A 288,358-nucleotide genomic window follows, 5' to 3' on the forward strand; every position below is an offset into this window, starting at 1 on the left:
GTCAGGATTGCACCAATTCCATTGAGGGGAAAACCTGCTACAGAACTGGGTTGCAAGGTGAGTTTCTCATTTCGCTAGACACACCAAAGGGGTGTCCCAGGAGCTCTGCTCACTAGAAGAAAGGTTCTGTCATGTTGGATGTGGGCAGTGCTATGGTGGATTGTAGGACCAAAAACACAGGAAATTATGCCAAAGTAAGTAGGGTTGCCCCTGGGAACTTTTTCCCTATTGGTCAGGGAGTCTCCGTCGCCCACAAGCTAGTGCAGATGTCTTCAATCTGTGGGACACAATCCCCAGGGGGGCTGTGGAGTTCTGGGAAGGGGGTGGGGGCGTGCATTTCCCAGCTTAACTTGTGTCAGGAATCCAAAGCATTTGCTCTTTGTTTTGTAAAAAAACAATTTGTAAAATGATTCAGCTGAAGTTTCATTAATTGGGTCTCCTGTGCTGTGAAAAGCTTTTGAGCCAGGATGCCTGCTTGTCTGACTGAAATGCAAATGTGCACTATTAGTTAATCTGCAAGTGTAAAGGTTTGCTTTGGGAGCCAGTTCTGGCTTTAATTGATGAATCACTCCAAGCGTTGTGATGACAAATATTTGGATGTGTTGAGCGGTAGTGCAAAGATTAACTGAGCTGTCAGTGCCTGCTTTTAGTTGCAATTGCATTACACACAGTACAAAATCGACTGCTACAAAATGTGCAAATAGTTTTATGACAAACTGGTGCTTCCAAAATGTAGATTCTAGTAATACCAGAGTGTATGTAATGAAATAGTTTTTTTCATAAGTGTCCCTTCAACACCTCCTTTGAGGTTCTAAGGGCTGTGTAAAATTATAAAATAATGACTTACATATTCACAGTGCTTTCTGTCAAAAGCTGTGACCTTGTAGCATTAGAAATACACAAATCCCTATTCCCCACTGCACCAACCAAGATTAAATTCTGTTGCTCTCTCGTTACACACATACCTCAGCAGTGCATTAACTAATAGAGGTTTCATAATGTGCTACAGTGCATTTCCAACTGAGCAACAACTTTTTAAAAATGATTATTCATTTAACCTGTGCCTTATTTTATATTTACCTACCTGATGGTGAAAGACGTAAAAAAACATACAGAATATTTTGGGGCTTATTCATGACCATACCTATGAGGTGGCTCAAAGTCACCCTGCATGGCTTTGCATGGACTCATAGATATGGAGTAGGACAAAGCAGCGCAAGTCACTGCATTGCCTTACTCTGCGTCAAGGAGGTGTTCCAGGGGCTTTTCATGGGTGTTCCCATGCAACACCCATGGATTTTGCTGCTGCCCCAGATTTATGAAATTATTTAAACCTGGGGCAGCGCCAAAGCCTTACGCCCCCCCCAGCAGAGGTGTAACAAGGATAAATGCTTTAATTTTTTCCTCTTTCCATGTGTGCTGCATTCTGCAGCTTACATTGAAAGAGGGAAACTCCTCCCGGGATTGTTTTGTGAAGGAAGGTGCCCCTTCCTGCACAAAAACAATCCAGCCTATGTGGTGCTCGGCAGCGATTTGTGCACCAACACAAGGGGAAAGGACAGGAATGCACTGTGTTTCATAAATATGGTGCTTTGCTGCCCTTTCACATTAGCGTAGGGCAGCGCTGCAAGAAGACTTGAGGCGCTGCTCTACGTCAATTCCTCATAAAAGAGGCCCTTTGTTTTAAGCTACCCCCTTGACCCATGACCCTACACTCACTGACCTTTGGTTTGCTAAAGACTGTTTTTTTAACAACACATTTTATTGAGTTTACAACCTCCAGTGGGCAAACCCCAGCATGCATCAGAGAGGCAAATAACAAAATGCGAAGACAAAAGATGCTAGAGAGGGTCTCACCAGAAGATCTGTAACACATTCTCTCCAACAACCCACCCCCCACCCCCACACCCCGCAATAACTGCTAAACACTGGTTGATATTATTTTCCCACAGTAAAAATGATTTTCTGTGAGAAGTGAGAGCGTTTGTGGTTGTCGATAGTTGTCGAAGATGAGGAGTAGTAGTTTCTAGAAATTTTTGTCAGCAGCGGTCCTTACACCTAAAAAAGTTTGACAAGGGTATCTCGGCATCTAAAAGTTTGAAGACCTCTGAGCTAGTCTTAGGCATGAATGTAACGCCCATAGATACTATTTTCCAGAATACATCTGGACTTGTGCAATATAAAAGAAGGAATGCACCAGCTATTAAACCCATGGAGAAAAACCCCAGTGCCTGGACCTGCTCCCACTAGTACCTAGGACAAAGAAGTGGACTGAAAAAGTGATTAGTCTGACCAATTGTTAATCTACAGGGCCAAAAAAGCTTCAAAAAGCTTACATTTTCCTAGAGCCCAGCTGACCACATCTAGCTGGATTTGTCCTATACCAGGTTGGTGGCTTCTGGTAGAGTGAGTCCTAACCTCCAAGTTGTGCTCACAAGTTCCTGGACCCCTGGTTGATGTTAGAGTGTACTGCTCGAACACTAAAACCTGCAGAACTGGATCCTTAGAAACAATTTGAGAACTATTCCTCGAGAGTACCAGCGAAAACTGGAACCGATGCCGCCGCCGATATTTCAATCACCAGTCAGATTCAACTCGCCGGTTTCACAAGCTGAAAAGATTTCATCTTCTAGAAATGTTTATAACCCCAAACATAGAGAGGCTTCACAGAGGTCGATGTCGCACACCATATGATGGAAACTTGACCTGCCTGAGTTCGGATTCTGTACTGTATTCGCTCGGAGCGTCCCACCGTCGACCATGCCAGATTTCCCACCGTATTCGAGGCAAACACCAAGGACCCATACTTTACCAAGCTCTTGTTGTTGAGCCCTCCGTCCGACAAAGCCTGCAGCTTGACTCACTGACGACGACTTTTCGCCAGAAAATCTTTAAAGTCGGAAGGTAAACTTTCCACCGGGACAAACCTTGTCCCTATACATGACTGTCAGTGGCTAGCAGTTGACTTTAACTTTTGATTTGGCTCTGGCTAAGCACAACCAGATAACTGCAATTGCGCTTTGTGCTATCAGGTGCTATTTTGACTTAAAACTTCTAAAACTCATTTCTCTGGTTTCTTACATTCGATTTTTGTCGTTTTTGGTGTCTATTTGATCATTACATTTTGCTCTATTGTTATAAATTGGAGTGGGATTTTTATTATGTTGTGTTTTCTGCTTTTGAAATGTTTTGGTACTGATAAATGTTTTTCACATTTCTCCTAATTTTAGCATGTATGGTATGTGCTACAGCTACCAATGGTTGAGCTCTAGTTGAAAATATTGAAATCTAACTGGACCTGGTATGGAATTGTGACATTAATGAATGGCTAGGATTCCCATCCTCTTCAACTAATAATCCACTTTCTCACCGCAACCCTTACTTGAACCCTAAAGATCCCTTCATACATCTTCACATTACTCTTCCTTGAACCCTAAAATCCTCCCTATAATCTTAATGCTACCCTTCCTAGAACACTTTACACCTCTTACTACCCCGTAATGCAACCTATTCTTCAACCCTATAAACCACTTACTATGCTACCCTACTCGGAACCCTACAAACCCATACTAACACTTCACGCTACCCATTCCTGAACCCTAAAACCTTGCACAACCTCTCGATGCTCACCTACCCTGAACCAAAAAAGTCTTTACTACCCCTCAAAGCTACCATTCTTTGAACCCTAAAAGCTCCTTACTACCCCCTAACACTACTCTTCCCTGAACCTTAAAACCCCTTACCTAACCTTAACTCTTCCCTTCCCTAAATATAAAAAAAAACTAACTATTCCTTTACAATATCCTCTGTTGTCCATCCCTGAAAGATAAAATCCCTCAATACCCTTCCTTGAACCGTAAAAATACAATACTACTCCTTAACGGTGTCCATCACTGATCCCTAAAAGTCCTTATTACCCCTTAAGGATAACCTTCCCTGAACCCTAAAAACTCCATATCGCCTGGCACTACTCTACTTTGAACTCTAATAACCCCTTACTACCGATTCAGGCACTCTGCATGCTGAAAACAGGGAGAGCATGAAGATGACATATGTGGAAGAATTTTCAATCAAATTACTAACTCTCCTGGTGACCCCTCATTTCTAAGGAAACCCTCAGGGTCCCACTTGATCTCCCTGTTTTTTCTATCTCCACCTCCGTCCCTGCATTTATCAATCTCCCCAGTATTGGGAATTCTGGGGAGAAGTTACCAGGTGATATCTCCTTGTTTTAAGACCCTTGGTGGCATCAAATAACACAAAGAACCTTACCTCTGTAAAGAGTTAATAGATCGCTTTCAGAGCATGTGGGGATGCACTTGCATCCTGCTGTTTATGCGCATCCTGCTGTTTATGCACAGTGGAGCTATGCTGCATTGCTGTTTGGGAGAAATGAACACCATCATACTGATGGACACATTTACAGAATGTCAGATGTTTTGTGGTTGTACCATTCGGTAATACAATTACCACAATCAGTTATGACATCGCCCCGAATTTAGAGATACATGTGTAAGCAATATTTCTGTCTCTTTTTCTTCAATTATTGGTGTAGAATGAGCACCAGTTTTTTGCTAATAGGCAGTTAGGCACCAAATTCAGTACTTGTCTCTTAATACAAAAATAGCGTTAATACACCAAATATTAGTGCCTGACTATTCTAAATGTTTCATTATAATACGCCTATGTATGTAAGGTAAACACCCCTTTTTAGGTCTGACTGCACAGCGCAGCTGTCTGGGTGACACATTGTTATCAGTCCCTTAATGTATGTATAGATTTGGCTTTGCTTGCCTCCACCCAGAGGAATATTACTCTCTCACCTCATGCTATGAGCGTGTGATTCCTCATTCCGTCTTCCAATAAGTGCTTCTATTAGAATGCACAAACGATTGTTTGAAATAATAGTCAACTGTGCTATTTGTCACATTCAGTTCGTTTTGTCCTATATGTAATATACCCAGAAAACAATATTTTTCTACTTTTTCCAGCATTGACAAAGACATTAGGACAGGCTTTAATATCATAAACAACATTAAAGCTAGAGCTATTGGCTTTCCAAATGCTTGCTTGTGGTGTTTCTCCCTTTTTTGTAGTATTTTCCCCCTTTTTAGGTCGAGCATTTGAGACCTATTAGAACATCTCTTGTGGGGTTAAAGCCATCCCCCTGCTGACCATTGGTTTGTTTCAGTGTCCTTTAAAATCCTCTCTAACTAGAGGTCAATCCTTCTCTTTGTCCCTCCTGTTTGTCTTTCTGTTCCTCCCACACAGCAGGAACTGAGTACTGAATATTAGGTTTTTGTTGTTTATTTGTAGTTTGGGGACTTATTTTTTTCCTTTGCTGCTTGTGTTGGTGTGCCTGTGTTCAACTCAAAGCTGGACCGTGTATCAGCTGGGGAGCAAACAGGAAAGCCCTGACAGCAGGAGGCTGTGATGGAAAGGAAGTTAGATTTAAGTGTTATGGAAAGGGAAATTAAACTCAACATGACAGAGTTCGCCCAAGTGATTTAATGCTCTTAGCATTTAAGTGAACGGAAATCAAGGCGAAATGTCCGGGCAACTGAACGGATCGGCTATTATTTGTATGTCTTTACTTTTGTACCATTTGGGGCAGGGCACACTTTAGCTTTAAACATGTGAAGCTAAAGCGTGGCGTGCTGAATATGGCTGTCAGGAAGCATGGTTTGTTGTTTTTTATTCCGGCAATTGCAGAAATCTATTCTCATTATTTAGACAGATTTTTTTGCAAATGACAGCAGGTGCTATTTATTTTATAGGTGTGTGCATGGTTTAACAAACGCGTATTCTCTTGACAACAGATAGATGGGAGAGCCTTTTTATGGTGCACTGAACTTTACTCAAACATGGGTCCTTAGTAACCCTGGGCAGAAAACTACGCTACGCTTGCGTAGTTTGTGCTACTTCGCGCTACGGGAATTGCACGTAGCACAGTGCAAAAACACGTGGCGTAGCGTAGTTGGCATTTTTTGCTTGCTCGCTGTCCTCAACGTCAAGTTGGCGATCGCGAGCGAGCAAAGTGACATCCCGGCGAGACTTTTCCTCGTTCGCGATCAGCAACATCAAGTTGTCGATCGCAAACGTGGAAAATAAACCTCCCGGTGAGATTCTCAACGCGTGGAGGTCAGGTTTCTCATTGCGAGTGGTCGCATATGCTCGAGACCGCTTGTGATGAGAAACTACCAGTCCACGTTGAGAAATCTGCGCTCGAGTAAACGACAGCTCGCACTGTGCAAGAGGTCGTTTTCAATGATTGCACAGTGCAGACATGCATCCGGCACTGTGCAATCATCGCGAACAGCGCACTACGCAGTTGTGTAGCGCTACGTGTTTCTCGCCGCATAGTCTGATGTGCACTTTGCGTAGCTATGCATAGCGCTACTACACAAACTATGCTCAGGGTTAATCCTTAGTACTGAGGGCAACACGTACATGTTGCATTAATACGACAGTGGTTGCTTTTGCTCATGCTGGTTGTGGTGGCATTGCCTTTAAAAACTAACACTAATCCTTTTCATATTTACAATCGTTTAATGCATTATGCACTCACGGATTGCATTTAAATCTCGAGGTGCATGGTTACCATCACACAGTAATATTGCAACAATAGAGCACTTGTACACTTATTTTAGCAGTCGATTTAGAGGCATTGTTAATCAATATAATGAAGAATGTTTTTCTTCCTTGCCATTTTTTTATTGTATTGGCTGCAGCAATCTTTTGCATTTCTGTAAAGAATTCAAACCTTTCATTTGTCTCTAAGTATACTCGCTAGTAATGTTACAAAACAACTTTCGTTTCATTATTTATTGCAATTAAATTGAAATCTTTGTGAAGTGTAAAGAACACATTTGTATAATCCTAAACTACTGTGCTGTGTAAAGTTATTTATTATGTAACTATATTACTTTGGTGGCAGAGAAGAATTGATAGCCCAACTATAGGAGGACATGTGCAATATTAGTCACTTTGTATTTAAATATTTGTTAATGGGAGACTTGTTTCATACTACATTTTTTCTGATGATTTACTGGACCATCATGAAAAATCTGTCTTAAAAAATACTCAGCAATGCTGACGCTTATGTTTCTCTTTCCATACCAACCATATGTAAATATCCTCCCCATGCTTCACCTCCTATCTTTCCCTTCATCTAATCATCCAGACATCCATCCGGGTACTTATAGACATACCCATCTATGCAAACAATCATACAAAACATCCATCATTACACCAACCCATCCATCCTAAACTACACCTCTGCTTCTTAAATGCTCACATTATCTGGATGGGAACCACATAATTCCACTACACACTGCATATATCCTCTCCACTCCATACCACATAAGTAAAAATATTTACATTTACAGCGCCTATAGCTCTAGCTCTCATTTTCTAAATGATCACGCCACTGCAAGCAAAATAACATAAGTAAAAATAATTGTCATTTACAACGCCAATAGCTCTAATTTTCACGAATGCGAACTGATTGCATTGCAAATGCTTGTTTACTATCTTTTTAAAAAATATGACTTTATTAGGTTACATGCCCGAAACCAGGCAACAGTATTCAGTTACATCTTGAAACACAACATACCTTAACTGAAAAAGGTTTCCTCCCCTCACAGTCCCACCACAACACAATAGCACATATGTAACACAGGAAATCAATATTCTGCACTTTCGGTCTAATCCCACTAGACATTCAATTGAGAGGTGTCGTGGCTGTCTTCAGTCATGGCCGATGCAGGTAAGCGCGGTGGGGTGAGGCGGTGGCAGGGCACGGGGGAAAGCCGAGAGATGAAGGAATAGGGGAAATAAATAAATAAAGTTGTCTGTTGACTCCCCCTGCGCTTAGCCCTGCCCCACTGCCCTACCACGCTAGTTTTTTTGCAATTTCGCACTAATTCGCGGACCGCAAATTCGCAAATTTCGCCATACTTACTTACCTGCTCTGCCCACGACTGCTGATCTTGTATCCTCCTTCCTCACTATATATTCACACAGTCTACTATGTGTTGCATTAGCTGGCTTAGTTACTCCGGTAACTCCAGATGCTCACTAAAAACTCCCCCCTCCCCCACCCAGGTTCCATATGCTTATTCAGCATATCCCCCCGCATTTGTAAATCTTCCTTCACTTTTTCTTCGATGCACACTTCCTTCATTCGTGTTTCCTCTTCTAGCGCCTGTTCTCTCTTACTGTTTTGCAAGACACTAAAGTGGGAGCTCTAATTTAATTTTAACTGGCATTAAACCAGCACCAACCTCAAAGAGGTAAATCAATGTGTATTTCGCCTTTTTTCGGGTGCGGCATGAGCCCCAGCAGGCAGTGGTTAAGTGTACTTTCCATACAAATATTGGTCGCTCTTTTTAAATTCATCACTACCTCCTGGCAGAATTTTTGTATGGAGCCACACGCCAAGTCTCATGTTGGACGGTGGCTCTAAAGGTACCACACCTAACACAGGCTGGTGACTTGCATGGGTATATTTTGTGTAACCATTCCGGTGTGAGTTATGTGTGATGCCAAAAATTTAAATGGATCAGTTTTAAGTGTGCATTACTTTCTATGTGCTGTCCCAACGTGCATGTTTTCTCCCATTCCATCTCTGTTAATGGCATGGACAAGTCCTATTGCCATCGCCCTCTATCGGTCAGTGGGGGTTTTAGTCTATCTGCTTTGAGAGCATTAGAGAGTTGTGATATCAAGTGTCTTGTCTGGGCGGTGCCCAACCGCGTGCCCACAGTATTAGTGATCTGAGGCATGTCAGGGAAACTATTCCACAATTTCCTTGCCATTCTGACCAGTTTAACAAACTGCAGGAGCTGGACTCCACCTATGTCAAACACCTCTCTAGCCTCTGCAAAGGTGTTGAACTCATTTCTGGCGTATAAATCACCCAAGCTGGTGCATCACCCTCTCCGATCACCACATTGACATGTTTTGATGAATTTGTCAAAAGGGCTGTAACTATTTCAGGGGACTTTAACCAATTGTCACTTGAGAACTCGCTTGATGGTCGTTTTCCATGCCTCTGCCACTCTCCGTGCTATGTATGCGTTTCTTGGGTTGAGTTGTCCTCTCCATTAGACACACTGCCAATGCTTCAATTTCTATCTGTCCTCTTAATAGTCTCTTCTCCCAATTCTCTTCATCTTCTCACCACATCATTGCAGATTGGAGCTGGGTGGCTAAATAATAAAGTTCCATATCTGGCAGACCAAAGCCTCCCTCTTCTCTATCTCTGTTCAATATTGCCACTTGAACTATGCTTCTTTTTCCTGCCCACACTAGTAAAATCAAAAAACAGTGCATTTAGCAATTGTCTGCTAACAGTTCGACCATTATAGTAAACAATCATGGCCATAATGGGCATCCCTGTTTCGTGCCATTTTCCACCGACCAGCTGCAGGAGACTGTACTTCCAGGTAGTACACTAGCCATAGGGTCAGAGTACAGCAGGCCAACCCATTTCCGGAACTATGGTCCAATGTCCATCCTTTCCTACAATCATAAATGCCCAGTCCAGGGTGTTGAACATCTTTTCAATATTCAAGCCGATCAATGCACTCGCCATATCCATTCATGCAGCCTCATGTAACACATGGCTAAACCGTCTCAGGTTCATGTGAGTGTCTTGTCCCAGGATAAATGCACACTGGCCCTCGTGTACCACTGTCTCAACTACTCGGCTCAGCCTTAGGCTTGTATTCTGGTGTCAACATTAATCATGATGAGGGTTCTATAAGACCCCAGGACCTTTGTGTCTTTGTCTGGTTTTGGGAGTTAGAGCGCGTAACTGTCACCTATAGATTTAAGTATTACTAATGACCAAAGCTGCATTGAGCTTCAGACATAAAACTGCATTTAAAAGAGGTCTCAGCAATCCTGCTGTGGGGGACTTACTGATGGCAACAATGGAGATTCTTGGCCCCCAAGCAACCTCAGAAGCCAAGGAGACTTCATCATCTAATAAGCAGTGAACCAGGAGGCAGGTTTGCAGAGTGGTTGAAAAAGGGTGCAACACCTCTGATGAGGTCTCAGCAATTCAGCTGTGGAAGACTTACTGGTGGCAACAATAGAAGTTCTTGACCATCAAATGGCCTCAGCAGCCAAGAAGACTTCATCCATCAACCAGTAGTGCTTTAGGAGGCACATTTCTAGGGTGGTTGAGAAAGAGGGCTGGCCTCTGACGAGGTCTCAGCAATCCTGCTGTGGGGGACTTACTGGTGGCAACAATTAGGGCTCTTGTCTCCCAGGGAACATCAGCAGCCAAGGGGAACTCATCTCCTTACCAGGAGTGGGCCAGGAGGTGCATTTGCTGAGTGGTTGAGAAAGGGGTGGGACCTCTGATGAGGTTGCAGTAATCCCACTGTGGGGGACTTACTGGAGGTAACAGGAGGGGTTCTTGGCCCTTAACTGCTCTCAGCATCCAAGGGACCTAATTGAGGTGCCAAAGCAATACTCTGCCAGCTCACAGAACTAGCGGGATTAGGCAGAGTTTTCCAGTAACTCCGCAGAATTTCACGGAGTGAAATTCCTCAATCAGAAAGAGGAAAAATAAAAAATAGCAACGAGCTGAAAGAGGCAAATTAAAGGTCATAAAGTGAGCAGATAAATGTCATAAAATGATCAGAACATACTCAGGCACTCATGCGCCCATTCATAGAACAACTTAGACACTCACACACCCACTCAGACACCTACTTAGACACTCACGCACCCACTCACAGACCCACTCAGATGCTCACCCACCCACTCATACACCCAATGAGACACTCATGCACTCACTCATTCACACACCCACTGAGACACTCATGTACTCACTCACCCCCTCACTCTCAGGTTATAGTTAGGAAATAACATTAAAAAACATAGAAATTCATGGAACAAAACAAAGGTTACAGGGACTTTATAGTTAGGCTCAGATTTTACTCGTAGAAAACCATAGAAATTCAGCAGTTACAGTTACCTGAGCTTACTATAAGTTACACCCCCACAATGCACTGCTTATAACCTCACATATTACATAATTCATGAGATGGTCAGTGATCACTGATGACAACTCAAATGATATCACCGATGGCATCATCCACAGAACCCCTCACACACCCACTCGCACCTCCATGTAACAGCTCATACACCCACTCACACAACCACTCACATACCCATTCACAAAACCATGAAGATACTCATGCATTCACTCACTCATGCATAGAGCCACACACACACCCATTCAATCACTCATACAGGCACTCAAACAACTAGTCATTCACCCATACAGATACTCACACACCTACTCACTTACTCATACAGATACTAACACATGTACTCATGCATCTAAATAGTCGCTGAGACAACCACATCATTCTCACCTGGAATATCAATGAGAAGGAAATCACATTCCTGGATGTCTTGATAAGACTGACAGAAACAGGTCTAGAAACTGACCTTTACCGAAAAACAACAGATCGCAACAACACGCTGCATCACACCAGTTTCCATCAAGATTCCCTTAAAAGACACCTACCGTTCAGTCAAATGTTAAGAGTAAAACGCATTGTATCAAATCCAGACACATGCGCCACACAATTGAAACAAATGACCAAAAGGTTTTTAAATAGAGGGTACCCACAAACAACCCTCAACGAAGCAATCACCAAAATTTCCAACATCACACGAGAGGAGGCCCTTAGGGGAACCACAGCGGAGAAAGACAACAAAAGGATGGTAGTGGTATCGAGATACTCTACCGCCAGTAAAACATTCAAAAGCATCATCACTAAGCACTGGCGCATCCTGTCATCAGAACCTGATTTTGGAAACCTTTTCAAAGAACCCCCGATTTTTGCATACACAAGGACAGAAAACCTTAAAGAACTCCTATCCAAACAACCAAAAGAACAGACATCACACTTTGGCACACGCCCGTGCCATAACTGCAATAGCTGTAACAATGTCATACCTGGAAACAGCATCAACCATCCCATGCGAGGCTTCAAGATTAAGCTCAACGTAGATGCTACGTGTGATTCTTCCAATTTGATCTACCTCCTCAAATGCCCATGTGGCATGATCTATGTGGGGAAAACCACCAGAAAAATCAAAGTTCGTTTAAACGAACACAAATCAAATATTCGTACCAAAAACCAGAAGTCCAATGTCGCAATCCACTTTAACGACCATAAACACAATGTGTCCCAACTGAAATACATGATACTTGAAACCATCCATAAAAAAGAAGGCATAGACAACAACAAAGTCCTTCTTCAACGCGAAACAGCCTGGATTTACAGATTGCAGGCGATGAAGCCATTTGGCTTGAATGATCGGATTGAACTAAGTGCATTTCTATAGTAACCTATGGGGTACTTGTACTCAGACATTGCTCCCTGACTGTATCGGCTTGCACGCTATTACCAGCATGCCATCATGAGTTCTTGTTCATTATTAGCCTTGCATTATGTATATAATTTTTTCTATGCCTTCTTTATGTCTCTTAAATTGTCTTGATTATTAAATGTCACTGTATTATGCACAAACACGTTATCATAATACCGCTCTTAGGGATTGTATCTTTTCCATCTCCATAGCAACTTTTTCCCCATTCCAATATGGCCCCCGCACTTGCCTCTCCACCTCTAGTCCTACTTCTATGCTCACTCTCCCAACTTCCCTTCATTCCACGGGTTGAAACTTCACATTCACTTCGCGGCACACTCCGCTCCAGCCACATTGATAGAACCCGAAGCGCCTTCACATACTCCACAAGTAAGTCGGGGACCCAACATGGATTTAAATTGGAGTTTCACCGTTTGGTGAGAACGCCCGTCTATAACACTGTATTGGTTCTATTTTAGATTTCCACATAACGGACAAGCAACTTTCACGTGAGCATTTCTTAGCAATTATCGCATGCTTAAAACCCTCACCCCCACCCGACCCCACGGGTTACAAGGTACTCCTTTTCACAGTCCGAGGCGATCATTGGTCATCACGTGTTGCCTGAAGTTACACATAGACTTTCAAAATAATGCATAGACACCCTTTCACAGTCTCACTTGACTCTGGTGACGCACGTTTTTGCTAATGTGTTTTTGTAAGTGATAATTCACAAACAATGTTTTTCGTTCATTGCACTTGGCCTTGAGACAGATCGACATTCTAAAATGAGTGTATCTCTATTGTTTTCAGAGCTCCTTGAAAAAGGGCTTTTTCCAGCCCGAAATGCATTGGAGCACCTTGTTTGACATGTTCCACTCGGAACATCACAGTGTGAAATCTACCTAATCATATGCACAAATATGGATTAAATGAACTGATGAATTATTGATGAATGAACTTGAAATAAACTAACTTTAAAATCACAAAGGAGTCATTCGTATCTTACGATGAACCTGAAGGTGTGCCCAATCACAAGGATGCGTTTACGCTTGTAGTAACGCACTCAACCAGCCACCATTGTCCGGCGTATTGGGACGGTTACGCCACTTGTTGGAGCACCCTCAACATCCATAATAACCTCACCCTAACATCCCTGAACCTTTAAACTAGCTCACGTTGTGCGCCTTACCTGTATTTCCAGTTTCCAAAGTACCTATTCCGCCCCCAAGGACGGCAGCACGCCCCCCTCACCCTGCCACCATGCAATACGATGAGATTTCAAAAACAACTGAGGCAAGAGCCAGCACATTAGCTTTCGGATCAGATGAAACAGAAAGGATTTACGCTCTCATTAGTGAAGACCTAACTCAAACAACGTCAAGCCGAACCAAGGAACAATGCATTAAACACCTTCTTTACCTTTCAAAACGCAAGGTCAACCAAAAGCTTCACGCTAACACTCTTATTAAATACCATAAGGCTTTGCGCATTCCCAGAGGACTCAGGATAGCTTTAAAACCATCATTATGTAAGAACTCACAGGTGTTTCAAGAAAAATGGAACGCGATCCTTAACAAATGCAGCCTCGACCTAATTCTCTTGATCGTGGAGGAATTGTCTACCATTTTAGTGGAGCTGACAAAAGAGATTTCCGACATTGAACTAGAATTAAAAAACTCCTTAACTCCAGAGGAACTGTCCGACATCTTGGAAGATATAAACCTACAGATAGATAAACACACTAAAGAGATAAATGAACGCAAAATTCGAAAATTTCGTCGTGACACCCTGGATTACAAGTTAGGAGAGGTCTATACCTGGGCAGACGTATATGCCCAGCGTCGTCGAAACAAACCCTACAACCAGAATACCGACACATCATCGTCAGGTAGTGAAAGCACCAGCCATCCACCGAGAAAAACCACTACAGAACCCACCAGATCAAGGGAATCACTAGTTGTGAGGCAGAAAACCACCAATATCACGACCAATGAAACTTCCACCACACCAGTGCCTTTTTTAGAGGTAGGTCCAGACGAAACGGACGACCCCGGAGGGGAAAAAGAGAAGGAAAAGGATCAAACAGACAACCAACAAGTAAACAAAAAGAAAGCCAAAGCGAAGAAGAATCGCTAGTGATAAATATATCAGACACCGCACTCAGTACCCATGAAATTAAACTGCTCCAAAAAGGGACCTCATTCATTCCAACCAGCAATACCAATTTATTAGAGATGGATGTCAGCACATTTAAATTAACTCGCAAACTACGTTTGAGACATTTTTTTGAAAATGTAGCACCACCTACCAACGACACCAAAACGGATCAACTCATGGGCTTACGCCCACCCAGCACCTACATGCCTCCATGCAGTCACAAAAGTATAGACACTTTCGAAAATCTTGTCAGACAAGACATTTCAAAATTGAACTACAACAAAAGAACTCAACAAAACATCACTATGAAAGACAGAAATACCTTAAAGAAAATTGCAAGTAATAACACCATCAAGTGTCTCAAAGCGGACAAAGGGGGTGCTCTTGTCATCCTCAACACCAGCATGTATGATGAGAAAATCAAGGAACACATCTCCGACCATAGCACATACTTGCCACTGGGAGGGAATCCCACCGTTCAATATAAAACTGAACTCTTACAACTTGTCTGTAAAGCGCATGAAGAGGGCATCATCGATGACCGCACCAAAAAATTTCTGACAATTGAACATCCAAGAAGTCCCACCATAACAATGTTGCCTAAAATTCATAAAGACTTGATGAATCCTCCTTTTCGACCTATCGTATCCACGAGAGGGTCCCTTCATGAACCCACAGGCAAATTCCTTGACCGGTATCTGCAACCATCTGTAACCAAATTAAAAAGTTATGTCAAAGACACCACAGAATTCCTGCGGAAACTGTCTGTACTTAACATCACCAATAATGAACCTGTGATCCTTTGCACTGCAGATGTTAAAAGCCTCTACACCTCCATTCCCCATGGCGGTGGTATTGAGTAAGCATGGGCGTAAAATCCGCTCCGCTCGCGGATTTTTCGGATTTTCGGCAAATTCGCAATCCGCGAACTCTCGCGAATTTGTCGAAAATCCGTGAATCCGCTCGCGGCGGATTTTTTGCTTGGTTGCGGCGCGCGGCGTGGTGCACGGCGTTCACTTTCCGTCATTTTAGCGTTTGCCGAGTTGTTTTTCTTTGCGAGTGACGCGCCATTTTAGATCTTGCTGCGTGTTCCCGCGGGAGTTTGTCGCCCGCGAATACGTACTCGCGGCTTGCCACCTTGCACAGCACACCTCGCGAGAGTTCGCAATTGCGAACACGTAGTTGCGGCGGAAAGGAACAATCTCGCACTTGCGAAATAGAGATTTTGCAATTTCGCACAAGAAAATCACCAGCAAACACGATAAACCTTCAGAAAATTATGATTTTTATCAGAATCACTCCTCAGGTTGACATTTGCATGGCCTTTTTTTTTGCAAGGAGTCCATTTTGGGGGGGGGGAGGAAGGAAGTGCCCCACAGTCTCCAACTTCCTGTTCCTGTCCAGCAGGCTCCTCCCAGTGCTTTGTCCATCTCCTGGTCACTTTCATTTGGATCTGGAGCTGGAAGGATTACTTTTTGTGGGTGCTGCTGGATATTTGGATTTGAGGCCTTTTTGACTGTCTTTGGATCACTTTTGGATTAGAAATCAACTTTCACAAGTAAGTTTGTTTGGGGCATTACAGTTGCTGCAAGTACAATTTTTGAACTTTTTCAGAAAATTAAATAAATTATATTGTGGGTAGCCACAGTATCCAGTAGGACCAGGGTTGGTTATGGGTGCATGATACAACTGTTTTGTTGAATTTAAACACCATTGAGGCCATGGATGGGCTGGGATTGTGCAGATTTTATTGTTTTTTGTCGTTTTTTTGGGCCTGCTGGTGTGGCCCTTTGCCCAGGGGTGGTGAGTGAGTGTTGCATGGGCCTAGTCTTTCTGTGGGGTGTCTTCTTGAATTTAAACATAATTGAGGCCATGGATGGGCTGGGATTGTGCTTATTTTATTGTTTTTTGTCGTTTTTGGGGGGCTGCTGGTGTGGCCTTTTGCTTGCCCAGGGGTGGTGGTGGTGCATGGACTGAGTGTGCCTGTGGTGTGGTCTCACTCTCTTTGATGTAAACATCATGGATGGCATTGGATTGTGGTGATTTCTGGCTGTTTTTTCTGTTTTTTGGGGGTGTACTGTTGATGTGGACTGGCCATGTGGGTGGTGGTGGTGGCCATCTTGAGTGCTGGCTGGTACAGGCAACATGTGCTTGGGGTGTAAGGGGGCCATTTTGAGGAGAGGCAGTGTCTGAGGCCTGCACTTATTTTGCCTACTTTTCATCCCTTATGCCCAGGGGTAGTGAGTGTTGCATGGGCCTAGTGTTTCTGATGGGTGTCTTCTTGAATTTAAACACCATTGAGGCCATGGATGGGCTGGGATTGTGCAGATTTTATTGTTTTTTGTCGTTTTTTTGGGCCTGCTGGTGTGGCCCTTTGCCCAGGGGTGGTGAGTGTTGCATGGGCCTAGTCTTTCTGTGGGGTGTCTTCTTGAATTTAAACATAATTGAGGCCATGGATGGGCTGGGATTGTGCTTATTTTATTGTTTTTTGTCGTTTTTGGGGGGCTGCTGGTGTGGCCTTTTGCTTGCCCAGGGGTGGTGGTGGTGCATGGACTGAGTGTGCCTGTGGTGTGGTCTCACTCTCTTTGATGTAAACATCATGGATGGCATTGGATTGTGGTGATTTCTGGCTGTTTTTCTGTTTTTTGGGGGTGTACTGTTGATGTGGACTGGCCATGTGGGTGGTGGTGGTGGCCATCTTGAGTGCTGGCTGGACCAGGCAACATGTGCTTGGGGTGTAAGGGGGCCATTTTGAGGAGAGGCAGTGTCTGAGGCCTGCACTTATTTTGCCTACTTTTCATCCCTTATGCCCAGGGGTAGTGAGTGTTGCATGGGCCTAGTGTTTCTGAGGGGTGTCTTCTTGAATTTAAACACCATTGAGGCCATGGATGGGCTGGGATTGTGCAGATTTTATTGTTTTTTGTCGTTTTTTTGGGCCTGCTGGTGTGGCCCTTTGCCCAGGGGTGGTGAGTGTTGCATGGGCCTAGTCTTTCTGTGGGGTGTCTTCTTGAATTTAAACATAATTGAGGCCATGGATGGGTTGGGATTGTGCTTATTTTATTGTTTTTTGTCGTTTTTGGGGGGCTGCTGGTGTGGCCTTTTGCTTGCCCAGGGGTGGTGGTGGTGCATGGACTGCGTGTGCCTGTGGTGTGGTCTCACTCTCTTTGATGTAAACATCATGGATGGCATTGGATTGTGGTGATTTCTGGCTGTTTTTCTGTTTTTTGGGGGTGTACTGTTGATGTGGACTGGCCATGTGGGTGGTGGTGGTGGCCATCTTGAGTGCTGGCTGGTACAGGCAACATGTGCTTGGGGTGTAAGGGGGCCATTTTGAGGAGAGGCAGTGTCTGAGGCCTGCACTTATTTTGCCTACTTTTCATCCCTTATGCCCAGGGGTAGTGAGTGTTGCATGGGCCTAGTGTTTCTGAGGGGTGTCTTCTTGAATTTAAACACCATTGAGGCCATGGATGGGCTGGGATTGTGCAGATTTTATTGTTTTTTGTCGTTTTTTGGGCCAGCTGGTGTGGCCCTTTGCCCAGGGGTGGTGAGTGTTGCATGGGCCTAGTCTTTCTGTGGGGTGTCTTCTTGAATTTAAACACCATTGAGGCCATGGATGGGCTGGGATTGTGCAGATTTTATTGTTTTTTGTCGTTTTTTTGGGCCTGCTGGTGTGGCCCTTTGCCCAGGGGTGGTGAGTGTTGCATGGGCCTAGTCTTTCTGTGGGGTGTCTTCTTGAATTTAAACATAATTGAGGCCATGGATGGGCTGGGATTGTGCTTATTTTATTGTTTTTTGTCGTTTTTGGGGGGCTGCTGGTGTGGCCTTTTGCTTGCCCAGGGGTGGTGGTGGTGCATGGACTGAGTGTGCCTGTGGTGTGGTCTCACTCTCTTTGATGTAAACATCATGGATGGCATTGGATTGTGGTGATTTCTGGCTGTTTTTCTGTTTTTTGGGGGTGTACTGTTGATGTGGACTGGCCATGTGGGTGGTGGTGGTGGCCATCTTGAGTGCTGGCTGGTACAGGCAACATGTGCTTGGGGTGTAAGGGGGCCATTTTGAGGAGAGGCAGTGTCTGAGGCCTGCACTTATTTTGCCTACTTTTCATCCCTTATGCCCAGGGGTAGTGAGTGTTGCATACTTGCATGTCCCTAGTCTTTCTTTGGGGTGTCTTCAATGTAAACATCATGGATGGCATGGGATTGTGCTCATTTTTCTGTGTTTTGTCGATTTTTTGGGGTGTATAACTGAACTGATGTTCCTCTGTCTTCCATTGCTTTTAGGTGCACAAGAAGACTCAATAGAACCACCAGTGCCAGGAAGAAGTCCTGCAGCGGTGTGTGCAGCATAACGTCACGCGACGTCACGTCTGGACACAGAACCCTCTGCAACTCGTGCAACTGCTGCCTGCTGACCTGCTCTGAAGAAGATGGCCCCAAAAAAAGTAACCCGTAGCTCCTCTAGCAAGAAAGGTGCCAGTAAGGAGCAGAAGAAGCAAGTTACCAAGGACACTGGTGTGCCGCCCGCCCCTTTTTTTGGGAGTAAAAAAAAAAGTATGCCTGCAGCAGCTGCAGCGGGATCTGCTGGGGACCAAGCTGGCAGCAGCACCCCCGCTCCATTGGGCTCAGTGCCACCACCACCACCACGCCAACTTAAGTCCAAGCCCTTGAGTGCTGCAGAGGCAGCCAGTATACTTCTTCAATCACCATCGACCAGTGATGTTGGCTCATCGCAAGAAAGCAGCAGCAATGTCCCTCAATCAACACAGGTTGTTGTAGCTCATCTGACGAGTGTTGAACAACCACAGCCGCAACAACAATCACATGTGCAAGTACAAGCCCAAGTACATGTGGAAGGAGAGGCAGCGCAAGGAGATGCGCAAGCAGAGGTGCATGGAGGGTCACAACAAGTGCCCACAATAGTTGTTCCTCCCGAAGTAGGGGCACATCAGGAAATCGACAATCAAGGCGAGGTACCATTTGAGGAAGCCACTCCTCCTGATGATCCTTCATTGTCTTCCACACCCCTAGCAAGGAAGAGATCAAGGGTGGTGTCTACATCCTCTTCAAGCACACCTCCTTCTGATGATACGGATCAAACTTGGGAACAAACAAAGGTAGTTAAGCGTAAAAGGAAGCTCGTCCAAAGTCTCAGAGTTATGGAGTGTGATGAGTCTCAACAAGAAGTGGCGGATACTGCTGCTGATGAAGACTCTGCCAACGACGACCCAGTCATCATAAAGGTCACTGCAGCCCCAGCGGGCATGCAGCAAACAGACATTTTGACCCTAGCCCGAAGAGCTGCTGAGCGTGATGATGATGTTGTCGATGAGGAGGCAGTGGAAACACCACAATCATTGGAGTTAAGTAGTACACCAACTCGTCCCGCTTCCATATTTCTTTCTGGCAAGAAGAGACCTCCGTCAACCTCGACCTTAATTAGTGGCGGTGAAAGTGCAAAACGTACAAAAGTTGGGCAATCCACATCCTCCACTTCATCTGGCATTAGCTTCATGACCACCACCACCAGTATCGCCGCCTCCTCCATGTCCCACAGACACTTCAAGTCCCCAGTTTGGGACTTCTTTACTGTTTGTCCAAAAAATCCAAAGTTTGCCATTTGTACCCTTTGTAAGCTTGCAGTTAGTCGTGGTAAGTCAGGTACCAACTATGGTACCGGCGGCCAGAGAGGTCATCTTGAGAGAAAGCACACTGTCAAATGGTTTGCGCACCTAGATGCGATCAAGAAAGGCCAAATTCAAGGAAACGTTGATGTTTCAACTGATGATGACGAGCAGGAAGAAGACGTGTCAAACACTTCCCTTACACCCAGTACCCCTGTCAGCAGCACACCCAATGTGAGGCACACTAAGAGTGTTGGAGCGAGTGAGACACCAACGCACAAAAGTTCACCAGCGAGCAAAATTGGGTCAACGAAGTCATTATCAGCCCGTAAATGCTTGGTCCAGGGCAACATTAGAACAATGCTTACTTCAGACGTGCCATATGAACGCAACCACCCACTGACGCGTCTGTATAACACTAAGCTGGCTAAAATGCTAGCTGTGGACCTTCTACCTTTTTCTTTTGTAGAAGCGGTAGGTTTTCTTGAATTAGTGGCAACGCTCTGCCCTAAATGGAAGGTTCCGAGCCGGTTCTATTTTGCCAGAGTTGCGGTTCCAGCACTACATGAAGATGTGCTGCAGGCGATTGGGGCAGCTTTGCAGAAGAGTGCTGTTCACACAATACATCTGACAACAGACATGTGGACCAGTGGCGCAGGCGCTGATTACATGTGCATCACTGGACACTGGGTCTCTTTTTCAGGTGTTTTAGCAAAGCTAAACGCATGTGTTGACCCGGACAAAGTTTTCAAAGCTGCTCGGAAGCATGCAACACTAGCCATGTTTGGCTTGGAGAAAAGTCACACAGCAGAAAACCTTTTGGAAGAGTTTAACAAAAAGGTCTTGAAAATGCTATCCCCCCTAAAACTCAAGATTGGTTATGTTTCCACGGATAATGGCGCCAATGTAGTAAAGGCCATGCAGAAGGGTGACCATGTTAGAGTGCCGTGTTTGGCGCACTGTATCAACCTGGTAGTTCAAAAATTCTTGAGTGATAAAGACAGTACAGCGTTCGAGGTAATGGCCACCTGCCGCAAAATGTGCAACCATTTCAGCCATTCTTTTAAGGCCCGGAAGCATCTGCGGAGACTGCTATTTCAACGTGGAATGCCAGTGAAAGCACTCATCCAGGAGGTGGCAACACGTTGGAACTCAACCTTCTACATGCTTGAGCGTCTGTATGAGCAGTATACGGTACTCGATCACTATTTCTTCACAGAGGGTACATCTCAGAAGGAGGACCTGCGGATGAGTGCGGCGCAATGGGACATAGTTAAAAGCCTGACAGACATGCTTCGTCCTTTTGAGTTCTTCACGCGTGCAGTCAGCCAGGAGGACTGTAATTTGGGAAAAGCTATCCCATTGTTGTGCATGCTGGAGCACCAACTGATGGCGGTGTCTTCTGAGTTTGAAAAAGATGTACAAAAAAAAGACCATTTTATTTTGTCTGAGAAATTATTAGAGCGCCTACGTGGTGATGAACGTCTTCAAAAGATCAAGTCAGATCAGCATTACATTTGTGCTACTATTCTGGATCCACGCTACAAAAAGGCGCTGGCAGGCGAAGCATTCTTTCCTTTTGCTGATGCAGATGTTCAAAAGTACAAACATTGGTTAGCCTGGTCAGCCAAGAGGTTTGAAAAAGAACGGCAGGTTATTGAAGGAGAAGCCAGTACATCAGCATCAGCATCAGCAGGCCATCCCCAGTCACAAGAATCCACTTCTGCACCTGTGGCTGGGGCACAAGTGACCTCTCAGCCGTTAAAGACACCGGCAACTGGATCATCTGCACCACACACAACAAAAACAGTGGCTGTTGTAGAGGATTGGCTAAGTTTGCTTGGGTATGGTTCTCGAAAAAATGTCACAGCCACAGCAAAAAGTAAGCAAAGTGGAGGAACCGTTGCTGACCTTGAGTCGATGGTGCAGGACTATCTGAATGACTCAACAGTGGTCTTTCTTAATGATGAGCCATTGCAGTATTGGCATGGCAAAAAACAATTGTGGCCACAGCTCTTCAACCTGGCTATAAACTATTTGTCTTGCCCACTCGCAAGTGTGTCTTCTGAACGTGTTTTCAGTGCTGCTGGTGGCATTGTAACTCCCAAACGGAGCCGCCTCTCGCCCAAAAATGTGGAGCGGCTGACAATGATCAAGATGAATCAGCACCTCATACCACCAGATTACAAAGTACGAGAAAGCACGCCGCATGAAGACGAGGAGGACGGCAACGTAGATGAGGGGATTTGTTCTCTGTTCGGTGTCACTGACCTCATCCAGCCTGAATTCGCAGAGTATGATGACGAAATCTTGTTCTTATTCCCTGACACCGAGCCCTGAAAATGAGACAATCAATCAAGAACTTTCTTTTTCGTCCTTATTCACTTTTATTCCTGTGTGCTTTGTGTCTCTCTTTCTTTGTTTTGCACAGTTAATTTAATTCAAACTTTAATCACCTAATCCCAAAAACAAGACCATCATCAGAACTGTCTTCACTTGTTTGCTTATTGATTTGAAGGTGCCGCAGTCTACATTCCTCAGGTTCACAAGTTCTGAAGAACATGCTCCTCTATCCTCCTCCTCCAGACTGCGATTTCCCTCCAAGCAGAGTGCTGGATTACGCCCAATGAAGAAAGACTCAGCACTTGTGGGGGTGTTGTACTTCTTTGCGGGTGAGTTGACGGATTTGGGCCCATTGCTGTGAAGCTCTAATAATGGACAAAAGTGTTTTGGACCAAATATGAGGTGGAAATTTCTTGCCGTTTTTGCTGACTTGCTTGCCTTTGAGGTGCTCTTTGGCGGGGTTCCGGGTGTTTGTGGGTAATTTTTGGTGTCTGTCGAAGCACTGATGCGACATTCTAATCTTGATTGCATTTGCTTTTCAGGAAATCCGTGGTGGAAAACAGGAGTTATGATGATTGATGATGATGACCTAGCTGAACAGCGCCGCATTTGGACCGAAGGCCGAGAGATATTGTAAGTATGAGATTTTGCTTTTTCGCTGTTTGGGGGTGTTGTCGGGTGCTTTTTTGCGGGTGGGTTGGCGGGTCTTGCCTGGGGCATTCCTGGGAAGGTCTAATACCGGATAGAAGTGTTTTGGACAAAATCCATAAGGAACAGCCTTTTTTTTGCTATTTCTTCTGACATCTTGCTCAATGTAGCGTTTTGGGGGGCTTCCTGCTGTTCGTGGGTGGGTTGCGGCCGGGGTCTCTGTCGAAGCACTGCTGCGACAGTCTAATCTTGATTGCATTTTCTTTTCAGGAAATCCGTGGTGGAAAACAGGAGTTATGATGATTGATGATGATGATGACCTAGCTGCACAGCGCCGCGTTTGGACCGAAGGCCGAGAGACATTGTAAGTATGAGATTTAGCTTTTTCGCTGTTTGGGGGTGTTGTCGGGTGTTTTTTTGCGGGTGGGTTGGCGGGTCTTGCCTGGGGCATTCCTGGGAAGGTCTAATACCGGATAGAAGTGTTTTGGACAAAATCCATAAGGAACAGCCTTTTTTTTGCTATTTCTTCTGACATCTTGCTCAATGTAGCGTTTTGGGGGGCTTCCTGCTGTTCGTGGGTGGGTTGCGGCCGGGGTCTCTGTCGAAGCACTGCTGCGACAGTCTAATCTTGATTGCATTTTCTTTTCAGGAAATCCGTGGTGGAAAACAGGAGTTATGATGATTGATGATGATGATGACCTAGCTGCACAGCGCCGCGTTTGGACCGAAGGCCGAGAGACATTGTAAGTATGAGATTTAGCTTTTTCGCTGTTTGGGGGTGTTGTCGGGTGTTTTTTTGCGGGTGGGTTGGCGGGTCTTGCCTGGGGCATTCCTGGGAAGGTCTAATACCGGATAGAAGTGTTTTGGACAAAATCCATAAGGAACAGCCTTTTTTTTGCTATTTCTTCTGACATCTTGCTCAATGTAGCGTTTTGGGGGGCTTCCTGCTGTTCGTGGGTGGGTTGCGGCCGGGGTCTCTGTCGAAGCACTGCTGCGACAGTCTAATCTTGATTGCATTTGCTTTTCAGGAAATCCGTGGTGGAAAACAGGAGTTATGATGATTGATGATGATGATGACCTAGCTGCACAGCGCCGCGTTTGGACCGAAGGCCGAGAGACATTGTAAGTATGAGATTTAGGTTTTTCGCTGTTTGGGGGTGTTGTCGGGTGTTTTTTTGCGGGTGGGTTGGCGGGTCTTGCCTGGGGCATTCCTGGGAAGGTCTAATACCGGATAGAAGTGTTTTGGACAAAATCCATAAGGAACAGCCTTTTTTTTGCTATTTCTTCTGACATCTTGCTCAATGTAGCGTTTTGGGGGGCTTCCTGCTGTTCGTGGGTGGGTTGCGGCCGGGGTCTCTGTCGAAGCACTGCTGCGACAGTCTAATCTTGATTGCATTTGCTTTTCAGGAAATCCGTGGTGGAAAACAGGAGTTATGATGATTGATGATGATGATGACCTAGCTGCACAGCGCCGCGTTTGGACCGAAGGCCGAGAGACATTGTAAGTATGAGATTTAGCTTTTTCGCTGTTTGGGGGTGTTGTCGGGTGTTTTTTTGCGGGTGGGTTGGCGGGTCTTGCCTGGGGCATTCCTGGGAAGGTCTAATACCGTCTAGAAGTTTGTTGGACAAAATCCATAAGGAAACACCAGTTTTGGCACTTTTTGTAAGTTAGGGTTCGTTAGGGTTAGCCCTAGCAGCAGGATTGCATGTGTTTCGGGGGGTTCTATTGCAACGCGGTTCTGTTGTTGTAGAGCACTGTTGGAGCGATGCTGGCTATGGATACTTTTGCTTGCTTGCAAGTGGTTTGAATACAATCCACGGTCTGTATTTGGGCCTACTGTTACTTTCAAAGTACGTTTTGTAAACATTTTTCTGCTAGGCATCGTTTTTGGAGATATGATTGGGGTTCTTCTACATTTTTGCGACTGGCTTTAGTAAGGGTCTTGGTGGGAGCATTGCTGGGAAGGTCAAATTTTGTTCTAAAACACAGTAGTACACCTACCTTTAGGGGAAAGATCCGCTATAATATTTTGGCCATACTTATTGATCCTTAAAAAGGTGACTCAGACAGAGCACGCAATTTCAAAAATATTGTACTGTCTATTAGGGAAATCAAAGTGTGACTTTTTGCACCACACAGCGTACATACCTTTTATTTATTTATCAGTGGTATTGTAATAGCACTTCCTGTTTTCCGTTCAATAATTACAGGCCGGGTTTCAGTCAACATCCGCCAGGCAGGCAGTGGACAGGGTGTCTTCTGTCAGTGGTCACCACATTGATGGACGAAGCGTCAGCTGGAATGGAGGAGTGCCGCCAATAAGAGGAATTGTTTGCTGCATGCAACTTACTTACCAAATTCAACAGGACAACTCCAACAACATACGCAATACAGATACAGTATCCATTGTTGTCTTTTATTCTATGAGTGTGACTGCATGTGCTTACCTTTAGTTTGTAACCAAAGATTGTCTGTATCTTCAATTATTGTTTGTCCATGCTCTGCTTTTTTTTTCTTCTCTCAACAAAACCTACCCAAAAAGAAACCCCCATTCCCATCCATTTTACAAACCCTAACCCTCTTCCCCCGGGCTGTGTTGTTTTGCTTGATGTCTGACTAAAATGACATCAATAATTCCACACACTTGCTGGGGAGGATAAGGTCATAGCAGCAACAGGCTGGTGAAGGAATACGAGGATATCTTCTAGACTTACTCAGCTTCAGTACTATATCTTCTAGTAGTAGTAGCCAATGTCAAATAAATTCAACGCAAGTACTAGTTATACTTGCAAGCAAATACTTTACCATTTGTTAGGCTACATTATGGCACTGCTCTAGTGTACTGTCACCTGCTATTTTCTCGATCGTACCGTAACCGTTGTAATGCTACAGTAAGGAGGACAAACAAGGTTTCGTTTTCTTTTTTTCCATAGGCATGCAACTGCCACTGTGTCACACCACTAGTACCACCGCAATGAGGAAATGTCACCCGCCCAGGATTGACAACGTTAATCCCCATTTCACCTGGAGCCAGCCCTGGGCCTAGCTCTAATTTCTAACACAAATTACAGGTAAGATAAGCGTTTGGTGGGAGGTAGTATAATGGAGTATTATTTCGGAGTAGACAAGAGATTGACGGTTGTACTACTAAAGTCCTACGACTGTTCAGGAAAACAAAGTTACTGTTACACCCCCGCCCCCCACCCACCAGACTGAAAAGCAGTAAAAAACAGGTATGGTCAGATAAAGTTTAAAAATATATTTATTTAGCCCTAACAAAATATTCTCCCTCACCCACCCTAACCCCAACGATTGTCTTTGAAACGTCCCAAAACGATCCCAACTCCCAAATCCCACCCCCCAAAAGTCTATAAAAAAAGGGCAAGGGACACTCCACTACTGGAGGGTGCTGGTGCTGGTGCATGATGCGGCATGGGCATCATACTCCTTGCGGAGGGTGGCAAGCTCGGAGCGGAGGCCCTTAACCAAGTTCTTATACTTTAGGACCTCCTGCTCCAGGTTGGACATGCGGACTCGTAGGCGGCGTTGGCGGTCCTTGCAGCTCCTGTGGGGGGCAGCTGGTATTTCGGTTGCTTGGCGGTGGCGGTCGTCTTTCTTAGCCCGGCTCGGTCCCGCTGGCTTAGTCACGGAGGAGGATGCAGTGGTCACAGTCGAGGATGTCGTTGTTGCCCCGCTCGACTGCGTGTCCTCCTCCTCCTCCAGGGCCACCAGCCGCCGATATTCGGCGACTGTGGCCTCCAGCCTCCGTTGCCGGGCCAATCTAGCCTGCTCCCTCCTTGTTGTTGATTTGGAAGGAGCAACTATATGAAGAAAGAAAGACATAGTCTGTAACCAATGCTCCTTATTAATAACACAAAGTGATTGAGCCGAAAGTTGGGTCACAGAGTACAAGTAGCAAATTGAAAGCACAGTACATAACTATTGAGGACAGTATCTATGTAACCTCCCACTTCTGCATCCTTGCTCTAACATTAGTGGTAGTTTAATGAACAAATTCTACGACCACTATGGACTTCCATTACAGTCGACTATGACAGTACACCAGTCTTATTCTTCTTCTTCTCTCTTGTTTAGGGAAATTGGTACGTTATCTTATGCAAGCCGGCAGAATGACATGGACAGCACAGTGAACTTGCACCCGAGAAAAAAAGTTGCACACCATGATGAGTGAGACAGACTTGCGTTACTGTACCGGTCCAGTACATGCAGGTGGTGAAGCTATTACTTTTCTATTACGGGTGGCACTGAGAATACTCTGTTACAAGGGCTACTGCTTAATTAATTTACCTTTCACCCTACAGTGCAAATGAGTACTAGAAAAGGAAAATGAAGAAGCTAACTAATTTGATTATCTATCACTTCACATGGGACGTATTTAATGACATATGAGATGACTTTAGGTGCTTTGCTTAATATTGAGTGAACAGTGATACACCCACACATGAATGACGTACTACAAGTAAACTAAAGTTATTAAGAGAGGTACGAAGTGTCCACCGTAATAACCAGATATATGCTGTGAATGCAAACGCAATACAAAGTACTGGTACTATTCATGGTAGTATTGGACACATTTACAATTTCTTTTCCTTGCCTTCCCTGCACTGGAACGGACGTGCGGGTGCGGTGGTACATGCTCTTCAAGGTAACACTTACTTCACCTGGCGACCATCTACTCTCTCTAGATACACATGTGCTATCTAAGAGTCAGAGAATACCATGCTCCAAGCATCCATTCAGTCAAAGTATACGCACACATACAGTTTCTGTTTCACCCACCCAGGCTGCTGTCCTTCCACCCATCCTTGCTTCATCATTGACCCAGCCATGCACCATACCATATTCTTTCCTTCCCAGCCACCTCGGGGGCCAAGCAAACACATATCGTTCTTCTTTGCCAGCCATCATACAAGTTCGCGTCCCACTTACTTACACCCTCCTTTCGCTTTTCGTTCATCCCATCCATCACGTTCGTCTAAGAACTTATTGGGATTCTTCTCACCAAAAACTTCACAGCTAAGTCGAAGTACATTTCGAGGAGGCTACTACCTGGTTGATTTGTAATTGTAATACACCCGTGCAGAAAGCACACTATGCAGTCTTCAATCTCAATAAGTAAGGAATATATAGCTTACCTGTTTCCGCCACCACCGTTTGATCCCCCACAGGAACGTCCGCCGGCTCTTGCACCACCTCCTCCCCAGAGGCCTCCGAGTCCTGGTCCAACACAGCCACCTCCGCGCTGGCCCCGTCACCAGATGTTACACCTACAAAGTACATTTAAGAATGTTAGAATACACCACTCACTACTATATAATATTTGATCTAGGAGAAATGTTAAAAAAACAGAATACAATGTAATAATTTGTGACTGTCTACTCCATAGTAAAAATGTCCCATTTTCCAGGGAAGGCTGTTGTCTTGCTGCACTTTTATGCACAACTGATGAATGCTTGCTTTTGATTTTTAACACGCACCACTTTTTCTCCTAACAGACAGAAGCTTGACTCCTAAGAACACGACCAGGATCAAGTTCAAACCAGGTGAGAGCTCGGCTCGACCACAAGAAATGTGTCCAATTAATCGTCAGCACTAACCACTTTTCCGTTTTCAGTTAAATAGTTTTATGACAAAGTAGATTTTAATAAATGTGTTTACTTTTAATAAAGCTTTTAAACTTAAATAGACTCTGTGGTTTTTGTTCCTCTAGACTAGAGTGGATGAGCTAAAGGTTTTGGAATTTTTGCAAGCATGAGTGCCTCTGACACTTCTTGACTGTGCTGTGACTCCGTACTACTCTCTTGTCCTGCGTACGATAATCTAGAGATCATTGGGGATCTATAATCGGTGACTTCGGGAGCTGAATGACTCTGCCACACTATCTAGTCAGTAAGGAGACAGTGCATAGAGGTATTGCTGAATATAATGGGAGTCCAATGGAATTGCCAAATGTCCAATCTTAGTTAGCTACACAGACAGACTAATAAGAATAGTCTAGTAATACCACAGGGAGTCATATTCGAGGCAGGATAAGAATTTATATCCAGTCTACAAGAAGATCAAAGACGATTTAGAAAAAATCGAATGAGGAACGCTAGGACAAAATAGGTACTGTTTATTAAAATGTAAACTTACTGGGGCCAGCAAAGGAGCCCTCGCCTGCCCGATCCTGGCCTGCATCCTCAGCACCCTCCTCCTGTGTCCTCTTGCCCTTGGGGGGAGCTGATGTACAACATGAAAGAAAGAAAAACCAGAAAACATGGATGAGATTTTTCAACCAAATCAAACATTTCAAAAGAACAATAACAAAATATTTTGGAAAATTAGCAAATAGATAGACAACTATTCCACGGGATCTATCTCATGTGGTATACTACGTTATTCGTATTGCCTGATTTGCGGAACGTTGACTTAGAAAGTTCCTATGTAACTCAATAAACAGACTACTAAAGAGGTTTGCCTAGGCCTGGCACTGCAGGCAGCAGTGCGCAACACGCGAAGTGACAGACAAAGTCCATCCTGCTTGCAGATCAGTGAATACTCAAACTATCAATCCACCCGCCACCACCGCCACTATTTCTTCTTATAGCCATGTGTCTAAAGGAAGGACTGGACTTCAGTCTGTTGGGGCTGATTTAGAAGTCCCTTGCGGAAGTTGCGGCTCATTTTCCTCCATTGTTGCGTGCCTTTTGTGACGCAGCGGCAGAACAAAAGACTCGCCATGGTGTTGGTGCGGCGTATATATTAAAAAAAAACACATATGGGCATATGGGCGATGCATCACGTTGTAAAGCCCTGCGCCATCAGGGGGCGTTCCGGCGCAAGGGAGGGCGTACCTGCGCAGGAACGAATCCTAAAAGTGGCTGAGGGAAATCTACAAGATGTCAATCAGTCACTTTTAGGACAATGATGCATGACTCAAACCCTGCGCGCTTGAAGCCGACGTACGGCTTGATGCAGCATTGGGGAGATAGGGTACCCCAGAGCATTGCTGGAGCTGCGCCATCGTTGGCACGCAACTCCAGCAATGCGCTGCCTTTACGGCACAGATGCGTAAGGCTTCTGTGACGTTTTGGGCCAATGGGTGGTGGTGGCATGGCACACAATTACTGCCGCATCCCTGCTACTTTGCAGGGATGCGCCGGTAATTGAAAATATGACCCTTACTGTCTAGCATTACGCAGTTCTTTTCTTTACACTACACTCATACATAATTTCTCAGGCCAATGAAATGCTTCTGAACACAACATACAAAACAAAGAAGCATAGTAGCAAGCAAGGCTACTGAGAAGGAGAGCAGTGCACCTGAAATGCATAGAAGATTTTGAAATATAATTTACCTCAATGTAATCGGCAGCATTATTGCTCTTGGTAAAGAACAAAGATTTGCAAATAACAGAGCAGGATAAAACAGAGTAGTAAATGTACTACTACTACTACTCACCAAGCCCGGGGACCTCTACGCCGAGCGCGTCCAGCAAGTCCCGCTCCCGGTCCATGACATCGGTCCAGCGGTGGGTGGCCTGGTTATATGTGCGCCGGACCCCAGAGATCTTGTACATGGCCCGGCACACCTTCTCCCACCGCTTGCGACGCTCCCGGATGCCATAGCCAGTCGCGATCTTGCCGCCTCCCAGGATCGTCTTGGGGAGGCGGCGCTGGACATGGAAGATCAGTGCCGCCACTTCCTCCGCGCTGAAGATCTCCCTCGGGACCACTTGCTCCCCCCTTAAACGCCCGCACGGGAGCCGGGCACGGGGTGCGGGACCCTTCCCCTTCTCAGGGTGCTTCCCGGCTCCCTTTACCATGGTCTGGGCAGAAATAGAGTTAAATGATAAACAAGAAATAGAATAGTGAAGAAGAAAAGAAAAGAGTTTAAAAAAGTAGTTTAAAAGTAACTAAAAGCTGCAGAAAACACAAAAATATAGAGCTAGAAAAATAGAGGGATAGATAATAAGTAAAATTAGATCAAAAAAACTTCAAACAAGCAAAGGATGGCAGAGATTGAGAGAGGATAGAGAAAGCATGCCCAGAACCATAGCAATGAATGAGAAACAAGATGGCCGCGCCCGTTCACGACCGCGTGGGTAAGTTCGCGCGAGATTTTCCTTGCGAGTACGCGCGAAATTGTACTAGCGAGCAGCACACTTTGCGAGATTACACATAGCGGGCGGAAACGGAATTACGTCACGCCAACAAGATGGCCGCGCCCGTGTACGACCGATAGGGTAACTTGGCAAACGTATAGCTAGAAGCGCCTCGCGAACACACGCAAGATCACGCGAACATACACGTCACAAAAAAAACTATTTTGTATTCGCACGTATTCGCGGCTTCCGAAATCGATCTCGCACGGATTCGCGCCCCAAAAACGCGCGAAATTGCAGAAAAAAACGATTTTAGCTAAACTGAAAGCAATGAGCAGGTGCAAAAGTTCAAACTTAACATTAGTAACATTCAAGGTAGTGCTTCCTGATGGGCCCCTCCAAAGTTTGCAACTATTCTATGACCCTGCTATGACCCAAACAGCAGGCTCATAGAATAGCTACAAGTAGACCATAAAGGTCCTGTGAAAAAAAAATTTCGCTGCAACAAAAAGCAAATTACAGATAAGGAAGGAAGCAGGTGCCAGCCAGACTGGAACTTTCAAAATTACTGACACATTAATGAAACACAAATTAATTGATGGCAGTTGAAGAAGGGCAGGTGTGCTTGCTTTTTTCAACCACCATAATCTACAGTGATAAATAAACCTAATGGGTGGCAGTGAGGATGTACCAGAGGGTGGCATGGGTGTCCCAGAGGGTGGCAGTGGTGAAACAGAGGGTGCTGTGAACCTGTGATGATAAACCAGACGTTGAAACAACATAGTCGCGGCCGTTGCGAGCCGAAAAGTAAGTTCGCAATTGCGAACTTGTCCCAAAATCGGCGCGAACGCGCGCCAACACAAAAAACGGGAAAATCCGCAAATCCGCTAGAGTTCGCGGATCTTCGCGGATTGCGAATCCGTAAATCCGCAAGTTTGCGTACGCGAGATCCGCTAGATCCGCCCATGCTTAGTATTGAGGCGATCGAAAATGCCCTTTTGAACAGTGACATCACGGAACCGCTCCAAACTTTTCTCATGGAACTTATGATTTATACACTTTACCATAGCTATTTCGTTCATGAACAACAATGGTACCTACAAATGTCCGGGATGTCCATGGGCAATTGCGCCGCACCGACCTACGCGAACCTGTACATGGGTGAATTCGAGTCAATACATATATTTGCTGAAACTAATTGGACTGACAACCTCCTGTTATACGTTCGTTACATAGACGATCTTTTTTTCATCTGGAAAAACACTGCGGACAATCTAAAGACGGCTTTAGAAACTTTGAACACCAAAGATAACCGCATCATTCTCACCTGGAATATCAATGAGAAGGAAATCACATTCCTGGACGTCTTGATAAGACTGACAGAAACAGGTCTAGAAACGGACTTTTACCGAAAAACAACAGATCGCAACAACACGCTGCATCACACCAGTTTCCATCAAGATTCCCTTAAAAGACACCTACCGTTCAGTCAAATGTTAAGAGTAAAACGCATTGTATCAAATCCAGACACATGCGCCACACAATTGAAACAAATGACCAAAAGGTTTTTAAATAGAGGGTACCCACAAACAACCCTCAACGAAGCAATCACCAAAATTTCCAACATCACACGAGAGGAGGCCCTTAGGGGAACCACAGCGGAGAAAGACAACAAAAGGATGGTAGTGGTATCGAGATACTCTACCGCCAGTAAAACATTCAAAAGCATCATCACTAAGCACTGGCGCATCCTGTCATCAGAACCTGATTTTGGAAACCTTTTCAAAGAACCCCCGATTTTTGCATACACAAGGACAGAAAACCTTAAAGAACTCCTATCCAAACAACCAAAAGAACAGACATCACACTTTGGCACACGCCCGTGCCATAACTGCAATAGCTGTAACAATGTCATACCTGGAAACAGCATCAACCATCCCATGCGAGGCTTCAAGATTAAGCTCAACGTAGATGCTACGTGTGATTCTTCCAATTTGATCTACCTCCTCAAATGCCCATGTGGCATGATCTATGTGGGGAAAACCACCAGAAAAATCAAAGTTCGTTTAAACGAACACAAATCAAATATTCGTACCAAAAACCAGAAGTCCAATGTCGCAATCCACTTTAACGACCATAAACACAATGTGTCCCAACTGAAATACATGATACTTGAAACCATCCATAAAAAAGAAGGCAAAGACAACAACAAAGTCCTTCTTCAACGCGAAACAGCCTGGATTTACAGATTGCAGGCGATGAAGCCATTTGGCTTGAATGATCGGATTGAACTAAGTGCATTTCTATAGTAACCTATGGGGTACTTGTACTCAGACATTGCTCCCTGACTGTATCGGCTTGCACGCTATTACCAGCATGCCATCATGAGTTCTTGTTCATTATTAGCCTTGCATTATGTATATAATTTTTTCTATGCCTTCTTTATGTCTTTTAAATTGTCTTGATTATTAAATGTCACTGTATTATGCACAAACACGTTATCATAATACCGCTCTTAGGGATTGTATCTTTTCCATCTCCATAGCAACTTTTTCCCCATTCCAATATGGCCCCCGCACTTGCCTCTCCACCTCTAGTCCTACTTCTATGCTCACTCTCCCAACTTCCCTTCATTCCACGGGTTGAAACTTCACATTCACTTCGCGGCACACTCCGCTCCAGCCACGTTGATAGAACCCGAAGCGCCTTCACATACTCCACAAGTAAGTCGGGGACCCGACATGGATTTAAATTGGAGTTTCACCGTTTGGTGAGAACGCCCGTCTATAACACTGTATTGGTTCTATTTTAGATTTCCACATAACGGACAAGCAACTTTCACGTGAGCATTTCTTAGCAATTATCGCATGCTTAAAACCCTCACCCCCACCCGACCCCACGGGTTACAAGGTACTCCTTTTCACAGTCCGAGGCGATCATTGGTCATCACGTGTTGCCTGAAGTTACACATAGACTTTCAAAATAATGCATAGACACCCTTTCACAGTCTCACTTGACTCTGGTGACGCACGTTTTTGCTAATGTGTTTTTGTAAGTGATAATTCACAAACAATGTTTTTCGTTCATTGCACTTGGCCTTGAGACAGATCGACATTCTAAAATGAGTGTATCTCTATTGTTTTCAGAGCTCCTTGAAAAAGGGCTTTTTCCAGCCCGAAATGCATTGGAGCACCTTGTTTGACATGTTCCACTCGGAACATCACAGTGTGAAATCTACCTAATCATATGCACAAATATGGATTAAATGAACTGATGAATTATTGATGAATGAACTTGAAATAAACTAACTTTAAAATCACAAAGGAGTCATTCGTATCTTACGATGAACCTGAAGGTGTGCCCAATCACAAGGATGCGTTTACGCTTGTAGTAACGCACTCAACCAGCCACCATTAAAATCGAATTACTCATTAGTAGTACACAAAGTAAAATAATGTAACTTTGTGATACCTTAGTATATATATTTTACACTCAGAAACGTGTATAAAACACTCAGAATCACTAAATGATATTTTCAGTGATGCCATCAGTGATGTCATTTGAGATGTCATCAGTAATGTCACTGACCATGTCAAGTATGATGTAATATGTGTGGTCATAAGTAGTGCATTGCGTGGTGCAAGTTACAGTTAGCTCAGTTAACTATCACTTCTGAATTCCTATGATGAAATCTGAGCCTAACTATAACATCCGTGTAACCTTTGTTTTTATAGTGAATATATATCTAGATATATAGTGGCATTATGTATTATTTTCTGACATCACCTGTTTTAGCAATACGCAGTGCAAACTCCCTTCAAAATAAAGTGAATAGTGGAAGAAAATGGATGACAGACTACATGGTGTCTCTTAAATAATAACGATACACTGCTTATTGCTAAATCAGGTGGTGCCAGAAAATAATGCATAATATATCTTACCAAATAATACACAAAGGCGGTGTTTAGTTTTATTTTTGGACCCTTCACCACCTTTAGCAATCTACATAATACTATGTACAAAATAATATCAAATCGTTACAATGTTTCAACCTCACCAGACTATCTTCTACAGAAGAATAAATCCCCGAAGGCCTTAAATGTTAAATCAAGATTTCTGACTTAGTGCAGCCTTTTGGGCTTGCTGGTATTTGAAGAACAACTGAAGCACAGTATTAAGAATGCACCTGTTTTCAAGATCTATAGTGCGAACCCCTGAGGGCAAGCACTTTAGTTTTATTTTTTAATTCACATCTTCAATCTCTGGGTCTACAGTTTTGAATGGGTATTAAAGTTTTAAAGTGCCTCTTTAGTTCGTTTCTCAAAAACTATATTCTTGGAAATTGTTATGGAGTGAGGATTAAAATCTGGGAGCTGTTTTCTGAGAATCTTAGCATGTTTAACCAATCCTTTAGCTGGTCAGTATGCTGGAAATACTCTGAGCAGAGAGTATTAAGGCATGGGCAAAGTGGGCTCTGGCCCCAGCCTTTCAGGGGGCCTCTGATAGAGCCAGCTCTGTTCTACTGAGTCTCTTTACCTGATGACCTTGAATAATACTTTAACAGATTGTTTTAAATGCTGTTTTACTTTAATTTATTTTTAATGTGGGTGATGTGTGCGAGTCTATCATAGACATTTTGCAGAAATTTGTTGTGTTTATGTTTCACACAACATCCATAAAAACATCTATTTTGGATCAAAAGAGGATCTCACATATGAGAAATGGGAGGGTGTCACTGAGATTATTTGCAGTAATATTAGTGAGCTGCTGCTGTGTTACACTATGGAAAACACACATCACTATCCCTGAATATTAGATGTAAACACATTTAGGGTTTGGATGAGTGTGTCTGTGCACTGTCAATCACCTGTCCAAAGAGGGCGTGAATGAGCTGAAATTGGTTCATAAGTTCAAAGCTGTTCTGAACATACATTTGGCCCAGGGCCCCAAAATCCTTAATATGTCCCTGGCTTGGAGAACATGTGATCTTCCCGACACATAGAATAGTGTTTCAATATCAGTTTAAAACTTGTTACAATTATCCACGTTTGCTTGGTTTGAACTTTTTATATGTATTTTTACTATTGTCTGCCTCACGCCACAGAATGGAGCTGGGGCATTTTTCCTATTTTGGATGAAACATTAAAAAAACACAACGGTTCGATGTTCCATTGATAAAGCCAGCCATTTTGCTTTTGTACAATTAAAAGGGTTTCTGTAGCTTCAGAAAGATATGAGCAGTGTTATTAAGTGAACAGTAGCAGTGCAAGCTTCACTCACTCACAGAACAGGCACGATGTAGGCACTCTCAGTGCAAACTTACTTCAAAAACGGAAAATGTGTTCACGGTCATCTTTTGTACAGACATACAGAACAGGTGTGGTGCAGGAGGCAGGAGTGACAGCTAGTGTGGTACTGCCACGCTTTAGGCAGCATAGGCGCAAGCTTCGCACACAAACACACACGCACACATGAGCACCCAGACATACATGCGCACATGCATAGGCAAACATGCAAGCGCACACCCACTAGAACACACATACGCCCACTTTGAACATCTTGCAGATCTTGTAACTGGTAAACCTATGTGGGTAACCAATATTACAAGGTTAAATGGAGAGCAGCAGGAATACAAGGGTGTAGAGCGAAAACTATAGCAGATGAGGGAGCTTGTGTTACAGTTGTTTAGAGTGCATTGTACTGAATGCCCTATCATTGCAGTTCAGCAGCCTATCAGTTCCTGAGTTTGTAGACTCACTGAGAGCCCTTGTTGCAGTGATTAATTTGTAAATGAATGAGTGTCGGTGTCCAAAGCTCTGCTCAGAAGCCTGCAGCCGTGCTATTAACCCCTTGTGTGCTGGTGATGGAACCACTCCGTCACCAGCCACGGACGCGCTGTGCTGGTGACAGAGTGGTTCCGTCACGGCGCGCAATCCCGCCCACACTGCTGCGATTCCGCGCCTGCGCAGCGCATTCTAATGAGTGGGCGGGCCGTGACGGAACCACTCCGACACAAGCACAGCACGCCCGTGGCTCATGACGGAGTGGTTCTGTCACGAGCATGGCAGCGCCACGTGCCCCCCCTACCCCCCAGCACCACGGCGGAATTACCACCGCGGCCAAGGGGTTAAATATCGTCCTGCTGAATACCAAGGCTGAGTAATCTTGATTCCACCTCCTGCCTCTTTAATCCACTACTAGACACTCCTTGCCCCCTGCCTCTTTATCTCACTCGCATGTTCCTTCTTTCTCCCTTTACAACACTTTTTCCATCTTTCTCTTCTTTACCCTTTGTGTGTTTTTCCCTGTCTGATGAGGAAAAATAAGTGTTAGTCCCCAAAAATAAGTGCTGGTGTGCCCCACCGTCTCAAATTAATCACTGCCCTGCCATCCCTGGATGTTTGCGCTGGTAGCAATCTGAAACTTGTGGAACTTGCAATAGGAACCTTGGAAAAACAGGGGATTGAGAGAGAGAAAGAAAAAAAACGGGTTGGTGTTTACTCACCAACATCACAATGTCTCTCTCTCTCTCTCTGGAAGGCACAACCCAGAGGGATGTTAAAGGAATAGTTGCAATGGACAAGGCTGTGAATTCACTTGTTGAGCAGAAGGATGCAGAAGCAATAAGCAGAAAGACTAACCTGTTTCAAGAGCAGGTATGGCTTTGACATACATGAGCTGACCTGGAATCCAGCTGACCACCCTAGGAATGCTGCCACAATGAACTGGTCTTTTTTTCTGCCGTTTTTTTGCTCTAACTCGACCTGAAGATATCAGAGCATAAGCATGAGTTGCATTACAGACAGACGCATTCATTTTTAAGGCACGGGGAGATTAAGTGATTTGCCCAGAATCACAGGAGACCCGAGCCTCCCAGTAGACTCGAACCTGGTTCCCCAGCTTCAAAGTCAGCCGCTCTAGCAGTTAAGCCACATCTGAATGCAAATTAGAACAAGGCATATACGATACAGCACTAACAAGAGGTAGATAACTAACAGGGAATCAAGAGGGAAGAAATAACCAAGGTGACGGATGAAATACAGGTGTGAACTAATCAGTTACCAGTCAATGTCCAGTATCCATAACAGGCTCTGCCATTGATGCCTTGGAAATTACCCTAACCCAGGAAGTGAATAACAGACTGGCCAAGAGTTAGCAGTCTAGTTGTTACTCCAATCTCCATTGTTTGCATTGTCCTGCCTTCCATCCTCTCCATCCCCAAACTATGTATTTTGTTCTTGCCGTAGACCTCAATCATTCAATCAATCAATCAGGGGTTTATAAAGAGCGCTACTCACCGGTGAGGGTCTCAAGGCGCTAGGGGGAGGAAAAGAAGATGGCTCCGGATCAGTCTAAGAGCCAGGTCTTGAGGTCCTTCCTGAACTTGTGCAGATTTGGGGAGTATCTGATGTTCACCAAGTGTTTGTTCCAGGTCTTTGCTGCGATGTATGAGCAGGCTCTTCCTCCGGTCTTGTTTCTGCAGCTGAGGGGTACCTCTGCCAGGGCGTGGTCGGCGTAGTGGAGGTTTCTCTTGGGTGCGTGGAATGAGATGCGCTCGTTGAGGTTTTTGGGACTGATGTTTTTGAGAGATTTATAGGCGTGGGTGATGAGTTTGAAAGCAACTCTTTTCTCGATGGGGAGCCAGTGAAGGCCGTGTAGGTGTTGGGTCATGTGCTCGTGCCGTGGAGTTCCGAGTACGAGTCTGGCTGCGGCGTCCCGGTTGGTTTGGAGTCTGTGTAGGAGAGTTTTGTTGATTCCGGCGTAATGGGCGTTGCTGTAGTCAAGTCTGCTGGTTATGAGTGCCTGTGTGACTGTCCTTCTGCAGTCGGGGGGATCCATTTGTAGGTCTTACGGAAGATACGAAGGCAGTTGAAACTGGTGGTGGTCACGGCGTTGACCTGGCGGTTCATGCAGAGGGAGGAGTCGAGGATGATGCTGAGGTTCCAGGCGTGGTCAGTGGGGGTGGGTGGTGTCCCGAGGGCGGTCAGCCACCAGGTGTTGTCCCAGGCAGTGGAGCAGGGTCCAAGGAGGAGGACCGCTGTCATCCAGGCTGCCACATCCTTCATTCCTTCCTGGAAGCAGAGTCTGATGTCTTCTGGATTCTTCATGAGGGAAAGGATGAGCTGAGTGTCGTCGGCATAGGATACGATGCTGAGGCCATGTTGTCTGACGATGGCGGCGAGGGGGTCCATGTAGATGTTGAAGAGCGTAGGGCTGAGAGATGATCCCTGTGGGACTCCGCAGTTGATGTCGGTGGGTTCCGAAAGGAAGGGAGGGAGTCTGACCCTCAGCTTGCCGGTGAGGAAGGATCGGATCCTGTCGAGGGTGGTTTCTTATTTCCCTGCGTCGTGAAGTCTGGCTGTGAGAGTGCGGCGTGAAACGGTGTCGAAAGCCGCAGAGAGGTCTAGCAGGATGAGGGCCGCCGTGTGTCCCTGGTCCAGTAGCATGCAGATGTCTTCAGTGGCGGCTAGGAGGGCGGGCCAGATCCAGATTGGGGGGCATCCAGGATGGAGTTATCTTCAACGAAGGTGGTCAGCTAGGTGTTTACGAGTCTCTCAGTGACTTTGGCCTTGAAGGGGAGGAGAGAGATGGGCTGGTCGTTTTTCAGGTCCATGGGGTCTGCCGTCGGTTTCTTGAGGAGGAGACCTGAAACCTGACACCATGCCCTCCTCCCAAAGGACCCCCCTGTAACTACTGATAGGTCTGGCCTTCAAAAGATGATGTTTGTGAATTCTAGCATGTTGAGCATTTGCACAATTCATGGTTATTAGGTATGGTTGATTTGTATGATCAGTTCATACAGTGATCCTATTAGGTGTAGCTTTTAAAATGAGTTGCCAGTGTGCAAAGGCTTCGTTGATTACTGAGAGTTCTTTGCCATAAATACTCTCATTCTTTTCAAAATGTGTCCAAGTTATGGAATAACAAGCTAGGAAGCACTTTATTGTTTTCTGAATCAGGCTCAAATAGAACAGCTCCTATTGCAAATGAAGGTGTCTCCATGTTGGCAATAAACAAGTTTTAAGTTACAATCCAAAAAGCACCACTTTTAGAAAGTAGCCATTTTCTTGACTCGATCAGCTGTGCCTTTTTCCAGTGTCCTGAGTCACATAACTGTGAATGGCTCTGCTGTTGGGTTAGTGTATTACTTCCAGACGATCACACAAAGGGGGCTTAGGTGTGGACAGGATAGGCCATCCTGACACTGTGGCTGGGGAGGGGCTGTAGCCAGGTCCACTTACATTTTAAAGGGCTTTGCCTACAACACAAACAAACAACCTGACACCAGGCCTGCCTACCATTGGTGACCGCAGACACTTTAAAGTAAGTTGTTTATCTCAATGTTTTCTTTGAGTGTTTTACATGCTTGTTCTTGTTCATGTCTCCAGGAAAATGTCACTCTTTTTTCACTAAATGGACCATAAGCTGGACTATAGTAGAGACATCCTGACAGAATTGTCTCTAGAAATTGGCAAAGCTTTTTATAATTCTCAGTTAAGGCCACACCAGAAACACTTTCGCCCTGGTTGCGTTCATACGAATACCTTTTCCTGAGTTCTCAAAACCAAATAAGGTTTATTATTGAACCTTTAGTATATTTTTTTTGTAGTTTGGCATACAAGGAATGGTTCCTCAACATTGTGAGAATTTCACATATTTATTGTTTGTGTTCTTCAAGAGTATTGGAGTGGATTATGAATGATGTAATCCAAGTACACCACTGTGAACACATCAAATAGACTCTGAAAGACATTGTTCCTAAAATGTGGAACAGTGTTGGGTAAGTTGAAAAGGCCAAACAGCATGACTAGTCATTCAAAGTAGCCGCAAAGTGTATTAAATTCTGTCTTCCACTTATCCACATTTTGAATTCTTACCAAATTGTGTGCTCCTTACAGATCAAATTAAAAAAATATCTTGGCCATGGTCACTTGATCCTGAAAAATAAATAAGAGGAGGAGAGGATATCACTTTTAGATGATAATTGCATTTAGTGCTTGATAATCTATGCAGAGGCCATGTTCACCATTTGCTTTTACTATAAAGAAGATATATGATCTAGCCAGTGATGTAGAGTGTCGCATGAACTCCTTCTCCAAATTCTATTTCAGACATTGATACAAGAGCTAATTTTTCTTCACATTTAAATGGTTAATTCCTCTATGAGTGTTAGACCTGGCCCATTTTACAAGGTCACCCACAGCTTGCCTTCTGTTGCTGAAGCCGTTTGTGTTGGCATTAGGACTCTGTGCACCTTTTCCCTGCTAAACAGTGGCAAAGGGGGTTTCTTCTCTCCCTAAAACATGGTAAAATTGGCCTACACTTGCTCGATTAGTAAATTTAATCTACATGTAAGTCCCTAAGCAAATGGTACTACATATACCCAGGGCCTGTAAATTAAATGCTTCTTGCAGCACCCATTGTGCCACCCACTATAGTAGACTAAGAAAATATGTGTGTCTCAGGCCTGCATTGCAGCCTTTGGTGTAACTTTAAACTGCAATTTCAACCTGGCAAAATAAACCTTTTGCGAATGCGTTATTCCGACTATGGGAAACATCACCTAGCTACACACTGTGATTGATTTTAATAAAGGTAAACCAGATTCATAAATTTTCATGCTATGATTTTTATTTCTCAACAAAACAATTGCCAGTACTGCCAAATAATGTGACCACTTTTCAAATGCACAAGGATATTAAACACTTGTCTCATAACCACAACACAAATTGTGACTGACTTAATCTTTTTATTTTTGATAGTTCATAAATATTTTTTAACACTGTATCTAAAAAAATGAATGATACTACAAAAGTGAACGGAAGAGAAGATCAATATGTGCTAATTTTGATTTTTATTTCATAATTTCTTTGAATTCTTCGTGGTTATGATTACTTTCATCATATTTGGAAAGTGATGGCGGGTCCCGAGGAGGAACGCTACGGACCATTTTGAATTTGAAAACATTGACCGACAGAATGGAACACCGTGCATTTACCGACACTGCTTCCGTTCTGTAATTTTTTTTTAAAAACTCTTGTGATTGAAAGGATTACAGAGCAGATTGACTCTGAATTATAAAAAAGTACCATGAAGAAGGGCAAGCCCCAAAATGCATTGGGCATACAAATGAATAAATATGATGAAAGTAATCATAACCACGAAGAATTCAAAGAAATGATGAAATAAAAATCATAGCATGAAAACTTATGAATCTGGTTTACATTTATTGAAATCAATCACAGTGTGCAGCTAGGTGATGTTTCCCACAGTCAGAATAACGCATTTTCAGAGTTATTCATTTACCTTCATACTCAGGATGGTCAACCCAGCCACACCTACCTACATTGTTACGTGGATTACCATACCACACCAACCCAAAGAGTGCGATCGTTCATTCATTTCAAAATAAACCTTTAGGTAGGTCAATACCTTCCTTTTTAATACTTATGAGTCACTCTAACGATAGGCCTAAAGGCTCCAAGGCGAGGGTATTCAAATATAGGATGTGTGTACCTAGGCAGTGAAAAACTTGTGAAGTCCTTTTCACTGTTGAGAGGCCTATCTCTCCCGTGGACTAACACTGGGTTACCTTGTTACATTTAAGAGCTAACTTTAGATTGGGAGCTAATAGAAATTTGCTGTTTACACTCAAATTAATGGTAATTTAAAATCCTCCTTAATGGTGAAGTTGGATTTTAAGTTACAATCCAAAAAACACCACTTTTAGAAAGTTGGCATTTTCTTGACTCAATCAGATGTGCCTTTTTCCAGTGTCCTGAGTCACATAACTGTGAATGGCTCTGCTGTTGGGGTTAGTGTATTACTTCCAGACGATCACACAAAGGGGGCTTAGGTGTGGACAGGATAGGCCATCCTGACACAGTGGCTGGGGAGGAGCTGTAGCCAGTCCCGCTTACATTTTAAAGGGCTTTGCCTACAACACATACAAACAAGCTGACACCTGGCCTGTCTACCATTGGTGACCACAGACAGATTAAGGTATTCACCAGGAGAAGAGGATGAACTTTCCAGAACCAGATGTGAATGTAGGGCAGGGAATCCCCCCACACAAAGGCTGGCACCATGTATAAATATTGGGCCTCCAGAGCCACTTATAAGAACATTCCTGGATCTGTGTAAGTTACAGACGAAGGTTAGTCCTGCTGCAATAGGGCTGCACTGCTACTTGAAAGACTGCCTTGCTGCCTGAATAGAAAGATTGGACCTGCTTGCCTTCATCCCAAGCTACCCAAAGTGACTCCAAGGGTCTTTGAGCTACAGCAACGACAGTCAGCGATGCTCGACCTGCTCATCATGCTACAGCAATGATCGCAATGCTCAACTTCCTCCTCACAGCGTCCTCCAATGCAAATGGAACTCTTTGCACTGTGCTTGCGGAGGTAACTTTTCAGTGGGCCTAACCTTGATCTGACCCATTCTCCATTGCGGTGGACCTGAACCTGTGACTTTTCCCCGGTCTGGCAGAACCAGATGACTGCGAGTGGCACTTTGTGCTCCTGGGTGCTATTTTCACAAAATGTCATGTTAAGTCTGTCAGCATTATGGTGGCCTTCTCCCAAACTATATGCTATTTTCTTTCCTGTTTTGCTGAATTTATTTTTGTTGACCTTAGTACTCTGTGCACTTTGCCACTGCTAGCCAGTGTTAAATGCTTGTGTCCACTCTCTAAACCATTGTAAAGTTGGATTATACCTGATTGGCATATGTAATTTACTTATACATTTACAGTAAAGAGGTATAGCACAGACCCAGAACTGGTAAATGTAATACTACGAGTGGGCCTGCAGCGCTTAATTTGCCACCCACTAAACTAGCCCTTTAAAGCATGTCTCAGGCCTGCTACTGCAGCCTGTTTGTGGTTTAAAACTGTCAATTCGACTTGGCAAAATAAACCTCTTGTTAAGCTAAAAGTACATTTGTACTACTTATAAGTCACCTCTAGGATAGGCCCTAAACAGGCCATAGGGAAGGGTACATTGTATTTAAAACGCATGACAGGTACTTTAAAGTTTGACATGTCCTGGTAGTGAAAAACTACTGTGAGGATTACCTCTCCCATAGGATACAATATTGGTTACCTTATTACATTTAATAAATAATAACTTGATTGGGAACTGGTAGAAATGTCATGTTTGGTATCTAAAGAATTGTAATCTAAAATCCTCTTTACTGGTAAAGTCAACTTTTTGAATCGCAATACTGAAAATGCCACTTTTAGACAGTTGGCATGTTCTTCTCCTAACCATATGGTGCCTTCAGTCTGTATCCTGGGTCACATGACTAGGTGTAGTTGGCTTTAGTGTATTCCTCCCAGACAGTATCACAAAGGGGGAATAGGTGTTGGCAGGGTTGGCCATCCTGGCGGGATGGGAGAGGTGGATCAGTGCACAGCCAAAATTTTATTTCAGAAGAGCTGCCTCAGCACACACACAACGTAATTCAAAGCTGGCTCCAGTTATAAAAATAGGACACTCAAACCTACTCTTCAGTATACTTCTTCACCTGTGGATACTATAGAAAAAGGATGTCCCTGTTGCCAGAGGCCTGCCCTGCTGCTTGAGGCCTGCCCTGCTCTTTAAGAAGCAAGACTGGATTTGCTCACTTCATTCCAGACAGAGTGACTTCAAAGGTTAGTTGGCTGACCTCCTGTTCAGAGCTACAGGGACATACCAAGATCCAGAGGCCTTTCTGCAATTGCCCTGCTGACCTGCTGCAACTGAACCCACTGGCCTTGCAACTGGGCCTGAGTGAGCCCTGCTGGCCTCTGCTGGAGTGAGGTCTCATCCTCTACAGCTGCCTCCCCAGGTCCTGGAACATTGGCTCGCATCTGCTAAACTGCTCCTGATAAGAAAAGGAGGAATCCTGAACTTTTGGGCGTTTGTGCTGAAAACAGGTCCGTTCATACTGAGATTTAGCTACCCGTGACAACCACCAATGTGAAGCTCCAATAGACCCGACTGTACTACAGTGACCACCAGAGATGACTGGCAGTACAAGATATGCACTTCATGCTACAGTGACATCAGCCCGCGGTGACAGCCAACTCGAATCTCCAGCAGCGTCCATCTGCAATTCCGGACAGAATCTTCACACTACAGCAACAACCATCGGTGACACAAGGCATGCTTTTTGCTCTACAGCGATGACCATCCATAACACTCTCCTCATGGCTTCCTCCACTGCAAACTCAACTCTGTAACTTTTTCAGTGGGACTAACTTTATCCTTGTTTGCAACCTGCGCTCCAATACAGTCGGCCTGAATTTGTGACTTCTGACTGGTCTAGCACGACCAGAAATCTGTGAGTAGCACGTTGTGCTTTTGGACAATATACTTACCTATATCTTTGAAATTGAACATCACTGATTATACTGATTGGATTTTCATGGTTTTTATGTCATATAGTTTATTAAGTGTTACTCTGTTTTTCTAAATTGGAGTTAGATTTTTCTAGTGTTGTATTGTCACTTTAATACTTTTTAGTTGCTGCATAGATACTTTACACATCACCTCTAAGTTAAGCCTGACGACTTTGTTCCAAATTACCAGAGCGTGAAGCAAATATTAATTTAGTGACTTTTGTGGTGCACCCTGACAAGGATTGTGGTTGCTGCTTGAGAAGGGTTTCATCCCCCTCAACCAATAACCCAATTTCTCACCATTGAATATCTCCAGCTCTACCGAATGGATTTTTGTTGTTCTGGTATCATTGTATTTATTAAAATGCACTCTATCTTTCTTACTTGGTGTGGGATTTTTTTTGTGTTGTGTTTTCACTTTATTACTGTTTGTGTACTACATAAATACTTTACACATTGCCTCTAAATTAAGCCTGATGGCTTTGTGCCAAGCTACCGGAGGATTAGGCATAGGATAATTTAGTGACTTTTGTGGTTCACCCAGACAATAATTGTGGTTGATGCCTGAGAGAGGCTTCCACCTCCCTCAACCAATAACCCACTTTTTTTTTTACAGATGGCAGAATGTAAAATTATGACTTTTAAAAAACAGTCTGTAAATCTAAATACATTTTGAAAATGGAGACTAAAAATTAAGTTGGTACCCTTAGATCAATTTGTGGGGGCAGCGCAAGTAAACAGAACCTATTAAGGACACAATTAAAGTACTCTCATTTAGGCGCACACAAAAAAGAGAGCATGCATCAGGAGCAAAAAAAAGACAAAATAATATGCTAATGTTTAGCGTATCACTTAGGCCCTTATTATGAGTCTGGCGGTCTGTGGACCGCCAGACCTATGGCAGCAGTCTCCCGACCGCCCTATTACGACTAAGGTAGTTGGGCTGCCCTGGAACCACCGCAATCACCGCAACTGCCATGTAACCGCCATTCCCTGGCGGTTTCGTGGCAGTCATGAGGCCACAATATGCTTGGTGAGGCCGCTGCGGCCCCACCAAGCATATTTCGAATTTGCTCACCACCACACTTTTCATGGCGGTGTGACCACCATAATAAATGTTGCAGTGAGTAAAAAAAGGGGGCCCTACAGGGCCTCCTGTTGCCTCACGCTATGTGGATGAACACGGTGGGCCACAACGTGTGCCCCCTGTGTGCATGCACACCAGTACCTGCGCAACATGACGGCAGCAGTCCATGCCGTGCAGGTACTGTCATTGAGGCTCCCATTGCAGTGCCTATTTCATAGGCACCATCCTGGGAATGACAAGGAACCACTCACCCGACAGGAGAAAACTCCTGATCTGGCTAGCGGTTCCTACACTGGTTTGGCGGTGCGGGAGAGGGGTGGTTCTGCTCCCACACTGCCAAAATCATAATAAGGCCCTTAATCTTATTTAAATAAAACCACATTTTGAAATGATCCAACCATCCAATGTAAAGTATTATTTTGATTTGATATATTTACTTGTGAGTTAAAATATTTAGTTTTTTGTATCTGTTTGATTCACACTTATTTCAGTACTTCTGTATGTTTTGAGGTTCTAATTTGTTTTATTTCTTTGGCTGAGATTCCTGGCTTCCAGTAGAAATTCAGTGGCATTCCCCAGGAGTCAAAAAGTTAAGAGCAACTGGATTCGGGTAAACTATCTATCATTCTAAGGGCGTGTGCCACAGAATGAGGGTGAGAGTGCATGTAAAGGCTCCTGCTTCAGCCAATAGGAGCAAAGCAAGAGATAGCATCATATTCAATAGGGCCAAGTCACAGACCCATTGGCATTTATAAATGTAACTTACATGCACCAACAGCTTGGCTTAAAAGTGCAAAATAACTTTTGAAATGTATCAAATATGATTTTGATCTCATGAAGGGAGTTTCTGGAGTGTTGCATAATTCCAGTAGGGTGCTATATTAAGCATGTAAGTCCTCCCCTGAACAGGCCTTCCAGGGTACTGATGCTCGGAAATGATTCTGAGTCCATAAAATCTCATCATCATGAGTTTTTAGGTATTAGAAATCTTCTACATGAACCATGTTCATGATATGTTATGTTATTTCTACTGTGTATTGTGCAACAAATCCTACCTGAAGGTATATCTCGGCGCTGAGCCAGAACAAAAACCCAGCAACAGCAAGAACAACTAACTCTTCAAACGTCTTTTAAACTTGGCAAAGCCCGAACAGCAGCGCAGAAGGTGCTGAAGTTGGTTCCAAACCAAAGAGCAAGAAACGAGAGAGCTCTACTGTACAGTCTGGTCGCTCGGATGCGGGGAACAGTGCAGTGTGTCTTGTTGCTTGAGCTAATCATTCTTACAGGACAAAAGTAACTCTGGGGCATATTACCAAGGGTGGCGATAGGCAATTATCGCCAGTTTAGCGGCCGTTTTCGGCCGTTAAGCGGCGATAATTCTATGGCTCTATTAGCAAGCTGTTGCTAACTGATGTTAGCGACAGCTTTTATGCAATAGCGAGCGGTTTGGGGCCCGCTTTGCATGTTAGCGATATTTATCGCTAATGACATGCAAAGTGGGCGTACCCAACCTGTTAGCAACTGAAAGCAGGCGCTAACGTCGCTATCGCCTATTAGCAAGCCAGGCGTAGCGATGGAAATATTCCCGCTATCGCCAAAAACCAACGCCTGCTCGGACCAGTTCTTAGCCATGTTATCCAATGGGAGGTGGATAACATGGCTAAGAGCATTTCGTCACCACCCATCAGAGTCTATGAGTAAGGCAGCAGGTCTTGAAAATGATGTGCTTTCTGACCGGAAGCAAGTCAGGGATTGCAGAGTAGGTGCCATGGGGGGCCTGTTGGCAGATTGCAGACCAGACGAGCAGCGGAATTCTGCAACTACTTGGAGTTTGTCCAATAAGGTGTCATTAGTGGCCATAAGCAAGGCGTTGCCATAGTCTAGTCGATTTGTAACCAAGGCCTGGAGCAAGGTTTTCCTTGCAACAGATGGAATCCAGGGGAAGACTTACTGCAGTAGCCGTATCGTAGAGAAAGAGGCACCGCTGATTGCAGAGACATGATCCTTCCCGAACAGTGTCTGATTTATTTTGACTCCTAGATTGTTTACGGTCAACCTGAGGCAATGGGTTTCCCCAAGCTCAGGAGGCCACCACTCAGGAGACCAAAGACCCTGGGCTTCGCCAAACAAAAATATTTCTGTCTTATTGCTATTCAGTTGGAGACAGTTTGCCGTCATCCAGGCTGCAATCAGTAGCGGCTGCTACCGGACTCGGGAGGTGTGGAGGGCCCAACGGGGGGACGAAAACGTTTTTTGAAAAAACACTTACCTGTGATGGCAGTCCGGCCGCGCCTCTCCTCCTTCCTCTTCGTCGTGCCTCTGGTCTGCAGCTGGATGCAGGAAGCACCAGGAAGCACTCTCCCAGCCTCCCGATTGCCAATCACAATGCTGCAATGCAGCTTTGTGATTGGTCTGAGAATCGTGGATTGGCGCTCAGCCAGGGAATGGGGGCCTGGGCATGTTCTCCACGCAGGCTGTGATGCAGCCTGCATGGAGAAGATGCGAAGTGCGCATGAATGTCTGGGGCCGGCCAAACAGTCATGTGCACTTAGGAATGGGTAAACCACTCCTACCCTGCTTCTCTGTAGTCGGAGCAGAAGGAAACATAAAACAATGATAAGGCAATTTTTTATCATTTTATGTTTTGTTTGCTTCAATGCTGTGAAGCAGTGGGGCGATGCTTCTCTGCCTTAGCGGAGGAGCCGCCACTGGCTGCAATCCTTCTCATACAGTGCATAAAGCGGAGCTTGACTCCGTCATAGTCTTGTCCAAATGGGATGATTAGCTGGGTGGGATCTGCATATGAGATTACATCAAAGCCGTAGGATTTAACAATCTGGGCAAGGGGGGGCTACATAGATATTAAACAAAGTCAGACTCAGGGATAAGCTCTAGGACACCCCTTTGTTGATGGAAAGTCTAAGAGCTTTGCCACTGACACCAATCTCACCCATTGCTAATCTTGTAACAAGTCTGGATTGAACCCAACAAAGGGCAGGAGTAAATCTATTTCTGGAGTAAATCTACATCTAGAGTAAATCTATTTCAAGAGTGGGAAGAAGAAAGCAACACCCCCCAGAGCTGGTGTTATTGAAATGGTTTTCTTCACAGGATTTTTTTTTATATATTTAAAAAAAAGTATCAAATGTTAGCACCAATGCAACCGCAATTTTGCATTCACGATAATAGATTAAATCCAAGGATGCAGGAGGTGTTGGCTTTTCCATGGATAGAAATAGGAACCCAGACATCTTTTCCTGGGAGTACTTCTGGAGACCTGCAACTGAATGCCTTTATGGATATATTTCGAAAATCTATGAATCGGCACCCTCTCCAGGGAGTAAACATCAGTGAACAGATTTACTATTTGTGTAAGTTAAAGCAGCCCTGTCACGTGCAGTCAAATGACGATTTCTGGACCATTTTGACAATAAACCATGGGGCAGATTTACAAGCCCCTTACGCCTCTTTTACGTCGCCGTTGCATCACTTATGTTACATAACGGCAGCGCAAAAGACGCGCCATGGTGCGGGGTATTTACAACATGACGTATCTGGGTGATGCGTCACGTTGTAAAGCCCTGCGCCAGAAGTAGGCGTTCCGGTGCAGGGGGTGGGGGGGGGCATTTTGGCGCAGGAACGCCTCCTAAAAGTGGCTGAGTGAAATCTACAAGATTTCACTCTGTCACTTTTGAGCCCATGCTGCGCCAAAACCCTGTGCCTGTTTGAAGCAGGCGTAAGGATTGACGCAGTATTGCAAAGATAGGGCACCCCAGAGCATTGCTGGAGCTGCGTTGCGCTTGTGACGCAAGCCCATGTCAAGACTGGCTACGTCGTCCCTTACCTTGTCTTGGAGCTGAAGCCTCTAGGAAGACGTAGAATATTTCGCAGAGACGCAAGGGACCAACTTCCCAAACTACTAACTAAACCTTACTGATCTATTATTCACAGCAAGATTTTAACTAGAAATTAGGGAGGAGGGCTGGTACTGGACGTGGAATGGTGGGTGGTGGATCTTGCTGTCGACCTGCGAAACAACAAGCACCAAGATTATACTCAGTTGCTAAACCTTGTATCTCCTAACTACCCTATGTCTTAGACTACCCTTCCCACAATTGTTAGAGAGATTGTCTTGTTAGCCTAAGCGCCTACCTGCGATCAGTGTTGTCCTGTCTTCGTCCAGTATTTCTTTGTCTTGTCTTGTCGTGATGGTCAAGGCGTCAGATACCTCTTGTTGTCTGTCTAGTGCTGTCCTTCCTTGGGAGATTACTAGAGTGGGTCAAAAAACAAGGGAAAGCAATTCAGGAAATATTTCTCAAAATATTTGTTCTTTTTAAAAATACACTGGCTCCCTTTTATTCACTCACTTTTACAACTTGTCTTTCTCTCCTTCCAATTAGGGCTTCTCTTTTGTGGATTGTAGAGTATTAATTTAGACACTGAAAACACTCCAAAAGGGTATCTTTCTTTCACATCACACTGTGCAGTTAGTAATTTAACATAGAAATCAAAAATTAGGTTTGCGCTCTTTACCAAGAAGAACTCTTGCGCTTTCTAGGAACAAAAAGAAAATCACAGAACACTGATTCATCAAGCGCTAACAATCAGCAAAACTAAATGTCACTTTTAACTTTTATATCATTAGTAAGTCTTTGATTCTCGACTGGTTTAACCTTCCGATTTCTTGTAGCTAAAAAGATATGTTCTTGGTCTTTCTTGCGTGGGGCGCCTTTTGAAGGAAATTAAAGAACTGTACTTAGCTTTCCTTTTTTTGAAGAAGATTCGCTCTGGAGATTGCAGCTTTCCGGTCTGAAGTCTGAACCTTCCTGTTCCAAGTCGACTTTCCAAGCACGGGACTCCAGACGCGAACTTCACTCGAAGCTAGGCGGAAGGCAAAGCGGCTTCTGGAAGGTCGGGTGCGGTTTAAATACGGAACCGCACCCAGCCACACCCAGTCACGCTCAACCAGCCGCTCCCAGCCGCGCACCGGCAAAATGCGTGCGATGCGCAACTACTGGGTCCTTAACTCTGAGCCCTCTTACCTGAAAGGAAGCTGGACATAGCTCTCCAAAGCTGCGCTGAGGCAAAGGCTGGCTCACAGTAACAGGCAAGGCTCACGGAGGTAACGAAGACCTATTTCTGACCTCACGGGATAAATAACAGGTAAAGGCAACAAAAAGCAAAATAGAGGCAAAGGAATATCATTACAAGAATTACAGTAAAAATCTAAAGTACAGTACACAATCACACTGATATTTGTAGCGTGCTGGGTGCACGGGAAAGGGGTGGGTTTTCTTGAAGGGGTCATGAGGTCCTTTTTAATAAGAGGATCTATACTTCATGACACTCCAGCAATGCACCGCCTTTACGGCAGAGATGTGTTACGCATCTGTGCCGTTTTTGCCCCATGGTGCGCCGCATTATTATCCACGTTGGCGGAGCCCTGACGCACGATAACAGGCGCATCCCTGCTGATATGCAGGGATGCGCCAGTTATTGTAAATCTGCCCCAATGAATATATCTCCTTTTCAGTCAATTCTTTCCATTATGAGCCTGCAGCTGTGCTTCTAATGTACGTCTGTCGTCGCTGTCTATGCTCACCGGACAGCTTCGATGACCTTCAAGTGGCATTGACAGGCAGCTGTCGTGTTTAACACCTGAAGTGATATGCACAATCACTGTTCTTTTGAAGAAATGTTATAGCTGACAAACAAACGTGCTCTCAATGTATTGCAAGAAAAGCTAATTATACCCCAAGGGCTGCAGCCAGGCAGGTAGCTGGGGATGTGGCCTCCCCCAGAAGGTGTCCACGTTTCATGAAACTCCATCTGCGGGCCCCGGTTATGCAAGGGCCAATTAGCTAATGGTGGCTTTGCTAATCGCTTGACTCGAGACCCCGGGGTTCAAGGCGCGCGCCTCCAGCTCCCCTGGCCTCGCCGAGGCGCTTATCGCCATCTCTCGGTGAAACTGGACGCGGGCCTCAAGGTGAGCGCGGCGGTGCGGGCACAAAGAGAGAGTTACTGCGGCCCTGGAAACACGACACTCACCCGGCGACCTTCGGGCAGCGAGGCCGGGGGGCGGCCCTGGGAGGCGCCGTTCAAAGCCCGCCTTTGTTATCACTGCCCGAGCAGAAGGCGGCCGCTCCCGGGGCTGCTCGGATGCTCCGATGCCACACATGTTGGCAGGTAGGGCTGGAGATATGTTAAGGCCACAGTTGGCTGCTGCCTTATAGCCCAAATGACAACAGGAAGGCGCCAGATTACATTAAACATAGTCTTCTTGGAAATTGAGCGCCTGAACTACAAAATATAATTGTGCCTGGCCCTCCGAGAGTCTTTGCATCATAGCGGCTTGTATGAACCAGCAAGGAACTTAAACAAGGAGACGTGCGCCGGTACCGATTAATTGCACTTTTAAAGGTTGCAGACATAAAATCAGAGGGCCTTCGGCCTCCAAGAATGGCATTACAATAAATGAAAGCACATACAGTGAACATGGTACATGACAAAAGGTAGCAGTACTAAACATTTCGACCTGTCGAATTTCCAATGAGGGAGAGGTGAGACTTGTAAGAGAGGAAGCCTGTTAAAGTTAATGTAAAATAGTGGTGAACGAGTGAGACCCCATTTAAGATTACATATTAAAGAATTAACCCCCAGATTCATCAATGTCCCGTTTTGCGAGTCCTTAATAGCGATTTTTAAGGAATCGCTATTAAAGACTCGCAAAACGGGATGCATGTAGAAATCGCAATATTTTTTGCGATTTCTACTGCTTCCTTATTTGCAATTCGCTAATTGCTAATCGCAAATAAGGAATGGCTTTCCCATTCATTCCTATGGGCCTAAAGGCCCATAGGAATGAATGGGGAGTCATTCCTTATTTGCGAATCGCAAATAAGGAAGCAATTTCAAGTGTGCCAGGGTGTCCAAAGGACACCCTGTAGCACCCCATAAATGGTCATGTACACTGGTGTTGCGCACACACATGTCCAAAGGACATGTGTGTGTGTAACATACAACTATGAAAAATTGACTAAAGTGCATTTTTCTATGTTTTCACTATTTACCATGTAGTTATACTTCGCGGTACATAGCAGCCCCAGATTGCGAATTCGCAATTTTCAAATGGTTCATGAATTGCATTTAAGGAATCGCAAATTGAGAATCCTTAAATGCAATTAATCGCAATTTAGCGAGTTCTAGATTTGCGATTTTTGCATTTGGGATGATGAATCCCAAATGCAAAAATAGCGCTCGCAAAGGGCCAGATTCTCAGAATCTGACCCTTTGCGAGCCGATTTTACTTTGATGAATCTGGCTCTTAGTATTTATGCAGCACACAAACAGTAATAAAGTGGAATCACAACACAAGCAAAATCCCAAACTAATTTAGAAAAATAAAGTACATTTTAATAAATGAAATTATATCAGAACAACAAAAATCTAATCAGTGTAACGTGAGAGATTCAATTTAAAAGTTGTAAGTGAAAATAGCAACTAAAAACACAAAGTGCCACTCACGATCATGTGGTTGCTCTAGACCAGGGGAAAGTCACCAGTCCAGGCCGACTGTGATTGGGCATGGCTCGGATTCAGAGACCAGATTAGTCCAGCTGAAAACATACCTTCTAAGCTCTGTGCAAATTGTTCCATTCGCAGTGGAAGAGGTTGCGAGGAGAAGACTGAGTGTCGGACGGTGGTGACGGTATGGCTAAGAGCAGGTCGGGAGTTGTGGATGGTCGTACCTGAAGCACAAAGAGCCAGTTGAGCATCGTGGACGATTGTTGCTGTAGCTTTGTGTTGGCAGTAGTTGCGGGCTGTTATTGCCGTAGCGCAACATGCAGGTCTCACATTCACGGTCACCATGGACTGTAATTGCAAAGAACAGGTTCCAACGGAGCTTCGTGTTTGTAGTCATCGCAGACGTCAGATTTTTGGCATTTACTGCAGCAAAAATTTCACCCCGGTGCGGGTGTTCGACAGAGTGGGCGGGGCTGCGTCGGCTGTTGGTCGTGCACAGCACCAGGGAGGTAGTGCTCACGTCGGCCCTTGGCCGACGCAAGCACAGAAGGGGTTAAGGAGCCCAAACCTCAGGATTTTCACATTTTCTTCAGGAGGAGTACATTCTGATGCCAAAGGCACCAGGACTTGGGGAGGCATTTCTTGGTGACCAGGGACTCACATCAGCAGAGGCCAGAAGGGCTCAGGCCGGTCCAGCTACGGGTCGAAGTAGATTCAGTTGCAGCATGTCAGCTGGGCAGTTGCAGGGAGGCCTCGGAAGCTTGTTGTGTCCCTGTAGCTCACAGAGGAGGTCAGTCAGCTGACCCTCGGAGTCACTCTGGTTAGCCTGGGATGAAGGCAAGCAGGTCGATTATTCCTTCTCAGTGAGAGCAAGGCAGTCTTGTGTTCTTTATTGTAATATTACAAATACATTTGACTTAATTCAATCTGGGTTTTGGGTTTAGGGTTAGTATGAGAATAAGGTACCTTACTATGTTGTTTACAATAAACCTATTGAATGTAGCTGAATTTAGGGTGTTGGTAAGAGTTAATAATAATTGAATGTAATGCAGTTAGATTGATTTTAAGATTAGTAGACAGCATTGCAGCAAGGTTTATGGTTAAGGTTTTGGATTGGGGCACAAATGCAGGGTGGAGTAAACATCATTTTAAAGTTATGCATAGGGAGAGCTAAACGTAGGAAAAAGTACACTTAGTACAGTATTTCCACCTCAGGCCATATTTTAGAATGTGTCCTGGAAGAGAACCACTTTTTTTGCCTCTGTAATCTTTGGTATTACAGTAGGGGCCGCAGATGCTTGAGCAGCTCCTGTAATAGAGATCGCACCAGCACTAAATGGGCGCTGGTATGATCCCAAGTGGGTGTGACTTCCTTTGCAAGGGTCCATGGCAACATGCAAATGAGGAAAGCCTTTGCACCAGCAACATATTACAGACGTGAGGGCAGAGGCAAAGAGAACTTTAGCAATTGCAGCCACTGTAGTCACACATGTGTTGTAGACAGATACTGTTCAACATGCGCGTAGACCGTTGAAAGTGTGACTGACGAGAGCGGCTGGCATGGTTGTGAGGCAACGGACAGCTGAGGTGGAGAGGAGCGTTCTGTGAAGCCCACGCTGGGCGGACAACGGCCTAGAAGTAAATCAGCCAACAAATGGTGGTTGCGTTCACATGATATGACAGTTTGTTGAAAAGGAGAGGGAGCCCATAGAGTGCCACGGATTGGGGTCATAAAGAATAGTCACCCGTTGCAGGACATGTTGTGTCTCTCACCTCAGTGCAACGGCCATCCATTAACCAATGGGCCCAAATGGGCAGAATAAACAGCTGTGGGGAGCATGAGGAGCCGATAAGTGAGCACTGATGTAGTCACAGGTGAAGAGTGGCAGTCACGTCTACTGACGCCCATTGCAGGAGAAGCTAAGAAACTTAAAGGGGTTGTGCTGAAATAAAAGCAGAGGTATGCTCAGAATCAGAGACATTACCTGCAAAGCTCATTTCACAAGGTTAGAAATTAAAGGAGAGCTGACTATAGTGGAACAGTGCTACATTTCTGTTGGTGGGGTATTAAAAAGTACACAGGGTGACATTTGTATGGTCTCATAGCAGTAAGACCAAGTTAACACAATCTCAATGGCTTGGTTTAAGATCACTGTAATTGGAACACTCTTACAGCACATTCAACAGTAATTTCCTGGCAGAGTTGTGGTGTGTCTTGAGTGTTAAAACGGTGACATAAAGAATGGATGTCACAGCTATTTATCCACCACCAAGTTTTTTTATCTGAACCAGCGATCCCATCCATTGAATGGGATGAATGGGTTGTAGAATTCAGTTTAAGCAGAAAAAGAGTGATTCTACTTATCAGCCTGTCAAAAGAGTGTCAGCATATATTTAAGTACCTTCCGCTTGCAATGGATAGTCAGGGGCAACCAATAGAGGATGCATATATAGGAACCCCGGAAAAGATTTGTAACAAGATTTTCTAAAGAGACCAATGTGGTAATGGGAAGGTACAAGATGTATACTTAACCGTACAGGGTAGGAGAATCCATAGATAATTCATCACTAGTCTACGAGAACTCCCACTTAAGTGTAGGTTTGGAGCAGTTGCTAAACAAATGCTACACGATCAGTTGAGTGTTCAATGCAGAAATAGAAAAACACAGGAGTGTTGTGGGGCTGCCAAAGATGCAACCTTGAAGGCTGCTATTGAAAACGCAAAAATAGTGGATGAGTGAGAGTATTGTATGAAGGAGATGAATCGTAGAGACTGTAAAGTAGACGCCAAGAGTGAGAGTGAGACATCAGCAGTGGACAAAGTGAATGAGGAGGTAGCAATGATGTCCAAATGAAACCCAAAGGGAGGGAGTAATTTTCCTGGAAATAAAAACTTTGCCAACAAATCTGGGAACAGGAGGATGTGTAGCAAGTGTGAGAGTAACTACAATACCTCAGACAAAAAAAATGTTGGGCTCTTGGGAAGGAGTGTAGATGTTGTGGCAGCAAAGGGCATTTCCAGGATGTATAGAGAGGTTAGTAAAGGCAAAGTATCAGTGTTGTCAGAGGAAAAATTTAGTGCAGACAATAACCTGAGGCCAGATAGAGTGCTATTTGTTGGTACATCAGATGAGGTTGACGTATACGCAGAAAGAGTTTTGTATGCTCGGGAGTCAGACAGTGAGGACAAGAGGAGGAATAGGCTCAAGGCAGAATTCATCATTAGGGACAAGAAAGTAGAGTTGACGGTGGATTCTGGGTCATTATATACCATTTTACCCAAACGAATGTCCCAGAAAGAGTTGCCAAATGTAAGATTGTCCCCAAAAGATATAAATTCTGGACGATATCAAGGAGAACAAAAATATATTTTGGAGTATATGTATACAGACATTAATACAGGCAAAGTCTATGTAACTCAGTCAGGACCACCCCTATTGGGTTGGTACCAGCAGTAAGACCTCCATATTAAAAGTGATCCTCTTGTAGCACTACAGGTAAGAGTAATAGATGTGCTAACAGTCGAAGATATGCTGGAAGGTGCTAAGGAGGTGTTCAGAGATGAGCTAGCGCACTTAAAAGGGTATATGCATAAAATAAAATTCAAACAAGGAGCTATACCAATCCAGTATATGGATAGAAGGGGGCCGTTAATGGTGAGAGATAAAGTGAATAAAACGTTGGTTGAAATGTTGAGCAATGGAATAGAACCTGTTGAAACATCAGCTTGGATCGCTGCAGAAGCAAATTGTGTTTTTTGTTTAGTCTTAAGGAGCCTTAACCAGATTATTGTTTTAGATACGTTTGCTTTACCCAATATCAATGAGCTAGTCTTATTGTTGCAAGGAGGAAAGTACTTTTCCATATGTGACCTGCAATATGCATACCAGCAAATTAGATTTCATGATTCTTCTAAACCCTTTACAGCTTTAATTTGGACGGAGGCCACTTTCCAGTTCACAAGGATGCCATTTGGGCTGTTATCCACTGCAAGTGTCTTCCAGAGGATGGTGATTGAAGTTTTCAAAGGTTTTAAGAACGTCATCTATTTCCAGGATATTTTGGTGTTTAGAGATAATGTAAGCAGTCACAACACAGCTTTGAAGGAGGCTTTAGCCAGACTGACAGAGTCTGGGCTAATGCTATGCAGAGATAACTGTGCCTTCCTAGACACACATTGTCACTTGAAGGAGTGAAACCAAACACAATATTTACTTGCATCAATAAGATTAGCACCCGTCCCCCACTTACAATTGTTTCCTGGTCTAATCAAGTTTTACTCGAAATTTGTAATACATTTTGGAAGAAAAACAGAGTATTTGAAAGTACTTATGAGGAAAGGTGTACGTTTTCCTTGGGGGCAGATCAGCACAAATGTTTTAAAAAGATAAAGAAAGAAATTTGTGGTGTGGGTATTCTCATTCCTCTTGACATCAATGGAAACGGCATTGTAGCAGTGGATGCCAGTGACACTTACATTGACACAGTTTTGTCCTAAAAGGTGGGATCTTCAGAAAGAACTGTCACTTTTGCATGGAGCTCTTTGACTGTTTTTGAGCATCATTACTCTGTTATAGAGAAAAGGACCTTGGCAGCAGCTTGGAGTGTAGAATATTTCAGAACGTATGTGTGGGGACACAAGATTATTCTTCGCACGGACTGCAACCCACTGTTAAAGATGTTGTCTCCAGGTAGGGCAGGGAAAGGTCTGCAAGACTTGCGTGTTTGGCTTCTAGGTTGCAGGAATACAACTTCATTGTTGAAGTTATGGTATGGTCGAATGTACAAGCTGATTGCTGGTCATGGTTAACCTTGGATTGGAAGAGTGTGGATGAGGTAGGGTTGACTAAGTGTGCAAGGAAATGGGCTGTGGCCAGTGTGGAGGATGTTGAATGATGGAGTCAGGGATCAGTTGGCGGATCAGAATGGTCTTGTGCCATGGACAGTGAGGAGATGCTGAAGGCAGTTCTTATCCTGATTCTTTAAGATAGTAGAAGAGAGAGAACCTTACCCAATGCATTGAGGCCCCCTTCAATAAAATCTTATATAAATTGTCAACAGTGGCAGACCAAGTTATTATGCGTGGTGACAAGATTGTTCCCCCCATGGGATTCACAGGAGATTGTTTGATTTAGCTTATGAAGGGCATCTAGGGCAAACGGTAACAAAAAATGAGGTCGAGAAGGTGAGTTTTGGTGGCCGGATATGGATAGTGATGTGGGAGAATGGGTTGAAAGATGTGCTGAATGCAGTGAGTGTGAAAAGAGATTAAGAGTTGTGCTCAAGTTGTACCAAGTAGTATCCCCAATCCTGGTCAGGTGTGGCATGGTGTGTGCCTTGACGTCATAGGTACCATGGCAGGGTTTGATCATAACAAGAGGTTTGGTATTGTCCTACTGGATGTTCATTCCAGGTGGTTGATTGTGCGATGGCTTCCTGAGATCACTACGAACGTCACGATATGGATATCGCGTGAGATTTTCAGAGAAGAAGGTTATCCTGCCTTATTTATAACGGATAATGGTGCTCAGTTGACTTCTTATTAGATGAGATAATTTTTGAATCTCTATAGAATTAAACACTCATGCACAGTGCTTTACTGTCCCAAAGTGAATGGGATTGTGGAGAGAGACAAGCACATGGTTAAAGGTGCAATAGAATTGGCTTTAGCCAATAACATGGATATAGAGGAGGTCATTTCTGATTTGGTGTGGTCATATCACACCACCTAGAATGCTGCTACCAGTGTGGTGTCCTTTTGTGGCATGAGAGGGAGGAAAGCTACAATCAAATTGATACAATTTTGGATAAGGGAACTGGTTAGTGGGAATTGGGAAAGAGTTCGGAATTAGTTTGATTTTCTCTGTAAATCTGGTGAAATTAAGGATAAACTACATATTAACCAAAGTAATTGGGTCAAAGTACGGTTGGGGCATATCAGGGGTGGACTGAGCAAGTTCTGTAGCTCTTTTAAAGTCAAGAAAGTACATCAGTGTCATGTTATGTTGACTAATGGAGAATCTCCAAAGGGTGGCAAAATATTGTTCTGCTTGCAAGTCACCAAAAAGGAGAGAGGATAAAGATGCGTGTAGCGGTTACATGTTATCACAGTATCGCCAGTTGTTGGGAGAATCACATGTGAATTGTGGAATGAGGGTTGTAGTGCCAGGAGGTGATAACCAAGTAATCAACTTTTGAGTGAGAATGCCCTGGATGCACTGTGTTCTTAGAGACCTCTGCGAGTTAGGAGGCCTCCTAATTACTGCAGGATTTTCTGGTTGAGTAATCCTTTTACTTCAATTGTGCCTTCTGTAACTTGCTGAATGTGAGTGCCTTTGAGTTCTATTATCAAAGGTGCTTAAGAGATATAGGGCCCGATGTAGGACAGCAAATACCGGTCCGTAACGGCTGATTTCGGCCGTTACCGACCGGTATTTGGCTTTTGAAATGTAGGGGGCCTTAAATTTACCAAATCGGTAAAATACCGAATCGATAAATTTACCGAATCGGTAAATCTAGATGTAGGTGTCACTGAAAACAGTGCCACAGGCCCTTAAGAATTCGTTATTTACCATGAAATACCATTTCATGGTAAATAATGAATTCCTGTATACATGCACATCTGTGCATGTACATCTGCCCTAAGGGCATGTATGTGTATCACATGGCACACAAGCCAGAATCAGGGGTGCAACAGGGTGTCAAAGTGACACCCTGTCCCCCTTGACAATTCGGAAATTTTACCGAATCGGTATTTACCGATTCGTAAATTGACATTGATTCCTATGGGCCTCAAGGCTAATAGGAATCAATGTCAATTACCGAATCGGTAAATACCGATTCGGTAATTACCGAATCATACCGATTCGGTAAAAATTACCGAATTTTTTCCTACATCTGATTTATCGAATCTAGAATACCGAATCAGTAAAATTCGGTATTCTAGAGTCTGTAAATCAGATTTACCTACATCGGGCCCTCAGTTTTTCAAGATAGAGAACATGTGATTCCATTAATATCTTTGTTTTAATCTGTGCTTTCAATTTATGTTTTTTCATGTTTGGTTTCATGATATGCCAAAAGTTTAATTATGTATATAATTGTCTTTTCTTTTATGTTTGAAGAAAGGGAGATATGGTGTGATTTTGCAATGTGTTTAACACTGCTGATATAGCGTTGAGAACTTTGAGCCATGGTTGTTCTATCATCATGGCCTTCCCTTGGAGCCCAGCAGCTTTGTCAGATGCTGCTGGCTGATGAGAGGAGCACCACGTATTGAAGAGCTGTACTTTAACCCCTTGCCCGCGGCCGGAATTCCGCTCCTGTGCTGGACATTCCGATCGCGGGCGTGGTCATGACGGCCCCCAGCCGTCATCAGCACACGAGCACTGTGTGCCATGACGGCTGGGGGCCGTCATCAGCATGGAAGGGGTTAATAAAGCAGTTAATCTGAAAAAAAAGAATCTAAGCGAAGTCAATTACAACAAAGGGTTTGGATGGCCAGATCATCAGGGTCTCAAAATAACCTTTGTCCTCATGTGGCTTGCTCTTGAGATCCTCTAAAGGTCTTTTCCCATCCTAAGGAGGGGGCATCCCCAAGATGACATCTGTCTAGGGTAGCCAAATGAAATGTATTGGATTGTTAGTAATAAGGATATCTGTTTTATTGTGCCCTTACAATCAACCTGTAGAATGTTTTATATACCGGATGTCTATTGTTAAATGGCATCTATTAGCTGCAAAAATACTAGCCATTGTCTCCATAATCACTCATAGTATTCCTTTTCCGATATTTACTATGTACTGTTGCACTTTACTGATTGGACAATACCTAAAGTTTGAAATTTTATTCCTTTTAAACCATTGTTTTAAAGGAAGTTTTATTATGAAATTGTACTTTTATGGTTTTCTAACCTGAATACCGAATAAAGAAGCTTTTGACATCTGACTCCCTTGCCGACCTAACGGCCACAGGATTAAATGGAAAGGGGACAATTCAGAAAAGCTCATGATTAAGATAGTGACGGCATGTTTGCCCGAGTTGCATAACTGTTTAGATGAGAATGCTGACCCCTTGTGCATCTTATCGTGTTTTAATAAGATCAATGTGTTAATTAACAACATTCTGACCATCACCATGGTCAGAAAAAAGAGGGAGAAGATAGGGTGGTGTGATCATGCTTGTACCAAATCCCTGCGGAAGCAAAAGAAAGCTCTATCAAACAGCCCCAGGGATAAGCCAACCATTATTATACTCAGGGGAGCATACAAAGAACAGTTGAAGCGCAGGAAGCGTGAGCTCCAAGAGGATGCCTGGGATAAATTGACCATGGCTGCAGATTTATCCAATAGCAAGCTATTCTGGGATACAGTGAACTGTCCCTTTCTTAGGAGAGAGGATGCCCCAGTATTTACTGCCCAAGTTAGTAAGGAAAGCTGGGTATCCCATTTCACAAGCATCTTCGACCCTGTGGATATAATTAGTCCGTCCATGCGGGCCGAGGTTTGCTGGCCTACTGTCCCCCTTAATATTACAGTCGTAGAGGTAGAAAACGCTATTAGGCGTAGCAAAGGAGGGAAAGCCCCAGGGCCAGATGGGGTACCGATCGACCTGTATAAAGCCGATACTCTACTCTGGGGCCCCCTCCTGACTAAAGTTTTTAATGCGGCTGTAATGGAAAGCACACCACCAACCTGGGGCGAGTCTATAATTATCCCTATATTTAAAAAGGGAAGTAGGTCTGAGGCAAAAAACTATCGACCCATTTCTCTTTTAGATTCTTCTCTGAAAACTATGAGTAGGGTGTTGTTGCTTAGGTTAGAAGAGTGGGCAGAAGATTATGGGATTCTCGCACAGTCACAATTTGGGTTCTGAAAGGGCCTTGGGACCATCGAACAGTGCATTAACCTTGACCTCATAATAGGGAAATATACGCGTGCAAAGCAGGGTTCGCTTTTTCTCTGCTTTGCGGATCTAAGCAGCGCGTTTGATTTAGTCGATCATGCCCTGTTATGGCCAACCTTACTAGATCTAGGTGCCCCTGCGGCAATTATCTACTTCTTGGCCAGACTTTATACTGCATTATCTGCTCGTATACGTTATGGTCAAGCTGGAGAATGTACCGAAAATATCAAGGTCAATCTAGGTATAAGGCAAGGTTGTGTTCTTGCGCCTCTCCTTTTTTCCCTTTTTATTAATGCTATTGATTCAGAGCTTAAACTGGTAAACTCTGACGCACCGCATTCGATGGTCAAGATATCCCCGTGCTGCTCTACGCAGACGATGCGGTTCTTTTATCAAGAACCCCCCTCGGTTTGCAGAGATTAATGAATAGATTTTCGGAATTTATCAAGGGAAGAAAATTGAAGATCAATAATACCAAAACCTTCATTATGTCTTGTGGTCAAAAAATGAGGAAAATGAGATCGTTCTTTATTGAGGACCAAAAAATACAAATAGTAGATAAATTCTGTTATCTAGGCTTAATTTTCAGCAGCAATGGCATGTGGTCACAAGAGATAAGCAATGTTAGGGCAAAGATGGCTAAAAGTGAATTTGGAGTTTTTAAATTTGCTACTAAGTTGGGAGATCGTCGCATCTACGATATGTTGTATATATACCGTCATAGATGCGTCCCCATTGCACTCTATGGTTCTGGTGTTTGGGGTTACTGTCACCACAGGGACTTGCAAATTGAGGAAAATAGTTTTTTTAAAATACTCCTTTGCCTACCTATGTCGGCCTCCACAGAGGTATTACACCATGAAGTGGGGATTGAATATCTTACAGATTTAATTGGGTTAAGACCCCTAATGGTATGGAGATCAATATGGACGAAGGAAGAAACTGGTTTTACCAGAAGTATCATCAGTGACTGCCTTCGCCTGGATAAATGTTTATTGATCCCCTGGCTTAATTATGTGGTGACAACTTTCAGGGACATATTTAATGTAAATATCCAGGATAACCCGGATAGGGCCTCTGAAATCCCCAAGAAAGAGATCAAATTGACCTATTTGGGGAAAGAATCCCAAGCACGTAGAGACATTAATAGCCAATCCCCAATTACCCAGTTTTATTTCTCTAATGTGGTCAGTGCCGGCTTCCAAAAATATCTAACTGTGGCCACAAGATCATCTCACCGGTTTGTCCTTACTAGATTAAGACTGGGTATCGTACATCATCTGGTGGCATTTCCCTGTATAAAAAAGTACCCCTCCGCACCATGCCCCTGCGATGGGGTTACGAAACAAAGCTCTATACATTTTTTGCTCATTTGTGACTTATATCTGCATTATCGTATTGCTTATCTTAAACTGTTATTTTTGAAAAATTCTGTATCAAGCATAAAATTTGCAATGAGTCTGCTATTCTCGTTAGAAGAGCCTGACATATGCTTTTTTACAGCTACTTATATTTTGAAATCAATGGCTGCTAGGAAAAACACGTTTTTTTTTAATTTTATTGTTGTCTGTTGTTATATTAACCATATTAACTGAGTCTAATCTGCTTATTCAAAAAGCTCTTAATATGTTCTCCTCTCTTCTTTATTTTAACAATTGAGATACATTAGAGTAAACCTTTTATGGATTGCCTATGTCAAATATTTTGCTACGTGCTTTTATGATTGTTTTCATAATAATCGAATAAAGTCTTTTTGAACTTGACATCTGACTCAGAGGAGCCCGTGCAAAATTTCTAGTGCCCGCTTTCATAGAGGGATTGCCCCCTCTCAGCACTCTTCCCACAAAGCATTGTAGCTGCTTCACCTCTCACAAGCACCTATGCAGCCAGGCCCCACTCACATAGCCCTCCAGATCACCCTTTCAGCCTCAGGGGGCTCTGTCAGGGATTCCAAGCCACCACTAAGCAGTGTGCAACACTGCCACCTAGCGGGGTCAGCGGCAGCCTGCACCCAGCTCACATTACCCCTTCTAGTGATGCTGGGCATACCAGTGAATTAGTCGCTGCCTGCACTCACTGACTCCCTGAAGAAGGCAACTGCAGGTGGCGAAACATAAGGGATCTGTCAAAGGAAGCTTATCGGGATAACCATCTTCTCCAGGCGCATGCGCATGATGTGCTAATAATCACATGATAGATTCCTAGAAGCGATTGCTCCACCATTGTTTTTTCTGAAATTTTTGCAAAGAATAAAACACATAGCGTCATTCAGAGTTCCCCATTATCTCTGCCGGATTTAACAAATAGGCCAATATCTTATTGTGAATTAACAAGGATTGTAAATTTGGGGAATAACATGAGGACCTGATAATGAAGGGTCTAATTATGCACGTTTTCTTGCCTCCTGGGAGAAAATGTGTAGCTGCCCGGAGCGGTGGTAATGAGGGCCTTAAATGGATAATAATAACTCTCATATTTAAAGCGCCACAGGACAATGCAATTAGCAGTGGGCGCTAAAAATGACCAATATTTGAGGATTCTTTGCTAATGGGCTCTGCACAGTTTCCTAAACACAAGCAATTTCCTGCTCAAGTGTTTCGGATTCAACTTCTTGTATTTTTTCCCAAAACTATAATTCACAGACATCAGCTTGAATTGTAAAGACGCTAATTATATACATGTTCCACTTGCCACGTGAAAGGCGCGAGATTAATAAAGATGTGATCGTGGAGACACATAATTACGGGAGAGGGGAACACATCAAGCGTTAATAAAGAGACCAAAGGAAACAATTAAATCTCAATGAAAGTCTGTAATTACAGCAGAGAGCGGAGACAAAGAGTGGAGGCGACGCGTGCCAAAAACCATGAATGTCTCCGGGCTTTTGTTTCCAAATGTTTGTCTCTGCCGAATCTCAAGTCATTTTGGCACTTCTATGCCTGATGACTACAGGTTCACAATTAGCAATCTGACTACAGCTCGAGGCAGGTGGGTGGGTTTTACAAAGAAGGGCTGGTACTCTGGCTTCAATCTCTCTTTGAGAGGAGAGTAAACAGGAAGTCCCACAATCACCAGTAGTGTGACCAACTGGCATTGGTGCAAATTTAGGACAGTGAGTGTAAAAAATCAGGATAAAGGGCCAAAATTCAGGACACAAGGTCAAAATTCAGGACAAAACTTCGGGGAAGAAAATTACGTTTTACATAGTCACATCACGGCAACAGGACCCCCCACCCCACAACATAAGCATGCATCCCGCAAATAACACACTAGACACCAGTGTTAGATTGGGAAAAATGCTGCAGGTTTATTACATACAACGTTATGTAATCATAGTGGGTTATCTAACGGGCGATCCAAGGGCAGGCCGCATTCTCGCCACCTGCCCGCCTGCTGAACCAGGCAGCACCGTGGCGAACCACCTATGTGCTGCCCTTACGGTAATGATTATACACACACCCCTTGCGGGGCGTAGCTAGGCAAACCCCCGGTTGCACAGGCCCACAACCGCCCGAAGGACTACTGGGGCGCCGACACGGATTCCCGGAACCTCCCCTGAGGCCCCAGGTCTTAGGCTCTGGCACCCCTATGTGCCCGCTGAGGTACAGTGCCGCACCTCTCTGCTTCCGGGTCGCTCTGTAACTCCGCCACAGCCCGGCCGGCGGCCACCGTCGCCGCCCGGGCCCCCCACTACTTAGCTTCCTTCCTACCTGCAACATCTTAGCTGGAGTGCTACCTGCCGGTCTAGGAGAAAAGTCCATCCCCACCAGTGAGAGATAAACCCCGCCACCTCTTGGTAGCCCTAGATCTGTTCCTGAATCAACCCATGCCTGCGAGTCCCGGAGGCCTCCGCTTGGTGAACTTGCCCAAGGCACTGTTGACTCGTCACCACCTCTCTACTGCGTCAAAGGATTAGTCACCCTGCCACCTTGCGTAGCACGATCTCCGGCCATCCTACCTCACATTGAATCAGAGCCCCTTAACTGCCCCAATTGCTGTACAAAGAAAACGTTCAGACTGCACATGGGCTCCACATATGCCTAGACACAACACATGTGTCAAAGGCATGCACTTCACTTTGTCATAGGGCATGCATGCATCGCATACAGACTCCCACTGCTTACTGACAGAACAGCCCAAATATTGCACAGTACCTAACAAATTGCCCGGTACATCTGACGTCTCAAGAGAAACATCCAATAAATGTACAGTAGCGACCTGCTAAGTTCCGATGCACCAGTTGACTAAGCATGTACCACTTCCTTGGGGTGTAACCTGCGTGCCCCACAAAGGTACTGACCTGACACCTGTGGAGGACCTGGGAGTCCCAGACCCTCGCACACTGCCCCCAGTGTGCTATGACCCTTATACCTGGTGGTAGAAGGTAGACCCCCCAAACAGTAAGGAGGTTCTCCAGGGCGGTTCATGAGACATGGAACATCCATTAGAAGCCCTGCTCCCCTATGTAATTAATATGTGAACTCAAGTGCAGGACTCCGCAACATTTTAACTATGCCGGGTTGCATGGGAAGGGCAACCTGCCAAGTGTCCAAACGCAACTAAGGCTCGATTACCTGTCAGTACTCCATCCTTAAAGTTCCCCGAACGCTCCCATGCGCTCAAAGGGTGACATCAAGCCTGCGCCTGACATATCTAGCCAGATAAAGCCAGCGGCTGGCAAGGGAGACCCCCTGTCATAAAAGCCAGACAGTGCTATGTGCCGGTGCACTTACTGCTGGAATAGCAGTGGCAGGCCCTGCCGCACTTAAGTAAGTTCGGGCAGGCTCTCTCACCTTGTGAGGTTAAAAGGTTACCAAGAGACAAGTGGGTACCCTGCAACGCTAGGTGGGGAAAAGGAATGGCCCCCTCCCCCTAGATTGGCACAGGTGGGCTTCTATTCATGAATGATGTACTAGTGCAATTTATTGTGTCCCGGCATTAAACCCCAGCAACATGACGGGGAAGACAATAGCAGAGCCTAGCCAAGTAAAGCTTGAACACAACTAGACAGGCAGTACATCGTGGCATTAGCACTACTACCAGCCCTATCCAGGCTGCAACCCATAGCCCGCTAGTAACTTATGCTAGGGAAAATTAGCCAACTGTATACACATACTAACCTCTAGTACCTGTCAAAAGGACATGCCCCAAGACTGCCGGGCGGTCAACTCTTATCCTGCCCTAGTTAGAGGCTCCCAGGACCTGCTGCCCAAAGTGATCCTAGGTGAAAAACCAACCATGCCCCGGATAGCGTGCAGCCGCCAAAATAGCTAGCACTCCACCAGCGAGAGTGGCAAGGGCATGCCTGAATCTAGGGGAGACTGGCAGGCAATGAAATTGCCGGGCTATGCTATACCAAGCCCTACATAACATGCTTGAGATTGTATAGCAAGGAGCCTGTTAAACATGGGAACCAGCTACTGTCTCTTACATTGCATGCTCCCCGGACTTGCACAAGTGCGACCACTGCTACCGCTGTGAAAGACAGTCTGCCTGTAATGCAGTCTCATACCTCTATTTGTACTTTGACTCTTAGAACCTGCCCACCTGTCACTTTCTCCATCTGAAAAGCACTTTTACCTCCTGCTTGTAATAATTTGATCGTGCATGTCACTATGTTCCATGTAACTTAACGTAAGCTTTACGAAGGTGTTCAATACATAAAGGGGCCTTTGGTGAGCCAGCCTCATTCATTGCCCTGTTAAATTGTTAAATTTACACATTGCTTCAGCCCACCACAGCATACAGCAAGGGACTGTAGGTCAACCCACTTTATCATTGTGCCCTTCAGTGTGAGCGATTGCACAAAGTCACAGCCACTGTTCTTATTTGCCTAAAAATAGTTAATTTCTCTTAAACTACAAAGTGGGTTAAAGGTGTACTTTTTAAATTCTATTCATTTGACATATGGGTTCGTTATATTGTATTCACTTGTTTTTAAAGTTCATGGCCTGTGTGTCTCCTAAAGCTTAGGCATTCCTGCCTGGTGCCCTAGGCATAGATTGAGCCAGTCCACCGAAAAGGGTGTAGGCGCCATCAAAAACAAAGAAGATATACATATCAGCTCAACTAACCGTCAGGAAGCTGTACATGGCAGACTGACACACACTAGTTCAAACATCCTGGCAATTAGGTGGGTGGTGGTGTCCCCAACAATAGAGATGGGGAAAGCAGGTGACAAAAATACCCATCCCGCAGGGTGAAAACTATGTAAACTATGTAGAAACGGAGAGTTGAGAATTATTGGGGACAGTTTGGTTCCTGGAATGCACTGGACTGACAATCCACAAAACAAACTCTCAAACTAAAGGCTGTGCAACCATCGCTGTCCTTGGGAGTAAAAGCAAAATACTGTTTCTGTTGTTTGGCAGTCAGGAACATCCCCAGCCTTTATAGCACCAGACTCTGCAATGCAGGCACAGACACCACATGTTGTAAAGGCAGCATGGCCCATTGTCATTCTGTATGAGAGAATCACCACAGACAGAATGACAATGGGGCTAATTGACAAGTCTGGGAGGAGCTGTGCAAGCCTCGTCACTTGAAAGAAGTGCGAGCTGCCCCCCAACAGGGACTGTTGTGAAACTCCTGAGGCTTCTCACAGGGGTCATGCCAGCCATGCTTCTCAAGGGGGTTGTTAGATTTGGGGATCTCTAGTTGGCAGAGGTAGGTACCTTCGACCAAATAGGGACCCATGCATCTAGTCAGGGTAAGGGGCTACACTCCTAAAATAACCCCGGCTCACCCCCTTGGTAGCTTGGCACGAGCAGGCAGGCTTATCCCAGAGGCAGTGTGTAAAGCATTTATGAACACATACAGTAATACAGTGACAACACTACAGATGGACACCGCACAGGTTGTATTATAAAAAAAAGTATTTTTATATATAGACTTTTCACAAGACCAAACGACAAAAAATCCATAATACTGTACTCAAAAATAGACTTTAAAATAGTAGGTAATAGCTCAGTTCTCTTAAGATTGTAAATGCAACACTTTACTCTCAAAGTAACTTCGATGTGTAATGCAGAACACACAAAAGGGTCTCAGGGAAGGTGATGCGTCGGTTCCTTACACTCATGGAAGTAGATGCGCCAGTACCTTACTGCTGCGGAGGGGAGTTGATGCTCACTTCCTTACTGTGTGGGGAGGTGATGCGTCGGTTTCTTACTGATCTCCAGTACGTGCGACAAAATGGCGTCTTGGTTGCGATGGGACAACGTTGATGCGATGCGTGCATGCCAGACGGCCGTGCGGTGACTCAATGATCTTCTGAGCCGCGACGGGCCCTGTGACACGCTTCTCCGGTGATGCAATGGCAACCTCTGCGGCGGCGACATGCTTCTCCTGTGATGCGACTCGCTTCGGTGATGCAATGTCAACATCGGCAGCAGCGGCACACTTCCTTGGCGATGCGACGGCAACTGCTGTGGCTGCGACACTCTTCTCATCGTTGAGTTGCGCTCCCTGCGACCTTCAGTCTCTCAGAAGGCCCAGCACAAAAGCAGGCACTTCAATTCCACGCAAGGGAATTCAGGGGGGAGCTGGTGGTGAAGTCTTGTATCCCTGAGACTACAGGCAAGAGGCAAGCTCAAAGTTCAAGCCCTTGGAGATTCTTCTTCAAGTTGATGAAAATCACACTTAGTCCTCTTCTCCTTTCTTTGGCAATGAAGCAACCACTGCAGGTCAACCCCCAAACACACAGCACAGGGGTAGTCTCCTCCTTCAGCTTCCTGGTTCTTCTCCTCCGCAAAAGTTTGTCTTGATTCCTAGAAGTGATCTAAAGTTCTGGGGTTTGGGTCTCCCTTTTTATACACCAAAACCCTTTGTCTCTGAAGGCAGAGAGTGGCTGTACCTAGTCCAAACCAGTTCTGGGTGCATCCTGCCAATGTACACCTTATTCCTTTGTCAGTATGAGCCAGGGTCCTCAGTCACACCACAGGAGGTGGAACCAGCATTGTGGAAGGCAGGCATAGCCCTATTCAGGCCCAGGTGCTACTCCTCCCACCACTCCTCATGCAGATAGGTCTATTAAAGCGTTGTGCTGACTCACCCTGTCTCCTGGAGCCCCCCAGCCCCTATCACTCAGAAACCAGACATGGAATACACAACCTAGCAGAGGCAAGCTTGGATAGTTTGGCAAGAAAATACCTGCTTTCTAAACGTGGTATTTTCAAACACAGAATGCTAAAACCAACTTCACTAAAATATGTATTTTATCATTCTGAGTTCAGGCATACTAAATTTGTTTTTCTACCATGTTCCCTGGGTCAGTTATGAGTATAAGGTGTTATAATCAAACTGCCCATTTTGGCCCATGTGAGGAGGTAGCCTTGCAATAGTAAAAACGAAAATGGCTGTAATTCACTATTAGGACATGCCACACACATCAGGGCATTTCCTACCTTTTACCTACAATGCACCCTGCCCTTGGGCTTACTTTAGGGGCGGCTAACATGTAGAAAAGGGAAGGTTTTGGGACTGGCAAGTGGGTGCACTTGCCAAGTCAACATGCCAGTACCAGACTGCACACAAGCTCTACAATGGCAGGCCTGAGACGCGCTTTACAAGCTGCTCAGGTGGGTGGCACAATCAGTGCTGCAAGCCCACCAGCAGCATGTGATTTACAAGCCCAGTGCGCACGCAGTGGACTGTACTAGGGTCTGCTAAGTAAACCACGCAAGCAATCATGGAGTCACTAATCCAAACATCAGTTTAACATAGAGAGCACTTGCACTGTGGCACTGAATAGCAGTGGCACAGTGCCCAAAGCATCTAAAAACCATCAAAAACATAAGAGGCAACAGCAAAAAATGGAAGGGAGACCCACGCCAATGATTCCCGGTCTAACGGGTCATCCCTGCAAACCCCAGAATTACAGACAAAAGGCATCTGTAAAAAGAATTGTAACGGACAACGGACTAGACACCACAATAACAGACTGTCCATGAAGTTTACAGACATTGGTCCCTCTAATCACCAGCGGCCCAGCTCTGAAACACCTGGGGCCCACCCACCACAGCTCTGAACAACACAGGACCCACCCACACAGCTCTGAACCTTCTAGAACCCACCCGCCACAGCTCTGAACCACCCAAGAACCATCCACTGCAGCTCTGAACCATGCAGGACCCACCCACTACAGCTTTGAACAACGCAGAACCCACCCACCACAACCTTGAACCATGCAGGACCCAACCACTGCAGCTCTGAACCACCCGGGGCTCACCCATCACAGCTCTGAACCACACAGAACCCACCCACTACAGATCTGAACCACCTGGGCCCACCCACCACAGCTCTGAACCACCTGGGACCAACCCACCACAGCTCTTATCCACCCAGGAACCACCCACAGCGGCTCTAAACCTTGCAGGATCCACCCACCACAGCTTTAAACAAAGCAGAACCCAACCACCACAGTCCTGAACCATGCAGGGCCCACACACCGCAGCTCTGAACCACCTCGAGCCCACCCACTGCAGCTTTGAACCATGCAAGACCCACCCACCACAACTCTCAACCACCAGGGACCCACCCAATACAGCTCTGAACCACCCGGGACCCACCCATCACCCCTGAACAACACAGGACCCGCCCACCAGAGCCCTGAACCACACAGAACCTACCAAGCACAACTCTGAACCACCAGGGACCCCTCCATTACAGCTCTGAACCATGCATGACCCACCCACCACAGCTCTGAACCACCCGGGACCCAACTGCCACAACTCTGATCCACCCAGAACCCACCCATCACAGCTCTGATATACGCAGTATCCACCCACCACAGCTCTGAGCCATGCAGGACCCACCCACCACAGCTTTGGGTAATGCAGGACCCACCCACCACAGCTCTGAACCATGTAGGACCCACCCACCACAGTCCTGAACCACGCAGGACCCACCCACCGCACCTCTGAACCATGCAGGACCCACCTACCGCAGCTTTGAGCAACGCAGGGCCCCCCCACCACAGCTCTGAACCATGAAAAACCCACCCACCTCAGTCCTGAACCACGCAAGACCCACCCACCACCACTCTGCACCAGCCGGAACCCACCCACCACAGTTCTGAACAATGCAGGCTCCACCCACCACAGCTCTGAAACACACAGGACCCGCCCACCACAGCTCTGAACCACACAGAACCCACCTATCACAGCTCTGAACCACCTGGGAGCCACCCACCACAGCTCTGAACAATGCAGGGACCACCCACTAAAGCTCTGAACCATGCAGGACCCATCCACCACAGCCCTGAATCACGCAGGACTCACCCACCTCAGGCCTGATTCACCAAGGACCCACCCATCACAGCTCTGAACAACACATCACCAACCCAACACAGCTCTGATTCACGCAGAACCCACCCACCGATCCACCCAAGACCCACCCACCAAAGCTCTATTCTGCCTAGGACCCACACACCACAACTCTGATTGACCCAGGGCACGCCCACTATTGCTGTGAACCACCCAGGACCCACCCACCACAACTCTGATCGACCCACGGCCCACCCATCTTAGCTCATGTCCACCCAGAACGCACCAATCGATCCAACCAAGACCCACCCACCACAGCTTTAATCCATCCGGGGCCCACCCACCAAAGCTCTGAAAAACTCAGAACCCACCCACCACAGCTCTAAACCACCCAAGAACCATGAAGGACCCAGCCACCACAGCTCTAAAACACGACAAACCCACCCACTACATCTCTGAACCACCCAAGACCCACCCACTACAGCTCTTAACCATGCAGGACCCACCCACCACAGCTCTGAACCACGCAGGACCCACCCACTAAAGCTCTGAACCATCAGGACCCACCCACCACAGCTCTGATCCACCCAGAACCCAGACACCACAGCTTTGAACCATGCAGGACGCACCCACCACAGCTTTGATCCACCCAGACCCACCCACTAGAGTTCTGAACCACCCAGGACCCGCATACCATAGCTCTCATTCATCCGGGACCCACCTGCCACAGGTCTGATCCACCCAGAACCCACCCATAACAACTCTGAACCACCCAGGACTCACCCACCGCGGATGTATGACGTTACAACGCATACTTTTACAACGACTACCATTACAACGAATTTTTTACAACGCAAAAACTTTTACAACGCATACCATTACAACGCAAGATTTTACAACGCAAGTACCTTTACAACGCATACCATTACAACGTAAATATTGGTAAGTATATAATATTTTTTTTAAATTTTAATTATTGTAAATTATTAAAATATAATTAAATTTTATTTAATTTTATTTAATTAATTTAATTTAAATATAATTTTAATTTATTTTTACAAATTAACCAAGTACCCCAAAAACCCAAAACTGTCCCTGAACCCTAAAAATACCCCTTTACCCAAAAACTGAAAACTGACCCTGAACCCTAAAAATACCCCTTTACCCAAAAACTAAAAACTGACCCTGAACCCTAAAAATACCCCTTTACCCAAAAACTGAAAACTGACCCTGAACCCTAAAAATACCCCTTTACCCAAAAACCCAAAACTGACCCTGAACCCTAAAAATACCACTTTACCCAAAAACTGAAAACTGACCCTGAACCCTAAAAATACCCCTTTACCCAAAAACTGAAAACTGACCCTGAACCCTAAAAATACCCCTTTACCCAAAAACTAAAAACTGACCCTGAACCCTAAAAATACCCCTTTACCCAAAAACTGAAAACTGACCCTGAACCCTAAAAATACCCCTATACCCAAAAACTGAAAACTGACCCTGAACCCTAAAAATACCCCTTTACCCAAAAACTGAAAACTGACCCTGAACCCTAAAAATACCCCTTTACCCAAAAACTGAAAACTGACCCTGAACCCTAAAAATACCCCTTTACCCAAAAACCCAAACATATAATATTTTAAAAATAATTATATACTTACCAATACTTACGTTGTAATGGTATGCGTTGTAAAGGTACTTGCGTTGTAAAATCCTGCGTTGTAAAAGTTTTTGCGTTGTAAAAGTTTCGTTGTAATGGTAGTTCGTTGTAAAAGTTGCGTTGTAATGGTTGTTTCCCACCCACCGCAGCACTGAATCTTGCAGGGCCCACCCACCACAGCTTTGAACAACGCAGTACCCAGCCAGCACAGCTCTTAACCACGCAGGACCCACCCACCACCGCTCTGAACCACTCACAACCCACCCACCACAGCTCAGAACAATGCAGGACCCACCCACTAAAGTTCCAAACCACTCAGGACACACATAGCACAGCTGTGATCCACCCAGAACCCACCCACCACAGCTCTGAACCATGCAGAACGCACCCACCACAGCTTTGATCCACCCAGAACCAACCCACCACTGTTCAGAACCACCCAGGACCCACCCACTTCAGCTCTGATCCACCCAGAACTCACCCACGACAGATCTGAACCACCCAGGACCCACCCACCGCATCTCTGATCCACCAAGAACTCACCCACCACAGCTCTGAACAATGCAGGAACTGCCCACCACAGCTCTGATTCACCATGACCCACAACCACAGTTTTGATCCACCCAGGACCCACCCACCAATCTACCTAGGACCCACCCACCACAGCTCTGATCCACCCACGACCTACCCAGCAATCTACCCAGGACCCACCCAAAACAGCTCTGATAAACCGAGTTTTACACACTTTTTTTGCTTAGGGGATGAGATCAGCCCGCGCTGTAGGTGTGGCTTCGCTATCTTTACTTTCCAATGTGCTGCCATTGCCCTTGGTTTGCTAGTGTTATCTGTGAATCCCAGCTGAAAACCACAGTATTCATATTTAGTTCCATACGTTTTTATCCACTTAGTGATAAACTTGATCAAATACTAATTATTTCGGGTTCTAATAAACAATTCATAATTCATTTGTATCCCATGTGAAGAATACCCAACATTGCACAAGGCTCTGCCTCGAATTGGGAGGGTCGTGTCCAGCTGTCATGGACCCAGACTGGTGTCCATCAACTTTCATCCCAGACAGGGGGCTTGAGTGCAGGCCAGGGTCTGTAGGGTCATCACTGAGGTGTTGGTGCACTCGAATGGAGGTGGACGAAGGGCTGGGACTACTGAGCACCACTATTGAGTCACACCAGATCCGTAAAGCTACAGAGAAGAAGGAGGTGAATAATGAATGACTGCATGGATCCGCAATGTGTACAGTGCCCCCGGGCATATACGTCTTAAGAGCTTTTCTGAAAGAAAGATAATTCTATAACTCATCGATATGGGTAGGAAGAGAATTCCACAAGATAGGGGCGAGAACAGAGGCGATTCGACCTCCCATTCTGTCTCTCCCACATCGTGGAGCAGTCAATAGGAGCAGAGCTAAGACAGAAGTTAACACAACAGTCTAGTTGGAGCTGCCACCAAAAGGGTCTGAGTAGAATATAGAGAGTATCAAGGTTGACCAGGTGTAAGGGACTGTCCTGTATATGGCCTGAAATGATGCGGTAGGACTTCCTTGAAATGCTCCTGCTGGCTGGCCTCAACACCAGGGTGTAACATCATGGGTTCAAGGGCCCTTAGCGCAAGCAAGGAGAATGGTCCTCTGGCTGTTGTGTGGGTACTAAGACTCAGTGTGGACTGGACCCCGGTGCTACAGCACCTGATAAACCATTGATGAGTTTGCCACTGCTTGTCATTTAAAACATGCACTATTGTCATGGTACCTATGAAGACGGCTTCCAATGAGTTCTTGAAAAGTTAGAAGCAGTCTGGTGCAGGGGTCATTGCACAGGATTAGTTCTGGGACTGGAAGAAGACTGGCAAAGGCTGGAATTCAGGGGGAATAACAAAGAGGCAAAATGGAGACGAGTGCAAGTGTGGCAGGCTGCTGTGAAGGCAGAGCTAGATGTCCTACCATGGGAAGTAGGTCAGTGTATGTTGGTTAGAAATCCATGGTGTAGCAATTTAATCAAGTGACCCCATGACCCTATGATAACTTTTAACCAGTTCTATTTTGTAGGGAGCTCATCTGCCCTGTGCCCTTTCTGCACCCCACTTGTCATCATCATTGAAAACTGTTGTCTGCACACATCCAACAATCCTCGTGTGCATCTCTGAATGGAGTACTCTTTTCACCCCTGTGCACCTCACAGGTACAAAGAAGTGCTCATAGAAGTAACCTTATTTTGATTTCAACATTTAAGTCAAACATCATCATCTAGGGGGAGTTCAAGGTCTTAAAGGTTTAAATGAACCATACATCAAACCTAGCAACACACTCATGGACAGCAAGACACCAGTTTAGGGGGACATCTACTTTACCATTGCAGGCGAGTTATGGTTGAGTCACTCATGACACAATCAACTTGGGGGATGATAGAGGATGAAGACCCCAAGCCTCTCACAAGATTATGCTTCTGTGTGGGAACAAGCTTCTCAATAATACATCTGCAGGACTGAAGAAAAATGATTGGCTGTCTAAATCAGCTTTAGGTTTAGCAAGATGGAGCATGGTACATTCTATTTCAGTTTCAATTAACTTCTACTTGCCCACTTGAAAGGCACATCTGGCTGCCTGTTATCCCCCCCTCCCCGATGGGAAGTTGGGAAAGATGAAAAGTTTATTACAGTGGATTCGGATCACCTAGGTAGACATATACTCTACTCTTAGTACTGATAGTTCAGCAGTTGTGCAATTACTTAATCAGGATTAACACTAGGAGGAGGTATTGGGCATAGTCCCCTGTGCACATGCTCCATGATGAAAGCACTGAACAATTGCTCTCTATCAAACAATTCAACTAATATTGTTTCAGCCAAAAGTTCAACTCATACTATCAATGCAGACTCAGGAATTCTGGTCATTCAGAGATTTCTGCACCTGGATTCTGCCTCACGGTCTTCATTTTTTTACCTTGACCACAGCTATGGGTATTTGTGGTTCCAGGGCTGTACTTTGGTGAGGTAATAGATCTTCTGCTCCACTGCATCCAGTCTGCTGTCATATAGTCACAAAGTAAGTAAATCAGGTTTGGTGTTGATCAAGCAGGAGTTATCACAAACGATCTTGCATAGTGCTGGGTTAACTATACGTCAAGGGGCTCCTTTTTTGCTTTGAAAGGGTAACTTTGACTATCTATGGTCTGCTTTCCACATAACAACAGAGCCAAATGCATTTCAGTGATGCAACTGGGATCCAGTCGCAGTAACCAGCAAGACGTGTCAGAGCCCGTACAAGTATTGGTCTTCCAGTACCCCACTAGTATGAGGCAACCAGGACCCCATCCACTTGGACCAATGAGCGTCATATATTACCCTATCTCTATAGAACAGAGTAAAATAAAAGAGTGCCTAGAGAGGCAGGAGGGGTGTAGACAGGTCCTACCCAGGGCAGTCACAGCAAGCAGGCTGAAGGCCTCAGAGGCTCATATCTCCGGGACCGATTCTACCAACATGTGCACAGCAATCCACATTAAGGCTACTCTCGAAGTTGCTGCGAGTAGGCAGAGGTAGGGGGTTGCCCCAGATATCTCCCTGGAGCATGGAATTTAGTGGAAAATATGTGCAATTGGGACAGAGATTCCAAATTAAGCTGCCAAATTAGTTAGTTCCATACCCATGGCCCCCTGGGTGATGACTAAAAAGGGGAAATGTAACAGTATTCCTAGAGAGGTTAAAGGTAACATTCAGACAAAGCTATCCTGTAGGATGGCCACAACATAGCATACCAGGTATTGACAGTCCTTCTGACCTATCACATCATACTATTGAGTCACTCAGGGTCTTATTTATGGGGATTTGGCGAAGGGCAGGGCAGCAAGTCAGATTGTTGTGCTGCCCTACACCAAAGTGAAAAGTCAGGAATACACTTTGTTTTTGCAATATGATGCAGTCCTGTCCTTCCCCCTGCACTGGCGCTGTTTTAGCAGCTATGTGCCAACGCAGGCACCCTTGCACCATTGTGAAAGAGTGCCTGTGTTGCAGGCAGGATTGTTTTTGTGCAGGAAGGATCACCTTCCTGCCCCAAAACAATCGTAGCAGGCATTTTTCTCTTTCTGGGTGTGCTACGGAATGCAGCGCACACAGAGAGGGAAAAGAATGAGAAGAAATAAAGATATGCCTCACCTATGCAGGCATAAGGATTTGGTGCTTCCCAGTTTGACATGATTTGGTAAATCTGGGGCAGTGTCAAAATCCATGGGTGTTGCATGTGAAAACCTGCTGCAGTGCCAATGGAACACCTCCCGAACGCAGAGTAAGGAACAAAGCGATTTACGTGACTTGCCTTACTCCATTCAAAGCCACCCGGAGCATCACTCAGGTGCCGCACAGTGACTCAACAACCACTCAGGGAGGACGGAAGGTCACATACAGTTTCATCTAATCCACATAGCTTCTTCACTCACGTCACTGTTGACATCATTCTTGCCCTTTGCCAGGCAGTCTGTAGTGGCATGTCACCACGGCTGGGTGGCGATAAGGTTCTATTGAGAACCTCTATGGAATTACAGGGACCCTGCCAGGCATCCACCTACAGAGGTGAATAGATGCAAAACTCACACAATGAGTGGCACAACATTTACACTCCACAGAGTAAAAAAGACTTATTCACTGAAGCACTTCTGATAAAGAGCTGCATGCAGGGCTGCACCAGTTCCCCATGGTGCACCTGCTCCATGTGCTGTTGTGTCTATTTTCTGTTCAATGTCTCTTTTCCCGTCTCCTGGAGTGTGCAGAGGCTGCGGCTGGAGGCCCCGGCACCCACCGTGAGGAGTAAATGCATTTACACTGTTTCTAATGGACTCCCTGGCACCTGCCACCGGTCTATAATCGTGTCTCTTATCTCTTGTTGTGTTTGTCCCTTCAGCTACATTTACAAAAGCTTTTCTTTAATCTGTACTAACCCGCTTTGTGCAGCCATGTTATCTCCATCTTGATATCTGGTGCCTCAGCTGTGAACAATCCACTTAAGAGGGAATATGCCACTCTCCACCGCCTGCGAGCCTTCTCCTGAGACAGATGTCTTAGTTCACCTTGTAAAGGAGGAAAAGATGTGCTGTGCTGTGTGAATAAAAGAGGGGAGCCCAGCACACAGTACACCGATGGTACCATAAGCAGGGCCACTGGAGTTATGCAGCAGGAGAGTGTCAAACTATGCGGTTGGGTTAAGTAACGTGTGTGGCAAGAAAAGCCAAGTTATGCCGCGTAATGCAGCACAGTATAATATTATTACTTCTTTATTTAATCATTTTTAAACTTGGTAACACTTTCAAATCTAAGTCTCTCTCGCTATGTCTCTCTCTTTACAAAAAAAGGCTTGGAGCCCATAAATTACTTCCCATACTTTAGCTTCACTTTTCTTTGCATATAGAGGAACCGGGGACAAAATTGACCATAGCTACAGCCTGGAAGAAATAACAGATGAGATTTCTGATGATCAGGTCATGTATATAAGAAATTGGAAAACTTGAAGGATCTACTAGACGCGGATCTGCCTCCGCTCTTCGCGCTGCCCCCCAAGACTTCCCCCAAAAACCAAGTGCACTGGACCAATTTCAAAGTTTATGACGAAAATTCCGTCTTAAAAATTCTTTCCTCCCTAAACCCGAACAACCACTTTAACGACGCACTCCCCTCTAACTGCTTAGCCACCACCTCTCAATCTATCATTCTTAGTTGGACTGCAATAATCAACACCTCCCTACTACAGGGGTCGATACCTGACTCTCTGAAAGCAGGTCAAGTCATCCCCATCTTAAAAAAACCTACGCTGGATCCCGCTTCCCCTGACAACTTTAGACCTATATCTAATATCCCACTCCTAGCTAAAGTTCTAGAGAAATGTGTGCAACAGCAGTTGAGCCAACACATCACCAACTTCCACCTACTAAATAACTCTAGAGATAATCATGGATGATGCCCTCCAAGCCCTTGATCAAGGCAAAACCTGTCTCCGAATCCTTCTAGATCTATCCTCGGCTTTCGATACGGTCAACCACGAAAAACTCCTTGAGCACCTCAAACTCAGGATGGGTCTAGATGGCCCTGTCCTGGAATGGTTTAGGTCCTTCCTTCAGAACCGCTCACAGAGATTCCTTATCAATGGTAGCCTGTCCGCTCGCTCTCCATTCTCGGTTGGAGAGCCCCAAGGATCAGCCTTATCCCCTACTCGCTTCAATCTTTACCTTGAACTGCTAGACGAAGTACTACACAAAACAAATATCTCCTACCATATGTATGCCGAAGACAACCAGATCTACATCAAAATCTCTTCTCCTGAGGAGATTCTTTCCCTGAATGAGGCCTTGAAGTTGACTGTCCAATGGCTCACCGCTAATCAGCTCAAACTCAAGCCAAAAAAAACAGAATTTCTTCTAATCTCCACACCCAAAACCAACCCTGACATTCAGGAATGGATTTAGGCGATCACAGCTTTGAACTGCCCACCGACCATAGTGGACTCCACCAAATACCTTGGAATAACCCTAGACTGCAGCTTGAACATGCGCGACCACATCACCTCAATGGCCAAATCAGCCAGATTTCACCTGAGCTACCTAAGAAAACTGAAACCCTTCCTTGACACTCCAGACCTCAAATGGCAGTCCAGGCACTAGTCATCTCTAGACTGGAATATGGTTGCTCTACCCTCTCGGGTTTACCCAAGATTTCCCTGGCCCCATGAAAAGCCTGCCTCAACGCAGCCGCCAGACTACTAACAGGTTCAAGGAAATTCGACCACATCTCACCACACCTGTAAGCTCTGAACTGGCTTCCTTTTGAGGCCAGAATCCAACTTAAACTGGCTTGTATCACTTACAAGGCTCTATACTCAAATTCCCATGCATTTCTTGCCCTTAAACTCGTGGTATCCGGAGGAACCAGAAATTCCCGATATGCCAGAGACCTCTTGCTCCAACCAGCACGATTGCGGAAAAAAACCTTACACTTGGGCCTTCTCTAGGGTCACACAAAGAATATGGCACTCACTCCCACCTGTCATTAGAAGAATTCCATCTCTGCCACGCTTTAAAATGGAGGCCAAAACTTCATAATGGGCAAATTCCTCATCTAATCTCCTGCGTTGCAATCGTCCTCAGTGTTTTTGATCTTCTTTCGTTTACTGCCACACCTTGGGGTATCCGGAAGCTATCCACCCGACACCTCCGGGCATCCCACCAAAGGAACTGGGACCTCTATTTTCTCGTAAAATGTTTTTACATGTTTGTATCCCATATGTTCTTCACCCCCTCCTTCTCTTGTGTAGAACCTGTTAATCCTGTAAAGCGCTCTGATACCCTAACGGGGCAAGTTTGCGCTCTATAAAAAAACAAATAAATAAATAATATTGGAAGCCCTGAAGAAGCGTGAAACACATGAAACTTGTTGGCTTGGTTGTGGAAGTTGTGTACTTAAATTGAAAACTTGGAATAATGTTTGAAATGAAGAGAAACTTTTGAAATAAAGACTATATATGGACTTCCTCATTACTACGTGTGTCCTTCTCAGAACATGAACTAAAGTGGACCATGTGAACTATTCCCTATAAGGAAAATGGGGATCCGAGAAACAGCGACAGGCTAAAACTCTATTTTCCCTGTGTGATACATATATATTTCATCCCTGTGCATTGTTTGACCTTCAGTGAATCAGTAAACTTTTCCTGCTTTATTAGTGTATACTTTACGTGTAAGCATACATCCTCACACGCGTGGGCAGTGAGCATTCCAGGGTGGGGGTGCTTTGACAAGAGTATGACAACCCACAGACATGTACATTTTTGGTCTTTCAGGCACACTCCCAAACTTTATTTATTTATTTATTTATTTTTTGCGATTTTATATAGCGTGAACTTTACCCGAAGGTGTCAGAGCGCTTTACATAAGGACCAGTTGAAAACATAAGGACTTAGGATTACATGCGTTACATAAAGGATACAAACAGAAAAAAATGCAAATGTACAAGATGTAAAGTCACACAAGGAGATACAAATGGATATACTCTAAGAGTCACATAGGAATGGTAGATAGTACAAAGGTCTACTGCATATACTAGTGATTAGAATTATCTCTATATACATTGGGAAGGGATATGACTGGATATACTCTAAGAGTCACATGGGAATGGTAGATAGTACAAAGGTCTACTGCATATACTAGTGATTAGAGTTATCTCTATATACACAGGGAAGGGATACAAGTGGATATACTCTAAGAGTCACATAGGAATGGTAGATAGTACAAAGGTCTACTGCATAAACTAGTACTTCATCTAGCCACAGATTTATTAGTGTCTAGGGCAGGAGTGAGGGCTCAATGTAAGAACAAAGTTGATATTCAATAATTTTGAAAAACACTGAACCGCAATTTCTGTATCACAAAATAATGTGTACGATGGATTCCCATTTTCAATAAGCAATTTCTTAGGATTTGCATTCCTTATACTGCGGTTCACTATGTGCGATTCATGAGGATTTGCAAATTACGAATCTGCTTGCAAAATGCAAACTTTGCCTTGGAAGTTCATGATGACATCAAAACTAGGAACTCCTGTGGGAGGAGCACATTACTGGCATGGAGAGCTCCTAGAGAGAAGGTGGGCTGGACTAGTAAGAGCCATTGCAAACAAAGTAAGTCAAAGTTCACAGAAAAAAGATGGAGGCAGAAGGAGGAAACACACCGATATGGAGTTGGAAAGGATTGCTGAGGATTGTTTTACACAGTGATATGGTTTTTGGCAAACAGTCCCTCGTGGGGCCTGAAGACACCAAAAGGAAATTCTGGCAAGGCGTGCAGGAAATAAATCATTGCAGCCTGTGTTACCCATTGCAACATTCTGGAGATAAGGAAGCACTGGTATGACCTCAGGGCAAAAACCAAGAACAAACAAACATTGGTAAATGCATTTGGTTTCGTCTGTGTGATTGATAATAAGCTGTTTTTTGTTGTAAGTTGTAGCTTGCTGAGTAGTTGTACAATACAAGATACAGAAAACGTATTAAAGTGGTATGACGTGTTTATGAGCAAAAAGGCAATACACTGTGTTGTTACTAGTGGTATATTTTGGGTAAATATTAGCAAAATGTTGAAAAAGTAAATGAAGGAGGGAAATATTAGAATTAATTGATGTAATCGCAATATTATGTGTTTAGAGAAGTTCTGACAACTTTTTGGCCTGGTGCGACTGCACCTGCTGCACCATTCAAATCATTCCCCTAGAGTCTGCAAGATAACTGTATTTGTGACTGCCTGTTTACTAGTAAAACATAGAAATATTTGGTGTTTAGAGGAGTTATGACAATTTTTGGCTCCAGTGCCACTGCACCTGCTGCACCATTCAAATCATGACCTTCAGTGCCTGTAAGGTAACTATACTTGTGACTTTTTATTTATTAGCTAAATGTTGCATTATTTAGTGTTTAGAGGAGCTCTGACAACTTTTGGCCCCGGTGCCACTGCACCTGCTGCACCGTTCAAATCATGACCCTAGGGCCTTCAAGATAACTGCAATTGTGCCTGACTGTATAGTAGTAAAATATAGCAAATTAGATGTTTCAAGGAGGTCATGACAAATTTGGGCCCGGTGCCCCTGCACGTGCTAGACCATTCAAATCATGACCCTGTTGTCTGCAAGGTAACTACACTTGTGACTGCCTGTTTAGTAGTAAAATATAGCAATAATGGGAAATAGTGGAAGAGCCACACATGCCGTTTCACCGCAAGCTCAACCACTCCTTCCTTAATCACACATATGCCTTAACCATGCATATGCGTGGCTGAGGGCAGTGCGCAGTCTAGATGCTGGGATGGGTGGGCCCAGGACCAGGAAGGATCGGGATAGGATGCAGTGCGGTAAGTGGGGCTGGGTTTTGTGGAGGTGGGGGTTACTTTTTAAGGGTTGGGGCTAGTTTTCAGGGCTCCAAGGGATCGGATAGTGTTAGAAATGGGGTCTCTAGTTGGCAACGGTTTGCACCTTTGTCCAAGTAGGGACCCTTCTTTCTAGTCATGGTAAGGGGGATACACTTCTAAAATAACCCCTGCTCACCTTCTTGGCAGCTTGTCATAAGCAGGCAGGCTTTGTGTAAAGCATTTGTGAACACATACAGTAATACAATGAAAACACTACAAATGGACACCACACCAGTTTAGAAATATAAGTAATCTTAATATAAGTAATAAGTAATAAATATATTAGTAATATATTTATTACTTAATATATTTATTACTTAATAAACTTATTATTTAATATAAGTAATAAGTAATATTATATAAATATAAGTAATCATAAGACCAAAATGACAAAAATCCACAATACTATAATCAAAATATCCTCAAAAATAAGTTATTCTCACAAAGAAAGTTTGTAGAGTTATCACAACGACATGACAGATGAAAATCCCAAAATATGGCACAGACTGCGAGGTGCGAGGTGTCAGGCCCGGAGTCGCACGGACCCCACAAAGAACAGTATCTTGGAAACAATGAAAGCAAAGACGGTGCAAGGCGTTAGGGAGGTGATGCTTCGTTGGTGCCGGGCACCGTTGGTTCCTTACGACCACAGGAGAGGTGATGAATCTGTTCCTTACGACCCCAGGGGAGGTGAAGCCTTGGTTCCCTACTGCGCTGCACGGGAGGTGAGGAGTCGGTTCCTTACTGTTGTCGGGGAGGTGAGGAGTTGGTACCTTACTGGTGCCAGGGAGGTGATGTCACGGTGGCGGCGAGGCGGCAGTTCCTTACGACGGTGCGGTGTCAATGGATTTGGGAGTCACCCCCGTCGAGTATTGGCTCCACATTGATGAAGCCCCGGCATCGGTGAAGTTGGGCCTGCGGTGCGAGTTACGATGGTGCATCGTGAGAATCACGAGTGGTGTCCTCAGCTCCAGTGCAGGTAGCAGCCTCTGTGACGCTTCTGAGTCGATGCAGCATGGCGTCAGCAGGTACCGGGCCTACGGTGCAAGTTGGGGGGTTGTGTCGTACTCTTCACGAGCGTTGTCCACATCTTCGGTGCAGGTTCGGCATCACTCGCCGCATAGGTGTTGCATTTTTCCCAAGTGGTAGCTGAAACAGCAGTTCCAGTTGTAGGACGACAGAGAGAATGACGTCTTTGTGTCCCTGAGACTTCAGAACAGGATGCAAGCTTTACTTCAAGCCCTTGGAGATCTTCCTCAAGCAGGGGCACAGCACACAGCAAAGTCCTTGTCCTTTCCTTGGCAGAAATAAACACTGCATGCCATCCCAGAAAGCACACAGAAAAGGGGCAGTACTTTGTGGTAAATAAATAATTAATTACCGGTTCTATTTTTTACTGGATACAATATAAACAGATAGCTCAATAAATAAGAGTCAAGATTCGAGGTAGCTGAAGTTGACAGGCTTTAATTAAGCATAAAAGGACAGGAACAGGACAGCCTCCGTGGGAATAGGATGGCAAGGGCCCGGCAGCTGCCGGGGCAGGATCTGGGAATGGCTAGCAAACTTTAATAACAGTGCACAATATTTATAGTTAAACAAATACATTGCATTCAGTACAGTAGGCGTAGCAGTAGGCGGAGTTTGTAACAGTCGCGAAAGATAAGGCATAAAGTGGGTGTAACAAGAGGTGTGTACAGGGCGTATACATAGACATGTGATGTAAACGTAACAGAAGTGACATAAACGGGGCGGAAACATGGAGGGGGCTACCTGAGCAGCTGGGACCTCTAACCTAGTGGTGCGCGCAAACTGGCAATGACGTGTTACCAGGAGGAACTGGGGGCTATGACTTCTGCGCTAGAAGAGGAGACTAAAGTCTGGAGTGTCAGAGCGACATGTACCTAAAACCTATCTAGTATCTGGTGTTTAGAGAACATGTTGATAGAATCCAAAAGTTATCAGGGCAAAGGCTACTTGATACTAGGACTGGTGCATGCATAATTCTATATGTAGTGTGTGTGCGAGGAATATTCTATGAATATTAATACAGTATTTCTCTTACATGGAGACATAAAGGCTAGACCATGACGGAAACTATTGATGCGATTCAGTAGCTTAGGAATGCAGAGAAGGAGGGCTGGACTGATAACTAGAAACATAACATACTCTTGGCAGACTGGGAGGCAGAGCCAGGCCGAGCCGGGCACTGCGAGGCATGAAAGTAAGTGAAGGGTCAGGGATACAGGTGGGGGCTGTATCGCTCCTCGGAGAGGGTTCAGGAGACGGGAGCTGAATCTGGTGTCCGGGCCCTTTTGAGGCCTAGAAAAGGGGACAATTCAATAAATTAACGTGCACACTGTGAAACGTGGCAACATAGGTTTACATAGGCCTAATACTTGTAGCTTTCACGAGAACTGGAAACTGGCATACTAGAGTTGGACACAACTAGAATTGCGTCTTTAATCGATCAGAGAGGAATACATATGCATATCGATCATGCACATATAACATAGGATGGGGAACACGTAGGGACACAGAACATGGCAAAATTTACTTTTCCACATTCCCTCCTTGTGCCCTACGTTTCCATCAGGAAACATCAATATTCATGATACCATCTATCATTTCATACAGTATCATTTGTTCGTCTCGAATTGTCTTGGAACGGGACTTAGGACTAGGAATACAAGAGGTAGCACAAATGCCGCAAATCGCAGGGCCACATTGTAAACAGAGGCAGCAACTGAAAATGATCATTACTGCTATACCTAGGAATGACAATACTTTCCATCCCCAGGCAGAAATTATACTCCAGAGCCAACCGGACCATGTCCAGGTGCCTGGATTCTGGTGTATCTGATGGGCAATTTTATGAAGTCTGGTTATAGCTGAATAAACAGACGGCGCGTTATTAGGAATGAAAATGCAACAACTAGATCCGATGACTCTACATGCTCCTCCTCTATCGGCCAGTATGACGTCAAGAACGAGACGATTTTGGAGCACGACAAATCTCATAGCAGATTGCTCTTCGGTTAAGTTACCTAGAGCAGAAATAGTCTCATTCACTACTGCTTCAAGGGTCCTGGTTAACCTACGGATTAACTTACTATTCTGGATAGGTCCTATAAAGAAGAAGAAACCTTTATTGAAGTCTGTATACTGTTCTAGAGCAGTTTCAGTTTGATCGACAATCGGGGACTCGATCTCCCTTCTATGTCTAAGGTGTACTAGATGTGTATTTCTATGATAATCAGATGGGGCTAGAAAAACTGGTGGCAGTAGGAAGGCAATATAACAGGTTCCATCCCAATCGAGGGGCAGACGAACATATGCGGTCTGACCACAAACAAAATAAGAATGACGTGAGGCTTTGAAAATAGATTTCCTACTGTCACTATACTTGACAATAGTAGTACAATCACTATGTCCTACATGTGTGGAACCATTCTTTCGGACACATAATTCGCCTTTGACTGGTAGTACTGAAATAGCAGGTAAATCTGGAGTAGTATCGGACTGAACATTCAGGACCATGAAATTCGAAGAATAATTACCTAAATCATATACTTCATTTTCTAGATCTAACCCTGTTCTATGGGTGAGACCTTGCTTGTCTGGATAACATGTACTATTCAGAAGGGACGTATCAGTTGAGGATGACGTTAACGTGGACCATGCTCCACACGAACCATTATGTGAAAACGGATAAGGAAAGAGTGGCAGAACTCCCTTCGGTGTCTGGAAAGGGGGGAGTCGACCACACACCCAACAATTAGTGGCATTGCTGGTCTGGTGTGAATAGTGTAACATTCTGATGAATGTATTATTACGCATAGCAAGACGATAGGATAGCTCGTGAGGAGGCAGATCACTAAATGTGTGCTCTACTGTAACATTAGAAAACTTATTTACATGAGAAACTGGAAAACATAAATGTAATGCATAACTTGTGCAGGTAACCATTAAACTCAAAAACATAAGAAAACATAGAATAATGATACATTTGATAGAGTTTTGACTAACTCTCTCACTATGGGGGTCTATCTCATACATGTCAGAAACCTGTCTAACCGTTTCACCCGAGGGGGACTTAGACAATTAAACTGGCTGACTTATTTTACTAGACCTGAGTTTCTTTTTATACTCCTGCTGCGGAGTTTCCTCTAACAGGGGAACTTTTGATTCAGAGTCAATTTTTAGGCAGTCCTTAGAAATGTTCTTGGCAAATGTTTTTTCAGACAATCCATGGAATTTCTTGACGTGGGACAGGTGGACCCACCCCTTGCGGCCTTCCAACTTCACGGCCGTGCGGGTGGTCAGAAGGACTAGTCTTGGCTCCTTCCAACGAGGCTCCAGCGGACTTGAACGATCAAAGTTCCTTACAAGGACAAGGTTTCCTGGAACGATTTCATGCGGTTTCACCTCGGTATTGTCTGGAAATGCGGCGGCAACCTGTGAACGACAAGAGTGTAGGGCAGACATCAAGGAAGCTAGGTAATCTGTCAGCATATTACTGGAAACATCTGTAATACTTCGAGGTCTAGGTGTACCCCACATATTTGGGGGGCGGCCGAATACGACCTCATAAGGGGACAGACCTGATCTGGAATGTGCGACCATGCGCATATAAAATAGGGCGACTGGCAGGGCTACTAGCCAGTCTACACCTTTCTCTTTACAAACTTTGGCAATGCGGATTTTCAGAGTCTGGTTATGTCTCTCTACGAGACCTGCTGCTTCAGGATGGCGTACACAATGGAACTTCCACTGGTACCCTAACAGAAGGGAAACATGTTTCATGAGTTCAGATGAGAATGGCTGGCCGTTATCAGAATACACGACCCTAGGGAGTCCATAACGGGGGAAGAATTCACGAACCAACTGCTTGGCAGTGGTCGCGGCTGTGTAATCTGGAACTGGATATGCTTCTGTCCACCTGGACAAAGCGCATACAACTACGAGGACATACTTGAAACCTCGACATCGCTCCATCTGAATGTAATCCATCTGGAGGACTTCAAAAGGGTGGTCAGGAGGTTGGAATCCCCCTTGTTCCACCGGGACACTTTTACCTGGATTAAACTGGCAACATATCATGCAGGTACGCACTTTCTGCTTTGCTGCAGCTCGTAAATGCTTGTTGAACCAAATGTTCTGGATACTGTCTAACATAGCTTTTTCTCCTAAATGTGCAGGACTATGTGCGGTATTAATAATGACTTGAACCATTGAGTCGGGGAGAAACCATGTGGCTTTTCCCTTCGTCAACCATCCCTGATCTGTCTGGACCCCTCCTTGTTCGGACCATTTCTTGATTTCATCGGGAGTAGCATGTGACTGGATATCTATGACATCTTGTGTAGGGTCCTTAACTGTCATACATGTAGTCTGATCCTGAGTGTGTGTCAGTATCGTGTTAACTGGAATGTCTGGAGTCTGAGCTGTAAGCTTGGCTGTTCGGTCTGCTAGATCGTTACCTTGGGAAATAATGTCAGTAACTTTCGTATGTGCTTTGCACTTCATGATAGCAATAGCTGTCGGTAAATGTATTGCATCTAACAGAGCTTGAATGAGGAGACCATGCTGAATCTTGGTTCCATGAGAAGTCATAAAACCTCTTTCTTGCCAGAGCACTCCAAAGTCGTGTACGACTCCGAATGCATAACGTGAATCTGTATATATGTTTACTTTCAGGTTCTTGGCACGTATGCAGGCTTGGGTCAGAGCGACTAGCTCTGCTGCTTGAGCGGACAGGGTGTCAATACGGTGTGTCTCTATAACTTCAGTGTCAGTAGTCACTGCATACGCGGCTACTAGTTCTCCTGTACTTGTTCTCATACATGAACCATCCACATAAAGTGTCAGGTCGGGATCAGGTAATGGAATATCTGTTAGGTCTTGTCTTGGCTTTGTCATGGTGTTAACAACTGCCACACAGTCATGTGTGGCAGGATTTGAAGTAACTGACGGTAACAGTGTAGCAGGATTCAGAACGTTGCAGCGTCTGATTTCTATGTGTGGCTGGAACAGTGTCAATTCATAACCTGTTAAACGTGCAATGGTCAAGTGCTGAGTCTGTGTTCGGTTTAAAAGAACTTCCACGGAGTGTGGAACTTGTACTGTCAGGGAGTGTCCTAACACTATGGAATCACTTTGTCTGATAGCTAGTGCTGTGGCTGCAACTGACTTGAGGCACGCAGGTAAAGCCTGGGCTACTGGATCTAATGTGCTAGAAAAATAAGCACAGGGCTTGTATTGTCCTGCTTGATCTTGTGTGAGAACAGATAATGCAGTACCATCACGTTCTGTAACAAAAAGTGTAAAAGGCTTACTGTAGTTCGGTGTAGCTAGAACAGGAGCTTGGCATAAAGCTTTCTTTAACTCATTAAAGACAAGTGTATGTTCAGATGTCCAAGGGAGGACAGTCGATACGGCTGCCTCCTGTGTCGTTAACTGTATCAGTGGCTTGGCTAGAAATGCATACTGAGGAATCCATTGTCTGCAATAAGAAGTGAGGCCAATAAAAGCACGTACCTCCTTCTGTGTCTTGGGCTGTGGAAGACTCGCTATTAACTGGATACGGTCTGGTGTCAACTGCCTACCCCACTTGGACAGCAAGTGGCCTAAGTAGATCACTTGCTGGACACAGAACTGAAGCTTCAAAGGGGACACCTTGTGCCCCATCTCGGCTAGGAAATACAAGACTGTAAGTGACGCACGTTCGCAGTCACGTTCAGAACGGGCTGTTATCAGTAGATCATCGACATACTGGAGCAGGGCAGTGTCAGTTGGCATATGAATATTGTCTAGTTGTCTCTTGAGTGCTTGACTGTAAATACTAGGACTTTCTGTGAAACCTTGAGGAGCTCGTGTGAATTTATAGCTCCTTCCATTTAAACAGAATCCGAAAAGGTACTGGCTGTCTGGATGAATGGGGACACTGAAAAACGCGTTCTTGAGGTCGATGACAGTAAAGAACGTGGCTTCAGAATCAATGGCTGTTAATAGGGATGAAATATCTGGAACTACTGGGTACTGGGGAATAATACATTTATTAAGTTCTCGAAGGTCAATCACTAATCGATATACTGGAGGTGCATTTGGATCAGTACGTTTCGTGACTGGAATGATAGGAGAATTACATACATTGGAGTCAGTTTCTACAACCACTCCTTGAACAATAAGCTCGTCAATAATTTTGGATAAGGCTGCTACAGCCTCAGGTGGCAATCTGTACTGTCTGATTCGTGGCAAGACTATACCTTGCTTGAGAGTCACACGATGGGGTGTGATTTGCATAAAACCTACATCAGTTGGACCTTGCGCCCATAAATGCTGCGGTACATTTGACAATCTTGGATCAAAATCACGTAATACATAGTGACCTTTAAAGTCTCTTAAAAACAAACGTATTCCTTCTGGGGAACAGCAAATAACTGCACCTAATTCTTTTAACGTTTTAATACCTAACAAATTTTCTGGACATGATTTCGTAAGTAACAAATCAGTAGTTCGGGACAATGGACCAACTTCTAGAGAAACTGGTTTTGAAATCTCGTTAACAATAGGCTTTCCTGAAAATCCAAGGGAAACATTTCTAGAGCCTGAGAGCGGAGCCCCTGGAACCTCGTCATGACTGATGGTAGTCCTACTTGCCCCTGTATCAATAAGAAACTTTCTGTCTTTCCCTAATACTTGACTGTGTACGTAGGGACCCTCTTGATCTACAGGTATCTCGATGAGAGGCAAGCCTACCTCCCTCTCTAGGCTGTTTCATGAATACTGCTGGTACTCTGGATACTCGGACTGTGCATACTGGTACATCTGCTGTGTAACATGCTGTGTTGCAGCTATAGGCTGCGGTGCTGGAACTGTCTGTTGTGCATTCTGTGGTAACTGGGTAGTCTGTGAGACTTGTTCTTGTCTAGGCGGACGTGGTCTTTCTTTAGTCTTACCAGTAGCTATGTTGTGTTTCAGAACTGCACACTCGTTTATAAAATGACCTGGCTGTTTACAATAATTGCAGGTCCCTTTAACAGGAACTGCAGGATGACTGGCTTGATTCGTACCCCTCTTCTGACTGTCTTGAGGAACAGATTGTGCAACTAATACTTTCATTTTCGTGTCTTTCATACGTCTCCTTTCGTGATCTTGCTCTTCTCTGATTCTATTCTGGTGATACTGGAGCATTTGAAGCATTTGTGACGGAGTATTAGCTTGCCAGGTACTTTCGACTTTCAATACTCGGTTTTTAACTTGTGGACTTGAATTCTCGACTAGTTTAGTAACAAAAAGATGAGGGTATGACTCGCTACTCGTCTTCAGACCACTGTTGATAATAAAACATTTTTCGAACCTAGAATAAAAATCACTAGTGTCTTCGTCTGGTTTCTGTTTACAGGCTGAGATTGCATCCCAGTCTTCCTTTTTCGTGGCTAGTAATCTTGGCAAAACTTGTATTAACAGTTCGGGCAATTCTTTACATTTCTCTCCTAGACCGGTACCTGGTACACGTGTTTTATCTTCAGCTTCTAGAGCTGTCCAATCTATCTTTTTCTCTCCCACCTCCCATTCTTTTTCCTTGAGTTTTTCATATATGCCCGCAGGCAACAGGACCTTTAACATTTTAATGATATCAGGATACGTGTATTCTCCCATACGGAGCATGTCTTTTAATTCACGGTGGAACCCTGCTGGATCTTTATCATGACAGGGAATTAACTTCTTCATCTCTAAGAGTTCCATCTTTGTAATCGGGGTGTAAACAAATACTCGTTCTAGATCGCCACCCGCTGTCCTAACTGGGTGTACTTCTCGTAACGGATGCTGTCGGTCTATATATAATAGTTTATTTTCTGGAGGTGAGACATGAACAAAATACGAATTCAGAAACGTTCTATATTTGTGGCGCTGCTCTAGAATGATACTAATTAAATCGGTACCTAGGCCTCTCCATCTATACTGGAGTAACTCGTTCAGAACATCATGTAACGGACCTGGATCAGAATGTTGTCCCTCATACAGTGTAATGAGGTGCTGGATCATATACATACCCACCAGTCGCTGCTCGGCTGGGGGCAGTTTCAGAAACGATTGTGCCACTATTTCGTCTGGAAAAGTGGTAGAGTCAGTAGTCCATCGGACTGCTGATCGGGCTAGTTCTTGTTCATGCATGGTACTAAGCTCACTATAGCCTATTCGTGATTTCAGAATGTGATCGGTAGCCTGGAATACTTGTTCTAGAGAACCTTGTTCTGCTACTGGAGGAGGAACAGTTTTCTTGTAGTCTAGACGTGAATGTCGGTCGGAAAGTCTAGTTCTACCTACATACGCTATTCTGGAAGGATTCTCGCTGTCTACCTCTTCAGTAGAAGAGTCATTTTCTTTCTCGGTTGCTTGTGTTGCTTCTCGTTTCTCGTGTAACTTTATTATTTCTTTACAGATTTTCTTGTACATACTCTCTATACTACCTAGTGTCTTGTGTCTTCCCTCGGCTATATGGTCACTCCACCTGGTCAGGACTTTCATTTCTTCTGGATCTTTTCCTGGATAATCTTGTTCCCTTATTAAACAATTAATTAGAAACTTTAAAATCATGAGCTGAATCTCGACTTTTCTTTGGACCATGGTGTCGCCAATACTTTCTGGATCTCTTCCTGTACGGATAAAATGATATATTCTGTCTAGATAACCTTTCATATTCGGCAGGGTGTCCAAATACTCGGTCACCCTTCTTACACGCAATGAATACAAGACCATATCATCATCGCCTGGGACTGGATCATAACGGCATTCGGTAAGTGCTCGCTTGATATCTGCAACGGACTGAAATTTGGGTGTACGCTGTACCGCTAGCTCATGTAGCGTCATACGTTTGTGTTGAGGCGGGGTACGAGGAGAACCTCCCCCCGCGGCTCCTAGACTAGAATCGTCGGTGTGTACTGTACGGGCTGGGAGAGTGACTGATGTAGCAGGTACTTGTACTGTAGGCTGAACCGGGGGTACCGTAACGTGTGCCCCGGTGGCTGGAGGAACAGGAATTACATTATTTACAGGAGCTGGCGGAGCAGGATTTGCATATTCTGGGACTGTGTCATCCAAGTAGGACGAGAGAAAAATATCGGCTGCGGTCGGTTTATGACGTAACTTAGTCGGAACTAGTGGTGGCGGAAAATTACTGGATGCCTCTGGGGTTGCTTTTGGCGAGCCCTCGGCAAGAAGAGGGTACATACCCTTAATAAGGGCATTCCTCTGTCTGTCTGACTGTTCTGTTTTAACTCGTTCACCTATTTCGATTAATTCCCTTTCTTGGGCTCTTTCTGAGGATTCTCTACTTAATTCTGCTTTTCTGAATTCTTTTTCGGTTCTTTTATGAGATTCTTTGCGCCATAACTCGATGGCATCTTTCTGTGACTGTCTGGCTTTCTTTTTCCATAATGCTTCTTCTACTCGCATGATGCACTCGGCATCCCATGTGCCTGATACAGGCCATCTATATTTCTCTTCGAGATGTCTGGTATAATCAGACCATAAATCTAGATATTATTGTGGCACTCAGGCCAGGCTTATGATACATAAAATGACCTGGACTGTCCCTAGGCGGGACAGGGACTGCTTCCTCGAGCAGCCCTTTTCTGGTTTTTAACTGACGTAACTTAGAGAACAGAGGCATGATTTAGACTGGAGTCTAGACACAATACAATATACGATAAACACAATAATGACTGAAAAAACAAATCATTCATACCACGACATTGAATACACATTGAATGACATTAAAATAACAGTTTGAACAGAATATTACCTGGAATACTGGGAACAGAAACACATGAATTTCTCGAGAACAGAACTTACTAGAATTACTAGATGCACTGCTGAAACAGTACGAAACATACCGGTCCCATAAAGAGACACGTCAGGACCCGCATCCACCTAGGTGGACACTTCGTGTTGGATTTGCGTACCCAAACCCACGGACCAGAGACAAATTAATTGACCCTGTCTAGATACTACCCCAGCAACGGTACTCACCGGGCAGCAAGAACGGAAGGCCTCGGACTGGACTGGACTGCTACGACGACGGACGGACGAACTTCGGACTTCAGTTACATTACAGGTGGGCCTCCGGATACCTCGGACCTTGGACTCTCGGCTTGGGCTCTGGTCGGGACTCGCCGCGTTCCTCCACCGCCTCGTCTGGACGCTGGACCGCAACCTCCGTCTCCTCCGTGGGCCTGAGGGATACTTGAAGCAGAAATATCTGCACGTGCACGGTATGGTTCCGTCACGGCTGCAGAGGGTCAGGGGGCCTGCGTGGCTTCTCCGGCGCGTGGGGAAAGGGCAAGTCCCTATTCGGGCACCATTATGTGGTAAATAAATAATTAATTACCGGTTCTATTTTTTACTGGATACAATATAAACAGATAGCTCAATAAATAAGAGTCAAGATTCGAGGTAGCTGAAGTTGACAGGCTTTAATTAAGCATAAAAGGACAGGAACAGGACAGCCTGCATGGGAATAGGATGGCAAGGGCCCGGCAGCTAGCAAACTTTAATAACAGTGCACAATATTTATAGTTAAACAAATACATTGCATTCAGTACAGTAGGCGTAGCAGTAGGCGGAGTTTGTAACAGTCGCGAAAGATAAGGCATAAAGTGGGTGTAACAAGAGGTGTGTACAGGGCGTATACATAGACATGTGATGTAAACGTAACAGAAGTGACATAAACGGGGCGGAAACATGGAGGGGGCTACCTGAGCAGCTGGGACCTCTAACCTAGTGGTGCGCGCAAACTGGCAATGACGTGTTACCAGGAGGAACTGGGGGCTATGACTTCTGCGCTAGAAGAGGAGACTAAAGTCTGGAGTGTCAGAGCGACATGTACCTAAAACCTATCTAGTATCTGGTGTTTAGAGAACATGTTGATAGAATCCAAAAGTTATCAGGGCAAAGGCTACTTGATACTAGGACTGGTGCATGCATAATTCTATATGTAGTGTGTGTGCGAGGAATATTCTATGAATATTAATACAGTATTTCTCTTACATGGAGACATAAAGGCTAGACCATGACGGAAACTATTGATGCGATTCAGTAGCTTAGGAATGCAGAGAAGGAGGGCTGGACTGATAACTAGAAACATAACATACTCTTGGCAGACTGGGAGGCAGAGCCAGGCCGAGCCGGGCACTGCGAGGCATGAAAGTAAGTGAAGGGTCAGGGATACAGGTGGGGGCTGTATCGCTCCTCGGAGAGGGTTCAGGAGACGGGAGCTGAATCTGGTGTCCGGGCCCTTTTGAGGCCTAGAAACGGGGACAATTCAATAAATTAACGTGCACACTGTGAAACGTGGCAACATAGGTTTACATAGGCCTAATACTCGTAGCTTTCACGAGAACTGGAAACTGGCATACTAGAGTTGGACACAACTAGAATTGCGTCTTTAATCGATCAGAGAGGAATACATATGTATATCGATCATGCACATATAACATAGGATGGGGAACACGTAGGGACACAGAACATGGCAAAATTTACTTTTCCACAACTTCTCCTTCAGTTTCTCGAGCTATTCTCCTTGGCAAAGGTTTCTCCTGAATCCCAGACGTAATCTGAAAATCTGGGGTCTTTGCCCCACTTTTTATGGCACATATTCCTTTGTTCTCTGGTGGCAGAGTACCTCTTTGCCCAGCCAAAACCAGTTCTGTCCTCTATGGTGCAGCTTCCTGGCAGGAGGTGGAGACAGCATTGTCCAAGGCAGACCGGGCCAATTCAAGTGTGAAATAAATCTCCTCACCCTACTCTGAATGCAGCCCAGGTCGTTTCAGTCCAGCCCTGATCAACCTTGGAAAGGCAGGACACACCTCACCCCCCCAAGTGGCTGGCTGAACAGAATGCACATCCCCAGCCCCTGCCACTTCACAGCCAGACAGTCAATACACAAACATAGCTCAGGCACACTGGATGGCTAAGCAAGAAAATACCTACTTTCTAAAAGTGGCATTTTCAAACACAGTATGTAAAAATCTTTCTTACTAAAAGATGCATCTTTGGATTCTGAGTTCAGGCATACTGAACTCCATTTTCCTATCTTGTTCCCATTGGCAGTTATACTTATAAGATGTTATAAGTAAACTCCCCATTCTATCCTATGGGACAGATAGCCTTTCAATAGTGAAAAACGAAAATGGCAGTATTTCACTATCAGGACATGCCACACACAACAGGGCAGGTCCTAACTTTCACATACACTGCACCCTGTTCACTGGGGTACCATGGGCCTACCTTAGGGGTGACTTCCCTTTAAGAAAAGGGAAGGTTAGGGCCTGGCAAGTGGGTGCACTTGCCATATTGACATGGCAGTATGAACTGCACACAGGCACTGCAATGGCGGGCCTGAGACCCTGCTGGTATGGGTGGCACAACCTGTGTTGCAAGCCCACTAGCAGCATTTGGTTTACAGGCCCTGGGCACACACAGTGCACTATACTAGGGACCTAACAGTAAACCAAATAAGCCAATTATGGAAGCACTAATCCATATTCATAATTTACACAGAGAGTCTATGCACTTTAGCACTGATCAGCAGTGGTAAAGTGCCCAGAGTCATAAACGCAACCAAAACAGTGTCAAAAAGAGGAGGCCAAAAAACAAAAAATTCTGGGGATAAACCTGCTGAAAAAGCAAGGTCTAACAGGTAGTTTTTAGGGCTGAAGAGGGTTGGGCCGTTTTTAGGGCTCAGGGTGGTCAGGCTAGTGTTTAGGGCTCAGGGGGGTCAGGGTAGTGTTTTGGGTCAAGATAGTTTTTAGGACAGGGTGGTCGGAGTAGTGTTTAGGACTTGGGGGGATTGGGGTAGTGTTTAGTGCTCAGGGGGGAGCCGGGGTAGTGTTTGGGGCTCGGGGGAGTTGGAGTAGTGTTTAGGGCTCAGGGGGTTGGAGTAGTGCTTAGAGCTCAGGGGGGTTGGAGTAGTTTGCAGGGCTCAGGGCGAGAGGGTTGGGGTGTGATAGTGACCACACATCTCTTTACCACTAAATTACATGGTAAAGGCGTGTGTGGTAAAGTAATGTGTTCTTTAGACACATTTGTTGTTGGGGATGCGTAGTAGAGGCACGCCTGGTTTAGCCATGCGTGCTCCTGTCATATAACCATCAATAAGGTGTTTATTGGGGTGCCTGGAGCTTTTGGTCCAGGTGCCACTGCACCTGCTGCACTATTGAAATCATGATCCTAGCGCTTGTTAGATTACTGCACTTGTGACTGCCTGTTTAGTTGTTAAATATAGCAATGTTAGGCTTTTACAGGAGTCCTGATACATTTTGGGCCTGGTGCCACAGCACCAGCTGCACTATTCAAAAAAAGACCATGTTGCCTGCAAGATAACTGCACTTTTGACTGCCTTTTAGTAGTAAAATATAACAATATAAGGTGCTTAGAGGAGTTCTGACAACTTTTGGGCTTGGACCACAGCACCTGTTGCACCATTCAAATCATGACACTGTTGTCCGCAAGGTAACTGCACTTGTGAATGCCTATTTAATTTTACATTTTAGCAATAATATGGTTTTAGTGGGGTTCCTAGAGCTTTTTGGCCCCAGTGCCTCTGCACCTGCTGCACCACTCAAATCAAGTCCCTTATAACCGCAAGGTAACTGCAATTATGACTGCCTGCTTAACCCCTTGCCTGCGCCAAACGTTCAGCTCCAGTGCTGAACGTTCCATTGCGCAGGCGGGGCTGCGACGTTCAATGGACGTGCGCAGCACTACCGAGGTAGTGCACGCGACGTCCGTTGAACGTTCGCAGCACTCAAGGGGTTAATAGTCAAATATATTATTATTGCGTGTTTAGATGCGTTCTGACAACACACACAGATATAGGGCCCTGTTTATCAAAAGGGCTGCATTGCTTTTGCATCATGCAACATGGTGTATGCATGAAAAACCCCAAAATGCGATTTATCAAGCCACAAAAGGCCACTTTGCTTGAACCTGAGTAGCTTGATAAATCAGGGTAAGGCAACACAGCACAAATCATTGCATTGCGTTACTCTGCCCTGGGAAGGCGTTCTACAGGCATTAAGTGGATGTTCACAAGGTAGGCTCTAGAGTGGTGCGGCCGGTGCCAGCGCACCAGGTACTGGCTTCCTTGGGTTGCCGTGTTTGCAAGTTTTATATGTTTTTAAGGCACCTGCTGTCCTGTTACTTTCCTCCAGCAATTACCAGGCCTCATAAAAATTTAAAGGTAAATCCTGTGATTAATGTTCTTCCTGGAGAGAGATATGAGTTTTGTATAGTTGATGCTATAAACGTTCATCATATAACTGCATACACACTGCAAAGTATACATTAGAACTTTGATCAATGTTGCAAATGGATTAATTTGGGTAGAATACGATTCTTATTATTAAAGAAAACTCCCAACTATGCTGTTTCTTTTTCGACTTTGAGTTTGTGCTTCACCACACCAGTACTCCTAAACTATATTGCCTAACAGTATGGATGACATGTGACTCCTACACTTTTAGGGGAAACATCCTTTACAACGCAACTTTTACCACGCAGTGCCTTTACGACGCAACTATTACAATGCATGTCATTACAATGCATAGTGCTGGGGGGCGCTCTAGGATAGGGAATAGATTTAATTTACTATCCAACACCTTCCCTACTATCCACGGGGACTGGGGTTGGAATAGTAAATTAAACTATTCACTATCCAGCACCCCTAAGCGCTATGCGTTGTGAAGGCATGCTTTGTAAAAACTGCGTTGTAAAGGCATGCGTGGTAAAAGCATGCGTTGTAATGTCATACATCTCACTTTTAGTCCTTGGGCGTATGTAACATTTCCTACATACTGATTTACACACGTATGATTGATTGTCTCTGTGTAATGTGTGTGTGATGCAAAGTGCTCTGCCATCCTTTACTGGTATGATTGGTGCTATATAACTAATTCAATGCATCTGAGAGAAAGAGAGTGGGCATGGAGACTGGGTCACTGTTAAAGTGTGCTAGTGAGAGAATCTGTGGTGGAGGTGGTCATTGGGGGCGCCAACTATCATTGTCGCACTGGGCGTCACCAGTGCTAAAGCCGGCCCTGGATGTTCCCATGCAAGTCCCATGGATTTTGACACATTTCCAGATTTGCCACTACTGGTAGACCTGGGAATGCACAAAAAAGATATGCCTTCTATTTATTTCTCCTTGCATTCTGCAGCACACATGGAAATCCCTCAGGGAATTGGTTTTTGCAGGAAGGGGACCCTTCCTGTACAAAAAAATGCTGCATGCAACCCAGGCACTGCTATTCAGCCCACTGTGCACCAGCACTGGGAAAAAGTAGGAATGTGCAGTATTGTGATGAGTACGGCACATTCCTGCCATTTCCCTGAAACACAGTGTAGCACAGCAAGGTAAATTGCTGCGTTACAATTTCATATAAATGGGGCATAGTGTTTAACACAGGTGGTGACAGTTTAATGTGCTGCTTTCCCTGATTATTCTGTAAGCTACAGAAGGAGCCTAAGACATCTCCCTGGTGGGTCAGACGGGTGTGAAAGGTCCGTTAACCAGATGTCAAGGGCCACTGCACTTTTGTTACATAGAACTCTTAATCTGCAGGTTTAAATGGGTCACTTTAGTGGTGATGCCACAAAGGGTTTGGACAGGTAAAGGCGCCTATAAGGGATTTCTTTCAATACTTGTTTTTACTCTTTTAGTTCACCATTCAAGGCAAGCTAGCAAATATTGCTTGCAATGTAATTTATTTTTGTAATTTCTTTTCGTAGAATATAAACGATATATGTTCCCTTATTCACACAATGAGAACACAAGATCTAATCATAGACAAGTATATCCAAACACGGATGTAAGTATAAAAATAATTAATATCGAGAATTAATATAGGGTGCTTGTAGGTTTAACTCACAATGAAACAAGAAGGAAAAAAGTTTTTACAATGATTAACCCCTTCACTGTAACAATTGTGTACACTTTTTCATATAAAACAAATGATATTTAAGAAAGAAGTGTATTTGTCGATGTTGCGGTTCTACTATAAAAGATTACTACAGATTAAGGCTGTTGGAGTTCTGAGGCATACCGTGTATCTCCGGAGTAAATATAACTGAAGTCTTTATCTATTAAGGAGTGGTAGAACAATTATCATTACTCATGCTGTGACTTGCTGCATGAGACATTACAGACTCAATCATCAAGCATCTAGAACTTTCCTCATAAACCTAAATAAGCTGCTCAACATTCTGAAAGAGCTACAAGGGATCAACTGTTTTTAACGTTTACAGTCCTGAAGTTGGTATTATTGATGAAAGCATAAGGATCGAAATGTCGACAAATACACTTCTTTCTTAAATATCATTTGTTTTATATGAAAAAGTGTACGCAATTGTTACAGTGAAGGGGTAATTATATTTGCTATATTTGCCAGCTTGCCCTGAATGGTGAACTAAAAGAGTAAAAACAAGTATTGAAATAAATACCTTGAAGGCGCATTTACCTGTTCATTTGAATCTGCCCAAGCCGTCAGGGGTAAATTGGGTCTCCCATTTCATTAGATATTATACAAAGGTTTTGGGGCAGGGCATGGTTGTGTCAGTATTATATGAGGCCCTGAGATGTGCACTGCTGTATTGCCTGCTGTCTTTTTAAACCTGCATTAAACAAGTCAGGTTACATCCAGGGAGCGGGACGAGCCTACAGAAAGTGAGGGACCTGAGGCCTCAGCAGTGTGTCTGTGGCTGGACATTGTCTGCCCCACAATGATCACCTGTAGGTACCTCAGCACAGAGGGAAAGAGTAAGCAGAATACAGAGGAGGCAGAAGGGGCGAGAATACAATTTATTTTTGCATGTATCACTTGTTCACATCCTTTCATTAGTGTGGCAAGCCTGATTTATCTTTCATTTTAGTTTTTTCTCAAATTGGACCTCAAAATTAGTTGTCAGTAATGTATGTTCTTTGTGCCCCTCACTTTGCAGCTCTCGTGACACAGTATAGGGCACAATGACAGAGCATGGGTGACTCATGGGTACTGCCAGAGTATTCTGCTACAAGGTCTGTGATCAGGCCTTTTGAATTACCCACCACCTGAATGTTGAGGGATTGCTGCCTTTTTCAGTTTATATATAGATATTCACAGCCTAATGGTGGAGATATTCATGCATGAGTTCAATCAACGCAACCAATAACCTGTGAGAATAGTTCTATGTGGTAAAATTCCACAGTAGTATCTGTTGTGTATTTTGTAAAGTGAAGTGAACATATGTTCTGGATAAAAGGTACACGGGTAAACGCATTTTATGAAATTCCAGCTGCTACTACAATTATGCCCAGGTAACTCACTGTAGCTATCAGTAGGTATTGTTACATTACGCTGGGTGTTTTTATCCAAAATTTGGTTTAGAGCATCAACTACCCCATTAATATTCACCTGTGTATCCTATATTTCCTATATACTTCCTTCCCAGTTTGTACAAAAAAGTGATATGCTGCCTGTGTAGTTTCTTCTTTCTATTCCTTCTCATTCGTTCAGCTAGCAAAATGCACCTTCCCCACTAGTATCGACTAGTATAGCGGGTTCCCATTCTGAAAAAGTGTGCTGCATACTGTGTCTCCCTTAATACTTTACACAGGATTACCACCTTCTTCCACTTGGTGGAAAATTGCATTTGCTATGTGTTGGAAATGAGCATATTTTGCGTGGCGTACCCTCCGATTGTTATCCTAGCCGTTTTTGTCCCTGCTAATCCATAGTAAAGTGCGTGTGCTTCCCTTTTTTAGCATTGTTGAATTGGAACAACTTAATTGCCATATTTAACTTACATGTAAGTGACTAGTAGGGGGTACAAAGTGTATCCACAAGCTGCAATTTAAATGCCACTAGTGGATTGCAGCAACTATTGTGCTCTCCACTTTAGTGGCACTGTAAACATAGCTACAGTCCTACCATTATAGCCTGACTGAATCAGTTTTTAAACTGCAAATTGACATGTCAAAATAAACTCTTCTGACAGTTCTAAACCTTCATTTCAAATATAAGTAAGCCACTAATTAGTAGGCTTTATAACCCATAAAGCAGGGTTTATGGTATTTAAAAGTAAGACATGTGGAAATGTAATGTTAAACATGTAATTACAGTGACTAGCACCCAATAACTATTTTCACTGTAGCCAGGCTGGCTGTTCATAGAAAAACTCCAGAGTGCATTATTACATTTAATAATGATATCAGTGGATAGCAAACACCTAGAAATGTAATGATTGGAATCTTTGTTACGTGTAATAAAAGCCCAATTCACTGGTGAAGTCAGATATTTAATAAATATTAAGGAAAAGGATCTTTTAGAAAGTAACATTTGTCTTGTTTAAATCATCTGGGGGCTAATTTGTATTGACCTACAGATACAGCCACCTGAGGGCTTGAGCCCTGAATGAGGTGTAAAAACTCCTCCCAGAGCAGCAGCAAGGACCTAGGTATGAGGAAGTGATTCTGTTCCACTGGCAGGGTAACCATTTGGGCAGTGCTGAGGAACTAAACTTCAAAGGGGCACCCCTTGTCACAGGCAAATGTCAGGTGTCAACTGCACAGACCCCTACTTCGTTTCCCCACCCAGCCAGGCTCCAATATTACTGGGGAGGGAGCTGCCTCAAAACTGATTTGAAGTGACTACAGAGGAGGAGTTGCTCATTTTTCTGGCCGCACCTCTGGGGTGGGCATACAGGCTCTGGGTTTTGCCATCTTAGATTCAGGAGTAGAAGGGAGCTGTGGTTGTTTGCTGTAGGGTACACAGGAAATGCCGCAAAAGCTGTCATGTAAGCCCTGGGAATGTTTACTCCATTGGTTGGGTAGAAGCCAGGAGTCACCCCGCGTCCAGTTTAAAGCCCTCACTACGGTCTTTAAAATTCTCAAGACTGACTGTCCTGGTCTCCTGCGTCCTCTCCTAGAGCCCTACATTCCTCAGCGGGCCCTACGTTCCTTGGGTCAAAACTTGGTTGTTACCCCACGTATAAGGCTAAGCAGAATGGGCGGTCGCTCTTTCAGAGTCCTGGGGGCAAGGCTCTGGAACTCCCTCCCATCTCACATTCGTTCCATAACTAATCTGCTCGCCTTCCGCAAATCGATCAAAACACTTCTTTTTTCTCCATCCTAACTTCTTATTGCCTCTCCGTTCCATTTCCCCCTCTTGGTTTTGTTATAGTTTAGCGCCGGGACGCCTCGTTGCTGGGGCAGCTGTTCGCGCTCAATAAAACGTTATAACATAACATAACATAACAGGCTGATGCCAGGCATAGGGCTAGCATCCCTTGTATCCTCTCCTGAACACTATTGGAACTGAGGAACATCAGAAGAGTGCTGAACCTGCTGTCTGAGACCAGAGAAGAGCCCCTAAGGACTGGGCCTGCTCATCTCTTGTACCCAAGACAAATAATTGGACACAAAAAGTCATAAGGCTAACCTGCTATTCAAGCCACAAGGACACAACAAGGCACAAGATCCTGTTCCTGCAGCTGCCCAGCTGACCAGCTCAAACTGAACCTGCTTTGAACCCTGATGTGGCCCCTCTAGAGTGAGTACTGAGCCTCAAGTGATGTACCTTTGGTCCTGGAACCATTGGCTGTGTCAGGGTAAACTCTTCCTACCACCCCTGTAAACCTGGGACTTGCAAAACTTTTAAATTTAAAAGACCTCCAGAGGATTCTGACAAACTTACAAAGCCGATCTGACCAAGGTGTGTTGTTGCCGAGATGAAGTTTCAGGTTTCTCCCGCTCTACACTTTTCCACAGCAGTAAATTCCATTTTTCAGGAGAAGGTATGCAGTATCGTGAATACTTATTTTGCTACAACCTGCAGATTTGCCCTGCTCGAGAAATGTAAGCTCCAAAAAAGTGACTACATGCGAATATAGAAATTTTGATACGGCAAAGGCACCAAACCTATCCAGCCGGTGAGGGCCCTTCCTTGGGCATGAAATTTGAATTTCTCCCACTCTGAGCTTTCCCACCAAAAATCAGCTGCCTCACTTGGACTTTGTGCAACGGCTGTTTTACTTTGCGGAGCCCTTCACAGCCTTTGATGCATCTGGCCCTTTGCTATTCATTATGGAATTGCTAACATTTATACATTGAGCTCATAGTCCCTCTCCATTGTGAGAAGAGGAAGTGAAAACACCACATTTTGTGGTACTCTAGGGCAAGAAGTTTTGCCTTAAGAAAATGGAAAAAAGTAAAACAAGCATCACTAAAGCTAATTGGTCTGGCTTTTAATACAAGAAAAGGTAGGTACTTGATAGGAGAGTTTGTATGTGTGTTTGTGTGGGGTTATGTAAATTGATGAGTCACTGAATTTGGGAGTTAGCTGGATTGTGTAAATGAAAGCCTCCTAATGATCGTTACCATCAGCCAACAACTTCTTCGGTCATCACACGAGATTGGAAGGAAAGGTCACCATGTGTACTGCAGGGAATAGGTGGTGGAGCAAGGGACCACACATGCACCTCCTAGAGTTGGCTCCCATTGACTTGACACTGATGCCAGCCGCATAAAGGTTGGACAATCTCAGCTGACCTGTAGATGGGCCGCAGGCTTAAGCCCTACCCTACATATGATACAAATCCAGCCAGATGCCTTACAATGGTAGCACACCATGTAGTATAAACTGAGTACTTACCTCCAAGCTATACAACTTGTGATGAGCCTAGAAACTTGAGTGGCAAAGCAATTTCTGCATTTCATCTTTGTCCCAGTGCTGTCTACTGTCTCTGCACCATTGTACATGTTGGTGCAGAGAAGCACTGCTTGCATTTGTGGTGTCCAGCCTGACCATAGCCTGAACACTGCCCAGAAGCAGCCAGCCAATGTGCGTGCTTGGCGTTGAGCCAATACCTCCAGAGCAGTGGGTGACTAACAAACACAGTGAGAAAGTCATCCTTTTTGCCCTGACCACCCCCATTTTTTAACTGATACTGGTGGTAACTGACTCTGACTACTCTCTGATTAAAAAGGCATATGGTCATTAAGTGTGTTAGAAACGGGACCTCTGGCTTGCCAAGGCTTGCGCCAAGGTCAGTCAGAGACCACCATTTCCAAGGTCAGGGCAAGGGAGTCACACACCAAGATAACCCCCGCTCACCCTCTAGGTAACGTGGCGCGAGCAGCAAGGCTAATCTCAGAGGCGATGTGTAAAGCGTTTGCGCGCGCACCCCAGCGACAACAACCAAAGGCCCACCACAAAGGAAACTCCACACAAGGTTATATCAAAAATAGCCTTTGTATTATAATAATAAAAACACATTAGATAACACACACACTTTACAATGTGCCAACAGGCACGGGCAAGATTTACAAGGGACTATGTACAGGACAGGGCCACCTGGACCACTGTCAGGGGTATGCACTTTTTAGAAATAACACTTGTAGGTATAACACTTTAGCACATAAACATAATGAATGTAGCACACAAAATAGTTATATGTAGCATACAACCAGTAACTACTGGTAAAGGGAAAATACCTCCTACGCCACCCTAAACACTGTAGGGAAATCACGCAGGGAACTAGGACCTTATCATCAGGACCTATTGAAGGAAAACCTATCACCTAAGCAAGTCACATTTAGCAAAGGGAAGGAAACCTAAAATAATCACCTAGGCAAGTAACATTTAGCAAAGGCAATCAAACATCAACATTCCTCTAAGCAGGTCACTTTTAGCAAAGGGAAATAAAAGCACAAGGCATTACCTAAGCAGGTCACTTTTAGCAAAGGTAATGACACAAACAATCCTCTAAGCAGGTCACTTTTAGCAAAGGGGATAAAAACATAAAGAATTACCTAAGCAGGTCACTTTTAGCAAAGGTAATAACAAACAAGGGCACATGAAACATTAAAACACATTCAGAGGTGCAGGTAGAACATTTGCGCAGAAATCAAATAAGCAGGAATCATAAATTGCGCAGGGTGCACATGGCACAACATTAGAAATATCCCTCAGGCCAACTGGCCTCGCAAGGGGCTGGAAGGCCCTGAGTCTCAATGTCAGGGGAGGCTGTGCAGGCAGCCCAGCACACAAACCTAAACGTAGCAACTGTCCACTAAGTGCTGGACAGTTGTTAAACAGAACTGGGCAAACGATGGAGCCAGGTGGGCTCAAGAACAAAGTGGGGAGACACAGCGTGGGAGCCTCGGGGCTACAACCAACTAGCTGCCTGTGTCCCCCTAGAGCCTCTCAGGGCTCGCAAGGCAAATGTACACAGGTAGAGCTTCAGCGCTCTCAGGAAAATCAAAAATGCCCCAGAGCCTCTCTCAGGGCTCTAAACGATGTGGGCAATGAGCCTTGCTGGGCTCGGGATCAACTGCGGCCACTGGAGCCTCTCGGGCTCAAAGAACAGAATGCCCCCTCAGAGCCTCGTGGCTCTCAAAATGAATAATTACTGCCCACGTTGGAGTCCCTCACGGGGGACTCGGGAATCACGCAATGCCCCCTGAAGCCCTCGGGCTTCACACAGTAGTGCGCGCAAGATCGCGCTACGGGGGAGGGGCGGACACCGACAATGTGTCCCGACGCCCCTCTCCCTTTGCAGGCACTCACCGGGTCTCTGGGTGGCAGGACGGCTCCTCGGCGGCTCGGCTGGTGCCGCGGGCGGGCTCCCCTCCACTCGGGAGCCTCGGGGACGGAGCCGGCTGCTCCTCTCGCCTCCCGCCTGGACTTGTCTTTCTGCACGCCGCCTGACTTCCGCCGAGGCCGCCAATGGCAGCGCGGCCCTGGGGGGTCAGGAGGCGGGACTTCCGGGTCGCTGCAGGCAGCGCGGCGGCCCGGCCGGGGCAATACACACTCCTGGGCTGCGGCGGTGATCTCTTGGCAATGCCGGGTGGGCGCCGGCTCGTAATCAATAAAGTAGCAGTGGGGCAATGCCGGGTGGGCACCGGCTCTAAAAATAAAGACAAAGCGAGGTGGCACTCGCTACGCCGAAAATCGGCGAAATCGGCTCCAATGCCGGGTGAGCACCGGCAATGCAAATAAAGCGCTCCCAAGCGCTCTGGAGCACAGGAGAAGCGCCCCCAGCGCTTCAAGGAAATAAGAGCGCGCCTAGCGCTCTAAATCAAAATCAGGGTGCCTCCAGGCACAGCAAAGCTCCAGCAGGGTCTGGAAGCAGGCAGAGGGGCAGGGCAGGGCCAGAGCCAGCACACTGGGTCTCCAGGCAGGGAGACAAGCCAAGTGGCGGTCCTCCTGGCCCCAGCAGCAGCAACAGCCCCCTCTGGCAAGGATCCACAAGTAGAACAGAGAACAACTTCTGTGGGGACACAGCCCCATTTTTATACCATAAATTCCTTTGTCTTTAGGGTGCAGGGTGGGGGGAAACCAGTTGCAGCTGGCTTGGGAGTACCCTTGATGGCCCAACCACCCCTTTCATTCACTGGGGAGGCTAGGGTCATTAGACAAACCACAGGGGGGCGGAGCCAGCATTGTGTGGGGAAAACCCCAGCCCATCCAGGACCCAGGTGCACTCCTCCCACACATTACTCATGCTGATCTCACACTCACCACCGGGCAGACCCATCCAGACTTCCTGGAGCCTGGCATGCCAGCCAGCTCCAGCCAATCACCCTCCAGCACCCTCGCTGCACACATACATCAATGTCCAGAAGTAGCACTTCCCTTCTAGACACATACATGCCGCAGACACCATCTTGCAGCATTCGCTCTCACGAGTTCATACATACTAAACTCGAGCCTGCACTCCCCACACATCAGGAACTACCAGGGACACACACATTCCCCATGCATTCCTATGGGAGGGCAGGCCAGCCATACTACACGCACGCACTTTCACTCTGGGACACAGGGAAAAAGTGCGCCAAGACCCAGAAATCACTACACAGGGTCACAAATAAAGGCAAAAAGATTAGGGGTGAACCTGCCCTAAGGCCCAAGTCTAACACGACCCCCTTCCAGCCAAAACGCAGGGCAGACCGATCACCACCGTGATGGGCTTCCCTGCTTGGGGCGATAAAACAAGGACGCGGGCCCACAACTGCAGGGACACCCTCCTGTTTTACGCCACGGTGAACCCCTAGGGTTCCTTCTAAAACTACTGTAGGGACTAACTGGGGTACCCCACTGATACTCTCCAGCTGCCCTCGGCCAGGACCAGGCCCTAGGCCACCCAGGTGCCACTGGATCCTGCCTACTCACAAAGTGGGGGGTAGTAACCCCTGGCACATAATAGCCATGCTCCACTCTTCCTGTCTGTAAGACAGGGCTAGACTGCCACTGGTTCTCCAGCCTAGGGTCTACAACCTCAGGGGGACCAGGAGTCTCAGGGAAGGCTCTCCTCCCCTTACCTCTTCTCCTAGGGTTCCTCCTCCTCCTGCGAGGGGTTCCCTCTAAACAACATTCTCCCAACCTAGGGTTTAACCCCTCAGGTTGCACCGGGGTCAGAGGTGGGCTGTCCCACCCTCTGCACCCCCTTCCAGAGTCCTGCTCCCTCCCAACCGGGGCGGTACATCTGGAAAAAGAACTGGTCAGGACCCTGATTACAGTAGTCCCACCCTTCAGGTCAGGCTGATCCTGAACCTGGCCTTCCAACCTCTGGTCTAGAACCTTTGGTGGAACCAATGCCTGGCACTCCAGGACTTCTGGGGACTCACATACTATCCCCCAATCACTCCTTTCACTGGACTTCTGTACTCTCCCTACTGGAGCGGTACTGCCAGACTCCAGAACCATAGAAGCTCTGCTTACAGATGCTCCAGGTCCTCTACCCACTAGGAGATCTCCCTCAAGTGAACTAACAGGCAAGTCTAGGTTCCCTTCCTGGTGTTCCCTAAAGAAACCATCCAGGCTCTGTGACAGGGCTTCGGGCGTCTGGGGACTCTCGGTCACACACTCACTCCCGCTCCACTGAGACAGGCAGTCAGCCCCTACACCCTTCTCACTAACCAAGGACCTAGCTGGGCTACTCTCACCCTCCTCCACCACACTGGGCTGGAAGACACCTGACCCACTATTGTTGGAATCACTCACTAGTGACTCAAAAGAACCTCTCGCACTGTCCCAGCGATCTGCTTCCGCTGCAAGCTCACATGCAATAAACGATCCAAACTTCAACAGGTGCTGGCGCAACCCTGGTGGACAATAACTGAGCAGGTGCTCTGTGACAACCATGCTAAATAAACTGCCAGACTTGTTGTTCACGTGAGCCTCTCTCCAATCAAACAGTGCTCCACAACATTTGTCCTCAAAGTCTTCCCAAGACTGATGAGGCTGTTTCCTAAGTCTCCTGAACTTCAACCCAAACTCTTCTGCGGGGGAAGCAGGCCACATACTCGGGGAACTGGGAGTGGGACTGTCTACACAAATATTTAAAAAGCTGCCACCACTGGACTCCACCCTCCCTGGGGAATCCAGACAATTACAATTACACTCAGGGGATAACCTACTCTCCCTGAACAAGGCCCTCTCTTCCTTCCTATCCAACCACTCCTCTGGGGACAGGGAAAGGGATGGGGCACTGACACTGGACCCAGCAAGGGACTCCCTATCTATGGGGTCCTCACTATCTGCTGATACCCATCCACTGTCATCATCATACAACTCCCATTCATCAGGGCTCTCCACAGACTCACCACCCTCATGGCATGCGGCCCGGGCCCTATCTCTCTCACTGCGCTCAAGATCCCACTGACCCTTTTGCCATAGGATCAGGCTGCTCCTAAGTTCTGACTGAGTATCTGACTCATCCACCCCTATGTCTCTCTCTTCACAGAATCTGACCAACTCCAACATACTGTATCTAAACAGATCACAGAAATCAAAAGTAGGCTCCATTTTGGCGGACGTTCTCAAGAAGAGTTTGACACAGGGAACCTGGGGGTCTGAGCTTACACAGGAGTACACAATTATAAAAATTCAGCAAGATTCCTATCTCAGAGAACTTGCACTCCACTGTCCAGTGTAACACACCACTCATTCACACACACCCTCCCCTCGGACCGGTAAGGCAGTTTCTACCACCCCTGATTTTCTCAACCTGACCACAAGTGACACAGGTACCAAACTCTGGAAGCAGGGCGGGGAACAAATGTACTGAACAGAAATTACAAAATGACACCTTTCAGGAGAAGCAATACTTATCTTCCCTAAAAAACAATAATCCCCAAAATGTGGTTATCTAAAATTGCAGAGTTTTGAAGTGTGGCCTGTCGCCACTGTGGTACAGCGCAAACGCAAGTCCAATCCGCACCGCTAGCCACCAATGTTAGAAACGGGACCTCTGGCTGGCCAAGGCTTGCGCCAAGGTCAGTCAGAGACCACCATTTCCAAGGTCAGGGCAAGGGAGTCACACACCAAGATAACCCCCGCTCACCCTCTAGGTAACGTGGCGCGAGCAGCAAGGCTAATCTCAGAGGCGATGTGTAAAGCGTTTGCGCGCGCACCCCAGCGACAACAACCAAAGGCCCACCACAAAGGAAACTCCACACAAGGTTATATCAAAAATAGCCTTTGTATTATAATAATAAAAACACATTAGATAACACACACACTTTACAATGTGCCAACAGGCACGGGCAAGATTTACAAGGGATTATGTACAGGACAGGGCCACCTGGACCACTGTCAGGGGTATGCACTTTTTAGAAATAACACTTGTAGGTATAACACTTTAGCACATAAACATAATGAATGTAGCACACAAAATAGTTATATGTAGCATACAACCAGTAACTACTGGTAAAGGGAAAATACCTCCTACGCCACCCTAAACACTGTAGGGAAATCACGCAGGGAACTAGGACCTTATCATCAGGACCTATGGAAGGAAAACCTATCACCTAAGCAAGTCACATTTAGCAAAGGGAAGGAAACCTAAAATAATCACCTAGGCAAGTAACATTTAGCAAAGGCAATCAAACATCAACATTCCTCTAAGCAGGTCACTTTTAGCAAAGGGAAATAAAAGCACAAGGCATTACCTAAGCAGGTCACTTTTAGCAAAGGTAATGACACAAACAATCCTCTAAGCAGGTCACTTTTAGCAAAGGGGATAAAAACATAAAGAATTACCTAAGCAGGTCACTTTTAGCAAAGGTAATAACAAACAAGGGCACATGAAACATTAAAACACATTCAGAGGTGCAGGTAGAACATTTGCGCAGAAATCAAATAAGCAGGAATCATAAATTGCGCAGGGTGCACATGGCACAACTTTAGAAATATCCCTCAGGCCAACTGGCCTCGCAAGGGGCTGGAAGGCCCTGAGTCTCAATGTCAGGGGAGGCTGCGCAGGCAGCCCAGCACACAAACCTAAACGTAGCAACTGTCCACTAAGTGCTGGACAGTTGTTAAACAGAACTGGGCAAACGATGGAGCCAGGTGGGCTCAAGAACAAAGTGGGGAGACACAGCGTGGGAGCCTCGGGGCTACAACCAACTAGCTGCCTGTGTCCCCCTAGAGCCTCTCAGGGCTCGCAAGGCAAATGTACACAGGTAGAGCTTCAGCGCTCTCAGGAAAATCAAAAATGCCCCAGAGCCTCTCTCAGGGCTCTAAACGATGTGGGCAATGAGCCTTGCTGGGCTCGGGATCAACTGCGGCCACTGGAGCCTCTCGGGCTCAAAGAACAGAATGCCCCCTCAGAGCCTCGTGGCTCTCAAAATGAATAATTACTGCCCACGTTGGAGTCCCTCACGGGGGACTCGGGAATCACGCAATGCCCCCTGAAGCCCTCGGGCTTCACACAGTAGTGCGCGCAAGATCGCGCTACGGGGGAGGGGCGGACACCGACAATGTGTCCCGATGCCCCTCTCCCTTTGCAGGCACTCACCGGGTCTCTGGGTGGCAGGACGGCTCCTCGGCGGCTCGGCTGGTGCCGCGGGCGGGCTCCCCTCCACTCGGGAGCCTCGAGGACGGAGCCGGCTGCTCCTCTCGCCTCCCGCCTGGACTTGTCTTTCTGCACGCCGCCTGACTTCCGCCGAGGCCGCCAATGGCAGCGCGGCCCTGGGGGGTCAGGAGGCGGGACTTCCGGGTCGCTGCAGGCAGCGCGGCGGCCCGGCCGGGGCAATACACACTCCTGGGCTGCGGCGGTGATTTCTTGGCAATGCCGGGTGGGCACCGGCTCGTAATCAATAAAGTAGCAGTGGGGCAATGCCGGGTGGGCACCGGCTCCAAAAATAAAGACAAAGCGAGGTGGCACTCGCTACGCCGAAAATCGGCGAAATCGGCTCCAATGCCGGGTGAGCACCGGCAATGCAAATAAAGCGCTCCCAAGCGCTCTGGAGCACTGGAGAAGCGCACCCAGCGCTTCAAGGAAATAAGAGCGCGCCTAGCGCTCTAAATCAAAATCAGGGTGCCTCCAGGCACAGCAAAGCTCCAGCAGGGTCTGGAAGCAGGCAGAGGGGCAGGGCAGGGCCAGAGCCAGCACACTGGGTCTCCAGGCAGGGAGACAAGCCAAGTGGCGGTCCTCCTGGCCCCAGCAGCAGCAACAGCCCCCTCTGGCAAGGATCCACAAGTAGAACAGAGAACAACTTCTGTGGGGACACAGCCCCATTTTTATACCATAAATTCCTTTGTCTTCGGGGTGCAGGGTGGGGGGAAACCAGTTGCAGCTGGCTTGGGAGTACCCTTGATGGCCCAACCACCCCTTTCATTCACTGGGGAGGCTAGGGTCATTAGACAAACCACAGGGGGGCGGAGCCAGCATTGTGTGGGGAAAACCCCAGCCCATCCAGGACCCAGGTGCACTCCTCCCACACATTACTCATGCTGATCTCACACTCACCACCGGGCAGACCCATCCAGACTTCCTGGAGCCTGGCATGCCAGCCAGCTCCAGCCAATCACCCTCCAGCACCCTCGCTGCACACATACATCAATGTCCAGAAGTAGCACTTCCCTTCTAGACACATACATGCCGCAGACACCATCTTGCAGCATTCGCTCTCACGAGTTCATACATACTAAACTCGAGCCTGCACTCCCCACACATCAGGAACTACCAGGGACACACACATTCCCCATGCATTCCTATGGGAGGGCAGGCCAGCCATACTACACGCACGCACTTTCACTCTGGGACACAGTGAAAAAGTGCGCCAAGACCCAGAAATCACTACACAGGGTCACAAATAAAGGCAAAAAGATTAGGGGTGAACCTGCCCTAAGGCCCAAGTCTAACAAAGTGTAATTACAATTGGCACTAACAACCTACCTGCAAGTCCCTAGTATATGGTAGGTCATGTAGGTTTAAAGGCCCAGGAGCTTTGTGGCACTTAATTGTGCACCGCTGTGTTGTCTGCTGTCAGTTTAAAAGTCAGCCCTGCTTTGCAAGCTGCCTTTAAAATGAAATTACATGCAAATCTGACTTTGGATTTAAAGGTACTTTCAAAGTATTAAACTACCTTATATTTACATAAAAGTCACCCCTATGGTCTACCCTAGTTGCCCCCCGTGTATGATGCCATTTAAAAATAAGCAGGGACATTTTAAAAGATGTTATATATTCCTTGGTGAGGGAAAAACTACCAAGTTAGTTTTTCCCCATTTTAGCATTTTTAGCTCCATAGGCTAACATGGGAATACTATAATGCAGCGTAACTATTGACAGGAGTGAGCTAAAATAAAATTTCAAGGACTTGAACGATTGGTAATGATAAATCCAACAACTTACCACTGTTGAATTTATCATGACCAATACAGAAAATAAGTTATAGAATGTTTCTTTTCTGTGAGCCAAAATCCAGCCTTCTTGCAGAATCTCCTGTTTTGCTAGCCCTTAACAGGCTTAGACACACTGCTTTGATGAGGTGATAAGTGGCCTGCAGAGAGGCAGAGGTTATCTGGTGGGGGGAGGTCTGCAACTGCAGAGAACAGGCCAGGAAGGGTGCTGGGTAAATCAAACTGGGCTTCAAAGAGAGAAGGACAGTAAGGAATGCCCGCCAGGCCTAATCCCTTTTCCAGTAACCCCCCCCAGCTGGATGGGAGCCACAGGAATGGAATTTGTTGATGGTCTGGGAAAGGAGTGTTAGTGGAAATCCTGGCTGATCAGGGCTTAAAGCCCGAAACCGGTCCTAGTATGCTTGTTTCCAGTCCAGGGAGGACCTGGCCTGACAGTTCGGGCTGGACTGTTCCCATTGGGTGCAGGGTCAAGACTGATTTGCATTTGGCTGGCTCCAAACTGGAATGGCATGGTGAGCAAAAACAAAACATGGATTTAGGCCCAGATCTCTGTACTGTGTGAATGTTTGACATTGTTCTGCATTCTGTCCATCAATTGTTCTTTTTGCAGTGGAAATGAGCCATACCAGTAGGTTGGCTTAGCTAGCTCTTACTCCAAAGGAGAGAACTTTCCCATCTTGAATTCTAAAGTGCAGTGCTTTGTGGGACAAGAACATGTCATACAATGGAAGAAGCTGTCATCCTTTTGGGTGGCACCCTGTGACCTATTGGTCACACTCCTCAACCAAGGTGAGACTGTAGCCCTCATCCTCCTGGACCACTCAGCCGCCTTCAACACAGTCAAAGCCCTAGATTGGATTCGCTCCTTCCTCACAGGCAGGATGCGGAGAGTCCGCTGTGGAGTGCCTCAGGGACCCTCACTGAGCCCCGCCCTCTTCAACATCTTTTTAGCCTGCTTCCAGCCATCATCAGAAGCCACAGACTCGAAATCATCTCCTACGCCGATGACACCCAACTGATTCTCTATCTCACAGATGAACTCACGGCCACCAAGAACAACTTCCACAACGGGATGAAAGCAGTCGCCACCTGGATGAAGAACAGCTGCCCAAGCTCAACTCAGACAAGACCGACGTCCTCATCCTCTGCTGCACCCCCTCCACCATGGATGACTCCTGGTGTCCGCCAGCGCTCAGAATACCCCTAGACTCAGGGACCATGCACTGAATTTTGGCATCATCTCAATGAACCGCAAAATCAACGCCATCTCGTCCTCCGGCTTCCACGTGCTTCACCTGCTTCGGAAGAGCTTCAAGTGGATCCCCACTGAGTCCAGGAAAACAGTCACTCATGAGCTTCTCAGCAGCAGACGTGATGACAGCAGCACACTCTACACCGGCACCACCCAAAAGTCTGTCTTACTCCTTCTGAACATCCCCCGCCGCAACCACATCACTGGTCACTTGAGAAACCTCCACTGGCTACATGTTGTACCCGGCCTCGTGGCGTGGTTCGCGCCTGTCCCGCCACGCCCTGCGAGCTTAAGCCTGCACCCTGAAGCCTGGTCGTCTCACCCCCGATAAGCCCGAGCCCCCCGTAAACCACGACCAGGCCCGCCTGTCTCCGTCCCACTCCCGGCTCCGAGCGCCTAACCTTGCATGCCCCACAAGGCCCGGCAGCCATTTTTCCCTTCCCGAGATCCCTGTCTCCCTGGGCCTAGCGTGATCCCGGCCCCAGCGAAACCCAGACTCCAAAGGCGCGCCAGTCCCGGCTGGGGGGTAAAGGGCTCCCCGAGTGTGATAAGCCAGGCAGTTTCGATCGCACCTTTGGCCTCCCTGAGTGCTGGCTCCAGACCTGCTGGGCGTCTGGGAATTCCCGGACCCATTTCTCAAAGGATCAAAGAGCCAACCGCCGGACCTCGCCAACGACCAGCCCCCAGGGCTTGAGACCTCCGCCTGCGAGGGTCCGGACATCAAAGAGCCCCTAGACTATATCTGGGCCCGCCCGACAACTAGCGGGCAGTTGTATCTTGGACCTGAAGCCTGCTGATCTGATCGCGGCTGACCCTAAGAAGAACTCATCTGGAACCATCGGAGCCCTGCTGACACTGTCGCGGCTCAAGCGGAACTGTAACCATCGGAGCCCTGCTGACGCTGTCGCGGCTCAAGCTGAACTATAACCATCGGAGCCCTGCTGACGCTGTCGCGGCTCAAGCTGAACTGTAACCATCGGAGCCCTGCTGACGCTGTCGCGGCTCGAGCTGAACTGTAACCATCGGAGCCCTGCTGACGCTGTCGCGGCTCAAGCTGAACTATAACCATCGGAGCCCTGCTGACGCTGTCGCGACTCGAGCTGAACGGTAACCATCGGAGCCCTGCTGACGCTGTCGCGGCTCAAGCTTGAACCTGCCATCATCCGAGCCCTGCTGACGCTGTCGCGGCTCCTCCCGAACTGCTCCAGATCGAGCCCTGCTGACCTCGTCGCGGCTCGAGGAGTACTCTGGTCCGGCTGGACCATCGAGACCACCATCACGACGGAGCCGACTCGACGGGAGTGAAGCAGCCAGTACGACCACCATCTTCCGTATCCCCCGGCTCGAGGATTGAGAGCTGTGCGTGGGATACGCCTCGTACCGGCCCAGAGACTAAAAGACTGTCCCGCTTCCCTCTTCCCGAACCCTCCAAGACATTGTGGTCCTTCGATCACTGTGTACCTCCTTTTATCACGTATATAAAGAACTTATTACTAAAATCCAATGGCGTGGTGTCTGTTCGCAGGTGTGGTGTGAGCTCCGTGTGTACGATCCTAGGCTCGAAGTCCTCCCCGGTGAGGACCTCACAATAAGACTCGGCAAGATCTGTAGGAGAGGTGGGTCTTGGGGTGACCGGGTGAGCATAACCTGGCCCTCGGAGATTGCCCCTTCTAACATTGGTGGCAGCGTCGCGATAAGAACCTACGTCTAGGGATCGTACAGTACTGACACACTACCCGAACAAAGGAAAACAACCATGAGCATCACGGAAGACGAGACTACCTTCCGGGTGGAGCTCCTGAAGGACTATACGCACCGGCAAATGAAGCAATTCTGCCAAGATATCCACATCCCGACAACGGGATTAAACACCAAAGAAGACTTTCATCAAGCCCTGACCGCCTGGGTGGAGGCCGGAGCACAACCTCCAGCGCCGACAGAAACCGATGGAGAGGGAGCACCCCTGACCGAAACCCACGCCCCAGAGCAAGAAAGAGCAGAGTCCCCGACGCGGACTCACAGCATGGAGAGAGGTCTGTCTCGAGAGGAGATGACCGACCGAGAACGCAACCTAAACCACGAGCTGGAACTAGCCCGTCTGAAAATGGAAGGAGAACTCAAACTGGCCGAGAAAAAGCTAGCCATCGAGCAGCTGCGGCTGCAAGGAGAACTGGAGGAGAAGAAACTCCAGAGAGAACACGAAGGGAAAAGACTCCAGCTGGAGCACGAGCACAGCATGAAGGAGATCGAACTGAAGGCCCGGACCGAAGACAACAGAACATCGGCAACCCGAGAGTCCGTTCCCCCGGTGGAACCCAAGGTCCATATTCCCAAGGATGTGGTCAAAGAATATTACAAGAACGATGATATCCAGCAATGGTTCAAGGCCTACGAGGTCGCCATGACCTCTCACCGAGTTCCGCAGAAAGATTGGGGAGCCGGGCTCGATTCTTGAGTGAAGGGAGAGACACCCTACTCGACCTACCATCTGCCGAACAGACCTCCTACAGCCACATGAAAGAAGCCCTCCTCACAAGGTACGGTCTCACCCCTGAAATGTACCGCCAACGCTTCCGAGAATGCAAGAAGATCCCCGGCACCACATGGGTAGAATATGTCAACTTCTACAGTCGGGCCCTGGAAGGGTGGATCAAGGGCAGCATGGTGTCCTCCTTCGAGGGGCTCATTGACCTTATTGCCTATGAACATTTGTCTCTGAACTGCTTTGTGGAACTCCGACAGCACCTCCTGGACAGCAAGTTGGCTGACCCCCAGAAGCTGGCCGTCGAGGCCGATCGCTGGGTGAGCACCAGAGTACCCCGGGGGCCCGGGGGAGACTCTGGCCAAAACGAACAAGGACCATCCCGCCCGAGGGGAGGGGGGGTCAGAATAGACAGAAGGGATCCCAGATAGGGTCCCCACGCAGTCCCCCCAGAAACCAGCCCGGCACCTCACCTCCCACAGCGCGCGCAGGGTTCCCCCCAGCCAAGCCAGGGCCCCGAGTCAGCCAAGCCTGCTTCCATTGCCAGCAACCCGGGCACTATGCCAATGACCCCCGCTGCCCTTTATTTAAGAAGCCTGCCGCTGCAGGGCCCCCAGTGCGCCACATCACCTCAGTAGCCCTATAAGAAGAGGGAGAAGAGGAGTTCGAGGGAGCTGACCCCGCAGCTATGATGTTAGTCTCCCTGGGTGATAGGGAGATGGTCCCAGGAGCCCCCCTACCCGACAACACCGAGAAATACCGACAGCAGGTGACTGTCAATGGCCACCACATAGGGGCGCTCCGGGACACCGGGGCCAGTATCACCGCAGTCAAACGCCACCTAGTTACCGAAGCCCAGATTGTTCCCCACATCTCCTGCAGGGTGATCGCAGCTGATAACTCCGTCCGCACCTGCCAGATAGCTCAAGTCCCGTTCGAATGGGGGGGCGTCTCCGGAGAGTTACGAGTGGCGGTCCGCTCAGACATGCCCGTAGACTGCCTGCTCGGCAACGACCTAGAGAGCTCCCCATGGCAGCGGGTTGAGAAGAGGACCCACCTGGAGATGGTGGGCCTGCCCGAATGGGCCTGTGTGAACACCCGGTCGATGACCGCCCGAGGGGCGACTCCGGAGGCAGCACCGGCTATCCCCGAGGACCCCGAGGTCCCTGAATCCTCTGAGACCCCTGAGCTGTTCCCTGGGGAGAGCTTCCCCCCCGACGCAGGTCCCCTCGGTCCTGGCCTCGAACCGACCCGGAGCTTGGACGACCTTCCTGAGCTGGCCCAGTGGCGCCAGGAAGGAGGACCGTCCCGAGAAGAATTCTGCCTAGAACAGACCTCCTGTCCGTCCTTGGTCGGGCCGCAGCAGCAGGCCGCCGCCCAGGCCGCCGGTGACCAGTCCGGCTCCCACTTTGTCTATTGGGAAAACGGCCTCTTGTACAGCGAACAAAAGTCTGCCGAGCTAGGGTCGGCCCGAGTGCTGGTAGTACCCCTATGCTTCCGCGGCTTCCTCCTGAACCTGGCCCATGATGTGCCCCTGGCGGGACACTTGGGTCAAGACAAAACGTATCACCGCCTAGTCACACACTTCTACTGGCCGGGCATGCGCTCTGATGTGGAGGCCCACTGCAAGTCCTGCCCCACGTGTCAGTCTAGTGGAAAGAGCGCTGGGAGGCGCAAGGCCCCCCTCCAACCTTTCCCCGTGGTCAGTACCCCCTTTGAAAGGGTGCGAATCGACATTGTGGGCCCCCTCGACCCCCGGACCTCCTTGGGCCACCGCTTTATCCTTGTCCTGGTGGACTATGCCACCCGCTACCCCGAAGCCATTCCCCTCTCTCGGGTGGGATTCCCCCAAGAAGTCGTCAGCGACCGAGGGACCAACTTCATCTCGAAATACATGAAGTCCCTCTGGCAACAATGTGGGGTGACGTACAAATTCACCACCCCATATCACCCCCAGGGTAACGGTCTGGTGGAGAGATTCAACCGGACCCTCAAGGGAATGATCATGGGTCTCGAAGAGCCCCTGAGGCGTAAGTGGGACGTCCTCCTTCCCTGTCTCCTCTTCGCATACCGCGAAGTCCCCCAGAAGTCCCTGGGGTTCAGCCCCTTCGAGCTCCTCTACAGGCACCCCGTCAGGGGACCCCTTAGCCTGGTCAAGGAAGGTTGGGAGATGGTGGCCCCAGAGCCCCCTCCGGATGTGTTTCGATACATCCTGGCCCTCCGGAACCAGACTAGTAAGTTCCGAGAACTGGCCGAGGCCAACCTCGAGGCCAGTCAGGAAGAGATGAAACGGTGGTATGATCAGAATGCCACTCTGGTCGAGTTTCAACCCGGACAGCAGGTCTGGGTGATGGCCCCCGTGGAGCCCTGTGCCCTGCAAGACAAGTGGACAGGGCCCTTCAAGGTGGTAGAGCGCAAGAGTCAGGTGACCTACCTCATCGATGTAGAGTCCCCCAGGAACCCCTTACGGGTCCTTCACGTGAACCGCCTCAAGCCCCACTTCGCCCGGTCCGAGTTGAGCTTGCTCCTCGCCACGGATGACGGGGAAGAAGAAGAAACGGAGCCTCTCCCCGATCTCCTGTGTACCAGAGAGAAAGACGGCTCCGTAGAGGGAGTGAGTCTCTCCTCCTCCATCTCTCCCGAGCAGCGCGAGGATTGTCGCCAGTTACTGGGGCAGTTCTCGGACCTCTTATCTCTCACCCCCAGCGTCACCAGCTGGTGCGTCCACTACGTGGACACCGGGGACAGTCCCCCAGTACGGCACCGAGCCTACCGCGTCCCTGACAGAGTCCGGGCCTGCATCAAGGCCGAGGTATCAAAGATGCTAGCTCTCGGGGTGGTCGAAGCCTCTGACAGCCCATGGGCTAGTCCCGTGGTCCTGGTTCCGAAGGCAGCCGCCCCCGGTGCTGTTCCCGAGCTGAGGTTCTGCGTCGACTACCGCGGGCTCAACGCAGTCACCAGAACCGACGCTCATCCCATCCCCCGAGCAGACGAACTTATTGACCGCCTCGGGGCTGCTCGCTTCCTCAGTATCTTCGACCTGACCAGCGGATACTGGCAGATCTCCCTCACCGAAGGGCCCCGAGAGAGGTCCGCCTTTTCCACCCCGGATGGTCACTACCATTTCCGAGTGATGCCCTTCGGGATGAAGAACGCCCCCGCCACCTTCCAGAGGCTGGTGAACCAGGTACTGGCTGGGTTGGAAGAGTTCAGCGTTGCATATCTGGACGATATCGCAGTCTAAAGTTCCCACTGGCCCGAGCACCTCCAGCACCTCTGGGCGGTGCTGACCTCCCTGAGAAGGGCTGGTCTCACCATTAAGGCAAGCAAGTGCCAGATCGGACAAGGGTCCGTAATCTACCTCGGGCACCAGGTCGGAAGCGGCCTCGTAGCCCCCCTCCAGCCCAAGATCGATGCAATCGTGGTCTGGGAGGCCCCCACGACCCAGACGGAAGTGCGGACGTTCCTAGGACTCACGGGGTACTACCGGAGATTTATCAAGGGGTAAGGCAGCATTGTGACCCCCCTCACAGGGTTAACATCCAAAAATCAGCCAAAAAAGGTCAGCTGGACCCCCGCTTGCCAAGAGGCGTTCGAAACCTTGAAAGATGCCATGTGTACGGCCCCAGTCCTACAAGCCCCCGACTACTCCCGAGAGTTTGTAGTCCAGACGGACGCGTCCGAGCATGGCATCGGAGCCGTTCTGTCCCAGGTGAACGAGAACGGCCTGGATCAGCCAGTGGCGTTCATTAGCCGGAGGCTACTCCCTCGAGAACAAAGGTGGAGCACCATCGAGCGGGAAGCCTTCGCGGTGGTTTGGGACCTGAAGAAGCTGAGGCCCTACCTGTTCGGTACTCACTTCCGGGTTCAAACCGACCACCGACCTCTCCGGTGGCTAATGCAGATGAGAGGGGAGAATCCCAAATTGCTGCGCTGGTCCATCTCCCTCCAGGGGATGGACTTTACTGTTGAGCACCGGCCTGGTGTTGACCACGCCAACGCAGACGGCCTGTCCCGATTCTTCCGCCTCAGCGAAGAGAACCCCCAAGAGGATGGGTAGTTCTCCCCGCCTTCAGCTGGGGGGGACGCGTGTTGGACCCGGCCTCGTGGCGTGGTTCGCGCCTGTCCCGCCACGCCCTGCGAGCTTAAGCCTGCACCCTGAAGCCTGGTCGTCTCACCCCTGATAAGCCCGAGCCCCCCGTAAACCACGACCAGGCCCGCCTGTCCCCGTCCCGCTCCCGGCTCCGAGCGCCTAACCTTGCATGCCCCACAAGGCCCGGCAGACATTTTTCCCTTCCCGAGATCCCTGTCTCCCTGGGCCTAGCGTGACCCCGGCCCCAGCGAAACCCAGACTCCAAAGGCACGCCAGTCCCGGCTGGGGGGTAAAGGGCTCCCCGAGTGTGATAAGCCAGGCAGTTTCGATCGCACCTTTGGCCTCCCTGAGTGCTGGCTCCAGACCTGCTGGGCGTCTGGGAATTCCCGGACCCATTTCTCAAAGGATCAAAGAGCCAACCACCGGACCTCGCCAATGACCAGCCCCCAGGGCTTGAGACCTCCGCCTGCGAGGGTCCGGACATCAAAGAGCCCCTAGACTATATCTGGGCCCGCCCGACAACTAGCGGGCAGTTGTATCTTGGACCTGAAGCCTGCTGATCTGATCGCGGCTGACCCTAAGAAGAACTCATCTGGAACCATCGGAGCCCTGCTGACGCTGTCGCGGCTCAAGCTGAACTATAAACATCGGAGCCCTGCTGACGCTGTCGCGGCTCAAGCGGAACTGTAACCATCGGAGCCCTGCTGACGCTGTCGCGGCTCAAGCTGAACTATAACCATCGGAGCCCTGCTGAGGCTGCCGCGGCTCAAGCTGAACTGTAACCATCGGAGCCCTGCTGACGCTGTCGCGGCTCGAGCTGAACTGTAACCATCGGAGCCCTGCTGACGCTGTCGCGGCTCAAGCTGAACTATAACCATCGGAGCCCTGCTGACGCTGTCGCGGCTCGAGCTGAACTGTAACCATCGGAGTCCTGCTGACGTTGTCGCGGCTCAAGCTTGAACCTGCCATCATCCGAGCCCTGCTGACGCTGTAGCGGCTCCTCCCGAACGGCTCCAGATCGAGCCCTGCTGACCTCGTCGCGGCTCGAGGAGTACTCTGGTCCGGCTGGACCATCGAGACCACCATCACGACCGAGCCGACTCGACGGGAGTGAAGCAGCCAGTACGACCACCATCTTCCGTATCCCCCGGCTCGAGGATTGAGAGCTGTGCGCGGGATACGCCTCGTACCGGCCCAGAGACTAAAAGACTGTCCCGCTTCCCCCTTCCCGAACCCTCCAAGACCTTGTGGTCCTTCGATCACTGTGTACCTAAGAGTGCTTCCTCCTTTTATCACGTATATAAAGAACTTATTACTAAAATCCAACGGCGTGGTGTCTGTTCGCAGGTGTGGTGTGAGCTCCGTGTGTACGATCCTAGGCTCGAAGTCCTCCCCGGTGAGGACCTCACAATAGGACTCGGCAAGATCTGTAGGAGAGGTGGGTCTTGGGGTGACCGGGTGAGCATAACCTGGCCCTCGGAGATTGCCCCTTCTAACACTACCTATCAACAAAAGAATCACCTACAAGCTCCTGAGGCACGCCTACAAAGGCCTCCACAATGCCGGACCTGCATATCCCAACCCCCACCTCTCCTTCTACACTCTCACCAGATATCTGCGCTCTGCCACGCTGGCCCTGGCCACCTTCCCAAGTTTCTGCAAGACCACGGCTGGAGGAAGATCCTTCCCCTAACTCGCTGCAAAGTCCTGGACCTCCCTGCCTCTAAATCTCAGACTTTTTCCATCTCTGCCTCAATTCAGGAAGGACCTCAAGCAGGGGTGGCTCTTCCACAAAAGCAGAGGAACGTAGACCCACTGCTCTAAGAGGAGGAAAAATAAAATGATAATAACATAGTTATTATCATTTAATTTTTTGCAGGTTTGGGCCGGGTTAGTGCAGGGTGGGGCTGGTGGCACAAGGGGAGGAGCAGTTTGCATACTCCTAGGGTGCATGACTGTTTGGCCGGCCGTCTTGGAATGGCCAAACTGTCATGCGCACTTTGCATGTTCCCCGCCAGGCTGCATTACGCAGCCTGGTGGGGAACATGCACAGGCGTTCAGACCAATCACAACGCTGCATTGCAGTGTTGTGATTAGCTTAGGGGAGAGAGCCTGGGTGCTTTCAAGTTCCAGGACTCAGCGGAGAAGCAGAGGAGCGACGTGGGCTGCAGAAGCAGTAAGTGGCTTTTTTGTATTGTGTGATCCACCACTCCCTCCTCTCACCCCTCCACCCTCATTCCATGCCAGCCGCTACTGACCTCAAGACCTGGCTCTTTGACTGAACTGCAGCTCCCCCCCCCCTCAGCTCCTTGAGACCCTTACGGGTGAGTAGTCATGCTTTACAAGAACCCTGATTGATTGATTTCACTGAGGCCTCAGGCTGCGCCAAGCTGCTGTTCTTGACTCAAATCCAGGCCTGAAAAAGAGGCTCGCTCGACGACAGTGCTCCAACATGGTCAGCCTCAAACTTTGATTTTGCTCTGTTCACACTTGATCAGAAAGTTGGCGCTATATGTTTTTAAGCACTGAAAAGTGTTTATTCTTTAGCAATGCATATCTCTGGTTCTCTCCATTGGATTTTTGTAATTTTGGTGTCATGTTAATCATGATAATATTTCCTATTTTCATAAATTGGTTGTAGATTTTTATTGTGTTGTATCTTACTTATTTCATGTATTGGTGGTTTTATATGCTTTACATATATGCCTCCTGTGTAAAGCCTGCCTGCTCGCAGCTAGCTACCAAGTGTTGAGTCAGAGGCTAATGTACTGAGACTTATATTGCGTTGGCGGCCTTATTACTAGTGGTAGGTGCATACATACCCCTACTAATGATACACCTTGCAACAAACTCCATACATAACCCACTTTCCGCATATTTCTGCAAACACGAATATAAACTTGCTACATTTATACATGCACACATGTTTACATGTGAACAAACCTAAAAGGATGCAAATTGCAACTGTTGCAGCTCTTTAGAAGCATTCACAGAAATATTGATTAAAGAAAGCAAAATTGTAAATAAGCCTACGGAGTAAATGTATTGTTTCTTTCGAAAATCGATCCCTTGTTAACACAATCATACCATAAATTGCGCTGTTTGTTTATAAGGCACAAATAAAAGCCACGGATCCAAATTCTAGGCACGGCCTGCAGTAAACCGAGCACCGAGCTAATAAACTACTCAATAATGACAAGAAGAGAACGATAAACAAGCGCCGAGATAATAAATACGAAGAGATGACAAGAGGGCGGACAACACAGCATCGAAACTAAATGAGACAAACCAGTCTAGACGAGTGACCGAGCGCTGCGGAATACAAAGTGGCCAGTGGCGTAACGAACCTCGAGGGGGCCCCCTGCAGGGTAAGTGAAGGGGCCCCCTCCAGACTCAAACTAGAGCTCCCCAGAAGAAGTGCGGTGCTGATGGGGCTCTCTGGAAGGTGAGGGCCCCCCCCCGCACCGCGGGGGCTGCAGGGGCCTGTGTTACGCCCCTGAAAGTGGCCTCAAGCAGGATACGAAGCAGGGGGGTGCAGGGGGGATTCAGAATGAAGGCTGTGGGGGAAGGGTGGCTGGGTTTGAGGTGTTGATGTGTGATCCACCAGCAGGGATTGTTTCAAGTTATGTTTAAATCTGGTGAGGTTAATCATCAGTCTGATGCCTTTGACACTGTGCAGCAGTTCTGCTCTTGGCACTTCCCATGCTCTGCCACTGAATCTGGGCAGGCGCCCTGTGGAAGTGATTATTTTGTGGTCCCTGCTGGGGTGCATTGGTGTGGCAGGGTGGTGGAAATGGAAGAGCCCTGAAAAGCAGGCAAGAGCTTTTCCACTGGTTGCTTTCCAATCTAGATAGAAGACTCTTGAGTTTTACCTGGTGGTTGATGGCCACCCACGATTGTTGTGATTTGACAGTGGATATAGGGTTGTTCTGCATGTGTTCGGAGATCTCTAGTCCAAAGATGGTGCAATGGATCTGGGGGCATATTACCAACCAATAGAGATAATTTTTGTCTCTAACTTGTTTAGAGACAAAAATTATCGCCGCACGTCGGCGATTTTTATCGCAGATAAACCTTGCTATTAGCAAGGTTTATCGCAAATGCGATAAAAAACGGCCGCAATGCATGAATATCGCTGAAAAGTCAGCGATATTCATGCATTATCGAGCAAATGCTCTTAGCCATGTTATCCACCTCCCATTGGATAACATGGCTAAGAACTGCTCAGGGCAGGTGTTAGCTTTCGGAGATATTCGCGCTTAGCGCGGATATCTCCATAAGTTGGTAATAGGAGATAGCGATGTTAGCGACTGTTTCCAGTCGCTAACATCTTGGCACGCCCACTTTGCATGTCATTAGTGATAAATATCACTGACATGCAAAGTGGGGCCCAAGATGGTCGCTATCTCCTACTAGCTGTCGCTAACTGGTGTTAGCGACAGCTTGGTAATAGGGAGATAATTTTATCTCCGCTTTCTTGGCTTTTAAAGCCAAAAAAGCGGAGATAAACCCCCTTGATAATATGCCCCCTGGTTTGGGCCTATTAGAGCTCCTGGGTAGCACTGATAAATCCCCCTGTAAGTCCCCTGATTGATAGGGAGCTGTAAGCTTCCCTGCCAGGAAGAAGAGCTGTGTGAGGAGAGTTGCTTTTTCTGTGTGAGGGGTGGGTTGACCTGCAGTTGCTGCTTCTATCTGTGTCACCAGCATAAGATCCAGTGCCCAAGTGCACCTCCAAGTGGAAGCCGGATCCCAGCCTGTCGTGTCTCAAGTGCACTAATGACTGCGAAGGCTACCCGCCTTGTGGAGAAGCAGGGAGGTGCTTGTGATCCATTTGGTGGTCCAGCAAGGGACCGGACAATGGCTGAGTGATATCTGCTTCTCCCCCTCCCCTTGTATTGTGGTCTCATTAGGGGCGTTTGGTCCTGTTTGCCTCATTCAGCCGGGCGGAAAGTAACCCTCGACGGAGGTCCCGCATGGCCCCTTTTTCCTCCACCAACGGCTGCACTCTCTATACTAGACAAGCAGACGACCCCATAGCCTACGGGGTAGTTGAAGCACAGGGTTGCTGTGCCCGAGGTTCAATGGAGTAGGGGCATGTGAATTTGGTAATTCTGGTATTTTCCTCAAATGCATTGTATTGCTTTATTATTGGGGATAATGGTTGCTTTACTCCCTTTTTGAAAACAGAGTAACCAGTGTGATTTTGCTGGATCTACCTACTATGTGCAGTGGAGTGATTTTGTGAGATATGCAACCTAGAAGTATTTACTGTAATGCTCTAACTGTATGATTACGACCATTGCCTAGATGGCAAAGTGATTGTGATTTATGTTATTGTGGCTTATGTGTTCATATACAATACAAGAGATATTTTTTTTATATAACATGGTGTGGAATCTCTTTTGTGGTGTGTGTAGTGTGTCACTGGTGTGTGTGTGTTGCACTAATGCTTTACACATTGCCTCTGGGGTAAGCCTGACTGCTCTGCCCTGCTACCAAAGGGTTGAGGAGGGATTGTCTTGGATGTGTAACTCCCTTACCCTGACTAGAGTGACGGGTTCTGCCTGGCTTAGGTGTATACCTTGGCCAACCAGAACCCCCATTTCTAACAGAAGTGTTTCAGTGAAAATTGGCTGATCAGACACTAAGCTTTATTGGAGTGTTTACTCATAGCTGAAAGTAGAACATTCCACACTACTTCTACAGGGGATGGTTTGATTGAATATGAGACTTACACAATCTGGTGGTGTCATGCAGTTAAAATCAGTAATATCTGAGTTTGGACAATGTGTCGGCAGAGAACATTAAGACTCATTGAGCCTGATAGAGTTGTTTTATTGGAGCTTGTTGGACTTGGGCCTTCTGGCAGGGTCGCCCCTGAACTTTTTGCCTCGAAGTATAGTGATTTCTGGCCTTTGCGCACTTTGACACTGTGGCTCAGTGTAGAGTGCGTGCGCTCCCTGAGTGCATGTGCTGAGCTAGGCCTGCCCGCCCATAGGAATGCATGGGGAATGTATGTGTCCCTGGTAGTTCCTGATGCGTGGGGTGTACAGGCTTGAGTCTGGTATGTGTGAACTCGTGAGAGTGAATGCTGCGAGATGGTGTATGCGGCGTGTATGTGTCTAGAAGGGAAGTGCTACTTCTAGACATGGCTGTGTGTGTGCAGTGAGGGTGCTGGAGCGTGATTGGCTGGAGCTGGCTGGCATGCCAGGCTCCAGGAAGTCTGGATGGGTCTGCCCGGTGGAGAGTGTGAGATTAGCATGAGTGATGTGTGGGAGGAGTGTACCTGTGTCCTGGATGGGCTGGGTTTTCCCCACACAATGCTGGCTCCGCCCCCCTGTGGTGTGTCTAACGACCCTAGCCTCCCTAGTGAATGAAATGGGTGGTTGGGCCATCAAGAGTGCTCCAGAACCAGCTGCGACTGGTTTCTCCCCCACCCTGCACCCTTAGACAAAGGATTTGTCTGTATAAAAAGAGGCTGTGACCTCTTGGAAAAGGTTCTTGTTTGCTGCTTGAATCTGCCAGGGGCGTGCTGCTGCTTGGGCTCAGGGATGGCTTGCCTCCCTGAGCCCTGCCCAGCCCCTGGACTTCTGCTGTCCTGGACTCTACCAGGACCTGATTGTTGGCTGTTGCCCTAGCGCCTGGAAGCGCTTCCTTCTCTCAGAGAGCGCTGGATTATTGCCCCAGGGCAGTGGCTGCCCTTAGCGCCCCGTGAGCGCTTTACCTTGCATGCCTGGGCAGAGCGCTGTCGTTTTCCCTCGGAGGGAAGCGCTCCTGCCCTTTTTGGTGCCCCAGAGTGCTTCGTTGCACTTTATTCTTAAATTGCGGGTGCCACCCCGTTTATCTGGTCCTGAGCGAGTGCCCACCTCGCTGGTACCTTTTAAATGCCTCTCGAGGGAGGCCACCCCTCGTAAATGCCCCCAAGATTCACCGCCGCAGCCCGAGCGCCGCAAAACAGGAGGCCAGGCACTTCGGTGCCTGACGCGGGGCGGGACTTCTGGTTTTGGAGGGAAGTCCCGCCCGCCACCGCACCACGATTGGCTGGCTGCCTGCCGACCAACCGGAAAGAGAATGGGGCTGAGCAATGGCCGCCCGGGGCTCCCATGATGTGGAGAGAGCCCCGGGGCAGCCAGGAATGTGCAGCGCCGCTGTTGCGGGGCTCCCATGGAATGGAGGGAGCCCCGGTCGAGGTGTCCGCCCGGAGCCACGAGAGCTCCGCCTCCCGAAGTCCCGGTCCCGAGATGGGGGACCGGGAGAAGCGTGGTGCTCCACCCCTCGCCCCGAGAAGCAGCCGGTGAGTAGAGCTGCCTGGGAGGAGGGCGGGGGAGGAGAGAGCACCTACTGAAGGCCCCACGCGCTGGAGGCCCTGTGTTACTATGCAGCCCCTGCTTGACAGTGGGGCTGCTCAACGATGGGGGTATTTGTTGGCTTGAGGAGCAGGATGGCTCCAGAGGCGCCCCCCCGTATTTGCAGAGCCTAGATGGCTCAAGGGGGCACAGTTGTTCTGATGGGCCCATGCTTCCCCGCACAGCTCTTCCTAGGGGCAGAGTGATTCCCAGAGCCCCGTGGCTCCAACGAGGGGGACATGTATTTCTTTAAGGAGCCAGAGTGCTCCCGTGCACCCATTATGGATTCACAGCCTGTGAAGGGCTCCAACGTTTTGGGCGCAGTGTTCCTGAGGGGCTAGTGAGAGCCCCAGGCGAGAGTTGTTCCCCAGCTGCCCAGCAAGTAGTGGGCAGCTGCACCGTTTAGGTATTTTGCTTCTAGGGACATGTTCTGGACTTTAGGAGTGAGGCGCACTCCTTCATCCCTGGCCTTTCCCCAGCTGCGCAGCACTTAGTGCCAGCTGCAGCGTTTAGGCCCCCCTGTCCTGTCCCTCAGCTGCCCAGCAAGTAGTGGGCAGCTGCTACGTTTAGGTCTTGGCGCAGTGGCGCAACCTGGACCCTGGACTTTGATGTAAGTTCATGATAATGTGATTTCTGCAAAGTGCTCTTTGCTGCACCTCTGAATGTGTTGTTGATGCATCATGTGCCTTGTTCCTCACACCGCTGAACGTGTGTTGATGCGTCATGTGTTCCTTACACCGCTGAATGTAGGTTCTGCATCATGTGTTTTGTCCCCAGGTCTATGCCCCTACTTGTATTGTGATACTGAGGTGGTTGTTCTTGCTAGTACAGGTGGTGCTAGTGAGGTCCTGGTTACCAGTAGTTACTGGTTGTGTGCTCTATTTTGATATTGTGCTACAGTGATTTGCTGTTATGATTGTATTCTAAGTGCTGATTCCTGACAGTGGTCCAGGTGGCCCTGTCTTGTAAATATCCCCTGTAAATTCTGCCCGTGCCTCTGGCACATTGTAAAGTGTGTGTTTTATCTAATGTGTTTTGGTGTAATACAAAGGCTATTTTTTATATGACCTTGTGTGGAGTTTCCTTTGTGGTGGGTCCTGGGTGTTGTTGCTGGGGTGCGCGCGCAAATACTTAACTTACATCGCCTCCAAGTTTAGCCTTGCTGCTCGCGCCACGTTACCTAGAGGGTGAGTAGGGGTTATCTTGGCGTGTAACTCCCTTGCCCTGACTTGGGAGTGGTGGTCTCTGACTGACTTTGGTGAAAGCCCTGGCCAGCCGGGGATCCCATTTCCAACAGAGCTGTTGCTTAAGTCAACCAGGAATTAGCTGTGGTCTGCTTACATTCGACTATGAAGCCCTGTCTGGTTGATGAGTTGAACTAGGGAATGCGTGTAAAAGTTGAGGAGCAGCGGTGACAGAATCGAGCCCGGTGGCACTTCATGTTCTACTGTGATACCTCGAAGCTGAATTGCCCTAATTTCATTTGTTGTCTCTGTCTTTGTTGTCTGTTGACTCTGAAGCAGACACATTTGATTCCTTGGATCCTGAACTACTTGTGATCCACAGTATCAAAGGCGTCAATGAGGCACATACGGGTTAGTGCTTCAATCTATAATTGGTCACTTGTATTCAGGAATTTAGACTTTATCTACAATGCCCACACTGGTAGGTCATGACCCTCTTAAGAGGCAAAAGCCTGTTTGGAAATTGTATAGCAAGGTTTTTGATACAACATTGATTTGACTCTGCACAGTGGCTGCGTTTCTGAAATCTTTGCCTGCATTATCACACTATTGGACATGCACATGCAGGCTTGTATGAGTGCGGTTCTTCAGCCTGACTGCTCAAGCAGTTCTGGGCTTCAGGCCCAGGGTCTGCAGAGGATTGAACAAAAGCCAGGACTTGGCAGGCAGAGCAGGACAGGAGTCAACCAGTCACCAGCACCACAGCATGAGCAAGGTGCCTCAGTGGTGAGGAGCAGCATTTTTGTACACACCTAGTTCACATCCCCATCAAACCCCTCCAGCAACACGCATATAACCACACTAGCCAACCTTGCCCCGCCATTTACAAGATGGCAATCTGGGTCACAATCCTTGCACACAGCAACTAGCGGCCCATTGCAACATTTCCATACCTATTGAAAAAGCCACAGCCACAACGCCTGTCATCACTGCACTGCACCTCTAGGGCAAGTAAGAGCTCACCTGGCACATGCACAGTTGGACCCACACTCCACTAAAAGATAAAAAAACATAATCTAGTTACAGTTAAACTGCTTACTGGCAGATGCTTCAACGTAGCCTTTTGCTATTCCTAAATAGCGATTTTTAAGGAATCGCTATTTAGGAATAGCAAAAGCCTATGCATGTAGGAATCGCTATTAAAATAGCGATTCCTAAACATTCCTTAATTGCTACTCGCAAATTGCGAGTCACAATTAAGGAATGCTGTCCCGTTCATTCCTATGGGCCTCCAGGCCCATAGGAATGAATTGGAGATTGCATGAGCAATATGCGAGTACCAGTAGGTACTCGCAAATTGCTCATGCAATTTCAAGGGTGCAAGGGTGTCAAAATGACACCCTGTTGCACCCCTGAAACTGATCTCTGCACATATGTTGCACACACACACATGCCCTAAGGGCATGTGTGTGCGCAACATGAAACTTTGATAAATGCACAAAAGTGCTTTTTTCAAAGTTTTACCAAATTACCATGAAGTTCAACTTCATGGTAATTTTCTACTCCTATTAGCGAATTCGCTATTTTTTTGACTTTCATGCATTGCATTTAAGGAATCTCAATTTAGGATTCCTTAAATGCAATCGCAATTTAAGGAATCTCAATTTAGAGATTCCTTAAATTGCGATTTTTTTGCTTTTGGGATGATGCATGCCAAATGCAAAAATACCGGTCGCAAAGGGGCAGAATCTGAGAATCTGCCCATTTGCGACCGGTATTTACTTTGATGCATATGCCTGTAGGTGTGTTCATTCTCAGCCTCCTGCTTCCTCTTCCTGCTGGGATTAGAGTTAGTTTTGTTGCTTGCCTGCAATTCAGACATATCACTACCTAGGGCCATATGTATCATCAAACTATTTTGCATTTCCTAAATAGCGAATTTTAAGGAATCGCTATTTAGGAAATGCAAAACGGTATGTATGTACAAAATCGCTTTTCAATAGCGATTCCTTAGCATTCCTAATTTGCGATTAGCAAATTGCTAATCGCAAATTACCCATTCATTTCCATGGGCCGGGAGGCCCATAGGAATGAAAGTGCAATTTGCAATTAGCAATTTGCTAATCGCAAATTAGGAATTTTTCCAAGGGTGCAGGGGTGTCTCAAGAACACCCTGCTGCACCCCTGAAAAAGACATTTGGGGGCATATGGCGCACATACATGCCCTAAGGGCATGTATGGGCGTCATATGGCACCTTTTGTTTTTTGGAAAAAAGCTTTTTTGAAAAGAATTCGCAAATTACCACCAACTAGAAGTTGGTGGTAATTTGCTAATCCTTAATGGCATTTTTTGCATATTTTTTGTTTGATACATTGCATTTAAGGAATCGCAAAATTTGCGATTCCTTAAGTGCAATCTCAAAATAAGGAATAGCAAATTTTGCTATTCCTTATTTTGCATCAAACATGTGTGATACATACCATTTGTCTAATTAGCATTCGCAAAGGCCGAAATTCGCAGAATTTCGGCCTTTGCGAATGCTAATTAGCTTGATACATATGGCCCCTAGAGTCTAGAGGCTCCTGGCCAGCAGCACCTCATACAAGGAGGCCAACCATGATTAAGGTGGAAGGAGAAGAAAGCTTGGCCATGAGAAAAGGCCCCATGGGCACAAATGATTCGCCACACAACACAGGTCTTTTTCCTTCTGGCTAGTGGCCAATTCATCTTGGTGGTGGACCACCACAAAGACAGGGGAAAATAAACAAAGAAGAAGATTACACAAACTGATTTAATGAAGCAGTGTATTTGACACTCAGAGTCACCGCTCAGCTCACTTTCACTTTGTACCACTTGGGCAATGCTCTTAAGGTGTATGGTGAAGGCTAAAGAAGGCTTCAGGTCTCTTTCTGCATCTGGACTCCTTAGGGTGTCTGGTGACTTCCACTCAAACAGAACAGCAGCAGCAGAGCAGGACAACAGAGGTTCAGAATGGCCATCTGGCCTGTTCCCAGCCAAGAAAAAGTGGAGAGAACTGAAATCCACATACTAAAATCATCACCATCACAAGGGTCCACTCGTCTACATCCAAAAGCATTTCAACGCGGTGAAGGGACGCTCCAGCTAGTCGATGCTTCTGGTCTCAGTGTCAATCTAAGTTTAAAGGACATAGCCGACCAGGCTGGGGTACAGACTGTCTGTGGATGTCTAATACCCACAATGCATTGCAGGGGCCTCTGCCTACATACAGAAGCCCAGTTGAACCTTACAGTGGCTGGTCTGGCATGATCTGTCCAGACTTCCCAAGAGAACACAGAAAATAAGAAGAAAAGGTGTGTGAGGAGGAGGTGTGCGGGTTGTACTTGGTGGACACCATACATCCTCCATCTTGCAGCTGACATTCTTATAAAAATAAATGTTTACAATCAGCAACGGGGAACCCAGTATTGCTCACACAGCATTTACATTCTGCACATGTTCCGATGACCAAAGTTACTATTGCAAAAAGTTATGCACATGTTTGAAAACACACTATAATAAACAGAAAGTGGTCGCTTATCTGGCCCAGGCCTACATAGGGGAGCTAGTAGGCCACTCTCTTTGGTGAAACTAAGCACCTAATTGTTTGGTCCCCAAAAGGCATTCAATACATGGGACCATCAACAGGGCATACTACTCCAAACAAGAGGGACCCTTCTTCCTACACAACATAATAAAAACATAAGCAGTGATAGCAGGGGTTGATTTATGGATTCCTACTGGGATGAGCATGATATAGATACCTAAGATCTTTTGCATCACAACCAGGGATTGAGATTAATAAACCTCTAGAGACCCACCCTAATTCAGGATTTGGGAACACCAAGTCTTAGGTCATGAAGAAACGCTAGGGATCCAGTACTGGACCGACACAGAATGAAATATGTCGACCTTGATGGAGCGTGATTTAGAAATATATTTATTTTAGCTCGCAAAGTCACACTTCCATAATGAATAATACATTAATAATGTGTGCAGTGTGAAATATTAACCAACCTAGAGTAAAAGTTGCATTTACATGAACACGCGGGAAACTAATATATGTGCATTATGTGCAAGGTGCTTGCATGTGAGAAATAATTAATTAATTTTGTCTATTGTGATTGTCAGAATTAAATGCGGCTGTGTAAATAATGGCATGTTCTTATTTCTGTGTGCTCATGTTTGATCTTTTTGTCTTAAATGTTGCATGAATCTGTTTGTTGCTTTGTTTGCTTCTGCTAGGTAACATAGATTAATGGGTTAATTAATTAGCAAAGGTGGGTGGGTAACAGAACAAATGTCAATTCCTTAATTAATTCATGTTTTATGTTTGTTTATATAATAGTTTTACAAATGAAGCTTAGAGTTGGCTGCAGAGAAAAATAATGCTTTAAAAAGTGACGCAAGAATAAGTGGCACAGAAAACTGACGCTTTCTGAAAAGAGGCCTGCTGATAAAAAGCCACATGAGAGGGGGCGTGGCTAAGCGCCCGTGACGGATGGCAGCAGCGGGGTGAGGCTCCGTCTCCATCGGAGGATTTCGGCGGTTCCAGCCCCTCTTCACCGCAATGCTTACTCACATATGGCAGCGGACCCCTTCTGGCGCCTGTTCCACCGCACGCTGAGCACCGGCTCCTCTTCCCGGCAAGGCGGGCTCCGTTTTTCTTCGGTCGCGGCTCCACCAATGCCGCGACCGCCATTTTGATGCTTCAGCCGGCGCTTGCCGAGGAGCGCGCCTGACACGTCGTTACCAGCAATACAGTGCGCAGCCCATGGCGACATCCCATAATTACAGGAAATGATGGCGCTTCCTAACTACATGGCCAGGTGACTCTCTTTTTTTCTGAAATTATCTTTTTTTTCATTTTTATTCGAACTTCAACATTTTCCTCAGCTTTGGTGGCCATTTTGCATATTTCACTGCTTAATTCAATTGCCACTTATGCTATTTATCACATATTGATCGGACTGCGGCAACTTCTTCTCATTTGCTCCTCACTTGGGTTGGACTTCACCCCAGTTCCTCCTGTCATTGCCTCTGCTGGGTTTTCCTCCTTCTTGCGCAGTGTATTGGCTCTACCCATTACTGGAGATTTCTTTTACTGTCGCTTTCATGGCGGAGGGTCCAGGCAAAACTCCTAAACGCAACTTTGTTAAAAACTCAAAGCTATTCACTGCGTTGGCTCAATTAGAAGCCACTGCAGGTACCTCCAGTTGCGACCCCTCTCTCAACATGGACGCCCTCCCCCAGCCTGGAGCGAAAACCACTCCTAAGAGGGTGAAACACAATCCCCCATCGCCCCCAAAATCACCGACTGCTATTTCCATGGAACTCCTTCTTGAGGAAATACGAGCATTGCGTCCATTTATGGAGGAGACTAACTCAAAGCTGCAAGTTCTAACTGACAATTGGTCGTTAATGGATTCCAGAGTCTCTCACGTGGAAAAGGCTGTATCTTCTCTCCAGGAAGCCGCTATCAAATCAGTACATATGGATGGGAGACTTTCCACTCTCCAAAAGCAGGTGGAAGACCTTGAAAACAGGAATAGGCGCAATAACCTGCGTCTTTACGGCCTGAAGGAAGGTTGCGAGGGGAATGACACCATTGCCTTCTTCAAATCCTTCTTGCCCAAGCTCCTCCATCTTCCTGAAGGTACTTCTCTTAACATTCAGCGCGCACACAGGCTTGGTAGAGCACCTTCCAATGCTTCTCCCGCGACAAAACCAAGAGGCGTCATCATGTACTTTCTTGAGTATACTGATCTGCTGAAGGTGCTTTTTGCGGCTAAAGCAATACCTCACTTGAAATGGTCGGACTCCACCTTGTTTATTGCTCAAGATTACGCCAAAGCTACTGCATCTCGTCGCAAAGAATTTCTCGACATGAGACCAGAACTGCGGTCCATTGGCGCCAAGTATGGACTCTTTCATCCCTGTTTATTCAAAGTTACTTATAATAACAAGACTATGACTTTTGAAGATCCTCTTCGACTACGCAGCTTCCTTAATTCCTGCGGTCCGGCTAATATGGAATTTTCTGGCCCTTCTTCTTCTTCCTTCCCGCCATGACTTTCTTGCTAACATTTCCGGTCTTCTTTGCTGTTTATGATATTTTGTTGTTTCTCTAACGTGATGATATTTCTTCCACAGGTTCCCCAGTTACTATATGGCTCTGTTGATCTCAGTTTGTGTTGGTCTATTCTTGTTTTCCGACTGTTTAGACTACCGTTTTTCTTCTGTTATTTAGCCGTTTGCTTGTTTTAATCTCAATGTTTTCTTTTTCTCACAGATCATCTCATTGTGTGCCGTCGTGTCTCTCCGATGGGACGTCCCGTGACCCCGTCTGCTTGTCCTCCGTTGGTTGGCCTTTCCCCCCTCCTTACGTCTCTCGGTTCCACCCCTTCCCTTCTGTTTCCTGTTCTTGAACATCCATACCCCATCATTTATTGTAAGTACTACCCCATGTTTTTCTTACCGCAGTTTTTTCTCTCATGCTTTACCCTTTTAGTACTTCTCTGCCTATTTTCTTCCGTATACTTTCCTATCTTCATTCCTTTTTTCATTCTTTTCCTTTTTGAATTTTTTGAGGCTTACCTTCACCTTTCCTATGTGCTTTCCCTTTTCTTATTTTCTTAATGTCAGTTCGTATTGTCTCTTGGAACGTTAAAGGTTTGCATTCGCCTATTAAGAGGCAAAAGATACTTTCCCACCTAGCTAAATTCAATGTTGACATTGCCTTTTTACAGGAAACCCATTTACCCAATAATGAGGCTGCTAAACTCCAAAGAGGTTGGGTGGGTACGGTTTTTTCTGCCCCTGGTGATGGCAAGAGAAATGGTGTTGTCTTGTTAATTCGTAAATCTTTTACTCATTCAGTGTTACACTCTGACTTTGATCCTGAGGGCAGGTGGTTATTTGTCAAATTATCCTCTAAAGGTGTCCCTTTCTCCTTGCTTAATGTGTATGCACCCACAGGTGGGGATCCTATTTTTTGGAAGGCGTTTGCTTCCCGTATCACCGATTGCATGGATGACAATTTCATTTTTGCAGGTGACTGTAACCTGCCATTAGACCCCTTTTTGGATAGACGCTCCAAATCTTCATTTGTTCCTAATAAATCACATAAACTTTTTGCCCACGCCATTTCCCAACACAAATTAATTGATGCGTGGCGACTTTGTCATTCAACCGACGAAGAGTTTACATTTTATTCCCCGGTTCATCATTCCCAATCCCGTATTGATTATGTGTTTCTTTCCCACCATCTCTCCCAATCCCTCACCCAAGCGGAGATAGGTCCTATAGTTTTTTCTGATCACGCTCCTGTCCTTATCAACACTGATTTTCTACCGAAATCCAGTGGTCCTAAAAGGTGGCGCTTTAACAACTCCCCCCTCACCGATCCCAAATTTACCACCTCCTTTACTGAATTTACTAATGAATTTTTTGTTATTAATGAGACCCCATCTATGCCTGCTCACGTTGTCTGGGACGCTTTCAAGGCAGCTGCCAGAGATTTTATTCTCAGACATGTGGCGGCAAAACGTAAAATAGCTCGTCAGCGCACTAACGATCTGCTGTCTCAAATTAAACTCCTAGAGCATTCCTACTATACCTCTCATACTTCGGAGACTCTGACAGCTCTCGTTACTGCAAAAATGAATTATAATAAACAATCCACTGATGATGCTTCCCTGTACTTACTGAAATCTAGCTCAAAATTTTATGGTGGGAAAAATAAGGCGGGGAAAATTCTCGCTAATTATTTGAAAGTCAAACAAAATAAGTTAAATGTGGAGTCTGTTTTTGATATCAATTCGGTATTGCAACATAAAGATGCTGACATCCTGGAGGTATTTTCACACTTCTACTCTGCACTTTATTCTTCCGGCACTCAACCCTCTGCTCACTCTATTTCCTCTTTCTTATCCAGCATCTACCCTCCTTCCACCTTTCCTGTTGATTTGACCTCCCTTGAAGTTCCCCTTACCATTCCCGAACTCCGCACTGCACTTCACTCACTTAAAAAGGATAAAGCCCCCGGCCCAGATGGCTTCACCGTCGAATTTTACCAACACTTTGCAAACCTTCTTTTACCCAAACTTTTCCACCTTCTTAACTCTTTCAAGACTGATGATGCCTCCTCAGGTACTTTCTCAGATGCTTACATATGCATCATACCGAAGGAAGGTAAGGATCATCAACATTGCAAGAATTATAGACCGATTTCCCTTGTCAACATTGATTATAAAATATACGCTAAATCTTTGGCCATTAGACTTGATCCTTTTCTTCCAGATCTCCTTGGTCCTGAACAGTCGGGCTTTGTTAAGGGTCGTTTTATCTCCGACAACACCAGGCTCCTTTTCAATGTTTTATCTAAATCCTCACGCTTCAATGGTTCCCTAGCTGCTATTGCCCTAGACGCCGAGAAGGCGTTCGATAGAGTAGAATGGTCCTTCCTTTTTTCCGTGTTAAAATGGTTTGGATTCGGCCCTAACTTCATTTCCCTTATTTCCCTCCTTTATGCCAATCCTAGAGCAGCGGTATGTGCCAATGGTCTCATTTCTTCATTTTTCCGTCTCGGTAGAGGAGTTAGACAAGGCTGTCCTCTTTCCCCATTTCTTTTCAACCTAGCCCTGGAACCTTTCTTATCCAGAATACGTCAAAATCCGACCATTCATGGCTTCCCTTTTGCTCAATCACAGATTAAACTTGCTGCCTATGCAGATGACATTTTGCTCTTTTTATCGAACCCGTCGGCTTCCATCCCCGCTTTCCTCGCTGAAGTCCACACTTATTCCCGTCTCTCCGGTTATAAGCTCAATAGTGACAAATGCGAAATCCTGCCTCTCACCAAATTCACCTTTAAACCCGATTTTGCTGCATCCACATTCACTTGGAGCCCGACTCACATCAAATATCTCGGTTTGTATATTACTCCTTCTGTCCCAGATACTATTTCACTCTGCCTTACTAAATGTTCTCAAAAATTATCTGACCTTACTTCTAGGTGGCATCCCCTATACCTTTCTTGGTGGGGACGTCTCGACACTATTAAAATGATGCTCTCACCAATTATCCTCTACACCATTTCTAATTTACCGATTTCCATTCCTGCCAAATTTTTCACTAAAATAAATTCCATACTCTCTGTATTTTTATGGTCTGGTAAGAGACCACGTATGTCCTTATCGCTTCTCCGCCTCCCCAAATCGGAGGGTGGGGTTAATTTCCCTAATTTCCCCGCTTATCATAAAGCTTTCCTTCTGAAACAAGCAGCCGTTTGGCTTACAGACCCTGCAGACCCCCTTCCTCTATGGGCTAACCTTGAGCGTCTTTCTCTTTCTCCCTTTACCTTTGCTGAGTACTTATCCTTCTCGCGCAAGCCCCAATTTCTGTCCACTCCAATTCATAAACATACCGCGACACTACTTTTGGCCAAGACTCCGACCCCTCCCTCTTCTATTAAAGAACTTCTAGCTACCACAATATGGTATAACAATAGCATTCTTATCAAATCGAAACCCATTTATTGGAAAACTTGGCGGCAACGTGGTTTAATCTGGGTCTCCCAACTTTTCACGGGATCTGCCTTCACCCCTTTTCCAGTTCTTCGTCAACTCTTCTCCCTCCCTGCCTCCTTCGTCCATAAATACGCCATACTCAAAATTGCAGTTATGTCTGCCTATGACTCTCTCTCTAATTCTATTTCGACTACATCCCATATCACTCCCATTTCTTCTCTCCATACTCAACTACGCTCTCACCCATCAGCATCCTCCATTTACCATTCCTTTTATGATCCACCATCGCCTAGGCCCAAATCCAGCATTGAGGAGCAATGGGAATCTGATCTTGATATCTCGTGGCCCACATCCCTGTGGGACAAAATATGGACTAAAATACGCAAGTCTTCCAGGGCGGCTTCTCTCACGCAAACCCTTTTTTTCCTTTACAACCGCCTTCTTTACACACCATCTCTCCTCCACAAACGTTTTCCCCTGACCTCTGACCTCTGCTGGACTTGCTCTAATCCTAATGCCTCACTCTTCCATATGCTTTTCACATGTCCTTCCACGCATGCTTTCTGGACTAAAGTCTGGAACCAAATCAACTCTATCTTTCACACCTCCATCCCCTTTTCTATCACTGACATTTTCCTTGGTTCACTTTCCTCTTCTTGGAATGATGTTGATGCAAATGTTCATATTGTTGATTTATTGTTGGCTGTTGCCTTCCAGCAAATTACTGTTAACTGGAAAGACTCCAAGGGCATTACTTTTAAAGCTTGGTGGTTTAATGTATGTTACAACCATAGACTAGATACTGCATTTGTTTACCCTACCTCCCTAGCTCCGAAAAGACTTGCAATGTGGCTCCCCGTTACCCTTTACCTAGATGCATGTGCCCAGCGCTCCGTTCACATATCCCCAGTTCAACAAGAAGTTTCAAAACCTCCTTGAATAACCTTTTGTTCCTTTTTCTTCATTAATGATTATTTATTTGCATTTTAGTGCATTGCCTCTAATGTTATGTAGATTTAATGATTGTAATTTTACAGTTTTTAGCCTCATGGTTATCTCTCTGTATCATTCTCCTCCCCTTCCTCCCTTTCCCTTTTATCCTTCCCCTTATTTTCTTTCACTCTACCTCCTATAATGCTCTCAGTTATTATTCATAACATTCTTATAGTTTTTCTCTTTGTATACTATGTTGCAATTATTCAATTATTTTAATAAAATTTTCTTTGAACTAAAAAAAAAAAAGCCACATGAGAAAATTTATTTTGAAGATAATGAAAAGCCTATGAACTTTTATTTTGAAAAGTTTTGAAAAGAACTGCCAAAAGTGACTCTGTGGAGAGGTTTGCTAATGTGCCACGGGAAGCTCAGAACAGACAAGCTCAAGGTTGAAAGGAAGAGACGTGACAAATTTTGTATTGCTTGAACATCTTTGCTACAAAATGTAACAGCCTAAGGAAGTGTCGCCAAGATTTTGTGCATGAACAATGGGTTAGTGAAAAGGCCCGGACATGAAGTAGAAGATGTCACAATTTACTGTGGCATGAGGTGGCTCAGCCAATGGAGAGCTAGAATTCAACTGTTGGAATGTGAAAAATAGTTAGTTTAGCTTAGTTTTAGGGTATAAGAATTAGCTCAAACAGCAGACTTTTGGCTTACGCTTCTTGATTCCAGAAGGACATGTTCTGCTGATGGAGGAATATACGTAAGGAAAGGAGACTTTTAAAGACTTTGTTTTTAGGCGATGAGGGTAGAGACAGGGAAATAGTTAGGGTTTGGAAATGCTTATTTTCACTTATTTCTGCTAATGAATAATATTTCTTGAATTAAGCTCTCTTTATAAATGCTAAATAAACCTCTCTTTATAACATTTTCTAATGCTTGTTTAATAAAGTTCCAAACCCTAAGTTTTTCTGAATATGTTTGAATAAACGTACTAAATGACAAGCTGGTCTTGTTTATTGTAGATAGTTTAAACAACATATTTAGATCTAATCGCCTCATGATTCAGTCGCTCTGTTGTTGATATGGGCCTAGTAATGTATGGTAAGTTTGGTAGTAGTAGGTAGAGTCATTTATGCAAAATTTTGGTAAGGGCGCTGGATCAATTACCTTGGTAGCATTCAGACGGTTTATATGTTGTTTTTAACATACATGTTACATGCATGATACATATATGTTGGTATATTCATAGGATCAATGTTTAACATATGTTGAGTTATTGATTTTGTCAGATTGTTAAATGTAGTTAAAAGGGTTTTTTCCAGCAGTGTGAAACATCCCAGGTTAGCCATGGCAAGATTAGTGTAATGATATTAGCAGGACGCTGTTATTAGGTTACACAGTTCATTTGTTCTGCTTCAAAAGGTGATATCGCCGCATATCATCGTGTTGTGGACGTACAACACAAGTTTAGGGTTCTAGGTGTGTTGAGTAAATTGTATGTATGATAGTGAGGATTGTCTATGAAATTGAAGCATTGGGTATAGGGACTGAGAGCCTGTTTTAAAACTCTCTGTGAAAAGAGTAATAGGTTTTTCCAAGCTTGTGTGAAGGGTAAGCTTTTGTTTTCTCTTCCAAGGTTAGAGTCCTAAGGAAGAAAAATAAGCATCGTTTTCTTACTGGCAAAAGAGATTTTCTTCTAAAGGTTAGAGTCCTAAAGAAGAAAATAAGTGTGCATGAATAGGGATTTCTTTAGTATATACGAATGTGTAAATGTGATAAGAAAATATACTGAGGAGAATAGCGTCGTCTATTCCAAATGAATGCAATTCTGTATGTTTGAAACCACTGTCCTTTTTAGAGAAGCAGGCAAATGGGTTTGTTTTTTTGTAGTCACTAATTGTGTAAAAAAGTAATTGTAAAGTGCTTTCGAGCCTTTGAGGAAAGTCTACACTATTAAATACATTTAAAAGTATTGCGCGCTAATAAAAATCTATTTAAAAGTGTCACGATCAAAATTGTGAAGGAGGGGCCGATTTTAGGAGCGAGAGTGCAAAGGGAGAGCTTGAAGCCGCAGCGGCTGTGTACGTCAGAGCCGCTGCGCTCTGATTGGCTGACGTGTCTGAAGCGTCACAGCAAAGCCGCGCTGTGATTCGTTAATAGTGTTTCATTGAGTTAGAAGTGGTTGCGCAGTGATTGGCCGATGCGCGTTACCACTATCTGTCAAATTATTTAATTACATTTAAAAATGTCCCCGCTTTAATTTTCTTTCTTGATGCAGCCGCGCAAATAATAAAAAACGCGTGTGTCACAGCTGATAATTAATAGAGATAAGCGAACGTTGTACACTGTATTGTAAACTCAGCTCATTTTACAAAAGAGGGGTTGAGCGCGGAGAACTGAAAACCGCAGTGGCTATGTGCGTCAGAGCCGCCGCGCTCTGATTGGTTGAAGCGTTCGGCGCGTCACAACAAAGCAGCGCTGTGATTGGCTGAGGCATTTGTTGCACCGCAAATGGCTGATGAATATTATTTAACATTGCCTGCCGAGTTAATCTTTACACTTATAAGTGTCCCCACTACTGCTGCGTTATTATTTTAAAAAGAAAAGAAGTGTATCCCAGCTGATTCGATGCGTGTCACGGCTGATTCGTGTGTAGCTGCCGGCGAGCGTTGCGCGCTGTGTTGAGATCGCATTTTGTAAAGGAGGGGCTGAGCGCGAGGGGAGAGAGACTACAGCAGCAGTATACGTCACTGCAGCGGCACAGTGATTGGTCGAGGCGATAACAGCAGCTGTGCTGTGATTGGTTGACATTCTTGTGGTCGCGTTGTGATTGGTGGATGCGCGTTACCACTCCCGCGTCGAGTGTATTGGTTTTAAACAACAAATGCTTTGATTTTCTTTAGCGCGAAGTGCCCAAAAACTGGCATATAAACATAAATTTCAAACCAGCAAATAATAGTTTATGGAAGGGGTGTGGTTCATGGTTGTTGGGGACGATTTAGTACATTGGTCTCCGTGAAATGTCTGTTTATATTAGAGCCGATTACAAGATAGTAGTTACCACCACTCTGATAAGGACAATAGCCAGGGGACAGCGGAAATATCAACTGTTAACAGCGCAGCATTAACAGCTGTCATCAGAACTGCAAATTCAGCCTCAGCATTGTTTAAATGTAGAGCACTGTCCACTAGAATTGCCAGGAAATAAGGAACAAATAGTGGCAATAGTAGTCTATATTATGAATAGGGATCATAGTAAAAGTCACAGCTGTAATCTTTAAGGTGGTTGACAGAGGGGGGAGAACGGAGAATTGTGCAGCAAAATTAAATAAATAAAAATCAAGTACATGAAATTTCAAGTCAAAGTAAAGAAGAGCTAAATGAAAAGTTCCAAATAAAAGGAAGAATAGAAGTGTTAAATAGAAGAAAACAAATGAGAGTGGTCAAAACAAATGAGAAAATTAAGTCATCAAGGAAGTCCTTTATAATATTTCCACCTGTAATTGAAAGATTAATTGACTAGGTTGAAGAAATCTTATTAATTGACTAGGTCGAAGAAATCTTGTTAGTTGACTAGGTCGAAGAAACTATGTTTTAGTTGGGAAAGAAACTCTGTTGTATGACTTAGGTCGAAGAAAACATGTTTTAGAATAAAAAAAATTAAAAAAATTAAAAAAAGGAGGGGGTATATAATAATTTTTCAAAAATGTAAAATGTTTTTTAATTTTTTGTTTAGTTTCTTTTTTTGATGGGACAATACACAGATTAATATTTGTTTTGTTGGTGCAAGTCAAAATGTAGATACCTATAAATTCATTGAGGGTTGGGGATTTAAAGGTGGAAAGGATCCAACTTAGCTGAATAAGGAAAGAGAAAAGGAAATAGAATTAGAAGAATTTTGTAGAACTTAATATGAGAAGTTGCAGAAATATAGATGAAATTAGGGTTTAAATACTAATCCTGAGTAAGCCTGAAACATGTTCAATATAAAAATTTTGTAAAATTTTTGGTTGGTGTTTGGTGATTTTGAAATCACCAGATGAGGGAGTTGATGGAGCGAGATTTAGAAATATATTTATTTCAGCTCGCAAAGTCACACTTCCATAATGAATAATAAATTAATAATGTGTACAGTGTGAAATATTAACCAACCTAGAGTAAAAGTTGCATTTACATGAACACGCGGGAAACTAATATATGTGCATTATGTGCAAGGTGCTTGCATGTGAGAAATAATTAATTAATTTTGTCTATTGTGATTGTCAGAATTAAATGCGGCTGTTTAAATAATGGCATGTGCTTATTTCTGTGTGCTCATGTTTTATCTTTTTGTCTTAAATGTTGCATGAATCTGTTTGTTGCTTTGTTTGCTTCTGCTAGGTAACATAGATTAATGGGTTAATTAATTAGCAAAGGTGGGTGGGTAACAGAACAAATGTCAATTCCTTAATTAATTCATGTTTTATGTTTGTTTATATAATAGTTTTACAAATGAAGCTTAGAGTTGGCTGCAGGGAAAAATAATACTTTAAAAAGTGACGCAAGAAGAAGTGGCACAGAAAACTGACGCTTTCTGAAAAGAGGCCTGTTGATAAAAAGCCACATGAGAAAATTTATTTTGAAGATGATGAAAAGCCTATGAACTTTTATTTTGAAAAGTTTTGAAAAGAACTGCCAAAAGTGACTCTGAGGAGAGGTTTGCTAATGTGCCACGGGAAGCTCAGAACAGACAAGCTCAAGGTTGAAAGGAAGAGACGTGACAAATTTTGTATTGCTTGAACTTCTTTGCTACAAAATGTAACAGCCTAAGGAAGTGTCGCCAAGATTTTGTGCATGAACAATGGGTTAGTGAAAAGGCCCGGACATGAAGTAGTAGATGTCACAATTTACTGTGGCATGAGGTGGCTCAGCCAATGGAGAGCTAGAATTCAACTGTTGGTGTTAGACCTGACATCCTTGGCATGAGTCTCTCCTCCATTTTTTCTGTTTGCCTCCTCTGTTTACAATGTTTTTGCTGGTATATGCTTTGGGCACTGTGCCACTGCTGATCAGTGCCACAGTGCAAGTGCTCCCTATGTGAAATTGCTGTATTGATTGAATTCCATGTTTTGCTTATTTGGTTTACTGTCAGTCCCTAGTAGAGTGCACCAGGAGTGCCAGGGCTTGTAAATACAAATGCTGCTAGTGGGCTTGCAGCACGTGTTGTGCCACCCACAGAAGCGGCCTAGTAAAAGTATGTCTACAGGTCAGCCATTGCTAGATCACGTGCAGTCTGGTACTGTTGTGCAGACTGCGCAAGTACACCTACTTGCCAGTCCCTAAACCTTCCCTTAACTTCATGTTAGTCACCCCTATGGTAGGCCCAAGGGCAGGGTGCATTGTAAGCATAAGGTAGGACAAGCCTGACAAGGTTGGCATGTCCTAATAGTGAATTACAGCCATATTCGTTTTTGGGTTTCGCCTGCCGAAGGCTGCGCTCTGCGCAGCTTTTCGGCGCAGGTGAAATCCTATGTTGACCATAAGGACTTCGGGAACGTCCCCCGGCTCTCATTGGCTAGCTCCATAAATGGAGGCTAGCCATTGAGTGCCGGATCTGTCCGTCAAGGCCGGACCAGATTCGGGGGCGTTCCCGAGATTTTTTCCCAGGGCGGAGTTACGTTTTTTCCCGTTCCCTCCCCTTTCCCGCCGTCCGTGTCCTCTCCCGCCCCCCTCCCGCCGTCCGTGTCCTCTCCCGCCCCCCTCCCGTCGTCCGTGTTCTCTCCCGCCCCCCTCCCGTCGTCCGTGTTCTCTCCCGCCCCCCTCCCGCCCCCCTCCCGCCGTCCGTGTTCTCTCCCGCCCCCGAATCTGGTCCGGCATTGAGCCGGCACCCGCCTTCCTGCCCCGGCCGTCTTCTGCGTCTCTCCTCCCCCTTTCCCGCCCCCTCCCGCTTGTTTTCCTGATGCTGGCCTCGCAATGGCGCTGCGTCTCTCCTCCCCCTCCCGCTTGTTTCTTGTTTGTACTACAGGCTTACAGGGGAGTAAGGGTTGAAAGAACGGGCTCTTCTGTGACGTTCATCAGTGTTTTCCCATTGTGTCATCGGGTAGGCCGGCAAGCACTATAGCGCACAATGAGACGCTGGAAAGGTGAGACTGTTTCACAGCATCGCAGAGAAGCAGTTTGACTGGCACGCAGCCTTCTAATCCGTGCTTAATCTCACCTGGCACTTATTTTTCCTCACAGATACTTTCTGTGTGCAAGAGAATCGGGGTTTGTATTCGGCGCGCTAACGTTTAATTGAATTGGCTGCAGGCATCTGAGCAGAACTTTAGACACCTCACAAATTAAGCACTACTTCTAACCATTGTCTCCGTCTCTGCACTCAAAGATGGTGCCAAGAGTTTTTGGTAACTTCTTCCTGTTTGTTTATGCAAACGATATGGAACACATACATCACAGTGGCCTCATCCTGCAGTGCTCCAGCCGTGGCGCTAGCTCTTGTATGCGCCTTGATTCGGGAGTGAAGCGCAGCTGCCGAGGGCTTTCATCTTAAGTGAGCCGCCTTCCGTCCGTGCTGGTGTTTTACCCAACATCAGCTTGCATTCTGGGACTTGGAGTTTGTATTTTAATATTGCAATCCGATGACCAACAATGTCAGCCATACAAAGTGCTGCTGAACGAAAGACCAGAAGTGCCTGAAGTTAAAAGAACATGTCGAGGTAGAGAGAAGCTCTCAGAGGTCGGTGAGGGAACATGGAAGCCGAGTTCACAAATGTTTTGGTGGGGTCTGCGTCACGTGACTCAAATCTGAATATAAATCGGGAGAAATTGCCGGTAGCGCCTAAATGTGTGGCGAGCTCATCCTCTTGTAAACTGTAAGGAATTGAATGATTAATATCTGCACACTGAGCCCAAATACACTGCCCTTTGTGTCACTTCCTTTAATCAGTGGTGGAGGGATCCTGATCCGCTCAGTCGCTCTGTCAGGATATGGTATAGGCTCTGAGGTGGGTGAAAGGCAGAGACAGGTGGTCCTTCTGAGCCTAAAGCGCCCACGTGAGCGCTGCTGACCCCACACTCTCTGCTTTCTAGCAGCAGCAACAGTGTTGTTCAGTCTCCCTCCCACTGGAGCTGTTGCTGTGAACAGCGAGGAAGGGTTTGTAAGTTTGTAAGGAATACATGTTATTCTCCTCAGGAGCCACGTGTCGCCAGACCTTTCTGGGGGACAGGAAAGGAAGTTAGGGTAAGAAGAAACAGGCGTTCCATGTCACCATGCTCCCTGGGGACGGTGTGGGTCCTGAGCTCATGCAGTCCGTCAAAGAGGTGTTCAAGGTGAGTCCGTTTCTTCACCCATCGTGTAATGTGCCCATGATCCATTCTCTGGTTCCTTGACATTGGAGCAGTGTTCTTACCCCCAGTGTCTGTGCTCCGCAGGCTGCGGGCGTGCCCGTTGTGTTCGACGAGTTTCACGTCAGCGAAGTTCAGACCACAGCCTCGGATAAGAAGCTAGAGGAGGTTCTGAACTCGATGAAGGCTAACCGCGTCGCCATCAAAAGTACGGGAGGCTGCGTTGCACTGAGTTACACTGTGGTCCTTTAAAAATGGTTTAAAATGTTGTGTACTCCGAAATTAAAGACGAATGAATGGCTGAAAGATGTGATATATGTTGTACTCTCTTGTCGTAGCGTCTGCAAAAGTAAATACTTACCCATTTGTTACTTTACCAGCATCTCTTACACAGACCCTAGATATTAACCCCACCCCTTACCATATACTCACTAGACCTTTACATTACCTTAATTCAGCCCTTACTCCAATGCCATTCCTTACACTAACCCTTAGCACCCTCCCAATCCTATCTTTAACCTTGTGTCCATCATTGTCCTTACCCATCCATTACCATAACTCTCACCTTTACCTAACCCCTACTCCTATCTGCGGACATCTCTAACTTTAACTGTAGCCGTAAACCTTACCCTACACTTCACCCACCCATTGCCTTAATCGTTTGCCTAGCCTCAATCCTCCCACTAACCCCCTTCCCTTACCCTAACTAATAATTGTAATCTTTTCCTTTTTTCTTACCGAAATCCATACCAAAAATCTTAACAATAGCTCATTTGATATGCAAAGGATAATTTTCGATTTTTTTAAATTATAATCCCGCTTTTTTGGGTACTGGGATTCGTGTTGCACTGTTCATTTTTGTTTCAAACACTTTAATGGCTGGCAACAGGAGTTTGTATCCAGCTTATCCTGCCGGCTCCCTCCTGATGCTCTGTGTTGCTTTCTACCTCTCACATATGTGTTTGAGATGCTGTTTCATGGTCCACCAGCAAACTTATGGCATAATTTAGATATGGCGGGCGGGTTACTGCGTCACAACAGTGACGAATATCCCGTCCGCCATATAAATCCTATTATATCCTATGTAATTTATATTTTGGCGAACAGGTTATCCATCACCGTTGTGAAGGAGTAACTCGTCCACCAAGATCTAAATCACACCCGTACTCTTTCATAGCAGCAGCTGGCAGTACCAGTGCCCTTCACAAACTGTCGGCCATTGCTGCTAAGTCGCCTTTCGCATTTCTCTTTGCTTATCAGTGCATAGAGCAGTGAAGGCTGTTGGCTTATACCCCTCCAACCAGCCATCTGCAATGCAGCAGACTGTACCATGCATTACCACCACCGTCTGGACCTTCACGATAAAAGTGCCGCCTTTGACTCGTGCACCTTCAGCTAATCAGTCACTGCTTAGTGGCAGCCACATCATTGTGTTGTTATCACTGTTCTGTCCAAAGGTGCACATCTCCCTCATTGTGCAAGATGAGCCTTTGCATAGCTGCATGCATAGCAGTACCAAAACCATCACCTCTCTCCGTCTCCGGAGGGCAGCAGCCTACGCCTCACTTCCCACTACCTGCCTGGCCATCTTTGTAAAGTAGCAGACACCGGTAGAGTAGTGAGTGTGCAGAGTAGTGAGTGTGCAGAGTAGTGAGTGTGCAGAGTAGTGAGTGCTAGAGAGTGCAGAGTGACTAGGCGGTGCTAGAGAGTGCAGAGTGACTAGGGAGTGCTAGAGAGTGCAGAGTGACTAGGGAGTGCTAGGGAGTGCAGAGTGACTAGGGAGTGCAGAGTGACTAGGGAGTGCAGAGTGACTAGGGAGTGCAGAGTGACTAGGGAGTGCAGAGTGACTAGGGAGTGCAGAGTGACTAGGGAGTGCAGAGTGACTAGGGAGTGCAGAGTGACTAGGGAGTGCTAGGGAGTGCAGAGTGACTAGCTAGGGAGTGCAGAGGGAGTGCAGAGTGACTAGCTAGGGAGTGCAGAGGGAGTGCAGAGTGACTAGCTAGGGAGTGCAGAGTGACTAGGGAGTGCAGAGGGAGTGCAGAGTGACTAGGGAGTGCAGAGTGACTAGGGAGTGCTAGAGAGTGCAGAGTGACTAGGGAGTGCTAGAGAGTGCAGAGTGACTAGGGAGTGCTAGAGAGTGCAGAGTGACTAGGGAGTGCTAGAGAGTGCAGAGTGACTAGGGAGTGCAGAGTGACTAGGGAGTGCTAGAGAGGGCAGAGTGACTAGGGAGTGCTAGAGAGTGCAGAGTGACTAGGGAGTGCAGAGTGACTAGGGAGTGCAGAGTGACTAGGGAGTGCAGAGTGACTAGGGAGTGCAGAGGGAGTGCAGAGTGACTAGCTAGGGAGTGCAGAGGGAGTGCAGAGGGAGTGCAGAGTGACTAGCTAGGGAGTGCAGAGGGAGTGCAGAGTGACTAGGGAGTGCTAGAGAGTGCAGAGTGACTAGGGAGTGCTAGAGAGTGCAGAGTGACTAGGGAGTGCTAGAGAGTGCAGAGTGACTAGGGAGTGCTAGAGAGTGCAGAGTGACTAGGGAGTGCAGAGTGACTAGGGAGTGCTAGAGAGTGCAGAGTGACTAGGGAGTGCTAGAGAGTGCAGAGTGACTAGGGAGTGCTAGAGAGTGCAGAGTGACTAGGGAGTGCAGAGTGACTAGGGAGTGCAGAGTGACTAGGGAGTGCAGAGTGACTAGGGAGTGCAGAGTGACTAGGGAGTGCAGAGTGACTAGGGAGTGCAGAGTGACTAGGGAGTGCAGAGTGACTAGGGAGTGCAGAGTGACTAGGGAGTGCAGAGGGAGTGCAGAGTGACTAGCTAGGGAGTGCAGTGGGAGTGCAGAGGGAGTGCAGAGTGACTAGCTAGGGAGTGCAGAGGGAGTGCAGAGTGACTAGGGAGTGCAGAGTGACTAGGGAGTGCAGAGGGAGTGCAGAGTGACTAGAGAGTGCAGAGGGAGTGCAGAGTGACTAGGGAGTGCAGAGTGACTAGGGAGTGCAGAGGGAGTGCAGAGTGACTAGCTAGGGAGTGCAGAGTGACTAGCTAGGGAGTGCAGAGGGAGTGCAGAGTGACTAGCTAGGGAGTGCAGAGGGAGTGCAGAGTGACTGCCGAGATTAAGCTAATGGCAATGTAAATGACAATGCCATTTATTTATCTGTTTTCAAAACCAACACATAAATACAAATGTTGTCATTTACAATGCCAATAGCTCTAACTTTTCCAAAGGCGAAACCATTGCATTGTAAATGCTTGTTCACTATTGTAAGGTAACCTGCTCTCCATAAGTTAGAATGGGCTGCCAGGATTATTAATGCTATAATCCTAGCGGGCTCGGGGAGCATGGTGCAATGTCGAGTTTGGTATCCCTGAACTCAGGGTTTAATAATGCATCCGTTGGCTGGATGGTTGTTGGACTCTGTGTTTGAAAATAGCACTTTTAGAAAGTAGCTATTTTCTTGTCTAACTGTCTACCGGTCTCTGCTGGTTCTGGTGTGCGTGTGACAGGAGCTGGGTGGCTCCAGAGGTCTGAATGAGTCAGTGTGGGGTGAGTGGGGCATTTGCATTGAGAGTAGGGGAAGAGTAGCTCCTGATAGCCTGCCCTGCCTGATACAATGCTGGCTCCCACCTCCTGCCGGGCAACTGATGGCCCTGCCCCTGCCAGTGACAATGCTGGCTCCGCTCCTGCTGGGCGGCTGAAGACTCTGCCCTGCACAGTGAATAGGCCAGGTGCCTAGGCCTGGCAACACCCACAACAAACCCAAGATGGGGGGAAATTCCCCTGCACGGACAAAGGGATAAAAGCCAAAAAGGGGTATAAGAGAAGGACCCCTGAACCAAGATTTTAGATCACTTCTGACAAGGAAACCTGAACCAAGGACAAGAAGCCTGCTGATCCAAGGACTGCCTACCCCTTCTGCCAGAGTGTTGTTTGTTGGGGGAATCCTGCAGTTGCTTCTTTATTTTTGCCAAGGAACCAGGAGAGAGGAACTGAGTGTGTACTCTCTAACTTGCTAAAGAAAATCTCCAAGGGTTGGAAGAGTGCCAGCCTCCTGTTGAAGTCACAGGGCCAAAGGACTTCATTTATTTGCTGAAAGTGCTTGTTGCTGGAACCTGAAAATCCAGCACCTCTGAAGAATCCAGCAATCTCGACGCCGACGGACGCAGCCGAATCCAGCTCGACATCGTGAGTAACGGCTCCAGTGTCCCGCACCTTCGACGCCGGCCGCCGGGCCCGATCGACGCCAGTAGCGACGCCAGTGAGTAGCGAGTTCGGCTCCAGCTCCAAGTGACCCTGTGTCGACGCCGCCGCTGATCGCATCGCCGCCGAGCCCTATCGACGCCGTGAGCGCTGCTCCCTCTTGCAACATCGACATCGACGACACCGTATCCTGCTTCATCTCGTGAGCGCTGCTCCTGCCTGACTTCGGTCGACGCCGCTGCAGATCGCCCCGACTCCGAGGCCCGATCGACGCCGAAGACGCGACGCCGGACATCTCGACGCCGCTGATCATCGATTGCTTCACTTTTCCAAGGTACTGTGTTGTGGGGGTCTGTGCGACTCCGGGCTCGACGTAGCGCTCCTCGCGGTCGACGCCGAACCTTTGGATTAACTTTGCCTCGACGTCGTGTGACTCCCGTGTGGGTTACCTTGTTGCCAAGAACTGTGTTTTAAAGAAGAAGAGTTGCTTTTGTTACTAAAGACTTTATGCTAAGAAGAAACCGTGCTTGAACTATTATTTTTCCTTCCAAGAGTATTTATTAAGATTGGGGTATATTTTTGTCGTTATTTGGTCTTGTGCTAAGCCTTATATAAACATTCTTATTTTTATAATACTACTGTGTCGTGTCCATTTGTAGTGTATTCACTTTATTACTGTATGTGGTCATAAATGCTTAACGCACTGCCTCTGAGATAAGCCTGTCTGCTTTGCCAAGCTACCAAGGGGGTGAGCAGGGGTTATCTAAGTGTGTGATCCCCTTGCCCTGACTAGAAAAGGTGTGTCCCTATTTGTCAGAAGTGTATACCTCTGCCAACTAGAGACAGCCGCTTCTAACATTGGTGGGTCAGCAGTGAGGATTTGAACTTTGCATTTATGACCCATGTGCAGTGATTAGTGTGCGCTACATAGTGAAAGCAGACCATAGCGCAGCCACAATCTGTTTCGGTTGGATATCCTATTTTTGTTCTCCGCTTTCCTGGAGCTTGATTTTTGAAACTGCCAGTTTTGACCATGAGTAATGCTGGAGGCACTACCCCTGTTGTTGTTGTGGAGGAATTTGATAGGAGTAAGATAAAGGATTACAAGTTACAGCAGCTGAAATCCTTTTGCAAGCAATTTAAAGTTCCTACAACAGGCCTCAAAGTTAAGGAAGAATATCTCAAAGCATTGGAGGCCTGGTTAGAGGCCAGAGATCCCTCTGATCCGGTGGTGGTACCGACAGGGGAAGGGGAGGAGGAGGTGCCAGTGAATGGGCCCACATCCCCTCCCGGCAGCAGTGTTTCCTCCAAAGGTCTTTCTCCTGAAGAAAGAGAAGAAAGGGCGAAGGAGTGAGCATACAACATGGAAATGGCAAAACTTAAGATAGATAGGCAGTTGGAGATAGAGAATGCAAGAGGCAGGAGAGAAGCTGATATGGAGATCAAAAGGTTGGAGTTTGAAAGAGAAAAGTTAGCTTTTGAGCGGGAGAAAATGGTGAGGGACATGGAGCTCAAAGCTAAGAATTTAGAATTGAATCCCTCTGGTGGCAGCATCCCATCTGTGCCTGCAGAAAGTAGGTTTTATTTTCCTAATGATGTGATCAAAGATTTTCAGAAGAATGAGGATATTGGTCAATGGTTTAAAGCATATGAGTTAGCATTGTTGGCCCACCGGGTCCCTGAGAAGGATTGGGGAGCGGGGTTGTGGGATCGCTTTGTGAATGAGGGAAGAGATACCCTGTTAGACATGCCTGTTGAGGATAGGATGTCTTATACTCATATGAAAGATGCTTTAATGTTAAGGTATGGCCTAACCCCAGAAAAGTACAGACAGGCCTTTAGAGAATGTAAGAAATTGCCTGGTACGACGTGGGTTGAATATGTGTCATTTTTTTGCAGAGCCATGGATGGTTGGGTAAAGGGCAGCAAAGTGGAAAGTTATGATGCTCTTTATGATTTGTTTGCTTGGGAGCACTTGTCTAATAACTGTTTTCCAGAGCTGCGCCAGCACCTTATTGATAGCAAGATATCTAACCCTAGAAAACTTGCTGAGGAGGCGGACCGCTGGGTCAGTACCAGGGTCCACAAGGGTCCAGTGGGAGACTCAGCCAAAGGTGGGCAGGGTCCCCAGCAGAAGAGTGGGGGGGCAAGGGTAAACAGAGGGAGTTCCAGAAAGGGCCCCAAAGTAATCCCCAAGGGAACCAAGGGAAGGGTTCCCAGCCTCCCCCTGTGAAGAAATCAGAGGCCCGACAGGTAAACCTGGTCATAGGGGCCCAATGACCTGCTTCGCTTGTAAGCAGGTGGGACACCGTTTTTATGATCCTCAGTGTCCCTTGAAGAATTCTAATGCACCACCCCGTGCAGCCCCCGTCAGTTGGCGAGTGTAGCCCTGGGAGGGGAGGAGATGGTTGCCCATGGTGGGGAGGGTCCCGCAGAGATGTCCCTGGTCTCTTTAGGAGACATGGAAATGGTCCCTCCACCCCCTCTGCCTAGTAACACTAAGAAATATAGGCAGTGGGTGACCATTAATGGCCATAGAGTGGAAGCTCTCAGAGACACCGGAGCGAGTGTGACAGCTGTCAAGTGTCACTTGGTGTCCAGAGAGCAGGTTGTTCCCCACGCATTCTACCCTGTGATAGCTGCTGACAACTCCCAGAGAGAGTGTGAGGTAGCTCAGGTTCCCTTTGAAAGGGGGGGAGTTTCAGGTACTCTTTAAGTTGCTGTAAGGCCCGCCATGCCTGTTGATTGTCTCCTGGGCAATGATTTGGAAGACTCCCCTTGGGCTAAGGTGGAGAGGGAGACACATTTGAAAATGTTGGGTGTGCCAGAGTGGGTGTGTGCAACCACTCGATCCATGACAGCAAGTAAGGGTGTTGATGGGGTTCTGGAGCCTGAAAGTATGGCCCAGGACCCAGCTGTGAAGAGAAGAGGCAGGGGGCGCGGGAAACCGTCCCCCGTAGTTCCCGTGGTCCAGGAGGAGGCAGACCTTGAGGGGCATGCCCTGGAACCCACAGGTGAACAAGTCGCTGAACTGGGAGACCTGCCCGAGCTGACCCACTGGCAGCAGGATGGTGGTCCCTCCAGGGAAGAATTTTGTGCAGAACAGAAAGTGTGCCCTTCTTTTGTGGGTATGAGGCAGCAGGCCTCAGCCCAGACAACAGGTGATCAGTCAGGGTCACATTTGGTCTACTGGGAGAACGATCTCCTGTATAGCGAGCCTAAGGCTGCTGAGCCTGGGTCAGCCCGTGTGCTGGTGGTACCCCAGCGCTTCAGAGCCTTCCTACTGGGTTTGGCTCATGACGTTCCTTTAGCTGGACATCTGGGGCAGGACAAGACCTATGACAGGCTTGTCACCCATTTTTATTGGCCTCAGATGAGAAGGGATACAGATATCCATTGCAAGACCTGTCAAACTTGCCAGGCAAGTGGGAAAAGCGGTCGGAAGCAGAAGGCTCCCCTCCAACCTTTTCCCGTGGTCAGTACCCCCTTTGACCGGGTGGGGATTGACATTGTTGGGCCCCTGGACCCCAAGACAGCCATGGGCAACAGGTTCATCCTGGTCTTGGTGGACCATGCCACACGGTACCCGGAAGCCATCCCTCTCAGAACAGTGACGGCCCCCGTGGTGGGACGGGCACTGAGGGGTGTTTTTTCCCGAATGGGGTTCCCCAGAGAGGTGGTGTCAGACCGGGGCACCAACTTCATTTCCAACTATATGAAGTCTCTGTGGAAGGAGTGTGGGGTAACCTACAAGTTCACCACTCCTTACCACCCTCAAGGTAATGGGTTGGTTGAGAGATTCAACCGTACCCTTAAAGGCATGATTATGGGTCTTGAAGAACCAATGAGGCGTACATGGGACGTCCTCTTGCCATGCCTGCTGTTTGCTTACCGTGAGGTGCCACAGAAGTCTCTAGGGTTCAGCCCCTTTGAGCTTTTGTATGGACACCCAGTAAGAGGACCTTTGAGTCTGGCCAAAGAAGGCTGGGAGCAATCTCCCAGGAAACCTCCCCAGGATGTATACAGTTACATGCTGGCCTTTAGGAACCAGACTAGGCGCTTCAGAGATCTTGCTCAGGCAAATCTGGAGGCCAGCCAGGAAGAGATGAAGCGGTGGTACGACCGGAATGCCACTCTGGTGGAGCTTCAGCCTGGACAGAAAGTTTGGGTCATGTCCCCTGTGGTGGACTGGACCATTTGAGGTTGTGGAGAAAAAGAGCGATGTCACCTACATGGTGGGCTTAAAGTCTCCCAGGAACCCCTTGCGGGTCCTGCATGTCAACCGTTTGAAGCCCCACTTAGAAAGGTCCGAAGTGGGCATGCTCCTAGCTACAGATGCTGGAATGGAGGAGGAGAGTGAGCCTCTTCCTGACCTCCTGTATGCAAAAGAGCAAGATGGGTCAGTGGATGGTGTTGTCCTCTCTGACACACTGACCCCTGAACAGCAGCAGGATTGTCGCCAATTGTTGGGACAATTCCCTGATCTGTTTTCCTTGATTCCTGGTGTCACTCAGTGGTGTGTCCATGATGTGGACACCGGGGACAGCACTCCTGTGAAGCACAAGGCTTACAGAGTGACTGACAAGGTCAGAGCATACATCAAGGAGGAGGTCTCCAAAATGTTTGCCTTAGGGGTGGTTGAGTCCTCTAGCAGTCCTTGGGCCAGCCCAGTGGTCTTGGTCCCAAAGGCTGCAGCGCCTGGTGCTTCACCGGAACTTCGGTTCTGTGTGGATTACCGAGGACTCAATTCAGTCACCAAGACTGACGCGCACCCCATCCCCAGAGCTGATGAGCTCATAGATCGGTTAGGGGCTGCCCGGTACCTCAGTACGTTTGATCTAACATCTGGGTATTGGCAGATCCCCTTGACTGATGGGGCAAAAGAGAGGTCAGAATTCTCCACACCAGATGGGCACTACCAGTTCCGGGTTATGCCCTTTGGGATGAAGAATGCCCCTGCCACCTCCCAGAGGTTGGTCAACCAGGTCTTGGCTGGACTGGAGGATTTCAGTGCCGCCTACCTGGACCACATCGCAGTGTTCAGCGCCAGCTGGGAGGAACACTTGCGCCACCTCCAGGAAGTGTTGTTGGCCCTGCGCAGAGCAGGCCTCACAATCAAAGCCAGTAAGTGCCAGATTGGGCAGGGTTCAGTGGTGTACTTGGGGCACCAAGTAGGGAGCGGCAAGGTGGCCCCCCTGCAACCCAAGATTGATACCATCCTGGCATGGGCACCGCCCAAAACCCAGACTCAGGTGAGAGCCTTCTTGGGTCTCACGGGTTACTACAGGAGGTTTGTCAAGGATTATGGTAACATTGTGCACCCCTTGACTTCCAGGAAGCAGCCAAGACTTGTGATCTGGACTGACGCCTGTCAGACGGCCTTTGACACCCTGAAAACTGCAATGTGCACAGCACCCATACTCCAGGCACCCGACTTTTCTAAAGAATTTGTTGTCCAGACGGACGCTTCAGAGCATGGCGTGGGGGCTGTTGTAGCTCAGGTGAATGAAGAGGGCCGAGACTTACCTGTAGCCTTCATCAGTAGGAGGTTACTTCCCAGGGAACAGAGGTGGAGTGCGATAGAGAGAGAAGCATTTGCTGTGGTCTGGGCGCTGAAGAAGCTAAGACCCTACCTGTTTGGGACTCACTTCCGGGTTCAGACAGACCACGGCCCCTCAGATGGTTGATACAGATGAGGGGTGAGAATCCAAAGCTGTTGAGGTGGTCCATTTCCCTACAGGGGATAGACTTCACGGTGGAACACCGCCCTGGCACAGATCACGCCAATGCTGATGGTCTGTCCAGATTTTTCCGCCTTAGTGATGAGGACTCCCTAGGGTAAGGGTAGTTCTCCCCACATTTCAGCTGGAGGGGACACGTGTTAGACCTGACATCCTTGGCTTGAGTCTCTCCTCCATTTTTTCTGTTTGCCTCCTCTGTTTACAATGTTTTTGCTGGTATATGGTTTGGGCACTGTGTCACTGCTGATCAGTGCCACAGTGCAAGTGCTCCCTATGTGAAATTGCTGTATTGATTGAATTCCATGTTTGGCTTATTTGGTTTACTGTCAGTCCCTAGTAGAGTGCACCAGGAGTGCCAGGGCTTGTAAATACAAATGCTGCTAGTGGGCTTGCAGCACGTGTTGTGCCACCCACAGAAGCGGCCTAGTAAAAGTATGTCTACAGGTCTGCCATTGCTAGACCACGTGCAGTCTGGTACTGTCGTGCAGACTGCGCAAGTACACCTACTTGCCAGTCCCTAAACCTTCCCTTAACTTCATGTTAGTCACCCCTATGGTAGGCCCAAGGGCAGGGTGCATTGTAAGCATAAGGTAGGACAAGCCTGACAAGGTTGGCATGTCCTAATAGTGAATTACAGCCATATTCGTTTTTCACTATTGTAAGGTAACCTGCTCTCCATAAGTTTAATATGGGCTGCCAGGATTATTAATGCTATAATCCTAGCGGGCTCGGGGAGCATGGTGCAATGTCGAGTTTGGTATCCCTGAACTCAGGGTTTAATAATGCATCCGTTTGGGTGGATGGTTGTTGGACTCTGTGTTTGAAAATAGCACTTTTAGAAAGTAGCTATTTTCTTGTCTAACTGTCTACCGGTCTCTGCTGGTTCTGGTGTGCGTGTGACAGGAGCTGGGTGGCTCCAGAGGTCTGAATGAGTCAGTGTGGGGCATTTGCATTGAGAGTAGGGGAAGAGTAGCTCCTGATAGCCTGCCCTGCCTGATACAATGCTGGCTCCCACCTCCTGCCGGGCAACTGATGGCCCTGCCCCTGCCAGTGACAATGCTGGCTCCGCTCCTGCTGGGCGGCTGAAGACTCTGCCCTGCACAGTGAATAGGCCAGGTGCCTAGGCCTGGCAACACCCACAACAAACCCAAGATGGGGGGAAATTCCCCTGCACGGACAAAGGGATCAAAGCCAAAAAGGGGTATAAGAGAAGGACCCCTGAACCAAGATTTTAGATCACTTCTGACAACGAAACCTGAACCAAGGACAAGAAGCCTGCTGATCCAAGGACTGCCTACCCCTTCTGCCAGAGTGCTGTTTGTTGGGGGAATCCTGCAGTTGCTTCTTTATTTTTGCCAAGGAACCAGGAGAGAGGAACTGAGTGTGTACTCTCAAACTTGCTAAAGACAATCTCCAAGGGTTGGAAGAGTGCCAGCCTCCTGTTGAAGTCACAGGGCCAAAGGACTTCATTTATTTGCGGAAAGTGCTTGTTGCTGGAACCTGAAAATCCAGCACCTCTGAAGAATCCAGCAATCTCGACGCCGACGGACGCCGCCGAATCCAGCTCGACATCGTGAGTAACGGCTCCAGTGTCCCGCACCTTCGACGACGGCCGCCTGGCCCGATCGACGCCAGTAGCGACGCCAGTGAGTAGCGAGTTCGGCTCCAGCTCCAAGTGACCCTGTGTCGACGCCGCCGCTGATCGCATCGACGCCGAGCCCTATCGACGCCGTGAGCGCTGCTCCCTCTTGCAACATCGACATCGACGACGCCGTATCCTGCTTTATCTCGTGAGCGCTGCTCCTGCCTGACTTCGGTCGACGCCGCTACAGATCGCCCCGACTCCAAGGCCCGATCGACGCCGAAGACGCGACGCCGGACATCTCGACACCGCTGATCATCGAGTGCTTCACTTTTCCAAGGTACTGTGTTGTGGTGGTCTGTGCGACTCCGGGCTCGACGTAGCGCTCCTCTCGGTCGACGCCGAACCTTTGGATTAACTTTGCCTCGACGTTGTGTGACTCCCGTGTGGGTTACCTTGTTGCCAAGAACTGCGTTTTAAAGAAGAAGAGTTGCTTTTGTTACTAAAGACTTTATGCTAAGAAGAAACTGTGCTTGAACTATTATTTTTCCTTCCAAGAGTATTTATTAAGATTGGGGTATATTTTTGTCGTTATTTGGTCTTGTGCTAAGCCTTATATAAACATTCTTATTTTTATAATACTACTGTGTCGTGTCCATTTGTAGTGTATTCACTTTATTACTGTATGTGGTCATAAATGCTTAACGCACTGCCTCTGAGATAAGCCTGTCTGCTTTGCCAAGCTACCAAGGGGGTGAGCAGGGGTTATCTAAATGTGTGATCCCCTTGCCCTGACTAGAAAAGGTGTGTCTCTATTTGTCAGAAGTGTATACCTCTGCCAACTAGAGACAGCCGCTTCTAACAGTTGGAATGTGAAAAATAGTTAGTTTAGCTTAGTTTTAGGGTATAAGAATTAGCTCAGACAGCAGACTTTTGGCTTACGCTTCTTGATTCCAGAAGGACGTGTTCTGCTGATGGACGAATACACGTAAGGAAAGGAGACTTTTAAAGACTTTGTTTTTAGGCGATGAGGGTAGAGACAGGGAAATAGTTCGGCTTTGGAAATGCTTATTTTCACTTATTTCTGCTAATGAATAATATTTCTTGAATTAAGCTCTCTTTATAAATGCTAAATAAACCTCTCTTTATAACATTTTCTAATGCTTGTTTAATAAAGTTCCAAAACCTAAGTTTTTCGGAATATGTTTGAATAAACTTACTAAATGACAAGCTGGTCTTGTTTATTGTAGATAGTTTAAACAACATATTTAGATCTAATCGCCTCATGATTCAGTCGCTCTGTTGTTGATATGGGCCTAGTATTGTATGTTAAGTTTGGTAGTAGTAGGTAGAGTCATTTATGCAAAATTTTGGTAAGGGCGCTGGATCACCCTGAATAGTGAAACCTTGATAGTGCACTACAAACACACTCACTGAGTAGTGGCACGTCTTAACTTAGCACTCACTACCATATCTCAGTTTTTAACCTTACAAAAGGTCTCTGAATACAATTTAATTTAATTTCCTTTAGATAATTTTAGATCACACTCTCCACTCTACATACCATACTCCACACACCCACATGCACCGTCACGGCTGATACGAGAAAAGATCTCCAACAAAGAGCCCTCTTGTGGGGCCCGTAGGGCATTGCAGCATTGGCCCCACAAGGAGCAATACACCGAATGATGAAGCAGGACACCCACATGGGTGTGTGAGGGCAACACTTCCAAATGAGAAGACTTGCACATGAACCATATTTTCCAACCGACCCCTACTTTACGCTCGTTCATTAACCTTTTCTATAACTTCCACACTTAGGAACAAGTTAACCATATTAATTATACATTCCTTTTAACAAACCAGAGTCCATTTTATAACAGTGTATTGCACCGAAGATTTAGTGTTACTATCCATACATGTGGTGCTGAAGCGCTTGCTTACGTGGGCAGAAGGCTACACCATGTAGGGTGTGTGGCTGTAAAGGTGTTGTTTTTGGTTGGATCTTATGTACACAGTGTTTCCACGCCGTGTGTGAGAACCAGTGAAGTTTGGTTTTGATGACATTGGATGCAGCGCTTAGCCGCGTGATGGATGAAGAAATGTGAGAGAGAGATACAGTGTATGGTTTTCAGTCAGCTGGCACCTTTGAGCAGCTCTGCACGTCCTTTTACTTTATTTCGTATAAACATAGTCTGCCTAGTTATTTACTGCACTAGGCTGAGCCTTTTGAGATATTTTGTTTGAAGTTATGCTCTCGAGCAGGCAGAGGTAGGACAGACACATGTTGGGGAGATCTGCTGGGATGAACTTTGTCACTACCATCTTGTATCTGAATGTTATTATGGGATGCCAGCAAGTGGTCATACCATATAGATTGTTGGGCCCTGCAAAGGTGAACTAAATGAAAGTCCCCTGTTGGCCAGTGGCCTGTGGCAGATCTCTTCTGGCATTGCATGCCTCTTCTGTTGGTGATGGGTGGTTTTTTGCTGTGGATTGGTGCAGTACTGGTGATGGACGTGACCCATAGCGGTTTTGGTTATCTGAGAGTAAGGGTGTCAAACAGTACAAGGGGGTTATTATGTAGCAGGACTGAGGTACAGTCAACTGCCTGACCGCTGAGTGTTGTGGTCCTAGTATTAGTGTGGACAGGAGAGCTATCTATAGTTTGACATTACTATATGCATCAATATATGCTACCCAGGCTAGAATTAGTTCAGCCCTTCATAACTTACCTGTACATAGAAAGGATTGTTTTGGTTTGGGCCTTTCCATCTCTGTACATAGTTCTCTAAAAACGTATTATTCTGGTTTCTGTCCCAGAGTTGTGGGAAGATATAGTTAACATGAAAATAGCCATGTTTTCAGCTCTCCTCAAAAGTGAACACGTTCCTAAGTGCATCGAGTCTTGGCTGGTAGTGGGTTGGAGTGCCTGATAGCTAGTACCAGGAAAGCAATGCCTTCTACAAATTCCTTATAGTAAGGTGGTATGATCATGGGTGGAGCCAGCCCTCTTATGGATGTTTAGATATTAATTGTAACAGTGTGAATTTCGGAAACATAACTCCGGACTTTGGAGTGTAGTCTCAACATAACAATCAGTAAAAAGAGCTTTATTTCGACAGTACATGTAAAAACAGATTGTTCTCATAATATTTTCATTTACAAAAACATATCCATAGGATTGACCAGTAGAAGCTAAGTCTGTTTTGCTTGTATTGATTGAATGTAACTTGTAGGCACAGTAGTCCTTTTCCCTGGGGTACTTTGTGGGAGATGCAGTGTGCATTGAACACTGCTCCCTACCTGTAGTCAGAGGAGTGATTGCAGGAATGGGCTCATGCGTTCTCTTGGATGAAGGTGGAGAAGTCACAGATTGCTGCAGTATTTTGGTTGAGTTGTATTTTGCATATGATGAAACTTGGGGTGCCATGATATAGGCTATTGGCATAGTCGAGCTTGGGGACTGCGATTGTGAGGATACTGTGCAGCTTTTGTTGGTGTCCAATGTATGGGGAGGTGCAGCACAGTGCTTTCAGTGCTTAGAATCTGCTCTTTGTGACATTGATGACCTGTGGCATCGGGGATACGTCTGAATCCATGGTTGCTGCTAGGTTTCGGACCTCTCCTGATGTTCTTGGAGGGACCTCTGGTTCTTTCGGCCATATTGGCGGTAGGCTGGTGTTTTTGCCATTGTCTGCAGGTCATGACCTTTGTCTTCACAGTGTTACGATATACATCATTACTCATCATCCACCCAGTTATGGCCTGAAGGCAGTTGTCAAGGTTTGAGTTGTAGAGGTCTTCTGGACGTCCATTTTTAGAATGATTTCCACATATCCTTGGAAGCTCACTGTCTTGCTTTGGATCAAGGTGTACAGTCTGAAATCTCTAGCCTTGATTCCTTATGCACAGTTTCCCCTTGCTCTTTTACGGACTTTCCATCTCTTTCCTTGGAAGAACTGAACCTGTTGCTCGACAGGATTAAATCTGCTTCCCCCCTGGATCCCCTTCCTCTGAAAAAACTTAAAGAGTGTAGGGGTAGCCTTCTTCCTCCTATGCTTGAGGTAATGAATATGGCTATTACCCAGGGCTCTTTTCCGGCGGTGTGGAAGAAGGCGATTGTAAAACCTCTCCTTAAGAAGCCGTCCCTTGATCCGGCCTTATTGAAGAACTTTAGGCCCATTTCCCTCCTTCCTGCCCCGGCCAAGATGCTTGAGGCACATCTTAATTTCCATCTGTCCTCTTTCCTTGAGTCATCTGAATACCTTGACAACACGCAACACGGCTTTAGAAAACATCACAGCACTGAGTCCGCTCTTACTTGTGTGGTCAATAACATCCGACTTAAAGTGGACTCAGGCCAAACCGCGGTCCTTGTGTTGCTGGACCTCACGGCCGCGTTCGACACCCTCTCCCCGGCCATTCTTACATCTCGGCTTAGGGAAGCTGGAGTCAGTGGACCAGCCTTGAGTCTCCTAAACTCCTTTCTGTTGGAAAGGGAGCAGAGAGTGATGCTGGGGAACCACCTCTCCCCTGCTAAGTCACTGCAGTGTGGGGTGCCACAAGGGTCGGCCTTAAGTCCGACCCTGTTCAACATCTATGTGGCTCCCCTGGCAAGACTAGTAAGATCGCAGGGGATGGAGGTGGTGTCCTATGCAGATGACACCCAGATCATGGTGTCACTGGCTCACTCCTCTGTTAGGTCATCCGCCGCCTGTTTCAGGGTATGCATGCAGTACGTGGCAGACTGGATGACTATAAATTCCCTGAAACTGAACGGCGAAAAAACGGAGGTGTTGATTTTTGGGAAGGACCAAGATGCTTGGTCAAGTGAGTGGTGGCCTTCTTCTCTCGGCATCTGCCCCACCCCCTCCCAATCTGCCAGAAATCTTGGCGTCATCTTCGACACCTCGCTTTCCCTTTCCATTCAAGTGAACAGGACCGTGGCCACCTGTTGGGGTGTGATTAGGATACTCAATAAAATACGTGGGTATCTCTCCCTTCAGGCTCGTAAGCAGGTTGCGGTTGCCTTGGTAGGATCGAGACTTGATTATTGTAATTCCCTTTACACGGAAATCAATAAAAGCCTCTTGCACCGACTGCAGGTTGTGCAGAATGCTGCAGCTCGGTTCGTTTTAGCCCTTCCTAAAACCTGTTCTGCTACTGCAGCCAGGAAGGAACTTCACTGGCTACCTGTGCAGCACAGAATCTCTTTCAAAATTCTGTGTTTAGTGTACAGAGCGGTGACAGAAGGCTCTTCTAGTGCCATGGGCTCTCTTCTCACGCGCTATGTCCCTACAAGAGGCCTTCGTTCTGCGGGACTCTGTCAATTGGCTGTTCCACGATTTAAACTAGCCAGATGGGGAGCCAGAGCGTTCTCTGTGGTGGCCCCTCAGCTCTGGAACTCTACCCCTCTGGATATAAAAACCCTCCCCACAATTGAGCTATTTAAAAATGCTCTTAAAACTTTTCTCTTTAAGAAGGCCTATCTATAAGAGCTTTGCTGTTGAGTGTACTGCAGGGAGCTTAGCTGATACATTTTACTTAGGCGCCTTGACGCCCGTCGGGCTAAGTTATGCGCACAACAAGATCCGTTTCATTCATTCATTTCATGTCTGAAAAAACACTAATGCTTTCTTAGCATGACTACGATTAAACGGTTTGCTGAGGTTCAGCAGACCCTCGCCCATTTTGTTGCACACCCAATCGACAGTATTTCAGATGGAAGAAAATATGCATTTTTTTTTACAGTGGCCCAACTTGCAGGATCAGTGGTTATCTATGTGCTGTAAATTCAAGCCCGTTGGTCCATACATTCTTACTGGGTAGTCATTCCCTTCCAGGATATTATAAACACTTGTTTAGGTGGGTCTCGACTTCTGTAACTTCGAATTGTTAGTTACAATTATACAAAACAGCTCTGTGCTTGACAATACAAGACTGTACTAGTGGCCAATAACTTCTGTTTAAGCATTGAAGGCTGTTGATCCATAAGTTATTACAGGGTGATTACTCACTTCCGGCACCTATTAAATGTTCTTTCCCTACAGGTGGCCGTGCACTGCCAGTGAACTCTGACACTCATTAATGCTCATAAGTAATAGTAAATAATGTTCCTGGCTAGATAGGACTCCAGTCTCCATCACTCACGGTCAGCCTCGTGTATGCATAGAAAACATACACACGGTCATAGCTATTGGAGGTAGTTTATTTAGGGCCCGATGTATGACCTGCCAAATATCAACCCGCAAATTGAGTCGCAATTGCGACTCACAATTTGGGAGGCGCTATTTGGTATGTACAACAGTGTGTTTAACACTGTTTGCGATTCCCAATGGGGTTGCAAATTGCGAGGCTCATAAATATTAATGAGCCTCTCATAATTTGCAAGCCCATAGGGAATGACAGGCTCTCCCAGGGATGGTGGCCTGCTGGGCTCAGCAGACCACCATGTCTGGGACTGATTTTAAATAAAGCAGCATTGTTTTAAATGCAGCCCGGGATGCATTAAAAAAAAAAAGAATGAAATGTTTTAGTTGAATTTTTTAGGGGCTGGCAGAAGTCCCTGGGACCACTGCTTGCCCTTAAAAAGCAATATTGCATGCATTTGCAGAAGGGAAGGGGTGCTCTGGGGACCCATTCCCATTTGCAAATGCATTACCACCTACTTGAAGCAAGTGGTAATTTGCGAGTGTTTTCCGACTGCAATTGCGGTCGCAAAACATTGGTACATAGCTTTGCGGTCGCTATTAGGAAGGAAACGCCCGTTCCTAATAGGGAGTCGCAAAACAGTATTTTGGGAGTCTCAATTTATTTGCGAGTCTCAAAATACTGTTTGTACATGGGCCCATGCTTTTTTGCATGTCCAAATGGGTCTAAGGCCCGTTTGCGCACGCTAAAAAGCGTCGTACATCTGGCCCTAAGTCTCCAGTATTATTTCGCTTTCATCAATCAATCAATCAATCAGGAGTTTGTTAAAGCGCGACTACTCACCCGTAAGGGTCTCAAGGCGCTAGGGGTGGGGGGGGGTTGGGGGGGTGCAGGTTCCATTCCATCAAGGAGGGGGTCTGTCGAAGAGCCAGGTTTTGAGGTTTCTTGCGAAGATGGGGAGCGATGTTGTCTGTCTGAGGTGGAGCGGAAGGGCGTTCCATGCTTTGGCCGCGAGGAAGGAGAAGGAGCGGCCTCCCGATCTGGTCTTTCTGGTGCGGGGGACCACAGCGTAGGAAAGCTGGGCTGATCGTAGGGTCCTTTGGGGTGCGTGGAATTTGAGTCGACTGTTCAGGTATGCTGGTCCGGTGCCGTGGAGGGCCTTGTGTGCGTGGGTGAGCATCTTAAAGGTGATTCTCGCCTCGACGGGGAGCCAGTGGAGTGTGCGCAGGTGCTGGGAGATGTGGCAGTGTTTTGGCAGGTTGAGGACCAGTCTTGCGGCGGCGTTCTGGATGTTCTGTAGCTTGCGGATGAGGTTTTTGTTTATTCCGGCGTAGAGTGCGTTGCCGTAGTCGAGTCTGCTGGTGACCAGGGCGTGAGTGACTGTCTTTCGGTGTTCGAGGGGGATCCATTTGAAGGTCTTACGAAGGAGGCGGAGGGTGTGGAAGCAGGAAGATGAGACAGAGTTGATCTGGCGGTCCATTTTGAGCTCGGAGTCCAGGATGATTCCCAGGTTGCGTGCGTGGTCTGTGGGGGTTGGCGGGTTTCCGAGGGCGGTGGGCCACCAGGTGTCACTCCAGGCGTCGGGGTTTGGGCCCATGATGAGTACTTCTGTTTTGTTGGTGTTTAATTGTAGGCAGCTGTTTTTCATCCATTTGGCGACGGCTTCCATGCCTTCTCGAAAGTTGCGTCTGGCGGTGTTGGGCTCGTTGGATAGGGAGAGGATGAGCTGGGTGTCGTCTGCATATGACACGATGTTGAGTCCGTAGGTTCTGACGATGGGGGCAAGTGGAGCCATGTAGACGTTGAAGAGCGTCGGGCTGAGGGAGGAGCCCTGGGGGACTCCGCAGGTGATAGGTGTGGGGTCCGAGAGGAAAGGGGGGAGTCTGACACGCTGCGTCCTGCTGGAGAGGAAGGAGCAGATCCAGTCGAGGGCCTTGTCCTGGATTCCTGCATCGTAGAGTCTGCGTATTAGGGTGCGGTGGGAGACTGTGTCGAACGCCGCTGATAGGTCGAGGAGGATGAGGGCTACTGTTTCTCCTTTGTCCAGTAAGGTGCGGATGTCGTCTGTTGCAGCGAGGAGGGCGGTTTCCGTACTGTGGTTTTTTCTGAAGCCGGATTGGGAGGAGTCGAGGATGTTGTGTTCTTCAATGAATGTGGCGAGTTGGCTGTTGATGGCTTTCTCGATGACTTTCGCTGGGAACGGGAGCAGGGAGATGGGTCTGTAGTTTTTGAGGTCGGTGGGGTCCGCTGAGGGTTTCTTTAGGAGGGGGTTGACCTCGGCGTGTTTCCAGTCGTCGGGGAATGAGGCGGTCGCCAGGGAGCAGTTGATGGTTTGGCAGAGCATGGGTGCGATGGTGTTGGCGGCTCTGTTGAAGATGTGGTGGGGGCAGGGGTCCGTGGGGGCCCCTGAGTGGATTGACTTCATTGTCTTCAGTGTGTCTTCGGTGGTGAGGGCTGTCCAGTCATCAATCACTGGTTTCCGGGTGTCGGGGGTGGTTGGTGAGGGTTCAGTGTGTTGGTTGTCTTCGTCGAAGTTGTCGTAGATGCTCTTGATTTTGTGGTGGAAAAAGATGCTGAGTTTGTCGCAGAGGTCTTGTGAGGGAGGGATGTCGGTAGACTCGCTGGTGGGTTGGGCGAACTCCTTGATGATGCTGAAGAGTTCCTTGCTGTTGTGTGCGTGGGTGGAGATTCTGTCTTCAATCGCTTTTTTCCTCGTTTCTCTGATGAGTTGATGGTGGGCGTTGGTGGCGGCTCTGAAGTTGTTGTGGGCTTCTGTGGATTTGGTGTTTCTCCAGGCCTTTTCGAGGCGGCGGCATGTGCGCCTGGACTCTCGAAGTTCGGTGGTAAACCATCTGGCTTTCTTGGCATGGGTATTGTTGTTTTTCTTGAGGGGGGCTATGGTGTTGGTGCTGTCCGAGATCCATCTATGCAGGGTTCGGGCTGCGGTGTTGGGGTCGTCGTTTTCCGCGATGGTTGGGGTGGAGTTGTTGAGTGAGGAGGTGAGCTGGTCATCGGTGATTTTGGTCCAGTTTCTTTGTGGAAGCAGGTGCTGGTGTCTGTGGATGGTGGGTGTTCTGAAGGTGAAGTGGACGCAACGATGGTCGGTCAATGGGAGTTCGGTGGTGTGGCTGAAGGTGATGGAGTTTCCTGTAGTGAAGAGGGGGTCGAGGGTGTGTCCTGCTGAGTGCGTGGGCTCGGTCACGATCTGGCGGAGTCCAATGTTGTGGAGGTTGTCCAGGAGGGATGTGGTGTTGGGGTCCAGTTGATTGTCGAGGTGGAAGTTGAGGTCTCCCAGCAGGGTGTAGTTGGTGGATGCGATGGCCTGCGGGGAGATAATGTCCGTAATGGAGTTGGCGAAGGGTCCGCGGGGTCCAGGGGGTCGGTAGATGAGGGCTTTCATGCACATGCAGGTACATTTAACAGTAGACTCACCATAGTAGACCATTCTGAGCAGGTGTGATGCACACGGTGTGAGCAAGATTTCTTTTCACTGACTGGTGTGGTTGTTTGGAAGGGTGAGTAAGTGAATGTCTTAATGTGTTTATGGTTGGATGAATAGGTGAGTGACTAGATACCTGGATAATTAGAGGGATATGAGCATGGATGAGTAAGTGAATGAGCATTGCATCGGAATTGAGAGAATCCTCCTACTACCATTAGGACTTCAGACTCACACAGCGCTGTGCCGCAAAGTTCATGCTCTTATTTTTCATCTTACCATACATCCATTCATGCACTCATCATTTTTTCACCCTTTTATTTACTGAGGCACTCCTTCACTTCTTCATATATCCATGCACTCATCTATTTAAATCAGCCATACTTAAATTCATGTATTCATTCATCTAGTCATCCAGTCATGACCTCAACCTATTCATCCATCCACTCACGCATTCATCTTGCTGTTGACTCATACTCCTGAGGCACAGCCGGGAGAAAGCTTGTTAATATTTAAAAAATCTTGTTGTGATACTGTGTTTGTATTTTAATTCCCCCCTCCCTGGGCACTTACTCATCCTCTCCTCGCTCTGGGCTTCCCCGCGCAGCCGATATTATTGCTGCCGCGGGATACATTCTTGACGCCATTTCCCTGCTCCCACAGGCGACGCCCACTGCATCAGGCCACGCCCCCTGCCGATAGTATATAAAGCGCGCTGACTACTAGCGCGAGCCAGTGGACACTTTATCTCCTGAGGCACAGCCGGGAGAAAGCTTGTTAATATTTAAAAAATCTTGTTGTGATACTGTGTTTGTATTTTAATTCCCCCCTCCCATGGCACTTACTCATCCTCTCCTCGCTCTGGGCTTCCCCGCGCAGCCGATATTATCGCTGCACAGGATACATTCTTGACGCCATTTCCCTGCTCCCACAGGCGACGCCCACTGTACCAGGCCACGCCCCCTGCCGATAGTATATAAAGCGCGCTGACTACTAGCGCGAGCCAGTGGACACTTTATCTCCTGAGGCACAGCCGGGAGAAAGCTTGTTAATGTTTTAAAAATCTTGTTGTGATACTGTGTTTGTATTTTAATTACCCCCTCCCTGGGCACTTACTCATCCTCTCCTTGCTCTGGGCTTCCCCGCGCAGCCGATATTATCGCTGCCGCGGGATACATTCTTGACGCCATTTCCCTGCTCTCATTGGCGACGCCCACTGCATCAGGCCACGCCCCCTGCCGATAGTATATAAAGCGCGCTGACTACTAGCGCGAGCCAGTGGACACTTTATCTCCTGAGGCACAGCCGGGAGAAAGCTTGTTAATATTTTAAAAATCTTGTTGTGATACTGTGTTTGTATTTTAATTCCCCCCTCCCTGGGCACTTACTCATCCTCTCCTCGCTCTGGGCTTCCCCGCTCAGCCGATATTATCGCTGCCGTGGGATACATTCTTGACGCCATTTCCCTGCTCCCACAGGCGACGCCCACTGCATCAGGCCATGCCTCCCTGCCTTCCCTTCCGGTATATCAATGTGCATTTCCCGGCCGCGCAGCGGATGAGCGCAGCGGGCGCGCCTAAGGCAAGCCCGTCTGCGCCCGTCCGCGCCTGGACCGAGCCTAGGGCCATCCCCCCTGCCAGTTTTTCTAAAAATAGTCCTGAGGTGAACTTGACTTATGATTCTAAGCAACTTCACTTGTTAAATACATCCCCTCTCCTCTGTCCTCGTCTTGAACTTGCCAACCAACCATATTCCCTCCCTTACGTCTGTCCTAGATGTTCCTTTGTTACTAATAACTATTGTCGTTTACCAACAGTCACCCCTTGCAGGAAGAAAACACTGTCTAAACCTTGCATTGCAGCACTAATAAATGCACGTTCCCTGCCCAAGCACAAATATGAAATTTTGAGCTTTATTGAGGACTATAATCTTGATCTTCTTTTCTTGACCGAAACATGGGGTGATCCCTCCTGTGGACCTGATTTTGTCACTGCAACTCCTGACGGATTCTCAAACATCAGAATGGACAGACCACCCCCGAAAAAAGGAGGTGGCCTGGCCATTATATATCGTAATAATCTAATAGTATGAATGGAGGCTGTCCCTACCACCAGTTGTGAATCAATTATTTTTACAATTGCAACCCCCAATGTTTCCCCTTTTAAAGGCACGCTTATCTATCGTCCTCCAGGGCCTCGTGGTGCATTTCTTGCTAATTTGGAAATGCTATTAGAACCACTGGCAGGCGAAAATCAGTACACTATTTTGGGTGATTTTAACTTTCACCTAGAGATGTCGGACAATCTTGACACAGCAGCTCTTTTATCTGAATTGGAAGTAATAGGACTCTCACAACTAGTCTCTGGTCCCACCCATACTGCGGGCCAGCGTCTGGATGGTCTTTTTTCCAGTCATACATCACTCAGGATGAGAGATGTTCTCCCCTTGACATGGACAGACCACTCGTCTATTCTTTTAGAATTTTTACTAAAAGACACCTCCTCCCCAACTAAAAATCCCTTATCTATCAACCAATTTAGAGCTTGGAAAAGCACTGATATTCTCGCATCTCAGTCATCATTACTTACCTCGCTGCCATCCACTGTGACTGATCCTGAGCTAGGAGCTATTAATTATACCAATTGGATTCAGAACACAGTGAATATGACGGTTCCTTTGAAGAAACAATCCATTAATAGGGCTTCTAGGTCTGCCCCTTGGTACAATGAGGTCCTCAGGCAGGAAAAGCAAAAATTTAGACGTCAGGAACGTAGATGGAGACGAGATTATGACCCAGAACAAAAATCCTGCTACAGAATCATGATGTCTAAGTATAAACAACTGATCCTTACGGAAAAAAGTAAATTTTACAGCACCCAAATTAACCTTACACATGACTCTGTGAAACAACTCTTTGAGGTAGTCACGCGTCTCTCTGGTCAAGAGATATCCACCCCCATTATAGCTACTCAAGAGCTCTGTGACTCTCTGGCGGACCACTTTCAAAGTAAAGTGACTGACATCTATACTCAATTTAAGGCACATACAATCAGTACTGGACATTCACCCTCCACTCCTAAGGATCATACGGACTTGACGTGGGCAGGTTCTACCCCACCTGACTCAACCTCTCGTCCTTCTTTTTAGAACTTCACTCATGTTCCATCAGAACTGGTGTCACAACTACTTTGTACTACCAATTCTGGCTCATCTGAAGATCCATGCCCCCCTTCCATTCTTAAGAAGTTTCCTGACATCATAGGTCCCAAACTTACGGAAATATTTGATGCTATGTTTTCCTCTAACATCTTTCCGTCTATCTGGAAGAAAGTGACCATTAAACCTCTCATTAAGAAGAGTTCTCTAGATCCCTCTATAGTTGCTAACTATAGACCCATATCCTGCCTCCCTCTCCCCGCCAAAATTGTTGAAAAGATTATGAATATCCAAATTTCAGAGTATATAGATCACAATAATTGTTTGGATAATTCACAATTTGGATTTCGAAAGGGACATGGGACGGAAACCGCGCTTATCAAAGCCACGAATGAAATCAGGATGACACTCTATGGGGGAGGATCGGCAGTGCTTATCTTGTTGGACCTGTCCGCCATGTTTGACACGGTCGATCATTCCATCCTGATCGACCGTGTCTCAGCGATGGGGATCACACATGGTGCCAGGGATCTTATTTCCTCTTTTCTCGCCGATCGAGTACAATCCGTCGCCTTTGGCAATTTCACCTCACCACCTTTTACTCTCCCTTGCGGTGTTCCCCAGGGATCCTCGCTAAGTCCGACACTATTTAACATCTATGTGTCGGACTTGGCGAGGGTCATTAAATCCCATCACCTGGCGGTGACATCCTATGCTGATGACACCCAGATTGTCTTGGCTATTAATAAAAACGGAGATGAAGTGGCTTCTAATTTTAGTTCAGGAATGTTGGCAATAAGTGACTGGATGTCCACAAACTGCCTGAAGCTTAACTCCGATAAAACGGAGGTGATGGTGTTTGGTAATCTTTCCCCAGCTTGGTCACCCACTTGGTGGCCAGATGTTCTTGGACCACCACCATCTCCAGTGGCCAAAGCAAGAAATCTGGGGGTGATATTGGACACTAAACTTACACTTAAGCACCATGTTAATGCTGTGGTGTCATCCTCATTTTACACTATGAGAATGATCAAAAAACTCCTCCCTTACCTTCCCATGAATATGGCCAGGACTTTGGTCAGTGCATTAGTCATATCTCGCATTGATTACTGTAACGCGCTCTTAGTCAATGCCCAGGAAGGAGTCATAAAAAAACTACAATTGGTGCAGAATGCTGCGGCCAGACTGATCACTGCGACCCCCAAGTTTACCCCTATTTCTAGCACTATTAAACGGCTTCACTGGTTGCCAGTAAAGAAAAGAACTAAATTTGAATCACTTTGCATTGCCTGTAAAGCAATGCACTCCCTAGGACCTGCTTTCTTAAAAGATGCCTTTTGCCCTTACATTCCTGTTAGATCCCTTCGCTCTGCTACTGCCGGTCTTGTACAGGTCCCAAGGACTAAGAAAGTTTCCTGGGGTGACAGGTCCTTTATAGTGACTGCCACCAAACTTTGGAACAGTCTTCCTAGCCAAATAAAAACCTGCACTTCTCTCATTTCCTTTCGCAGACAGATAAAAACCTGGCTTTTTAAACAGTAATCACTTCACGGACAGCATAATGGACACTCAGCGCCGAGACACCCTCGGGTATTTGTGCGCTTAACAAATTTTCTAAAATAAAATAAAATAAATAAATACTCGAAATCCTCCAATCACCCAGCACAACCACATAAACAAACTCAGCATTCAATGACACAGCAATTTAAAAAAAACAGCCAGACCTATTGGCTTAGACCGTGCTGGTTGAAAGTGGTCGCTTGGTGCCCCCCACGCCACCCTCTGCCTGTACATTGTGGGTCTAAGCACTTGCCTCGCCCCTTAACCCTTTCCAGGCGTTCACAGGCAGACTATGCAGTCGCTAGTGACAGGTAATGGAGTCCCGGTGCCCACAGGTGAAGACTGCGCAGCTAACGAGTGATGACTGTGGATGCAGCAACCTGTCACCGGGTGCCACAAACACATGCTCTTATGGATGCTGGTGACTGGCCGCCATCTTGAATGTAACCTCGAGATGTCACATGCCTCTTTCTCCTCAACCCTCACTGATTCTCCTCCCCTCCCCCCAGCTCCTCATTAGCCTCTCAGTGATATCTACCCCCTGGACACGAGTGTCGGAGACAGGGCACAGCTCTCCGGGGCGCCGAGGCACAGCGAGCTGCTGCGATGTATTTATCATAGAAATATGAATGTCACTCCGAAGCAAGGAATAAATAAACATGGCAGCCGCTGTCACCCCGAACTGGCATTTCTGCAAAGCATTTCAAGCCTGAGTGCCCTCTTGCAGGCTAGGGCTGACAGTCTGCCCTCAGAGCGCTTCGAAGGTCTGAGGCGCTTTCAAAAGCAATTAGGGACCCCAGTGAAATATTAGATGCTCAACCAAAACAACGTCTCGACAAGTTAGTCAATAATTAGGTAACATCTCAGTTTTACTTTTAATTTCTGTAAAAAAACATATGTACATCCCCGAGGGGGCGGGTTGTGGGAGAATGCTTCAGCATTTGTCAGTTGTATTTTCTTTGGCTTATATGCTTTTATGCTATCTTATTGTACGTATTGCTATTTTAAACTGAGCAGTGATATGTAGCATTATGTTATACTGTGTGAGGTTATGCACTGTTGTGGTGTAATTTACTATGCTGTGCTATGTCGTGGTATGCTGTATTATGTTTAGTGAGTTTATGAGCTCTTATGGTATGTATTGCTTTGCAATGACATATTATGATGTGCTATGCTGGGTGAAGTTATGCACGGTTATGTTACGTTTCGCTATGCTATGCTGTGTTATGCTGGGCGAGGTTTTGCGCTGCTATGGTGGGCCTATATGTCTTGCTATTCAATGCCGTATTATGCTGTGTTAAGCTATAATTTGGTTTAATCTCTTATGGGGCAGTTACTTCTTATACATCAACTTCCAAATGAGAGAGTGGACTGTGAGATGAGGATTTTCGTGTCAAATGCATAATGGGGACTGCCATGCTCTATTAGTACTGTGACCATATGAAAATATTTGAGAGCCCTGAACAAGTTCAATACATGAACAAGACCTGCTGGCTGTGGTTTTCTAAATAAAGAAGAGTTTTTACATAAAGTGATCATCTCTGGACTTTGCATTATTGAGTGCACCCTCCCATACTATCTCCATAAGCATTTCTGCCCAGCATCTGCACCATACAATGGTTGGTGTTGGTAAGAATGTGCACCAGCGTTTTGACTTCGGAATTCTAGGAGAGCTGCAATTTTCTTTTCCATCATTGGTTTGTGTATTATAACTCTTGCACCATGGTGCACGGATGCCTGCATTGCATGATGGATTCTTTTGTGCAGGAAGGGATAACTTCCTGCACAAAAACAATCCGCTGAGGCGTATTCCACACTCTATGTGTGCTGCAGAATGCAGCTCACATAGAAAGAGGAATTCATGAAATAAAGATATTTCTCCTCTTAACACCTCCCAGCAAAGGCGGAGGGGCAGATTTACAATAACTGGCGCATCCCCAGGGATGCGCCAGTTATTGTGCGTCGCACCTCCGCCACCCATGGTGCGCCGCATATACAATGCGGCGCACCATGGGGCAAAACGGCACAGATGCGTGGCGCATCTGTGCCGTAAAGGCGGCGCATAGCTGGAGTTGCATCGCAAGCGCGACGCAGCATTGGCCTAAAAGTGCCTGCGTGAAATCTTGTAGATTTCACGTAGGCACTTTTGCGAGGCGCACCTGCCTCGGAACGCCCACCCTGCGCCGGAACGCCCATATGTGGCGTAGGGTTTTACAACGTGACGCATATGCCTAGATGCGTCACATTGTAAATGGGTCTCAGGGATGCGCCACGTTTACGCCGCCGTTGAGTGACGCAACGGCGGCGTAAAGGTGGCGCAAGTCCGACATAAATCTGCCCCGTAGTATTTTGCTGCATTCCTAAGCCTAACAGTATTGATACATCTGGGAAAGCATTAAAATTCATTGGAGTTACTTGGAAACTCCCTTGCACCACCCATGGACTGCGTCCCTGGGGCACAGTAACATAACGTATTGATTCGAGTTCCTCCTGATTTATTGGGCTACTCAGGGCCACACAAAGTGGCCTGGTGTTGCTTGATAAATCCCATTTTGGACTTCTATTGCACATTGCATGGTGCAAATGTAATGCAACCCCTTGATAAATAGGGCCCCAAATGTCTTGTACAGAGGAGGGTTAGTGTTGCAACAAAACATCATCAATAGTGTAAAACAGATCTGTCTCAGAGCCTGTTCCTCTACAGCAGGCCTTCATTTTGATCAATAGGCACAGAGACATTTAATCCATTTGTCTATGTTTGACACTAAACCAAAACACAAGTTGGGTTTCTTGTTGCCATAGTGTTAACATTGCTTATCTGTTTCAGAATACTCCCCGCCTGTTGTAAGTATAATTTGGTGGTTAGGGAGAAGCTGTGTTCCTATGATCTGGTCTGAATACTAAGAGCCTTTGGTGTCTACATCAGTGACTGGCCGTGCTAGGTGTGGGCAAAGGCCACATTTAAAACACCTTTGCTTTGGCGCAAAGCAAGTGCTCTGCAAATCATGTGAGGGACAAGAGGGCAATGAAGGATATGTTGAGGCGGATGTATGACATTACAACACATGCTTTTACATCGCATGCCTTTACAACGCGGTTTTTACAACGCATGCCTTTACAACGCATAGTGCTTTGGGGCGCTGGATAGTGAATTGTTTAATTTGCCATTCCAATTCCAGTCCCCGTGGATAGTAGGGAAGGTGTTGGATAGTACATTAAACCTATTCCCTATCCTAGAGCGCCCCCCAGCGCAATGCGTTGTAATGGTTTGCGTTGTAAAAGTTGCGTCGTAAAGGCACTGCGTGGTAAAAGTTGCGTTGTAAAGGATGTTTCCCTGTTGAGGCTCATAACTGTGCAATATACTCACTCACTTACTCACTCGTTTCATTTCATTCTATCAGATCCATTATAGCCTACTGGCCTACCAGAATATACAAAATAACAAACCTTAGCACAATGTACAAAACACCATGCAACATTTAACATGCATCATTCCATTTTACAACACACAGCTACAAACAGAGGGATAAAAAGAAACTATGAATTGTAAGGTGAATATTTAAAACGAGAGGCGTGGGTTTGATTAAACCAGATCAGGCATATCTCCAAATCATGTGTAGTAGGTCTTGCCTATGGGGACACATTTTTTTCTATGTAACAATTAAATGTCAAGTCAATAAAATAGGGATGGAATAAAACACACGTGCGAGAACCAGGCTGAAGAATAGTGCATCGAGCGCAAGAAGGGTTCATGAGTATGGACTGCGGAAGGCATTAGCAAAATCCATGATTATAAGTACATTTTTTCGTAACCACTTCTTGGTTACTCCTTATAGATTGAGGGGGACCAAAGATAGTACACTACTTGTGAAAATAAAATTGGAGACAATCTGTAGGAGTTATTTTTGGCTTTTCCATCCAATCTCAGTTTAAGTGTCTCTTTCAGGTTAAGCATTGCCCAAGAAAGAATTCCTTTGAGGGGCTGAACCCGTGATGAAGTTTTGGACAAAGGGAAGAAATGAGTTAGAGAGGAAAATCCTCCGGGTGATATCACTCATTAACTCACCCACTCACTCACTCATTGTCCTCCCACAGTCATTCCCTTGCTTCCATACTCAGTACATTACTCTCTGAATCAATCAGTCAGACACTCAGTTTCTCTCACTGAATTCCTGACTCATCAAACCACTCACTCACTCGATCCCTCGCCCGCTCACTTACTTAGTCCATTGATCACTATGTCTTCACTGACTTACTTGATGCCTCAATAACTTGTTCTCACCTCACTCTGTCACTCACTTTCATGCTCACCTACCCGTTATATACTCACTCACCTAGTCACTCTATTACTAAATGAGTCCCTCGGTCACTTACTCATCTGATCCCTCCTTCATTCACTCACTGACTCAATCACTGATTTCCTCCCTCATGCATTTTCTCTCCCTTAGTCAATTTCTTACTTACTAATTTCATCCCTCATTCACTCACCCTAATGTTCAATCACTCAATCTCTTTCACTCTCTTGCACACATACCGATTAACTCACTTACTCTCATTTGGTCACTTGCTTAGTGGTTAAATTAAAGCTTTGGTTGCCGGTGGGGACCATAGGTACTCATATTTGTGGAGTGGCACTTATATTTTTGTATCAGACATTTACTGAGAGGAAAAAACAGACAATCAGAAAGAATTAGGAAAAGAAAGATGACAAATCCGCCAAAGAGGTAGAAAGCAGGAACCTGCAGGAGTGAGATAAAGGGACAAGGAGTGTTTGGTAGTGACTTAGAGAGGCAGGCGGTGCACCAACATTTTGTTGCATCTGCTGCGCTCTTCCAAGCATAACTTTGGGCACTGGCACTAATTCTTTTACAACTGAAGTACTGCTCACTCATCTTCCTTACTTCACATCTCATTCTTTTAGTCAATTCTTCATTCACACACTCGTGAGCTGCACCTCACTCTAGTGCTACGACTGCATTTACAAGCTTTTAGAAATGGAGCCACTGTGTGGTAAGGAGTCAGCTGCACATGAGACAATTGCAATATTGATGGTCAAGGTAACTACAGAAAACTTTTGGAATGAAGCAGACATTTAAAGTTTTCCAATTTCCAAAAGATCAATAACTCACTGTGTGATTCGGAAATGTGATTAGTTCTCGGAGCACGCAGAGTTTTATTGCCTGTTCTATCAGAGGGGCTGAGGGAGCAGAAAGACCTGCAGTGTAATTCCATCCTTCTATGTACTGTTTTAGAGATAGACCTGCTGTGTACTTCCTTTATTCCATGTACTGGCATGATGATATATAATATAATTTAAAATAGCAAATCTTTAATACTATATATAAATATATACTTATATAAAAATACACACATAATTATATATGTGTGTGTATGCATATATATTTTATCACATTATTATTATAAAAGTATATTTTACATTATATTCACATTTTTGTTTCTTTTTTTTCAATTTACTACTATAAATGCATATTTCTATATAAACATATATATATAAATACATTCTTCAAAACTACGGGGAGACGCACTTCCCGGTTTGAAGAAATCCACAAAGTTTTAGGTTTAATGAAGAGCTGTTTATTCGGGTGCAGACATGCAACAAACAAGAACCCACATTAAATAAAATAATCAAGTTAATTAAATATAAAAAAATAAAGAAGAAGACATTTACTAGAAATATTATAAAACAAATTATAAAAATAAAATAAATAGTATATATATGTGAATATATATACATATATATATATATACATACATACATATATATTTAAACAAATAGGCAAATAATACTATTAAATACATTTAAACAATATTAAAAAAACTTTGAAATCTGGGAATAATAGATATAGGAGCCGATTACGATCTCGCTTGGTAAGTCCTCCGTACGAATCGGACATAGAGAGCTTTCCAAGCGAGACGCGCTGTGCGAGTCCAACCGAGTGAGTACGATGCAATCGCATGGTCACGGACTCGGTTCGGCTGGACTCCCATAGCACTCTATAAGAGCCTGTGTATGGACGTGTACACAGGCTCCCATAGCAAAAAAGGGGTGGGTGGCGAAAAGCGTACACACCGTGGCGTGAACCCCATTTTGCCCGCCACACTGTGCATGCTTGGTTCGGGGGGACCCATGCGCACCCCCCAGTGACCGATCCAGAGTGCTCCGCGGGAAGGGGAGCTTGCTCTGGCCCCTCAAAGTCTGATTCCGACAGCTGCTTACACTCGCTGAGACCGAGTCAATACAGCTGTCCGAATCGTGCATCATCCTCGCCTTGTTCGGAATTCGGCTCCATTGCGTGGCACGATTTGGCTCCCTACGAGTCGGACGGATAGATTTGTGTTCGTGAATGATTCGGTCAGCGCGGACGCGAACTTCGCATCATACTTTGTAGTTTATAAAGGGGGACAATTCGGACCGAAAGATAGGCTCTGAATCGGATTTGCTCTTCACAAATCTTCAGAGGCCTTCCTTATGAGATCGGAATCGGCCACATGGTATTCCCACTCCAGTCTGTGCATTGGACTTCGGAGGGGTAACATTTACTATTCTCACTCCAGTCTGTGCAACTGTAGGGAAAGCATTGGACTATGGAGGGGTTACATTTACTATTCCCACTCCAGTCTGTCCAATAGCAGGGAAAGCACTGGACTTCGGAGAGATACAATTTACTATTCCCACTACCGTCTGTCCAACAGTAAGGAAAGCATTGGACTTCTGAGGGGTAAAACCTACCATTCCCACTCCAGTCGGTGCAACTGTAGGTAAGTATTGGATTCGGAAGGGGTAACATTTACTATTTTCACTCCAGTTTTTGCAACAGTAGGGAAAGCATTGGACTCTGGAGGGGTAAGATATACTATTCCCACTCCAGTCTGTGCAACATTAGAGAAAGAGTGGGACTTTGGTGGGGTTACATTTACTATTCCCACTCTGTGCAACAATAGTGAAAGTACTTCACTTCAAACACATGAAATATATGAAACATAACCCTAACAATTCATAACAAATATAAAACTCTTAATATGAACTTTATTAATTAACCAAAGAAAAATATAAAAATAAAAACAATAAAAAGTCACAATAAAAAAACATGTATTTATTACTTAATTATTTTACCATTCTATACCTCCACAAACCTAGCATCCCACACTTAAAATATAACTCAAATAAAACAATAACACATTTCATATAGGCCCCTCATTATTCTGTCGGGCGGAAAGCCAACAGATTGCTCGTCAGAGGCTTTCCGCCCGACATCAGAGGTTTCTGTCTGATCGCCGTATTACAATACTGGCGGTCGGAGGGAAACCAATGAGGGAATACTGTTCTGCTTCCGATGGGCTCACGGAACCCATCAGGGCGGCGATTTGAAATGTAATCCACAAGTGGCAGCAGAGCCAGCCTCAGCTCTGCCGTCGGGATTACAATTTTGCTCTCCACCTGCACTCTCATGGAGGTCCCGCTGCCATGAAAAGGCAGGCAGAAAGTGACTAGCAGGGCCCCCTTCACCACTGGCCCTCCGCTATGGGGCCTGCCCTAAACATCCCTGCACCATATGGCAGGTACCACATGGTGCCTGCCTAATGGTGCAGGGATATTTAAACTCTGCATTTTTTCCATTGCGGCATGTGCTGTGAGCGGCAGCACAAGCTGCAATGGAAACATACAGGATCTGAATGCCAACACAGCGGTCAGATTATAATCTGGGACACGAGACCTCCGACTCCTTGTCGCGTAGTCCCACTTCCGCTACAATGCCAGTCGGACGCGCGTCCGCTGAGAATCGTAATTGGCCCTATAATTATGAATCACATTACTGAATTAATAATTAATAATTAATTATTAAATGATTAATCAATTAATTACTAGTTAACTTTCCACCCTATACCCCTACAAAACCAGGAGCACATTTCTAATAAGTAACTTAGAAATATAATGTTTTACCAATTTACAATATTAATAATAAATTAAATAATGAATAATACATTGTCTCTTCATTGTTAATTAGCTACGTAACCTATACCTATACCTATACTTAACCTATACCCCTAGGAACCCAACAGCCCTCACCTAATATGTAACAAAAAAATATAATTGTTGCATAATCTACATAATTAATATTCAATTAAATGTGTATTAATAAATTATTCATTACATGTTTATTAATGAATTAATTTTTCCTTACCTTCCCACCCTATACCCCTACAAACCCAACAGCCCGTCCCCTACAGACTCATCAGCCCACACCTAATATATACCTAAAAATATAATTATTACCTAATTCACATAGTTAATCAATAAAATATGTATAAATACATTAATAATTAATTCTTAATTATTGAGTTCATTATTACTTAACTTCACATCTTATACAAGCCCAGCAGCCCACACCTAAAATATAACCGACAATATTACACAATTTCATTATTTGTTAATCAATTAAATAAATCATGATAAATTAATAATCAATTGTTAATAAGTTATTGCATAATTAACTTCCCATCCTAAATCCCTATACCCTTACAAACCCAGCAGCCCGCAAAAAATATCTAAATATAATTATTGGAAAGGTTGGGGTGGGCGGGGTTGGTATCCTAAACGATGTTCAATGTCAAATATTTTGGTTGCACTGTTTATAAAAAGGTCAATTGCTGTCTTGCAAATGTTTAATTGGATACTGCAATGCACTCTGGGATACAGAGCCCTGCGCCTACTTTGCAATTTGACAATAAAGTTTGTTTTAAAAATATATATATATATATATATATATAATTATTACACAAGTAACATGATTAATAATCAGTCAATCTGTTAAATAATTAACAATACATTGATAATTAATTGGTAATAAATTCTACTTAATTAACTTCCGACCTTACACCCCTACAAACCTAGCAACCAGCGACAACGATATAAATAACTATTAGCAATTAAAGAAAAAATTGTAAATCCCTTAAATTTACCAATTATATTTACAAATAGAGTTAACAGTTATACAACCAATGATAACACATACAAATAATATAAGTAAAACACATAAACATAATTATGAAACAATATTTTTTACAACTATATCATTGCAAACTATATTACAGCAATGATGTTTTTTGAAAACGATTTTACTTGCATGAAAAATCGATATTCTTGTCAATGATATTTCTGCATCACAATATTTTTGTATCACAATATTTTTTTCTGATATTTCTGCAATTCAATATTTAAAACTCAGTATTTTGTCAGAATACCGGCAGGGAGAGAGTCCTGAAGTGCAATTCCATTGTTCCATGTACTGGTTGAGAGTGAGACCTGCTGTGTACTTCCATTGTGCTATGGACTGACAGAGAGTGAGACCTGCTGTGTACTTCCTGCTTTGTTATATCTACCGGCAGAGTGACACTTTCAGCGTAATTCCATTGTTCTATGCACTGGCATTAAGGTAGACCTGAGGGATACATCCTTTGTTCCATGTAACAGCAGAGAGAGCGCCTGCAGAGTACTTCTAATATTCCATGTACTGACAGAGTGGTGACCTGTGGTGTACTTCCACTGTCCCACGTACTGGCTGTTGAACCGGGCCATCTCTGCAGGGTCTCCCTCAAACCTTTTGCCTTCAACCCTCCTGTTTTGCTGAATTCCTTTTTGTTGGCTTTAGGACTCCACATATTTCACCACTGCTAACCACTGTTAAAGTGATTGTGCTCTCTCCTTTAAACATGGTTAAAGTGGCTTATACCCAACTGGTGCACTTATTTTATTTATACGTCCCAAGTAAAGGGGTTTCTACATGTGGCCAGGGCCTGTAAATTAATTCCTACTAGTGAGCCTGCATGACTTATTGTGCCACCTACTTAAGTTACTTTCTTAAATGTCTCAGGCCTGCCATTTCAGCCAGTGTGTGCAGTTTAAAACTACCATTTCGGAATGGTAAAGTAAACCGTTTGCCAGGCCTAAACCTTCCTTTTTAATGCATATAAGCCACCCATAAGGTTGACCCTAAGCAGCCAATAGGGCAGGGTGCACGTTTTTGTTTTAAAGTTGGACATGTACTTTTAAGTTTTCCCTGTCCTGGTAGAAAATAACTCTCAAATTCATCTTTCACTATTGCAAGGGTCACCTCTCCCATTTAGGTTACCTTATTATATTTATTAAGTATAACATTTGGGAATGAGCAAGTAGGAATGTCATGTTTGTTGTCTGACGAATTGTAATTTAAAACCGTCTGTAATGGTAAAGTGTTTTTAAGTCACAATTCTGAAAATAGCACTTGTAGAAAGTTGGCATTTTCTTGCGCCAACCATTTGGTGCCTACAGCCTGTTTATGTGTCGGGAAACATCCTTTACAACGCAACTTTTACCACGCAGCGCCTTTACGACGCAACTTTTACAACGCAAACCATTACAACGCATTGCGCTGGGGGCGCTCTAGGATAGGGAATGTGTTTAATGTACTATCCAACACCTTCCCTACTATCCACGGGGACTGGAGTTGGAATAGTAAATTAAACAATTCACTATCCAGCGCCTAAAAGCACTATGCGTTGTAATGGTATGCGTTGTAAAAACAGCGTTGTAAAAGCATGCGATGTAAAAGCATGCGTTGTAATGTCATACATCCTTATGTGTCACATGAATAAGTACAGTTGACAGTTGATCATTGTGCATTCCTCCCAGACAGCCAATCAGTAGAGGGTCTAGATGTTGGCAGGATAGGCTATTTTTTTAAGTTTAGAATGCTTTATTGATATTATAGGCGAAGTAAAACATCAGTACAGAATCTGGAAGCAACAGGATATTAATACAGTAGAGCATTGTTTAAGGGGTAGTATCAAGAAATATCCTTATAATATAAAAACAGTACTAAGAAAAAGTGCATTTTAAAAAGATTTTTTGAAGCAAAGAGAAAGAAATAAGAAGAAAAAAGAAAGAAAAAGAAAAAGAGAAGAACAGGGGAGAGGGGTTGGCATTAACGGCTAGGGCGCTCGACCTCGGACCTGGGGATCTGGGTTCGAGTCTCGGTAACGACGCCAAAAACCTCCTGTGATTCCGGGCAAATCACTTAATCTCCCCGTGCCTAAAATGAATGTGTGTCTGTCCTCATGTAACGTAACTGGTGCTATGTAAAGCGCTCTGATACCTGATTCGGTTCGGGTCAAGTTCCCGCTATATAAAACTCTGCAAAAAAAAAGAAAAAAAAAAAAAGAGGGGGGATAAAGAAGAGAGAAAGAGGAGTCCTAAAAAAGGTACAACAGTAAACATTTTAAGAGCGATGTTAAGCATATAATAAACAACAATATTATATATAACAAGAAGAATCAACTTGATACTCTAGATAAAAACGTAGTTAATGGTAACCATAGTAAGTCTCTTTTAGTCAACAAAGAATTGGTAGTGGCGTGAGCTCTATCCATTCTGTGATGATGACATAGTAAATTCCACCATGCTTGATAAGAGATTTTGGTGGTATCTTTCCGGTTAGTAGTGATGATCTGGAGGGAGATGGCTTGAAATAAGTTGATGAAATTGCCTTCATTGTTATGATTGACCCAGGCGGGAGAGAGGTTGCTCAAAAAAACATGTTTCATTTGGAAGGGGATATTAGATGATAAAATGTTGTTTAATTTGGAACATATACGAGACCAAAAGGCTTTGACAAGGGGACAGTGAAGAAACATGTAAAGAAAATCCCCTTTCACTGCAGGGCAGGACCAGAATTTTTGAGAGTCTATTAATTTGAATCTATAAAGGTCACTAGGGGTAAGAAATAATCTATTATAAAAGTAGTATAGGGTCTGTGTAGTGCTAGATGAGTGTGAAGTAGTGTGTGTTTTCGACCAAAGGAAGTGAGATAATAGGGGAGGGGAATGAGATAATAACTTATAAATGATAGCAGTTTTAAATTGAGTGGAGAAATCAATAGAAACAGGGGAAGGATAGGCTATTTTAACATAATGATGGCGGTGGAGCTGTCACCTGTCACACTTGTATTTCAGAGACACTGCCACAGCTCACGCACAAAGGACTTCACACTACTCCATTGTGCCTGCAGACATACTCGGACCAGGAAAGGGAGTCAGGAAATTCCAGACACTCCAGTAGTTTCTTCCACTTCAAAGTGGGCATCAGGTATATAAAGGGGACCCTCAAACACACTCTTGTGTACATACTTGAACCTGTTGGATACTACAGAAGAAGGACTGTCCTGCTGCTAGGGGACTACTCGGCTGCTTGAGATCTGCCCTGCTTTCATCCCAGGCTGAAGTGAATCCAAGGGTCCGTTGACAGACCGCCTGTTCTGAGCTTCAGGGGCACAACAATCTCAAGGGGCCTTTCTGCAACTGCCCAGCTGATCTGCTGTGCTGGACCTGCATGGACCCGCACCTGGACCTGCCTGAGCCCAGCTGGCCTCTGCTAGAATTAGTTCCTGATCCCCAAGAGGTGCCCCTCAGGTCCTGGACCCTTGGTGTGGCATCCGTGGAAATACTCCTAAAAGAAAAGGAGAAATCCTGAAGTTTTGGCCTCCTTGTGACCGCAACAGGTCAGTTCACGCCAAGATCTTGCCACCTGTGCTGAATACACAAAGCCACTGCAAGTCCAGCTCTTTGCACTACAGCGACTCCCAGTGACAACTGGAAGCGCAACATCTGCTCTTCCCGCTACAGCATAGACAGCCCGCAGTGACCGCAAACGTGACTCTCCAGCAATGACCATTCATGACTCCCAACAGGGTCTTCGCGCTACAGTAACGACCATCTGAGACACCTGGCTTGCACATCACGGTGCAGTGACACCATCCATGACTCTCTCTTTGCTCCTCGTGGCCTCCTCCACTGCGAATGGAATGATATGCGTTGGAGTTCAGAAGGTAACTTTTTCAACCGGACTAACCTGGTCTCTGTATTTGGCCTGCAGCCCATTGTGGTCAGCCTCAACATGTGACTTTCACTCAGTCTCACATAACCAGATAACTACAAATGGCACTTTTTGCTTTTATAAGATGAGCTGCTGACAAGGGAATCGTTTATGAATGTATATAGATATCAATTATAGAGGTTGTACCCGAAAGATTTAATCAAAAGACAACCAAAAATAGTGGAAACATCTTAAAACACTTGAACAAACTTATCTGAAATGTACAAACAGTCGTACACAAATAAGATATTCAAAAGAAAAGCCTAGTATTGTTTAAATTTCAATCATAATCACAGTTATAGGGTCCATACAGCAAATGTAACCCAACGTACATCAATCCTGTCCATTGAAACAAAAGGGTCTTCTTGGAACTGTAGTGTAGTTCCTATATCCCTAATAGGCTCTGCGCATTGGAATAATATAGACTATAGATTTTACATAGGAATCAGATCAGTCAGTATGTCTCTATCCAGTATATTAAACTTAATTGTGTGTGCCAGCTAACTCAGAGGTCACTAGAAACTTTCTCGAATGAACAAGAAGGGATTAGTCTCTGACAACCGCATAAACATGACAACTTTGTTTCCCTTAGAGTCGGAACAATCTCTTCAGAGTCGTGGAAACAATAGATAACTATTTCCTTCAGTCAATCGTGCATGCTTTGTTTCTACAGAGTTGCACAGAAATAGAGAGACGGGCGTTTCAATAAGAAGGGTTCATTGAACAGTTTTCTTTCTCATGCAAGAGAGGTGAACTGCTACAATCGTTAGACAGAATGCGAAGTATAATGCGTTCAGCGTAAATAGTAATATAAAATAATACTGTATTAGCATTGTCTGTTGCTATGACATATATAAAAATACATACATAAATAACACAGGCTAAAATATTCAACTGGTGCTTCTAAAATATGCCTATCCTGGTCTACCTAACCTAGGTCTAGGACGAGGGAAGAAGTAGGTGCTGGTTTAGCATAGGTTTTAGTTTTGCCAAGAATTGTCAAAGGTTTTTCTAGGTTCTAATCAGCTCCAAACCTTAAAATGAGAGAGGTTGGTATCTCTTTCTCGGGACTCAATTTCCCAACACGCCACAAGGGGAGTCAGAAACACTGGAGCTGGATTCTTGGCAGGAGGATGACAGCTTCTGGTCAGTGCGTCAGCTGGGGATTTGGCTTCCTTTGGTACTTGCTGTGGCGAGCTGCGTCATGCAAGTAGGTAGTCAAACTGCACCACCCACACCGTGCTTTGACGTAGCAGGTGAAGGTATATTTATACCTTGAAGGTTTTTAGGAATGCCAGTATTGATGTAAAAGTCGAGCATATGAACGTCATGAATGAACCCCTAAGGAATAGATGTTCATGCATAATAAATGAGTTCTTGGAGAAATCAATATGCAGGCAAGGGAAAGTCCCTAAAGCTTAAGAGTCTGGTTTTCCAAGAACTCGTTGTGACGTAGATGAACGGATGGAAGTAGCCATGCCTGTATTTGGGTAGCATGGACTATGCCTAAATAAGGACTGGATTTCTATGCCTATCTAAGGGCAATGGGAATTGCACCTATAAAAGGGCATGAATCGGGAAATGCATACGGAATCTAAATCGATACACAACACCCTCTTCACTTTCTTATGTACAACATTACTAAATTCTAAACATGATAACATATCTAAAATATATCTATACATGAAGTGCTAAAACATGTCCAAAATACATTAAAAATGCATTAGAACTGGTTGTAAGCAAAAAGCAAAAAAAAATGCATTGGCGCTGTGCACATTAAAGCAATGTTTCATTCTAAGCATATTTTTACATGTGAATGCTAAATGAATGAATCATGAAAATATACATTTTATGAAATGGCTCGTAAATACAGAAGAAAAAAGGTCCAAAACCATTTCATGGCAGATTACATAAAACTGTTCGTTTGTGGACAAGGTCATATATTGTCTCTGGAAGTATTCAAAAAATGATTGTTTTCTATGAATAGTTCTACTATAAGTAGATAATTTTGTGCCAAAAAGGAAAAAATACAAATTTGGAGAAAAAAAACCATAGGAATTTTTTTTTTGTTTTGTAAAAAATGAAGGTCAAAATCAAAGTCTTTCAGAACACTGTGTGCCAAAACCAAAAGTCAGTGTTAGGGCTTGGAGAAAACATGAAATCTTCTATGTCTGTAGACAAAAAGTCATCTACCTTTGTAGGCGAAAGTTGGATTAACTCGTTTAGAAGATTAACTGCACATAGATGTGAAGCATCACCTTCAGTATTGGTCGCATCAGCAATGTTCTAATTGGATGGTACCTGCGCGCCTATTATTTCCTCTTGTACCTCAGCATCAGCATTTTGCGTCTGTGAGATCTCAATGAATGCCTTCATCAGAATTTGTAGCCGCTGGGGACAACACAGAGCATGGGCCGTTACGGGGTCCAGCAAAGTATCAACATCCGTTGGCATGACTGATGAAAGTGTCAGACAGGTGTCTAGCATGCATTCTTTTCCGCATAGCAGGCAGCGTAGAACAGGTAAGATGCAATCTTGCCAGATTGGTCTGAATGACAGAAACCATGGGGTATTTAATTCTCGTAAACGAGGTAACCCCAAAATGTGGACGATGAGCTCACGACACTTCATCGCCAATAGAGTTGTCTCCATGGAGAACTGGGTATCGCTGATGATTTGGCTTACCATATCGTAGCAGTAGGAGCAAAAATAGGATCCCTGCAATGAGTCCGAAAAGGAGAGGCAGTCCGCCAAACACAGAGTGCACGAAATTTACGAATATTCCGAGGACTCCTTGAAAAGGTGCTAACAGTCCGTAAAATACGTCCTTTAATAGATGTACAATACCGCTCGTATCAGACATGTTTAAGATACGACTTAACATTTTTGAGAAATGTATAGGGCAGTTTGTATTCAAAAGGGCATGTATCTCTGCAGAAGTCCTTGCGACTTGTAGATCATAGGTTTCTTTGGCCGAGGTCAGTGGCACAGTTTTTTGCAAAAGAATGCCTTTCAATCTGCTTAGAGTATCAATTCGTATAGAAGAGATGTTCAGTGAAGACCATAGAGGCAACTCCCTGACTGTCTTGGTTTGTGGAAACAATACTTGCATACAGCAAGTGACCCTGGATGACACAATAACTAGATATGGTATACTTGGCAACATGTCACAGCAGCTGTGATCGTTCAACATGAGGTAACTCCCATTCGAAAGTTGTCCAAACATTGGATCAATCACTGCAGCTGGTGAATCTTGCAGGTGACAGGATAAGTTGTTCAAGGAACCATCACAGGCCCGTGTAAATTAATACCCTGACAAAGGAGAGAACCGCTTAGTGCATTTTCACAGTTTAAACCGCTAAGAAACACCTCACGCCCCAACTCCAACATCTGTGTGTGTATGGTAATTCCCAGGATGTCTCGATGCACTCTTTAGCCAACCTTTCATATGTGCCTGCTGGTATGTGTTTTAGGCAATACTGAAAATGGAAAATTGTAACACGCAGACTGATTGTTCCATGTATAATCCATTCAGTAGCTGGTTTTTCTGCTACCGTAAATGGCAATCTTTCCAGTTTTTCAATGCGCAGCACCGTATAGTCTTCTCCCCTTTGAGCCAATTTGATCTGTTTATCAGTTAGATTGAATTCTGAAAACAGTGACATGGTATTGAATGAACGCCAAGGCACATAGCCTGAATGAAGGTTTTGTAAAGTCCAGCCTAATAGTATGATAGAACGTTGTTGCGACTAACCATGTTGCAACATGACCAAGTCCTGTTCCATGATGTCTATGGCAGAAGACACTATGCTGTCCAATGAATATATCCTAGATGACAGAGTTGTTAACCCATTGTCAACTACAGAGAGAGATTTCTCTAAATTAATACAATCAATTTCTCGTATTCGTTCTGCAGTCTCTGCTTGCGTAATCTTCCATATTTCGTTATATGCAGCATATATACTGGCATATATGAAATGTTTTTTTACGCGGTTTTCTTGGTCCTAGCAAGAATTCCCTAAGTTCTGCACCATCTTTAAGTAAAGATAAGTGTTACTTTACATCCTTAAGTGTAGATCTTTGTAGCCAATCAAGGCAGAGCTTCCCTACGCTGTATGTTGTTACTATTCCAGGATGCTGTCTTTGAACATATCTTGGGTCTGGCCTATTGATTTTAAACCCTTGTGTTTTGTTCAGGGATCTATCATGACAGTTGTTTGTGTCTGTGGGCCAGATCACCCATTTATTCAAATCTGGATCTGTTCTGTTGTGATGCAAAATAGTATGTACGTCGGCCTCTACCCTCGAAGTGTTATCACTCTCAGGTGTAGGTGTAGGTATGGACGGATTGTTCATGTCTTCGATCTTGGCTAACCCAAGGCAAGACGTCTGTTGGACAGTGTCATTCAAAAACATAATTTGCTCAGGGATGATACAGGCTCTAAACATAGCTTCTATCCCCTGTACCTGCCAATCTTTCGTACCCCAGACAGTTTTTGTCTCGATGTTGTCGTTCCAAAAGTCGAAACCTAGTCTAGACAGTTGGGTAGAAAAGGCTGCAGAATAAATCTGTTTAGTATTGGTTAACATACTTTTCCTTCCTGTTCTGTTCACATTTCTAAATTAAAATGTTTCTGTATTGGATACATTGAACCCTGAAAAGTATGGAAATTTCATACCAAATGTTTTTGAGCTACCCTTTTGTGGCATAGGACAATGTTCCCATTGGTTATACATTAATACATTTCTAGGGTTTGCAGATTTGTGCAAGATATGATGACCATAATGGTTATAACAATACCTTTGTTCATAGTCTGAAGAACCTGTCAAATAGTCATGATTTGTGAATACTGCAGCCATTTCTAAAAACGACATCATATTATTAACAGTCTCGAAGTCCCAATCATCAGAAAAGGGACTAGATGAAACAAAGTCATTCAATGAAATCTTGAATTGGTGTAGAATCTTCAACAGCTCAGACGGGCCAAAAATGTCATATTCTGTTTTGTCCCAAGCTATAACATCAGGTATAGGAACGGCTGTGATGTTTACTGCTGACAAGTCTCTTTATTCACAATGGGATGATTTGTGTGGCTTGAGGAGTAAGTTGACATTCTTACTTGCTGTGTCCATTTTGACATATCTTCCATTTATCAGCATACCCAGAGCTATTACTAGAGTCAACCAAAGTAGAAGAAAAAATATTCCCAACACAATCCAAAGTTCAATCCATGGTGAAACCAGATAAGTCTTTTCCAGGTGGTGAAAAGTTCAGTTACTTGATCTTTGAAAGTTTTTTTCGCTGGCGTTCTTTCAGGTTCGCTGCGATCTTCAGAAAATGTATCAAAGTTAAGGAAATAGCCAGAGGCAGTTCTGTCACTAGTTGGGATAGCATCCGGATTTGTTGAAATCACTAGAACCACTTGATCACTTGTTACTTCATTCTAGACAGGTGTTTCATGACAAACTGTTATTTGGGTCTCAAGAGGAACGTGTTCCATAGCTTTATTGCTTAGTCATTCTTTTCACACTGCCGATTCTTCAATGGTGATGAGTCTCTCAGTTGGAACCTCTTGGATTGAAGCTAGAGGCGTGCGTCTGCTACTTGGTTGGAGTCCACATGGCCTTCTGCTTAGTATCGGCCACGTAGTGTGGTTTGATCGGGTCGATAGACACTAACTTGTTCTCCTTTTTACCAGCAAGGGGCGGCAGCAAAACTGTTCTTGATCCGTGGATTGCTAGGACAGGTACTGGTTGTCTGTAAGAAGGCCCAAATTCCTTCTTGTCTGTGATCTTTTCTCTGACTATATCTCCAAGCTTTGGGATCCAGACAGGCCTTGCTGGGATAGTTGGTTTTTCCCCAGTGGTGGTTGGCTTCAGGAACACGTTGCTTTATTTCGTTCTTAGTTCATTCATTTAAGACCTGTAAAACAGCCAAACGATCTTTGATATCAAATTTCCTTTGTTCCACCACTGATGTGTGACAATCAAGGTCCGAGACCAACATTCTTGTCCCAAAAAGGACCTCATACGAAGTGATACCCCCTACAGAACTTCTTGGTAAGTTGTTAAGGCTATGTTAGATACTTATTAGATGTTTGACCCACCCGTCACCCGAACCTAATACCCTAGATGTTATAGATTGCTTTATGTCCTGTTTTTTTCTCTCCACAACTGAATTTCCCTCAGGATGGAATGGCCTAGAATACCGCAATGCAACGCCCAAACTGGTCATGGCCTCTTTGTAAGCTCGAGAGCTAAACGCAGGACCCTGGTCATAATGTAGCGTGCCAATTGCGTATGTGCCGATAAAGACTCGCAAATCTTTTATAACAGTTCAAGCATCAGCCGAGCGCTGCAGCCACATCCAAAGGAACATTGAACACTAATCCACTGCGACCATGATATGTTCATAGTTACCATCCCTTTGTAAGGGACCGCAGTGGTCCAGGTAAACACAAGCTAATGGTTTATCTGAAATTCACAGTGGTGTCTGCGCAGGATGTTTCACAGTAGAGACTTTCATCTTTTGACATATTTCACAATCCGGAAGTCGATTGCACAGCCATCAAGTTGATGACTCAGCGTGTGTATCACGTGAGTGTTTTGTAGTCCTTCTCGTAACTGAACTACTTGTTCCCAACGCGTTTTATGCTTGATTATGCCACCTTTTGCATCTTTGAAACCGTTCTGAAGCCAATTCTGTAAATATTAATTGTAAGATTGGACACAATAGAAAGAATCGCTACTATGAGTGTGGGGAATTCCCGATCTGTATTTTCAAGTGCCATTTTGAATGCTTGTAGTTCAGCTCACTGATTTGTACAATCTCCTAGAGATTGCGTTTTTGTGACCATAGGTCTGAATTTGCCATCGCGCATACAACCTTTAACGATCGCGCATGCAGCACTATAAGCTTGTTTACCCTCCGTAGCGGGTTGTGCTGATTCATCAGTATAAATTATACATTCATACTGGTCTAGAGGCAGAATTTCAGTAGGCAGAGGACATTCTTGTGTTTTTAAATAGAGAAAGATACAGCGCATTCTTGCCCATGTCTTTTGCTGTAGGGCAGCGCAACAGGAAGGCCTGAACTGCCCTATGGCAAAACCTCATAAATGAGGCCCTTGGAGTTTACTTCCTCTATTCCATATACTAGCAGAGAGTTAGACCTGCAGCATACCTCTATTGTTGGTCGATTTACTGGCAGACAGTGAGACATGCAATGAATTTCTGTTGTTCCATATAATGGAAGAGAGTGAGACCAGGAGTACACTTCTACTGATGCATGTACTGGTAGAGAGTGAGATCTTTGTTGTACTCCCTCGGTTCCATGTCCTAGCAGGGAGTGAGACCTCCGTTATTCTGCGTAATGGCAGAGAGCAGTTCTGTGTACTGGAAGAGAGTGCGACCTACAGAGTACTTCCGTTGTGCTGCGTAATGGAAGAGAGCGAGGCCTGCAGAGCACTTCCGTTGTTCTGTGCACTGGAAGAGAGCGTGACCTGCAGAGCACTTCCGTTGTTCTGCGTAATGGCAGGACCTGCAGCACACTTCCGTTGCTCTGTGTACTGGAAGAGAGCATGACCTGCAGAGCACTTCCGTTGTTCTGTGTAATGGCAGAGACCGAGACCTGCAGAGAACTTCCGTTGTTCTGCGTAATGGCAGAGAGCGAGACCTGCAGAGCACTTCCGTTGTTCTGCGTAATGGCTAAGAGCGAGATCTGCAGAGCACTTCCGTTGTTCGGCGTAATGGCAGAGAGCGTGACCTGCAGAATACTTCCGTTGTTCTGTGTAATGGCAGAGACCGAGGCCTGCAGAGAACTTCCGTTGTTCTGCGTAATGGCAGAGAGCGAGACCTGCAGAGCACTTCTATTGTTCTGTGTACTGGAAGAGAGTGTGACCTGCAGAGCACTTCCGTTGTTCTGGGTAATGGCAGAGAGCGAGACCTGCAGAGCTCTACCATTGTTCCATGTACTGGCAGAGAGTGAGAACTGCAGAGCACTTCCATTGATCCATGTACTGACAGGGAATGAGACTTTCACTGTACTTCCATTGTTCCATGTACTGGCAGAGAGCAAAACCTGCTGATCGCTTCCATTGTTCCATGAACTGGCATCGAGCGTGACCTGCAGAGCACTTCCATTGTTGCGCGTAATGGCAGAGAGCGTGACCTACCGAGCACTTCCGTTGTTCTGCATAATGGCAGTGAGCGAGACCTGCAGAGCACTTCCATTGTTCTGTGTACTTGCAGAGAGCGTGACCTGCAGAACACTTCCGTTGTTGTGCATAATGGCAGAAAGCGAGACCTGCAGAGCACTTCCGTTGTTCTGCGTAATGGCAGAGAGCAAGAGCTGCAGAGCACTTCTGTTGTTCTGCGTAATAGCAGAGAGCGAGACCTGAAGAGCAATTCCGTTGTTCTGCATAATGGCAGAGAGCAAGACCTGCAGAGCACTTCCGTTGTTCTGCGTACTGGAAGAGAGCATGACCTACAGAGCACTTCCGTTATTCTGCGTAATGGCAGAGAGCGAGACCTGCAGAGCACTTTCGTTGTTCTGTGTACTGTAAGAGAGTGTTATGTTATGTTATGTTTATGTCTCTTTTATAGCGCACGGCTACCCCTAGGGGTGTCCCGGCGCTTTGGCAAAGAGAACTGAGGGGGAGAACACAACACAGCTGCTCGCAGAGGCCGAAAGAAAATCATACTGAAAAGAGCCAGGTTTTCAACTCCTTTCTAAAGGAAAGGAGACTGTTTGCTTTCCTTAAGGAGACAGGTAGCTCATTCCAGCATCGCGGGGCCAAGTATCGGAAGGAGCGCCCTCCGATCCGGGCAAGTTTGACAGGGGGAACAACGGCCTTGGCCAACAAGGCCGACCGTAAAGTCCTCCTCGGCACATAAAAGGCCAAGCGCTTCCCAATATATTTAGGGCCGATCGAATGAAGGGCCTTAAAAGCCAGGGTTAAAACCTTGAAGGTGATTCTTTTAGAAATAGGCAACCAATGCAGTCTCTTTAGCATTTCCGAGGCTTTTGCCCTACGTGGAAGACCAAAAATGGCTCTTGCCGCCGAATTCTGCACAATTTGCAGACGGGCCAACAGATATTTAGGCAGCCCGAGGTAGAGGGCGTTCGCGTAATCCAATCGCGAGCCAATTAGAGACTGCACAATGATTTTTTTGTGTTGCAGAGACAGCAACGGAGGAAACTTCCGTAGCATTTTCAAAATGCCAAAGCATTTCCCAGACAGTCCGATGATTTGGGGTCTGAAAGAAAGGCCGTCATCACACAGCACACCAAGGTTTTTGGCTTTCGCGGAGGCCACATCAGGCGGAAACATGTCCTGGGGCCACCAGGTCTTCCAGCTGGGATCTGGCCGACATCTGAAAAAAAGCAACTCCGACTTATCGGAGTTGCATTTCAGACTGTGCTGCCGCAACCAGTCAAAGACCGCACCCAGGCATTCCCTGATCAGACCACCATCAAAAGCCTCTCCCTTCTTAAACGTAAAAAGGAGCTGGGTGTTATCAGCGTAGGATATGATCCGGGCACCGAAGGACTCCGCTACCGCCGCCAGAGGGGCCATATAGATATTGAAAAGGGTGGGGCTCAGGATAGACCCCTGAGGGACCCCCACCTCTAGCGGCGGCATTTCAGCGGAGAACGGAGGTGCCACTTGTCGACGGCCGGTCAAAAAAGATTTAAACCAGTTCCACACCGTCCCACGGAAGCCGCTCTCCCAGAGTCTAGAAAGGAGACCGTCGTGAGGGATGGTGTCGAACGCCGCCGACAAGTCCAGCATAACCAGAATGGCCTGTCCCCCAAGATCAAGAGTCTCTCTGATGGCATCGGTGATCTCGAGAAGAGCTGTCTCTGTGCTAAAATTAGCACGGAAGCCCGATTGAGAATCATGTAAGATGTTATTGCTCTCAACAAAGTTGGAGATGGAGAGCTGTACATGTTTCTCAATCACCTTTGGCAGAGCAGGGAGAAGGGAGATCGGCCTATAGTTAGCGTGAACAAGGGGATCCAAGGTAGGCTTTTTGAGCAGCGGCAGGATCAGAGCATGTTTCCAAGCCAAAGGAACCTCTTCCGTAGTCAGGGAGAGATTGAGCAGCGGATTAAGCAAGATGTTATTTGCAGGCGCTATTTTTCCCAGACATTGGGCAAGGATCCAGTGGCGAGCCAGATTGAAGCCGGGACAGAAGGTCGAGAGAGGTAGTCGCAGGCAGGGGAGGGAAGACCGAAAGAACTGGGCTCTTCTCATCTGATGGCGAGGGGAGGGTGGTCAGTTGACTAACAGGTAAAAAGAGGCCAGCATCAGGGAAAGAATCCTGGAGTGTGACCTGCAGAGTACTTCCATTGTGCTGCGTAATGGAAGAGAGCGAGGCCTGCAGAGCACTTACGTTGCTCTGTGTACTGGAAGAGAGCGTGATCTGCAGAGCACTTCCGTTGTTCTGCGTAATGGCAGAGAGCGTGACATGCAGCACATTTCCGTTGCTCTGTGTACTGGAAGAGAGCGTGACCTGCAGAGGACTTTCGTTGTTCTACGTACTGGCAGAGAGCGAGACCTGCAGAGCACTTCCATTGTTCTGCGTAATGGCAGAGAGCGTGACCTGCAGAACACTTCCGTCTTTCTGTGTACTGGAAGAGAGCGTGACCTACAGAGGATTTCCGTTGTTCTGCGTAATGGCAGAGAGCGAGACCTGCAGAGCACTTCTGTTGTTCCATGTATGGGCATAGTGTGAGGCCAGCACGTAAGTAAAGTGTTGCATGTGGAATATTGTATGTTATAATATCACATGTCTGCTCTTGCACATGACCTTTAGATGAACCTTGCTCTCCCAGTTACCTGACTTGGTGCATAGTTCACCTGCTGTGCTATGTGTGAGGAAGGAGGCCAGAGGCCTATGTGTGTGGGGGTGGGAATGAGAAGTGGGTTGAGAATTTACCGAGAATATCACAATAAGTATGTGTGAGGGACCATGAGGCAAGTGTCCAACAATCAACTATCAAGGAAACATAAGTTTATAGCCAGGTGCAAGAGCAGATTCAATCAGTATCTCTGGGTCTGCAAGGGGCTGCCTCAGCTGCACCCTAGGACTCTGTCGTCATGGCATCTAATAGGGTGCAAACACTTACACCCAGGAACAACATTGATAAGTCTACACTTGTAAATGTGTTTGGGGCAGTGACAACTAGAAATCTCACACAAAACTACTAACTGTAGTACATGTGTGCCACACATTGCCACATGGTGATGGTTGGCACTGTAAACACAGTATATATTTTAACAACTGACATATACAACATCTGAGCATTGGAAGCCAATGTTTGTGACTTGTCTTAGTGAAAGGGAAAAAAAAGTATTTTATTGTTGATTTTATCTAATGTACTATATAAGTCTATCTCATCACAGACGTGTATTCATTACATGTGGTACCTCAAAGAAGCAGGCAGTGTCTTTGAACAAACTATGGTTTGAAATAGTTTATACCCATTATATAGTGAGGCCCTTTCTTTTACAGTACAACCAGTTACACACTCAGCACTCAAGGCTTTACAATGGACTACTGCATTGTGCATGAACACAAGCAGCAGGAGAAAGCGGGTGTGTGAGCGGGGCTTAGTACATTGGGTCTACCTTCCTATTCAGTGATTTTTAATTTCCTTTCTAGTTTACAGGGGAGTAGAGGCAGTTCTGATATTGATGGTGAGGTTGTTCCAGCATTTGGGCACATAGATGGAGAAGCTCTCCCCTCTATTCTTTTCTTTATTGCAGTCCTTTATCTCCAGGCCCAGGCTGATGAGGTCCTTGCTCCGAGTGTAATGCTATCTGCTTAAGGTGGTTAGTTTCCCAATAACATTGTAGGAGACGTAGATGGTCTTAAAGATGATATGGACCTCTGAGGGGGAGCCTCTATAGTTTCTTCAGTCTTTCTTCACTTTCTTCAAGACTTCCTTAGATGAGCAAACACATCTAGGGTGTCTTTTATTGCGCCAATGTCCAGTCAACACTGAGGAAAGCATTCCCTCCATCCCGGTAGGAGTGGATCAAGGGGTAGATTGCTGTTCTGTAGTCACACAGGACAGGATTCCCTTTTCTCAGGATTGAGTGCTGGTGCCATGCTGTCTTAGTTTTCTTAGGGATATGTTCTATGAAGGACAGGTATTTGTCAAGGGTGAATTTTGTGTTGGTTATTAGGTGGCACATGAAGCCCTCCAGGTCCATCTCACCCAGCCAGAATCAATGATTGTTAGGTACCACTGCAAGCTGAAGTAACTCTGTCTTGGTCATGTTGACCTTTAGGTAGTTTTGGCTGCTGTTCTGAATTAGATGGAGGCAGGCTTTGAGTGCCTGATATTTTCAGGTTGTTGTCAGCAATTTAATCGATTGCCATGCTGCTGTCTGTGAGTAGGATTCCACTGGGTCTCATACAGAGGTTGAAAATGATAGTCAAAGGGATGAGGACTTCGGGTACTCACAGAAGAGTGGTAGCTTATATGATCCTGAGGGTTTCATCTAGACAAGTTGGTGACAGTTGGTGAAGTAGGAGGTGAACTAAAGCAGGACCATGTTGGAGAAACCCATATGCATTATCAGAGTGTGAATCAGTCGTAGATGGTCAACTGCATCCAAGGTTGACACAAAGTAGAGTGGGATAAGTTAACTTTGTTAAGGAGGAGGGTTTTGCTGTCAACGTCAAGGGTGGCAGACTCTATGCTGCAGCACGGTCTTGCATTGTTGCTGTTTTGTTCCTGTTGTTGAATGGAGGTGACTTTCTCAGTAGTGTTTCCTATAAAAAGTAGATGTATGAAGGTGTAGTAGATGTAGAAATCATCTGGATCCATAGTTTCTTGCGGGGAGACTAAATAAAAAAGGGCCAGTGTTGGAAAGAAATTTACTTCAATGACATAACAAATTGCAGATAGGCCAAGCCTCTCATTTGTTTTAGCAATTTTTTAAAGCGAATACTTATAGCTGTAGACATATCTTTCAACGCCTGGAGCTGTGCTTGCTGTGAGCCATGTTGGTTGAAATAAATGCAGAGATATTTCAAGCTTGATACCTGCTCTAAATTCACCTGATCCAGACAAAAGTTAGCTTTCTTGATTTTCTTCTTTCCACACACTATTATTTTAGTTTTTGAGACATTGATAGAGATCTTATTTTCACTACAATAAAGAGACAGAGCAATCACCGATCTTTGCAGGTCAACAGCTGTATGAGCAAATATGATTGTATCGACTGCATATTGTAAATACTAGAGATAAGAGCCAGCAAACTTAGGTAGTAAAGCTTTCACTTTCACTTTAATAAGTTGTTTTTCTTAGTCAAGTAAAGATTAACTAGTAAGGGAGCCAAAATACACCCCAGCATTAGTCCTTGGTGCGTCCCAATCTTTTTTGAGGTCTCTCTGTTGGAGGAAACTTTGATTGCCACCCAGGTCTTTATATATAAACTCACGATGGATCTCAGCAGCGCACTTGATTATTGTTTGTTGCTTTAATCTTCTGTGCTACTGCCTTGTCTGAATCCTGTCTGTGTAGGTAATTGTGCCCTCGCCTGAGCCCATTCTTCTAAATCTTAATTGAAATAATTCGCAAAGCATTTGCCGTCTACATCAAGCAGTGCTATCAGCCTGAAGTTGACTGGCTGATTTGTAGGGACTTTTTCTATGCATTGGGGATACTATGGAGCTCTTCCAGCTGTCTGGTACCCCAGTTGTCACAATGCAATGCTTAAAGAATGGGCAGAGAAGAATAGCTCATTCATCTTGTACAATTTTAAATATTTTGGCCGCCAGACCATTAGGTAGGGAGATAATTATTGATTGTATTTTATATATATTACGTTTATTGAACTCCCAATCTGTCTGAGTGCCCGCAATGCACATAGTACCCAAGGTCAAGATCTCATCAATCGAGCTTTCAGCGTTTGTGACATATAAGTTAATTAAATAATTGACCCAATTTGCTGCCGAGATGCGGGCGGCATAATCGGAATATGTCCGTTTGAGTGTTTCTACACCAGCCTCCAGAACTTATGAGAATTTCTTGCTTTCAAGGCCTCATAGAATTCTACCCAGTGTTTTCCTTCGGTCTCTCTGGGGGAGTACTCATATCATTGATCTAAAGGCCTTTCTTGCATTTCGTATGTCATCAATGTTCACACAGAGATTGTTATTGGTCCAACTCCTCCTCAAGAGATTATTTAATTTCCGCTTAAGAACTCATAATTCCGTCTTTGTCTAAAGGCTAATGACACTTAACGCTCTGTAACTTTGTTGATTGAGGAGGGTAGCAAACGTTTCCCTGCATTGTCCTTCTTGGTTTTTGCAAGGGAGATCTTGGGGATAAGCCATGCGGCATCTGCCAGATCAAGGGCTTCACTGTTTTGAATAAGGTACATGTTGAAATCTTCTGCCACATGCCATCCAAGTATTGTTATCTTAGAACTTTGATGGGTTTTAGAATTTCAGAAACTTTTGTTCTTTTCTTTGTTTGTTATGGGTTTATATAGATACTCCTGATGACAATGAATGACTTATCCTTGGGGGATGTTTCAATGGACGATGCTAGTTTGGCCACTCCAAGGCTTTATGGATTAAAACAGATACTCCACCGGAAGTGTGGCCTCCTTTTGAAGATGGTTCAGCTGGTGAAAAAACTGCTATCCAGGGCTAAAGTGCTTGTGCTTTCTCCTGTAAACATAGTAAAATTGACTTACACCCAATTGGTGCATTTCATTTACTTGTAAGCCCCTAGTAAAGGGGTACAACTTGGACCCAGGGCCTGTAAATTAAATGATTTTAGCTGCCCTGCAGCACTTGTTGTGCCACACACTTAAGAAGCCCATTAACCATGTCTCAGGCCTGCCATTGCAGCCTGTGTATTCAGTTTTAAACTGCCATTTCGACCTGGCAAAAATAAACTTTTTGACAGGCCCAACCCCTCCTTTTAATAGATGTAAGTCTTACATAGGGTAGGCCCTGATCATCCCAGAGGGCAGGGTGCAGTGCGTTTAAAAAGTTGGACGTGTACATTCAGATTTTACATGTCCTGATAGTGAAAAACTCTTACATTCGCTTTTCAGTTCTGCAAGGCCTTCTTCTCTCATAGGATAGCATCGGGTTACCTTTTTACATGTAATAAATTGTAATTAAAAGCCCTCTTTAATAATAAAGTTGGATTATTTACACAATTCTGAAAACTGCACTTTTAGAAAGATGGTGTTTTCTTATCCTAACGTTTTGGTGCCTGCAGCCTGTTCCTGTGTCACATGACTTGGTGTACCTGCAGGTGGTCTTTTTGTATTGCTCCCAGAAGACAGGTGTGCAGTTTTTTTCTCTTTCTTTACTTTTGATATGTGTGCATTCTTCATTTTGTTAGGTGTGCATTTTTTTTCTATTTCTTTGCTTTTGAAGAAATCGCGGCACCCGCACTTTAGCTTAAGATGTTTATAGCTAACACATGGGTGCCACCATTGTAAACAAAGTAAATAAACAGAAAAAAGGCATTCTATCGCAACATTATCCCAGCCTTTGCACGCCCCGCTGGTTAAATTTACACAAGAAAGTGTTGCAGGAGAGCGTGTCCTGCATTCAATGGCAGTCAGGAGAAAGCTATTTAAGAAAATAGTGCTCCGAGGCTGTAGTTAAAACGTGCTGAGTAACAACACATGTAACACGGGGTGCCCTCATGGGAGGTTACAAGAAGAGAAAAGGCAGTACTAAGGTAGGACTACTAATCCAATTGTCCAATGAAAAGCCGCCATTTTTAAAGGATTGTGACGAAGTCCATTAAAAAGATGGCCATATCCTGAACACAGCATGTCTCGAACAAACAGCGCAAGCACTGCCTAGGCGAGACCTAAAAATCAGCAGGACTGTGTGAGCAGCTGAAGCATGTGGGCCTGGCAAGTAACCCTGCTCTGTGTAACCTGTCAGGACAGAGGTATGCACAATGCAGATAGTATGTTTGCATCGGACATAGCCATGATGAAATGGAGGACACTTCGGGAGCCATCAGGGTATCTCTCCAATCTGCATCATCTAAGGGGCCGATCCAACCCTCCCAATGTGTTTGGAGAGCCGTCAATGTGTCTGGGGCATTTATGATCAGCGTGCGGTAAATTTTGGATATACCCCCTTTGCCCAGTGCTCCCATCATGATCTTCGCTTTTATCAGACTTTATTCCAGGATCAAAATGCCAGGGAGCATGTGCACCCGCAAAGTATGCTGCAGTTCCAAATGTTTATGGAATTGCGTTCCAGATAGAGAGTATGCCTGTTGCACTCCTGAAAGAAAGACATGTGGGTGCCTTTCCAAACATCTCCCAGTAGCATAATGCCGATGGCGTCCCATCGACTAAACTCTCCCAGTGCCACTGCCTTAATCAACCATGCACCGGGCCACAAGGGAGTTTGTTGTGTAAGCTTAGACCACCACCCTGTATGTTGGGGGGCTGCCCTCCACCCTCGAAACACTAAACGGGTCCCCTCTGAGAGCATGATGGGAATTGTGTCAACATATAGTGTTGCCAGGATTCGGGGGAAACCTAGAGCACTATGATCCAGCTTGTATGCTGAGTTGGACCATCCACCACTAAGTCAATCATTAATGACCAGAAGTGTGACGCCAAATAGTACAGCTATAAGTTAGACATGCCCAGGCCACTGTCATAAGGGGAGTCTTGACAGATCCGAAATGCCAATCGCAGCCGTGACTTATGCCATAGGAAGGAGATCACCACTGAGTCCATCTCCCAAAACCAATGGCAGGAAATCATGTGGGAGGAAGTTTTTAGGAAATAAAGGAATTGGGGCAGTATCATCATCCTATACAACGCTATTCTCCCTATGACGTTGAATGGGAGTGTCTGCCATCTTCTAAGGTCCTCTTTAATCTTACGAGTAATAGGGGTAATGTTAAGGGACCGCGTCAATGCTGGAGTCAGGCCCATCTGGATACCCAAACAGCAAAAGCTGAGGTGACATATTGGTATAGTTGTTTGCTAGTCTATACAGTCTCCTGGGGGAGCTAATGGGACCAGCACCAATTTGGCAGGACTGACAGTAAATCGCAAGGCTTCTGCAAAACGGAGCAGAATCTGAAGGCATCAGGGGTCGTTGGTAGTTGGATCTGCGAGGTAGAGAAGAACGTCATCTGCATAATGGGCAATGTGGTCTTCGTGTCTCACAGCCCACTCCCTGGTAAAGGTAATAGCACGCACGCGCGCTATGCTGCTGGAATAGCGATCTCCAGCGCTGCTTTGTTTTAAATTACCGTTTTTTGTATTTTCGTTCTTTATTAATTGCATTTGCCCCTGTTTTTAATTCTCTGCTGCTGTGCCCACATACCTGCATATAAACTGTGCCCCCCACCGCGTTTTGAGCGGATTTGTCCCTTCTTCGTTTTGGCGCCTGGTCGCCATCTTGGGGGTGGATATTGGTGTGTGCCACTTGTTTCAGCGCTCTAGCGCTGACTGGGACCTCAGGTGAGCCCTATTTAAGGTGAGCCTGCACTGTGCTCTGTCCTGGTAAAGGTAATAGCACGCACGCGCGCTATGCTGCTGGAATAGCGATCTCCAGCGCTGCTTTGTTTTAAATTACCGTTTTTTGTATTTTCGTTCTTTATTAATTGCATTTGCCCCTGTTTTTAATTCTCTGCTGCTGTGCCCACATACCTGCATATAAACTGTGCCCCCCACCGCGTTTTGAGCGGATTTGTCCCTTCTTCGTTTTGGCGCCTGGTCGCCATCTTGGGGGTGGATATTGGTGTGTGCCACTTGTTTCAGCGCTCTAGCGCTGACTGGGACCTCAGGTGAGCCCTATTTAAAGCTCGCTCCCCCTCGCGCAGCGGAGATGCGCAGCGGGGGCGCCTGACTCGCGCCTGAGTCAAGCCAGAGTCCTGCCCGTCTGCGCCCGTCAGCGTCCCGGAGGCGCTCGGGGCGGCGGGGGGGGCTCTGATATCAGGCATGGGTACGTCCGGGTCGCCAGTGTTGCAATATACTGCAGGGGAGCTACGCTCTTACGACAGTTTTGCCACTGGTTGCTGTACCGTTTTTCCCGGTCGCCATCTGGGTAAGTCCATCTGCCCTGGCTGTCGCTGGCGCCCTAGCCACGCTCAGTTATCGCTGTCCAACCGTAACAACGTAAGTATTGGACATTGCTGCATGCTTTTAAACACCAGGTCGGCCTGCAGACATGCGCAAGACATATATGAGCTCCTAGATACGGTGAAGCCTCTATGTCTTATGCTCACTGAGACGTGGTGGGGTGAATTTTCTAACCCAGATGTTACCTTTGCAATCCCGCCCGACTATAACGTCTTTAGAAAGGATAGAGCTACGGGAAGGGGCGGCGGAGTGGCACTAGTGGTGAAGGAAGGCACACCCTGCTCTATTCTGGCAGTGGAGGATATCCGCGGCTCGGAGACTCTTGCGTTCTCCATTTCTTTGTCCCCGCATCAATCAGTGAAGGGCTTATTGATCTATAGGCCGCCTGGTCCACCGGGATCGTTTTTTGAAGATCTCGACTCCGTGTTGGTAGGATTGGCCTTGAAAGCGGAACATTGTATCGTGGCGGGGGATTTTAACTTCCGGATGGATGATCCGCTGGACCCTGCCGCGATTAAACTTTCTGAGGCAATGACCCCGATGGGATTGATCCCTCATCTGCAGGGGCCCACACACGACAAGGGACACACTCTCGACCAGGTATTTTCGTCATCTCCTCTTGAGGAGATTGAGATTAGCCCGGTACTATGGTCAGACCATCTGCTGGCTAAATTTATGATCAAAGGCACAGTTAAACCGGTGCCTGGTGTGCCACAGAAGCAGGGTCATGGTCATAGGGCATACCATCGAGTGACCCCAGCGATGCTGGCCCAGGCCGCTGTGGATCATCCCTGCTCCCTCTCAGGCGATCTGGAGAGGGATTTGGGGGCCCTGCAAGTTTGGTTTTTAGACAGGCTTAATGATCTCGCCCCTGAAGTACCACCGCGCCTAGCGCCGAAACGGGTCTCGGCACCTTGGTTCACCGCTGCACTGTCGGCTACGCGGCAGCAGTGCAAGGTGGCCGAAAGAGCTTGGCGGGTACAATACGACACTGCTGCCAAGCTGACCTATAAATCGGTGGTGAAGGCGTATCATCGAGACATTCGCCTGGAAAAAAAGGCCTATCTTGCTGGAAGAATTGAGGCCGCTGCCAATTCTTGTAAGGAGATCTTCTCCATTGTGAGAGAATTTATCTCCCCCCGATCTAACACCTCGGGTGAAAAGCCTTCTGACTCCTGGGCTGTGGATCTTGCTGATTTTTTTACGAGCAAGATCCAACTTATTCAAGACTCTTTTCCTCCGGCAGTGACTATGGGCCCGACCTATTCTGAGGCCATTTTGTCTCCGCTAGCCTCACCAGGTCCGACGCTGGACGTGTTTCCTCCGATCTCTGCCCCTGCCTCTTTAGCCCTCATGGGTAATCTTAAATCCGGTTCGCCGCTGGACCCATGCCCGGCTAAAATCTTGGCGAAATTGGCAGAGGTGATCAATCCGCTGGCGAATCCGCTATTTAATCTTTCATTGAGCCAGGGCGTGGTCCCGTCAGCCTGGAAGCAGGCTATGGTGATTCCGCTACTAAAGAAACCAGGACTGGACCCGAAGGCCCCTGTCAGCTATAGGCCTATTTCTTTGCTGCCGGCTCTCACGAAGATCTTGGAAAAGCACGTGCAGGTGGTGCTTTCCAATTTTCTTGAGACCAACGAGATCCTGCATGCTACCCAGTCGGGTTTTCGTCCCCATCTCAGCACAGAGACTGCGCTCCTTGAGGTTTCAGAGACTGTTAAAGGTGTTCTGGACTCGGGGGGCAAAGCCATGCTGGTGATGTTGGACGTGTCGGCGGCTTTCGACACCGTCCCTCATGACGGCCTTCTCGTGAGACTTTATGAGATAGGTTTACGAGGGACGGTGTTCAGCTGGTTTTCCTCCTTTCTAGCTGGCCGCCGGCAAACGATCTGGGCCTCGCCAGATTCCGCCGCGATGCCGCCTCTGGGAGTCGGGGTCCCTCAGGGCTCGATTCTGAGCCCGACCCTATTTAATATCTTTATGACCCCTCTGGCGGCGTTGGCGGAGTCGTTTGGGGCCCGGATCGTATCCTATGCTGACGATACCCAGCTCCTCTTCTCATGTAAGAGAGGAGGAGACTTTGACGGGGAGAGTATCCGGGATTGCCTTGGGGCTGTTTTTCATTGGTTCCAACTGAACAGCCTCAAGTGCAATTCCGAGAAATCTGAGGTACTCTTTTTTGGGTGTGACACCGAGCCCAATTGGCAGGTCTGGTGGCCCATCGACATGTTTCCTCCGACTTGCTCCTCCAAAATGGCCAAGAACTTGGGGGTCAAGATGGACAATGGGCTTTCTTTAAAATCTCAGATTTTGGGGGTCTCGGGCACCTGTTTTGGCGTCCTCAGGATGCTGCGGAGGTTTCTGCCCCTGTTGTCTGAGGAGCACAGGAGGCTGACAGTACAGGCTCTGATTGGGTCCAGGTTGGATTATTCCAACATTCTCTACCTGGGCCTACCAGAATACTTGCTGCAGCGGCTCCAAGTGGTGCAGAACGCGGCCGCAAGAGCCATTTTTGGCTTAAATAGGCGGGCTAGTGCAACAGGGCTGTTGATGACCTTGCACTGGCTTCCAGTTCGGAAACGGATTGCCTTTAAGGCTCTGACCTTGGCTTATAAAGCCCTCCATGCGGTGGGAGCAAAATATCTTCAAAAGAGAATGTCTTTTTATTATCCAACTCGCTCCCTGAGGTCTGAGTCTCTGCTTCTGGCGGTTGTCCCGCGAGTGAAGAAGGCCCGCGTGGGTGGCCGCTCTTTCGGCTTACTTGCACCACAGCTGTGGAACTCCCTGCCGCTTTCTCTGCGGGGAGCAACCAGTTTACTGGCTTTTAGAAAGGATCTTAAGACTTGGCTGTTTACTCAGTAGATCTTATTTTGTCTGTTTCCAGGTCCTCCTTGTTTTATTTCCCTCTTTTAAACGTGTTATGTTATTATGATGCAGCATTCCTTTACCAAAAAGCGCCGGGATACTCTTTTTGAGTCGCCGTGCGCTATATAAAAAATTAAATAACATAACATAACATAACTCCCAGCCCTGTATCTGTGTGTCGCTATGTATAAGTTTCGCGGGGGGCTCAATAGCGAACACAAAAAGGAGAGGGATAAAGGACAATCCTGGCAGGTTCCTCACTGGAGACCACCCTGTTGATTACTGCTTTGGCAGTCAGGATTGGAATAGAGAGCTCGAACCAGGGTTAAGAATCGGGTTCCGAACCCCATTTTCTCCAGCCCACTGTTCAGATACCTCCATTCTACGGTATTGAATGCTTTTTCATAATCTATCAAAAGCAACACTAACTGAAGTTACAAAGACGGCGATGTGATGTGCAAGCACCACATGGAGGCATCTTAAGCAGTGTCTCATGCTCCTAGCGGGCATGAAGCCGCATTTGTCTGGCTGGATTAAGGACCGAAGGACTCTTCACGAGCATTAGCGAGAATGGTTTCAAACTTTTTTTACCTCCCCATTGATAAGTGATATGGACGATAGTCAGCCCAAGAGATCGATGGAGGGAGTGTCCTGGGTGTCTGCAGAGGCTTAATAGGTGAGGGGTGATATTTTCTCTGTATTTGGCATAGAATTCTGTAGGATACCCATCAGGGCCACTATCGCAGAGATGCTTCACCTATCTCCTCCACTGTGATGGGTTCCTCTAACTCCCGGCGCTCAGCATCAAAAAGGGGGCCAATGGAATCTCGTTGATCAGAGGTGCTGCCAATTCAGCTGTTTGACGGGGAGAAGCCATATAAAGCGTCAAGAAGTATTCTGCAAAAGCCTAGGCAATGGCTGGAGAAGTAGGGTGGGCAGGATCATTACCATCTGTTATCTCTGGGATAATCCCATTGACCAGGGGTCAGGATGCCAACCAATACATTAGTTTCCCATTTCTATCCCCCATCCATAAACCTGTGCTGCGGCTGCAAGCCACATCTGTTTTGCTACTTCTAAGGAGAGGAGTCTAATTTTCTCATGGATCAGTGCCAACTGCTGGTTGTGTCACTGTATGTGGCAGTAGCAAGCTGTGTTTCTAGCTGGAGGGCCCAAGTTTTCCAGCTGTGTGACACGCTGGTGCCTTGTTTTTCCGACTTGCCGAAGTATATTCTAGCGTGCTCACGGACAGTGGCCTTGCATGCGCCCAAAAAATACCTGGTGACTGCATGAGCCAGTGTTGAGCTGGAAATAGCATGTAACTTCTTGCCTTGCTGCGTAAGTGTATGTTTTGTCTTGGAAATGCCAAGCACTGAGTTGCCACATTGGGTGGTGGACTACACCAAATTCACCAGACTGGTATCGGTGCATGATCGGAAATCTCCTGTGGAAGAATCTGAATTGAGATACTGAAAGAGCATCTGCGGTAGGCATGAAGAACATGTCAATGAGTGTGTGTGTGTGGTGTGCAGTGAACGTGTGTGTATGTTGTCACTGTCTGGGGATACAGAGCCTCCACCTGCCACAGAGGCAAAAAGTGTTTACTCATTTCAGATGAGAATTGGCTTTGGTGTTGATAGAGCGCGCGGGTCACCCGACCAATAATTTCGCCACTTCTGGCTTCGGGCCCATATATTTCAAATCACCATATACATTGATCAGATGACCTCACGCTCTGCTATCAGATATTAGTGAGTCCCTTTCGTTATTCTTCAGTGTACCCGACTTACCATCCACCGACACGGGTACCTATGACCATCATGGATCAGGGAGCTAGCTGTAAAAGGGAAGGCAGCAAAATACAAACCCAACAAAATAATATTCAATACCTTTGTAAAATGACCACGGACAACTGGAAATTTTAAAGTCTTTATCTAATTTAGTGAAATTCAGATAGCATCAAATTCACAGTAATTAAGCAATCGATAATCAGAATAACAGAAAGCACATAGCTGAATAGGAAATAAGTAAGTGCAACCATTTATAATCTAATGGAACCGGGACACATTCAAAAATGAAGGATCAGGAATTAGAACGTTTAAGATGAATCACTAAGATGGGATAGGCTTTGATTAGGACTAGTATTCTAGAATTATTTCAAGGGAATGAGACAGGAGTTTGGGACATCTATACAACTATAGGAGAGTCTATAGAGAGAGACACGCTATGCTTTAAGGCAAAAGTGCTTTAGACAATTTAAGTAAGGAGGTCCTAGACCATATCAGGAAATGACAAACTGCAATGCAAAATATAATTTCTAACTGGTAGGGTAACATAGGAACACGTTATGAAACAAATGCAAATGACTTTATAATTCAATGGTTGCGGAAAAGCATGGAAAATTTACATATGCAAAGGTATGTCTTTATTAAAGCAAAAGACAGAAATTCAGGAAGGTGCAAGATTCAGAGTGATATTTACCTAGACTGGTGTGAAAACCAAACCCTGGCCACGGGTCAGTTAAGGACAGGAAACCCTCAAGGAAGGATACCCCACAATGGACAGCAGGTGCAGAATGGACACCCAGGACAGGACAGGAAACCCTCAGATTAGGAATCAGGACAGGACCTCTCGGACAGGACCCTCAGGACAGGACCAGCACCCGCAGTTCAGAAGCAACGCCTGCGCTCCACCCTCACTGCAGCTATCGATCAAGACCCCGATTGGGTCAGCGAACTCCCAGCAAAGTGCTCCGCCAGCACTTTAAGGTTTAGTAAAACCTTAGTCTATGGTCAATTTCGGACAGAGTGCTCCGCAGCTCTCTGTATCTTCAGTCACCTATTGAGTGCGTTGGGTCAGTGACAGGTCAGCTAAACCAGACAAGTCGGACAATTTCTCTAGCTAAACCTAGGCTAGTTATACTGTTTTGGGACAGAGTACCACCCCCCAAATGTTGCAAAGTGTCAGAATCCCCCAATTTGGATTGGTCCTAAGGTAGGCTTTGGGTAACACACCAATCAGAATAGACTATTTGGAGGCCTAATTTACATCTCTGGGTACCGCCTAGCAAGATTGGGGTTCCCATGAGAAACTGTACGGCAAACAGTAGCGCAACACACATTGTATCATATAAGGAGCAACTTTCTCCGTTCTCGTAGGGCAGAGGTGGCTTTCCCATGAGCATCTTGACGGTGGCTGCCAGCTGGCTGAGTTCCACTGTCCAATGTTGCCACCTTTCAGTGCACCACGAGTCTGCGCAGAAGAGACCCTCAATATGGCTCCCAACCGGTTCGGACCCCCATTTCCCGCAGTACATGAAAAGTAAGCGAGAACAAATTAATACATAGAAATAAATGTATGTAAACACATCATTGGTCTTGTACTTCAAACTTATCATTATAAAAATATACTATGCAGTTTAAATGTTAGCAACATATACACACTCACAAGAGCATTACCACGTTATTCACGAAAGCTATGTATTACGCATGCGCACCCTTTCCCTCCAAAACTTATAACTACGTCAGGTCACGTGAGTGTGACTGACGCATGCGCAGAAGCACTTTTCAAGCGGCGGCCATGTTTTAGAGACATTGTTTAGTTGTATTAGAAATACACGTACGCAAGCTTCCTCTACCTTGTTCGAATATGAATATAAAAGATTAGTAAGACGTACAATTTATTAATTGATTACACACGGCCGAGGTTCTTGACTCGAGCAAGTCGCGATGCGATGCTTGCTCTATCAATCCCCTCTTTGATGATATTTACTATCATCACAAAAATAATGGAACCAGATGCCAACTTCTTCACACTTTATACAGCTCTATTTCTTCCAACAAACGATCCAGCTTCTCTTTTTCATTTTTAGTAGGGTGACAATTTTTCACCTTTTTGTATATCTGATTATTCATTTCCTCTAATTCAAGCTCATCCACACTTCGTTTCACTCCTCTGGCATTCACTTGATGCTTTCCAGTGTGTTTACGACACTTGCAACAGACAAATATGAAAAATAGGATAAGACCTATATTTCCAATTGGCATCAGTACCTTAAACAATAAGCTTTTACCTAAGCTAGCAAACCAATGACCTACATTTGAGAGACCATCTACCAGTCTCTTCCAGGCACTGTCAACCTCGAGTGGTTTGAGTTCCTTTTCCAAATTAGTAATGTTTTTCACGTATCTTTTGAGCTGCACACTTTTGTCCGGAATATAAGTGCAACAATGTTGCGCCTTCAACATCCGGCAGACTCCGCCCTCTTTTGCTAATAAGGTATCAAGAGCAAGTCTGTTCTGCAAAACCATTGATCTGATCGCAACCATTTCGGTATTGACCAGCAGAAATCCATGAGCTGTGTCCGTAGAAAACACATCCACTATAGTGGACAATTTGCAAATTCTGTGAGTGTTCAGAACAACTCCCACTCCAGGTATCAGTGCACTGAAAATACTACCCATTATTTCACCTATGCTTTCTCTTTTACTACGCACTAAGCCATTAGTATTTTCACTGCTTCCAGCAACTTTGTTCACATGGTATATTTTCGGGAAGACAATGCCAAAATAGCAGCTTCCATACCAGTGATCTGGCAATTTGAAATAAGCCTTGTCCCCACATATATAATAAATTCCAGGAAACACAGGCTCTGACCCATTTTTGAAACCCCAACCTCCAATTACCTTGTAATTATGTTCACATTCACTGGAACCAATGAAAATGTTATTATAATAGCTAGTCTTCTCGCGGTGAAGACATAGCTTTCCTTTCTTTTCAAAATCCAGCAACAGAGCAGGACCCGCCCCACCATTTGAGGTGCCTTCCATGTTCTCAGCCCATTTTGGCCTTTTCTGTGTTTCGTCATCTGCCTTTCTTTTTATTTTTATTCTCCTCTTCTATGCCATGTTCAGGAACATATTTTCCTGCTCACGCAAAGAACAGGTCAAGTTATCTCTGTGTGCGTCACCTATGTCTATATTACCTATAGTCAGAAAGTATTCGCCCATATAGCGAGTAACGTCACTTTTAGTATGTACAGGATTCAAGTTCCCACGTATAGGGAGTTCAGAAAAGATCACGTCATTGTTTGAGTAATAGTACTGTAACGGTCCTCTTTTGTAAAATAAGCTAGCTAAAATGCTACAGGAAATTCCATATGTTAGGGGCAGGTGATGGTATGTCACGCCTTCAGCCACAGAGGTAGGTAGCTTCATGCAGACATAGCAATCTTCAATTTCCATAGTCTCTACATAGTGTATTAACAAGTTTGCGAAAACATTTAAATGCGTTTTATTCTTTACTCCATGATAATGTAGTCCTCCCTCATTTGATGCTTCTAGGTCTCGTTTTGTTTGTCTGAGTGCTCTCTCATGTATTGCTACACTTTGTGTTGTTAGTTCTTCCGTCTCAGTATTTACAATCTCAGTAGGGTCAATATTAGTATTTTTGCTCACCGCAAAAGGAATGAAAACTGTTAGTCCTATCCAAATTAATATCAGTATAACTATACTACATATACATACCTTGCAGCATGTTTTGCAACGACTGCAACTAGGTCTACCATTCACGTTTGAATCAGACATTTTGGCTCAGAAGAAGTTTCTCGACCCCTCTTTGTGTCTTTACACCAGTAGCTTACTTTGTGCAAATTCACGGTGGCTCGTCTTCTTCTTCGGCAGAATACTCAGCGACTGGTTCTCCGTCGCTCTCGTCAGTTATATCAAGGTCTTCAAATTCCTCCAAAACGAGAGTCCATTCAGGAGACTTGTACTTTTTGTTTTGTCTTTTTATTCGATCGCTCCTTCTTTTGGAAGTGTCTTCTGGTTGTTCTGCTATGCGAGCACTTCTCCTTTCTTCTGCACGTTTTTCTTCTACCGTTTTTATTCTCAGTCTCAATTTCTTTATGTATCCAGGCTCAATGTGCTTTCTTTTCTTAAGTCTTTTAGTTGTCACTGAGACTTCGTTCTCTTCTCTTGCCCTTTTATTTTCATTAGTTTGTGGCAATTCTGTTTCTTCTTCCCTTCCTATCTCACTAGTTCCAGGACTTGCATCTATTTCTTCTGCCTGGTTACTAATCTGGCCTTGTTCAGGAGAATTTTGTTTTTGCTTTTCAAATGTCTCTGTTTCTGTTTCCTGAACACTTTCTCCTAATCCTGTCTGATCCTGTTCGAGCACTTCGTTCTCTTGATTTTCTTTCGCTCGAATCTCTTTACTAGGTCTAATCTGTCCCTTTTCGATATCAGGAGTCAGTGGAGGAGTATCGATCACTTGTTCTGTCCCTGTCTGACCTTCTCCTTCCTCAGTTTTGATGTGAATCTCAATACCCTGAGGTTCTTCGCCTGTGCCTTGCTTTTCCTCTCTATTCCACTCTCTACCTTTCCAAATTCGTTCGCTTGTTCTGATGGGGTCTTCGGTAAGGTCAATCAATGGTATCCACTCATCTGGCCATATGCTTGTCAGCTCGTCATCAGCTACTTCTGGACCAACCTTTGGGAACCCTTCAGTAGGCTGGACTCTTGGTAGTTCGTCGTCAACTACTCCTGGACCAACGTCTGCGGACCCCTCAGCTTGACTGGTACTGGGCTGTACGTCGTCAGTTACTTCGGGTCTTGCTTCTGCAGGCCCCTCTGCTGGACCGTCTTCTTCTCCAGGCTCTTTGTCGGGTTGTACCTTCTGGGTGTGGCTGGCGTGGATCCAATGGGGAACACCTGCACACTTCACTGCTGTGGTCGTTACCAGGATCACTTGACGCTTCTCTCCCCACCTCGGCTCCAGGCAGCTCGACCGAGTATGCTTCTTTATTTTTACCCAGTCTCCGGGAACCAGTTTGTGGAGAGGAGTCGTTGGATTGGCGACGGCGTCTATTCCGATCTGGCGAGAGATATAACGCACTTGGTCACCTAATCTCTTGCAGTATTCAAGCACCAAATCATCAGTAATACTCAACAGTTTGCTTCCTGGTACCCATGCTTGTCTCATCACTCTTCCCATCAAGATTTCATTAGGGCTCAGGCCTGTCTTTCGGTCTGGAATACTTCGGAGTCCCATCAGAACCAGAGGCAGGGCCGTTACCCAGGTCATGCCAGATGAATCACACAATTTCGCTAGTCTTGTTTTGATAGTCCCGTTTATTTGTTCCACTACTCCAGATGCCTCTGGTCGATATGCACAGTGGAGTTTTTGCGAGATCCCAAATGCCTTACAGAGTTGGTCGATTACCTCATTCTGAAAATGTCGGCCTTTATCTGATTCAATAGTGACTGGAACCCCGAATCTAGGTATCAGTTCTTTCAGTAAACACTTTGCTACTGTCAGTGCGTCACTTTGGGGAATAGGGTAAGCTTCCACCCACTTTGAAAATAGGCAGACAATCACAAGGACATAACGCTTCCCTTCACAACGTGGCATGGTGATGAAATCAACTTGTACTCTTACAAAGGGACCCGCCGACCTCCCAATTTTCCCTTGTTCCACTATTGTTCTCTTGCCTGGGTTCATCTTTTGACATGACAGGCACCTCTGGCAGAGGGACTCTGCTACCTTCCTGAACTTTTTACTATACCAAGTCTGTTGGAATACCAGAATCATGGCGTCCCTACCAATGTGTGATCCCTCATGTATCAATCTCGCCATTGTGCCAAGCAAGTGTCTGGGTAACACAGGCATACCATTTGGGCCCAAGATGACACCATCCTCACGTCTTGGTCTACACCCGTCTTCCTTCCACTTCTCTCTCTCTTGCCAGGGTGCCGCCTGCTGCCATTCTCTCACTTCATCCCATGTAGGCACTTCTTCAAACACTCGAAGTTGGCAGCTGGTTCCAGGCCCTCCTCGTTTTGGATTTATGATATATCGATCCCTGGCGCATAATTTTGCCACTCGATCAGCAAAATCATTTCCCAAAGATACAGGGTCAAAGTCCTTCTTATGGGCAGCACATTTGACCACTGCCAGTTCCTTTGGTAACTGGATTGCCTCTAAAAGGTCTTGAACAACTTTTCCATTTCGAATAGGGGTACCTGATGAAGTCAGGAACTCCCTCTGTAGCCATAATTGACCAAAGTCATGCACAACTCCAAAACAGTACTGACGATCAGTATACACTGTTAGGCGTATGTTTTTCCCCAATTTGCAAGCTTTTATCATAGCGATCAATTCGGCTACTTGTGCAGACTTTACCTCAAATAGATAACCTGCTTCTACAATTTTGGTTAAGGAGACTACCGCATAGGCAGCACTCAGGCCTCCTTGTTCATGCCTTAGGCATGAACCATCCACAAACAATTCCATGTCATGTTTAGGCAAAGGTGTTTCTTTAATGTCTGGGCGTGGCTTTGTGCAAAACTCTGTTAAATCAATGCAGTTGTGCTCCTCTTCCTCCCCATTTTCCATATTCATTGAATCAGGAAGCAGAGTAGCGGGGTTCAGAATGTTGCACCTGACAATTGTTATATTTGCAGCACCCACGAGAATCCTCTCGTATTTAGTCAGCCGACTAGGGGTGAGATACTGAGTTTTCGTTCTTGTTAACAAAATTACCACTCCATGTGGAACATACACAGTTACAGGATGTCCCATGACAATGGATTCACTCTGCTCTAAACTTGTGCAAGTAGCAGCTACTGCTTTCAGACATCCTGGTAATCCAGCAGCCACTGGATCCAGGGTGGCAGAGAAATATGCCACAGGCCTTCTGGTTGTGCCATGTTCTTGGGTTAGAACTGCCAACGCGCAATTATCGCGAGTGTCACAGAACAGGGCAAATTCCTTGGAATAGTCTGGCATTCCCAACGCAGGAGCTGTACACAGACAATCTCGCAATTTTGTGAAGGCTGTTAAGCTTTCATCATCCCATTCTACGATATCTGGTGTTCCTCTCTTGGTCATTTGTATCAAAGGCCTAGCTAGGACCGCAAATCCCACAATCCATTGCCTGCAGTATCCTATCACTCCAAGGAACATTCTGATTTCTTTCTGAGTACGGGGTAACTGCATCTTTTGAATTATCCTCACTCTTTCTGATGTTACTTTCCTGATGCCTTTCTCTATCTGGTGCCCCAGATATTTCACTGATTTTGCACAGAACTGTAATTTTTCAGGGGCCACTTTATGTCCCTTTTCACTCAGGTGATTTAGTAGGGCAATGGTGTCAATCACACAGTCCCTATGACTTTTGGACGCCACCAAGAGGTCGTCAATGTATTGCACCAAGACAGAATTTCCAGGTAAGACCAAAGTTTCCAAGCATTTTTTCAAGATCTGATTAAAGATAGAGGGGCTCTCTGTGTACCCCTGGGGGACCCTGTTCCAGACATACACGTGACTGTTGAAGGCAAATGAGAAAAGAAATTTGCTGTCTGGATTCAAGGGAATGGAAAAGAAAGCATGACATAGGTCTATCACAGTGAACCACTCAGCATCCCAGGGGATCTGGTACAGAATCACTGCCGGGTTCGGGACAATAGGGCAGCAAGGAATCACTATCTTGTTTACCTTTCTTAGGTCCTGCACTACTCTGTACTTGCCACTAGGCTTTTTGATGCCCATAATCGGTGAGTTGCATGGGCTACTCATTACTTCCTGTATGATGTTTCCTTCTAATAATTTCTGTATTTCCAGGGCAACCCCTGCTCTCATTTCTGCATTCATTCTGTAGGGTTTAGTATTTGGATATACTGCATTGTCCTTGATGGCTATCTGTATGGGGTCTACGTTTTTCATTAATCCTACATCTTTTCCGGTAAAGTCCCATACTTCTGGCTTCACTGTTTCTTGGAGTTCTTTGGGCAAATCCTGCATAGTCATTCGTTTAATTTCTGAGTCCGGTCTGATTAACATTAATTTATAAATGCCATCTTCATCTGGGGTCTGAATTTCAACACCCTTTGGTGTGCAAAAGATGGTACAGTTCATTTTGCACAGCAAATCACGTCCCAGTAAGTTCACTGGACTGGTGTCACAAACGACAAATCTATGCATTTCCTTAAAGTTTCCAATTGAGATCTCCATGGGCTCGGTAACAGGAGTACTAATCAATTGATTAGATACACCCACTACTTGGATGGCTTCTCCCGAGAGGGGTAGGTTTGGAACGTCCACTGTTCTTACAGTAGAACGGGTAGCGCCAGTGTCCAACAGAAAAGTGACATCATTTCCGTCAACCTTTCCTTCAATGTATGGTCCGGACTGGTCTACCGGCAAGGAGGCGCCAAGTACGCACTCCTCGTCCTCCCCTCTCAGGCCCCGTCAGTACTGGTCATCACAAAGGAAGGTATCGTTTAGTAAATACTGCGAAGTTGCTGTATTTCTGTTCTCATTGCTTTCCCAGACCTCTACGTCATCACCCTGCGTGGACTTTCCCTTAAATACTTGCTTTGGTGCTCGGGGCAACTGAATCGTTTTTACCTGTGGTTGGGTCTTTCTTGGTCTTTCTTTCTGCGTCTGTGGAATTAAATCAGGTGTTTGGGAGTTATCATCCTGCAAATAGGGACACTCGTCTCGCCAGTGTCCAATTTCTCCGCACTGATGGCAGGGAAATTTCTTCTTAGCCTCCTCCCTGCTCATTTTGGGCCGGGGCTTGCCTCCTCCCCCACCCCCAGGACCTGGATTCTGAGTAGTTTTGGCCATTTTATTCAATTGTTTTTCCTGCTGTTCTGCGAGCTTCACTTGAGCCCACATAACCTTCTCCTTGAGAGCCTTTTTCTTTTCTGCCATCTCGTCCTCGCAGTACTTTGCGTACCGCAGGACCTCATCCATCTTTTTAGTATGCCAACAGATTTTGTTATCTTTTATCCACTGACAAATTTCGGGTCTTAAACCATTTACAAACCTGTAAATAAAATGTGTCATATCCTTCATCTCGATGTTGTCTATCCCGCTGTATGTTTTGAACACCTGCAACAGCCTTTCATAAAAGGAGTGTACTGTCTCGTCTCTTTCCTGTGTTGTTCTATCTATCTTGGTCCAATCAGTTTCCTTTGCTGGCACTTTTACTTTCAAATGCTGTATTACTTGTTCATATTTTTTCATCACTTCTTTCGATGGTTCCCCTGTGTTGCCATCTCTCGGGTATTCCTCACTAGGCCAAGCTATGGCTATTTTACACTCGGTCCATAGATCTACCGGGACTACAATGTCGAAAAACCCATCCAGGTCTTTCCACAGGCATTTTTGTACCTTTACGAACCTTTCCACCTGCCTGTACCAGTCTACTGGTTTTTCGCGCAATTTGGGGAAATCGTTAGTAAAGGACACAATGTCCTGTCTGGACCATGGAACGTGCACATACTTCCCACCTGGTACTTCGCGCATAGGGCATAACTGCTCTGGTTTTTCAGCTTCTTTTAGCAAAAATTCGGGAGTTGCCTGCCTAGACCTGGCCTCGTCCTTTTTCTTGGCCCATCTAGCTTTCCACCTTTCCACATCTCCCCATTTTTGCAATACTGACAATAGTTCCTTGACCTGTGCTTTCTTTCCTGAAGCATTCAAGTTCTCCAAATCTTTGTCTGAGAAATCTGCTCTATAGGGTTTTTGCAGCGGTTTCGATCTTGAAATATCTATACCCATGCTAGCAGCAGTGTCTGTCAGTTTTTCATGAAGTACTCGGGTATTTCGGGTGAGACTTTTGCAGATAAACAGCATTTCGTCTTCGGAGTAGGTATTTAATCTGTCTAATCCTACGTTTCCTGCCATTAATTCCTCTATTTCTATTCTCAGCTTGTAAAGATCTAAAGGTTTCGTTGGGGACGTTTGCTTTTCCAATTCCTGACTCCATCTATCGATTTCTTCAGGAGTCACCAATGTGACACTCCTAGTACCCGAGGTCGATTCCATCTGAATTGCCCTCGTACTAAACGTGTGCGGCTTCGGGATCCTTTTCTCAGTCTTTCTAATGGGCAGATCTAGCAGCGAGACCTCCGACTCGCACTCACTGGTCTGATCATCTATAATTAAGGGTTCTGGTCTGGTCGGTGCAATGACAGGGGTAATTACGGGAGTTTTTGGAGTCCCTTGACGGTCCCCGTACAGCGGAACCACCGGTCCGATCGTTACTGGGATCGTCAAGGCTTCAGGACTTGCATTTAGCTGTGACATTTTCCGTATTATTTCAGCTCGCTGATTCCCCAGCGCTTCTCGCTCTTTCTCTTCTAATAACCTGTCCAAGGAGTTTCCATGTAACACCTGCGGGGTCAGAATGGGAGCATAACTCGGGGAAGTGGGATGAGTCTCACTCGGCCCTCCGCCATAGTTAGGCTTCGGAAACAGACTTCCTGTGCCTAGGATTCTTGGATCTTCCTCATTCTGGGGCTGTAATAACGGCATTCCTGAACCCACGGACCTCACCTCTCCTCCATAAGGGGAACGAGGGAAAAACTCTCCTTCACGTGAATATCCTGTCTCTCCACCTATGGGTCTTCTGGGGTAAATACTTCTGGGTTCTATGGGTCCTAGATTCTCAGTATAAGGAGGAATTATATAATCCCCTCCTACACTTGCGGACCTGACCTCTTCCCTTTGTAGGGGTCTCCGGGGAATATCTCCTGCACTCGAAGGTCGGTGTCCCTCATTATAAGGAGGCGGACTTCTCATGCACATGTCATCTAACAATTCGTCATCTGACTCTCCCAGGGGCCCCCAATGTTTAGTCTTTTCTGTTCTTTTCCCCCCCCCAGGAGGATCTTCTGCTGGCATCATGGGAAACAGTCCTTCAACAATCATGCTCTGTCTCCATTGTTTCATCTTTTTATCTCGGGATTCTTGCCTCAGTTTTGGGTAATACTTTGTCATCCCTTTGTCCATTCGGGGCTTCTCTCTTTGGAAAGCCTCAATCTCCCATTCCTCTAATGCCTCATACTGCGTTAGTCTCGGTCTGGGATGTAATTCATTCATTCGGGTTCTTAAATTGAATAGGATTCTACCATTAAAGGTACCTTCTAACGGAAAGGCCAATATTCCGTCGTCTTCTGTGTACTTCACCCAATTTTCTAACCACACACACGTATTGTACCCTCTGTCAAACATCATGAAAGAGGCGGGAGTATTTGGTGGTGGAATAACAATGCCCTCTCTAGTTTTAATCGGCTTGTCCTTTTTAAAGTAATTCTTTACCTTCTTTACAAGGGACATTTTTCTCTTAGTTCCGTACATAATATCGTATCTATTAGCTTTCCACTGATCCCTTTCAAACCCTTGGTTTCTTGGATCGGGTCTAGTTTCTGGAGAATACGAGTGCCACATACGATTTCTACGCTTAACTTTGTTTACAAATTACCTCCAATCAGAATGCGTCTTGGAATTCCGTGCGACCAATTGGTGCACGCGTTAAAATATTTTCGGCCAATGGGTGCGCGGCCTTTTCGCGAGACAGTTCTCACGCTTCAGCGCTCACCCCTCCTTCACAATTCCAGCCCCGCTACCCGCCCGCTGTATCTACCAATCCCAGCGCGGCACAGAGTGACGTCAGAGACGCTTCGCGACTGACTCCCTCCCTTCACAAGGTAACGGAAACTTTCTTTCTTTCTAAAGTGCTAGTGCTTGGTATTTTTAACAACGAATACACATTCGCCACAGTGCTCAAGTGTCTAGACAGGAAAGATTTCTTTTACTGCAAGTAAACTACTTCCATTTACTTTTCACACGCTGCGGGTAGATCTCTTCCGCCTACCCTTCACTCTAGCATTAGTGAACCTGTTACTTCCCTAGACCCATCCACTCTTTTCCGGGATATATCCGAGTCTAAGGTTTCCCAGCGGACCCCTTTGCTTTCACCCAAGCTCCGATGAACCTGCTACTCTTCCGATGTGACCCTCGCTAGGTTACGCCACTATTGGAATTTTGCCAATGAACCTCGTTACTAACATTTATTCACACTGGTATTCAGGAAAAAACCCTAGTTAGTGCTTCTGGTTTTCTACTTAACCTGCACCTAACTTTCCTTGAGCCTGCGACCTCAAGGCAATGGATTATATTCACCACTTGCCTATTCAATTCCCCGGGGAGTTCTGACAACACTGAACAACACGTTTTACGTACGCATGGATTAATACATATAACAATATAAGAACAAGAATAACAATTTTGAAACAATTCATAAATTTCAAAAACAGCGCATTCTCAAGAGATTGATCAGGTCCCTCGAAATGGCCGCTCTTATAGCAGCATCAATATACTAGCAGCTACCGACTTGACTTAGCTTAACTAGTCCTACCTAACCTTTAACTATTCCCTAACCATCCTCTGCTTACCAGAAAATACTGATAGAGCGCGCGGGTCACCCGACCAATAATTTCGCCACTTCTGGCTTCGGGCCCATATATTTCAAATCACCATATACATTGATCAGATGACCTCACGCTCTGCTATCAGATATTAGTGAGTCCCTTTCGTTATTCTTCAGTGTACCCGACTTACCATCCACCGACACGGGTACCTATGACCATCATGGATCAGGGAGCTAGCTGTAAAAGGGAAGGCAGCAAAATACAAACCCAACAAAATAATATTCAATACCTTTGTAAAATGACCACGGACAACTGGAAATTTTAAAGTCTTTATCTAATTTAGAGAAATTCAGATAGCATCAAATTCACAGTAATTAAGCAATCGATAATCAGAATAACAGAAAGCACATAGCTGAATAGGAAATAAGTCAGTGCAACCATTTATAATCTAATGGAACCGGGACACATTCAAAAATGAAGGATCAGGAATTAGAACGTTTAAGATGAATCACTAAGATGGGATAGGCTTTGATTAGGACTAGTATTCTAGAAATATTTCAAGGGAATGAGACAGGAGTTCGGGACATCTATACAACTATAGGAGAGTCTATAGAGAGAGACACGCTATGCTTTAAGGCAAAAGTGCTTTAGACAATTTAAGTAAGGAGGTCCTAGACCATATCAGGAAATGACAAACTGCAATGCAAAATATAATTTCTAACAGGTAGGGTAACATAGGAACACGTTATGAAACAAATGCAAATGACTTTATAATTCAATGGTTGCGGAAAAGCATGGAAAATTTACATATGCAAAGGTATGTCTTTATTAAAGCAAAAGACAGAAATTCAGGAAGGTGCAAGATTCAGAGTGATATTTACCTAGACTGGTGTGAAAACCAAACCCTGGCCACGGGTCAGTTAAGGACAGGAAACCCTCAAGGAAGGATACCCCACAATGGACAGCAGGTGCAGAATGGACACCCAGGACAGGACAGGAAACCCTCAGATTAGGAATCAGGACAGGACCTCTCGGACAGGACCCTCAGGACAGGACCAGCACCCGCAGTTCGGAAGCAACGCCTGCGCTCCACCCTCACTGCAGCTATCGATCAAGACCCCGATTGGGTCAGCGAACTCCCAGCAAAGTGCTCCGCCAGCACTTTAAGGTTTAGTAAAACCTTAGTCTATGGTCAATTTCGGACAGAGTGCTCCGCAGCTCTCTGTATCTTCAGTCACCTATTGAGTGCGTTGGGTCAGTGACAGGTCAGCTAAACCAGACAAGTCGGACAATTTCTCTAGCTAAACCTAGGCTAGTTATACTGTTTTGGGACAGAGTACCACCCCCCAAATGTTGCAAAGTGTCAGAATCCCCCAATTTGGATTGGTCCTAAGGTAGGCTTTGGGTAACACACCAATCAGAATAGACTATTTGGAGGCCTAATTTACATCTCTGGGTACCGCCTAGCAAGATTGGGGTTCCCATGAGAAACTGTACGGCAAACAGTAGCGCAACACACATTGTATCATATAAGGAGCAACTTTCTCCGTTCTCGTAGGGCAGAGGTGGCTTTCCCATGAGCATCTTGACGGTGGCTGCCAGCTGGCTGAGTTCCACTGTCCAATGTTGCCACCTTTCAGTGCACCACGAGTCTGCGCAGAAGAGACCCTCAATATGGCTCCCAACCGGTTCGGACCCCCATTTCCCGCAGTACATGAAAAGTAAGCGAGAACAAATTAATACATAGAAATAAATGTATGTAAACACATCATTGGTCTTTTACTTCAAACTTATCATTATAAAAATATACTATGCAGTTTAAATGTTAGCAACATATACACAATCACAAGAGCATTACCACGTTATTCACGAAAGCTATGTATTACGCATGCGCACCCTTTCCCTCCAAAACTTATAACTACGTCAGGTCACGTGAGTGTGACTGACGCATGCGCAGAAGCACTTTTCAAGCGGCGGCCATGTTTTAGAGACATTGTTTAGTTGTATTAGAAATACACGTACGCAAGCTTCCTCTACCTTGTTCGAATATGAATATAAAAGATTAGTAAGACGTACAATTTATTAATTGATTACACACGGCCGACGTTCTTGACTCGAGCAAGTCGCGATGCGATGCTTGCTCTATCAGTGTGATGGATGTCCAAAATGGGGCCAGTGGAATCCATTGAGAGATCAAGGACTGCATTAAACTTGCCTCCCATAAGAGTAAGACCAGGCGGTAGTTATGCTATCACTTCGAGGAGGGTGGTCAAGCAGGAGTCTAATGCCATGGAAAGCATAAATACATACGCGGTTCGGTGGGCGGCTCCCTACCATGCCTGTTAGTGCAATATATCAGCTCTGGGGATCAAGCTGGTTCTGAGCCACTACAATGGAGAAGGAGAGATGTAAGAGGATCACCTCTCCCTGGGATCCCCTGTAGAACCTGCATGATGAACACTGTCATAACCGTGATGAGCTCGAAAGGGACATCTTAAACCCATGAGGTGGGCCTCTGGCAGCATCAAAGCAGAAGAAAGGGAGCACTGGGCACAGTACAACACCATGGAGCGTTTGATCCTGTCTAAAAGACCGTTGACGTTCCACACAGTGGCGGCTCCTCCGCTAAGGTGGAGGAGTGTCGCCTCCCTACTTTTGCAGCAGTGAAAAGAATATGAGAATAACAAGACATTATTATCATTTTCTATTTCTAATGGGAGTCAGGGCAGGGCTGGCTCCCTGATGCCAGAGCAGGGGGGTTGGTTTGCATTCCTCTAAGTGCACATGACGGTTTGGCCTGCCCTCAATGGCCGGCAAAACCATCATACACACTTGGGAGGTTCTCCATTGGGCTTTGTTGCACAGCCCTGTGGAGAACATGGCCAAGCTCCCAGGCACTGCCTGAGCGTCCAAACAGGATTCTCAGACCAATCATGAGGCTGCTCCTGCAGTGTCGTGAATGGCTGGCAGAGTCCGCAAGTCTGGGTGCTTCTGGTGCTTCCAGCAAACCTTCCTTCCAGGACGGAGGAAAGACATGTGGCGGCGGGAGAGGCGGTGTGGCAGAGAAGGTACTTTAAAAAATATATATTTCCATTTAATCCACCCCGCCCCACAGCCCTTGTTCTGAGCAAGTTGCCACTGGTTCAGCGATATAACACTGTAGGGAATCATGGTGGGCATGAGATATCAGTATATCGGGGGCAAGAGGTTGTTATGCTTTGTGTGGAGGACTAAATATATAACCCCACGTGAGAATATTTGAGGATATTAGACCCTCTGCCACTTAAACAATGTCAGGTCAATGTGACAACGTATGGAAAAAGAGAAACAGAAACAAACAATAGAACAATAGCGTATATGCGACGTGTCTGCAAATTCCCTACCCCCAACGCCCCGCACCCCATACTTTCCCCTGAGACGCATCTGTCGCCCTGCAACATGGACCTTAACTCAAAATCAAGGTGTCTTGGATAGGTGTGGAGTGGTGGACCCCACCAGAAGCCTGACAAAGTTAACTACACTCAAAATATGAAATGGCATTCAGGAAGTTTGAGAGTCAAAAGTATGGGAATGGCAGTGCAGCTGTTACATTTACGTGAGCAAATATATATTTGGGAAGGGAGGTAATAAAAAAATCTATTTAGGGCAGGGAATAGAGGGACAAAGAATGTCAGGGACAGAAACAAAAATTAAATTAAGTTAGCATATGGAGAGACAAATGGGATTTGACCACAAGAATTTGCAAAAGGAAATAACGATAGACAAAGTAAGCAGGATTGGATGTATGACATTACAACGTATGCTTTTACATCGCATGCCTTTACAACGCAAGTATTACAACGCAGTCCATTACAACGCATAGTGCTTTGGGGTGCTGGATAGTGAATAGTTTAATTTACTATTCCAACTCCAGTCCCCGTGGACACTAGGGAAGGTTATTGGATAGTAAATTAACCTATTCCCTATCCTAGAGCGCCCCCAGAGCAATGCGTTGTAATAGTTTGCGTTGTATTGGTTGCGTTGTAAAGGCTCTGCGATGTAAAAGTTGCGTTGCAAAGGTCGTTTACCGCAGGATTTAGGGAAGAAATTGAAGGGACGTTGGGTAAACCCATATATTAGGAGGAATAAAATAGACCAAACAGTAGATATAAAATTATATTGCAAGTCATACTGGCTTTTTGTGGGCTTACAAATGCACTCAATTTGCAGTATTGAACCTCGAAATGGGAACTGAACTTACTCATGACTTGTAATATTCTTATACTGTACAGTTGGTAGTACATTAACCTACATACTAGGAAGCTGTATGAAGTGGAACACACTATACAACAGTTCCAGAACCTACGAGCTGTTAGTACCTTAAGGAACATAAGAGAATCTCAAACAATATTAGAAACATGCAGGAGTGAGCTGAAAAACATTCGAGAATGGCCATAGCAGGATGCAAAAAGAGGTTTAGGAACATGCAGAAGTGATCTGAGAAAAATCCAAGAAGGATCTGAGGGAAATGAAGACAAGTCTTAGGAAGATAAAAAATTAATCTGAGGAAGATGCTAGCAGGATCTTTAGAAGGTTAATAAGAGATCTGTGAACTGTGTGATATCACCTAAGTAACACAAGAGCGATCTAAGGAAGATGAAGAAGGGTTTCTGGAAGCTGAAAGTAGGATCATAGGAAGATGAAAGAAGGATCTGAGGAAGATGATAGATGGTTCTCTAGAAGATCAACAAGAGATCCGTGAAAGGTGTGACATTACGTAAGGAACACAAGAGCGATTTTAGGAAGATGAAGAAGGGTTTCAGGAAGCGGAAAGTAGGATCTCAGGACGATGAAAGAAGGATCCGAGGAAGATGAAAGATGAATATGAGGAAGATGCAAGAAGGGTCTTTGGAAGATGAACAAGAGATCTGTGAAAGGTGTTAGATCATCTAAGGAACAAAGAAGAGAGATCATTGAAAGATGAATCTGAGGAATCTCAAATCTCTTGTTGATCTTTAGAAGATCAACAAGGGATTTGTGAAAGGTGTGACATCACCTAAGGAACACACGAGCGATCTAAGGAAGATGAAGAAGGGTCTTAGGAAGCTGCAAGGAGGATCTTAGGATTATGAAAGGAGGACCTGAGGAAGATGATAGATGAATCCTAGGGAGATGAAAGATGAATATTAGGAAGATGCAAGAGGGGCCGTTAGAAGATGAATAAGAGATCTTTGAAAGGTGTGAGATCATCTAAGGAACACACAAGAGCGATCTAAGGAAGATGAACGTTCTAAGAAAGATTAAAGAGAGATCTGAGGGTGGTCTGAGAGCATCTGAGGAAATGAGAAGAAGGATCAGAGGAAGATGAAAATAAATGAATGATCTAAAGTAAAATTCAAGAAGCATATTAGGATAATGAAAGAAAGATAGTAGGAACCCGAAGTCCCATGGCCCTTAAGTGTCACAGCATTTCCCCATAAACACAGCATGGATACAAATATTTGATATATCTTCCTCCGGGAGCTTATTAGTAATGGAAAGGAGCCGTGGGAACGCCAGGCACATAACAGCAATGAAGAGGTCGATTTTCAGATGTTTCTATCGCAGCAAAGACACAAATTATGCAGCAAAATATCAAGGGATGGGAAATATAGTGATTCATATTACAAATTCTTTGCTGTTTCTTGATGCTCATAGGTCAAGCGCAGTCGTGAAGAGTGAAAATACCTTTTATATTGCAAAATGTTTTAGGAACATTAGAGCTGGATGTGTTGTTATTTACAATTATTCATACCCTTCTGTTCAGTCAGCTGTGTATGTTGGTTTGGCTTAGCCTTTACAAACAGAACCATAATTGAAGAATACTCTGCAAATAGCACTTTCAGAGGCAGACCTTCAAAAGAGGCTGTTTTGATATTTAGACAGATTGAATTATGAATATGTGCCATTTGGTTCTCACACTGATGCCTGTGCATCCAAGGGTTGACAAAAGCAAGTGTGACTGCAGCGGTGATCTTCTGAAAGTCAATAGAATTTTTGAAGCTATAGTCTAGCAGGAGATCAGACACAGTTGTAATGCAAGCCATGCCCGCTTATGTTTAACCCCAGCACAAATTGATTACTACCATAGCTGGGAGTGGCACCCTCACAAGTTTCGCTGAACCTGGATTGGAGGTCTAGCTTTACCTCTGGCCCCATGCATGTCGACTCCTGTCTAATTCAAAACCATAGAAGTCACTTGGACATGAGGAAAGCCCTCAAAACCTGGTTCCTTCAACTTTATATGGTTTAATATTACATGTGGTGTCTCCCTACACTTTGTATTTCTGTTCATTACTTACTCTTTGCATGTGAGAATGCAGCACACACACAAAGAAGAATACACCTCTAAAAAAATGTTTTTGTGCAGGCAAGTGCCCCTTCCTTCACAAACTCTATTGTGCACACAACACAGGCACCCTTACACCATGGCACATGATTCCCGGCATTGGCACTAGGCAGCTACAACTGCGCCAGCAGAGGAGAAGAGCTGAACAGCACAATATCTTTGTAAAAGTGGTGCAGATCAGGTTTCTTCCATTCACGCAGTGCAGTGCAGCAACTTGCCTTGCTGGGCTGCATTTCGTGAACTGTTACTAAATCTGGGCCCCAGTGTTTTACTGATGCACAACACCTGGTGCTTTCCTCAAGTACAACACCTGGTGCTTTGCTCAAGTATCGCACCTGGTGCTTTGCTCAAGTATCACACCTGGTGCTTTGCTCAAGTATCACACCTGGTGCTTTGCTCAAGTACCTCACCTTGTGCTTTGCTCATGCACCACACCTGGGGCTATATTTACAAGGGAGTACCACCACCAGATGTCACTTTTAGAGATGTTTTGGTGGTGCTATGTCCTTCTCCTTATTTACAATGTGGCATTAAGCCACTTTTTGTGCCTTAACGCCACCTTGAAAATATGGCCCCTTTACATGTATAACTTAGCAAGAAAGGGGCGTGCACTGGGTGTTGCTATGTGCGTTCCACCACAGCACCAATTGCTTTTTCATGCTGCCCCACATTTACAAGGAGGTGTACATCTGAGGCAGCACCAAAAACGAATGCCGTGCAATAGTAGGTGTTAGAATGGCAAAACGACGAGAAGTACTTTTATTTCTCCTCGATTTTGCTTTTTTATATGTGCAACATTCTGCAGCACACATTGAAAGAGCAAAATGGCATTAATGGAAGGGACACTTTCCTGCACATAAACAATCATCACCTGTAACGCAGGCACCCTTGCACTATGGAGCAAGGGTGCCTGCGTTTGGGCTAGGCATCTATTTTTAGCGCCAGGGCTAGTGAAAACTCAGGGGTGAGCCGTGTTGTTGTAAATACGGGGCATTCCTGCATTTTCAAAATTTCGGAGTATGGGGCTGATGAATTTCCACAGCTCTGACTTTTCATTTTAAATATGCCCCTTAGTGCTTTTTTCAGTACCACATCCAGTGCTTTGCTCAAGCACCACACGAAGGGGTAAATTAGATTTTATGTAGTGTGTGCCTCACAAAAGTGAGGAAAACCAACGCAAAATATTTTTTCCCCATTTACTTTCCAGAGCAAATCTTGTTTTGATCTGGAAAACCACTTGAAGCTAACGCAAAACAGCACATAGCACTGTTTTGCATTACGTGGTGCCAAGGAGGCGTTCTATAGGTGGTAGATGGGCTTTCCCATGGAACCACTCAAATTCTGTGAGACAAAACCCTTTTTACTAAAAAAAATAGACAGGGTTTCGAGCCCAAAAAATAGCACCTATTTCAATTAGGTACTATCGCTGAGAAATGCTTTTGTTTCTCCTTTATTTTCCGACTTCGCATGTGTGCTGCACAGTACAGCACACATGCAAACTGGACTAAGTTTTAACCCGTTGACTGCGGCGCGTATTCCGCCACGGTGCAGGAGAATTAATGAGTGGGCGTGGTTCGAACGGCCCCCGATTGTCCTCCGCACACGTCCACCGTGATGTCGGATGGCCGGGGGCTGTCCGACGCATCAAATGTGTTAAAGTTAGCCTTAGCGTTGTATTTTGTTCAGGAAGATTATCCTTCCAGCACAAAATCTATGCTAGACTCACACAAACACCCTTACACTATGGTGCACAGGTGTGTGCGTGGCGCACGGCAGAACATCTGTGCTCTGACGTTAGGGAGAGGGGAGGAGAGTGCCATATTTCTAAAAATATGGCGTGCTCCTGCTCTTTCCTTGTCATGTGTTACAAAGTATAATTGTAGTCACAAGATTAGTCCAAGTAGAGGTTTATTTGTAGTTCCAAGATGGTAGTTACAAGTGCATGAGATAATTCAGAGCCCCACCAGGAGCAGCATGTTTGCTGCTCAGCCCACTCTCACCAACTGTCATTCTTCCAGTCTCACAGGCACACCAACATTCCACACTGTCATCAAGCATTCCACGGTTCCATACATACACACATGCATACTGGCTGAGCAGCAGAAGTGTAAGTACTACATATCATCTCTCCTTAAGGAAACAAACAACAAAAATGTGTTACAACCCTAAGAGAGAGTAACATATATCTGTAAAAGAAATGATACAACATTGCAAACAAATCAATCTGACCATGGAGAAGAATTAAAGTGGAAAAGAATTGTGGAGCAGGATAAGGTAAGTACATATTGCAGAAGAACAGAGGAAGAAAGAATAAGTACAGATAACCAGCAAAGGAAGGGTGCAAACAAGAAGATATAGCAAGGCACATCATGAAAAGAATGCAAAAATGCAATGAGAAACATGCTGAAACAGTAAAAATAAATAAATAATGTGTGAGGTTGGGAGAAAAGTTGTAATAAAGAAGATGTAAAATTCAAACTGATCACCCATTTGTACACACCACACACAAAAGAGAACACTGTGCAGGACTTATAGAATGGAGAACACCCGCGGAGTGTAAATACCAAACCATTAAGTATCCTACACATTATCCCATACTCGTCGCCAATGTTACAAAGTATAATTGTAGTCACGAGATTAGTCCAAGTAGAGGATTATTTGTAGTTCCAAGATGGTAGTTACAAGTACATGAGAAAATTCAGAGCCCCACCAGGAGCAGCATGTTTGCTGCTCAGCCCACTCTCACCAACTGTCATTCTTCCAGTCTCACAGGCACACCAACATTCCACACTGTCATCAAGCATTCCACGGTTCCATACATACACACATGCATACTGGCTGAGCAGCAGAAGTGTAAGTACTACATCATGCAGTGCAGTATTTTTGGCTGCTGCGCTGTGTTACGTGAGAATTTTGTAAATCTGGGCCCCAGTGCTTTCTTCATGCACAAAACCCAGTGCTGGCCTGATGTACAGCATTCTGCACTCTCATGATACACATCCCACTGTGCTTCCCTGTGGAGCATCCCTCTATGTACCTCCTAATGACACACGAGTGCATCATGTAGTCGTTCCCTGGAGTGCATCCCCCAGTGAACCCCAGAGAGGTATCACTAGTTCTCTTCTGGTGCACACCCCTGTGTGCTCCCCCGGTGCACCAGAACTCTGTACGCACTGCTTTATATCACACCTGCCCTTCCCTAAAGAAACTGTAATCTCGCTCGCACCCTTTGCCATGTTGCCAACTACTCCCACTCCTTGCCTCTGTGCCTAGAAGCAATTAAGTGTTGCAGTGAGCACTCTGTAACAAAAATAAATACAAACGTAAAACGTGTCCGCCTGATGCACATCACCTTATGCCATAAACAGATCATTTTCTGTGCCTCTGATGTATGTGTTTGTTGAGATACTTGTATGTGTGATGGGAGTGTGGTAAGTGGGCTTCTTGAGATGTGTTGCTGATCTGTGTGCATCCTTTATGTATTACCTTTCAGTATGAACAGTGTCTGGGTGTGAAGGGCCGGCGGTAGGGAAGTGCGATTGGTGAAGCTACACCTGGCGCTAGCCTGGGGGGTGGGGATCTGTTTTAATAATAACTTATGGGTTTAAAGGCACCCACTGCAGAGTTCCTTGTGTGTTGGACAATTTTCAGACAACAATAAAAATGTCAAGATAACTCTGGTGATGAAAGCTCCTGCTGGGGAGAGATCGAGTTATGTCTAAAGGTAGTCCTGACACACCATAACTTAGCACAGAGGGTTAATATGCCTGCTGCAAATAATTTGTACCACGCAGAACACTGAACTGTGTTATGTGGATAGCCCTGTGGGCTACTGTTTTTGTCACAGAGATCCTTTTATTACCTGCAGTTCATAAGTTACTGCCCTAATATAGCACAGTGAGCTGTGCTGTACTGTCATCAAGGAGCTGCATTCAAACTGCACGGAAAAGGGTTGGAACCTTATGTGTATCCTTTGACTTTCAGTATCCCAATGTTGTTTATAAAGGTTTGTTTGGGTAGAAATACATTCTTATTAGTAAAGCCAACCACAGAGGCACATTTTAAATCCAAAGTTTGTGCTTCTCCAGACCAAACACTTTCAAAATATACTGCCTACTAGTATGGATGACGTGACTCCTACGCCTTGTAATCCAAATTGTCTATCCTACGAAACATTTCCTATAGACTGATTAACACACGTATGATTCGCTGCATCTGTATAATGTGTGTCTGATGTAAAGTGCTCTGACACCCTACGCTGATATGAACAGTGCTATAAAACAAATAAAATCCATGGGAGTGGACCTAGGTGGAGACGTGGGGCACTGTTGGAGCGTGGTAGTGAGGGCATCTGTTGAAATGGAGGTTCTAGGGGGGATGGGACACCAAAAAAGATTGCCACTCCGGGCATTACCTGAGCTAAAGCTTTCCCTATGTGGGCCACATATGGATTTTGCTGTAGGGCAGCGCAACAATATAGCTTTCTGCACTGCCCAACGCCAAAGTGAAAGAGGAGAAATTTACTGTATTTATGTAACTAGCAGCCCGTCCCGACGTTGCCCGGGTATGAATTTCTGCCGGGCAGTAGTATATTGTTTTGTAGGATTTCGTTTTGATAGCATTTCTTATCTGTGACAGGCCTGTGAAACGCTCCGATTCACAGTGCACTGCTGATGCACTTAAGAGTGCGCGTTCAGTAGTGTGTGAACTCGAGTTTCCCTACTTTTTTTTCCCTTGCAATATTATATAGCACGAACTCGACAACATGGCATGAGCACAATTTACATAACAGAAGAACACATTCATTTGTGGTAGGCACGGGGAGACAAAGCGATTTGCCTGGAATCATAGGATGTTGAGCTGATGCCGAGATTCAATTGTAGCTCCCCAGCTCTAAAGTTCGCAATTCTAGAACTTGTGGCGGGAGGTGTGTCTAACAGTGTATGTCGGGGCTGGCCATCAATGAGAGAGACCTGTGCATTTTTCAAATGGGTGGTGAAAAAATATGAGTATGTTGCTGGAGATGTAGGCCGCCGTGCCACCAAGCCACCAATGTACTTACCGGGGGAGGGTAAACACCCACTATTCCGCAACTTTCTTTCCGCATACCATCATTCCGCATACTTTCATTATGAAAGTACCATGACTCCGCAATGCCATTATAACGCATGGCATTAAATTTTATATGCTTTTACCACGCATACATTTACAACGAAATTCGTTGTAAATGCATGAATGGTAAAAGCATGTTTTTTTAAAATTTTTGGATAAGGTAAGTATGGGTATAGGGGTATATGTTTTGGGGTACTGAGGTATATGTTTTGGGGTGTTTGGGTATTTTAAGGGTTCAGATATAGTTTTGGGTTATGGGGTACAGGGGTAGTTTTAGGGTTTAGGGATAGGTATGGGTTTTGGGGTACAGGGGTATTTTTAGGGTTTAGGGCAAGGTTTGGGTTTTGGGGTAATAAGAGTATTTTTAGGGTTATGGGGTAGGTTTGGGTTTTGGGGTAGAGGGGTATTTTAAGGGTTCAGGGCTAGGTTTGGGTTTTGGGGTACAGGGGTATTTTTATGGTCATGGCTAGGTTTGGGTTTTGGGGTACAGGAGTATTTTAGGGTTTAGGGGTAGGTTTCGGTTTTGGGGTACAGGGTTATTTTTAGGGTTCAGGGCTAGGTTTGGGTTTTGAGGTACAGGGGTATTTTAAGGGTTCAGGGGTAGGTTTGGGTTTTGGGGTACAGGGGTATTTTAAAGGTTCAGGGCTAGGTTTGGGTTTGGGGTACAGGGGTATTTTAGGGTTCAGGGGTGGTTTTGGAGTACAGTGGTATTTTTAGGGTTCAGGGCTAGGTTTGGGTTTTGGGGTTCAGGGGTATTTTTAGGGTTCAGGGGTAGGTTTGGGTTTTGAGGTACAGGGGTGTTTATAGGGTTCAGGGCTAGGTTTGGGTTTTGGGGTACAGGGGTATTTTTAGGGATAGGTTTGGGTTTTGGGGTACAGGGTATATTTATAGGGTTAAGATGGGTTAGTGTTTAAGGGTGTTGGGGTATTTTAAGGAGTAAGGGTGGGTTATGATTATGGGGTGCAGGGGTATTTAAAGGGAGCAGGGTGGGATTAGCACACGATATGAGACATGGCATGAAGGGCGGAACGTACCACACACCCCCAGCGTTTGTCACGCCCCCAGCACACGCCCACAGCACAACGCAGACACGCCCACAAGGGACTACTTTGCTGGCACGAATCTTTTACCTTTTAAATGTATATGGTGGGCGTCTGCATAGCCTATGTCCTTCTGCTGCAACTGTCCTTTCCAACGCTGTATTGGGTGTTGTGATTGGTGCTGTGGTTCCTGAGATTACCCGCATCAAAGGTTTGGGCTCTCTCTTTATTATATTAGTGGAGATATGATGCATTCCTGTCCTTTTCCCCTGTGCTGGCGCCATTTGGGCAACCTATCGCCAGCACAGGCACCTTATCACCATGGTGCAAGGATGCCTGTGTTGTCAGCAGGTTTGTTTTTGTGCAGGAAGGGGCACCTTTCTGCACACAACAATCCTAAGAGGCATTTTCCCCTTTCTATGTGTGCTGCTGAATGCGGCGCACATGGAAAGAGGAAAAAACATGGAGAAAGAAAGATAGTTCCCTGTGTTACGACTCACCTCAGGAGGTGTAAGGATTTAGAGCTTCCCCAGCGTCAAATTCCATGGCACGCCTTGCGGGCGTAGAGTATGGTGATGCAGCTTCTTGCTCTGTGTTGCCTTACTCATGATTTATGAGGCCACTCAAAGCCACTTTACGTGCTGCAAAGGTGATGCAGGGCTCTCATAAACAAGCCCCCGTCTGTGTGTATAAAATATAGCAGAGCCAGACCTCTTGGCTTTGTCAGTCTGTGCTCAGCAGTGTATTTGCCACAGTCAGTACTGCTGTGACTAGGCCTTCTGGAGGAGCTGTTGGTGCCTGATTCCTTGGAGCGAGCCCAACAGAAGAACAAACAGTAAAGCTAGTTTTTGAAGTGTTTCTTTCCTGCAACATCTGTTGTGTGTTCAAAGAGGTCTCCTGAGCAGGGAAATGTCAAGCTTACTTAATCAGAGTACAGGGAACACATTCTGCTTTCTAACTTCTAATTCGTAGCACTGTGTTCCGATACTCTGACAGCAAAGCGAGGGCATTGTGTATCCAAAAGCAGCCATGGCAACCCTATTCGTGCCAGTCTCACATTGCACCAGGATAGCTCAGCAAGTCAGCCGCACCCTCTCCAACTGGATCCGGGGCACTTCTGCCACCTTGAAAGTTCTGAAAATTCCAGATGCCAGGGGCCAGATGTAGGTAGCCAAATACGGGTTGGTAACAGCCGATTTCGGCCATTACCGACCGGTATTTGGCTTTTGACATGTAGGTGGCTCGGAATTTACAGAATCGGTATATTTACTGATTCGGTAAATTTACCACTTCGGTATTTTTCCGAATCGGTAAATATATCGATTCTGTTAATCCATATGGAGGTGGCACAGTTTGCAGTGTCACAGGCCCTTAGGATTTCTTATTTTACCACCTAATCCTATTGGGTGGTAAAATACCGAATTCCAATGTACATGCACATCTGTGCATGTACACCTATGCCATGTGACACACAGACATGCCCCGGCATGTCTGTGTGCCACATGGCACACAAGCCTGCAATTGGGGTGCTACAGGGTGTCAAAGTGACACCCCGTTTCCCCTGCCAGGATTCGGTATTTACTGATTCTGTAAATACCGAATCGGTATTTCCCATTGATTCCTATGGGCTTCAAGGCCCATAGGAATCTGATTTACCTACATCTAGCCCCAGATATTTTAAATATAGAAAATTAGAGAGTGGTGTGAAGCCATCTGTTAAGGTGGATAAATGAAATATTGCATTAGTCCAGAGCCTCTCTATTATTCTGAACAATTTTGTCATAGCAGCAGGGAGAGTATGTGGCGTAATGGCCTGAGCTGCCTCATTCTGAGCCGGTTGGAGTCAGGTTCTAGTCTCGCCGTCCCTGTCAACATCCTGTGATTCTGTACAAATCCCTTAATCTCCCTGTGCCTACATGTCAGCGCTTGGAGACCCTCACGGGTGATTTGCTGTGCTTTACAAATCCTGGGTTTATTTATTTATTATGCATGTGCTTACGAGAACATCATGTTCCTGAAAAAAAAACACACAGCCCCCTGTACAGCAGGCACATCGATCTGTGGAATACGAGGGGTAGGGACTGTCTGATGCACTTCACGCCACTGGAATCAGTCCTCTGCCCCCCCACATACATTGCTGCTCCAGTTTCCACAGCGCCCCTGTGTTCAGGGCACACATCTGTACACCTCTTTACATGCTGCCACAGATGTGATAATGCCTTCTACATAAAAATACACAAACACGACAGTTTCCACACTGCTCCTCTTCATAATGTATACATTACCATGGCAATATTAGTAGTACCCCATATGTGAAAACATACATTGGCGCGATGCCATGTATGTAGAGAACTTATAGCTGTGTTAACTTCCACATTGTCAATAATTATGAAAACCACATTCTGTCAGGACCATTTAACTGACATTTAAGAATATGCTTTACATGGTAGGCAAGTGTAACGTGCCAAGATGCCTGGGCATATGTGTTTGATTTGTAATGTAATGTAATGTAAAGTACACTTTTATAGCGCTACTACCACTCCAAGGAGTATCTTGGCACTTATAGACCGGGACATCAATAATCTGTTTATATATGGAGCTGATAGTAAAGCACACATGCTTGCCCTTACTGCCTGGACAGAGGCCACACCACTCGTATTTGTCCTAACGGCTGCACGCGCTGCCATGCCCATCGCACACCGCCAAGCACCAGTGCTTACATTTTAAAACAAGCATTTGCAATGCAATAGGTCTCGCATTTTATTAATGTATTTTGAAAACCTGCAATCGATGTTTAAACACACATAGTCCTTGCTTACGAGAAGAAAGGCTGGCAGTAACTGCACCTCTTTCACAGCCAGCCTTGCTTCACCTAAGCAAGGACTTCAAGCACAAAGTGTGTGTTTACGCACTGCTTGCAGGTTTTCAAAACACATAAATAAAAGGCATTGTCATTTACAACAGCTCAAACTCTTGCAAATGCGAGACCTATTGCATTGCAAATGCTTGTTTATTCTGTTGCTCTGGGAAAAAACTCTGATGAAGCTGGTCCCCAAAAAGGCGTGCCAGTGGGTTCCACCTGCAACTACAGGCTTCAATTAAGCACTTCCATCATGTAAGAAGGTTTTAAAGGAGACCTCCTTCTTGTCCTTTTAAAGACTGCCATAAAAGAGTCAGGGTGCACAGAAACAGCATGTTTCACTACAGTATTACACCATTCCGGGCTTATAAACACATGGCTCTTTGATGGGACCTAAACCTATATAATTGCAGCTTTCATTTTGGCCAGTTTGACCTAGGAGAAGTATTGCAATTCTGGAAATAGGATAGACAAAATATAAAACAGCTGCCTCTGTTTCTTCATCATATATTTCTGACGTATGCCGCAGCCGGTCTATATTTTTGTAATGTTTGTACCTTTGATTACTTTTATGTAGGCCAATTAAGTTTCAGTCTTGGCCCATCTGTTCTAACTTTCATTTGTGTAATTCAAACAAAATGAATAACATTGCTTTCGGTACTGATTTGTATATCAAATACCGCTGACAATACATTAGGGAACTTTCCTACAGTTATACTGGTAAATTGTAAAACTAAAAAACACAACATCTGCTTACCGTTAGGCTTACGCTTTCACTGGAATGCGTATCTAAACCTGGGTCGAACAAATCCTTGCCTTCCTATTACACACGGTAGGGCAAATACTTTTAATTTGCAAACAGACACAAACAGACACAAACACGGCCAGAACATACACATCTTTTGGAAATTAACTTTGTCTACACAGAAAGCACAGTTGTTCATTTTAAAAACCAAGCGCTTTCACTGCTTCCAGACAGGAACTTATCTCCCCTTTTCAATAAACAGTTTAAACTCCTTCGTAAGTCTTTTCAGACAAATACTTCAATGTATTAGCAAATGCTGTATTATGCAAGCTTGCTTTAAAAATACAGAAAGCGTGTATAAACAAGCATTTACAATGCAACGGTCTCGCCTTTGCAAAAGTTAAAGCTATTGGCATTGTAAATGACAAACTTTTTATTTATGTGTTGGTTTTGAAAACATATAAATAAATGGCACTGTAATTTACAATGCCAATAGCTTAATCTCTCGCAAATGCGAGACCTATTGCATTTGCACCCACATGCACACACACAGAGAGCCACACACACACACACAGAGCCACACACACACACACACACACAGAGATGTGGTGGTGGATGATCTGGTGGATGTGGTGGATTTGGTGGTGGGTGTGGTGGATGTGGTGGTGGTGGATGTGGTGGTGGTGGATGTGGTGGTGGTGGATGTGGTGGGTGTGGTGGTGGTGGATGTGGTGGATGTGTTGGTGGTGGATGTGGTGGTGGATGTGGTGGATATGGTGGTGGTGGATGTGGTGGTGGAGGTAGATGTAGTGGATGTGGTGGTGGTGATGAATGTGGTGGTGGTCGATGTGGCGTTGGTGGGTGTGATGGTGGTGGATGTGGCGGTGGTGGATGTGGTGAATGTGGTGGAGGATGTGGTGGTGGAGGATGTACCAGTCTCGACCTAAAAATGGATCACTGACGTTCGTGGTCAGGGCTGTTCGCGTCATTCCACTTTTTTTACCCTAACTTTCACTGTGCTGCTGTACAACATAGCGATACCAAATTGGATGATGGACAGAGCGTTTGAACAAATCAAACACTCACCCCCAGTCAACTGGCTAAAATAAATGACATAATATATAATCTAAGCTTCAGTAAATAAAATAAATAGCCAATAGCTCTCCCATTACGAGACTATTAGCTTTGTCTGCTTGTTATACTGGCAGTTCCTTTGCGTTACATTTTATTCCATTGTTTTATTAGATCTTGTGTACAGTTACTGGAAGAAATCATTCTTGCCCAGGCCCAAAAGTAACAGCCCTACCCTACCTGCTAGAAGCTGCAGCAAGCTCGTTTAAACATCTCATTCCATCTGATAAAGCGCGTAGGTCACCCGTCTATAACTTTACCAAAATACTCACCTACGCCCATATACAATTTAATCGTAATTTTCTTAAATCAGGTAACCTGTGCACTAGCTATCAGACATTAATATTTACTAGGTCCTATACCTTTGACTTACATTCCTGGTCACCGGGATCCGTGGACCTGTGGGATCAGGGAGTTAGCATAATAGGGTATGGTAGCAATACGATAATAAGCTCTCATATAATAAGCACAGACTCGAGAAGTTTTGAAAACCTTTATCTAATCTTCATCAAAAGTCATGAGCCAAAGGTTTACAGCAAGCAAGCTATCAATAATCAGAATCATGAAAAGTATATAACTATGCAAAACATATATTATGCCAACCATTTAGAATTCTAAAGGGAAGGTAAGAACAAGGAACATACTGAAATGAACTTATAGAAATCTAACTTGAGATTATATCTTCTAAAGGATGGGAACAATAAGGGACATGCTAGAAGCCACAGTTTAATCGTTTTCAAAGGGGTTGGGTGAAAAGAGGGAATACAAATTATAATGACAAAACGGATTTTATCATGTAGCTATAGGGAAGGTAAGAAAATGGAACACGCTAATAATTCAGAGTAACCACCTCAGCTTTCCTTAAAGGGAGGGTAAAAAATAGGATCATCTATTTATTCATGAACTGGACTTAACATCCAACTATAGGATAGGGAAGACAATGAAGCATGCTAATAATGCAAAGTTTACGATTTATCATTTATGATAATGGAAAGGGAAAGAAAAGGAACATATGCAATTGTAACTTCTGCAAGAATCAAGGAACGGTAAGAAAAGGACGCAAAATCCCACACAGATTTATATTTACCTAGAACGGTGTGAAGACCAACCCTGGCCACGGGTCAGTTAAGGACAGAAACCCTCGAAAGTTGCAAACGCCAGTAGGCCAGCAAGTGCAGGTCAGAATCAGGACAGGAAAACCAGATTTGGATCAGAACCGGACCACCGAAAGTTGAGACCAGCACCCGCAGTTCAGTTGCAACACCTGCGCTACTCCCTCCCTGCAGCTATCAGTCAAAACCCTGATTGGGTTATCGATTTCTCCAACAAAGTGCTTCGCCAGCACTTCAGGTCCCAGAACCCTGATTGGGTCAGCGAGTCTTCTGACAGAGCGCTTCGCAGCACCTCTGTTCTCGATCAGCTATTGAGTGCGTTGGGTCAGTGACAGGTCAGTTATTCGGACAAGTCGGACAATTTATCTAGCTAAACCTACACTAGATATACTATTTTCCAGGTCAGTGTACCACCCCCAAATGTTGCAAGTGTAGGAATCCCCAATTTCGATTGGACAAAGGAAGAGGACAGGTCATCACACCACCTAATATTTTAGAATTTCTCCGTCTCCTATTCAAATTAATGTTCCCGCCCATTGAATTAAGGTTCTCATGATGTCTTCATTTCATATAACAATGAGCAGTCTATTGACAAATATATTGTAGTCTTTTGACTTCTTCTTAGTGGGGTCAGACGTGAGTTCCCAGGCACATCTTGGCTGTGGCTACCATCTGGCTACCATCTGGCTTGGGTTCAATAACACGGAGTTCATCTTCTCGCTGTGGACTGTCATGCGCAGAAGGGCAGCTTAGCAAAAGCAGCAGTGCAAGCTTCTCGCATGTGAGAACACAAAGCAGCCATCTTAGCTCTAGTGCGCAGAAGCAACAGATTCCCTCCAAAGCTGCGAGTACGTCACGTCACATGGTAATAACCGACGCATGCGCAGTAGAAATTCCCCGCGTAGCAGCAGCCATTTTATTTGCAAGCGTATTAGGATTAGAAAACACATAAGCAAGCTTCACTCGGATACCCAATATGTAGGGAAAAGGAAAAGTTTAGTAGGACAAACATGTTGGTTATGTATTAATACTGTTATTCAAGGGTCTTGAATACGAGCAAATCGCTTTACGTGCGAATCCTTGCTCCATCACATCCTTTCCCCAAAGGAAATGTACGTGCCATTGTTTTTCAAAACCGAATTGAGATGTCATTGAAACAGTTCTCTAAGTCATGGAAAAGGGCTATACCTTAAATAGTTAATTTATGAAATGGTGATGACTTTTTTTCCAGAAACTTCATGGGTTGATTAAAACTTCTGAATCTTTGTGAAGTTTCAAATTCTAATTAAAACATAGTGAAAGAAGCTTCGAGAAACCTTTTAGAATAACCGTTTTTGCTGAAATCCCTCCAGCAGACATAATTGGGTAAATTTGGCATTCTTTGCAGGTTCAAATCTTAAACGTCACCCACCTCCATGCCTAAGTGATATCCACGGGTCTAGCTAGCACTATATAAAACTTTATAAATAAAATAAATAAATAACAGTTGACTTCTTGTTCTCCAAAGCAAACGCAAATGGTCAAGCAACACCACACAGTTACGAAGATAGCATTTCAAACGAATATGGACTCCTGGGACGTACAGGTAATGCCAGTGGAGTAGTGACAGTGACGTTTCTTGCTCCGCTAGTTCCTTATATGGAAAACTGAAGAAAATTACAATTCTAGCCAGTCTATGTACTTAAAACGTATTTTGCCCCTTATAAACGCAGTGTGTGTGTTCCCGGACTCCAGTGTGCTTGTTTGAATACATAATCTAGTCAAGTTAACAGGACCTAACATTTACTAGTATCGTTGGCCCCTGAAGCTCATGTCGGCTCGGTGTCTTTCCCCGCTTCCTAGCAAATTTAGAAATATGGTGTGCATGAAAACGAGAAAGTTCTTAACCCCAAGAACACCCTTTTTTGGTTAGTTACACACTTTGTTTTCGAAGTCGGAGTTAGAAGCCTTTAAGCCGTGGTCTTTCCTATGTGCACTGCAAAGAGGAAATGTTGCTGAACACTGGGGCATATTATTAAGGGGGTTTATCTCCGCTTTATTGGCTTTAAAAGCCAAGAAAGCGGAGATAAAATTATCTCCCTATTACCTAGCTGTCGCTAACACCAGTTAGCGACAGCTAGTAGGAGATAGCGACCATCTTGGGCCCGCTTTGCATGTCAGAGATATTTATCACTAATGACATGCAAAGTGGGCGTGCCAAGATGTTAGCGACTGGAAACAGTCGCTAACATCGCTATCTCCTATTACCAAATTTTGGAGATAATCGCGCTAAGCGCGAATATCTCCAAAAGCTAACACCTGCCCTGAGCAGTTCTTAGCCATGTTATCCAATGGGAGGTGGATAACATGGCTAAGAGCAATAGCTCGGTAATGCATGAATATCGCAGACTTTTCAGCGGTATTCATGCATTGCGGCCGATTTTTATCGCATTTGCGATAAACCTTGGTAATACCAAGGCTTATTTGCGATAAAAAACGCCGCAGCTCAGCGGTATATTTTTGTCTCTAACCAAGCAATAGCGATAATTATCGCTATTGCTTGGTAATATGCCCCACTGTTTTTATCTTCATTTCGAACTAACACTAATCTTCCTGCTTTAGGCCGGTAGACGTAATGGTGGCATCTCACCTTCGTGAATACTTGTAGTCTGTGTCTGACTAGAAGATAAACAAACTGTGGCTGACCCTTGATGCATTTTTCCCCCATTTTCTTTCCCTCCCACCCCTCTTGTGTTGCCAGGCAGATACTCGAATTAGCCATGGTCTTCTAGTGATGCAGAATGGTAGGTGACGAGGAGCGCTCCCTTAAAATAGATCTGCCGAGCTTGCTACCTGTCACAGCCTGCGCGCTGTGCCTGGATGCGTAAACATGTTGTGGTTGCTAGGCCTTTAATGGCTGTTATTTTAGGAGTTGGTACATGGTCACTTCCCAGGAGCGGGCTCTGCTAGGGTGGCCGTCTTAGACAACACAGCTGAGACCTAAAAGTGCTTTTGATGTGAAAGGTGAGAGATGCTGTAAGCCCCGTCCTTTTCAGACTGGGGGGCGTGTTTTTCTTTCTCCCCTCTTCTCCATGGGCTGGAGGAGAGGAGAGAAAGAAACGAAAAAAACACGCCCCTCAATACGAAAAGGACGGGGCTTAGAGCGAAAACAGAACGTCACAGAGCCCTCTCCTACAATGGCTGGTCGCCGTTTAGGAGGCCAGCCAATGGAGAAGTGGGGCAGGGTTTACCCTCGCTACTCTGAGACATTAAGTCTCGCTGGCGAGACTGCGCATGTGCATGCACAGCCTACGCCAGTCTCGACCTAAAAAGCAGCCTACTTTTGTAAATTATACGTTCGCGACGTATGAGGCAGCAGGTCTATATCACATCTGCATTTCCCCTATGTTCTCATTTACCGATGGATGATGGACACACATATCACAGTTGGATGCAAAATACATTATTATTGAAAACATCTGTATTGCATTTGTAAAGTTAGAGCTTTTCAACTATTTGCATTTACAACAATGTATTCCTTTTAGTACTTCCGTTAATTATAGAGAAGATGGTAACTTAATTAATACACAAGTCCTGTAAAACAGCTGCATTTCGTTTTTTATTGTTATTTTGCGACGTTTGGCCCAGCTGCTGCAGACCCAAATGTGTTGAAATATTATTATTTAAACAAAGCGCAAAGGAAACAGATGCATTAGTTCTGGGCTTTTTTTTATCGATCTGGTGGTAACTTAAATCCCCGGAATGCCAACTAGTTTTAAATCCTTCCAAGGTCAGCAATTTTATTGTGATCAGAGCGTTATTAGAGTGCCATACCATCTTTGTTCAATTGTTATTTTACTATGGAAGAGGGACTCCACAAATCATTCAGTGTGAGGACTGTGACAAAGCATATTACCACTGGGAAGGTTTAAAAAAAAAAAAAAACAATTTCATTGACATTTGTTTTTCAGTTAGAAGGCACTCGCACGGGAGAAACTAAAGCAATCTCCACCAGGAAACAACCGCGCACTCGCAGAAGAAGTCCTGGTGAGAGGGAAGAGCACGCATGTGAAGATCAAACAGTGACCGGCTGCAAAGGCAAATTACCACGCACTCGCAAACAGTTCTCCTACACAACACATGGAGAACCACAGCATAAAGAACTTGTACTTTACCGGTGCTCTCAGCCTTCACCAGAAGTGACGTGTTGGCTGTTGGAACCAGTTAGCAGCCAGCTAAGAACAGCGTCATAGGGGTCAATGAATGGTAAGCAGCAGGCGGGAATAATGTGGTTTTAATGAATACAGCAGGTCTTGCAGTCAGCGCATGCGCGCTATCGCTGGAACTAAAAATAAGTGGCAAGGCTCACGTCAGGAGGCCTCGGCACCTTGCACCAGACATGGCCCTGCATGCTGCCAGTGATAGTAACAACACAACTACTAGCTATCACACTCCTACAATTGCGAAATGCAGACAATTTCAGGCCCCAAAAGGTAAAGAAAAGTTTGGGGGCAGCTAATAGTTGTTTTTTAGTGTATATTTAATTAATAATTGACTGTTGTTGTGGTCATCTCTAAATTAACCAGACGGAGCTACCTCTTGCAGACTGTCACAAGTGCCGGTGTTGACAATTAAGTGCCAGTGCCGAGCACCGGAAACCACTGGCTCAAATTAAGCACTGCCAAGTTCCAGAGGTACAGATATACTCAGCAGAGTGAGGGTGTCAAAACCCACTGAGATGTGAGATCTCGGGCTGGTAGTTGGCTCTGGAGGCTGAGTGTGATGTGTTTCACCTAAACTGATTTCATCAACACTTGTGGCACGGGAGTAAAGCGCCTGGCACTTATCCTTCGAGGGCAGGGAAAGTGCTTCTTTAAAAGCATGCATTAGGATCTAGCTGATGGTTTGGTAAGATGCTGCAGAGAAGGTTTCATTTGTATATTCTTTGATCAGCTGCTGGGAGGCTCCACATCAGATTTAAACAGGTCAATAGGACCTTTTGAGATCTGAAGTTGTGAGCCCCCTTGCTAAGCACATCTCTGCAGGGGACGTTTTAACATCTCAAACATCTTACCAGAAAAAGACAATTAGTTTAAAAGTCCAGAATGAATCTCCTTGAGTCAGACGAATATGTAAGATTGCTGGGTGTGCCTTGACACTCAAATTGCAGCCACAGTCATCCACACTTGCTTTGTGTAAACTCTGTCGCGCTTAGAGGTTGATGACAAATATTACCTCTTTATTGGGTCTGCAGGAGATGTAGCCTCCTGCCCTGAGCTGCTGAATTTGGAAATGGAGTCCTGGCATAGGCTCAATGTCCTGTGATTCTGGGCAAATCACTTTCACTTTCTCTCCACCTGCCAAAAAAACACAACTAGACCGTGCGCAGTGTAAACTGCTCTAAAGCTCCTACGTCAAATTCATGCTTTATAAAACTTCAAAAATGTGAATGAGCAAGTAGTGCTGGAGCAAATTTCAGAGTGGGGGTGCTGTCATCAATGTATTGTCACTACATTTGCATAGATATACAGTTTTACTGATAAACTTAGGGATGAGTGGACCTCGTGAAGTAGCATGAAAACTCCGCCAGATTATGCAGAGTTCTGGAAGAGGGCGAAAATTGGCATGTTGCACTGCCCGCATTGATTTTTAGCGCTGGGAGCTTGTGACACACTGCAAAGTCAGCGCAAACGGCATGACGAGGCACACTAGATGGCTCTGCTTCTTTGCTGCTGCTCAAGTAGAATTTCTACTCAAGCAGCATTGAGAAAATCTCGCCAGGTGCCCTCCACAAACCTGAAAATGGCTCTAGGGAATGCCAATTCAAGACCACACTCACCAACTTACCATTGGCTTGCAGTGCGCAAGAAAAAACTCCACCACTAAGCGGTTGGCAGAGTTTACTGGAACTCTGAATTACAAGTGTAACACAGAACGGCCAAAAATCAGAGAACTCTGCCGGTGGAGCGGGATTTATAGTCCACCCCTAACAAAACTATACACCACCAAACGGTATTGTGTGATATCAGATTTCACAAATGTGTATCAATTCACATCACCAAGTAAAAAATTTGGTTTGTTTGGTCCTATTAAAATCTATGTTTCCATCAAACTTCACAATTACAAAAAAGGGCTTCATTTATGCTTTCCTAACTGCTGATATGTTTTGAACAATTTGTATAGTTCATTTACAGGCATTTAAATTGTGTTCTGTGTAAGAAAAAAAATTATGTCCTGCAGCCTTTCCTTTCACACTTCCTCTGCCCCAGCAAGATTGTCACATAGTTCACTTTACAAAATACTTCCACTTTGCAGTCAGAGAAAGAAAATAAAACACTAATCACTATGTAAAAAGTCAGAAGGCTGGCCTGACATTAGACCTTTGTCTTTCAGCACCCAGGAAATGTGACAAGGCGTGAAACAATGAAAAAGTATCTCTGTTGCTCATTCACCTTCTGAAAACCAGCATAGTTAGTATTTTGGGGGCTACAGCATCTTTCGCAACCCTCCTTCTGTCAGCTATGAAATGATTTAAGATTGGAAAACTCCTATCTTGTGCTCTCTCGATTTATTCAGCACACTCTGAATGGTATGTTATTCTTTTGTGCATTTTCAGGGGTGTCCCCGGCCATGGAACTCTGATTAAACCAGGAGCCTTCACTTTTGATTCTGTAGAGTACCCTTCTCATATCTTGCTAGAGCCCACCTGGCCTGGCCTGGTATAGGGCATACTTATTGTCGTGAAAGGGAACCACTCAACAGGCAGATCAAGTAAAATACTTATTTTTATACTACAACCTGTTCACAGGGGGCCCAAGACCTGTTTTAAGTGTGGTCTAGTAGGCCACTGTTCTTATGATGCTAGATGTCCCCTGTATGGGAAGACAGCACCCACTGGTGCACCACCCCAGCAGATGGCTAGTGTAGCCCTGGGGCAGGAGATGGGTGCCCAAGGTGGGTGGGGTCTTGCAGACATGTCCCTAGCCTCTTTCGGAGACTATGAGGTGGTCCCCAGGACCCAGCTACCTGATAACACTAAGAAGTACAGGCAGTGGGTGACCATCAATGGCCAGAGGTTGGAAGCTCTTAGAGACACCGGAGCCAGTGTGACAGCTGTCAGTTGTTGGCTGGTGTCTGAAGAGCAGGTAATCCCCAATGCATTTTACCCAGTTGCTGCCTCTGACAACACAGAGAGCCACTGCAAGGCGACTCAGGTTGCCTTTGAGTGGGGGGGGGGGTCTCAGGGGCTCTTCAAGTAGCTGTGAGGCAAGCCATGCCTGTTGATTGTCTGTTGGGTAACGATTTGGAGAGCTCCCCTTGGGCTTAGGTGGAGTGAAGTGCTGATTCAGAGATGTTGGGTTTGCCTGAATGGGCATGCGTGACCACTCGGTCTATGGCTGCCAGTAAGGGTGTTCAAGAGGACCTGGAGCCTGAAAGAGTGGCCCAGGTGTCTGCCTTAAAGAGAAGAGGCCAGGGGCACGGGAAACCCGCCCCCACAGTTCCCACGGTCCAGGTGGAGGCAGACCTTGAGGGAGATGCCCTAGAACCTACAGGGGAACAGGTAGCTGAACTGGGGGAACTGCCTGAGCTGACCCATTGGCAGCAAGAAGGAGGACCCTCCAGTGAAGAGTTCTGTGAGGAGCAGAACAAGTGCCCTTCTCTTGTGGGTTTGCGGTAGCAAACCAGGCAGCAGGTGATCAGTCTGGATCACATTGGATCTACTGGGAGAATGGTCTCCTGTATAGTGAGCCTAAGGTTGCTGAGCCTGGGTCAGCCCATGTGTTGTGGTACCCCAGGGCTTCAGAGCCTTCCTACTGGGACTGGCTCATGATGTGTTTTTAGCAGGATATTTGGGCAGGACAAGTCCTTTGAAAGGCTTGTCACCCACTTTTATTGGCCCCAAATGCGCAAGAGTTCAAACAATCATTGCAGGATCTGTCAGACTTGCCAGGCAAGTGGAAAGAGTGGGAGGAAGCCCAAGGCTCCTCTCCAGCCATTCCTTGTAGTCAGCATCCCCTTTGAAAGGGTGGGCATTGCCATTGTGGGGCCTCTGGATCCCAAGACAGCCATGAGCAACTGGTTCATCCTGGTTTTGGTGGACCATGCCACCCGGTACCCGGAAGCCATCCCTCTCAGAACAGTGACGGCCCCCGTGGTGGGACGTGCACTTATGGGGATTTTCTCCCGCGTGGTGTTCCCCAGAGAGGTGGTGTCTGACCGAGGTGCAAACTTCATTTCAAAGTCTATGAAGTCCCTGTGGCAGGAGTGCGGTGTAACATACACGTTCAACACTCCTTACCATCCACAGTAATGGGCTGGTTGAGAGATTCAACCGGACCCTCAAATGCATGATTATGGGTCTTGAGGAACCCATGAGGCGTAAATGGGACGTCCTCTCACCATGCCTTCTCTTTGCTTACTGTGAGGTGCCACAGAAGTCCCTAGGGTTCAGCCCCTTTGAACTTCTCTACAGTCACCCAGTGAGAGGACATTTGAGTTTGATCAAGGAAGGCTCGGAGCAATCTCCCAGAAAACCTCCCCAGGATGTATATAGCTACATGCTAGCCTTCAGGAACCAGACAAGGCGATTCAGACAACTCTCTGAGGCAAATCTGGAAGCCAGCCTGGAGGAGGTGAAGTGGTGGTACGACCAGAATGCCACTGGTTGTGTGGGTCATGGCCCCAGTGGAGCTCTGGGCACTGCAGGATAAGTGGACTGGAATTGTAATTGTATTTGTAGAGCGCGTGGCTACCCAGGGGCGTCCCAGCGCTGAGCTCGAAGAGTTAGCTAGGGAACGGATGTGACCTAGGGGAAGAGCCAGGTTTTCAGGAGCTTACGGAATTTTGATAGGTTGGTTTCCCTCCGCATGTTCAGGGGGAGGGAGTTCCAAAGCTTGGGGGCATTGTACGAAAAAAGGTGTCCTCCTGACTGCGCCTTCTTGATTCTGGGGACGTTTGCCAGAAAGAGGTGATCGGATCTTAGCTTCCTGTTGGCTTTATATGGTTTGATCAAGGTTTTCAGAATTGGGGGGGCCTTGTCCTGGAGAATTTTTTGTATTATGCAGAGGGATTTGAAATTATTTCTCTCTTGGATAGGGAGCTAGTGTAGTGAGCTTAGGGCAGGCTTGGCGGAGCATCGTTTTTTGTGCCTGTTAGCAGCCTAGCTGCCGAGTTCTGGATAAGTTGGAGTTTGTTTATGACTGATTTCGGGGCGCCAAGACAGAGGTCGTTCCCGTAATCTAGTCTGGAGAGAATGAGACCCTGAATAAGGAGTTTTCTGGAGTGGGGGATAGGAGGGGGAGAATTTTTCATGTGGTGCGTTGAAGACCAAAGCAGATTTCCGCTGTTTTCCTGGCTTGGGTTTGAAAAGTAAGGTCCTGGTCGAGCCAGACACCCAGGCTTTTTATTTCTTTCTTCGGGGAGAGAGCTTGTCCCATGCAAGTTTGCCACATCAGTTTGGGGGAGGATTTAGATTGATTGCCTAGCACTAGGATCTCTGATTTGTTTCCGTTTAGTTTGAGGAGGGATTTGCTCATCCAGCTGGAGATTTCTGTGAGACAGGAGCATACGTTTTCTGAGGAGCAGTCCGTCTGGTTAAGGGAGACAAGTTGGGTGTCGTCTGCGTACGTGACCAGCTTAATGCCGAAAGGGGCTACGATTTCCTCCAGTGGGGACATATACACATTAAAAAGTGTAGGGCTTAAAGAAGAGCCCTGAGGCACCCCCCCCATTGGAGTGGAATAGCTCTGGATCGAATGTTGTCTTCAAAAACCTGAAAAGTTCTATTTTCTAAGAATGACTTGAGCCAGGATAGGACTGACCCTGTAACTCCTTTTCTGTTTAGACGGTGGACAAGGATACGGTGGTCCACCGTATCAAAAGCAGTGCTTAAGTCTAGAAGGATCAATGCTGCAGATCCACCTGAATCTAGGATCATTCGCGCTTCTTCTACAACTGCCAGCAGGGCGGTGTCCGTGCCCTGGCCAGGTCGGAAGCCTGTCTGTGAGCGGTGTAGAAGGCCATTAGATTCAAGGAAGGTGGAGAGCTGTTGGTTAACGAATTTCGCTGCCACCTTGCTAATTCTAGGGAGTAGGGAGATGGGTCGGTAGTTGCCCAGCTCTAAGGGATCCAGATGGGGTTTCTTTAGCAATGCTCTTACTGTGGCTTTTTTCCAGTTGGAGGAACAGTGCCCTGTTCTAGGGAGGCGTTTAATAAGTTGGTGATGGGGGAGGTGATGGTAGGTGTCACAAGTTTCAGGATGTTAAAAGGTGCAGGGTCAAGGGGGGAACCACTTTTGATTGAATTTAAAATGTTGGGAAGTATCTCCACGGTGAGGGGGGAGAAAGAGTCTAGGTGAGGGGTATTGATTGCGGGGGTTAGGGGGAGGTGTCCTGGGAGGTGGTCGGAGGCTGCTAGGGTTTTTAAGATATTTTGAATTTTGGTGGAGAAAAATTCTGCCAGTTCGTTACATCTGCGACCAGAGGGGTCAGTGACGGGGGGTGGGTCTGAGACTTTCAGCAGATTTTTAATGATACGGAATGTTTCCCTAGAGGAGTTGGCAGAGGCTGGAATTTTTTCATCGAAGAAAGCCGCCTGGGTGGTTTTCAGGGTGGCTTTATAGAACCTGATGGCTGCTCTGTATTCTGTTTTTTTGTTATTGGCCCAGTCCTTCCTCCATGAGCGTACACGTTTTTTACATTGTTTTTTCAATTCGCGGAGTTCTGGGATGAACCAAGGGGATGTGAAGGTTCCATTTTTTGTAGGTAGGATTTTCCTTGGCAGTACTTGGTCGAATGAGTTTTCTAACCAGGTTGAAATTTGCTTATCCACTGACAGTGGGTCTGGTTCGAGTGTGGGGATGGTTAATTCGAGTTCGCGTTTCCAGTCATCAAGGACTAGTTTTGACCAGGGGCTTTCTGGTATGCCAGGTAATGGCCCGTGGGAGGGGGGGGGCTGTGATGGTTTGCCAGGTGAATGGTACTAGTCAGTGGTTTGACCATGGGATAGGTAGGGGCTCACTAGTTTTTAATCCTGAGATGTTCGAGAGGATAGGGTCTAGTAAATGGCCTTTTACGTGTGTAACTTGATGGTTTTACAGGTGAATCTGATAGGTAGCCAGGTCGAGTGTTAGGTCACCTACCACTTTGTCCAAGGGGTCATCGAAGTGGAGGTTTAAGTCTCCTAGTACTCTGAAGTTGGAAGAGAGGCCGGTGCGTGAGATGATGGCTTCCAACAGGGAGCTGCAGAATTGCCCCTGTGCTCCCAGTTGGCAGTACAGGAGAATGCCCGAGAGTGATTTAGAAGGGGAGAGTTGAATAGTGAAGTGGGCGTTTTCACAGTCAAGGATCGGGCTATCTAGTAAGCAGCAGGAGAGGTGGCTTTTATAGATGATTGCAATTCCACCACCCTTTCCACCTACTCTGTTCGGAACATTTGAGGTGGTGGAGCACAAGAGTCCTGTCACCTACTTGGTGGACTTGCGGTCTCCAAGGAACCCTTTGTGGGTCCTACATGTCAACTGCCTGAAGCCACACTTAGAGATCTCCGAAGTGGCATGCTCCTAGCAATAGATGCTGGAATGGAGGGGGAGACTGAGCCTCTTCTTGACCCCCTGTCTGCAACAGAGCACTATGGGTCAGGTGATGGTGTGAACCTCTCGCCCCTGAGCAACAGAATGACTGTCACCAGTTGCTGGGACAGTTTTCTGATCTGTTCTCCCAGATTCACAGTGTCACTGATTGGTGCGTCCATGATGTGGACACTGGGGACAGTCCTCCTCTTAAGCACAAAACTTACAGAGTGACTGACAGGGTGAGAGCTTGCATCAAGGAGGAGGTCTCCAAGATGCTTCTGTTGGGGGTGATTGAGTTGAGTACTCTAACCGTCCTTGGGCCAGCCCAGTGGTCTTGGTCCCAAAGGCTGCCGCAACGGGTGTCACACCAGAACTGCGGTTCTGTGTGGACTACCAAGGGCTCAATTCAGTCACCAGTACTGACGCGCACCCCATCCCCAGACCTGATGAGCTGATTGATTGGTTAGGGGCTGTCCGGTACCTCGGCACGTTTGATTTGACATCTGGGTACTAGCAGAATGCCTTGACTGATGGGGCAAAGGAGAGGTCAGCATTCTCCACACCAGATGGGCACTACCACTTCCGGGTTATGCCCTTTGGATGAAGAATGCCCCTGCCACCTTTCAGAGGTTGGTCAACCAGGTTTTGACTGGACAGGAAGAGTTCAGTGCTGCCTACCTGGATGGCATTGCAGTGTTCAGCACCAGTTGGGAAGAACATCTGCACCACCTCTGAGAAGTGTTGATGGCGCTGCGGAGAGCAGGCCTCACAATCAAGGCGAGTAAGTGACAGATCGGGAAGGGTTCCGTGGTGTACTTGGGACACCAGGTAGGGAGCGGCCAGGTGGCACCCCTACAGCCCAAGATTGAGACTATCCTGGCTTTGGAACCCCCAAGACCCAGACAGAAGTGAGAGCCTTTTTAGGACTCACTGGGTACTACAGGAGGTTTGTCAAGGGGTATGGCAGCATTGTTGCACCCTTGACAGAGCTGACTTCCAAGAAGCAGCCCAAGAGAGTGAACTGGACTGACACTTGTCAAAAAGCTTTTGATGCCCTGAAGACTGCCATGTGCACAGCGCCTGTGCTCTTGGAGCCCAACTTCTCAAAAGAGTTTATTATTCAAAGAGACGCTTCATGGTGTGGGGGCTGTTCTGTTACAGATGAATGAGGAGGTTCTAGACCAACCTGTAGCCTTCATTAGTAGGAGGTTACTTTCACGGGAACAGAGGTGGAGTGCAATTGAGCGTGTGGCATTTGCTGTGATCTGGGCACTGAAGAAGTTGAGAACATACTTGTTTGGGACTCACTTCCGGGTTTAGACAGACCACAGGCCCCTCAGATGGTTGATGCAGATGAAGGGTGTGAATCCAAAGCTGTTGAGGTGGTCCATTTCCCTACAGGGGATGGACTTCACAGCGCTACACCGCCCTGGTACCGAGCACGCCAATGCTGCTCATCTGTCCAGATTTTTCCACCTTATTGATGAGAACTCCCAAGAGGTAGGGTAGTTCTCCCCACATTTTAGCTGGAGGGGCACATGTTAGACCTGGCACCATTGGCGTGGGTCTACCTTCGATTTTTTTTGCTGTTGCCTCTTATGTTTTTGCTGGTTTGAGATGCTTTGGGCACTGTGTCACTGCTATTCAGTGCCACAGTGCAAGTGCTCCCTATGGTAAATTGATGTATGGATTAGTGACTCCATGATTGGCTTATTAGGTTTACGTGTCAGACTGAAGTACAGTGCACTGCATATGCCCAGGTCTTGTAAATCAAATGTTGCTGGTGGGCTTGCAGCACTGATTGTGCCACCCACCAGAGCAGCTTGTAAAGTGTGTCTCAGGCTTGCCATTGCAGAGCCTGTGTGCAGTCTGGTACTGCCATGCATTATGGAAGATTTGGCAAGTGCACCCACTTGCCAGTCCCCAAACCTTCCCTTTTCTACATGTTAGCCACCCCTAAGGTAGATCCAAGGGCAGGGTGCATTGTAGGTAAAAGGTAGGATATTTCCTGATGTGTGTGGCTTGTCCTGATAGTGAATTACAGCCATTTTCCTTTTTCACTATTGCAAGGCTACCCCATAGGCCAGAATGGGCAATTTGATTATAACACTTTATCATCTTAACTGACCCAGGGAACATGGTAGAAAAGCGAATTTACTATGCCTGAACTCAGAATGATAAAATACATATTTAGTGAAGTTGGTTTTAACATTCTGTGTTTTAAAATACCACTTTTAGAAAGTAGGTATTTTCTTGCCTAACTATCCAAGCCGGCCTCTGCTAGGTTTTGTATTCCTTGTCTGGTTTGTGAGTGACAGGGACTGGGGGGCTCCAGGAGACAGGGTGAGTCAGCACAGGGCTGAATAGACATATCTGCATGTAGAGTGGTGGGAGGAGTTGCACCCGGTCTTGAATAGGGCTGTGCCTGCCTTCCACAATGCTGGCTCCACCTCCTGTGGTGTGTCTGATGACCCTGACCCACACTGTCAAAGGAAAGAAGGAGTCCTGTAAACAAGGTGCTTCAGGACTGCACAGAACTTTTTTGGACTAGGCACAGACACTCTCTGCCTTCATTGTTGCATTGTAACCAAGACGCCATTTTGTCACATCGCACCGGAGAAGTATCACATCGAGGCGCCATCTTGTCGATTCGTACCGGAGAACAGAAAGGAACCGACGCATGACCTCCCCACACAGTAAGGAAGCGAGCATCAACTCCCCTGCGCAGCAGTAAGGAACCAACGCATTCACTCCCCTGAGTGTAAGAAACCAACGCATCACCTTCCCTGCGACCCTTTTGTTTGCTTTGCGTAACGTATCAAAGGTACTTTGAGAGTAAAGTGTCGCATTTACAATCTTAAGAGAACTGAGCTATTTTCTACCATTTTAAAGTCTATTTCTGAGTACAGAATTGTGGATTTTTGTCATTGGGTCTTGTGATAAGTCTATACATATAAAAATACTTATTTTTATAATACAACCTGTGTGGTGTCCCTCTGTAGTGTTGTCACTGTATTGCTATATGTGTTCACAAATGCTTTACACACTGCCTCTGAGATAAGCCTGTAAGCTCGTGCCAAGCTTCCAAGTGGGTGAGCAGGGGTTATTCAGGAGAGTATCCCCCTTTCCCTGACTAGAAGCGAGGGTCCCTATTTGGACAACGGTGTATACCATTGCCAACTAGAGACCCCCAAATCTAACAGGCCTGAAACATGTATGTCAGTGTGGAGTCACATGAGAATTAAATATTTATTTCTGTAAAGAGACATCATTTTAGACTAAACGTGAATCTGAAATAAAATGGATTGTATATCTCATTGAAAACACTACAATGAATAGTCCTGTTTTTATGAGGATCAATGCGGTAAAGGACTTTGCTCGACATCAAGCTGGTTGTGTCACAGTTATTGTTGCATTGCAAGGCAGCCTTTGCCTGTACAATGATGGTACCAACATTTGCACTAATGTTGGGAGGAGCAGACGCAAGAAAGTTACACAACGCTTCTTTGAGATGAACAAAAGAATGACCAGTTCCAAATGATCCACTGGAATTCTCCTAGATAGGCAACACATTCTTCTGACTTACGACGTTGAACACGCTCCAGGAATTGCAGGGAAATGACACATAGTTGAGAAGGTACAGTCAGTGCTTGAGCAAAAGGAATGAGCAGGCATTTAGTACAGGATTGGACGCACTACTCTTAGCTGCAGGCTTGCATGAACTTTTTCCTGGCCAGTCAGCAGGGCTCCCTGGCAGATTCTGTACATGTTGTGGGTTAAGCATAGAACATTAAAGGTTTATAGCTAGTCTGCTATTACTGATGGGGGCCTGCCCAATCCTCATCGAAACTCTAGCCTTCTTCCTCACTGTTCAGAAAGATTTCACATTTCCTTTTCTGGTGAGATGTTTTGTGGTAATAAAGCTCCAATAGTTGCGTGGTCCAAGAAACCACTGTGATTTGTTTCTCTCAGATGTGGAGTTGGCACCACCCCAGCCCTTCCAGCTCAGAGCACTGCACCACAAAGGACAATTCCTCCCTTGAGCCAACACCTGAGCCATGTCTCCATAGTGTCGGCTTGGTCTGGAGGGGATAATTCTGTGATAGGACAAGTGCTAGAAAGGTCTGTCAAACACAAATGTGCCAGGAATTTTCCATTCCCCAAAACAGACAATGTGTGGCCAGGACTTAGAAGAGGCGGATAGCATGTCCAGCTCCTGGAGGTGTACATCTGCTAGAACCTCAAGCACAAATATGTATGTCTTTTGGAATGTACTTTGTCAGAGTTGAAACAGGATGTAGGTCATATCCCTAAAGATTATAGGCAGGGCCACTGGGAAAATGGATCTGGTACCTGAATATCATCTGACGTCTATAGGATCTCCTAAATATCCGCTATAAATATGTGGCAGCTTTGTAGTAAATAATAGAAAATCTAGACCCAATAGAAGGCTACTTTTATAAAAATAATATTTAGAACAAAATACTTATGATAGAGGATATTTTTGTGTACAATATTCTGGCATACGACTAAAAAACATGGTTCAGTGGGCAAGGTTTTGCCTCTCTAAACAGGTATTTGCCACTACTTGTCCCCCCCCCCCCCCTTGCTGCACAATAAGCAGGTTTAAACAAAAGCATTGTTTCCTAGTGCACTTCAGTGGCAGATGCTGTAAATACAATATTTGATCACATTTGAAGTAATCACTGCTTTTAAGAGACGATGGTAAACTTTTCCAATAAATTGACTTAGAAAAAAGCTTGTGTCCATAGCAGCACACAAACAATTTAAACCCAGATACTCGTCCAAAATCAGCAGATATTTCAAGAGGGCACTCAGACGGGGGTCTCCTACAGCACAATCATCATGAGCTCGCAGTAGTTCACAAGCTGCCACTGGGTAGCTCGCACATTATAAGTGACTATCAACAGGCTTGAGAACACACAGCTGCACTGATAACACAGCCACTTATATCACAGTGCTCCTTTCAGGAAGGACTCGAAGCTGACAGTGCAGGATCATGCAGCACACCCTCATCTGAAAACGTCTTTATTCACTTATTTTTCTCCTTTCTTTCTTGCCTCGCCTTTTTCCTTTCTTTTTCTTCTTTACAGTTCTTTTCTCCATGTCTCTCCTTCTTTGTGTCTCCCTTGATATATTTTTTCTTCTACTGTTTTTTTTGTTTTTCCGCTATTTTACCCTTTGCCTACTTTCCATCCTTTTCTCATTCTTTTTTACTTTCACGTGCTTTCTTTCTTTTCTCTTTCTCTGTTGTGCTCTTCCTTATTTTATTTTCTACTGCTTTGTTTGCCATTTTTTCTCTTCCTCTTCCTCTCCCTTCACTCATTCCTTTCACCTTTTTCCTCCTCCTCCATTTTCTTCTTAATTTCTCTTTTTTTCCTTCCCCTCCTTTTTTTGCTCCTTTCTCTGTTTATTTTGTATGGTTTGCTCTTTGTTTTTCTCAGTTCCTATGCTGTCTTTGTTTCCCTGTCTTTCTCTGTTTCTTTCCTTCTAATTTTTCATTCATTCTCTCTTGCCATTTTTCTCTTAAGCTGTCATTCGTTCCTTTCTTTGTCTCCTTCTCTCTTCGTCTTCTGTGTTCCTCTTTTTTTATCTTATGTTCTCTGTTTTTATCTCAATTTCACTTTGTCCCTTTCGTTGTCTCAAGAGAAAGGGACAAAACTGATCCCTAGTGACCTCTTTTGTGAAATAGCTCTTGTGCCATTAATGGTGTATGCTCCCCGCAGAAGGACTTGAGTACTCCTGGGCAGTGTTTAAGTTATGTGGCCTCTCTGTACAATTATCAGATCCCTATATTAGGCACTAGCTCACAGTGGTTTTCAGTGTTCTTTATGAGTTCTCACTATAGCAATGGTTGGAGACCTCTGCAGTAGGATTACAAATATTTTGTTTCTCTTTCTAACGATTGATGTCTTGAATCCTAAAGTATAATCTCGCAGAATACATATATAATATTTATGATCTGCACTATAATGTACTGTGGATCTGTTTCTTGAAGTTGCCAGAATCCCTGAATTGACCACACAGGACAAAGCATAAACAAAAGACACTTTTTAGAATAGATCTGGGTACCACTGAATAACTGAAGATCACATGTTATTTTTAAAGTGTGTATATGTGAGCTTATTTTCTGCAGAAAACAACACTTTAATCCTCTTACAAAGTCTAGTTTACTCGGGGAGGTTATTAAAATAACATTTCTGTGGCAGTGTGCTAAATATGACAATTATTGGCTGCCTAACACCAGTTGGAAAAGATTTAGTAAAGGCGACACAACTCAACACAAGCTCTAAGTGGGATTTACAAAACTACGGCAAGCAGTGCTGTCTTAACGCATAGGCACGCTGGGCAGTTGCCGGGGGGTCCCACAAACATACGTGCCCATGAAGACCAAAATTTAACACTCATTTTCCGTTAAACATGTTTCTATCCTGTGAGTGGTTGTGTAGGCAGGGCCCAGTGCACTGCTTTAGCCGGGGGCCTATAATGCTGTTAAGACGGCCGTGACGCTAAGCCACCATGAGTGGCTCGGTGTGGTTTAGTAAATCCAAAGTAACGCAAGGCAGTGCATTTATCTGCCTTATGCTGCCTTGAGGCAGGAAGGTGTTCCATGAGTGAAAGTGGGCATTTCCATAGAACACCTCCAGGCGGAGGTCGAGGGTCCCAGGATGAGGACCTTGGTTTTCTCAGTATTGAGCTTCAGGCAGCTGTCCTTCATCCATGCCGCCACGTCCCTCATTCCTTCCTGGAAGCTGAGCCTGGTGTCCTCTGGATCCTTTGTGAGGGAGAGGATGAGTTGGTTGCCATTGGCGTAAGATAGTATGTTGAGCCCATGCTGTCTGACGATGGCGGCAAGCGGGGCCATGTAGATGTTGAAGAGCATGGGCCTGAGCGATGATCCCTGTAGTACTCCGCAGTGGGTTTGGAGATGACAGGGGGGAGTCTGATCCTCTGGGTTCTGCCGGAGAGAAATGACCGGGTCCAGTTGAGGGCAGTTCCTTGTATCCCGGCGTCGTGCAGTCTGGCTGCGAGGGTGTGGTTTGAGACGGTGTCGAAGGCCGCAGAGAGGTCTAGTAGGATGAGGTCGAGTATCAAGCGGATGTCGTCAGTGGCAGAAAGGAGGGCGGTCTTGGTGCTGTGGTTGCTGCGGAATCCGGACTGGGAGGCGTCTAGGATGGAGTGCTCTTTGATAAATGCAGTCAGCTGGGCATTTACGACTCCCTCTCCCTGCTCCCCCTACACCCTCACCAATGTGGCTGAAGTGGATGTTTGACCATCCTACAAAGATGGGGTCGAGGGTGTGTCTTGCTCTGTGCACGGAGGTGTTTATGAGCTGCTGCTGTCTGAGGTTGGAGAGGTTGTCGAGTAGGGCGGTGCAGTCAGGTTCGCTGCGATTGTCGAGGTGGAAATTGAGGACTCCAAGTAGGATGTAGTCCATGGAGGTGATGGCACGGGGTTCAACGAGGTTGGGGATGGCTGTTGTGGCAGGGGAGCAGGGGCCTAGGGGTCTGTAGGTGAGGGTGCCTCGGAGCGTGGTCCTGGGGGAGGTCTGGATCTGGAAGTGGAGGTGTTTCTGTGCTGGAGTGGGGGTCACTCGTGCTGGAGTTGAAGAGCCGAAAGGAGATCTTGTGTGCGGTGACGAGTCCTCCTCCTGGGCAGTCCTTCCTCTGGATCTTGTAACCGTCAGGGATAGCGGTGGTGATGTCGGGACCGGAGGTGGTGTTGGTCCAAGTTTCCGTGAAGAAGGCGACGTCGGGCACCAGGGTGTCGATCAGGTCCCAGATCTCTACTTAGTGTCTGTGGAGGGAGCGCACGTTGAGGAGGACGCACGTTAGGCCTTCGGTGTCCCGGGCGTCGCATGAGCCTGCAGAGGATGTGTCACTACTATATATAACAAGGGAAACCCAAAGTAGCAATAGGTCTGGGACCTTGGGAGTATGCAATATTTCACGAAACAGTGGTCCCAAACTTCAATATCAATTTAAAAACAGAGATACAAATAGCCCAAAATTGGAATCTTTGTTCAATGTCCAGCAGGACATAGTTTAATATTAAATACACTCAGATGTGGCAAAATATCTGACAATATCCAAGTGGAACACAAGCCTGTGTCCAGCTACCACATATACACAACCATAGAAAAACAAACAAATACAAGGCAGGAGAAAGTCTGTAAATTGATCAAAAAATTAGAACAGACAATTATTAATGAAATACACTTTCTGTGATTTCGTAATAGAGAAATATACAAATCATCAGGTGTAAGGTGTCAGACAGACACCTTACACCTGATGATTTGTATATTTGAGGGTTCTATTGAAACGTTCGACCATGCCGTTGGTCTCAGGGTGATACAGGGCACACCGTTTGTGAGAGATGCCTCTCCCCTCCAGGAAATCTTCCATCTCTTTGGAACACAATTGCACCCCATTGTCTGTGAGTAGGCTGCTGGGTAGCCCTTCTCTGACAAATAACTCCTGCATGAACTCAATGACAACTTTCGTCGTGACTTCGCTCACTAGTCTCACCTCTGGCCACCTTGAATACATGTCCATGAGTACCAGAATGTACGGCGTGCGCACTTCTCCTGTCAAAGGACCCACAATGTCCAGTGCCAATTCCTCCCAGGGTCCTGACGGTGGGGGCCTACATACCATTGGCGGTGTCATTTGCTTCAAGACTTTGTCACTGTTGCTGCATGGAATGCAGTCCCTGATTGTCCTTTCAATTGCAAGGTCCATGCTTGGCCACCAATAGTCCTCTCCCAGCCTTTGCTTCATCTTGGTGATACCCATGTGGCCTTCATGGGCTAACTCGACTAGGCTTTCTCTCACTGACGCAGGGGGGACGAGTCTTGTTCCCCTGAACAGGCATTCATCGGCCATGGATAGCTCATCTTTGACTACCCAGTACGGCCGCAGATTCTCCTCCTTTTTGTCTTCGTGCTTCCACCTGCCCTTTATTCTGTTGCACACCTCCTCCAAAGTTTCATCTTCCTTCATTGCGTTTTTCCATGTTTCTTCTCCTATTGCCCTCTGGATGGCGCAGACACTCTCCAATTGGTGTTCATCCGCTTCAACATCCGCCTCCTTCACTTCCTCCTCATTCGCGAGTCTTGACAAACAGTCTGCTTCGAAATTGCGTGTTCCCGGGACATACTCGACGCAGAAGGTATATTCTTGCAGACTGACCACCCATCGCCTGAACCTGCTGGAGATGGCATCAAGGCCCTTCTTGCTGAAGACTTCAACCAACGGCTTGTGGTCAGTACGCAGCGTGAATTGTGTACCCCACAGGAAGTCTCTGAATTTTCCCAATGCCCAGGAAACTGCCAAAGCCTCTTTTTCGATAACTGAGTAGTTGTTTTCGGACTTCTGGAGTGATCTAGAGGCGAACGCAATAGTTTCTTCACCGTCTCTGCCTATTTGTGTGAGGACTGCTCCCAGCCCTTTAGCGCTTGCATCGGTGGTGACCACTGTCGCCCGGTTGGGTATGTAGGACTTCAAGCTGGGGGCTTCTGCCAGTGCCCTCCTTACATCTTCAAACTCCCTCTGACACTCTTTACTCCAGTTGAACTCCGTCTCTTTCTTCAATAGCAACCTGATGGCGTACGTCCTTCCCGCAAGGTTCCGTATGAACTTTCCATAAAACTCTAGCATTCCCATGAATGACTTGATTTCATCCTTGCTTGTGGGGGGCATAAAACTTACGATGGTGTTCAGGAGCTCGGCTTTAGAGCATATTCCTTCGGCTGTCACCTTGTGTCCCAAGAAGTCTAATTCTGCGCAGCCAAAAACGCACTTTTCCTTTTTTAGAGTTAGACCTTGCGACCTGAACCTTCCTAGCACACGTCTCAACGTCTCATCATGTTCTTCTTGGTCTTTTGCGAATATCAGCACATCCTCCTGATAACACACAACGCCTGGGATGTCTTTCAGGATGTTCCCCATGAGCCTCTGAAACACGGCAGCCACCGAGACTAACCCAAAAGGCATCCTTTTGAACTTGTACGCGCCCATGGGTGTCACAAACGCTGTGAGTTCTTGCGACTCCTCATGTAGTTTGATCTGGAAGTACGCCGAGGTGAGGTCGAGGGTGGAGAACACTTTTGCCCCCTCAAGCATGCTCATCATCTGGGTGATGTTCGGGAGAGGAAATCGATCGACCACGACTTCTCTGTTGAGTGCCCTCAGATCGATGCAGAGCCGAACCGACCCATCCTTCTTCTTTGCGGCCACAATGGGTGCCAACCATTCTGTCGCTTCCACTGGTTCGATGACTCCTGCCTTGCACAGCTTCTCCAGCTCAGACTTCACCTCTTCTTGGATGGCAATTGGAAGCTTCCTGACCTTGGCCACGACAGGTTTAGCGTTCTCCTTCAACTTTATCTTGTGACAGAAGTTTTTTAAACATCCCAGTTCTTCTCTGAAAACGTCTTTGAACTCAGACACTACGTCTTCCTTTAGTTCCAGCATCTCCTGTATCAAGATCTGGGGGTTACAATTGGGATTGAGATGGACCCCCAACTCCTTCTGCGCTTGCCACCCCAGTATGTTATCCCCGACTGTAGACACATACACCTTGGATAATGTTGACCTGTTCCTGTATTCTATTTTGCTCTAGAAGTAGCCTTTCATTGAGATGGGGCGTCCCGCATATCCTCCAGGTCTCACGTCCATTTTTCTCAGAATTATCTTCCCTTTGGACACACATGTGAATACTCTAGCATTAATCATGGTTATCCTAGAGCAGGAATCAAACAATGCCTCTACCTCAGTGTTTCCCACTTTTATGGTGTCTTTGGGCTGTTGACCTGACCCTCATCGACCTGCACTACAATTTCTTCACACATGGTGTCATTGCGGCTTATGACCTGACTTTCCTTGACTTGCACCACAATTTCATCACAGACTATGTTCGTCCTGTCTCTACTCTGTCTGCTGAACCCTTGTCCAGTCTTGCAATACTGTTTAAAATGACCCTTCTTCCCACACTTGTTACATGTGAACCTGAGGGCGGGACACTCTTTGTCATTGGCTAGATGCCCCTGCTTGCCACATCTGTAGCAAGTGCCCTTGAATGATCCTCCCACTCTGTTTTCCTTCTGTTCTCTACCCGTTATTTTCTGGCCTTTGATCACTGACACAGCCTCACATTCAGTCATCACTTCACTCACAACGGGCTTATCATCATTCCTTTTCTCCCCAGTGTCTTGCTTAATTTCCTTGACACACTGCAACATGTGCTAAACTTGTTTAGCTATGATCAAAACCTCTCTCAAGGGCGGATCATCCTTAAGCCATAACTCCTCACGTACACGTTCCATTCTGCATGCTAGCACAAACTGATCCCTGATCCTTTCTTCCCTAGCACCACCAAACTTGCATGTCGCAGCTAGTTTTCTTAAGTCAGAAACAAAATCTTCAATAGATTCCCCCTCCTTCTGTGCTCTCTTCCCAAAATGGTACCTCTCCATTATGGTGCTAGTCTTGGGGAGATAGTGTAGATCCAACTTCTTCAAACTCACTTCTAGCTCATTGAGGCCCCTCGCTTCCTGTGTCCCTAACTCTGGGAGATGATCTAGGACTTCTTCCCCCTCTGCCCCTAAATAGTATGCTAGTAATGCTACCTTCCTTTCAAGTCCAAGATTTGGCCCGCACACAGTTGCATAATTCAAAAATACTTTTTTCCACTTTTTCCATTGAATACTAGGATCACCTTGGTTAGTCAGGAAGAAGGGCGGAGGAGTCACACTCTGCATGGTATAGTGTACAGAGCGCTAAGGCAACAGGGAACCCCAAACCAATGGTGTATTACTAGGCTGCAATGAGGAGTATGGAACAGGATGGGGTACAATGTCACAATACGCTATACTAACCAAATAACCCAAACCTGGGGGAACCTGCTAGATATTCGTGTAAGGGATGGGGCACAGTGCTATTCTTAAACCACAGGTGTGGCAAGGTACAGGGAATAAACTACCACACAATTATGACACTAGCAAATCATTCACTGAGAGGGTGCCTCCCCTTAGAATTGCAAAAGGAGAAATCTGAACAAAGCAGTAAAAGGCCCACGGTTACAATTTATGGTTCCCCCCGAGGCCTCTAACAATGCCAGCACTCCTGAGGGCTGAATGCCACAGGCTAGTGAGGAGGGTTCTGCCCAAGTTCCAGGGTTAGACACAGTCTACGCAGTACTGGCTCCAAATGTCAATGTAGCGTGGGAAAATCGCAAAAGTCTTGCTAGATAAGTTGTGAAACAGCAGGGGATGGTGCGTTGATATTGCTGCCTGTCACTTCACAGGGTGAGTCAACATACGACGATGATCATTTGAGGGGAGACCTGGCGCGCTGAAGGCTTCCTGCTGAGGGCAATGCGATAGTCTGATGAGAGCGTGCGGTAGTCTGTCAGAAATTACGCTGTGAAGCCACAGATCGCGTTGATTAGCAGTACGCTGACATCAAAAGCACAAGGTGCACTTACTGCTCTCCTTACTTTGCGCTACACAGCGTAAGAGTTGGACCGAGAGGGATTAGTCCACAACCCTACGCTTCTGCGACGATAAATCACTGGCACCCCTCAGCGTCCTCCAAAGTAAGTGAGGAATATGCGCCTTGCTCTTCCAGCCGGCTTCACACGCCAGTCATTAGGTGCAGCGTGCGCTTCAATCCACCACTCGATGGACACAAGCAGCGGCAAGCACCTCACGCGTTTCACAACCCCAGCCGAGAGTCAATTCAAAGCAGTCAGAGACCGAGGATTTTGACACAACGCTTAAGAGGCAGCCGGAAAGCGCGCCTTACTTCTAATTACGATGCGGACAGGGTTCTTTCTTCTGTACTCACGGTACTCGCTGTGCCAATATTGCCACGGAATCGATACTTCTCCCCGACTCCGCTCATTCCGACAATTCCTTAGCAACCACGTCTGTCCAAGGCGTGATGAAATACTTCTGTCCTGTCAGCTGTCACCTTCCTTGTAATCGCGTGTTGAGGTCGCAGGTAGGGCTTGTCCTCGTCGCCAGTGTCAAATCGATGTCAATAATTCACCAGAGTCAAGTTAAGGAGACCTAGGAGTTTATTAGGTCATAAGCAATATCCTAACGACCTCAGCCACAGCCTCTCTCTAAAAGGTCGGCTTCACACAGTCCCCGGCTCTCGCCTTGGAACGCTGGTTGCGGTGACATTCTAAGTGATGTCACCGCGAGCAGCTCCATTACATGCGGAGCCGCCGGGGGGAAAACAGAGGTGGAAGATTCAATCCCACCCTCGTCGCCAGTGTAAAATCGATGTCAATAATTCACCAGAGTCAAGTTAAGGAGACCTAGGAGTTTATTAGGTCATAAGCAATATCCTAACGACCTCAGCCACAGCCTCTCTCTAAAAGGTCGGCTTCACACAGTCCCCGGCGCTCGCCTTGGAACGCTGGTCGCGGTGACATTCTAAGTGATGTCACCGCGAGCAGCTCCATTACATGCGGAGCCGCCGGGGGGAAAACAGAGGTGGAAGATACCACAGTACATCATGAGACTGTGCCTCTAACAAAAGGGGAATTGTCTGTCATCTCCCCATGAAGGAGCACCTCTTACAAATGTACCCTTCTGTAAGTCAAATTATTATCTGTGCCGTGCTCAGCTCACTGAGGTGCCCATCATGTTTATACCCCAGGCCTAGGGTGAGGGTAGAGGAAAAGGCAAAGGCAGGAAATAGAGGAGATCTTGAGCATCCCACACTACATCATATAGAGCAGTGATACTCAAAGTACGGCCCGGGGGCCGCATGCGGCCCTCCTGACATTTACATGCGGCCCTCTGGGCAGCAGCATTACTGGGCTGCTGTTTACTCGATTCAGCACTAACATTAAAAAAAATTAAATATACAGCAGGCACTTGTTTAAAGGGTAATTGCAGTTAGGAAAATAAAGTCACTAGGCCCTTAACTTTAGGAACACCTTCCTTTTAAAGACATCCTCAAGATGTAAATGCTTTGCTTCCCCTACATCCACTTTACACCCCTGCTGGCATCAGTGCGGCCCTCGGTAACACCATAGACCAAACTTTCCGGCCCCGGGAAAATGTTTGTGAGTACCTATGATATAGAATATAACCGTATTAACTCACCCTCAGAAATGAATTGCATATCCGCCCTGCTACAGACCACATCTGCCACAGAGGAGAACGCCACGTCATGACATCCCTTTGAGAGCGCGTTGCTGTTCATGTGTCCTTGCTGGAGGGTCACTGCTGCTGATTGCTAACTTCTCATGTTTTAGACACTTTGAGGTTGATGTGAAGTGAAGGATTGGGGTCTACCTTCCAATGCATTTATTGAAGTGTCTAACTCTGTTAGTGTGAAGTCACTCACACTACCGCTGAGAGCAGAGCTGAGCGGTCACCTGCCTGAAGACGCACCTCCAACGGAGGCATCAAAGATCCAAAGTCCTTCATCTCAAAGGAGCTCATTACGCCCTTTTGGCGGCAGACCAAAGTCACGAATGTTCTTGTGTGACCAGAATAAAATGTTGGGTCTTTCCTTGCACTGCACGTAATTTTATTTTTGGAGGAAAGGCAACATTGTATCTTTTCCCATTAAAAACACAAGGGTTATTTCTATTACTGCTCATGACAATATCTAAAATGCATGCCTCTGTATATCCATTACAGCTCTTGGGAACAAATTGTTGCTCAATTCCACTGCATAAAAAAAGGATTTACTAACATTAATTTAACATACCACTCGATGTGTAAAGCGCATTCACCACTAAAGCGGTTTCTATGCACTGATACAATTTGACAAGGCAGTTTCAAAGATTTTGTACAACAATGGAAGATGGAGGACTGAGGGCAAACACCCAAGAGTGCAGGGTGCCAGGCAGCTATGCACAAAGATGCTGTCTAATTAAGTAGGTGCAAACATGTATAGCACGCGTTGAATTTGACGTCACTGAGATAGTTTCTAAGCCTCTGCCGGCTCCGCTGGTGCTCAGTCATTGGCAGCAGACTGTCCGCCACAGGGTGCTGAATTCATTGCATCAGGAGGACCATAGTTATGGCTGGGATTCTCTAGATTCAGGGGCAAATGTATCATAGTGTTGGGTCACCCTTGTGCAACGAGGGGCAAGGGCAACGCAACACTAGAGTTTGATTTATGAAGCCATGCAAGTCCACCTTGCATGCCTCTCAGTGGCTTGATAAATCCAGAGTAACGCAAGGCAGCGCAAATCGCTGCGTCACTCTGCCCCAAGGAGGAATTCCATGGGTGAAGCGTGAATGTTCCCACACATCCACCCATGTATTTTGACGCATTCCCAGATTTACCACTGGTGGTAGACCTGGGAAGGAGTCAATATGCTACGCCTCCCCAGGAGGGGTGTAAAGAGGAGAAATGTCTTTATTTCTCACCATTGTTTCCTTGTTTATTGTGTGTGGCATTCTGCTTCACACATCGAAAAAGGAAATTGCCTCAGAGGATTGTTTTTGTGGAGTAGGTGCCCCTTCCTTCACAAAACAATCCTGTACCATGGCGCAAGGGTGCCTGCATTGGTGCTAGGCAGCACGTGGTGGGCTAGTACAAGGAAAAGACAGGAATGTACCATGGAATGTTAAATACGGCGCATTCCTTCCCTTCCCTTTCACGCAGTGCAGCACAGCAAGTTGGCTTGCCGCGCTGCACTATGTGAAAGCTTTATAAACATGATCCTCAGATTATAGTGACCAGGTCCGTATATAAAAATCAAAATGTCCTGGATGCATTAGGAAATACTTCCTATGGGTCAGTGCAATAGTTTTTTTTCTTCCTCACTTGTGTGCTTTGTTTATGAGGGAAAAAAGAATACCAAATGGGCGGCGGCCACACAGCAGTTCACTGCCTGGTGGTTCACGTTTCAGTAGCACATGCACTCTCTGCAGAATGATTCCGGACAGGCAAACAGGGAACTTAAATTGGTCTCCTTTCAAGCGTGCCTAATTTGAGCCAGTGGTTTCCGGTGCTTGATGCCGGCACCTAATCATCAATACTGGCACTTTTCATGAGCACCAGTTAAGGAAACATTAATTTACAGGGAGATCAATGAGCCGAGACTCAAACCTAGTTCCCCAGCTCTGAAGTCGCCGGCACCGGCTATTACGACACATCCCCTCCCCAATTTCATAGTTAGCAGCTGGTTCTGGTTTAGACGGCGCTAACAGGAGAAATGGGCTGGTGCAAATTGCCTCCTGATGAGAGCCCAAGCACTTTTTTTTAAAAATAAAAATTACCCACTACTTCTTTGGGTGGACAGGGACAGGACCTCCACCACATGAGTGGTCTGGGGGCTGCCCAACTAGTGTGAGGCTCATACTATTTTTAATGCATCTTTCTGCTGGCAGGCGGATAGAGGAGAGTGCTCTGAGCTGCATCACCAAAATACTCTAGTGTTACTGCATGCTCATCGTCAAATCTTTCCTGTGCTAAAATAGTTTGTATGTTGACCTTCCTCCTAGAATGCTAAGCCAGCTGGAAAAAGTCTACAATTTTGCAGTGTGCCTCTTATTCCAGATCCCAGAAGACTGACCACATGCAGCTAGTAAGGATGTCTCTTCACTCGCTGCCAGTCAAGCAGAGTTGGTTTCAAAGCTCCCTGGTTTGTCCGCTAGACACCTCATACGTCACATCGCAAATTGCATACCTGGGGCCACATGTATCATTATTTCAAATAGTGATTACCTAATTGCGATTCTATGCGAATCGTAATTGGGTAATCAGTATTTGAATGTGTGAAACTCCAGGGGGCAGATTTATAAAGGTCTTGCGCCGCCGGTGCGTCACTTTTTCCCATGTTAAAAATGACGCACCGGCGGCGCAAGGCCTTCATAAATCTGCCCCCATGAGTTTTATTTAGTGTTTCCGAATGAGCTGCAAATCGAACTACCTCATTAATATTAATGAAGCAGGCCACAATTTGCAACCCAATACAAATCGCTAAAATCACATGGATGGTGGCCTGCTGTGGTCAGCAGACCACCATCTCTATGGTTTTAAATAAAGCAATCTTTTTTTTAATGGAGCCCATTAATCTTAAAGGAAAATGGGTTGCATTTAAAAAAGAATCAATAAAGTGTTTCTGTTAATTTTTTAAGAGCAGGCAGTGGTCCCATTTGCAAATGGGTTACCACCTACATAAAGTAGGTGGTAAAATGTGACTGTTTTGTGACCATATTTCGGTCGTAAAACAATCCTACATACCGATGTGATTCGGTATTAGGAAGGGAAGCACTAAACACGCCCCTTCCTAATATCGAATCTGTATACATTTGCAATTCCAAATTGCGATTTGGTAACATGTTATCGAATCGCAACTTGTAATTCATACATACCAAAAAGCATTTTACCGGTCGCAAATGGCCCTTTGCGGCAGGTAAAATGCATGATACATATGGCCCCTATTCACAGATTGGTGTGCAAAATGCACATCCTGATTTGCAAATGGATGGTTGACCATCAGGCCCAATGTTTTCATATGCTAATCTTTCTGGGTCTTCAGAAGGTAGAATATATGTTGTAAGACCTTGGATTTCTTGCCATGGTTTCCTCAGACTTTTTGCCTCTATCTCCTGTATTTTTTGATGCTCTGCTGGATTTTGGTTTTGTTGGCTTAGATGCTTTGGGCACTTTGCCACTGCTGATCAGTGTCAAAGTGCAAGTGCTCCATGTGAAAACTGTTACTATGATTGGTTCTCCCTCATTGGCATGTTTGATTTTCTGGTAAGCCCATAGTAATGTGCACTATGTGTGCCAGGGCCTGTAAGTCAAATGCTACTAGGGGGCCTGCAGCACTGATTGTGCCTCCCACATGGGTTGCCCTGAAAAGGTATCTCAGGCCTGCCACTGCAGTGCCTGCATGCAGTTTTAAACTGCCACGTTGACCTGGCAAGTGCACCCACTTCCCAGGCCCTAATCTTCCCTTTTTATTACATGTTAGTCACCCCTAAGGTAGGCCCAAGATACCCTTGGTGGCAGGGTGCCTTGTATATGAAATGTAGCACAGACCCTGGTGTGTGTGGCATTCCCTGATTGTGAAATACTACCAATCTAGTTTTTCACTATTGCAAGGCTATTTGTTCTCATAGGATAGAATGGGGAGTTTGCTTATAAACTCTTGTAAGCATAACTACCCCTGGGAACAAGGCGGGAAATTAAAGTTTAGTATGCCTGAATTCAGAATGTTAAAATGCATCTTTTAGTAAGGGTGATTTTTACATTCTGTGGGGCATATTCTCAAGAATGTGTGATAACTATTGCAAAAGTAACTTAACGCAACTTCCAAAATCGCAGTCTATTGTGTGAAAATGATGCCGTCTTAACCAAGCAATCTCAACACGGCGGTACCATGCGATAGTCTCCAGATAACACGTTAACTGACCGCGCTAAAATCAACCCCACGCCGCAAAAATGCGAAACGCGAATGCACAACTAGCTGGGATGAGGCCAATTTTAATACTAAAATCAGCAAAAACCAGCAACAGGCCTCTAATTCACACACGTCAGGCGGGAAAAATCACCATAAAAGTAGAAAAAAACCTGACAAACAAATGCCAAGCACAATGGATGTTGCCAGAGCAAGTACGGAAGAGAACCAGAATCCCACAAGCCTGGAGGACCTGCCTAGGACCTCGGGGTCAGGGAAGACCAAGAAGAAGAAGAGTAGGAGGAAGCACTTCAGACCGCAGGAAAACAGGATCCTGATAACGGAGGTGGTAGAACACCATCAACAACTGTTCGTCACCTCCACTGTGTCATTGGCAACCATAAATGGACTATGGCAGTCCATCATGGATAAGGTGAATGCAGTCGGAGTGTTGAAGAGGACAGTGGAAGAGTTTAAGAGGTGCTGGAATGATGTCAAGCGCAAAACCAAGCTGAAACTCGCCAACAACCAAATGGCAGCAATGCAGACTGGAGGTGGGAGGAGCTGCACAACATGGAGGAAATGGTGTCTACAGTCATCAGTGGGGAGACAGTGACTGGAGTCGGGGAACTGACACTGCTCAACATGACCGGACACAACAGCAACAGGGTGAGTAACGACCAGGGACTGGGGCGACGGGGGAGATGGTCACAAAGGCACACATGTACAATTGAGCTGAGCACATCTGGGGACAAACCATGCCCCAAACCCCAACTCCCACCAAGAGACCAATGTACCCAAGTATGCAACATCTCAGCACTGTATAAGCACAGAAGGCAAAGACACTTCGCAGAAAAGGGATAAGGGGCAGCAAAACAGAGCAACAGGGGCCACACTCCTGAAATGCAGCACACACACATAACATGCAGAGCACAGCAACACTGACAACAATGTGGCACAAACCGCAACACGTCCACAACAGAACACATGACACTACTGGTGCCGACTGGGTGTAGACACTGGCCAATCAAAAGTGGCATTGCAGGGAAATGTGAGATGTCCATGTACAAGTACAAACACACACGTCTGCTGTTGAAATGTTCACTGTTCCCCATCAATTAGGCAGCTCCTCCCAAACAGCCATGATGTACATAGTCATGCAGTCTGTATGTAAACATGTACAATGCGACAACACACATGTGAACACATTGTTAACGTGCATCTCCCCTTCACATTGCAGAGGGACACTCAAAAACTCCTGCAGAGCAGCCCAAACCTCTCTTCTCTGATGACGAAGAGGACCACCACAGCTTCGACTTCGACGCCCTCCAAGAGTTGTTTGATAGCCTCCGCAGCACACCTCCAGGATCAGGGCAGCCCAGCCGCAACGAGGAGACCCCACCCCTGCACAGACCACACAGCAGGCAGCATCCACCACCAAGGCTGCCTCCCAGGACCCCCATGAAGAACACATGGCCTTCTAACACAGTGTGTTGGGATTCCAGGAGCAGCTGGCTGAACAGGTGCGGGTGGGCTTCGACCCCATGGCAGACAAAGTAGATGCCATACGTGAGTGTCTAAGTCCCATTAGGGACCACTCACAGTCCCTAACGGACACCCACAGTCTGCTCCATGCTCTTCAATGAACCATGGCTGACATTGCCAGAGTCCTGACTCAGAGACAAGTCTTGGCTCCTTTTCCTACAGTTGAACTATCCGCAACTGAAAATAAACGGGGATACTCCCTTGGATACAAGAATACCCCATATCGCCAATAAATCGTATTACACAAAAAGACGGTGGTTCCAACGTGCGGGCCTTAAAGCGCAAATTATTTTCAAAGGCCTAACATATATAGGGTCACGGAAATTGAAATTAAATGGTGGAATATTGCAATTGATGAAGCAAAATTTCCAAAAAGATTCATACAAGATCTATCATATATACTTGTCCTGATGAAGGTGAAAAACTGACAAACACCGAAACGCCGCATCGACTGTTTTTACTTACATTTTATTGTACTTTATGTCATTGGTCAACTGATAAAATGACGTATTTTCAATTATGATATGTATTAGATTGTAACCCGATGGGAGGAACTGAATAAAATTACTCCTTTTTTTAATGAAATTTGATCCTCTAGTAGGAGTAATTTGTGACACTAATAATGATTGTGATATCCCATATTTTGTTAAACACTGAATGATATTTAAATAATACCGTCAGCTCTCTCCACTAATATTAGCAGGTCTTGTGAGTACAACAGACAACAACATAATAGGGTCTGACTTTCTTACTCAGAGACAAGAACGACAGACTAGTCAGAGTGGCTCCATTGAGCTCGGCCGGGAGATGAGAAACATGCGGAGGCTCAAGGAGACCATGGAGCGGGCCAATGTGGAAAAACCGGCTGCCATGGCTGCACACCAGCGAGTGGTAGCTGGGTTCCTCAATGACCTCAAAACCATCCTCATGGCATTGCTAACACAAGGCCTGGCGATGATGCATGCTGCTGCTACCACTACAACCACATCTCCTCCCCCTGAGGTGTCACTGCCACACAGTGCTGGAGAAAGGCCAGCACCACCCACGCATGAGGCACATGGAACAACAGAGGGCAAAGAGGCGGGTGAAAGTGCAATTGTGGAAAGAAGGACTCAGTAGCATTCATCTCCGTCATACGGCCTGTTTCAGCTTGGCTCTGCCCTCTGCAACATCACCTTCCACTGTCCCTGATACACTCTGCGACACTCACCTTGGACCTCGACATGGACTGCCATGTTCTGTTTGATCGCCAATGACACAGCAAACAGACTGCGGACTGAACTCTTCCTCTTCCTTTGGACTTGTCATTCCCTGAAGGACTCTGGCGTGCCCTCCATGGGCCAACATTGTAAAGTGGGGTTTGCATGGTCCAGTACTGCTCCAGATGCAACACTCCACCGAATGTGCATTAAACATTCCGAATCACACATATGTGTTGTGTCTATGGTCTTTCATGTGTGGTAGTATTGATGAATGTAGGGTCAGTGAATTCCCCCTACATCCATGTGGCTCATGTCGTTGTACTTCGGTCACAGGGTGACCCATTGCCGAATGTTGTCCGGGTGGCACCGCCGCAACAACAGCGACACACGCATTAGTTACTTCCTTTTCCAGCCCCGTACGGAACCGCGCCCAGAGCCCCGGGGTCATTGTTCAAACGCTTACGCTGGACTGGCATACGCCAGGCCAGCCCACTCAGCTTACACTCCAGGGGGGGACAGCAACGTTACATGTGCCAGGACTTTCCTGTATTTTTCTGCCTATCACAGGTCTAGTTGTCAGCATGCCAGGGCCACTCCCTCATGGCTGGTTTACACCCACACCACACCCATCCAGCACATGCGTCACAACACATGTGACCCTGCCAATAAAAAGGGCCAGGCGCACATGCACAACGCCATTTCCAATCTCTCTCGGGATGTATCCGTGTGGTGTGCACGCAGGCATGGGGGCCCAGGTGCCTACGACATCAAATTCCGCAGGCCCAGAGGTGACATGATGCCGTCCGCACCACGATACCCAATCATAAAGGGTCGATGAGTTTTGGGGCACAGACTTGGTGGCACCGGATACACTGGGGCCGGCACAGGCACACGCTATGGGACAATGACTTTCAGTGCACTGAGGTAGGGGCACCTTAAGTGCCGAGCGGAGGTGCGGCCTGCGATGATGCCCCGTCCCGGCGGTCAGGTTTTGTTTGTCCTGCTGGACCGCAGTGTAGGCCTGAGCTAGCAGGCAGCGCAGGCCTACCGCCACATGGCGTCGCCTTCTGGATCACAGAGTTAGTGGCACCTATGAGGCTGAGCGCTTGTGCAGCCTGCAATGATGACGGTTGCACTGGTATGTCCTCTGCCATGGAGAAATCAAGACCCAGAACCAAATGTGAGACCTGGTGGCCTGCGGAGCGGGGCTTTATGATGTAGAGGGTACCATGTCCGCGGGTCCCGGGCTTGTGGCTTGCAGCGGCACGTGGTGGGCCCGCTCTTCTACACGCTGGTGGCTGAAGGTGAGCAGTGAGGCCTGGGTACACAGGGGCGGGCATGCACCGCTGGGTGGTGGGAGGGGCTGGGGTGCAGCTGCTTGGGTGCGCAGGGGTGGGCATGCACCGCTGGGTGGCAGGAGGGGCTGGGGTGCAGCTGCCTGGGTGCGCAGGGGCGGACAGGTGATGAAGTCTAGTGCAATTGTATGAACTTTCCCATTTATGTATCTGGACTCTGTTTCAGATGACAGGTCTGTTTCAGATGTGAGACCTAGTGAACTGCACTACATACCGGCACATGGTTGGAGACACACCAGTCGCAGCAGGTGAGCAGTGTGGCCTGGGTACGCAGTGTCGGCACTCTCTCTCCCTGTCCCTCTCTTCTTTTCTCTATCTCTCTCTCCCCCACTCTGTCATCTCTCTCCCTCTCTCTCTCTCCTTCACTCTCTCTCTGTCCCTTGATGTTTGCAGGACACACCTTCTCATCATGATTCTTGTCTTGCAGGCTGTGGCCTATGGAGTGTCACGGGGGGTGCCGCCATGTGTCTTCATTTCTGTTCTATGTTTGTTTTAGAAAATTTTCATTTGTTGCTTCGAAGGTGAATGTGTGATGCTCATTTTTGTGTCGACACATGCATGTAACCAGATGTGATTGTGCGACATCAGGCGGGATATTTAGTACATGATTCCGTGTAGTTGATGTGGCATGTCTTTGTCCGGGGGGGACGGGAAGGGAAGGTCCTGGGAGTGGTGGCGGTGGCTGTTGTGGCCCTCTTGGTTGTCTGGGCTGCATGATCAGTGGCTCCTTGGCATCTGTTGTTCTTCAGGTGTGGCTCTGGGCTGGGCTGGGCTCCCATTTGTGGTGCAGGCTATGGTCCGACTTTACACCAGGTCAGAGCAGGTGTTAGTTTCCTGCTGCTAACGCGCCTTATCGCATGTTTTGTGATCTTATCGCCGATCTGGCTGGTCGTTGAGAATGTTGCGGAGTGGTGTTGTCACAGATTTCTGCTCGGGAATGCTTACTCTGCATCGCATTAGCGATAGTTGTGGGGGTCATCTGTCGCAATGTTTTTTTCGGCTGCTATCACAGGTAAACTGGTGCTATGGGCTGTTAGTACCAGCTTGTGAATGGGGAGATACATTTATCGTAATTTTGGCTGTGATAAAGTGGAGTTAACTCAGCGATAGCGCCTTGAGAATATGTCCTTTTGTTTGAAAGTACCACTTTTAGAAAGTAGGTATTTTCTTGCTTAGCCATCCAGTGTGCCTCAGCTACGATGTGTATTGGCTGTCTGGATTTGGAGTGACAGGGACTGGGGAGGTGCAGTGGCTCCAGAGAGTCTGGATGAGTCAGGGCTGGGCTGAATAGACCTGGCTGCATTTAGATTAGGGGGAGGAGATTTCCTTTCACCTTGGTCTGCCTTCCACAATGCTGTCTCCACCTCCTGCCAGGAAGCTGCACCAGAGAGGACAGAACTGGTTTTGACTGGGCACAGTTCTTCTCTGCCACCAGAGAACTAAGGATTTTGCTGTATAAGTATTGGGGCCCAGACCCCAGAACTTTAGATCATTTCTGGAATTCAAGAGAAACCTTTGCCAAGGAGAAGAGCTGGAGAAACTGAGAAGTACTGCCCTTTTGCTGTGTGCGGTCTGATGTTGGCCTGCAGTAGCTGTTTCTGCCAAAGAAAGGACAAGGACTTTGCTATATGCTGTGTCATCCTACTTGAGGAAGATCTCCAAGGGCTTGAGTAGAGCTTGCCTCCTGTTCAGAAGTCTCAGGGACACAAAGACATCACCCCCAGCTCCGCTGAACTTCCTTGCTGGGAGTTCTGACCTGCTAAGAGGTGCCTGTGACTGTGTTTGGCCTCTGGTTTTTTTCCCGTTGTTGGGAGCTGCAAAAGCAACACAACTACAAGAAAATTGATGCATCACTGTTCTTGCGGCAGTTTTTCCGATGCAGCATCGCTGTGCAACAAGAATCTCCATGCATTGCCGCACCACTGCTAAAACCGGCGCAGCGCCTGTTGCCGCTGCAAGAACCAAGGCATCGAGGGGTCACGGATAAAGAAACTGATGCAGCGCCCGCTGAACACTGCCGCATCGATCATGATGCATCCCGGATTTCCACGCCTCATACCTGTGCGGCAAGTTTTCCGGACTCATCACCCGTGGATCAGAACTGTCTCGGAACCAACGCATCACTTCCCCTACAGACCAGATTTGATGCATCACTTCTCCTGTGTGCAGCAGAACTGTCGCATCACCTCTCCATGGTCTCAGGAACTGATGCATCTCTTTGTTTTTCTATGCTTCCCATCTCTGCAGCTGTTTGGCCACGTGAATTTTGTCGCAACTACAGTTACTTTGTGAGATATCATGCATCTATAGTTGTCTGTGGGCCAAGTTGTTTGAAACCTTTTTAAAGCCATAATCTTATTACATGTATATTGGATTTGTGTTGTTTTGGTCTTGTTGAGTTTAGATAAAGATACTTCATTTTTCTAAACTGGTGGGGAATCCATTTTTGGTGTTATTACTGTATAACTGTGTGTTTTGAGTTCAAATACTTTACACATTGCCTTTGTGATAAGTTTGTTTGCTCATGCCATGCTACCCTGGTGATGGGCAGGGGTTATCTAAAGTGTATATCCCCCTTACCCTGACTAGAAGCAAGGGTCCTTATTTGGACAAAGGTACCTACCTCTGCCAACTAGAGACCGCCATTTCTAACAATATGTCAAAATCCTGTAGCAATATCATCTGACATAAATACCATGTCCTAACTATTATTTGCAAAAATATTGGGTAAAGATTTTCTTTTATGATCTCCAACAGGGCAATGTTTTTGCCAACGGTATATCGGGGACAATGTTTATACCAGGTGATATTCTGATCATGACATTCTGGTACCCTCTATTCTGAAGAGTGGCTATCCAACCTTGGTTACCTCTCACTTTCCCCGCTAGACAAGCACCTCAAGTCTGGTTTTGGATAGGCCCTTGTGAGTTCTTTTACATTGGCCTGACATGAATTTCTGGAATATTCATGGGCAGGAAATCTCCTCCTCAACTCGCCTCTTGCTGGCATTTCATATGACTGCCTGGCGTCAATTTCAATGACCATTGCAAAATGTTCTGTATTTTTGAAACATTTGCAAAATTATCCAAAGAAATTTCCTTTACGCTCTCCTAGATGCAAGGCTTTAGAAAGACATTTTGGCTTGAATGTTGCAATGTATGCTCTGCAAAAATCCAGACCCCCACAGTCAAACTGGCACACCATCTGGGATCTTCAGATAAAAAGTTCATTGAGCACCCTCCTGAGAAATAAACACAATATTTATGATTTTCTATTAGGCTTATTATCATGTTTTTGAATCTGACAAACCCGCCCCCACCCCAAAAAGAGAAATTCAAAACTTGGTTCTAGGGGACCAAAGTTTTTCTTAGGAAATCACCCTGGTGTTGCTGAATGCCAGTATTGCTGAATACCATGGCTGCCGAGGCTTCATTCCACCTCATGTCTTTCGATCCCACTATCCCGCATTTTGTCACTCTTGCAGGTTCTTTTCATTCTCGCTTTCTGCCTTTTTACATTTTCACTACGCTTCTCTGCCTCTATCCTTCTCCTTTTCTGCCTTCGTCTCTCATGCTCTGGGTCTAAAACTGATGACATAAAAGTAAGTCTCGCCCTAATAAATGAGACACAATTGCCCACCAACTGCAACTGCTGGCACAAATAAAGCACTATTGTGGGTGATGCACCAATGTAGAGAACAGCGTTTATTTGTGCCGGTAGTTTCCGGTGCTCAACACCAGCACTGATTTGTCAACAGCGGCACTTCTGACAGCTGCCACATGGCGGTGATGTTAGTGCAATTAAAAGATGAGCAGAACAACAGTTGCTTATTAAGTCAATATATTTTTAAAACAACTAATACCAGCCACCCAAGCCGTTCCTATAGCTTAAGGGGCCTCGAACAGTCTGAATTGTCACACTTGTAGCAGTGTCATCATCAACAATTGTGTAGATACTGTCATTGTCAGTGCTGGCAATTGCACTGGGTGGTGCAAGCTGTAGTGACCTCATGAGAATCCTGGCACTTCTGTTTTTTACAAATAAAGCAGTGGTTGGGACTTGCAGTGAAACCTCTTTTGAGGTTAGAAAGATACCACATGTGTTAGTACGAGTGATGGCCCAATGGCAGAGAGACTGATGATATACATTTCTCTGTAATACCCACTCTCACTTATATCCTAAATGGAGCGTCAAAGCAGCCAACTCAGGCCAATCCCTGCACTGCACTCATAGCATGAGAGCGGGGTGGGCATTGCATAGGAAGTCTGTGATGCAATCAGGAAGAAGAACACTGAGCCGCGACACGAGAGGCGGCTGTCTTCAGGTAAGTCTTCCTTCTTTCAAATTATTAAACTACACTCCTCGGGCTCCCCCTCCCATGCCCCCCCCCCCGCACCACCTCCACCCGCTTCACCACTTTTTGTTTGTGGCAGCCGCCACTGCTTATATCTCTCCATAGAACGTGATTTGGGATTTCCATTTCACCAGTAGCACACCTGCCTTAATAGGAGTTTCACAATACAGAGAGCGGTTCTGTTTCTGGGCTGATGTAACTCGGCACTAGGAAATGCAGCAAGGGCAGATTTCCTTTTTAACCCCACTGGGGTGCACACATTTTATTTTTGTTTTGCATAGAGAAACACTCATTTCGTTGGTTGGTTTATTTTGCACAGAAAAACCCTGCCAGGCAGAGTTTTCTGAGTAGCATTTTAATGTGCCTCACCGTTTTTGCAGGATGACTTTGGTCAAAATCCATCTCTGCTAAGCTGGCAGGGTCCTTTAAATATGTCTGAGTTCCTCCACTGGACTTGTGAAAGCAGAGAACTCCACTTTCCTGGGTGGCTCTCAGACCGCTCCCTGGGTTCTACATACCTCCCAACTCACTCACATATGGAAGTTGTTTTCCTCTTTATTCAACTATTCACCCACCTGACAATATCCCTCCATAAGCCTTATTGTAGTCACCAGTGGACCAAGTTATTAAAAAAATGTTATGCAGCTTAATGCAGCAAGATACCTCGCTGAGCTGCATGACATGCAAAGAACAGGAATGCGCCACATTTACAAAAAACTCGGGGGCTTATTTGTGAGAGGGTTGCATAATGTTTGCACCATGCAAATTGGTACATGCAGGACGTAAACCTCTAAGTCAGATTTTTTAGGCTGCGCCAAGCCAGATTATGTGGCTCTGAGTGGCTTCCGTAATTTTGAGTAATGCAACGCAGTGCAAATTTACCTTGCTTTGCCCTGGGAAGGCATTCCATGGGCATTGCTTGGGTGTTCCCATGCAACTCTCATAGGTTTTGACGCATACACAGATTTACAAGAATTTGTAAAATCTTACAACTTGCTAGGGGAGTTGTATGAAGAGAAATATCTATTTCTACTTGTTTCTTACTCCTTTTATGTGTGCTTCGTTCTGCAGCACGCACAGAAAGATGAATACGCCTCCCTGGATTGTTTCTGTGCAGGAAGGTGCCCATTCCTGCACAAAACAACTAAGCATGGGCGGAAAATCCGTTCCGCTCGCGGATTTTGCGGATTTTCGGTAAATTCGCAATCCATGAACTCTCGCGAATTTACCGAAAATCCGCAAATTCGCACCCAGCGGATTTTTTTGCTTGGTGATACAATATTGCGGCGTGCGGCGTTCACTTACCGTCATTCAGCGTTTGCCGAGTTGTTTTTCTCGATATTTTGCGAGTGCTGCGACATTTTGGATCTTGCTGCGGGATCCCGCAGGAGTTTGGCGACGCATCGCGAGAGTTCGCAATTGCGAACATGTAGATGCGGTGGGCAGCAACAATCTCGCACTCGTGAAATTACAAAATTTGCAATTCTGCACAAGAAATCCACCAGCAAGCAGCATAAACCTTCTGAAAATGATGATTTTTATCAGAATAACTCCTCAGGTTGACATTTGCCTGCACTTTTTTGGATTTGAGGACTTTTTGACTTTCTTTGGATCACTTTTGGATTAGAAATCAACTTTCACAAGTAAGTTTGTTTGGGGCATTACAGTTGCTGTTCTGCAGAAAAACGAGTTTTGCTAAACTGAAAGCACTCAGCAGGTGCAAAAGTTCAAACTCATCATTAGTAACCATTCCCTGTAGAGCTTCCTGAGGGGCCCCTCCAGAGTTCAGTTGCCTACTTGCAACTATTCTATGACCCTGCTCTGACCCTCACAGCATGCTCATAGAATAGCTACAAGTAGGCCACAAAGGCCCTGGGAAAAAAAATTGCACTGCAACAGAAAGCAAATTACAGATAAGGAAGCAGGTGCCAGACAGGAAGTTTAAATTCAGTGACACATTAATCAACCCCAAATTAATTCATGTCAGTTGAAGCAGGGCAGGTGTGCTTGCTCCCCCCCCCATAATCTACAGTGATGAACCAGAAATTAATTCATGTCAGTTGAAGCAGGGCAGGTGTGCTTGCTTCCCCCCCCCCATAATCTACAGTGATGAATCAGAGGGTGGCAGTGATGTACCAGAGGGCAGCATGGGTGAATCAGAGGATGGCAGTGGTGAAACAGAGGGTGCTGTGAACCTGTGATGATGAACCAGACGTAGAAACAACAAAGTCGCGACCGTTGCGAGCCGACAAGTAAGTTCGCAATTGCGAACTGGTACAAAACCCTCGCGAACTGGCAGAAACCCTTGCGAACACAAAAAAAATAAAAATCCGCAAATTCGCGAGAGTTCGCGAATTTTGCGGATTGCGAGTTCGCAAATACGCAAATTCGCGAACGCCAGATTCGCAAAATTCGCCCATGCTTAAAAACAACCCTGCATGCACACAGACACTCTTCCACCATTGTGCTGGGGTGCTTGCTTTGGCACTAGACTGCTGAAGTGCGCCAGCTCAAGGTAAAGATCAGTAATGCCCCGTATTGCCTTAAATGTGGTGTATTCCTGCCATTTACCCTGTCACGCAGCACAGAATGGTGACGTGCTGCACTGCACTGCATCACAATCTCATAAATGAAGACCTCTCTATCTGCGCTTGCACACTGTGTGCATCCTTGCACCAACGCAGGCACCCTTGCACCATGGGGCAAGCGTGACTGCGTTGCAGGCAAGATTGTTTTTGTGTCGAAAGGACACCTTCCTGCACAGAAACAGTACTTAGTGGTGTTTCCTCATTCTAAGTGTGTGGCAGAAAGCAGCACACTTAGAAAGAGGAAAAACGAGTCGAAATAAAGATATTTCTCCTCCTTGCGCCTCTATCAGGAAAGCGTAGTATGTTGACGCATTCCCTGGTTTAGATGTCTTGGTAAATCTGTGAATGCGCCAAAAAGCATAGGTGGATGCGTTATAATACCCACGCTCCACCCATGGAACACCTTCCAGTGCAGAGTATCGTAAGGTTGTGACTTGCGCTTCCTTGTCTTAATCCAGATTTACCAAGCAATGTAGGGCCACGCTAGGTGGCTTTGTGTTGCTTAATACACCTGAATTAAGGATTGCACCATACAAGGTGATGCAAGGGCAACGCAATCCTTTGATACATGTGGGCACAGTTTTTTAAACATATATCGCCTCCATTCACCTTAATGGGATCACCCACTTAAGCACCTGACTTCACCAGCATTGTTGAGTCAAGAGGTTGAAAGGTACAAGACTAAATGACCCCTTGTGTAAGGAAAACCGGTGAGGTCCGACTGGTGCATTTCAAAGATTGTTGAGCCCTGGATAATGCCTCCTAAAGGTACTTGGAGTTCTTATCATTAAATATATAAACAGGTTCTCGTACTCATTCTCAAGAGCGTCCCTTTGACCATTTGCGATGTATTTACAATGTTCGGGTGAATGCGCTGAAGAATAGCGCTATGGAACATAAGTGCTGCTGGTTAGATTTCTACTGAGTGCCCAGGACCAGCAACCCGGCACTAATAGGCTTTTAAATCTATTAGGCTGGTCACTCAGGTGTCCTGTGCTTGTCCTGATGAAATTAATCCATGTGCGGCTCGTGTCAGGGAAAAGAAGCGGGCGGGGAGGTGGGGTCAGGAAGTGGTTGGGAGACGACGGAGATTTTTATTTTTTTTAAACGTACCTGCTGCCTCGAGGATCGCGCTCCTCTGCTCCTCTCCACTGCAGGTAGGCACAGACTCCCAGACTGCCCCGAAGCTGCCAGGGCCAGACTGGCCCTAACGGGTACCTTGGCAATCCTCCAGTGGGCCGCACGGGTGGGGGTCAGTTTTGGGCCCCTGGGGGCCGTTTTTATTACAGTGTCGTTTTTGCAGCATAGCTGCAAAATCGGCCCTGTAACAAAATCAGCAAAAAACCGGCCCTGGCAAAGAACTCGGCGGCACCCCCAACTGGGCCGAACACTTTGCCAGGGCCGGTTTTGGTTCCCAGTCCGGCCCTGGAATCTGCTCTCATGCATGAGAGCAACTTCAGGATTGGCTTGAGCGCCATGAATTTGCGCTCCCAGACCGACTGGAAGCCTGTGCCTGCTCTCTCCAACCGCGTAACGCAGCTTGGGTTCGAGAGAACTTCAGTGCGCTTGGCGGTTTGGCCCACCACTCCCCCTCCAGTACTGTCACCCGCCTAGCCGCGACCCCCAAAACTCAGCACACAGCCACGTAGAAGAAAAATAAAAAAATAATAAAATGGGTTTATCCATTGCTACCTCTTGATTTGTCGTCTTTGGAGATGCAAAGTTATAATTCCCCTTATACTGGTCCCGCAGGTATGTCTGGCTGTATATACATGGCCAGGCTTTAAATATCTGCCCCTCATCCAAGCCACGCCCCCTGGACAGGGTGACACTGCCCACTCAGTTTACAGACTGTAGGACTGAGCGCTGTCGACATTGATTTAATTTTTCTCTCAGTAATGAAATAAGCTCCGTGGGGTTCCCTCCTCGGCTGGAGTCCAGGAGGAGTCTGTACCCAGAATCCACCCCCGTTACCACAATTTAATGTCCAGTATTTTGTAAATGTCCAGTATTTGTAAAGCGCGAACAATTACCCGAAGGTGTCAAGGCGCTGGGGGCCATCGGGAAGATTAAGCGAGCTGTTGCCCAGAGTCACATGGTGCTGGGCAGACCCCTGCTGCCGGAGCCGGGGATCGAATAGTGATCCCCAGCGTCAGTCGCTCTGGCCGCTGCGCCACACCTCTTCCAGTTATCAAATGTTTTGATCCAATGAATGCATCTCTGACCAGGATCTTTCTTGCACCCAGGGGGATAGTGGTCTGTGTGCTCTGGCTATCCAGGAATAGCCACACTCACAAAGAAAACAAACTATCCCTGGTTGTTCAGTGAGAGGGTGCAGCCTTCTAGAGGTATTCCCTGAAGCAATGAAAGTGCAAGGGGGTGTCATAGTGGGGGCAGCAGAAAACCTACAAAGGCAAGTAGTTCCCTCCTTCACCTTAGCTCCTCCCCACCATCACATGTAGGAGGTTGTAGCAGGCAGATGTGAATGAAACACAGCCCACACAGGTGACTCATGGGAGACTTCATAAGCATGTTGATGAGGGAGTAACAGTTCAAATCATGGTGTGACCAAGTAGATGGTGTGACATTAGATCCACATTGTAAATGCCTAATTGTTCCTCGTGTGTGCAGATTTTGGGCCTGATTCACAGAACTAACTTAAGACAAAATCCTAAACGTACTCCTATTTTGGCATTCACAGAAGGCACTTACTCATGTTGGTATTCACAGAAGGCACTTACTCATGTTGGTATTCACAGAAGGCACTTACTCATTACGGTATTCACAGAAGTTAGAGTCCTAACTTTAGGACTCCTAAATGCCTTCTATGAATACCGAAATGGTAGTAAGTTTAGGATTTTGTCTTAAGTTAGTTCTGTGAATCGGGCTCATTGTTATTTTGAAAACGAGTTTCCAATTGAAAACCTCATTGGTCGGTTTCTTGTTCTGCTCATCAGATCAAATATTCCATGAATATTCCCTTCTTATTTCCATTTTAGATGTTGTGGGACTTATTCAAAAAGCCATGTAAGTATGTGAAAGAGCACAGTAGGAGCATGTTTGTATGCCAACATTTCTTACTGAATAGGCTATGCTGTGTATTTTGTGGTGTCGTTAAAGGCCTTTGCAGTGGTAAACATGGCTGTCCATTTGTTTCCACTATTAGTGTAATTTGGATACTTTATGAAATAAAGTATTGTAGGTGTAAAAAAATTCATATTCAAAATAGTATATGTCAGGGGATATGGCTAAGTGAGTGTTGCGGGGGTGGGAGATGGGGTTAAGCTAGTATTTTAAAATGTCAATTTCCTGTCTTTTTAGCTTTTGTGTTGTAGCTTCTATTATATACCTGTCAAATTTTACTACACTTCTACTTTATTTTTTTATTCGATTCCAGTGGTTTTTATAAATGGATGACTCTTTTATGTGAAAGGGAAGCCTCATTTCCAACCGCAACGGGGCCGCCCACAACTTTTTAGCATTGGCGCGTCGACAGCAGAGAGGAACGCAAGCATTAGGGTCAATCAACTATTGGGCGCAATAGCAGATTTACCTGCCAGTCAGTGCTAATCTCCTGCTAACTCAGGGGCATATTATCAAGAACGGCGTTAAAATTATCGCCGGTTTAGCGGCAGAAAACTGCAGCTAAAGCGGTGATAATGGGCTTGATAATATGCCCTTGAGAATTCCAATAGAAGCCCATGTTCACACCAGAACATGGACTTCTATTGGAATTCTCCAAGGTATATTATCAAGCCCATTATCGCCGCTTAAGCTGCAGTTTTCTGCCGCTAAACCAGCGATAATTTTTAACGCCGTTCTTGATAATATGCCCCTGACTTTGTTATGCACCAAATTCCCAATAATGCATTGAACTAGAGAGTAACCTGGTGTTCCCAACACAGAGTCCTGTAATTATCATCAAAACTTTACCGACCTCTTACCACTCACAGAGAACTGCTGAGCGATAAGCATTGTCATTATAGTGTATGGCAGCGGGCACTTTATTGCATATGTCATAGCGATAGCAGAATGGCAGATTTGCAGTTTACATGGATCACCGACTGTACCCCAGCATCATTCACCTGGCAAAGTTCTCTATCTGTTTATCCACCTGCATTGGCAATCTGTGGAGCCCACTCCTTCGCCCTCCAACAAAGGTCTTGTGGCGCTGCAGGACCACAGAGTCCTCTTATGGCTGTCATTGTCCTGGGGGAGTGCTAGATCTAAGAGGCAGGTCTCAGTATCCAAACCAGGCCACTTAGAGGTGGAGTGAGGTGGTTGCTGACACACTGCTGTAACTGACAAGTGGCTTCCTATTGATAAACTTATCTGGGAATTGCCAGGGAACTGCAAAAAATAAATGTGTCCAAATTAGATGGCTCATCTGCTTTTAGAGGTGGTTTTTACAAGAGGAAATAAACCATGATTTAGTTTTACTCATAGAGAACTCTGCTGAAAGTCAATAGGATAGTTACTAGTCATAACAACTGTCTTTCCAGTTTCCCCACAAAATCAGGAAGCCGCTAATTTGAACTAATCCAACAGATGAGCAAAGGTAAAATGTATGCATCAGCATTGAGGTGGAGGGACCCAAAAACCATTTCCTGGTTTCCATGCTGCCAGGAAGAATTTGGGAGAGGGACCCCACCATCTCCAAGGTGGCTGACATTTTAGCCTTAATGAGATTGAGATTGGCTAATGCAATCACTCTTCTAAATTCAGAATTTTAAATATCACCCTCGTAATTGCAGGAATTGTGTATTACAGTCGCTGTGTGGAATTCCAGAAATTACGCCATTGTGCCATGTTGAGTAATTGCATGCCATTTGATGTAAAATGCACCATGAATAGCCCAATTCGTGGTAAAAAATTACATTGAATGCACAGAAACAACAAAATGTTGTGCTTTTCTTTAAAAGCATCCTCACACCAAAAGTTGATGCATGCTTGTATTTCATGTTAATTTATAAAGCAAAATAACAGCTTTGCATTTTGAAACATTTTGTGAAATTTTGCTTTAATTGTGCATTACGCGAAAGCAAATTATGTGCATTTTGCACACCCTTATTCTAAACAGTTCACAAGGCAAATTATCCATCAATTTGATTCTGAAGGAGTAATA

Source organism: Lissotriton helveticus, chromosome 8 (genome assembly GCF_964261635.1).
Source record: "Lissotriton helveticus chromosome 8, aLisHel1.1, whole genome shotgun sequence".
NCBI classification, from domain to species: domain Eukaryota; kingdom Metazoa; phylum Chordata; class Amphibia; order Caudata; family Salamandridae; genus Lissotriton; species Lissotriton helveticus.